Raw genomic sequence first — 286597 nt, 5'->3', positions numbered from 1 at the left:
GAAAGAAGAGCTTTAATGTTTTCATGGTTATTTAGTTTCATAAATCTGGGTCATACCTCAAAACCAGCAACTCAGATCTTAGAGAAGTGGTTCTCAGCCCTGGCTGCACATTAGAATCACCTGAGGAATCCTGAATAAAAGACAAAACCCAAAGGCTCAGTCCAGAGATGCTGGTTTAATTGGTCTGGGGTGGGGTCCAGGTCCAGGTATTGTTATAAAAGCCTCCCACGTGATTCTGATTAAACAGCCAGGTTTTCAAGTCACCAGCTTAGTGGTTTGGAGCCATTCATTGTAGGGCCTCGAGGCCTTGGTGCCTAAGTAGCCCTAAGTAGGTTCTTTACAGCTTTTGCTAAAATCTTTGATGATGGTTAGGAAGCCACTGATGACCAGGAGTTTAAGAGGAAAACACCTTATAGATTAGAAGTGATTTTGTCAGAAAATAAGAGAGCCTATTTGCAAATGTTAGCCACTATACATAAAAATAGATTTTAAAAACAAGTTTCTTCTGCATAACACAGGGAACTATATTCAATATCTTGTAATAATCTTTAATGAAAAAAAGATTATGAAAACGAATACATGTATGTATATGCATGACTGGGACATTGTGCTGTACACCAGAAATTGACACATTGTCACTGACTGTACTTCAAAAACAAACCAAACAGAAATTAATTAATTAATTAAATGTTTAAGCAAGAAAGAAAAAAAAGAAAAGAAGAGAGGCTAGAACTAAATGACAAAGAAACACACATCCAACTCTGTGTTGTAAAGCAAGTTGGAGGGAACCGGTGGCAGGAGGCGGACACGCACCGTCTCTCCCTCCTGATCCACCCCCTGTAGACCAAGGCTTCCGGTGCCCACAGATCCCCTGAGGATCTTGTTACAATGCAGAGCCTGACTCAGTAGGTCTGGGGAGGGTTTGAGATGGAGCTGGTCAGGGGCAGTACCACGGCTCTAGATTACACTGATGGCCAGGACTCACCCACAAGGCCCTCTCTGGAACCCAAACAAAAAGAAAGACTTCCTCAGCCCGAAGGATGGATTCCATCAGGGTCCTTGCAGAACCACTCTGCTCAGAATCGTTCTTAATGGTTCTCTCCTCCCACTAGGCAACTTTATCGGAGGATCAGGGAGTGTTGTGTTAGAAGTCGCTTAGAGAACATCCCTGCTGGCTTGGCCCATTCATTACAAAAGTATGGCAATGGAGCCAAGATGGCAAAGGATTTGCCAAGTTCATAGGTGACAGAGGCAAAGTCAAAACTGGCTCCAGGTCAGGACACGAAAGCATCAGTGAAGGATGCTTTTTTAAAAAATGAGCCAACATAATTGCTTTGTGCTACTTTCTATATGGAATATCCACTTGATTATCCTCAGGGAGCAGGTAAACTAATAAAGGCCAGAGTTGGAAAGGCACACACCACTCTAAAGCTAGGCTGACTGGCCTTGAGCCCTAAGATGGGGCAGATGACACGCCGGAGGAGAGGCTCCCGTCTCTCAGCTCACACGGGAGCTGCGTTTCCCCTCTCATGGAATTTCCATGAAGAAGGCTCGGGCCCCCACAGAAGCTGCCCAATGAACTCCTCAGACATCCTAACTTCACCTATCATTTTTTGGCAACCCTCTCAAGTGGTTTTCTAAATCCTTTACAAGAATGACATCTACTCCTGCTCAGTGGTCCCTTCTTGTACAATCCAGAGGAATAATTTTTTTCAGCTTTTTTGTAAATGCAAGTTTTTTAGTAGCTCTAGAAACATTTTTAAGAAGGAGGGAATCCCACCTCATCTCATTTTTTTCATGTAAATTTTTTTAAAAGGTGGAATTATTTACTGGTTGTTTATTTTTTGGTATAACCATAAAAGAGTGGGGCATTCAATATGGGAGGCTTTGATCATCTTGAGTGTCAGCTTAACATTCCACAGACAGAGGCAGTTTTTATATCCTATAATACAGAGCATACTTAAATCGTACTTTGGAGTCAGTTGTGCATTTAATGGCTTGAACTCTTTAAATTACTTCTCTTCCCATGTTGTTTTTGGTAGAATTGTGTCCTAAAGCAAACCACTCCTTGATCTTGGCTCTCCTTGTCAGAATTTTGTGCACTGTAGCATCTTTGGTCGTGGTAGTCCAGTTTTCCTAGTAACTTTGTTAATGGGCTGTGAACTATTGAAAATTTGAGTATGTAGTGTACGTGATTTAAATTGTGAATTGGTGGGACTTAAGATGTAAAAGTATATCAATTTTGACAATACTGGTACTAGATATCCTGTTAAGAGAAGTTTACCTCTGAATTTTAAGCTGGAAAGCCACTGGAATAACTGTTTGGAAAAGAACCACAACTACATGATTTTTTAGATTTTTGGTATGTGTCTTAAGAATTGCGTGCAAATGAAAATGTGTACTGATCCTCAAAACAACCAATAAAATTTCAATTATGAAAGAAAAAAGAAAAAGAATGACACACACTCCTGCTCAATGTTAAGAAGTCCTCTTGTGAAACTGAAGAAGTACATTATTCTTTCAAAATTGGGGAGCAGGGGGAGATGGAGGATCATGTTCCCAGAACATTCAGGAGTGTGTCCAGCCAAATGGGTCTGTTTCTTGCTCCATTATTTGTGGCCTTTGTGGCCTCTTAGAAAAGCAGAAGGCGTGCTAATGAAATCAGCAGACCCAGTGGCATTCTGGGTCCTGGAGCCACCGATGTGGCTGGGCCAGGGGCCACACTGGCTCCCAGGGGCCCCCTCCCTTTGCTACATGAGGCAAGCAGCACTGTTTTAGCTGGACTTGGTATCATTTTTGACCTCAAAGCTCAGGACTGGGCTGAAACTTCCTCACCAGAACATACGATTACATTCTCTTGCTCCCAGTGGCTATCTGGGTCCGGAATTAAGAACCATCCACGGGAAAATCAGCCTGAAAGCCACAGTATTAAATACCAACACTACTAGAGGTTGTAGTGGGAAAGAGGTTTGCCAGCTCACATCACCCCCCAACCCCACTCCCAACCCTACTTGATTTTTGTCTATTTTGCGTTCCTGTTAAATCCAATTCTATCTCTATTACCTGAGGCCACCTCAATACCGTCTTGGGAATGAGGCCATCTGGATAAGCAGAGTAGCAGATACTAGCAGATACATACCTTTGTTGTTGGGAGATCAAGTGTTAAGCTCATTTTCACTTGTGACATTTCAAAAGATCACAAATAATTTTTTTAGTGCCTAGTCAGCGAGACAAGAAAGAAGGAGAAGGCGAGGCGCCACTACGAACGCTGACATTTGAGCCATGAGGCTGAAGCTCGTTTTACGTGTTTCACATTGTATTTTATTTTTTAATTGCCTTAATGGGCACGTGGTTCTCCAAAATGAAATGAAATTGTTTTCCTTGTTTGACGTAATTCACAGAGAGACGGTTTGGTCATGTGACCTAGGGACGTTTCAACCCATTGATCTTGAGTGGGGGGAGGGGTTCTTTTTAAGCATTCACTTTGAACGATGTTTTCACTAATGAATTAAAAGCCTGTAAAAGGGAAAACCCGTGTTTCTTCACCACCATGTTTCACAATAGCTATTAAATGACCACACCATCATCAAAGAGTGGAAAATGGGGGGGGGGGAGAGGGGGGCTTCAAGAGTTGCAATTTACCAAGGAAATGGATTCTGACACCCAAATCCACAGGCTGAAGTTGGTGCGTGAACCTGGGAGAGTCCAGGCCTGGTTCAGGCTTGCAGCCGTCTCTTCCGATCCCAGATGCGGAGGGAGCCTTGGGTCTGGCTAGCCTAACTTCGACTGTGAGTTCCAAGCAGTGGCTCAGAGTCCCAGTCTGGGCTGTGGGAGGACACCAATGCCTGCTGAGGGAAGAGACAAAAGGCCAAGGCCACAGACCTGAGTGCCTTCTCAGCAGTGGCCAGTGGGAGACGAAGAACCAGGCTAGCTGGCTGGCTGGGGGTCTGGAGGAAGTCCTGGGTCTACGGGGCTGGGTCTGCGCTCCTGGACACTGCCAGGGTCTCAGGACACAAGGCAGGCCTGGGTGCAGGGGCGGCCCCTCATCCTGCTGTTGGCCCCCCCTCCCCCTCAGTACTTCGCATCCATCGCATCCTGCCTGGTGCCCCGCCCCTAGCGCCCTGCCCCTCGCCCCGCTGCGCCCTCCCCACGCCGCGCCCTTCTCCCGCCCCGCCGCTTGAGGGCGCCCGCGCGCCATCCCACTATAAAGCATCCAGGCCTAGCATCCTGCGGACCAGCGAGAAGCCTCGGGAGGCTCCAGCTTTTGTTTCCCAGACCGCTCAAGGCGCCATGGGCGAGCTCCCGTTCTTCAGGGCGCGCACGGCCTTGCACCCGGACCACCTGTGGATCTGGGAAAAGGCCATGTATGTGGACGAGAAGCAGCGCACCTGGCTGCCCATAACCATCGAGGTACAGCCGCCTTGGGGCCGGCCGGGCTGGCGGGGTAGCATGGGCGTCCCCGTCCACTCAGGGGCCTGGGGTGCCCCAGGTGGTGCAGGCCCTCCAGGAGCCTCTCAGGTGCCGCAGGGTGAGGGCGGGAGTGGGAGGTTCAGAAGGCCAGGGCGGCCGGGGACTCAGATGAAGCCACTTTGAGTTGGGTGGGCTCTGAAGGATGAGCGGTTCTCCAGGCCAGGAAGGAGGGCGGGGAAAACGCAGGCGCACTGGCCAAAGGATGGGGACCCGGAGAGTCTGGAGTGTATGCATGTGATCTTGAGTGAAATAGGACTTCTCTCGGCTTCAGGGCCCTAATCCATAAAGTGGTGATAAGTCTCTAAAGTAAGCGATTCACGCACGTGGCAGGTTATCAGAATCTCAGGTGAGCCCCAGAAGTCTGTATTTTGAAAAGACCCTCAAAAGATTATGATCAACCAACTTTGAGAACCAGTGCCATAGAGTTTGGAATATTTAGTACCTTCTCTATTCTTGGAGAAAAACTTCAAAAGTAACATAGTAATATAAAAGCCAGCATTGAGTAGACATTGACTTTGTTTTACGTGTGATGCCTTCAGATTGATTTTTACTTAATGTTAACTTTTTTTTTAAAGAAATATAAAGAAAAAAGAAGACACTAATGAACTCATCTACAAAATAGAAACAGACTCTCAGACATAGTAAACAATCTTATGGGGGAGGAGGGGTGGGAAGGGGTAAATCTGGGAGCTCGAGATTTGCAAGTAGTAAATAATATATATATAAAAAGATTAAAAAAACAAATTTCTTCTGTATAGCACAGGGAACTATATTCAATATCTTGTAATAACCTTTAATGAAAAAGAGTATGAAAACGAGTGTATGTATGACTGGGACATTATGCTGTACACCAGAGATTGGCACATTGTAACTGACTGTACTTCTATTGAAAAGAAAAAGAAATGTAACTGTCTTACAGGTACTTTTAACCATAGCATAGGTTTCTCAAAGAAACTGAGGTGAAAAATGTTGAAACTTTCCATATATAAACCAAAGAAAGAAAGCATAAAAGCAAAATTAAAATATGTAATATTAGAACATTTATGTAATACAACAGCAAACAGTAAAAAGTTATTGAGAGTGACTGTGTTCCCATTTTATAGATAAGGAAACTGAGGCATAAAAGTGTAGATTTGCCCTAAGTAGTGCTGCTGGTAGGTAGTGAGGTTGTGATTCCAGGCTCATAACCACCATCTGAATTTATATCTTCATTGACATTTAGATTTTTGAAGTATACACACACACACACACACACACACATATACTTTTAAAAGGTTAAATCACTTTAAGTCAAGTATTTGTGGAAAATGTAAGTGAATGTCTTTTTAATCTCTAATTGGGGAATATCTTCTTCAACATGACGTCAAAACTACAAAGCAGAGTTTTTCACATAATCATTGTAAATTCTGGACAAAACATAACCCTTTAGCAAACCATGGGACTGGATTTGCCCCACATAACTTAAAGGACCAGTATTTTTAATATGTAAAGGTGTACTTAAGTAAACAAGAAAAAGACCAATAAGCAAACTAAGAATGGTGAAAGGATATGGGAGACTGTATCCTAACACAGCAAGAATGGTGGTTTCCACCCTTACACCTTACAGGATGATCTGAACCATTTTTTAACAGTAAGTTCTGGTTTATTTCATAGGTGGAAATTTTTAAAAGCTATTTCCACTTTGGAAAAATAGTCATTGAACCGAGCTGAGTGCTTAGTTTGTATGCCGAGTAGGAGTCTAGGTTGTGAGGATTTGCAGTGAATGTGGTAAAATCCCCACTGCTTGTGAAGCTGACATTCTGCTGGGGGAGAAAGACCACAGGATAACGGAGGCCAGTGGTCAGGTGTGTAGGATGACTGACGTGGGGTGGCAGACCAGAACACATGCAGGGGCGTCTTCAGGCAGGTCCCCTGGAGGGTCTTAATTTGCACTTGCCTGCCGTACTTTGCCCATCATTTTATTTGAAACCTTTCTGGACTTCTGGGGCACACCTCTCATACATAGTATAGAGTTGGAGTTTGCTGAAATTTGTCTCTGTAGACATACATTTGAGCAGAGACCTGCCTAAAAGAAGGGCGTGAGCCCTGCGTGGATCTAGGGGAGAATGTTCCAGGCAGAGGACAGCAGGTGCGAGAGATTACTGAAAGCGTGTGTGTCCTGGATACAGTGAGGAGGCCTGTGTGGCTGGGATGAGTCAGGAGTGAAGGACAGAACCAGTGAGAGAGGCAGGGGCCCGTCCCTGTGGGCCTGGGGCCATGGTAAAGGTTTCACTTCATCTGCCTGCGACTGGAAGGCGCTGGAGGGCGTCCAGCAGGGGAGTGACGTAATTTTTAGATGCACACCCTGGCTGCGGTGCTGAGAACTGACTGTGGGGCACAAGACAAGGGGACAAGTTGGGCAGTTACCACAGCAGTCCAGTGAGAAGTAATGAAATGGGGGCAGTGGTGGAGATGGCGAAAAGTGGTCTGTCACCTGATGCCGGGGTCCCGGGGGATCTTGATTAAAAGGGACTATGTGATGATGGAATACTACTCAGCCATGAAAAAGAATAAAAATGCCATTTGCAGCAACATAGGTGGACCTGGAGATCGTCATTCTAAGTGAAGTCAGCCAGAAAGGGAAAAAAAAGAACTACCATATGATATCACTTATACGTGGATCTAAAAAACAAAATGACACAAATGAACTTATTTACAAAACAAAAACAGACTCACAGACATAGGAAACAAACTTATGGTTACCAGAGGGGGAAGGAGGGTGATGGAGAGAGAAATTTTTAGTTCAGGATATGTAAATACTAACTACTATGTATAAACTAGATAAACAACAATGTCCTACTGTACAGCAGAGGGAACTGTATTCAATATCCTGTAATAGCCTATAATGAAAAAGAATATGAAAAGGAATATATTTATGTATAACTGAATCACCGTGCTGTACACCTGAAATGAGCACAGCATTGTAAACGGACTATACTCCAATTAAATCAAAACAAATAAAAGGGGATCTATATGATAAAGAAAAATCCAAAAAAGTCCCACATCAGCAGAAACAGACACCAGACTGCATAGTTACAGAAGCTCCCGGGCCCCACGGCATACCCTAGCAACTAGACATTTGCCCCAAAGAAGTGGGCCTTTGTGGCCCCATCTGGGTAGAGAGGTTCATGTGCTGGTCACCCTGGCCCAGCCCAAGTCCTTGAGAGGAGCGTGCCTGGCTTAAGGAACGGAGCTTCTGAGTACAGTGATCCCAGCCTCTCAGATGCTGGCTGTGCTGGGCGGGTGGCAGGAAGGACCCTGGTTATTTGCACCTGAGCCCTGTAAGTGTGCCCTGTCTTCTCTCCAGACTGAGAGTAGCCTCCAGGTACTCATGCATCAGGAAGATGTCCCCCTGGGGGAGGCTGTGTGCCCCAGCGTGGTGGCCCCGTACCCGCTGCCCCTCATGTGGCAGCTCTACCCTGGAAGAAGGTACCGAGGCTCCGACTCCAGCTTCTGGCGCATAGTGTATCACATCCAGGTAAGTGTGTGCTTCTCCCGAGAACCCAGCAGGGTGTCGTGGGTGGCCCTGCTCCCCCTCCCCAACATCTGGCCTCTTCGGTCTCTCTCCCCTCCATTTCTGTACCAGGAGCTAAAGAAACAGAGGGGCTTTACAACTGCAGATTTGTAAAGGACTAGGTTGGAGAAACACTAGAACTGAATGACTGGCCAACCTCCGAGGTCTCTACCAGCAGCCCCGTGGGTGGCAGGAGGGCCTCTCTGGTGGGCAGTCTCGGGGTGATGGCTGGTAGGAGGAGGGGCCCCTGAGATCCCCCTGACGCAGGGCGACCTGATGCTGTAAGCCAGCGGGCGGTCCCAGGGCCTGAATGGAGGAGAATTCCCAGGCTCTGACTCCCTCTTTCTCATAGTTCAGCGGCACAGAGGACATGCTTCTGGAACAGCTGCCAGACTCGGGGTGTGAGTGATCTGGTGAGCACCCTGGGGCCAGGGCGGGAAGGAGGAACACCACTCCTCTGCGCACCACCCCCTTCCCGCCCACGCTGCCCTCCGGGGGTCCCCCGGCTGGGGCCCCACACTCTCTCCTTTAACAGCTCAGGAGCCAATCATTTTTAGGCTCCCTTAGTATTGGGGCGCCCTCTATACGGTGCTTCACAGGTGCGGGCACTGTGCCTTGACCGTCACATCAACGGAGCTGGGGGTATTTAACTTTAGAGGTTATAAAAGGAGTTTTGAGAAGTACAATGACTTGTCCCCATGACACAGCCGGGTTTCAAATCTGGGTCTTGTGACGCCAGGCAGCCGGCTCTGTTGACAGTCTGTCTTGTCTCTGACACAAGGCCTGGGCTCTGGGGACCAGCCCCAAACACCAAGCTCCCCCGTCCAGCCTCGCCCCAGCAGCTCCACTCCCACCCACACTGCACCCCCTCGCCCTTGACCCTGTCTTCTCTTGTCCCAGGTCGCGCAGCTCCCGTCTCCTCCTGCCCCCAGAGCCCCAAGCCGGCAGCGGGGATGTTCGTGCTTGTGTCACCTTCATTTACCAGCCCCGTGTGTGCTGTGCTGGCACACCTGGGGCCCGGAGGGGTTGGACGGGCAGAGGGTGAGCCCTCCCTGGGCCTGCCGGACCTGCCTGCAGCCCAGCATCCCCGGCAGGTTGGCTGGAGAGGACGAGTGGTCAGTCCAGCTTCCCCGGCTGCACCTGTGCCTTCGATTTCCCAGCTGCCTGATGGTTTCAGCTTCTCCGTTCTGTCCCTCACAGCAACTGGTGTCGTGTCCTGCGTGCCCCGGGCTGCTTCTCGTTCTGTCCCCTCAGCTCTGTGCCCTTCTGGCTGCAGGGACATGGGTCCTGCTGGCCTGAGCCTGGTCCCCTGAGCCCCTGGACCAGCTGTCTCACGTGGCCGGCCCGTGCACGCCATGCCTCCGAGAGACCCACCTGCCCACGTGGGCTCAGGCACCGTTCACAGGCAGGCCTGAGCGGAGCCCCAGTCTGTGCTCAGGACTCAGAAGCCTGCTGGTCGACGGTCCACAGCCCGGGATGTGGCAGGAGGCCCCGCAGGCGAGCACTTTGGACAGGCCCTCAGGTTGCTCACCTGCAGAAGGACAGAGGTTGGGGGTCCTCTCTTTTCCAGGTGTCCACACACCTGGATGTTACAAGATTGTATGTAGCGTGAACACTTTGTAATGTTGACTGATTAAATGTAAGACAGCTCATCTAACTGTGCTGAACAGCTTCCGTCCTTGACCTAGATGCTCCTGGGGAGACGTGAGCACAGTCACCAAGTCAGAATATTTGAAGGGGAAAGAATGCTCATGAATTTCATATATTTATTTTACTCTAGAGATAAGACTAGAAACTGTGTGTGTGTGTGTGTGTGTGTAATCCAAATGCTCAGAAGGTATAATTTGAGAACCAGTGGAGTAAGTGACCGCAAAAATCTTAGCATCTCCGGGTATTCAAGACCCCCGTCTTCCTCACCTCCCTGCCCCAGCCAGCTCTGTCTCCTCTGTGCTTGGGCACTCACCAGGCTTTGTCCTTCCATGGGTAGTCCCCGTCCTAGCGGGAGGCCTTCCTCCCTGAAACTGTCCCCAGCCACCCACCCAGAGTCCCTGCCCTGCCCCCCCTGCCCTAGTCTCAGCCTAGCCCGGGAAGCTTCCTGCTTCCTTCTCAAGATCAGCTGCCCCTCCTCTGCCTTCTGAACAGGTAAGCAGGGCCTTCCAGTAAAAGGAATCCATTTTGTGTGCAATACTGGTCCTCCCCACTCATGTGTGACTGGAGTCCATAGCTCTTGACCACAGGGTGATGTCAGGGAATGACGCGTATAGGTTGTTAGGTATCTAACATGAGAAGTACACAAGCAAAACCCTGCTTTTCCTGTTTGATGTTCTCCGGTCCCAGTCTTCTTACCCAGCACTAGCGAGACAAGCACTGGGTACCACACCTGACGGGGTAAGAGTTCGGTCCGTTGGAGCACTGGAACATCAGAAATCAGCCAGCTGCCTCATTTTAGGAACAGGCCCAGGAAGAGGAAAGTTCTTCTCTGGGGCTGAGCATTTGTGTCCCCCACAAATTTGTATGTTGATGCCCTAACTTGCAAGGTGGGACCTTTGGGAGGGGATGAGGGTCAGAAGAGGTCTTGCGGATGGGGCTGTCATGATGGAATGAGTGCCTTTCTAAGAGGAGGAAGAGAGCTCTCGGTGTGTGCACCAGAGAAAGACCGTGTGAGGACGCTCTAGGGAGACGGCTGTCACCAAGCCAGGAAGAGGGCCCTCACCAGACGCCGAACCTGCTGGCACTTTGATGTTGGACCTCCAGCCTCCGGAACTGTGAGAAATAAACGTCTGTTGTGAAGCCCCTCGGCCTGTGTTTTGTTCCGGCAGCCCGAGCAGACCAAGACAGTCCTTGTGCAAAGTTCTCTTGTTCGTGAAGATCTCGGCCACCACCGTGAACTCTGCCGAGTGCAGCAAGATACAGCAGTGAACACAACAGAGGCCCACCCCTCAGGTTTCATTCTGGAAAACTGGAAACAAGAAGCCTGGAACGTGCAAAATCCTGCAGAGAAAACAACACAGTAACCTGGCAGCCAGTTGTGAGGTCGGGTGACAGAGATGGCCCTCACCATGGGACCTGGAGAAAGAGGGGGAGCTGGTTCTTAACTCAGGGGAGAGAAGCCCAGGATGAGGGATGCTGGTGTGGGGAGGGTTTAATTTGCTGTGGAAATTAAAACGGCAAGTGGATTTCTTCTCCAAGTGCTCTTTTAGGAGAGTAAGTGGCCGTAAGAAATTAATGATAAATGTGATGCAGAATCTGAGTTTTCCACGGTGAGAAAGACTTGTGTTGTGGCTGAACCAGCCCGGTGGACGGTGGTGCTGTTTGTCCAGATGCTGACGTGTGAGCTCAGGCCAGGAGAAATGTCAAGAGCTCTGTTCTAACCATGAGGTTTGAGATGCTTTGATACCTCCAGGTGGAGGGTCAAGAGGATGTTGTTGAAAATGGGTCTAGAACTCAAATCAGGACCAAAAAAAAAAAAATCAATGTCAGAGTCATCGGAATATAAATGGCAGTTAAAGCCAGGGGCCTGACTGAGGTCCCTCGTGGAGAAGATGGTGGTGTCTTTGAAACCGTGGAAGACAGTGTTCTCAGAGGGAGGCTGGTGGGCTGGGGAGCACGCTGCTGAGAGGCTGAATGGAGGGAAGCGGGTGTTGGATTTGGCCCCATTGTCAGGCATGGCTGTGTTGAGATGGGCACAGCCGAGAAGGGGAGTGAGGAGGGACAGCCCTTACTGGGAGTTTGCTGTGCAGGGAATTGGAGGAGTGTGGCGTCCAGGGGGGTTTCAGACGTAGGTGATGGAGCCTGTGTGTGCAGCTGAAAGGAAGGGTCTGCAGGAAGGACAGACTGATGCAGAGCAGAGAGGGCATGTGTAGTCACAGGACCAAAATTCTTGAGGAAGCTGGATGAGATGGACGCAGGACACGGATGGATGTTGGCATCTGACAAAGAGCTTCAGCAGTTAGCATCATGCCAGTCTTGTTTCATTTCCCCCCATACAGAGTTGACGTTTGGTTTTGTTTTTTGCTGAAGTTTCTTTTAAATACCTCATCACTTCGCCCACATGTACTCTCTTATGTATCTTTACATCCACAATGTCATTGTCACACCAAACAAAATGAGGTATAATTCCTCAGTGTCATCTAAAGCCCGTCTTTCTGCAGTTGGTTTAGATCAAGACACAGACTGCGTGTGGTTCATGTGTCTCAAGTCTCTTAAAATCTATACCAGCAGCTGCTTCCTTCTTAGAACAAACCCGGTCAGCTGTCCCGCAGACTTTCTGGATTTGGTGAATGGCCTCGCAGAATATTCTTTAACATGTTTCTCTTCCTCCTATTTCCTGTATTTAGAGACTCAATTAGATTCTGGTTTAATTCTTTGGGCACGAATACCCGACAGGTGGCGCCGCATGCTGTTCGTGTCAGACCCGGAAGCACCCAGTGTCAGGTCACCCCGCTTTGGGTGAGATTGATCTGTGAGCTCAGGTGTCGTGTCGTCAGCCTGTCATCCGTCACGAAGTTCCCCATCAACCTGTCATCTGCACCTTGGGCATCTTTACGATGTGCAGTCAACCCAGCCAAGAATATTGTCTTCCCTTTAATTTAATTCTACATTTGTGTCTTTCAGGAATGTTTTATAGTTTTAATCATAGAAGTTTTGCACATTCTTGTTGAACCTGTTCTCAGACATTTAATTTATTTTTTTGTTATTGTAATGGTGTCTTCCCTTTCATTATGTCTTTTAATAGGACATTGTTTGAAGGGTGTGTGTATGCATGTGTGTGCATGCATGTGTGTATAAAATGGCTATTTTCTCTGTCAATTCTATATTCTGCTATATTACTAAAATAGCTTATTATTTATAGTGGTTTTAATTTATTCTTTAGGTATTCCAGATACATAACGGTAGCATCTGCAAGTAGAAGTCTTTTTACCTCTTCCTTTTTAAGTCTTATGGTTGTGGTTCCTTTTTCTTACCTAATGTCTCCAAAGCTATGGTAAATGGTGGGGGTAATAGGCGTTCTTTTTTTATTATTATTATTGAAGTTTAGTCAGTTTACAATGTTGTGTCCATTTCTGGTGCACAGCGTAATGCTGCAGTCATCCATATACATGCATATATTTGTTTTCATATTTCATTATAGGTTACTACAAGATATTGTATATAGTTCCCTGTGCTGTACAGTAGCACCTTGTTTATTTTATATATAGTAGTTAGCATCTGCAAATAATAGGCATTCTTTTATTTTCTTAACTTTATTGGGCAGGCCTCTGGAGTTTCCCCATTAAGTATGATCTTGTCTTTGGGGCTTAAATATTTATATTTTATCAAGTTAAGGAATTACCTTTCAATTCCTGTTTTTTAGAATTTGTAACTTGAATGGGTACTGAATTTTGTTACATGACTTTTTGATATTTAAAGAGATGATCATATGATACTTTTCTTAAATTCTATTGACTTTAGGGTATTGACTCTTTCTTACATTCATGGAATGCACCACACTTGATCATAATGAATAATGCATAAATGTGTTAGTGGATTTCTTTGCTAATATTTTATTTTAAAATTTTGCATTGTAGTTAAAATGGTCTGAATTTTTTTTTTCTCATTCTTTGTCAGGTTTTGGCGTCAAAGTTATGTTCACTGTTTAAAAATAATTTAGAGGCTTTTCTTTTGTTCTTCCCTGTAATACTGTAAGTTGTACTAGAATTATTTTTTTTTTTTTTTAGCTTGGTAGAGTTCCATTCAAGCCTGGTGCTCTTCCGAAAGGAGCACTTATACAACTTTCGGTTTCTTCGATGGAAATTGGTCTGTTTTTATCTCTACTGGAGTCAACTTTGGTTAAATAAACTTTCCTAGAAAAGTATCCATTTCATCTAGGTTTTATATTTTATTTTCATAGTTATTCAAAATAGTCTCATGATTTTTAATACTCTCTCTGGATTATTATTGCCTCTTGTCATTTCTTATTTTGTCTTTCTTGTGCTTTATCTCACTTAGTAAAATCAGATTTGTCTATTTTATTTCCCAAAGAACCAACCTTTTGATTTATTTATTAATTCTATTGGGTTTTTTTAAAATTTGTTTTCTATATCAGTGATGCCTGTTTTACTCTTTAATTCTTTACTTATATATTCTTTTGGTTTCTTTTGTCCTTTTCCTAGCTCTTTTAATTGGGTATTTATATCTTTTAAAAATTTTTATATAGATATTTTATGTAACAGCTTGATTAAAATGTAATTGACATACCATACAGTTTACTCATTTAAAGTGTACAATTCAGAAATACATATAAGATCTTGTGGTAGCTCACAGGGAAAAAAAAATGTGACAATGTATATATGTATGTTGATGTATAACTGAAAAATTGTGCTCTACACTGGAATTTGACACAACATTGTAAAATGACTATAACTCAATAAAAATTTTTAAATAAATAAATAAAGTGTATGATTCAGTTGTTTTTAGTTTGGATAACTGTGAATATACTAAAATTTTAGAACATCACCATGATCGATTTTAGAACATTTTTCTTACCCCAAAAGATACCCCATATCCCTTAGCAGTAACTCCATATTCTCCCTAAGCCTCTCAGCCCTAGTCAGCCGCTAATCTGCTTTCTGTCTCTATAGATTTCCCTGTTCTGGGCATTTCATATAAATGGCATCATACAGTGTGTGGTCGTCTCTGACTGGATTCTTCAGCATAATATTTTCAAGGTTCATATATGTTATAGCATCTGTCAGTATTTCATTCATTTTTATGACTGAATAATATTCCATTACATGCATGTACCACATTTTACATGATCATGGACATCTGGCGTTTTGCCTATTATGAATAATGCTGCTACAAACATTCACATGTAACTTTTTGGGTGGACACGTGTTTTCATTTCTCTTGGTTATATACATAGGAGTGGAATTGCTGAGTCATATGGTAACTTGTTTTCCACTTTTTGAGGAACTGCCAGACTGTGTTCCAAAGTGGCTGCACATTCTCAGCAGCAATGTGTGAGAGTTTCAATTTCTCCACATCCTTGTCAACTTAGTATCTGGCTTTTTGATGCTAGCCATGTAGAAGGTATAAAATGCTATCTCATTGTACTTCTGATTTGCATTTTCCTGGTGGCTAATGATGTTTATACATTTGTCTCTCTTCTTTGGAGAAATGCCTAATTAAGATCCTTTGCCCATTTTTTGTTGTTATTGAGGTATAATTGACATATAACATTATATTAGTTTCAGGTATACAACATAATGATTCCATATTTGTATATGCTGTGAAATCATCACCATAATAAGTCTTGTTAACATCTGTCACCATAGATAGTTACAGATTTTTTTCTTGTGATGAGAACTTCTAAGATCTACTGTCTTAGCAAATTTCAGATATGTAATACAGTGTTATTAACTATAGTCACCATACTTTGTCACATCTCCATGACTCACTCAAAATTTGGGTTTTTTTAAATTACCAAGTTATAAGAATTCTTTATATTTTCTGGATTCGACTCCTTATTAGATGTAATTTACAGGTATTTTACCCCAGTCTGTATATTGTCTTCTCATTTGTTGATGGTATCCTTCAAAGCACAAAACTTTTTAACTTTGATGAATCTAATTTCTCATCTATTTCTGTTATCACTTGAATTTTTCATATTGTCTTAAGAAAGCTTTTCCTGACCCAAGGTCATGAAGGTTTACTCTACACTTTCTTCTGAGAGTTTATAGTTTAAACTCTTACATTAATTTATATAGTCCACTTTGAGTTAATTTTTATGTATGCTGTAAGGTAGGAGCCCATGTGAATAGCCAGTTGCCTCAGTACCATTTGTTGAAAAGACTTTCCTTCCACCCATTGAATTGTCTTGGGACTCCTGTCAAAAATCAAATGACTGTAAAAGTAAGGGTTTATTTCTGGGTCTTCAGTTGTACTCGAGTGATGTGTATATCTGTCCTTATGCCAATACCACGCTGTCTTGATTACTATATCATTGTGATAAGTTTTGACATTGGGAAATGTGAGTCTTCCAACTTTGTTCTTCTTTTTCAAGATTATTTTCATTATTCTGGATCCCTTGAATATCCGTGTGAATTTCAGGATCAGCTTGTCAATTCCTGCAAAGAAGTCAGCTGGGATTTTTGACAGACTGCGTTGAACTATAGATCAATATGTAGAGAATTGCTATCTGTATTAATCTGCTTTGGCTACCATAACAAAATACCACAGGTTGAGTGTTCTGTTTCAGTGGCCTCCTTTATACTAATATCTTAGGGAAATATTCTTATTCCTTTTTTCAAAAAAATGCTATCTGTTGTAACGCTGTCCAAAAAACTGTCTATAATGATGGACATGTTCTGTATCCGTGTTCTCCAGTGTGGAAAATGTACTAGCTACATGTATAGCTTATGGAGCACTTGAAATGTGGCTGATATGACTGAGAAACTGAATTTTAAATTTTATTTAGTGTTAATTAAAATTTAAATAGCTGTAAGTAGCCGGTGGCTACCATGTTGGATGGTGCAGGTCTTTTGGTTCCCTACTATGAACATTATTGAAATTGGTAACCTCTTCTTCCCCTCCTCTTCTTCTCCCCAAAGTGTCTAAAGTGACGTCCATTTAGTGCTAAATAATACCTTTGAGGCAGCCGGCAAGCTTACTTTCTGCATAATCTTTCCCTTCTCTCCCTATTTTTGGTAGCTGAATTTTACCTTCATTATTGGAGGATATAACAAATACATAGCATTTTTCACCCTTGTGCCCGCTAGTCTTCATTCTGCAGTTAAATATGGTCAGTGCTCACTAGTAGTTCTCACGAAAAGCTTCTCTAAGCATTTCTTGATTGTCTGAAGCTTATTGCTTAAGATCCCCCAGGAATGGCACACAAGAGCAATATTCCCTGAGACCCTCAACTTCATCCCAGTTTGTCTGTGGCCTCTGTAATTGAAGATCTCTTTGGCTGAATAAAAACAATTCTTGGCTCACATTTTCTTTCTTTGTTGTTCCATTTACCCCATCGAATTTTAACTTAATTCTCTGAAGGTCTAATCCCATAGAAGTTACTTGGTCATTTTACCTTATGCCAAAAGGATTTCAATTCTGTAAAATCTGATAATTTGGGAAAGGGGGCAGGGCACAGCCATTAAAAGAATGGCCCTGCCAATAGCACCAAGATGGCAGAAGATTCAACTCCCAGGAGATCTTGACCTTCAATATACATTCATTGAAATACAATAGCTGCTAAATGGCTCTCCAGCAGGTGCCAGGACAGTTTGGAGGCTGCCCATGAAAATGGGTGGTGGCCCAGTTCCTGGGAACCCCAGCCCCTTCCCCAAAGCAGTTGGAATAATCCTCCCACGTGTTGGCATATGAAGTTACCCAGCCCGTAAAACCCAATAACCCTGCACCTCGTGGCCGCTCTCCCTTCTGAGTAAGGGCGCCCACACTCTGTCTGTGGGATGTGTATCTTCTAGGCCAGACTTTCTCTTGCCTTTTGAGAAGGCCCACACTCTGTCTATGGAGTGTGTATCTCTGAATAAATCTACCTTTACTCAACTATGGCTCGCTCTTGAATTCTTTCCTGCATGAAGCCAAGGACCCTACTTGATGGGATGCATCCTAGGGTCTTGCCTGAGACCTGGGACATGGCTATCCTCTCACCGCAAACCCCCCCCGCCCCCCGCCATTTTTCCTGTATCAATTTTAATGGACTATGTCTTGGACTTGAATCTTCTTGATCCTATGTCCCAGGTACACCACGTCCCCTTTAAATACACAGGTCAAGTGATTTTTGTTTGTTTGTTTTTAGGAAAGCTTTTAAAAACTAGTTGCTTATATTTGTTCTGCTCTGTGGCCTTGCCTGTCTGGGGTGCGGGCAGGGAGGGAGGGGAGGAGGATTTGAATCTTCTTTGCTCTGTCTTCTGTATCCATCACTTTCACTTGAATCCTTTTGGTCTTTTTCTTCTACTGATTTTTTTTCCTACTTTCCACACTGTTTTTCTTTTTCTGTCTTGGCTGCTCTGCTGGCTTTTGTGAGGGGCTTTGACTGGGAAACAAGGCCATTGTTGCCAAATTGCCCTGATCTTTATTGTATTTTAAAGCTACTTTGTTAATGTCGCTGTATTTTGCTTACAGAACAGCTTTTATATACAAAGGGGAAATGCTTTTAGAAATATACTAATTCTAAAAAAATCCTTCCCATCTTTTTATACCAAACGAGTGAACTCTTGAACTAGTCCAGTTAAGTCATTGTCCGTGAGTGAGTCTTCCTAGTTTTGGTGAGTGAACCTCCTGTGGCAAACACAATTTACAGATTGAAGTGAGAGATTGTCTAAGAAAATGCTCTTACAAATACTTCATTGTAATTATAATTCATGATTTGGAGATGAAAAATCAGTAGTCCTTGAAACTACTAAACTGAACATTTTGATATTATGGGAGAGCTCTTTGCCCTTCTCAGCAATCAGACTTATAAACTCAACTTTGGAATCTGGTCCAGAAGATACAGGACTTTATACAGCAGGTTCATTGGTTAAGATGCTAATTACCTGAGCCCCTGGGTCTGGAGAGCCAAAAGCCTAAATCTAGGGAGCTTGGCTGGTGCTGCTCTGATCTGGCAGTACCTCTCCTCAGTACTGGTTTTATCAGCCCACAACTAAGGACACCAAGAAGCCACGGCCACTTCACCGCCTTTTTGATTGGATTGTACTGGGTTAAATATCTGAGTGTCTCATTTCTACTGATCCTCTGGCTCTTGAGGGTCATGGATAACCACAGTAAATCTTCATCTTGGAAAGGACACACACAGATTGAGCATATTTTATAAGAGAATAACAGACTCTGATCATAATTTGACAGTCCCATCAGGTTCATTGTGAAATCCCCTGTATTCAATGTGATCTGTATGTCAGATGCGGCACTCCATCCTTTTAGATTTAGACAAGATTTAATTGAGCTTGACCTCCCCCCATCTCCATATCACACTTCACTATCTTTCCAGGGACTTTGTGGGGTCTCATGCTTCTGCCCATTATCCCTGACTTCCAGCATCCACTGCTTTTCTTTGGTTTATGGATTATCTCCATGCACATCAGCCCCCTCACCTGGGCTGTGGTTCCTGTACCACAGGGCTGTAGGTGACAGACATGGGGGGCGTGTTGGGTGTTAACTTTGAGGGTGTGGTGAGGTTTGTGGGCTAACATTCAGACTGTGCCTTAAAGTGGGGTATTAAACACTCTGGTTTTGAAAAGTCCTTTTGCCCTTGTTAGAGCATCACCACCCCCTCCCCATAAGCTAATCTTTGAAATGCTAACATTCTTACTTTATTATGCAGAACAGCTTGGCTCTGTTTGACTTGGGGCTAGCTTTTTGATTCAATGACCCATCATTGTGTTTTTCTAAATAAAAGACAAACTATTCCAAAAAGAATCGCTCCGAGGACGCAGAGCTGCCATGGGTAATGGTGGGTTTTATATTTTCTCTCTTCCTGCTTCCTTTCTTCCTAGCACACCTGCTCAGAATGTTTAAGATGAGCAGGGGGAGAGAGTTTACCTGAACAGGACTCATCCTGGAACACTTCCTGGAAAAAACAGGGATTTAGAGGGATTACCTACTTCGCTGAAGGTTAACAGAGCTAGTAAGTAGCAGACCTAGATTCAAATGCAAGGAGCCTGGCTCAAGTCTACGCTCTTATTAGTCACCATGCTTTTGTGCAGACTTGGAAAACAAACATGCTTTGATGGAATTCCAGTCGACCTCTCATTCAGAGCCACAGTAAAGTGTTTCAGTTCTCAGAGCCTGTTTCCTGACTGTAATAATATAGGTGCATTAAAACCTACCTCAGAATATTACTTTGAACATTAAATCAGCTAACAGATGGAGAGTGGCTCATAGGAGAGTCAATGCATTTTAATATTCCTCCTTTACATTTTCTATGTTGAGTGGAAAGTATCATTCACAGCATTCTTAAGGGGAAACAAAAACTTTCTGAGATGATTTTACTTTGTGAAAAAAAATCATAAAAAGAATTTAGGGACAAATCAAATGTCAATGCCTATTCTTTTATTTTTATTAATATAATTTAAACAGGAGGGAAGGAATGACCATTGGTCTGCAGCCAAAGAAAGGAAGGATATTGCAAGAACAATACAATTTGCTCTATTAAAAGAAAATCAAACAATTGGCTTATATGAGAGGCTCGACTTAGAAAACATGACGTAGAATCACAAATAATTAGGTCGATATTTGCTCCAAGTTACAACTGCCTTTTTTCAACATTGTGACTTTCCCTGGAGACTGTTTAGCAGAGTGACAAGCAACCCCCTTCCCGTCTGCTTCAGGCTACCTACGCATGAATGTTTCCAGGTGTTACTACCACACAATGAAAAGGTAAACTTGAAATAAAACTATTGTTCACTGTGTAGCTACTTAAAACACAGGTCTTTGTATATATAAGAAAAAGAATAAGACCTGTGTGTTCTGCATTTTTTCCTCTCACTTGCCTAGAAATCCTTTTAGACAGCGATTTGTAAATATCATATCCTGAATTTCATTAATTCCAGTTTTCAGTATTGTCGACTGAAATAAAATGCACAACCTACAAGGTGAGAGTTAGGTTTTATTCGATGGACTTTCTGAGGACTCGAGTCCAGGAGGCAGCCTCTCAGATCGCTCTGAGAGACTGCTCTGCCCAGGCAAGGGAAAAGCCAGGATATAGAGGAGTTTTTGCAACAAAGACCAGGTAGTGGGAACATTAAAATATTACTGTTAATTATAGAAAGCCAGATATCTCAAGTTAAGGAATTTAGTGATTTTCTATGGATGAGAAGGTGCAAAGGTCTGGGCTCACTGAAATTATTCCTTTGATGTGCACCTGGCCATCTAGGGCCAGTGTCTCGTTCTTTCCCATCCTGAGTTCCCTCAGGGGGCACCCCCGGGGGTGGCTGCAGAGGCTGGGCTGCCTGCCCGTCTCCATCCTGAGTTCCCTCTGCTCACTGCCGGGGGCGGCAGTAGCAGCTGATGACTTGATGACCACAGCATCCTTTGTGTATTGATATGGCTGCAGTATTTTTCATTCACAGTACTCTTTAAATGTACACAGCCATGGGAACTCCCCCTCATCTGAGGCTTCGCTATCCATGGTTGCAGTTACCGGCAGTCAGCTGGGGTCCAAACATATTAAACGGAAAATTCCAGAAATAAACAATTCAGAAATTTTAAATTGCGGGCCGTTCTGAGTAGCTTTAATGAAATCTCATGCAGTCCTGCGTGGGACGATGAATCATCCCTCTGTCCAGCGCATCTGAGCCATTTTGTCACTTAGTGGCTGTCTCATCTCGGTTACCAGATCAATTGTTGCGGTTTTGCAGTGATTGTGTTAAGTGACCCTTCTTTTATTAATAATGGCCTCAAAGCACAAGAGTAGTGATGCTGGCCATTTGAATCTGCCAAAGCATAGCCATAAAGTGCTTCACTGAAGTAAAAAGGTGAAAGTTCTCAATAAGGAAAGTAAAAGTCACATACCATTAAGGTCTACGGTGAGAATGAATCTTCTATCCGTGAAATTGTGAGGAAGGAAAAAGAAATCCCTGCTAGTTTTGCTGCTGTACCTCAAACTACAAAAGTTAGGGCCACGGCACCTGACAAATGCTTAGTTAAGACGGAAAAGGCATTAAATCTACAGTAAGGTATTTTGAGAGAGAGATCTACATTCGCATAACCTTTGTTACGGTATATTGTTATAATGCATGCAAATGTTTTTCTAGGGCAGTGGTTCTCAACTGGAGGAAATTTTGCCCCCTTGGGGGGGCATTTAATAATCACATCTTCAGGGGGGTGGGCAAGGGGCTGCTCCCAGGACTTCATGGGCAGAAACCAGGGATACTGCCAAACACCCTACAGTGCACAGGGCAGCCTTTCGTGATGAAGAATTATCTGGCCCCAAATGTCCACAGCGCGGAGCCTGGAAACCCTACTCTTAGTAAACACTCTAGGCATGGCTCTTTGTGCCGCTTTAAATTTTGATAAATGCTTCTGAATTGTCCTCCAGACCTCCAGAGTGGCTACCCTGACCCACTCCCACAACAATCCCAACTTCTGCCAAAACCAAGGATACAAAGGTCTGAATTCTAAAATCTGCACTTCCTAACGTTTGGATGTCTGCTATAAATGGTGAGTTCCTGGCATTCGCCCACTTCACTTTTCTCAGGGATCTCTAGGAGTTTTCTACCTGTTCTGAATCTCAGTGCTTTGTTCCTGGTCCTGATAGCTTCACCGGTGCTTTGTTAGCTTCTTGTCAAACAGACCAGATGAACTTGGAAAAGTTAATTGTCTGTCTTATACTGTCTTTGCTTTCTGCTTTTTGTTTCTCCTACCCCAGATTGTGAACATATTTCCTTTCGCTTTCTTCAGTAATTTTGCGGATTCATATTTAAGGTTGGGACTTTAATCCGTTGATGATATCTTCCTGTGACTGGTGGGAGGGAGCAAATCCCCTCTTCTCTTCTTGCTGCTGCCGTGCAACTGTCGCCCCGCCCTGCATCCACGCGGTCCTCCTCCTCCCTCGGCTCCAAGGGCAAGACCCAGTCAGCCCCTTGGACTATGCCTCACCCCTCCCCGCCCGAGGACTGGTCCCTCTGCCCTCCCATCTCCCCTGCGCTCCTGCCAGCTCCTGCAAAGACATCAGGTGCATCACCACCTGTGAGAGCTCGCACTTCCTGTGGCGTCTCCTCCAGCAGCTGCCACAATTTTTGCTTTTCCACCGCACAGCTTTGCAAAGAGCCCACACTCGCCTCCATTTCCTTACCTTTCACAGCCGGCCCACTGCTGAAACGGGCCAATCACAACTTCTTTCCCGGGGGGCACAAACACTAAAGGGACCATGACAATTTTCCCCAAGTGCCAGCCATTGCTTTTCTACAGTAGGCACCGGTTGAAGATACGCTTCAACTCAGCACAAAGTTGACAATGAGCAATGAAGTTTAATGAACCGGTCCTGGGAGGTCACCCTCACAGACCAGCATCACTTCCATGAGCTAATGGACTGATCAGGCAGGGGTACCACAGGCCAGATCCCTCCCTCCGCGCCCCCCTCATGCAGATAGGCTAACTGAGGCTCAGGACTGAGCAACCTGCCCAGCACTTGATCTACTCCAGGCCAAAGGGTCAGCAGAACTGACATCCACAGGGCATCTGAGTTGCAAGTCCAGACTCAGCACCCTCTGAGCCACTCGCTGCCTGAGGCAGAGTGGGGCCGAAGGCAAGTTTCCAATCGCAGGCAGTGGTGGGGACTCAGGGGTCTGGCTGGGCATGGGGTCTGGTGGTGGAGGGGAGAGAGTGGGGAGTGGCACCTGGCAGATCAGCCTGAAAGACACGAAGCGGAAAGAGAAGCCAGGGGATGGGCTTCACCCAGGCAGGTCACCCTGATGAGGAAAACGGTAAATGCAAAGTGGGCAAGGGCCCAGCTGCCCCCCAAGGAGGCCACACTAGGTGTGCGAACCAAAGAGCAGGTGTACAAAGATCCTCGCTGAAGATCACGGGGCCAGCGGGACCTGGGGGAAGACGAAAGGTGATGGTCAGGGAACCTCAGAGGGACCAGGCAGGTGCCCAGTCTGAGCAGGAAGCAAGTAGGAGGGTCCCAGGCTTCAGTGCAGCTCAAGTTACTACCAGTGTCAGGGAGGAGGCTCCGTGGGTCGGTGCAGGGACCTTGAAGGCCACTGCCATTGACTGGACTTGTGGTGCCCCAGTGCCAGGTTGGCCCTCGGGATTGAAACTGCCTGGAGCTTCATCGCGGCTAATTCCAGGCTCTGCAGCCTCAGGAAAATCATCCCAGCTCTCAGAGCCTGTTTTCTCATCGTCACACGGGACACGAACATGTACACTGCACAGAATTCTTTTGAGAATTAAATGATAAACATTATTCGGTGCTTTGTGAATGCATTAGAGGGGTCTGTCCATGGTGACAATCACATCCAAGGAGGTTAGGAGGGGGAGTAAAGGGGTGTCTATGTGAGAAAACTCAGGGAATAGCATGAGGGAAGGTGACCAGCACTGCCTTCCAGGAAAAAGGAGCAGCGTCCTTGCTCCCTGTCTGCTTTTTGCAGTGAGAGGCCCCAGGCCTGACATACCAGCCCTGCCAGCAGCTCCCCATCCTCAGTCGTCCCCTGTCGACGAATATGTTAGGATCAGCCGCTCCGTGGAGTTGATCTGCAGAAAGGGGAAGGTGATCAGATCCCCTGGGAAGTGGTTTTCTCTGACCGAAGCAGATGGGAACCTGGGTTTGTGGATTTCAGGGTCCCAGAGAAGGTATCCTCCCATCCCTTGCCGCACTTTGCACATGTGCAGTCGCTACTTGACACCCATCCCCCTCACCTGGGGCCACCGCGCACTTGCCTGGCCATGGTCCACTATGTCCCAGAGTCTGGAATCTGTTCCTTGGTACTTCCGCCCAGGGTAGAGCTCCCATTTGAGGGGCAACCCGGACACAAACGCACGGGTCTGGGACCTAAGCATCTGAGGGTGCACCGCCATCTGCAACATGTGGACTGTGATGCCGGCTTCACGCTGAAGGAACTGGAGAGGAGGGGGCACATCAGAGGCGAGATTCCCCTGACAGCTGAGCTGTGTGCCAACAGCCGTGGTCCTGGATCCCCTGGCCCAGCTGGCAGGCTGTCCAGGTCAGAGGAACGATGCTTTTAGAATCCCATATCCAGAGCCTTGGCACCATCACTTGGGGGATTTGCCTGGACCCCAGATGATCAGTTCACTCTAGGGCCCCCCTGGTACAATCCTCCCACTGACCGCACCCCACACCACCCTGGAAACTTAGTCTCTGTTTACAGCCTGTCAGCAATTCTGAGCTTACACTGATTAATCTCTTGGCCCTCTGCCTTGGCCAGTTCTATAGTTTTTAAAATTCCCTTTTTGAAAATAAGATAACCATAGACCTCAGAGTATGGGACTGATGGATTTTTACCCCTTAAAAAATGTATTGTTCTTTTGATCATGGCCATCAATACTTGTTGTGAACAGTTAAAATAAAATTCAGCCAATCCAGAAAGGTATAGGATGAGAGAACGTTAACCAAAGCTCCAGGGTGGTGCAGCAAAATGGAAAGTTCTTTACCGAGTTTTCTATCAGGGTGTTCGTCTTCTTGGCGATGCATGTTCTCCCGGGTTAAGAATCAAGCCTTTTATTAGTTATACCTGTTGCAAGTCATTTTTCTCAGTTTGCTGTCCTAACTTTTTGATGGGCTGTTTTTGTAAGAAGGATATTTTTAAATTATGTGGCAAAATCTCTTTCCTTTTGGATTCTGGCTGTAGGTCAGGCGTCAGCGAAGTGTGGACCCAGTCTGGCCCAGCCCTTGCTTCTGTAAATACAGTTTTATTGCAAAGAAGCAAACGCTTCTTCCTTTATGTACTGTCCCTAGCTGCTTTTACCCTGCAAGGGCGGAGCTGGGTAGCTGCTACGGAGTCTTTAAGGTCTGCAAAGCTGAAAATGTTTACTGTCAGACACTTTACAGACCGTTTGCTGATCCCTGGCATTGGATCTCGCTCAACAAGCTACTTCCCACCCCAAGATCACATGTGAAAACACAGCTCTATTAAGAAACAATCATTTTAAATTGTGAAAACCATGCTCACCTTTCAGGCGCGCCTACCCCACCCATGGCTAAATTATTTGAAGAATCCATTCTTCTCCCACTGAACACTCCTTATGCTTTTTAAAAACTTATGAAAATATTTCATCCCGAGTTTTCTGCATGCTTATTTGGTGGAGGTACGGAAGAGGCTTTCAGTGTTCTCCAAAAATTTTCTCGATAACCTGTTTGAAGATTGCTAGGAAATTGGGTTATATTGTTTAAAATGACAATAAATTGTTTATTTAATACCTGCATAAGTGTTTACCGTATTACACTGAAGTGTTTATATTTCATCCCTCAAAGATGCGCTGTGAGCCAAACGCCCGTTCTAGGCCAGCTGTTTCCACCCTGAGTGATTATCCTTATCACCTGCAGAGCTTTAAAAACCTAACGGGTCTTAAACTCCACCCAAGCCTCCTGAATCAATTTCCAAGGTGGGGGTGGAATCTGGAATGTGTTACCTCTCAAATGCTCACCTAGGCGACTCAGAGGGCAAGCCGTGTCTGTAACTCACTTGTTGCAGACATATATAATTCCCATTTTGCAGATCAGGAACCTGAAGCCAACGTGAATGTTACACTGTTGGCCCACCTGCTGCCTCTAGATTGCAATGCTTTTGCTTGCACCTGTCTCCTTTCCAGTCCTGGAGAACTCCTACTCATCCTACAGAGCCCAGCTGGCTAGTCACTCCATCTGTGAAGCCTTTTCAGCATGAACTAGGGGCTTCTATCTCACTTCTGCACGCAGGAGCACCTTATCTCTTGTAGATAAACTCATGCCTGTGGACCCTCAGGGCAGGAGGTTCTGGGGCCAAGGTCAGCATATTCAAACCCCCAAAGGCCAAGTTTCCCAGCGAAGGAGAATTGCATCCTCTTCCCTCGCTCCCGGGCCCTGCTGCAGAATGTGCCGGGCCCCCAAGGGTTGGGGTCCCTGCACCACCCTGCCTCCCTTTATGCCATGCCCATGACTCACTGTGCTGCCGGGGAAGCCCCTGCCCCAAGCTCGGTGGGAGGGACTGACATGCAAGACCGCCATCACCCAGGTCCTCCCCTTGTCATCCTCGTAGATGCCAGGCCTCCGGTACCACAGGCAGCGTGGAGGCGACCCAACGGGCGGAGAAGCTTCTGCCATTGCAAGGCTGCGCCCCGCGGCGGCCTCAAAAGGCACTGGTGGGGCCTCCCAGGTGCTCAGCCTCCTTAAGTGGATTGGCTCCTGCGCCGGGCGGGGCCAGCGATCCTGAGGGGAGGGCCGGTGAACCCTACAGGGATGAGCCGGGCCAGTGTGTCCAGGTGTGACGATGCGGGGAGGGAAATAAGGGGCGGAACCAGAGGAGAGGGCGGGGGGAGGGAGAAGGGGGCAGCCGCCTGCTTCAGGTGGCAGGTAGGGGCGGGGCCAAAGACCAGGGGTCAGAGTTAATGGGCCCGCCCATCTGGAAGGCCAGGGACTGGGGTCAGGAGCTTCAGGGGCCGGATAGGCGGCAACCCAGGTACAGGGCCACCCGAGGGCTCTGCGCAGGGGGAGGGTAGCTCCCTAAGATCAACGCCCATCTCCCCTCCAATGATTCCTCTGTAGCCTGTTCCCAGCACACTCTGCTTATGCCAGTCCTCGAGCAAACCTCTGAGCCAGGGATTCTGAGCTGGCATGGACTGCCCTGGTGTCCCTCCACTCCTGTGGCCATTCCTTCAACAGGACTCCATTTGGGGACCCTTGGGACTGTAGGCTCAGTGGACTCTCGCCCCTGGAGGTGTCTGGCCAAGGAACGTGCTGAACAAATCAGGCTCTCTCTCCTTAGAGAATGAGCCAGCGGCCCCAGGGGCATTTGCAATGGAAACCACATATAGTGAGAGGAAAGCAAGGCCATGGGAGGAAGGGCATGTGGCCATCTGGCCTGCCCACAGGGTCCAGAGTACTCGCTTGGCCTGGCCATCTTATTAACTCTGCTTTGCCGCAGCAACAAGAGGCAGACCCATGTGGGCTTCCTCTGAATGCAACATGAATAGGGTCTTCTTCCTTTTGGAAACCGCAAGTGTGATTCTTCTGGTTCATATGAGAATGAGTATTGAGATGATGCTGCTCCTTTGGGAAGACTGACGTGAGCAGCAGGTAGGACACCCGCCTGTGAGGACTTCGCTGGGCAGCTTCTCTAGAGGCCTGAGCCTCTTTTCACAGCAATCCTGCCTCCTTGCCTGGTGTTTCCCCATCTGGCGAGGGATTGGAGTGGCCCTAGGAGACAAGAGGCGTTACAATCTTGAGTAATGTGACCACCTACATGGAATCGCACACGTCTGTTACAGTTTTCTGGTGGTTAGGAGCAGGTCCTGCCCACACTCAAAGGTGGCGGGATTGATTATACAAGTGTGCGGATACCAGGAGTCAGGGATCATGTGGGCTCCCCGGAGCCTGTCTGCTACAAGTACCAACCGCACCGGGTTACCGTGAGGATGAAATAAGACTGTGTGTAAAGAGTGGTGCCTGGCATAGTGAGTACACGAAAGATGCCAGCTGATAGTTATACTTCCAGCCTAGTCCCCTCCTGGAGCAGAATCCATCAGTCCTACCTTTGTAACACTAACGCAACTAGTATCTCCATCACTCCATATCACAAATATGTATGGATATTCTCAACCTCACTCTCTGATGAGCAGGTAAGTGGCTGTAAGTGGGGTGAGGGCAGAACTGATTAATGCGTGCAGGGCACCTATGTTGCCAAATCAGACATTCTACATATTATTTCATTTAAGTCTCCCACCAACTCTATGAGCTAGAGACTGTCATCCCCATTTCACAGATGAAGAAACTGAGGCTCAAGCAGTTTAGTAACCTGAATAATGCAGGTGGCAGAGAAAGAGTGTGAACCCAGCCGTTCTTGGCTCTAATGCCCACGTCATTTGTTGCCTGCCTTGGCCAAGTCTGGCTCACTACGTGGAAGAGGCAGAACCAGGAGGAGGGAGATCCACAGTGGCTGCTGATGAAATGATGGTGGAGCCGAGGTGGAGGCTAAGAACACTTACCCGTGAGTAGGTGCTCAGAAGGTAAGTAGAAGAGGCTCCCACGAGCGAAAAAAAAAAAATCAGATACTGTAGCCCCTGAAAATGAACAGAAGACTTCATGCACCACCCTCTTCCTACCACGTGCTCCACCCCTGCACTGAAGGAAGCCTGGAGCTGGCAGGCGATATGAACAGAAGTTTGGACCCTTGTCCTTCAGCCTTTGTCTATATCATGTCTGAGATACACCAATGCCTCCTAGCCAAGCTGTCCATCTCTGGTACCTGCAGCTCAAAGGATTCACTCTCCGGGGTGGGTGTTACCAAAATCTTTAGGAAGCACTGTGAGTTCTCCAGGATTCTGGGCACAGCCTGTTATTGACAGTGTAATTACAGGTAATGACGCCTGGGCCCAGTGCTATTCTCCTCCAGCAGAGGGCGCCCTTCACGAGCCTCAAGTCCCGGTGTCCTGGTGCAGGGCATTCAGCCTAGGGGAATGATTCTAGACCACAAGTAAAGGGGTGTGAGCAGGACTTGGAAGGCTGGGTGAGGGTCACCAAGTTCTCTGCACATTTTGCTCATCTCCTCCCACTTACTGAGCCCAAACTAGCCAAGGCAGGCAGAACACTGGAGACAGAGAGCCTGGAAACTGTATGGCACACATGGGGCTGTTCCACAGGGGAAGAAGCATGAATAAAGACTTGGAGAGGGGACGCTCAGGGTGTGCTTGGAGATCGGAGAATAATGAGGATTATACAGTGCTGAGGATGCAGGCTCATAAGACGAAGGAAAAGAAGTTGGTAGTGCTATGTGTGGGTGGGTGGATGCCAGTCGATTTTGATCACATTGGTCAGCAGTGGTGACGATGCTTGGGAAAGGGCATGGTGTAAGTACACACTTAATAAATGCCTGAACTAATGATAAAACAAAAGAGTGACGCAGTAATCATTGACTCACTAGAAATGGACTGGATGGAAATGGTTCAGGTAATATTGCAGGCAAGAACATCCAAGTTCCAGATCTGCTCATTTCAAACAACCAACAGAATAAATTGGCAGAATGATAAAAGTCAACCCAGCCACAGAAGTAACGAATGAGGATTTAGGGAAGTTTTGTCTATTCCAAGGGATTGAAGATGTACTCTGTTTTCCTCTAAAGGTTTTATCATTTTACTTTTTATATTTAGATATGATTTATTTTGTGTCTGATGTGAAGAAGAGCTCTAGATTATTTTTTCCATGTTGATATCAAGTTAACTTAATACTGTTTATTAAAAAGAGTATCCTTTCTCTCCTGTACTGTATTATCACTTCTGTCATAAACCTGGAACATATATGAATGGGTCTGTTTCTGGACTTTCTTTTCTCTTTCATTATTCTGGGTTTTTTTTTTAATCCTTATGTCAATAGCACATTGTTAATTACTATATCTTTAAAATAGGTATGGCTATCTTGTAGTATAAATCTCCTAGCTTTATTCTTCTTCTAGATTGCCTGGCTATTGTGACAGTTAATTTTGTGTCAGCCTAAAGGGTGTTTGGGGCATGGGAGTAATATTTAAATCTGAGAACTCTGAGTATAACAGATTGCTCTCCATAATGTGGGTGGGCCTCATCCAATCAGTTGAAGGCCTGAATAGAACAAAAAGACTGGCCTTCCCGGGCAAGAAGGAATTCTCCAATAGACCGCCTTTGGGCTTCATCTGCATCACTGGCTCTCCTGACTCTCCAGGTTGTGCACCTTCGGTTCTCTAGGTCTCTGGGCTGCCAGCCCACCCTGCAGATACTGGACTTGCCAACCTCCACAGCCATGTAAGCCAATTCCTTATAATAAATTTCTCTGTTCTCTAACCCTTGCCATTACGTACAAATTTTGGAATCAGTTTATTAATTACCACCCCTCTCCTCCAGAAAGTCTGCTAGGATTCTGACTTGGATTGTGTTGTATCTATAGGTCTGTTTGAAGAGAACCAACATCTCTACCACACTGAGCCTTTCAGGGTCAGAACAGTGCGTGTCCCTCCCTCCATATCTTCAGTTGTCTTTAAGTTTTCTCTGGTTCATTAAGCTTGTTCTTTAGTGTTTGATTGATGCTATTTTAAGTGATGTTGCTTTAAACTCTGTGTTATATTTGTTTGTTGCTGGTATAGCCAAAAGTGACTGATTTTTGTATATTGTCCCTACATCCAAAAATTCACTTAACTCTAATAATTTTTCTGACATTTTGGGAAATTCGCAGCCATTATATCTTCAATTATTCTCTCATTCTCTTTCTCCTCTCCTTCTGTGACTCTAGTTACACATTGCTAGTCCTTTTAAACTGTGTACCATATAACTTATAATGAAATAATATCTTCTAATAACTTATAATTAAAAAGAATGTGAAAGGAATATATATAACTGAATCACTATGCTGTCCCTAGAAACTAACACATTATAAATAAATAAATAAAAATACTTTAATCAAAAAAAAATGGAGCAAGAGGGTGTTGAGGGGGTCCATTCCTTTAGACACAATAATAATATTTTCCATCTACTGTTGAGTTGGGAAACCAGGGGCACATAGCATCCAGCCTGCGGCAGGAACCCCAGAACGAATGCCTCCCACCTTCCTGTTCTGACTTCTGTTACCACATCCGACTCCCTTTCCTTGACTTCCAGCATGTGGCTTTGTGGTGTCTGGAGGGTGTTTAAGGCTTGATATCTTTGCCTCCACTCAACCCTGGCTCCCTGACCCAAAGGTACCCTGGAGTATTTGAAAGTATGTGGGGTTTGCTGTCAAACATCCCTGGATCTAAAGCTTAGTTCCAGCCCTTACTAGTTGGGTGATCTTGAGCACATAACTTAACCGCTTTGAGCTTCCTTCTCGTCACTTGTATCACGACTGAGGTAGCAACTTTATCTGGTTGTCATAAGGAGTAATATTTGCAAATCCTCTGGCATGTGGTAAGTCCTCCCTCAGTCAATGGTAATTTGTTAACGGAGGGTCAGATACCATTTCGTATTCATCTCTGTTCTAGCATCAAATACAGTGCCCGGAGACATAGGAAGGACCCAGCAAATACTTGTTGGGCTGAAATATTCTTTAGTCGAATTATTTCCTGGTTCAATACAGCTCCAGTCAAATCTAACATGAACCCAGAGGTGTGCTGGAACAGAATTTATTCTCTTTCTGCCAACACCTCATAGAAAATGCTCAGAGAGAGTGTTCACAGCACAGCAGAGGCCCTGGGTACTGAGTTCGCAGTGAAAGAAGAGAGATCTGAAGGGTCAGGATGGATGAAGCCGCACGCGGCACAGACGGCCCCCGGCTCTCTGTAATTATTGTGCTTTATATGAAGGTCCGCTTTGCGGCTGGCCTAGTTAGGTCAGCGTCGCTGCCAAGGTGGGTCGTGCCACCTGATTGGCCGCGGAAGCTGCCCTGGTGCGCCCGGAGCTTTTCCTGACTTTGGCACAAATCTTCCACAAGCGTGCATTGGCCTCCACCTGCCTCATCCCTCTGCAGCCTCTCCCTCTGGCTCTGCGGGCTGCGGTTTTAAATGGTTCCTCATTTAATCCATCAGAATGACCCAGAAGGAAGCAACTGGCTGTTAAGTGGGTCATTCCCTGAAGCCCAGTGGTGGCCTTCTTACAATGAAGAAACTGGGTCTTTGCGAAGAGCAAGCATCCGCCCAGAGGCTGGGATGAGGGAAGGGAGGCCACCCTGTCGTGAGCTCCCTGTGGGAACTGCGCTGTGTGGTTTCTCCTCCTCATTCTAGAGATGAAGAACCGAGGCTCCGAAAGTGAGCATCACTTGGTCAAGATCACGGAGCTGCTGAGTGGAGGAGCTGGAATCCAAGCCCCTATGTGTCTCATTCCAAAGTCCAAACGCTTCCAAAGTCTTCCACGACACCACAGGAGCACAGTGGGCACTCTGCAAACTCAATCCATCGATTGATAGCAACCAGGCTTGAATTCACTAGCTGGGTATACATTCCCCAGAACTTAGCAAACCTCATGAGTTACATTACCAAACACCAGCTGCTTCTAAAATCCATGAAGGGCATCAAGGTCCAGCTCCAAGCTACTTCATCATAATACAGGGAATCATTTTATTTAAACTCGGGTCCTGTAGACTCCAGCTTGTCCAGGAGATGTCCTGGGGATGAAACGGAGAGGACCTCGTTGCACAAGGGTGATGGAGGGACTGCTGGGTGTGCACGGCTACAGTCATGGTTGCTCGGAGATCGCAGGTGCCAGGGATGGCGGCTGATTCAACCTGGCTTTCAGGAAGGGATTAAGCCATTTCTCCCTCCCCTGTGTTTGTACAAATATCACAAGGTCCCTCCCATCCTTTAAAACAAGCCTATGTTCCTTGGTTGAAAGTCAGCAGAGTGGATGGGTTAAAAACACCTTCTGGAGCCAGATTATCTGGTTTCAAATCCCAGCTCTGATATTTACTAGCCAGGCATGCAAATGGCAGCAAGTTGACTGGCAAACGTGGAGAGTGGGAATACAGCCCACCGTGCAGTTGTGAGGATGAAATGTGTGCTGAGTCTTTAGGACAGTGCCTGGCACACAGTAAGAGCTTTAGGTGTTGGTCACTACCTTGGGTACCGTGCCAGCTCTCCAGCTTTCCCTAAAAAGCCAGGTGTCTCAGAAGAGGCCAGAAGCACCATCTCTCAAGCTTCACAGCTCTTACGGAATCCTTATCATCTTGTTTCCGCCAATCCCCTTACCCGACACGACACTGCACCCTCTACTGAAAGTGCTCTCATGAAGGTCCCAAGGGGCCACCCTCCTAGAGGTCACGGACGATGGGCAGACATCACCAGCAGACACCGCCCCGGCATATCTGCATCGTTTCACGCTGCCTACCCTCCCGCCTTGTAACTCCCCAGCTTCCCCTTTGGTTCCACATCTTGACCCTAGTGACTCTCACGTTTTGACATAAGAAGTTTGAAAACGGTAGGTGGAATTAAAGCTGCTGCAGAGAAGCCGTGAAGAGTGGACATAAAGAGCACATCTTTTGGACAAAGACACCCAGGCTTGGATGTGGATCCTGAAACTTATGAGCTTTGGGACGATGACCACACTGCTTGACCTCTTTGAGCCTCGGTTTCCTCAGTGCATGAGGATTGGAGGTGACACATGGACATGTGGCCCGGCTCATTCTTGACCAGTGGTGGTGTGGAAACCTGGTATTGGAAACTCCACTGCCCACGCTGCTTTGAGAAGGGAAATAAATCAGAAACAGGTATTTTCTTTTAGGAGAAGAACTGATCGTAGTAATGAGAGACTAGGAAGCATTACCTGGACCTCCGTTTATCCGGTGCAAAAAGTTGTCTCCGCTCTGAGATATCTGTGCGACCTTCCGGGTTACAAAGCTCTGCAGCTGAGCTGTTTGGACTAAAACTCAAAGGCCTCCATTCGGATTGCATTTTGCTGCACTTGGGTTTTCTTCTGGATGTTGATTCTCTTCAAGTTTCCTGACACACAAGGTCCCGGAATGTTAGCGCTTTCTCCACTGCCCATAAGGTCCGTCCTTATCGCTTTCTAAAATATAAATCGCACCCCTTATTCTGCGTAGGCTTGAAGCTCTGTGAAACGTGTTTTGCATTACGGCCCACGGCGTAGGAAACATGGCAAAGGCAGGAGATTACCGAGCACGTGCACCACGCAAGATGTGGACGTTCAGGAGTTTTCCTGTGTTGTCTTGTTGATCATTGCTTTCCTCTTGTCCCCTCTTGCTTGTCCCCTCTTGCTTGTCCCCGCTTGCTCAGGGTCCTGTGTTCTCCAGCGCCACGTGGGACTCCATCTGCCTTCCGGTGGCCGAGGCAGCAGCTTCCTCTGCTGATCCTCCCTGTCGCAGTGATTTGTAACCAGCCTTGGTGGATAAAAGTGTTTCGGACAATCTCAGAGCCTCAGACACAACCCAGAACACAGTGGTAACAATTGTTATATTATTGTTATCGAATCCCTGTATGTCGGCTATTCTCAGACCGTGGTGGTCACCCTTCTGCTTTGGTGCCAAATTCACCCCTTTGGTCTCCTCACTAGGGCTTCTATCACCTGGCTTCCATGAATTCACTCACCAAAGGTTTACGGGGCTCCGGCTTTGTGCTGGGCATGGCCCTGGGAGCTGCAGGTCCAGCGGTGGGTGAGATGGACATGTCTCTCCTGCTCCCACCAGTGTCCATTCTGGTGCAGGTGGCAGGTGCTACGCAAAAGGCAGCTGATAACCACTCTGGATGGTGGTAAGTGTCCTGGGGAAAGTAAAGCATGGTGTTGGCCTGGGTTGTGGTGGAGGGGGCTCCACGGCAGACCACGCGGTCCAGGAGGTGCTCTCTGCAGAAGGCATTTGAGCAGGGATGTGCTGTGGAGAAGCAGCGAGCTCTGTGACCTGGTGGATGGATGAGGTGCAGGTGCCAAGGGCAGGACCAGCCTGAGATATTTGAGGACGAGGAAGGTTGAGATTAGGAGGGGATGGGTGGCAGGTCATACAGGGTCCCACAGGTCAAGGTTTTATTCCAAAGGCTGTAAGTAACTGAGAAGCATGAGTTGGCTGTGTACTAAGACACTCAGTCTGGCTGCTGGGTGGGGAATGAACCCAGAGGCCGCTTGGGAGGTGGGTGCAGAAGTCCCGGTGAGTCTGGACTGGTGCGGGGTCTGGACTAGAAAGGAGGGCGGGGTTCGGACACCTTTGGAAGTCAAGCTGGCAGGATGCGCTGGTGGACTGAGGTAGGTGTGGTGGAGAGAGAGGATGGGCAGCTGACCAGTACGTGCTTTGCCAGCCTTCCCGGTCTCCTCCCAGGCCGCTGGCCCAGTCTCCGTCTCTGCTCTGGAAACTTCCCGGCCGCACTTCTCTCATTCTGGGCGTTTCCGAGCCCCTCTCTCCCCTCCCCACTTACCTCCCCAACTTCTCTTCTGATCAACTCCAAGAAGGAGAAGGAGGAAGGAGGGAGAAAAAAAGTACATGACTAGTTTCTTGAAGAGCAGCTGTTCCTGGCCCCGTGTGCCGGGGTCTGGGATGTAAATCCAGTGTCTCTGGAAACACGGGAGACGATTACTCATGCAGATGAGAACCTGGATTCTTCTCCTTGACAGCTAACAGCTCAAGGAGGCTTTACTGTGTCAGTCCTCGGTTGGATAGAAGCTCCTGTCTTCCATCTGGAGTCTCGGGGATAGTATAAGGCAGCTCCTGGTTTAATAATGAGCTTCCAGTTTTTGGCTGGGCTGCCAAGTTACAAGGCAGGGAGGGAGAGGAGGGAGGCTGAGAACAGTGAGAGAGATTCCAGGAAAGTGCACCTGAGAACCACACGGGGAAAGTGATTTCAAAGTCACGGGAGATCAGACAGACACTGGCCTAGTTCCAGAGATGCAGGGATGACGCAGGGTCCCTGGGAGAGAGGACCCAGCAGCCAGCCCCGGGGCAGGACAGCCCAAACCTGGGAGCTGGGGTCCTGAGCTCCAATCTGAGGCCTCGTAAATTCATTCACTCACCCAGCAAGTGTTTACCCGACATCCAGGTCCTGTCTGGATTCTACATTAGGCGCTGTCAGTGATGGGGTAGTGGGGGCCGGAACTTGACAAATAAATAGAAAAATTCCAATGCAGGGTGATAAGCATTATAATGGAAGAAAGCCACACAGACTTGGGTGCTGCTGGCAAGAGCCCAAGGGAGACAGCGTCACTGACAGGGGCCTGAGGTGAGCCAAGGTGGACGGGGTGGGATCCAGGCAGGGGAACAGCATGTGCAAAGGCAGAATGGCAGGGGTCAGGGGGTCGCGAATATCACAGCACAGCTGAAATACAGACTGGACGGCGTGGTAGGCAGCTTCTAACGTGGTGCCCAGTGACGCCACCCCGATGTTCACGCCATAGCAGAGTCCCCTTCCTTTGAGTGTGCGTGTCCTTTGACTGGCTTCTAACCCGGAGAACACAGGGTGAAGGCAACACGATGTGTAGGTTATTTGGGACGTGATCCGTGCTTCACTCACTCATTCATTCACCACTGTAATGATCTGTCTTCACAGCAGTTTCATAGCAGAAGCATTATGGGTGGGATAGAATCATTCACAACAGGAGGCAGATTATACAACTGTCCAAATGAACGGGTTGACGAGAGGAGGGACCTGAGCTCCCCAAGGGGTCTCTGGCCTTGGGAGTGAGGCTGAAGGTTCTAGGTGAGCCCTGGTGGCAGGAGAGGAGATGGTTGGCCTCAGCCTGAGCACACGACTCAGCAGGGCAATCACCCAGGTGACCCACGGCTCCTGAGCGTGAGCGGGGCCCTCACCCCAGACCCAGCCTGGAGCCCCCAGAGGGTGGGCAGGTGCAGCAGGAGCAGAGGGGGCTGTGGGCTGTGCAGGCCTCAGGCAATCTCTCTCCCCTCCCTGCCCTCCAGTCCCGCCCCTAGTTCTGGGGCCGTGGAAGCAGCAGGGCGGGGCTCAGACGACAAGGGAGCAGACAGGTGTGCTTCTGCCTGTGGGCCCCCAAAATGGGCCCATGACACACAGACAGCAGGGGACACGTAGCCCCAGGGCCAAATCCCAGCTCTGCACTTCCTGGCTGGCTGATCTGGGGCCCGCTCCCCAGACTTTCCGCACTTTTCTCCCCTGTAAACCCGAAAACCAGTCCCTGTCTTGTTCAGCACATATCCCCCAGTGTGGACCCAGCATCAGTTATGAGCCAGGTCATAAATGAGATGCTGAGTGTGACTCATAATCAAGCCAGTAATATTATATACATATTATTACAGATCACGTGGCCATGTCATGTTGTGCAATAACATAATACTTCCCATTTATACACCAGGCCCTGGACTGAATGTTTTATAACCATCCAACGACTCGTTATATTGTCACCAAACCCAAGGAGAAGTGGGATTGCCCACTTAGCAGCTGAAGAAAGCAGGTTTCAGGAGGCGACACACTTGCCCACGTGGATTGACCCTGGTCCAGCCACGCCAAGCCTCCCAGCATCGCACGGGGGTGCTGCACCCGGACGTCCTGGGCAAGTGCTTGGGCGTAGCCGTGGTCGCTGCTCCCCGCCGGGACTGCCTGGCACACAGGCCGGGCACACAGTGGGTATCTCGCTGGTCGGGGGGTGACTGATGCCGATGGACAGTGGGACAGAGCATCACGGTGTGAGTCCAGAGGCCAGCTTCTGATTCACAGTGGACCTCAGCCAAGTCACTCCCCCGTCTGGGCCGGAGCTTTAAAGAGATTACTTCTTTGGAGAACTCTCAGAGCACTGACCAAACAGAAGGAGTGGTTGTTTGGATCAGAGGGAGAGAGCGTGGGGCTAATGAAAGCAGAACAGACTCGGATTCCGATCCTGCCATTCCCTAGCTGTGTGGCCTTGGGTGGTCACTCAACCTCTCTGAGCCTCAGTCCAACTCAATCTCCTTGTCTAAACAACAGGGATAGTAGTATTGCTTTCCTTGCAGAGTTGCTCTGAGATTAAAAGAGACAATACAGGTGAAGCACAGAAGCCTGGGGCCCAGCCCCCCCAGCTGTGAGGTGTCTCGTCTGTGATAAGAGCTGCCCGCAGGGTGCAGCTCTGTTTCCCTGCATCCTGCTGGTCTCCTGCATGAGGGTCCCCAGTGAGGAACCTGCAGAGCTGAACTGCATCTACCCATCGCCACAGGCGGTAGTGACATTACTCCCCCTTCGCCGTTAGGGGGCGACCTGGAGGGAAAGGCGTGTGCTTTGCCCACACAGATGGGGCCTGGGGTGGGGCTTTCTGGAGCAGTGTGTTGCTTCCGCTTAGGAGTCTGTTCTCTTTCCCTCCAGATTAGAGTTGAGATGCACACAGGAAGCTCCAAATATGGGGAGATCCCCTGCTGTGTCCGGATGGGAGGGTGTGATGCTGCCTTCTAGACGTGGTTTCTGTGCTAAACACTATGTGAAAACCCTTGGCAGGCCACGAACCATGACACGTAAACATAAGGGATCCTTTTTAGCATTTGTCATTTTCATCTAGACCCAGGTTTACACGTCCTAATCCCTGGAACCCATGAATATGTTCATCTATATGTTAAAAGAGATGTTGCAGATGTAATTAAGTGAAGGAACTTGAGATGCGAAGATTATCCTGGATTATCTAAGTGAGTCCAATGTCATCGCAAGAGTCCTTAGGGGAGGGAGGCAGGAGGGTCAGAGAGAGAAGGAGATGTTATAACAGAAGCAGGAGTTCGGAGTGACGCAAGGAAGGGGCTACAAATAGTATTAATCCAAAGATGGAGTACCACATCCTGGGATGTGGCCAAGGGCACTGCATGGGGCCCAAGGGCAAGGCCTGATATGGCCCCATAGGTCCTCTGCTAATGGCTTGTGTTGGTGCCAGGTAGGTAATGCGTTGCCCTAACTAACAATAGAACAGAGACAGTCAGAGGTGAGGTGAGAAGGTACTGACAATCTTGTACAGATTAGGAAACTGAGCCCCCTAATGTTGAGTAGAGCAGAGAGTCAATGGCAGAGATGCACCTAGAACCAGGATTCTGAACTGGTCCATGATTGTCTTCATCACCCACCATCCTCTGTCAGTCAGCCCAGAGAGAAGACAGAGAGGCAGGCACTTTATATGTAACAAGTCACTGATGGTCCCAATTCTACCAGGTACTATCATTATCCCCATTTGACAGATGAGGAAACTGAAACACAGAGAGGTTGAGTTAACCTGCCCAAAGTCATCCAGCCAATATGGTAGACTGCATTAATGATTTCAATGAATGGCCTCCCTGCATCCGCTCTTCACTTGTAACTCTGCAGTCTCCTTCCAATCCCATTTTGAGTTTTGGCCATGTGACCTGCCTTGGCCAGTGGGCTATGATGTAAGCAGAGACTTGAAAGCCAGTGCATGACTCTGCCCTCTTCCATGACTGGGCTTGCTCACCCTTGCAGCCCTGCCATCACCATGGAAATATGGTCCAGCTAACCTATTGGAGAAATGTGAGAAGCACGTAGCAGGAGAACCAGTTCATCTCATCCAGACCATTCCAGACCAGCCAGCCCCCCAGGTCAACCTGCCAACTGACCCTGGACATATGAGCAAGCCCAGTGAAGGTCAGCCAAGCCTGGCCCCAAATGGCAGAACCATACAGCTGGCCTGAAGACTTGGGAGCAAAAATGAATGATAGTTGTTTTAGGCCACTGCATTTTGGAGTGGCTCGTTATGCAGCAATAGCTAACTTATACAACCAATAAGTAGCAGAGTTGTATGTTTGGGAAACAGAGTAATCCAGCTTGGGAAAAAACTTCTAATACACATCAGAAAGAAGCATCAACAGAGCCAACAGTTTAAGAGGAGGGTGAGTGAGAGGCCTGATGCTGTGGAGTCATTTCACTACCATGAGAGTAGCCAGCCTGAGGATGCTGGGAGGAAGGAGAGCCAGAGGACTGGTGGAGACCCCATTTTCCCACCTGCTCCCTCCGTCTGTGCTTGCACACGGCACACAGCTGGGACAGCCAACCTCCAGAGACCAAGAAAAGGGAAAGTGTATCATAGAGACGTCAGCGCAGTGCCTGAACCCAATGAACCTGTGCCAGAAACTTCTATTCAGCGATAAAAATACGTCCTTGTTTCAGACACATGGGCCAGGTTTTCTGTTACCTGCAGCTGAAAGTACTCCTGTCCGATGCATGGTGGCTGCTTGCTCCCGGCAGCTGCCTGATTTCTGCAAGGCCAGGCCAGGCGCCCAGAGACTCACGTTCAGTCTCCAGGCCAGAGGTCTCTGCCGAGTTAGCCTATTTCTGAATTTGGTCAAAAGCTTGTTTGTGGCTCAGCTCAAATGCGGGCAGATGTTCTGATTCAATTTTTTTTCTTTTCAACTGATTTCTTCTGAAAAATTCTAGACCTGCTGTGTCTTTAAAAATGCCCCAGGTCACCTCCCCAGAATAGCACGGCCTCATAAGGAACTGGTACGGCTCCAAATTGCTCTCCACTTAAGATGCACATAAAGTCCAGAAAGAACATGGCGGGGAATTAAACCACAAGACGCAAAACCTGCCGCCGCCCCCACCCTCCCCTCCCTGGGCTGCGCACACATGCTCAGATCCGCCCATGTCTGATTTCAGATGTGCAGTTGGAAGGGGAACAGACAGAGAGAATGAAGATGGGCGGGAAGGAAGTAGAAAGAGCACTGGAGCAGGAGCCAGGGCTGCTCGGATGCCACCTGACTGTGTGATCGTGGACCCGGCAACCCTCTCTGGCGGTCAGTTACCTCCTCAGTAAAGGTGCATTTCACTAAGCCCCTCCTCACGCTGCTCACCCGGGTCAAGGGAGAGTCTTTCTCCGTCTCCAACTGGAAAGATGTCGAGGGAGCATGGCGGGGCTGGGGATGTTTTGGGAGACAAGCAGACTTGGGTTTTAATTCCAAATCTGACGCCTAACTGCCAAGTCACTTCTGGCCAAATCCTGAAGCAATCTGATCTCCAATTTGTCATTTCTATAAGGAGAAAAATGACACTGCTCTAAGAATTAGAGGTAATGCCTATGAGATAAAAGAACTTAGTAGATGCTCCACGGAGGGTAAATATTCTTCTATACCGTGAGTTTTATTGCCGCTGTCTTTCTTGTTATGTGGCCATAATGAGAGTCAGATGGGCGTTTGCCTAGAGGATGGGCAGGTGGAGCCCACAAGCTTGTGAGAATAAAGCAAGTAGAATGGAAAGAGAAAATTAGGTGCCCCATCTGCTATAACTCATTCTTGGCTGGAAATGATACAGACTTCATTGGGAGCATCATTAGGAACTTGGAAAGGATGGGCCATGAGTGGCACAGGTGGCTGAGTGACCTCCCTGTGCTGGCCTTACGTCTTGTTAGAAAAGGAAAGCCAACATCGCCGGGAGCCTAAGAGCTAAGTGAATACACACGTCCTCTGTATCTTGTCATCATAGACTTGCGTTTCCCAGTTGATCTGTCGAGAGGGACAAAGAGCTTTCCAGGAATACCGAAGGGCTTGCTGTCACAGCCCCAAGGACTGCTGACATATCACCTGAGACTAGAACGTTTGTTGTAGAAACCACATTTGTTAGACAGTTTGCGATAGAACAGACACGTTTGTTCGCTTTAAGAGGAAAACTATTATTTATCCTAAGCAGTTGATCCTACCCCCACCTTCTTGGTAATCATTAACACACCAAGTTCAGCTCTAATCAACTCAACCTGTGACATAGGAGCCTCCAGAAAGTGGCTAAAGGCATTTTTCTTGTGTAAAAGTATTTGTTTTGCAAGTAAGAATAAAGTGACTCTAAACAAGTGCGAGATAACGATCTGTTTCAACCGCAGTGAAGCCCCAGACAAGAAACAGACAGAAGCTGCAGGCACTGGGACTTCTCTTAGCAGGACCTGGAGGAACAGCCGAGCCCTGAGGCTGCTCCTTTCTCCAGCCTGAAACCCAGCATGACTGTGGCTTTGTGTGGATTCAGGCTGCGTCAACTGAGCTCAGCTGGAAACACATTTTCCAGAATTTCTTTTCCTGTGCAGTTCGTGGTTAGCCTGGCCGGGGAAACCTTGAGCATGAGATTTGCAAGGGGAACAAATCAGAAGGGTGGTGCAGGGGCTGGAGGAGCTGCAGAAGCTCCCACTAGTCACCTGTGCTGTGCTGGCTTCAGGTACGGGCGTGGAACAGCTTGTCCAGTTGTGGCCCCAACCCAGTCGGTCAGCCCTCATGGGTACCAGTGGCTTCCACTCGCATTTTTCAGCCAATGTCAGCCTGGCTAGGGGCCAGCTGGCTTTTACACTTAAAATTCTGGAACCATATTCATGGTCTGATTTATCTTCTATATTGGTCACCTTTACGAATTCTATGTTCATTTATTTATTTAACTAACATCATGGCATCTACACATGAGGTACAAACTCTGTTCTAGGATCTGAAGGTGAAGGGAGACCAGGTCAGGTCCTTGGCTTTGCCCTTAAGCAGTCTGCAGTCTGGTGGGCCATTCAGCAAGGGGACAGCCGTCCCGGCAACAAACACAGGGGACAGGGTCGAGAGAGGCTGAGAGCTGCTGGCTGAGGTCACACTCGCCAGCCTTATGGTTCCAGATAGGAACCCAGGGACGGTGTGGGTGGCTGAATGATACCCCCAAGGAGATCCAGGACCTAGTCCCCAGGACTTGTGAGCCTCGCCTTTGCCTCACAGCAAAATGAACCTTGCAGATGTGACTAAGTTAGGGACCTTGAGATGACGTGTCCTGACTCACCCAGGTGGGCCCTAAATGCAATCATCTGTGTCCTTATGGGAGAGAGACCTGACTACGGAAAAGGAAAGGCGATGTGAGATGCAGGCAGGGGGAGAGTTGAAGATGCTGTGCTGCTGGCCTTGAAGACGGAGGAGGGGCCAGAAGCCACAGAAAACGGCTCTAGAAGCTGGAAAAGGGCAGGAAGTGGACTTTCCCTTAAAACCACCAGAGGCCACACGGCCCTGCCCTGGGTCAGGCCTGTTGAAATCCATCTTCCACCTCTGACATCCAGACCTGAGAAAATAAATGTGTGTTGTCTGAAGGCAGCGGTACGTGTCACTTGTTACGGTGCCCGTGGGAAACTGTCACGGCTGGTGAGGGGCTCAGGGTTTCTCCCCGGCGTGCAGGGGGGAACAGACGCAGTCAAGGAGCTGCCTTACTCTGGCACATTTGCTTTCAGCAAATTCAAGGGAAGAGCTGGGCGAAACATGAGCCTTTAGATGTGGGACAGTTAAGTGACTTACATCCGCCCATCGCCAAGGATTTTCTGGATGTGTTAAAAATGATGTCACAAAGCATCTTAATGAGGCAGAGAAGTGCAGCTTAGGCTGTGACATCAAAACAAAACAACAGCAACAACAAAAAAAAACAGAACAAGAGATGTTTAAAAGTATGTGCAGTATGAGTTCTTCTGGGTTTAGAACAACCGGAGGAAGGGGCAGCTGAAAGGAAACAAAATGAAACGTTGCCGAATGTACAGGATGGCTGCCTTCGGGTGGGGCCTCCAGTGATGGCTGTTTTCTTTGAGTTACCCAAAAAGGGGAAGGGAAAATACCCCAGTTCTTGTCTTATCTGAAAGAGGAGAATTCAAACGGGAGATGGAAGCGTTGTGTAGCAAAAGATGTTAAAGGTTTTATTTAGCAAAGGGAACGGACACCTCCAAGAAGAGCAGGCTGGCTGACCCGAGGGCGGGTAGCAAGGGTCTTTGTTTGCCTGACCTCTTACACCCTCGCTTAGAGGTGGTCTCTGATTGACGGCTCTTGCCCCTGGAGTGCTTAGTCATGCCCGGCCCCTCTTGCACAAGTCCTCACGTGTGATGCACACAGAAACTCCCACGGCCGGGGGTGCCTCAACTGCAATGCTAATTACATCACAATGAGCACTGGGTCATGTGTGGTTTGGTCCGTGTCGCTACAGTGCAGCTGTGGCTGTCGGGTTTCATTGGTTTCTTGCTGGCAGTCATTTAGAGGAAGCAAAGCCCCTTTATGCTGGAGGCGGGCACATCGCCATCTTCCAGACCATCCTCCCTCTCCTCCACCTTATCTGCCTGGTGCCCCCACTTGTCTAACTACCTAACATTTGCAAGTAGAAGGATTCAGGGCTGCGCAACACCAGGTACCAAATGAGCAGGCTAGAGCTGGAGGATTTTGAAATGTCAGCAGATAAGGCGCTCCTGGGTAAACCCAGGGCCTCCCAGCTGGGCCGCTCAGCGGACCTTCAGGGAGGGACGGAGGCGTGGAGGAGGGAGGCAGGAGAGTGGAGGGGAAACCAAGGAGACAGGTTGCAGACCGGTCAGCTGCTGTCTAGTCTTCCGCCCGCTTTGCCTGCATCTGCTGTAAGGTCCTCAGGCCCCCTTTCCAGTCTGTAAGTCTTTGAATTATCTGGAGACACCTACCTAAACCAGCAGCAGGCTCATTTTAGCAAGTGCTGTTTCTTGTTTCTACACTTTCCTCCAACCCTGCGCTGCCGGTCTGGCCGGCAGGGCCCAGAGGCAGGGCTGACCTCCTCCCATCTCCAAACCTTGGCTGGGGGTCTTCCTTTGGGGGACCCAGGAGGAGGATGACTCTTACCTCCCAGAGAGCTGCTCCCCGCTCTCTGTGTAGTTCAGGCATGAAGCAGCCGGGGGCCGGAGGAAGAGAGGGCAGCACCTGCGGGTACCAGGAGCTGCCGTGTCCCCCCTCTGCCACCTCGTGTCCCCAGGGGAGCTGGGCTGACCACTGGCATTGGTGCCGGGACAGTCAGACCCAGGGCACCAATCCCATCTGACAGGTGAGTAGGTGTGTCTCCTGGAGGCAGGAGGCTCAGAGCGAGGAGAGACCAAGGGGTGGAAGGACCAGTTTTCTCCGGCTCCGGGGTGATAGGAATGATGTGAATGGAGCTGAGAAGGGCCTTCCATGCTAGCAGACTGAGACTGGAGGCCTGGAGTAGAGGAACTATCTTTTTGGCACCAAAAATGAAAAACGTGGGAAGCTGGACAGATTGAGGCTGTGAGCCTGCCCACCAGGTGCACGGGCAGAAGTAGATGCGTTCTATTTTTATCTAAAAGTGACACTTTCCATTACACTGCTCTAAAGCTGATGTTCATTCTAACATGCCTAGGAAAGCTTGGTCAGGGCGGCTCTGAGAGGTGAGCCCTGGTTGCAGGGTGTGTGTGCGTGTCTGTGTGTGCGTGCATGCGTGTGTGTGCCTGTGTGCACGCACGCACCTGTGCCTCTGTGAGCACCTGCGCCTCTGTGAGCACCTGCCTGCGGGAGCTTTTCAGAGGAGCCAGAAAATGCTACCCCGGGAATTCTAACCCCTGCAGCCTGGGGGAATCAGAGGCATTTGCCGGCTTGGGGAACGTTCTCTCACCCACACATGAAACAGAAACGGCATGCTAGAAACAAGGGAACAAGAAAGAACTCTTACACTACAAATATACAGGTAGGGTAACCAGGACGAAAGAATCCTCTACCAGGAGGTGAGGAAAGTAGAATGAAAAGACCAAACGTTGGAAAATAAGAGGAAAGAGGTGATTAGAGAATCAGGCCAGTCCAACATCCAATCTGAATGTGCTCCAGAGAGAAAAGGAACCTGAAGCAGGAGGGAGGGTGAAGCTCAGGGGCAGAGCGCCTGCTTTGCATGCACGTGGTCCTGGGTTCAACCCCCAGTACCTCCATCAAAAAAAAAAAAAACAACCCTAATTACCCCCCAACACACACACACAAACAGAAAACAAAAGGAAATATTTGTTTAACCAAATATCTGGGCACCTGTGGCTGGAGTCAAATTGACAAATAAAATTAACCATCACAGAGGTTTTAAGAGAAAAGGAGAGGAGAGGCGGCTGGACCTGAAAATCAGCAAGTGGGGGCCCTGGTGGGGGAGAGAAGAGCGAAGGAGGGCCTGCGTCCAACTCTGACAGGAGAAATACCAGCACCCATCACTTGGATGAGAAGATCAATTATTCTGGGGAAAAAAAAAATAGTCCGCTCCTCTCCACTTCCTCTGCTGCTCCAGTGCGACAGCCCTCCCTGACTTCCATCTGGGTGGTAGCAAGAGCTTCTGGAGTCTTCTCCCACACATCCGTCCTCACTCTGGTCCACTTTAAACACGGCTGCTGCCCCATCAGCCATGTGAAGAGTAGGACTGGTCCTTCAACTCCCCGCTGAGACCTTCACCTTGAATAAACACCAGATTCCTGAGCCAGTAATTGCTCAGGAGGTGCGGCTCCAGCCACGCACCAGGCGGTGGATGAGCCGCAGTCCCAGGGCTGGGTTTTGCCTCGGAGTCAGAAATCCGACTCGAAGGTGTGTTTCACCTCCCACTTCCCTGTGAACACATTTCAGGCTGTGGATCTTGAAAGTAAATGACAGATCACATCAGCATGAGGCTTAGGGAGCCGGGCCACAGCGGAGAGCCGTTCTGGGTGAGTCAGATGCCAGCTCCTCATTCTTCCTTCCCTGCACTGCATCCCACGTCATCTTGGCCACCACAGGCCTCCCCCGGGGACCCTCGACAGTGAGCGCAGGACAATTCAAGGGGGCCAAGCTTATTAAATGCTGTAGTGGAGCCTGCGTCAGCTCGGCTGCTGTTACTGACGACCTCAGACTGGGTGGCTTATAAGTGACAAGCATTTATTTCTTCCCGGAGGCTGGAAGTTGGAGATCAGGGTGCCAGTGTGGTGGGGCTCTGGTGAGGACCCTCTTGTGGATGGAGATGGTCGTTTTCTTGCTGTGTCCTTATATGGCAGAAAGAAAGAAAGACAGAAAGCTCTCATGTGTCTTTTTATGGGGCGCTAATCCCACCCACAGGGCTCCACCCTTGTGACCTAATCAAAGGCCCCATCTCCTAACACCGTCGCCTTGGGGGTTAGGGTGTCAACATGGAAACGGGGGGAGGACATAAACATTCAGTTCATAATAGGGGCGCCCAGTAGATGTTGGGCAGGGAACTAAGCCAGCTGGTGAGCTCCAGGGCCCTCACCTGGGGAAGCCTGACAGCTGGCCTCCCAAGAGGCCTCCCTGGTCAAGGTGGCACAGTCTGGAGTCCCATTCTCAAACCTGAGTGCTTAGAAAGTCAATGTTTCCAGCTCTCAGTAGCCGTGCATTCACAGAGCCCATGGGAGTGAAGTAAGAGACCAGAAGGGCAGTTTGTGAATTTATTAATAAATAATAATAGTAATAAAAATTTAAAATAAAACAAAAAGCTAGAATCCCCAAATATGCTAAATCCGTTTTCGCTCTTTTTTGGCAAGTGACAAAAGGCCCAACCCAAAAGGCTGTAAGCAAACATGAAGGTGTGTTCGCGGCAGCCGGGAACCCAGGCACCTCGAGGCCCAGCCCGGCTCCACGTGGAGGCTCTGCACGTGGTGCCGTGACTTGTGGGGTCTCTGCCAGCTAATTAGCACCAGGAATCTCAGCTGCCCATGAAGGCACCTCTTACACCCACAAGATGGATTTTGCTTTGCACAAATAATATAATACCTCTCTTAAATCAGCATTTCTTTTCTTCTCTAGGAAGCCTCTGAATGGCAGAGATTTTTACCAGAGAATGTGGTTTATAAAAATACTACAAAAACCCCAAGAATGGATGATGCTCTTAGGAAAAGGTCTTCAAAACTGAGGCCACCATTGCTGACCGGGTGACTCAGGCAGGTGGCGTCCACGCCGTGTCTGTCAGACGGGGTTACTGGGTCTCACGCTACACGCCTGTTGTCAGGGAGTCAGGATAACGGTGCGCAGTGACGGGCGGCCCCTCGCCGGCTTCTCCATTCCCTCTTGTCCCTGGGAGGAGAGTCTGGCTCTGGGACCTCGGATCAGTGACCTACCCCGTGGTTTCCTTGAGCTAGGGCCTGGTCTGAAGGTAACGGGGAGCCAGGGAAGGATTTTAAGCAGCAGAGGATAATCAGGTTTGCATGGTTTAAAGTTCTCTCTGGGGGCTTTTTGCAGAACAAAACTTCATAAATGGAAAGAACATTTGGAGTCAGACAGACCTTGGTCCCCGTCATGATGCTGACCCTTCTCAGGTAGCTGACCTTAGGCAAGTCCTTAAATTAAGGATCTTAAAAATGCAGATCTGATTCAGCAGGTCTGAAACAAGGCCAGATAGTCTGTTGCATTTCCTCTCTGGTGATGCTTCTGAAACAAGGCCTGCTTCCTGGGCATTTGCAGGCCACCAAAGAACGATGCTACCCTTCCCTGGGCCGTGGACCACGCTGAGTAGCGAGGCTTTAATATCTCTGAGCCTCAGTTTTCTCATCTGTCAATGGCATCGATAACCCCCAGCTCGTGGGTTTGTCTGGTGGCACCTGCAGCTCGATTAGTGCTGGGCTCACCTCGCACCCGGCTGCCTCTCTGACCATCACCGCCTCGTCCTAGGGTGATTCATGTCCATTCCAGGCTCAGCACGGCACCGGCTGCCTCATTTCCGCTCCTGCCTTTCCCCTTCTCTTATAATTGGTGGATTCAGGAAGCTTGCTTGGCACTGGGCTCGCCTTTCAAATGCCCTAGAATTCTTCTTTTGGCTTCTCTCTCTTTTCTATTTAAATTCAAAACCCACAATGCTGGCCCGGGGCTCCCACCATCCCAGTGCCATTAGCAGATGAAAATGTTGCAGCTGCTGCCTCTCTGCTACTCCCAGGGTCCCCCTTTCCACATCAGGTGGAGTACAAGGCTGATCCACCTGCCATACAGTGGCCACACCCTCCTTCCAAGACAGGGAGAGACCCGCAGGGATGGGCTTTCTGATAATAAGGCCTTAGGTTTGCAACACACCTGGTTCGCTTCCCCGGCCCTGCAGGGGGGCCTGGCAGAAACCCAGTACGGGAGGGAGGGTGGGAGGTAGGAGGCTCTGCTCAAAGACCACAGGCCTGGCAGTGTCAGGGCCTGGGGGCTGGGCCTGGCTCTGCTGCTCACTCTCACTCCTCTGTGACCCTGGGCAAGTCATGGCCCTCTCCAGCCTCAGTTTCCCCATCTAAGAAAGATGTGGGACTAAGCATTCTCTAGGAGCCTTTCCAGGCCCCACCTCCTCTGTGGTCTCCTCTTTATAAGTGAAGAGATACAGGCTTCCTGACTATCCATCAGGGCTCTCTCCATCCTCGTATGTACGGCCAGCCTGTGTCCATCCTTGAAACACAAATCATGTGCGTCCATGACAGACATGGAGTGACCATTTCCCACCTCAGAAAAGAACAAACTCTCAACCCACACATCTCTCCAGTGGGGGCTCCATTTCTCTGTTCCATTTTATTGTAAAACTTGTTCATAGAATTCTCGGAGGGGTTTTAAAATATATTTGTCAATCATATGCTATCACTTATATATGGAATCTAAAAAAAAAGATACAAATGAACTTATTTACAAAACAGAAATAGTCTCACAGACATAGAGAACAAACTTATGGTTACCAAAGAGGAAAGGGGAGGGAGGGATAAATTAGGAGTTTGGGATTAACATTTATACAATAGATAACCAACAAGGACCTACTGTAGGGCACAGGGAACTATATTCAATATCTTGTAATAATCTATAATGAAAAAGAATAGATTTATATATATCTATATATGTATAACTGAATCACTGTACACCTGAAACATTGTAAATCAACTATTCTTCAATTAAAAATTGTAAAACAAAAGAATTTACAGTAAGAGAAAAAATTTTTAAATAAAATATATTTGTCAGTTCTTGACACTTTTCTCATGGAGAGGGTCTCCGTCCCTCCCTTGAAACTGGGTGGGCTTTTGTGAGTATTTTGACCAACTGAATAGGGCAAAAGTGACCGATGGTACGTGACTCCGAGGCAGAGTCACACTCACTGCGCGTGCTGCCTGTTAAGGAGTCTGACTGCCCCGGGGCCGCCCCGCTGTGAGAAAGCCCAGGTTAGGGCCAGAGACTTCATGGAGAAGCCCTGAAACTTCATGGAGAGAGAGAGAGAACGCAGCTCTGGCCCCTGCGTGACAGACCCGACCAGACTGCCCAGCCTGGCCCTTGATCTACAGAAACCGTGACAGATAATAAAATGATTGTCCCCATTCTGTGCCACTAAGTCTGTATAACAAGGCAGCACCCGACCCTGGAGCAGGAGTCTCCCCGCGCCCCTCCAGTCCCCTCCCTGCCAGGCTCCCCGCTCCACCACTCTGTGACCAGCACGGGGCAGTCAGTCCATTTTCAGTCTTCTTCCCACCTGACCTGTGAGCAGCACCTGACCCCACGGTCACCTCGTCCTCGAAGTACTTTCAGCGACAGGGACCCTCCCTCTCCTGATTGTCCTTCTACGTCGCTGGCTGCTCGCCCTCAGCCTCCTCTGCTTTCTGCCTGCTTAGAGCAGAGTCCCTGGAGCTCAGGCTTAGACCCTTCTCCATCCACATTGGCTTCTTGAGCGATGTCACCAAGCTCAAGGCTTTAGCTGCCATCAGTGTGCCAGGGACTCCAGCCTGGACCCTCCTCTCACCTCTGGACACTTAATCCGCCGTCGACTCCACATCTCCATTGCAGTGTGTAACGGGCATCGTGTCCACCCTGAGCTTCTGCTGGTCCCGCCACCAAACCTGCTCCCCTTATATCTTCCCAGTCACAGTTGCTCAAGACAAAGAACCAGGAGTCACCCTTGACGCCCCTCTTTCCATCACACCCCCATCCAAATCCATCACCAAGACTCATCAGCTCTGCCTTCAAAACAGACCCAGAATCCCCTCCTCCTCCACATTTCCTCTCTGCCAGCTGGGTCCACGCTGCCATCCCCTGCACCTGGATGTGGCTGGGGTCTCATCTGTTTTCCCAGCGTTTGACTCTGCCCCGAAGTCTGTCTTCCGTTTAATCTCTGCCCAGAAACCAGGGTGAAACTTTGAAAACCAAAGTCATATCCCACCATTTCTCTGCTCAAAACTCCTAATGGCTTCCCATCTCACTCAGGACACAGACAAAAGCCACAGTAATTACAATGGCCGACGGGGACCTGTATCATCTATTCCCTCCCCTTCCTCTTTCTCACCTCACTTCCCCTACTTTTCCCTCTGCTCCCTCTGCTTTATCAACTATGGCCTCCAGGCAAAGCCTCAAACTTGGCAAGCCTGGTTCCACCTCAGGGCCTTTGCACTTGCTGCTCCCTCAGCCTGGAACTCTCTTGTCCTGGACAACTGCATTGCTCCTGCCCTCACCTCCTTCACTCACTTACTTTTTCTATAAGTCTTCCCTGACCATCATTACTTATTACACACACACAATGGGGGAGGGTATAGCTCAGTAGTAGAGTGTATGCTTAGTTTGCACGAGGTCTTGGGTTCAATCCCCAGTACCGCCATCAAAATCAATCAATCAATCAATCAATCAATCAATCAATCTAATTACCCCCCAAGAAACAAACAAACAGAAAACAACAACAAGGACTTAATGTAGAGCACAGGGAACCATATTTAATTTCTTATAACATATAATGGAAAAGAATCTGAAAAGAAAAAATATATATATGTATGTATGTGCATAACTGAATCACTTTGCTGTACACCTGAAACTAACATTGTAAATTTACTACACTTCCATAAAATTAAAAAAAAATACACAGACACACATGCACACAGGCGCACACACACACACACACCCTGTACAGCACCCTGGGCTCTCCCTTGTCCCTGTTTATTTATTTCTCTCTATAACACTTGCCACCCTCTGGCACACTTGACACTTATTTGTTTGCTGTCTGCCTCCCTCTGTCCAGTTTTAAGGTCCATGAAGACAGGAATTCCAGACTTTGTCCATTGCTGTTTCCCCAGCATCTAGAATAGTGTCTGGCACATGCAAGGCATTCAATAAATATCTGAATGAATGAATTATATGATTGTGCCTCCAAATTGCAGCCATCAGCCATATACCAAACACAAATCATCACCCTCATCTGTCTGCGATCCATTATCATCTGGAGGATAAAACTTAACCTCCTTAACTCTACACTTAAGGCCTTTTATAATTTGGCCCCTGCATACCTCTGCAGCCCTATTTCTCACTACTTCTCGCCTTACACTTCACACTCTAGCAACACCAAACTGCTTGAGTTTCTCTGCCTGTCTCATCCATGTGTCCCATGTCCTTGCCTCTGCTTGTACTGTCCCCTCTTGCCCGGGATGCCCTCCTGCCCTCTTCCTCCTCTATCATTTCTTCTTGTCCTTTAGGGTCCAACTTAGTCTTCTGTCCCCCTTGGATCCCTCCTTGCCTGCTCTGGACTGCATTGGGCCCCCTCCTCCATGCTCCTGAAGCCCCAGATACTGACCTCCACCACTGTGGCCACCTCTCGTTGTGTACTCACCTGCTTCCTGTTTGTCCCCCCCCAACCCCACTAGACTGAGGAGGACCCAGAATGAAAAAAGATACCCGCGGGTTGATTTAATGAATGGCAAAGTCCAGGGACAACAGTGGCAAGGGTGTGCTGCAGGATTACCTTGGATAAAATGGAGAGGAGCTTTGAGTCGAAGCTTCTCTGTCCCTCGTTTAGGGAAATGAACTGGATATTAGACAATGCTGGGGGAGCGACTGTTAGTTTTCTCAGGTGCAATCTGTAAAATGGAGATAAGAAGAGAGCCTGCTTCCATCGGGCGCTGTGGCCTGAAATCCCAGCTTTGGTTAAACCGGGCACATGATCGAGTGGTGCCGAGGACCGAGCAGTGCCCATTAAGTGCCGTCAGTGACTGTGAACGTGATGCTTCTATCCCGCCCAGGGCCTGGCACGTACTAGATGCTCACGGAATGTCTTTGAGTTAGACAAAGAAATGAATGTGGGAGCACGCGGGTGTTAGAAGCAGTATCATCGGATGTGTGTCCTGATGGTAGAAGGGAGAGAGGGAGAGGAGCCGCTGCTCAGGGTCCTGCAGGGATGCGGCTGGGGGGCAGCCAGGTGACTGGCCCCTGCTCCCCTCCTCCCTGCTTTCAGAGGGCAATTTGGGGACCTTCTCTCATTTATATGATAATGATGCCTCTCCTAGGGGCCAGGGGAGTGAGCCCTTGGCTCTGGCAGATGCTCCCCAGACAGCTGGGAAGACCCTGGCCAGCACCCGGCCTGGCCCTGCTGGGAGACTCAGAATCGCCAGTGACAGAGGCCGAGGAAGCCATGCTCCCGCGCTGGGAGGGGAGTGACGAGGCGACCCAGGTGGCCCCGTGACAACCGCGAGGGTGACCATCAGTAACAAAATGAACTGACTACTGAGGACATAGCTCTTTTGAGGCCCAGTGCTTGTACTGGTTGTTTGCTTTGACCTTCATGCTCGTTTCACGAGGTAAGAGTGTGATTGATCTCCATTTGGCAGATGAGGAAACAGGGTCAGATTTCGGGGTGTGAACCATCGCCCGGAGTCGCAATTCCAAAGCTCTTTCTCCTGCTACCCAAAGTGACAAGTTCACAGGTCTCTGAAAATAGGTGCAAATGAAATGGAAAGAGGTAACACCCTCCCAACACACACATGCAAACACGCACGCGCACAGAGGAACCTAGTTTGCTGATAACTCAAGATACTGGGAGCCACACTCTCCTGTGCCATTTCCCCCCAAGCCTTCTGCTGCTGTCTCCACTGCACTGAGCCTGCCCTCCTGATCACACTGGCACCTTCTCCTGCTCCCAGTCCCCCTCCCAGCCCAGCCCACTCTTCCTGGCCCTGCCTGTCTTCTCATCTCCGCCCTTCCTCTGAGAGCCCGGATGGCCCCCTATCTGGCTGCACTTCGTACATTTTGAGCAAGCCAATCACTCTTACTGGCAGAGCTACACCTTTAAAGAGTACTTAAGATAGCACAATTATTTTTTCATGCAGGCAGATCCACGCCCACGCCCTCATTCCCCTTCTGACGCGTCTCTCCAAAATTTACAATCACCTTTTTGGGAAGAAGGAACTATTTTTTTCATAATGACGTTCAATATTCTAAACATTTCCACTCCTGGTAATGTATTAATATCTTAAGTTGTCAAATCTCAAAGGAAACTGAAAACTCCTTTTAATCACTTTGAGAGGCTCTGTGTGGGGAGTTATTGATGGCAACTCCTACATAGCCAGGCTCCAGAGCATCCTTCTTCCCCTATTAAATCCTACCCTGGTGCCCCTCCGCACCTCTGAGAGTTACACACAGTCGTGTGTGTGATACACTGACCTCATTGTTTGGAAGGGGAATAGTCTACATGGAGTCTATCTGTGGTTTTTAATCTCTGTGCCCAGGAGCAGCAAGATCCCCCAAAGTGCCTCAAGGGCAATGCTGATGGGAGCTTCTGAGCAGAAGAGGTTTGAGGGAGGCCATCTGGCTGGGAGTTGGGTGAGGGCACTGGTCTTGACACTGAATTTGAATGACAAACGCACTGTTGGAGATGGGGGAGGGGAATGGGGGAGTAACACCACTCTTGAGGTTCCACCTGTGCTCCGGGATGCCCTATGGAAAGGAAGAAAGACATTAAGAAAAAAAAAGTTATCATTTATGGAGCATCTACCATATGCCAGGATTTCTAAATGTTAACGTAGTCATTGCAGCAGTTCTGCAAGGGGGAAACTATCCCCATTTTATAAATGAATGTGGCTGCAAAAGGTTAAGTGCCCTGCCTGTAATAGACATCTATGGCTGAAGGGAGGGCCCTTTTCACCCTGTCCAAGATCACAGCAGATTAAGCAGGCCGCTTGAAATTAAAAAACAAAACAAAATAAAACAAAAACTCAGTTTTGCACAGCAAAGGAAATCATAAGCAAAACAAAAAGACAACCTACAGAATGGGAGAAAATATTTGCAAAAGATGAGACTGACAAGGGCTTAATTTCCAGCATATATAACCAGCTCATACAACTTAATAAAAAAGAAAAAAAAAACCAATCCAAAAATAGCCAGAAGACCTAAACAAGCAATTCTCCAAAGAAGACATACAAATGGCAAGTAGAATCACAAAAAAATGCTCATTATCACTAATTATCAGAGAAATGCAGATCAAAATTATCATGAGGTATCACCTCACACCAGTCAGAATGGCCATCATTCAAAATTCCATAAACGACAAATGCTGGAGAGGCTGTGGAGAAAAGGGAACCTTCCCACACTGCTGGTGGGAATGTAGTTTGGTGGAGCCACTGTGGAGAACAGTATGGAGATTCCTCAAAAGACTAGGAATAGACTTACCATACGACCCAGGAATCCCACTCCTGGGCATATATCCGGAGGGATTTCTAATTTGAAAAGATATGTGCACCCCAGTGTTCACAGCAGCACTATTTACAACAGCCAAGACATGGAAATTCCCTAAATGTCCATCGATGGATGATTGAATTAAAAAAAAAAAAAAAAAAAACTCAGGTCTCTGACTCCAAAGTCTGCAGCCTTCACAGAATGAGCGTGCTGGTTCTAAGCCAGGTGCCCTGGTCTTGCCACATCATCAGGGGCCCTGAACCTGGGCTCCCGGGGGCTGTGATGGAGAGCTGGGAATGGTTTTCAGTGGTTTAAGTTCCAAAAGGGACACTGCACTCCCAGCCACGATGAGGCCGCACCAGCTCTTGCATGAAATGACATCAACCCAATTTGCTTATAGTGTGACCAGAAGCTGTGGTTGCAAGTTATGAATGTCTTCAATAAAACATGGAAAGCCTAATGTTATTAAATCAGCTCTATCTGACAGACAACATCTTTCAAAAACATGGTCTCTGAGGGCAGAAAACAAAGGGCATCTTGAAGGGAGAGCCCCCTTATTTTACCAGAGGGGAAACTGAGGCTGGACAGGAGAAGGGACTCACCCTCACCTATGCCTCCATGCCTTCACGATAAAATATCAAGGCCTTAGCCCGGCATCCACGCATCCTCCACCCGCAGCCTCCCCTCTCGTCATAATAAGAGCAGCTCCCAGCTGCAGACTCCATGCTCTTTCCTGCCCCCAAATGCAGCTCTGACACATTTTCTAAAGGGAACAGGCTTCCATCCTTTTTGGCCAAGCACAAGACTCAGCTCAGATGTCACCTCTACCTTGAAACCATCCCTGTCCCCTGACGCACACCCTGCCCGTGCATGTGCCCGCTCACCTCCAGCACAGCACTTACCACTCAGAACTGCGAGTTATTGGTATCGCGACCCCTTACTAACCTCGGAGCTCCTACAAGTCTGGGACAGTGTCTTGCTTACCGTGACAGCCTCAGCACCTTGCTCAGCAAACAGGAGGCACTCAATAAATGCTCAATGCATGAATGGGGTAAATTGGCTTGGGGACCCTAAGGAGCACAGCCCCTATCTCCAGGGAACCAGTCCTGGCCCTTTAAGACTGAGTGTGCTTTGCTCTGGGGTGATGCCAGCTCACCTGTGGCTTCCTGACCACAGAGGCTCTTCCCTCAGAGCCACCAGGAGGAGGCCAACCTCTGGCCTCGCTGCAGAACTGCCCATCCAACTGAGCTCAGCCCAGAACAGCCCAGAACCAGACTCCTAACTACTGAGTGACAGCCCTGCTCTGCTCAGGCTGTACCAGCCACGTCCCCATCGCACCTACAGCATTACCTGAGTTGCTGGCCAGGCTGCCCCGCTGAACCCTGCAGGCCAGGCCTGGCCTAAGTTGTAGCCTGTTTAAGGCCCAGGTCTCTGTGGTCCAACCACAGAAGCTGCCTGGATGTCTGATGGTCCTAACTTCCATCATCTGCCTTTCTGCCTCCATCCCTCCCCTGCCTTCCCTTCCTTCCTTACCACCCCAGACCCTTCCTGCCTACTCCCCTGCTTTCTTGCCTTTTCTCCCTCTCTTCCATCCATGGGTACTGTCAGTCTGTCCAACAGAAGGAAAACAGAGAACTCAGTAAATCCTGGTGTCCCTTCTCTTCCTGCCTCTGTGTCTGACACCTGATGGAGAGTATCTCGCTGCCTGCTGCCCACAGCCTCTGACTTTGGGATTCTGACACTTGGCTTACAGAGGAGAAACCCCTCTCAGACAGGTCTGAGACCACTTATCCAATCTTACTCATTAAGTCGCCTGGCCAGGGTTCAAACCCCATTCCAAAGGACACACCCGTCTCCCAGCACCATTTGCTTTTTCTACACCACCATGTTCTCCTGTAAGAGGAAGATGGCCTGATCCTTCTGACCTTGAAGAACATTCAGCACCACATTACGGGGAGAGCTCCCCACCCTAGGAAAGACATAGACAAAACAAACATGGGGGAGGAAGCCTAAAGGAGGGGACATTCACTTCCTGTGGGAGAGTTGGTTGAATTTGTCTTCAAGAACAGACAGGGCTCGGCTTTGGGGAAGAAAGTTCAAGGGTAGAGCAGGCAGGAAGGATGGGTGAGCTGCACAAACACGCCACTCTCCGCAGAACTCTGTGAGGCCCATGTGTCACTGGGAAGGGATCCTATCCCGGCAGACCACGGACGAAAGGGAAACATTGGGCAGTGATAAAAATAGCACCAGTAATGACGTTGACTTTTTTGGAAACACCTGGAAAATGAAATATTGCTGACATTCCACTGGTGAAGTTATTCAGATTAATCTAGACTCTGGCAGGGAGAAGTGAGGAGGCAAATGAACCCATCACTACAGGAGGAAGGAAAGAAAGGTCACCTTTGGTACCAGGGTATTTTCCCCAAGTCACAAAACCCAGCAATGCCTACTCCACATCTTTGTATCTTTAAATAACAGGGAACTTTGCAGCCTGGGGCTCTTTGTCTGCATTGAAGTTCATTTAAAGAAACAAACGATCAATGGAACTATCACTACAGCTTAAAAAATAATGAAAACGGAGCAGGAAGACCCGCAGAAAGCTCTCTGACAGGTGCTGGAGGAGGTCAGCCCTGGGACCCGTCTCCAGGAGGAGCGAGATGCTGCAGTTCCTCAACTTTCCAGAGGTTTGGTTTTGTTCCTGAGTTCTTCTTACCAAAGTTCATTCTTGGCGGGGATTCTTACAATAATAAGGAAAGAGAGAATGAGACCTAGATTAGCATGCTAATTGCTCCTTGGTAATTAAATTAACTTTAATTGACTCCATTGGCTTTCACTTGTCAGAAAACAAAAGTTAGCTCCTGGCAACGCACCTCTCCTGGTGTTTCAGCTGCAAGTACTTCCCATCAAATCAGAACACATGTCGGGAGGGGCCTGGTAACAGTCCTCTTTCTTTATAGAAATAACAATAATCGCAACAAAAATAAAAATAACAAATACCACTAAGAATTTTACCATGCATTCCGCCGACCTTGTGCCTAGCACGTTGAAATCACCTGGGGGGATGGTTTAAAAAAATGCCTGTGTCTGAGCCCCACCCTCAGAGATTCCAGGTGATTCCAGCTGTAGCCAAGTTTAAGAACTACCACCGTCAACTATAAAGAACTTCATCTCTTGGTTACAGGAACTACAGAAGTTCAGTTTGTACAAAAGGAATCCTTTGTATAGCTGAAATGTAACCATGTCGTCAGTATAAGCTCCTGCCCCTGGAACTCCTGCTAAATCTGGCTCAGAGCCCCATTCCACATTGGTCCAGCCGCTCCCCAGGATTTCACAGGGTTTCAGCTGGCTTCTGCCCTGCGTCTCACCTTCCTCGTTCTCTCTGCCTACTCCACTTTCTGCTTCCTCTCTCCTAGCTCCTGCTGAGCACCTACTGTCTCAGCGTCTCCCAAGGTGACTGCAATTTGCTGTCCTTGGGGGGGGGTTGAGAGCAGCCTAGGAGGGGTCCCGAGACACAGCGCTGATCGAGAGCCCTCTCGACGGCCCCGCCCCCTTTCCTCTCTTCCACTCACTCCCTGGGCGACAGGGGGTCCTTCCCCGCCTCCCCTGCCCACTTCCAGCCCCGGAAACCCCGCGTCTCTCTGTGCCCACCGTGGGCTTACCTGTGTTCCACTCTCCCCTTCAAGGGAAACCCAGGCTGATTGCTGTGAACATCAAAATATGTCAGCATTGTTCATAAGAAGCAGTCTAAGCCCTTGGCAACAAGGGAAGATGGGGACCAACGAGTGTCAGTAATCCCCTTTTCAGGTAAGGAAACTGAAGCTTGGAAAGTCTGAGACACTTGTCCAAAGTCACACAGCTCCTTCTGCTCAGCTCTCGCTGTCGAGCTTAAGCAACTGGCCACACACACAGCCCAGGGAGGCCCACAGAGTGCCACCCTCCCCCCAGGGCTGTCCTGGCCTCTACTCTTTGGCCAACCAGCTCACACGCCATCTCTGTCAACCCAGTGTCCGTCGCCCCTGTTTCTCTAGCTTCTGTGAAGGTGTGGCTCTCAGTGTCCTCCTGGAATATGACCACTGGCTTATCCTCCACCTGCCCGGGTCCAGACTTCCCTTTGTACTCCCCCTTCCTTGGCTTTCAGCAGCAGCATGTTGAAGTAAAGATGATCCCACTACCAGCCTCATTCACACAAGAGTATCATAGGGCAAACCAGGCCTTTATTGAGTCCCTGCTGTATGCCGCAGGGGACTGAGACTTCCACGATGAGCAAGTCAAACAGTCCCTGCAGTTGTGGAGGGAGAATCTGAGTATTATTTAGGACTAAACCTTCAGATCCTGCCTCTACTTCTTCTGGTTACATGACCTCTCTGTGCCTCAATTTCCCCATCTATAAAGTGGGGATAATTAAGGTACTAATTTCATAGTGTTGGCTTGAGGAGCACGTATTCAGGAGGTGCTTAGACAGGGCCCGGCACAGAGGAACGTGTGTGTAAGGATGTGCTGTCGTTATTCCGGCCCTCCCAGCCCCGCAGCGAAAACATCGTGCTACCGTGCTTCCCAGTCCTGGCTGTGTCTTAGGACCCCTCATGGAATCGTTACAAATGCCGACTGCCCAACGCCTCCCCTGACTTCTGGGCCCTCCAGGGGTAGGACCCAGGCATCTGTAATTGTGAAAAGATCCACGAGTGATTCTGATTAAGCTGAAGGGAAGCCACTCTTCTAAGCACCAATGCTCCTCCTGGTACAACTGCGTGGGCAGAAGAAGGTCTCACCCAGGTCAGCAGAGCTAAACCAGGGGACGCCGGCCGGATACCAGAGATGGGGCTAAGAGTCGGGCACACCCCCCACCTCCTGTGGCTTTAGCTCTCCCAGCACTCTGCCAGTGGCAAGCCCCACCTGTCCGGACGTGTAGGGTCTGCATAGGTGGACTCTGTCTCTATGAAGAATATGTCAATAGAGGAGGAAGGCCACCCCAGCACCCACAAAAACTATGCAGACACAAAACAATGCCACACTGCAAGGAAATCTCAGGAGAAAGGAATCTCTCTGAAAATTATTTTCTCCATTAAGCACAAGGAAAAAAAAAACTATTAGGACTCACCTGCAGGGCATCTCAGAAGAAGACGTGGCCTCTCTGGAACAGGCTCCAGGAGCCTCAGATGAGTCTGGGACTCCAGGACAGCAGGCTGAGGAAAAGAGGCGGGCTGGGAGATTGAAAGTCTGCAAGAAACCTGGGATGCAGTTGCAAAGATGAAATCTATGTCTGAGGCACTAAGGACAGAACTGGCCAAGCCAGGAATCAAATTAAGGAGGCTGCAGTGGGTTGAATAGTGTCCCTCAAAATTCATGTCTGCCCAGAACCTCGGGCTGTGGCCTTACTTGGAAATGGGTTCTGTGCAGACATAATTAGTTAAGGTGAGTGGGACTGCTTTGAAGCCTAAATCCAGTGACTGGTGAAGAGGAGAGAAGAGGGTTCACAGAGACACACATGGAGGAAGAAGGCCAGGTGACTACGGGGGCAGAAATGACAGTGATGGAGCTGCAAGCCAAGGCACGCCAAGCGGTGCCTGCAGCCCCCAGGAGCCAGGAAGACGCAAGGAAGGGTTCCTCCCAGAACCTCCAGGGGGAGCATGGCCCTGCGGATGCCTTGACTTTGGACCTCTAGCTTCCTGAACTGTGAGAGAATCAATTTTGGTTGTTTTAAGCCACCCAGCCCTGAGAAGCTAATACAGACTTCTAGGTCACACTTCCAATTGAAAAGGAAAAGATGGTGGAATGAAAATTTTAAGAAATTAATAGCTGTAGAGGAAAGAGAGAAGGGATCTACATGACTGGGCTGTCCGGCCAAGCGTCCAGGCCCCCGGTGGGTTGACCTAGAGATGAAGGAAAGAGTTTAAAACAAGCCCACCATCTGATCTTTTGTGTCTTATGATAAGGGATTTTTATAATAAATAAAATTTGAATTAAAAACAATGGCAGAATATTAGCCTATTAATAAAAAAAAGTTAACCAAAAAAAAAAAAAAAAAGAGCAACATAAATGGCGCAGGAACCCTTTAACAGAAGAAAAATCCCAGACCTTCTGAGTTAGACTTGCATCTCATGATGCAGGTGAGCAGATGAATGAGGTCCTCAGTTACAAAGACGGCGCCCACTCGGCATGTTTGCCACATTCCTCCTCCCCTTCTGTGTTCCAGCCATAATAAGTTCCCTCAAGTTTTCCAAACATGCTCCTCCATGATTTTCCATTTATCCCCACCTCCTTTCCTAAAACTGGAATTCCCTTCCCAGACTCCCTTCTGCTCTCCCCAACCCTGCTTACCCTCTCGCCACCTTTGGAGGACTCACTGACTCTCCAGGTCACAGTTAAGCTGCTTTGCCTCTATGAAGCCTTTGCCGTGGATGCCCCCTCCCCTTTTTTGTGCCCACTGAACCCTGGCCACCATCCTATGATCCCATTTCTCACCAGCCCCTGTAATTTGTATCATTACATTTCTGTTTTCCATCTGAATTGAGAGCTTCCTGAAGGCAAGTCTCCTGCTTTCTCTGCCCTTTTATCTGCAGCCTCCTGCACAGTGCTCAGTGCTATCTCATCCTTGAAGGATAAATAAATAAGCATGGTGCTTAGGGAGAGCTAAATATTCAAGAACAGGGAAAGAAATTTTGCGACCTGAAAAAAATGATAGCTTTAAATTTCGGGGTGTGGGGGAAAGTACAAAATAAAGTTAATTACTGTTTGTCTATTAACCATAACAGTAAGTCAGTTTCATTAATTGTTCCATTTAATGTTCATAAAATGTCATTACAATTGAAAACATGTGTAGAATAGGTTTTCTCTCTTTGCCAGAGTCCCTCATAGGCACAATGGTTGCTAAGAAATCACAGACGGTCATAAAGAATCACTTAAACCAAGTGATTTAAAAAGTAAAACCAAAGCTCTACAAGCTTTTCAAAACTTCTTAGACAAAAGAAATATTGTATGTAGGATTGGTGTATTTTAATATATTTGATATGAAGAAAGATGGGGGTCCTAAAGCCAGCGTGTCTGAGGTCTATGATCTTAAACATACCTGATGGTGCTGACACATACTAGATTTTCAATAGCTGGGTGGCAAGTGAATAAATGAACACTACTCTAATTTCCTTCAAAACAAATAGCCATTTGCGGGGTGCTACCCTTGCAAGGAGAGGTGGGGGAAGCTGACATCGGTGAGCTGTGGGAAGGCCAAATGCCAAGATGTACCATGTGTACTTGCATGCACCAGGAGGGAACCTTGTTTCTGCTCTATGTTTCCACTTTGAGGGACATCAGTTAGGGTAGCACTCTTGACCTCCTTCCAACTTGTCACTCACACCATGAAGCCTGATGAGGGGAAGGGGAGGTGGGCGTGTCCAGCTCAGCCCCTCCTTCCTCCCTCCTTCTCCTTCTCAGGGACCCCAGTTCCTGCAGGAAGTGTATATTTGGGGCTGCCTTTTCCTGGGTGTTGGGTTTACAGAGGCAGGCCCCACATGGGGATGCCAACGCTGTGCCAATGAGAGTGGGCAGAATCTTCTGATAAAGGGTTCAGTGCCTCCTTTGTTTCCACACACCCAAGCCACCTCGCGCATAGAGAGTATGATTTCCTTCCTGTTCTCGGGACGGCTCCTTGTGGGAGAACGTGCCCCTCTGATGCCGACCTTGGCCATGTGATTTGCTTTGACCAGTGGAACGGAGGTGAAAGTGCGAGTTTCAGGCTGAGACTTGAAGAGGCATCAGTGCCTGCTGATCCTTCGCACACTTCCGCCAGCTGCCGTGAGAAGGGCATGCCCACAGACCCTCTGGTCCCAGAATCAGAGACACACAGAACAGAGACGACCCCTCCCTGAAGCAGAGCTGCTCTAATAGACACAGACCCACGAGTCAGAAAAGTAAATGGAGGTGGGGTGTAGCTCAGTGGCAGAGCATACCCTTAGTATGCACGAGGTACTGGGTTCAATCCCCAGCACCTCTGTTAACTATGAGACTGACATGCTACATACTGCACTAATGAGGCACCTTAAACAAACAAACAAACAAACAAACAAACAAACAAATAAATAAATAAAGTTTTTTCTTTTTGTTCATAAGCCACTGAGTTGGAGGATTATTTGTTATGCAGCAAAAAAAAAAAAAAACCCTAACTATTACATCCTCCAACCTAATGCATAGAGGTGCTATTTTTTCTCCATCTGCTGAACTCAGACTGGAAAAGAGAGGTGTCATTTCATGAGCCCCTCAAACCAGAACAATATGCTGCATCACAGTGGGAAAGTCTGTGCTTGGGAGCCTTTCAGGATTAGAGGGGCCCCCAGAGCATTTGTACATACCCTTAGGGGACTGTAGGGTTTGTGATGAAGAGCTCATGCAGTGGATAGAAACAAACTGATCCAGAAACACAATGCTGTTCTCAAAATGGAAGGGGGAAGATTCAAACCATCCTGCTTCCTTGCCGGACCACCTGGAGTAACGGATCAGAACTTGGGCTATTAGGGCGTATTTTCAAGGTTTCTGATTTTCTCAGTATTTTATTTCTCCCCTTGGAGTATCTTTCACCACGGTGTCCCTGCCCGGGCGGAACTATACTGCAATGACCTGTTACTCATCTGTTTCCCCTCCTATGCTGGGAACTCCTGGAAGGTAGGAACTGCGTGTCTTACTCATCTCTACATTCCTAGATTCCTAGCCCAGTGGATGAACATCCAGTTGGATGCAGGAATAACGGGAGGGCTCCCTAACTTTGGCAGGGCAAGCTGAGTGCACTTTTCTGGTCTTGTAAGGGATGCTTCCCTCAGCATTAGCTTTCCCAAACTGTCACAGACAAATGAGGGCTGACGGAGCCCCAGTTCCCAGCTCCCTTCATCTGCTTAGCCCTGCAGGGGTTTCTCGGCTAAAAGGATCAAGTTGAGCTCCAGTGGAGACCATTTCCATGGTTCCCTAAAAGGATGAGTCGCAGCAATCTAAAATGAATTTTTCACAGTAGACACCCTGTTGGCAACTGCTAAAGCAGCATTTCCAAAGGGATGGCATGCACTTTTTCAGGGGCAGAAGAAGCATCAGGCAAGTGAGCACAGGCTTGGGACTTTTGCCTCCACCAGCCCTGGGACTTTGAAAAAGAAAATTAATCTCTTGGAGCCTCAATTTTATCACCTTTACAATGACCATCACGCTGCCTGCCTCAGAGTACTTAAATCACACAGAACAGAGGCGAGCTGTCTAGCTCATAGTAGGCACTTATTACAACTGACAGGCTTTTTAAAAAATGTTTTGGCAACAGCTGGACTTTTAGCTGAATGGGCTTTTTATAACCTCTTTGACCCAAGAGACTCAAAAGGTAATTCTATTTGGTTTCAATACATCCTAGATCAGCCTCGTTTGAAGAGATGCGGAGCAGAGAAATGCTGATTTCTGACTGTTTTAAGGACTCCAGAGGGCAAGCCACATCCTTCAATAGCCCGTAGGAAAGCTTTGCAAGTTGGAAATTAAAGTGGTCACTTTGAACCAGCATCTCAATTGGTGCGTGACCCCACTCAGCCTTTCCAATCTTCTCAACCACTGTTGTCCCTCCCATGTGGCCTGGACCCTGGTCACTGCTCCTTCCTTGAATAACCCCTTCTCTAGCCTGGCAGCTCACCCTTGTCTCCATCATAAATCACAGCATCTGCCTCCCTGCATGTCCATCCCATGTCCTGTCTTCAAGGTGGTGCAGATGCCATCTCCTCCAGGAAGTCTTACTGAAGCGCCAGTGCATTTGCTCCTCTGAGCATGCTGCAGTGCCCAGAGCTTAAGAGTAAGACTGCCCAGGTTTGCAACCTGGGTCCACCTCTCACAGGCTGTGTGACCTTCAGTAAATAGCCTGACTTCTTCAGACAGCCATTTCTTTGTGTGAAAAATAGAACAATCACCTAAGTCGTGGGGTCATTGCGAAGATGTAGCAACAGAGACGCCTCATATAGAAGGCTTGGCCCACGGAAAGCACTCAGTAAACATTGCTTCCTTCCATTGACCTGGGCCACGGTCTTCTCCGTCCTAGACTGAAAACTCAGGTCGTTTCTGACAAGTCCGCAGCTTGCCATCCATTCATTAAAAAGTACGCACTGGTCACCTGCACTTTGCCAGGCACTGTCCTGGCATTTGGGCACACGCGTGAAGAAAGTAGTCAGAGATCCCTTCTAACCGGAGAGAAAATAACAATAAATGTAATAAATAAGTGTCTTATTTTCTCAGTTAGAGGTGATGGGGGAAAACGAGTGAGCAGGGAGAGCAGGGAGAGGGGGGCCAGCAGTCTTGGGGGATCCAGGTTGTAGCAGTAAACAAGTGGTTGGGAAACCTCATGGAGAAGGTGAGATTCAAGCACAAACACGAAAGAGGTGTGTGGATTGCATTCATCTGTTGAAAAAATGAATAAATGAATGCAGAAGGAAAGAACCACATTTCATGTATTTCCAAGGGAAAACAGCGCAACAGCAAGAGCTTGACACTTTAAAAGATTCTACCAAACTCAGATTTTATCTAATTAATAGAGGGAAGGAGAATTCCCATAGTATGAGTCCTAAAGGCCACACACCTGTTTACAAAGAGTGACATCCTTCTGAGCCGGGGAGGGCAGGCTCAGGAAAGCCTGAGTCAGCAGGGAAAGTTTTAATTGACTTCCTTTTGTAAATGATATTTACAAATTGCATCCGACAGAAGTCTGTTTGTATAGTGAGCAATTCCTCCAGCGAATTCTAAATTGAGTTTGAGGCCTCTGAGCTGAGCTGTGCGGACAGCCCTCTGGAAGACTGCAGAGCTGCAGGTGCATCAGAGAATTTTGCAGGTTCTCTTGCTTTAAAAGGTCCTAGACAACCGTTCAAGAGGTTTGAAGCATGTGGTGACTGTGCCCTGTGGGGTGTGTCCAGCAGCCACTTGCGTATCTGCAGAGCCACTGACACTGCAGAAAGACCTTGCAGGTAAATCTTCATGTGGTCCTTCTCCAGTAACCCCTGGTGGTCACAGCCAAGGCTCAGAGAGGGCAAGTGGTTCCCCAAAGTCGCACGGCCACTGCCGGTAGGGCTTAGCATCAGACTCAGATCGTCTGATGCCCACTCCGGTGTCCTTCTTGGATTTGATCCACCTCAGGCTGGCGAACCCCAGTCCAGGGAGGGAAGTGGAATGAGAAGAGGACCCACTAAGCTTATTCTGCCCCTGAACCCTTGCCTCCTCCTGCTCTGGAGAGTGGGGGTTTACAACGTCATGGAACATTACCGCCTTGCTCAGCTCCAGAAGGCCATGTGAGGAGTGTCCGCTGGGGTCCCCGTGGGAACTGATCTATCTCAAGTACCAAATGCACCTGACCGAGACTTTGAAGGCAAAGAGTGTCAGGGAGGGCCTCAGGCCATCAACTTCACTGGGTAAAATTTCCCAGCAGCAGAAGAGACACTTCTTAACCAGTTTAGCTCACAAAGCTGCAGGGATCTGCGATGTCCCATATCTCTGCCCAGGTCCAGCCTCCCTGGGAAAATGGAACATAGTACTAAAGCAGCTTTCAGGCCTGAAGGGGTCTCACTCCTTTTCCTCGATGGGACTTTATGCTCATTCGTTCTTTCACTCATTCATTCCAAACATTTGCTGAGTGCCTGCTCTGCGATGGAACCTCTTGTAGGTGTTAGAGACCCAAAGAGAACTAGACCCTGGTCCTTCTCTCACCTGTGGCCCTGTTTGAGGCACTAGGAGGGTGTAGATACTGAGAATTAAAGGAGCCAGGAGAGAAGGACCTAGCTGTGTCTGGGGTGGAAATAGGTAGTCATGGAAGGCTTCCTGGAGGAGGTGGAGCCTTAGCTGAGCCTGAGGGATAGAGGCGGTTATCAGAGTGAAGGAGGTGGAGGGGTGGGGGTAAGGGTGAGAACACACCACCAGAGGGTGTGAGCAAAGGCCTGTAGGCCAGAAAACGCCATGAGAGGCAGGGAGCGTGGTGTTTGTATTACTGGAGTGTGACATTCAGAGTCAGCTCACACTGATGGAAACAAGCGATGAAGACCAAGAAATAAAGGCAGAGAGAGAGAGAAGGAGAAGGGGCCTTGGGAGCCACACTGATGGAGCTGGACTTGTTCTCCGAGAGAGCAGAGAGAGCCAGTGAGGAGGGTGGGGCAGGAAGAGGCGGGGCCAGATTTGCCTGTTGGGAAGACCAGTCTGGCATCCACATGAAGGAGAGACAGGAAGGCAGGGAGGCCTGGGGAGTCTGCTCTCTCCCAGATCAGTCTCACACACATTCTGGTGGTTTCCACCAACCATTTCAAGCCAACGAGCCTGTGTGCCCTGGGCAAAATTCACTCTGGGATTCCAGGCAGCAGAAGCAGTATGGAATCTCCAGCACATCCAGCTCTCTGCTGCCCCCCACTGTCTGCCGAACGCAACAACACCCTGCCTTTGGGCATTCAAGTCTTTCTCTTACCCTTGCGTCCTAGCCCAGGAGTAGCAAACTTTTTCTGTAAAAGATGAGATAGTAAAATATTTAGGACTTGCAGGCATACAGTCTCTGTCACAAATACTCAGCCCTGCTGCTATAACACAAACACAGCCATAGGCAAAATATTAACAAATGAGCATGGCTGTGTTCCAGGGAAATTTTAATTTATGGACATTAAAATTTGAACTGCGTATAATTTTCACAAGTCACGAAACCATCTTCACCTTTTTCAACCGTTTAAAAAGGTAAAAATCTCAATGAAAAATAAATAAACCCAATATAAAAATGAACAAATGAGGAGACATTTCTTCAGAGATGATATACAAATGGCCAACAAGCCTATAAACAAATGCTCGATATCACTAACAATTAGGGAAGTACACATCAAAGCCACAAGTTACCACCTCACACCCATTAGGTTGGCTACTATCAAAAAAATCAGAAAATAAATAATGTGTTGATGAGGACGTAGAGAAGTTAGAACACTTGTGTGCTGTTGGAGGTGTTGTAAAATGGTGCAGCCACTACAGAAAACAGTATGGCGGTTCCTCAAACAATTAAAAATAGAACTATGATACCCAGAAATTCCACTTCCTAATATAGACTCAAAAGAATTGAAAGCAAGATCTCGAAAGGATATTTGCACACCCATGTTCACAGCAGCTCTATTTACAATAGCCAAGAGATGGAAGTAACCTAAATGTCCATTGACAGGTGACTGGATAAGCAAGATGTGGTCTAGTCATACATTATTCAGCCTTAAAAAGGAAGGAAATTCTGATACATGCTACCACGTGGATGAATCTTGAGGACATTATGCTAGGTGAAATAAGCCAGCCACAGAAAAATCAAAGATCGTTTGATTCCACTGGTATGAAGTATCTACAGTTGTCAAACTCACAGAGCCAGAAAACAGAATGGTGGTTGTCAGGGGCCGGGGAAGAGGGAAATGGAGAATTGTTTGTTGGGTATGGAGTTTCAGTTTTGCATGATAAAAAAGTTCTGGAGGTTGGCTGCACAACAATGTGAATAACCTTAACATGACTGGACTGTACACTTAAAAATGGTTAAGATGATAAGTTACGCACTACATGTATTTTACCACCATTTTTTAAAAATTGTGAAAACCACTCTTAGCTCGGAGGCTGTACGAAAAGGGCGGCAGGCTGGGTCTGGGCTGTGCTTGGCTGACTCTGTTCTAGCAGAACAGAATCCACTGAATTCTAGAACCCTTCTTTAAGACTGTACAGCCCCCGATCTGAAGTCTCCGGCATGAGCATCATTTCATGAGAAAAAGAGAACTTTTTCTGGCTTCTAACCACACCTGGCTTATGAGGTTCAAATCAGCAGAATCAACTGCAAATCTGAACGGACACCAGAGTCTGACTGATCTGAGCTGCTGTGAGCAGGTCTCAGGTCTGCTTCTGCCTTTAGCCCCTGGGCTGAGTGGTGGGCGTCGTGAATCCCCCCGGCCTCCATGTGATCTAGAATTGCATTGTCAAGTTCACGCCTGATGAGTTTGTGGAATACACCTTGACTCCAGTTCTTTGTTTAACATATTGACTGAGTGTTGGTGCCTTAACGAGACCCTGGAAGTGCAGCGCTCCTGGCCTCGGAGCAATGGCATGTCTGTGTCAGGCCTGTCAGCATCCTAGGGTCCTGGGCCAGTTCCTTGTTGGGCTAGAGGGTTCTGAGGCCCACTCAACTCTAGTGTCCACTGTCAAGGATCCTATCTTTTGTTTTGGCCTAAATTTGTGACAGAACCAGGTCCCCACTCTCCACCCTGGGACAGAGAGGTCCGCATCCATTCGACACAGCTCAAAATGTTACCCCCTTGCCTAGATGCGCGTGGCAGAGGCCGGCTTCCCGTCCTCCCAGCCTGTTTCCTCCTCCTCCTCCCAGCACGGCTGGACTGCCTTTTACAGACCCTCGGGTTGGATGTGACTGAGTTCCAAATATGGGAGGAATGTGCCCAGGCCTGGTCCATAAACCACCCCAGTGACAACCCTCCACGATCTCCCTGCTTTCCCCCAGGGGCTGTGGGCAGGAGCTGGCAGAGCTGCGGGGATGAAGGGCCCGGGCTCCTGAAACGGTGCGTGGAGGCGGGATGCCAGCTCATCAGAGATACCTGTCTGGGCATCTTGTGTGTGAGGAATCAGTTTTAAATTTTGTTGAGCTGCTGAGATTGGAAGTTTGTCTCTCATCGTGGCTAGCGCTACTTTGACAGGTTGATGCAGAGTGAAGATGAGCGCGTGCCTGACTTTTAGACTCTGTGACGAAGACGGACACAGAACAGAGACCCACGGAGGAGTCAAGGCTCTGGGGTCAGATTTGGGCTCAGTTAGCCCCCAAGCGGCCCAAGGGAAGCCCATCACTTTTCTGAGCATCCATCAAGTGGAAAGTTGACCTGTGACTTTGCAGGGCTTTGAGTGAACTTGAGATCGTGGGTGTAGGGCCTGCAGGGTGCCGGCACAGAGTGCAAGCGTCACGAAGAAGTGGCCCTTGTGGGTAGCGTGGTCCCTTTCTAAGGGTGAGAATAGGTCACTTTTCAGGGTGAGGTTTGTCAAAAGACTCTTCCAGATCCAGGCATCATCTCGTCTTTGTAGATGGAGACTGATGTTTAGCGCTGAGTATGAACCAGCAGATGGTCACGGGGAGGCTGGAAACCAGGTACGTCCCCCTGGAGGAAGGGGACCAGCATTGCTAATGGGGAGACGGAGGCCCGAGTCACACAGTCACTTGGAGGCAGAAAGCATCCATGCCAGGCTGGTCCCATACGCTCAGGGATTTATTCTTTTTTTTAACGTACAAGTATTTTTTTCTGCATATGTTAAACAAACAATTGGGAATAACTTGGAAAATTCTCTGATCCTGATGAATCTGGGGCCAAATGCAAGGTCTGACCACGGAAGCGGCATGACTGCAGGGAGGGAACGTGGCTGGACAGTGGTTGGTTGTGCACTGGCCCTGTACCGGGTCACAGCAACATGGAATTCGCTTTGATATCAACCCTTGCAGCCCCCTCCCTCACCCCCTCCTAGCCCCTGTGAGGGCTGGTATCTCCCAAAGTTCTGGGAGGGGGGAGCTGGTCCTTAGTGGAGAGGACAGTGGCTGGGAGCCCCAACACCGCTCCATCTCTCCCGTCACTTCTCAGTGTGCGACCTGATGAATTCCTCAGCCCCTCTGACCCTGCGCAGGCAGGATGGCTTTTCCCAGATCATTGTGTTCCCTGAGGATCTAATGAGACCGTGTGTGGTGTGCACATGACACATTTTAGGTACCAGAGCTTAAGAGAACGAAACTTAAAATGTCCCAGGTTTGATCTCGGTTATAGACCCCTGATTGTACAACTCAGTTTTCTCTCCCCTACCCACACACCAACCTCGTACGCATACACATTGACACACACGCACTCATGTATGCTCACACAAACACACAAATGCACACTCACACAGGACATACACGCACGAATACCCATGCTCTCATCCCACTGCCTCTGATTCCCTGTGAGGCCTTCAACCAGCACCATCCGATCAATGGATAATGCAAGACACACATGTAATTTAAAGTTTCCTAGTATCCATAATAGAAAAAAGAAAGAGGCACAATTAATTGTAATACTATATTTTATTGAACCCAATATATTCAAAACATTATCATCCCAACATGTAATCAATATTTTGTAACCAACATCAATGCAATATCAAAAAACCCCAAACAACTCTATTGAAAAATGGGTGGAAGAACTGAATAGACATTTTTCCAAAGAGAAGATGCAGATGGCCAACAGGCACATGAAAAGATGCTCAACACTGTTAATCATCAGGGAAACGCAAATCAAAACCACAAAGGATCTCACCTCACATCTGTCAAGATGGCCATCATCCAAACGAACACAAATAACAAATGTTGGCAAGGATGTGGAGAAAAGGAGCTCTCATACACTGTTAGTGGGAATGTAAACTGGTGCAGCCACTGTGGAAAACAGTATGGAGGTGTCTCAAGAAACTAAAAATAGAACTACCATATGAGCCAGGGATTCCACTCCTGGGTACATGTCCCCAAAAGACAAAAACAGTAATTGGAAAACATACATGCACCCCAGTGTTCATAGCAGCATTATTTACAGTTGCCAGGATATGGAAACAATCCAAGTGCTCACCAGTAGATGAATGGATAAAGAACATGTGGTATATATACACAATGGAATACTACTCAGCCATAAAAAGAATGAAATTTTGCCATTTGCAGCAACATGGATGGACTTGGAGGGCATTGTGCCAAATGAAATAAGTCAGACAGAGAAAGACAAATACTGTAGGATATCACTTATATGTGGAATCTAAAAAATACAACAAACTGGTGAATGTAACAAAAAAGAAGCAGACTCACAGATGTAGAGAACAAACTAGTGGTCACCTGTGGGGAGTGGGGTGGGGGCAACACAGGGATGGGGGAGTGGGAGGCACAGACAACGGGATGTAAGAGGCTCAAGGATGTACTGTACAACAGGGGAAAGACAGCCAATATTCTGTAATAACTGCAAGTGGAAAGTAACATTTTAAATTGTATCAAAAATATTTTTAAAACCTTAAGATATACTTTTTTTCCGGATTAAAGTCTTTGAACTCCATGTGCATTTCTTTTTTTTTTAAGTATTCAACCAGATTTATTAACTTAAACAATGTTCATGATATAGTTTCTTTAAAAAAGCAAAAAGAATGTATGATAGCATGATCAAAGTTTTATAAAACTTCTGTGTTTTGTGTGCAGAGAAAGTCTCAGGCTTAGCACAAATGCTAAGAGACCTAAAAGGTAGAATTTTAGGTGTTTCTTACACGCTTCTTTATACTTCTCTGTGAAACAAAATCTATAAACAAATTAAAAAAAAAAAAAGAAGGGAGATTGTATTCCTCCAAATACGTAAATGAAAAAAATCCCCATTAAATACCACCCGCAGTGTGATCATCTTTCACTGCAGCATCAGAAGTGGGACTCCACCTGCGTTTCATACCCGCATGCACCCCAGTCCCAACTCGCCACGTTTTAAGGGCTCACTATCCACGTGGGCCCCTGGCTGCCCCATCAGGAGTGCAGCCTTAGTCTCTTCCCGTCTCCGAGCTTGGGTTCCTTCAACGGCACCTGCGGCAGGGGGGCACCACAGGATCTCCTTCTGGCCTGACCAGCTCGACCCTCTGGCCGCAGCCACACTGCCCAGCCCTGGCTGATTAGCAGGGAGTCCCACTGTGCCTGCGGCTGGGACTTAATGAAGCAGAGAGGCACCAGGCTATAAAAATGTCATTAGGCAGCCCTCCAGCCACCGGGTTAACCGTGGAAGTATTAAAAGGGCGCACCGGGGAGATAATCGGCTAATAATTGCTGCAGAGATGAAGGGACTGCCTGGAAAGGTGGCCAAAGCACAGAGCAGTCATTCCAGGCTGGATGTGAGACACAGAAATTACTCCTATAATGTGGGTTTTCAGAAGGATCAGAAGCGACACCTCACCAGTGACCAATGAATATGAGATGGACCAACTTCTGGAACTGTCGAAGAAATTCCAAATTAAGCTGCAGTGATGTGCCCTTTCTCACACATCAGGTTGGTAAATGCCTTAGAATGACAATATCCAGTGTCGGTGAGGATGTAGTGAAATGAGCAGGCTTTCTATTTCTCGGGGCGGGATCTAAGTGCACACAGTCTTTCTGAAAGAGGTTTAGCAGTGTGTACCGAGTGCTTTTAAGCTACTGGGGGATCAATCCTTAGGCAAGAATCAAAGGTGTTTTTGGATAGCTTGTGCTGTAAACACATCGTCCCAGAACTTAATGGCTTATGCATGTCTGGGATTTAGCTCACAATTCTGGAAGTTGGCTGAGCCAGCTTCTTAGTGGCTTGGCTGGTCTTTCTCACATATCTGCTGTCAGCTGGAGGGTGGCAGGGGACCGGGTGGCAGAGAGAAAGTGCCTCACAGACCTCTGGCCCCAGGCGGCTGATGTCAGCAGGGCGTGGCTGCTGTGCCCTGAAATCCATCCCCCCGTTTGCCCTGAGGCCACACCACCTGGGGGCTACTTTCCTCCAGTGAGTCCCTGTGAGGCCCCAGTGAGGCTCCCAACCCTGGGAAACATGGGGTTCCCCTGACAGCCAACTTTGGCCCGGCGTGTTTGCATGGTGATCTCAGTGACCACCACAGCTAAAACTCTCTAAGTCACATTGCCACATGTCCAATGGACACACCCAGAGTCCACATGGAAGAGGCATATCCAAGGGAAACCAGAGATGTGTGGAAGAGGAGAGAAGGAGGAACTCAAGGACAGAGAAGGGACACGACTGTGAGACATGGAAAAATACGATGACAGAGAAATTATGATCGGATTTGGCGGTAAGACCTCACAGCTGCGCTTGTCAAGAGGGACTCAGAGGAACAGTGGTGACTGGAGACGGGTAGGGAGGAGGCTGAAGATGGGGAGCCGTGCAGGGAGACCGCGACCTCTGGTCACTCATCTGAGAAGTTCCGCAGTGAGCGGAAGTGGGGGAGGGAGAAGTCACTGATGGAGGAGGTAGCATCAAAGAAGGACTTCTTTATTTTTTATGACATCAGAGCAGGTTTCTGACCTGATGGAATTGATCTGTTGAGATGAAGAAATTAAGAATACAGGGAGACATAGGATCCTGTATGAAGGAGGTCCTTGAAAAAGCCAAAGGGGCAGGATCCGGAGGGGTTTGGTCTTCACTAGAGCAGAGAAGGGCCGTCCGTGGTCATGGATGGGAAGACAGTCCGAGTGCATATTTGGCTGATTTTGCTGCGTTTATCAGCATGCCTGCTAATTCCATTTCATGTGTCCCACCCATTAGACTGTGAATTTATAACATGGCAGGGACATTTCATCACACCCCTAGCAGCTACCCCAGCATGGGGCACATGGTACCTGCTCAAAGGATGCTTGCGAAATAAGTATTTCCAAATCAGTTTCCAGTGTTGGTGTGAAAGGCAGGGGAACACTGCCGTACAAATCAAACCAGCAATATTGGGTGTCCAGTGACTCTGTTTCCCACAGGGCCGTCTTCACCACCCCATCTCTGCTTATCAAAGTCTTCCCACCCCCAGAGCCAACGCCACCTCCTCCAGGAGGTTTTTGACTCTTCCAGTTTCGGGGGCCACCTCCCTCCCTCCAACCTTCACCGGAGCACGTGTCCGTGACTCTTCTGGCAACTCGCCCATCTGACCTAAATTTAGACTCACTGTGCTTTTCTCCTGGCTGCGTCCTAACCTAACGTCTGTAAATGAATGAATGGTGGGGTCCCTAGGGCTGGAGTTGTGTCCCGGGGCTCCGCACGTGCTCGCTGGACCGAGCTGGACATCTCAGACTCAGCACAGTCTTCCTTCCTCCACGGAGCCTGAGACCACAGCCTGCCCTGCAGGAAGGAAGGTGGCTTGATCAGCAGCTCCGCGCAGCCAGCCAGGTGATGGCTTCTCCATTTTCAGTGCGTGTCTAATGGAGAAGGTATAAACCCAGCCAACGGAGACAGCTGTTGCTTTCTGGTTGAGCCTCAGGGTGCTTTGAGACAGATCAGCCCGAAAGCCTCCTGTTCCTTCTCGCATCCCCCGCACCTGGCACACAGCCGGGCCCAGGGTAGGTCCTCCAAGTGTTTGCAGAGGGGTTGAATTCTGGGGCCTGAAAGGTTTCCTGTGTTTCTGCTGCAGTTTTCCTTGGACTTTAAACTGATAAGTATTTTAGACTTGAAAAGGCCGTTTTAAAGGTTTGACGTAAGCCCCACTCTGCACCAAAGCGGAGACAGGAAACAGCTTGGTCAGGACACGGGGGCTGACTCGGCTGACGCAAGGGAGACTGGTGGGGACAGAGCTTAGATCTGTTCCACGTGGCTCCCGAAGGCAGAGTCGGGACCGAAGGGCAGGGAGAGGCTTACTCCAAGTCAGCTTCCGGCTCGGACCCGGGATGAACTCTCTAACAGTCAAAGCTGTTCCCGGGGGCGGCAGGCTGCCTCACGGGGCAGCAGCCTCCCTCCTGGTCCTCCAGCTGAGCTGGCCAAAAATGTGGCTCTGTTCATGCTTTTGGTCTTGGAGAGAAAAAGGTTGGCACCTACTAATGTCAGCAAGGGGACTAAAGGGGCGTCCAGGAGTCTTGTGCTGAGGGGATCCAAGGCTCCCCCACCCTCTGGGCATCCCCATCAGCACCATGGTCCAAGGGAACACACAGAGGATTACTTTCGACCCTCTGTGATAGCATCACGCTGCAATAAACTCTGTGAACTCCAACTTGAAATGCCAGTGTCAAGACAATGGGAAGGTGGAGAAAAATCAGCAATGACCCTTTTCTTCAAGATCTAATATGGGTGCAGAAGTGGGGAGGAAAGAACATTTTGAGGGCCAGGAGTACTAAATAATCATACTCTGCTGTCTTCCTTTGTCTTCAGAACCAACTGAAAGTTGGAAACAGGAAACAGACAAAAGTATATCTATGTATCAGCCTGATGACCCACACGTTTGACTGAAGAACGTGACCTAGGGCCACTGGTCATCTACTGTCTGTGCCGAACTGCCCACTTGCCCACAGTCTGCAGGTCCCCTCCTTCCAGGGACGCAGGGGCTCCTCTGTGTCTGGTGCGCAGTGAGATGGAGCCCCTGCTGCTCTGGAGAGAGGGAAGCAGGCTGGCTGCACACCCTCAGTCCCTCCTCCCAAGTCACCCACCCAGGAAGCCTCTCTTCCGCTTCCTTCAAGAGTGAGTGTGAGGTGGCAGCAGCTGGAAGTGTCTTTCCCACACTCTTGCCCCCTAGGAGTGGAGTCGGCTTTCCCTCCCATCTGTCGCTTGCCCTGGGGTCGGGTCTGCTGAGCAGACAGCCACTTGGGTGGGATGCTTAAGGGAACTTGAAGGGCTGGCTTCCCTGCTCCCCACTCTCCATCAAAGTTCACTGCTTGCCTCTTCACCTGGTCATCGGTCCCCCCTGAGGGATTTACTCCTTTGGCTTAAAGCTTTCTCTTAAACTTCACATGCCCGGGAGGTGGGGGGGGGTGGGCAGACAGTGTGACTCTTTGCCCATTTCCTCAAATGTCCATGGTCCTCTTGGCTGTGTCCTAGGATGCTCCTGTCCCCTCCCACACACTCTCCTTGGCAACCACATGCAATAGGGAAGAACAAATCTCACTCCATACTGGATCTGTTTATTTTACTTTAACCTTTGTATTCTATTGCTTTTGCTACAAGTTCATCGCTAAAGGGATGCGGCCTATAAGCTTAAACTATACATAATGGCCCATCTCTGGGACCCCTGCCTCCCAGGTAATGAGCATTAAGCTAAAATACTTTTGTTTAGCTCACAGGAAGCATCCTGACCAGGCCCACCTGGGAATGACTGCAGAAGGAAGAAATTAACACATCCCCTCCGGAGGCTGATGGGAAACAGGAAATATCTGACTTCACTCGTGCCCCCTTTAGTATAAAAGAAGCATAAATTCTAACTCAGGCAAGGTGGTCCTTTGGGACACTAGCCCACCATCTTCTCCATCTGCTGGCTTTCCTAATAAAGTCACTGTGCTGTGCCCCAGCAACTCATCCCTCAATTTACTGGCCTGCCGCGCGGCAAGCACTGTGAGCTTGGACTTGGTGACACTCACCCAGCGGCCTGTCACCCTCCAGGTGCTGACGTCAGGCAAATCTGTGTCTCTTGAACTCCCTGATACCCACCCGCCTCAGACAGCTGTTCTATTTGAATGTCCCCCAGGAACCTCAAACATGTCCCCCACTGAGCTCACTATCTTTCTCCATATCCTCTGGGACAACGGAGTCAAAACCCACCCTCTTCTCACCAACATTGTCACCTCGTTTCTCTCCCTGACCCTCACCACCGCCACCCTGGTGCCATCTCCTCTCACCCACCAACCGGACGCTCTCCCTCCCAGACCTCTTGACATCCACCGGTCCCTGGCAGCACCACCATCACTCTGGTCTGGACCACGAGGGTACCCTCCTACCTCTTCCAGCACCCGCCCCCCACATCGTCTGTGCTCCTGGCTCCTTCGCTCCCCTTCTCACACCTCTGGCTTCATCCCCTTCCCCTTTCCCCCCTCCCCTCCCACCCTTACACTTATGCTCACTCTGCTTCCTGGAGGGCCTCTCCCCCTTTGCCTCCAGTCCCAGGCTAACTCTTACTTATCTTTTGTGATTTCAGCTTAGTGTCACCACCTCCAGGCAGCCTTCTGTGACCCCTCAACCTGGTTAGAGGCCCTTTCTGCGTGCTTCCATATCACCTGCCCTGGGTAGCGCTTGCCATGCTGTATCACAATTGCCCAGTTTTCTTGTCTGCGTCCTTCTTTGGACTCTTAGATCTGCCAGGCCACGGACTTTTGTTATCTGCCTGTGGAATCCCTAGTGCCTTACTCAGTGCCTGGCTGCTATCACGTGCTCATTAAATCCTTGTTGATAGAACCCCAAGTCTGGTAATAACAAGAGGGAAGGTCTTCACATCTGTAACTACATCCTTGGCACTGTGCCAAGAAACTTATATGTAATAAATAGCTCGCTTAGTTCTCACAGCAGCCCGTGACGGAGGCACTACAATCATCCCCACTTTGTAGATGAAAAGACTGAAGCACAGAGAAGGTAAGTGACTTACCCAAGACCACAGAGCTGTAAGTGGCAGAGCTGGGATGTGAATCACAGCAGCCCCACCCCGGCACCCATGATAACAGAGGTTATCTCTGTGCTGCCCAGCCTGTGCCATGAGAGGGAAAAGCACAAAGGGTAGCATGCTTGTCCGCTAAGGAGACTGGGCTCCAATGAGGAGGCAACAGAGCCCATGTCGGAAGGAGGGCTGGGATGCTAAATCTAGCCTGTGAAATTCATGGACTTGTGAACCCCGTGACCAACCTCAGTCTCCTCGCTCCTCCAGGATGCGGACAAAGCAAATAATACTTTCTCTTTCTTACACAAGAGGCATTTGAGAATCAGAGAGGCTGAGTTGCTTCTACAAAATAACACAGCTCCGAAGTTCCAGGGCTGAGCTTCCAGGACACCCCTGGGTCCACCTGTTTACGAGCAGATCAGGCCCAACTCCACTCGAGGTATCTTGGACCTAAGCAAGCAGTAAACAAGATAGGAGGGTGGTATTTTAAGTTGGATGGGGCTGGGCTTAATAATGACAGAAAGAGATGGGAACGCCATGGGTTTTGCTAAGACGTTGTGGGAGAGGCATAGGAGTGAGCGCAGATGAGGGATGTGTTGGAAGAAAATAAAGCCACTGCTGGTTTGTACCACCCTTGGCTTAAAAGCTTGCAACAAACCAGCCCCATTTTCGTTGAGCAACCTGTCTGGGAGCCCACACCTCACTCAGCCTGTTGGGGGTTCTCCTCCATTGATGTTTGTTCCATCAACTCAGGGCAGTGGATCAGGTGTCAAATTCAGGCTGCATGTGGGTTTATTTGGCATGGGGTTCACTGTTTGGGTTGCTGTTACAGAGCTACAATTATTTGATTCAGTCCTCTTGTTATCAGACGTGGGTAGTTGAGGGTTTCAATCTGCCAACATTTAGATTGCCTGGGGAGATCAGCCAGCTCTTCCTCCATCCAAATTTTAAATGCCTGCGGTCAGTGTCCCCGCAGCGGGTTCCGGGCGGATGCTAGTGAGACAAGAGGGAAGGGGGCAGGGCACAGCCACTCAAGGAATGACAGCAACCAAAATGGTGGAAGATTCACCTCCTAGTTGGCCTTGAGGATTAAGAGTTTTAACTTCTAGTAGAGCCTGAGCGTCATTATAGGCTCATTGTAACAGTGTGATCAGATAACATGCCCGCAGGCGCCATGACAGCCCCAAGGCCAACCGCAAAAGGCCAGAGAATGCGCGGTGGCCCAGTCCCTGGGAATCCCAGCCCCCTCCCCAGGGCAGTTGGATTGATCCCACCTGTAGGCCCGTGAAGCTACTGAGATCATAAAAAGTGACACCACCACGCCTAGTGGCCCTTTGTGCTCTCTCCCTCCCCTTTGGACACGGCCAACAATCTGTCTGTGGAGTGTGTACCTGCTTGTACTTTAACCTGAGCACCCAATTCCCACACTTCTTTCCTGGCCTCACACTCTATGCGGTGTGTATCTCTCTAAATAAATCTACCTTTATTCAACGGTGGTTCGCACTTGAGTTCTTTCCTGCGCGAAGCCAAGGACCCACACTTGGCGGAGCACATCCCAGGGGCTCAACCGAGACCTGGGACACAGCCCTCCTGATGCCCCACATCTGTTTTCCTGCATCACTAGCAGGACCAGCCCCCAGTCCCAATGACAACAGCCGTGGGTGGTGAAGCTGGACGGCTATTTGGTGGCTAAGTCTGGGGCTGTGTGGCCAGACTGCTGGGTTTGGACTCTGGCCTCTCTGGGAAAACCCGTCTCTTCTCCCTGCCTCAGTGGACTTCGGTGGAGCCCCTCAAGGCTGAGCACCCTCCCCAACCCACCAGTAAGGAAATTCAATTTCCATTCACTTCTCTCCTCTTTGCCAAATCACATCTATTTTGACTTTCATCTCTGTCTCTACTACTGGAAGATAGACAGACCCCTCCCAGCCCTAGGACAGAGGCTGTGTGTCTTATCTCTGCACGTCCAAAGACGGGGCAATCACTGACATCTAGGAAGGGCTCAGACACACAGCTGAAGGTTGAACAAGCATGGCATTCAAGGCATCCATGGGAGGCAGACACAGCACCTTTGATGCACGGGCAGGCATCTGTCTTTACATGGTAACACCTCCGAGATCAGGTGCATCTTACAACCCCTGCGGCCGACGGCATGTGCCATTCCTGCTTGTGCAGGCCAAAGCTTGCAGAATGTGGGTGAGCTGCTTATAAGCAAATCCCTTAAACAATAGTAGAGCACTTTTTAAAAAAATTACGGCATCTGGAGGCAGAATAATGCCCTCCCCCACAAAAGATGTCCACATCCTAATGTGTGACTGTGTTACTTTCCGTGGTAAAAAGGAACATTGCGAGTTTGATTAAGATGAAGATCTTGAGACAGGGAGATTATCTTGGATTATCTATAATCACAAGGGTCCTCGGGAGAGGGAGGCAGGGAGGCCAGAGTGAGAGGAGAGGTCATGACCGAATCAGAGGTCTGAGTGATGAGGCCATGAGTCAAGGAATGCGGGCAGCCTCTAGAAGGAAACAGATTCTTCCCAAAGCTTCCCGAAAAATGCAGCTCTGCTGACACCTTGATTTCAGCCCAGTGAGGCTGGTTTCTGATTTCTGACCTCCAGAACTGTAAGCTAATACACTCGTGCAGTTTATGCCGCTAAATCTGTGGTAATTTGTTACAGCAACCAGATGAAACTAATGAATTAGAATCATCCTCCTCTTCCTGGTACAGAGAGGGAGACACCCTTACAAACGGAGGCTTCCTTCATCGATATAAATGTCATTTACAAAAGGGTAATTTCTACTCTCTTTTCAGAGCTTTGCCTAGGTCTGCCGTTCTCAAAAATAATCTGCTCAGAAAAATTCTTATGCCAAAGAGCTGTATTTAGGGGGTGGTATATTCTATTACATCTCAGTAGCTATGGGATCAGGGTCACACATTTAATCTGTACTATAAACAGGCTGTGCAGAAAAAAACTTTTACTTAATGTGGAATGAACGTAGTCTTCCTCCTGAGCTCCCACCCCCTGGTTAGTGGGCAAAAATATGATCTGGATCTGGTTTCGAGTATTCACAGATCTGAGCCTTCAATCAGTACCTTAGATGTGGTGTCTGTTCTCTTAACTGGCCTCTTCCTGCTGTTGACTGAAAAATATAAATTAAAAAAACGCACAGCGTAAGTGCTGTGAGTTGAGTTTTATTCAGGATCTTACCGAGGACTAGAGCCCGGGAGCCAGCCCCGCAGATAGCTCTGAGGAACTGCTCCCAAGAGAAGGGGAGGAGCCAGCCCACACGTGAATTTTGGCTGGGGAGTACGCGCTGTCAAGACCTCGGTGATAGCGCTAGTCACAAGGGTCAGAGATCTGGGTTAATGCTTTCAGTGCTTTTCTACGTCTGGGAAGATGCAAGAATCTGGAATCATTGAAATTCCTCCTTAGATGTGCACTCTAACTCTCTAGGGGCCCAAATATCCAAAACGTGGACTGCTTTGCTCTGAATTCCTTTCAGGTAAACTTGTAGGTCAGTGACGGCAACGGCTAATTACCTGACCCCTGTAGAACTGGATGGTGGGCAACATTCTTTGTTTCCACTGCTCCCTGCCTTCTCCAGAAGGTGGTTTCTGGTCAGTGGGGCAGAGGAGCGTCCACATCCTGAGGTGTGAGGGGTGCCATACACCGAATGTTTGTGTCCCCCCAAATTCTTATGTTGAAACTTTATCCTCAGTGTGACGGTGTTAGGAGGTGGGGTCTTTGGGAGGTAAGTAGGTCATGAGGGTGGAGCCCCCATGAGTGAGATTAGTGTCCTTAGAAAAAGGACCCCAGAGAGGGCTGTGGCCCCTCCCACCATGTAAGGACACAGCAGGAGGACAGCAGTCTATGAGCAAGGAAGCAGACTCTCCCCAAACACCAGACGAGATGATGCAGGAAAACGGATGTGGGGCATGAGGAGGGCTGTGTCCCAGGTCTCGGTTGAGCCCCTGGGATGTGCCCCGCCAAGTGTGGGTCCTTGGCTTCGCGCATGAAAGATCTCAAGTGGGAGCCACCATTGAGTACAGGTAGATTTATTTAGAGAGATACACACCGCATAGAGAGTGAGGCCAGGAAAGAAGTGTGGGAATCGGGTGCTCAGGTTAAAGTACAAGCAGGTACACACTCCACAGAGTGCAGGCCGTCTCTGAAGGGGAGAGAGAGAGAGCAAAGGGCCACTAGGTGTGGTGTTATCACTTTCTATGGTCTCAGTAGCTTCACACGCCTACAGATGGGATCAATCCAACTGCCCTGGGGAAGGGGCTGGGATTACCAGGGACTGGGCCACCACGCATTCTCTGGCCTTTTGCGGTTGGCCTTGGGGCTGTCATGGCGCCTGCGGGCATGTTATCTGATCACACTGTTACAATGAGCCTATAATGACGCTCAGGCTCTACTAGAAGTCAAACCTCTTAATCCTCAAGGCCAACTAGGAGCTGAATTTTGGTGTTAAATTGTTGTCATTCCTTGAGCGGCTATGCCCTGCCCCCTTCCCTCCTGTCTCACTGTCAGCCCCTTGATCTTGGACTTCCAGCCTCCAGAACTGGGAGAACTTCTTGTGGTTCACAAACCACCTAGTCCGCAGTTTTCTGTTATAGGAGACCCAGTGGACTGAGACAAGGGGATCGAGACCTTGACCGTTCCTGAGCCTCTGGCTCTGTTCCTGGCATCTGTGGGTCTCTAACATCAAAGACGCTAGGGACAAGGGCAACTTGCCATCTGGTCTGGGGCTTGTTCAATGTCCAGGACTGCTCCTGCTTTGCTCCTGGCTGCCCTCCAATCAGCCTACTGGCTTGAACGTCAAGCCTGAGTGTCACCTGGCCTTGACCAGGACAAGCCCTCTGATGGTCCGTTCAGCCACTGCGCCACTGAGGACAAAGCTAAAACTCTGAGTGCCCCTTGGCTGGCCCTCTTGGCACCTTTCTGAAGGTGGGGGCCAGGGAACAGTCACCAGCCCCTTCTTTGCCTTTCTGACATTCTCACTGATGGGAAACCCTCCCCTATCTTCCAGCCTTGGGCCCAGGAATTAAAATCAGAAAAAAGGATTCTGACTCCTTTGCTTTCCAACCTCTCATATCTCCTTTCTCTCTCTCTCTCTCTCTCTCTCTCTCTCTCTCTCTCTCTCTCTCTCTCTCTCTCTCTCTCTCTCTCTCTCTCTCTCTCGCACAATCCTCCAGGCCCCCAGGGGCCAGCTGCGTCCTTTGCTTTTACTTCCCCATCCTCCTACTCCCCTGCCCCTCCTGCAAGTCTCTGGGCTTTGCCGCTGACACGCTAAAGACAGAGGTAAAGGCTCTTAGCACGTCCTCTCTCTCCTCAGTGCTTTCAACTTCACGTCTTGCAAAGCCTCTCCTGCTTCAGAGCAATGAGCCTTCTGGCTGCCCTGGAGGGAGCAGATTCAGGGAAATTGGATTGAAAGAGAGAAATGAAAACGCATTGGTTTAAATTTACAAAAAGATTATCCTTGGGACACTCTTATGATAATTACGGCCCTGGGAGTGGAGGTGAGGTCTCCAGAGCTCAAGAATGAACTTCAGACAGAGCTTTTGCCAATTCATGGTCTTAAGTCACCGGGACATCAAAATGTGAAGAGAAGTCCAGGGAAGCAGCAGCCTTAGCTGGGTCTGGGTCTGGAACCCTTGGGAGCTCGTGCAACTCCTCTGAATCGGGCTCCCACGTTCTGCCAAAGTCAGCTCCCTGCGGGACTTGGGGTGGCTACACGGTCTACCCAGGGGGAGGAGTGGTAGACTGCAGGGAGGGCTTGTTAGAAGGAAGCTGTCTGGGGCAGAGGGATGTGAGTGCAGAGCCCAGCTGCAGGGAGCCCATGAGAAGAAGAAAATGCAGAGCAAGATGATAAGATGTAAAGACCTGACTGAGGCCAATTCAGAAACCCTAGCCCGGCAAGCGCTGAACCATCTACTTCCATCCATGCCCATCGTCGGCAAGCCAAGAGCCCATCAGTCCTCCCCGAGCCCTCGCGACAGCCCCCTGCAGGTCTTCCCGCCTCACTCTGGGTCCCTCCAATCACTTCCTCGCTCAGCAGCTGGAGAGTCCACCATCCTGTGGATTTTCCCATTGACCATGTCTTACGAAGCCTTGCATGGTCTGGGCCAATGGCTCTCAACCCTGACTGCATATAATTATCCTGCTGGCCCAATCCTAAGTGATTCTGACTCACTTAATCTGGGGTGAGGTGATTCTAACATGCACCAAGGATTGAGAACCCCTGAGTTTGCCCTACCAACTTCTCCAACCTCATCTCGTGCAATCCTCCCTCTCATTTTCTCATTTCAATGTGGGACAGCACGTGGCTCTTTTTTTCCCAGCACCTCTCATTTGTCAGTCTGCTTTCCCCCCTGGACTGTTGGTACTTGCATATCTCCACTGCCCAGAAACCCTACACATTCATCAGATCTTAGCTTAAACGTCCCTCTCTCAAGGAAGCCTTTCTGACCTGCTGGGCTGGATCATGCTCTCCTCTTTCATGCCATATTGCTCAAGGTCCAGCTAGGAAAACAGAGGTCCCTCTAGGTGTTTCAGATAGAAGGGATTGAAATGTAGGAATTGGCTACACAGGTGATGGAAATACCGAGCAGTCTAGCAGGGGATGGTGTGACAACAGTAGGGAGCTGCTACCACCCTTCGGGCCAGCAGGATAACAGATGTTTTCCAGATGCTGGGGCAGTTTGGCTGGAGCTAGAATGCAGTGAGGGCTGCCTACTGGGAGCTGGGACCACAAAGGAAGGGGCTCTCTGACGAGCAACAGACACAAGAAAGAAGCAACCATTGCAGGAGATGTCACCCAAAGCACAGAGAGAGGGAAGAAAATACCCTGGCTTCTCCCTACCTTCCGCCTTCCACTTTCCCATCTCCCACCAGTGCCTCCCATTAGCCCAAACTGCTGAGACTCCAGATGGCAAGGGAGCCTAGGAAATTTAATTCTACTTGATACCAAGTAAAGAAGATGTTCTAGTTATCTATTGATACTCCTAAATTTAGTGACTTAAAACTATTGTCATCACACATGGTTCTGGGGATTGATTAGGCTTGTCTGGGAAGTTCTCACTTGAGTTCTCTCATCCAGTTTCAGCCAGATGATAGCTGAGTCGAAGGCTCAACGAGATTGGCACACTCACAGGGCTGACATTTGATGCTGGCTCCCAGCTGGGAGCTCAGCTGGAACTGTCAGCCAGAGCTCTGACATGTGGCCTTGGAGCTACCTCCCAGCATGAGGGCTGGATTCCCAAAAGGAGTATATTAAGATCAAGATTTCCAAGAGACCCAGGCAGCAGGTGTAAGGCTTCTTATGACCTGGCCTTGGACATCATCTCTGCTGCATCTATTGGTCAAGGCTTAAGTTGGAACCCAAGGGATTAAAAGAACAGGCTTCATTTACCAACGGGAGAATAGCATATAGATACAGGGAGAAAAAGAATTAATGGCGGCCATCTTTGGACACAAGCCACTATCATCCAGTCTATAGTCACAATTCACATCCCTTTCATACACAAGTTTTACTCACCCCACTGCCAAGACACCCAAACTTTCATCCCATTATGGAATAGAATTCAGGCTCAGTCTTGAGCCTCATAATATAAAGCAGGTCCAGGTGTGGATGCGGCTTGCTGTGGTCTGAATGTTTGTGTACCCCCAAAGTTCTTGTGCTGAAATCTTAACCCCCAAAGATGATAGTATTTGGATGTGGAGCATTTGGGGGATGCTAAGTCAGGAAGGTGGAACTCCCATGAATGGGACTAGCGCCTTACAAAAAAGGGTCCAGAGAGCTCCCCGGTCCCTTCCACCATGTAAGGACACAGTGAGAACCAGAAAGAGGGCCTCTCCCAGAAGATAACCTCGCCGGGGTCTTGATCTTATACTTCCTGACCTCCATAACTGTGAGAAATAAATTTCTGCGGTTTTTGGTGTTTTGTTACAGCAGCGCAAGATGAATAAGACAAGCCCCTCTGATGCAGCTGCCCCAGGATGGTTCCTCACAATCTGAAGACCTGAAAATTAAAGAGACAAGTATGTGTCCCTTCACAGTCCCAGTCCCAGCGTGGTGTGAGACAGGCCAAGGGTAAACGCAGTAGCAGGCCCAGTCAAGAAGGGATGGGGGACTAGGAAGTCAGGAGGATGTGAGGCACCCAGGAGCCCCCAGGCCGCAGCAATTCTGAGATGCAGCTGGGTGCGCGCCACCAGTTCCTTGACTGAAGCCCAGTCCTGCTCCCTGGCAGTGCCTCTCCATGACTCCGGGCTCTTGGTTCTGCTCTCTTCTCTCCTTTCTTTTCCTTAAGAAATGGCCTGTGTGCACAGTCAAATAGCTTTCTCAGCCTGCCTCCTGCCTACACTGTGTTCAGGCCAAAAAAGGTGTCTTGTCACTCTGAACTGTCTCTCTCCCTTCTGTCTACACTGCTATATTCCCTCTAAAATTCGTGTGGGTTTCCTATTATTAAATAGTAAAATATGCATTTCTTTCCAGGATGTCCCCTTCCATATTTTGGGCTACCTGTGAGGCTGCTGTGAGACATCTTTTCCTACAAGCTTAGCTGTCCAGTGGGGATGGTATGACAGGCACCCCCTATGGCTGTTGGACGTCCTCTGCTCTAACAGAGGTCTGTGAGACACATCCTCAAATCTTCCTGGTATCGAAAGAAAGGACTTGGGACTTCACTTTACCTTGACATGCCACATGTTCCCAGTGTTTCCCTGGATTCGATCTTTGCCATGAATCCATTTCTTTACTTTGAAAACATCTTGTCATTGGAAAGCTTCCTTTGGGTTCTCTAGATCTCCTCTAGATTCTGTTTGAAAATCAAACAGTTCCTTTTTCTTTTAGCTTATCTGCCTATACCCCTGTCTCATGCGCAGCTACAAGGAGCCAGTTGGCACTTCAAGCATTCCACCCGGAAGCCTCCTTCGCCAGGTCCTTAAGTTCATTAGGTGCAGTTTGTAATGTTCCCAGTTGACCCAGGCAACCACCTCACTAATTGCCCTCCAGGTATATAAATCACATCTCTTATCCTCCAGTCTCCAATAATAATGTCTTTGCTATCCTTCAAACCTTCACTCACAGTCTCTTTGCTTGAAATCCTTCCAGCTCTCACCTGCTATGCAGTTCCAAATAGATCAGCATCTCATTTTCCAGTATTAATTTTTTTTCTCTGCTTATCTATTACTGTGTAAGAAACCAGCCCAGAACTAAACGGCTTCCTTAACAACGTATTATCTCTTGCATTCTGTGGATTGGCTGGGCTCACCTGGGGCCTCTCATAGAGTTATAGTCAAACGGCAGCTGGGCTGTCAACCACGTGGTCACTCCATGAGCCTTGGGCCTCTCACAGTATAATGGCTGAATTCCAAGAGGGAGTGTCCCAAGAGCAAGCGTGATCTAGCCTTGAACATCACTTCCGCTGTATTCTTTGATCTCCAGATCAAAGCACTCACAGGCTAGACCACGTTCAATCAGACGGAGAAATACATTCCACCTCCCACCCCAGTGTGCCTGGGGGTGCCAGCTGGGATGGCCAAGAAACTCCTTGCTCAGCCTCACCCCTGTCCTCCTGCATCTGCTCCCAGCCTTGGCCCCGGTCCACGGAGAGGAGTCTGCATGAAGTCAGCTCTCTAGGGAAGCCAAGTGGGCTAGCTGCCCGTTGGTAGTAGAGGAGAGAAAAATCAAATGCAGTAATGTCCAAGTCATCAGTCCCATTTGCTTGTTGCTTAATATTTCACATTTGCTATTCATTATTTGCCTATCTCTGGGGATTCAGTGGAGACCAGGCATACAGTGGGTACTTGAAAAAAAGCAGGAAAAGGGTAGTCCTCCGAGTCTGGGCCCCTGATTTTGACCCCGTCATGTAGTCCTACATTAGCCCAGAGGGAAGTACGTGTGACCTCTGCCTTTTGATGAGGCACCAAGAACTCAACTGACTTGCCCTTGATCACACAGCTGGTAAGCGGCGAAACTTATATTCGACTGTCAACCCAAGCTCTTGTTTAAGCCACTAAGTATATGTCTTTCTTTTATTTATTTACGTTTTGGAGTTACATTGATCAATATATTACATTCCCAAATTAATGCTTTTTACCTAGTGTCCCTTGGTTTACAATAAATTCAACTTGATTCAGTCAAATCTTAAGTTTTAGCATACTGACAAAGGTGGTATTTCAAAAAAAAATCTTTTAAACTTAATAAAATGTAAATGCTTACTTTAAGTCCTTCTTGGAATAAAGATGGCATATGGTGGTGGGGGAGCAGGAATAAATTAACTTCTGTAAGTCGTTAGGTAAAATAACAGCATTGATGTGTTGGGGGAATAATTCCTAGCACTGCTGGTCTGCTGAGCAGCCAGAAGGTGAGTGGGCAGCTCTTAAATGTTTTGATGTCATTGTGAGAATTGCAGTTATGAAAAAAGAACAGGTGTAGGGCTCATCACAGCATTCGGGGTCATGAAAGATGAGCTTCTCAAGGAAGACCTTCCTGTGTGTCCTGGTTGGTGAGCACACCTGGTTCCCTGGGCAGGTGTTAGGTTTCCCTTTCAAGATTCTATGGTAGCCTTTTTAAAACTTTTACCACTGCTCAGTGGAGGGGACTGGATGCTGTCTCTGCTCTCCTGGAAACTCTCGGAACCTTCAGTGAGCAAGGGGGCAGGTCTTCTCACTGACTGGAAAGTGTTTGGGTTCCACAGTGGCCTTAAGCTGGACCTCCTGAATTTGTGGGTGACTTCTCCTGAATTTGTGGGTGACTTCTGCTCTGAGGCAGTTGGGTCCAGAGCTAGTTAGGATAATATTTGAAGAAAAATAATATAGTAATTGTGGAGTCAAATTGTATTCCCTTCCTCTGTTCTCTCTCTCTTTTTTTTTTTTTGTCCAAAAAGCAGGTGCATATAATCCTGCCATCTTTAATCCCCCTGAACTCTAAATCTTCTAATCCAGAGTAGACACCTAAGAGCTACATCAGTGGAGTCATTATGTGGGTTAAATAGCAGATAGCACTTATTAAGCACCAACTACTTACCAGGCACTTTTCTAAGCTTTTACATGTGTTGATACATTAAGTCCTTCAAACAAAGCCTCACGGGAGGTCCTACTGTCACCACGTGTGAACAGGATACTGAGCTTGGAGAGGGCATCAGGTAATTAGTTTTGTCTGTGAGTGACACAGACCCCTCCAGTCCACAGTTGTGTTTCCCTCACATGATCGTCTGGCAGTCAGCTGGGCACACGTGGAGGCTCTGCTCTGGGAGGTCCTCATAGCTCCCCCCGCTGTTGTCTCTGGGGGGTGGCCCTCACCCTTGGAGTCCACTTTGGCAGGACCACAGTGCAGGCAGCGTGATAAAAGGAATTTTTAAAAAGCAGGGAGAAGGGCTATCTCTGAAAGAAGACTTCCCAGAAACTCCTACGTGACATTTTGACTTAGAGGCCACTGGCCAGAATGTAGGCACGTGGCTACACATAGCTGCAAGGGCGCTGGGAGATGGAGTTTTATTCTGGGATGCCATGTGCCTAGCTAAAAACTCGCCTGCTATGAAAAGGGGGAGGATAGATGAGGGGGTACTGTATCTGTCAGGACCATTCCCCCCCAGAGAAACAAAATCAATAGGATAGATAAATAGAGAGATAAAGAGACAGAAAACAGAGAGACAGATAGATAGATGGATGGATAGACAGACAGACAGATAGGAGATTTGTTAAGGGACTGAGAATTTCCACATCTTATCTGCCATCTGTAATCCAGAGATGCAGGAAAGCTGGTGATGTAATTCAATCTGAGTCTGAAGACCCAAGAACCAGGGGCCGATGGTTTAAGTCCCAGTCTGAGCCTAAAAACCTGAGATCAAGGAACTCTGATGTCGAGGGCAGGATGAGATGATGTCTCAGCTCAAGCAGGTGTCCTTCCCCCACCTTTCCATTCTGCTCAGGCCCTTGGTGTGTTGGATCGTGCCCTCCTGCATGGGTGAGGGTGGTCTTGTCTACTCCTCAGTCTACCAATCCAAATGCTAATCTCTTCCAAAACACCATCGCAGATACACCACGCAGTCAGGTTTACCAGATGTCTGACTTCCCCTTAGTCAAGTTGACACACAACACAAACCAGCACAGGAACTTAACTTCAAAGAGGTTAAATAGTTGACTTAAGGCTACAGGTAAAAAGCTGCAGAGCTTGGTTTCAAGTCCAAGCCGACTGTCTCAAGAGTCTGTTCTCTTAATCAACCCACCATACCAGGGCTGGTCAGACCCAGCCCACCAAGTGTTTTTGTGAACAAAGTTTAATGGGCATTCAGTCCACACCCACTTATTTCCAGATTGTCCGTGGCTGCTTTCACAGCAGGGCTGAAGAGTTGTTATCGAGACCACGTGGCTGGTGAAACCGAAAATATTTACCCTTTACAGAAGAAGTGTCCAAACCCTGCACCTTATAGATTACCTCAGGATAAAGTATGAAAAATGGCTGGCACCGTTCTGGGCCAAGAACACTCACAAAATAGCAATTGTGTTGCCATACCTGTAGCTGATGATAATATCCAGGTTGGTACCGGATCAGCGTCAGATCAGGATCACCATCAGCATCCCCCCCAGGCTGCCTTCCGCAGGAGAAGCAGGAATCCCAGCGCCCAGGTGAGGCTGAGAGAGAGATGAGCAAACCCGCCCGCAGCCATTCAGGAAGGGCCCCCGCCTCTGCCAGGTGCCAGCAGAGGGGGTCAGTGACCCCCGGCCCCAGGAGGTGGAAGAGGAAACCTCTCCTGCCAGGTGGAGTCTCTATGGTGCAGGGCTGGGGACGGGCTGGAATTGCGGCCACTTCTCGATGCCTCGAATCTGTGCAGGTGAGCAAAAGTTAAAAAGGGAATCTGCTGACAGAAGATTCTAAGGTCCATGAGGAAGAGGAAGCTAGAAAGACTAGCCAAGAAAAGTTAGAAAAAGAAAAAAAACACAAAGAAAAATTTGAAAGATGAGAGAGACTTTGCCAGGAATTTTCAATGATATTATCTCTTTTCATTCCACAGTGGCTCCATGAGGTAGGGACTGTTACTAACCCCACGTTAGAGATGACAAAGCTGAGCTCAGAGATGACAGAGGATCTCCAAGGAGGATCGATTTAGCTGTGTCTGTGTGTGTACCTATACCTAGGCCTGTACTTGTGTAAGTGGTTTAAGAGGACATTTAAACACAAGCTGTTTTTTTTAAAGCAGATTTTAGACCCTCTACACTCCCCTTGATGCCTCCAAATTGTTGCAGAAACCCTAGTCCCCTGGAAATGCTATGAGAGTGATTAGTGACTGTTTCAGATTCCTAAGAAAACCTGACTTACTGCTGGCATAACTATGATCTATCAAAACTTGGTTAGTTAGAAGATACCCATTATTTGGAAAATGTTGCTATCTAAAAAATAACCTCCCATCTGTAAACTATTTCACACGCAGATGCCCATGCACATGTGCACAGGCTGTTTTACGCCCAGGACCAAGAAGAACTACATAAACTCAGGAAGAAGCTTGATTATCCCAAACCTAGGCTGAGTCATGAGGGCTGCTTTCCAAGCTTCCTCCTCTCCTTGCCGTTTGTTACCAAGGCTTAGAGAACCTCGAAATGATGGATCAGTTATTTGATCCAAATGGCAGGATTGATCAAGGACCTCAACAATGTCTACGTTAATGAACACCTATTCCACACCCCAGTGGCAGTTAGAAAGCTGGGGATCAGGCTGTGTGGGCTTCCAAGCCCCTGTCACATGACCGGAGTTTATGGGTAATTCCTGGCAGCCCTCTGGGAGAGTGTGGCTCTTGCAGTCTACACCCTCCGTGGGTCTCACGTCACATTTAAGGTGCCAGGGTTTACCTCCCTCCCTTCCTCTCCCCAACGCCCCATCGTAACCATGCAAATGGGAACATCACCCCCATTTTTACCAATAAAGTAAGGTCTGGGGTCCCATGACTGGCCCCGGAAAAGCCAGTTCCAGGGCATAGCATGGAAATGTGGGTCCCACACTCAGCTCTTCTTCTCTCTCATCCCAGCACCTCCAAGTCTTCCTTCTAAATGCCTCTCAGATCCTCCACGTCTCTCCACCACCATTGCACCATTCAGACTGGTGAAAGCCAGTCAGATAATTGGAAGACATGGCAAGGTGGAACACGTGACTTCTTGAGGATTCTATTTACCTGGTGCCTCTTATACACAGAGTACCGTGCTGAGCACATTACAGACAAGCTGACTCTGAATTCTTGTCACAACTCCATAGGCAGATACTATTACCCCTATATTACAGCTTTAACTCAGAGATGTTAAATAGCTTCAGTATTAGATGAATACCCTCTGGGGAACCTAATGTACAACATGGGTGACTATAGTTAATAATACCATATTGTACTCTTGACATTTGCTAAAAGAGTAAATATTTAGCATTCTCATCACATGTGAAAAATGGTACCTAGGTGAGGCAATGGATGTGTTAATTAGTTTAATTGTGGTAATCACCTCATAATGTACATGCATACCAAATCATCACATTGTATACTTTATATACAATTTTATTTGTCAATTATACTCCAATAAAGCTGGGGTGAGGGGGGAGCAGAAATCATCTTCTGTGTTGTTTGAGGTTGAATAAAGAAACTTCATAGGCCCTAAAACTTAAACAAAATTCAGTTTAATTCAGTAAGTATTTCGGAGCATCTACAATGTACTAAGGATTCTCCTAGGTGCTTAGAAAACAGTAATAAACAACAACAGTGGTCCTGCCAGCTTCTGAGTCTGTATAAAACGTAAGGAAGTCACAGAACCTGGGTTCCTGCCCCAGTAAGTAGGGGAAATGGGAAAATCACAAAAATTACATTTTAAGAGTACTAGAAAACTGTGTAATCAACAAAGGACAAGGTGAGCTAAAATTCCAGAGAGGGTGGAGCTGTCCATTGATTTGAGGGAGTAGAGAATCTACAGGTTCTCAGTCAAATGTTCAGGAGACCCGGATTCAAAGACCAGGTATGAACCAGAGGTGGACTGAGTCTAACCAAACTGCACACCAGCCACAATCCAGCTCAAATGCCAAGGAAGGAAGAAGACTTTCTGGTGGAAAATAACATCATTTATAGCTTCTAAAAAGAGCCAGCATATAAATACAATTTAAAAAAAAATTACATGCCATCAAGAAGAAAGAAAACATCACTTGTAACCAGAAGAAACAGCCAATAGAAGCAGACCCCTAGATGATATAAACTGGGGAGTTAGCCAACAAGAAATTTAAAATAATTATAATTAATATGCTAAAGATAAAGGAAATGAGGCACAAAAGATGAAAGTGGAGAAATTTAATCAAGGATTTGGAATCAATGAAAAAATTAAATAGCATTCTCAAACTAAAAAACACACTATCTAAAATTGAGAACACACTGGATGGGTTTAATAGCAGACTGGATACAGCAGAAGACAGAATTAGTGAGCTTGAAAATAGATCAATAGAAAGTATCCAAACTGAGGCATGCAGGAAAAAAAAAAGTGGAAAGAACAGAGTAAAAGAGATGTGGGGGGAAATGGTCAAATAATCTACCATCTGTATAGCTGGAGTGCAAAGAGGAAAGAGGTTGGAACAGAAGTAACATTTGAAGAGATAACATCTGAGAATTTTCCAAAACTGATGAAGGAGATCAACCTGCATCTATACAGAAGCAGATGGAAGGCTGGATTTGGCCCACAGGCCATAATTTCAGACCCCCATTCTAGACTGTCAGAGCTGATAGGGCCCTTCCGGACTATGGTGTGGGGACTGACCAGCAGGGAGGGGCCTGGGTCAAGGATAGGCCTGGATCTCCCAGAGGGGTTTGAGAATGAAGCAGGAGCTTGGCTTGTGTTCCAGTGGAGAGAAGAAAGCAAGAACGCAAGAACAAAAGAACAAAAGAAAGAAAGAAAGAAAGAGAAAGAGAAAGCAAGCCGGCCAAAACAAAAAGCCAAGATATGGAAGCAACCTAAGTGTCTATCAACGGATGAATGCATAAAGAAGATGTGGTTTATATACATGAGGGAATCTCACTCAGCCATAAATAAGAATGAAATTTTGCCATTTGCAACAACATAGATGCAGTTGGAGGTTGTTATGCTAAGTGAAACAAGTCAGACAGAGAAAGACAAATGCTGTATGATATCACTTAAATGTGGAATCTAAAAAGCAAGACAAACTAGTGGATAGAACAAAAAACAGACTCTCAGATACAGAGAACAAACTAGTGGTTACCAGCGGGGAGAGGGGAAGGAGGAGGGGCAAGATAGGGCTCAGGGATTAAAAGGTACAATCTACTAAAATAAATAAGCTTCAAGGATGTATTGTACAGAATGAGGAATATGGCCAATACTTTTAAATAACTGTAAATGGAGTATAACCTCTAAACATGAATCACTATGTTGCACACCTGAAACTTACATAATATTATAAATCAATCATACATCAATTTAAAAAAAAGAAAAAAAGAAGAAAGCAAGGACAGGTGAGTATTGTGTCATCCGGTAGGAGTAGGTCCCAGAACACGCAGCAGGAAGAGGGGCAGAGGATGTCCACAGAGGCATCTCCACATTTGAGGGACCTACCTAGCTCCCCGGGGCCTGACCAGGGCTAACGGGCCCCCTGAGACCAGCAATACCCTCTGCATGCAGCCTGCCATTGGGGCTCCTTGGAAGGTCTGAGGGGCACACCCAGTTTTTCATCCCCAGGTGGCATCCATGAGGGGTCCTGGCGCCCAGTGAGAATGGACACTTGTGTGGATGTTCCATTGTTTATACGAATTGAGTGATTATTTATGTGCTGTATTTTCAAGGAAGGGATGATTGGGACACAGAATGCGACCTTGTTTGGAAACAGTGTCACTGCAGACACAGTTAGTTACGATGAGGTCACACTGGGTGAGCACGACTGGTGTCCTCAGATGATGAGGAGGAGATATGGATGCACAGAGACAGGGCAGAGACTGCAAGGTGAAGCTGTGAGTCAGGCAGTGGCGAGGACTCGGATGCAGCCATCAGCCACCTGGTAGCTGCTGAACGAAGAAGTCAACACACTTGGAGCCAACCCAGCATGTGAAAATCCAGACTGGTAAAAGCAAAATTGAGAGGTGGGTGCCCGTTTGCTGTCACGCCCATCTTTCAGAAGACAGCGCTGGGGATGCGTGTTGAATGAGATTCAACCTCAGCAGAATTTTTCAGGGACACGTTATTTGAGCAAAGTGGGTACAACAATAGAACACAGACATGTTCACTTAAGATTTGGAGTCACACCCCCTGAGACAGGTGAGCATTCCTTTGGATTTATTGAAAAGGGGAGCTCGGGACTGAAACTGACCAGGACATGTTTGACATCGATTTGCCTGGGAGAGTGGGTGGCCTTAAAGATCTGAGCCTGCTGCTCTGATTACTGATCAGCCACTGATGATTACTTCCAAGTCATAAGCCTTTGGAACATCAGACACAGCAAATGCCAGGTCATTCATGCAGCCCAACACCTTATATACATAATGAAGGCAACTGAGGCCCAGAGAGGGAGAGCCATTCACCTAAAGTTGCACAGCATAAGGGTGGCAGGCCCAGGACTAGAAGCCAGGCCTTCTGAGTCCCAGCCCTGTGCTCTCCACTCTTCTACATGGTACAGTGTCCCCTATTCCCAGTTCTTATTAAAAAAATAAAAGACTTTTTTCTACTTCCACAAACTCGTTTTATCACCATTGCCAGTTGGCTTCCCCCCACCAACAGCTTTTTAAATTAGTGAGACTGCCCTTCAGTTCACAAATTTCCATGATGCTGACTAAAGGAAGAGTGGCCCTCATCTAGGGAAGCACAGGGCAGAGGATTCTCCCACTGAAACTGGCATTTACTGAGCACCTATTGTGTTCCGGGCATGATCCTCGGCACTTGAGGGCCAGCAGGGCAGAAGGGAAGGCGTGTGCCTGCCGCTGGGAGATACACTCAGTGGAGGCGGCAGAACCGGGGGTGGGCGTGGAGGAAGTACAGGGTCCCGGGGAACACAAGCTGGGACTGAGGGGCTGCGCCTCCTCTGAAGAAGGGAGGTTTTCAGTGGAGGCCTGAGAAATGAGTTCTTCATCCAGATGAGCCCAGGTTCCAGGAGAGGAAGTGAGCTTCTGCGAAAAGGACAGCATTTCTCACACCAAAGGACGGGGAAGCCTGGATGGAGCCTGCAGGACAATGGAAGCAGGTGGGTGCATGGGGGTGGGGGGGTGTCACAGAGAGTGACAGGAGGCGTGGCCAGAGGGCAGAGCCAGGAGGCCTCAGGAGTCACTGCACAGGACTTTCTAGGTGCTCTGGGCAATGGGATCATTGAGCATTGAATCCAGGGTGAGTCACAGGCAGGTGGTTTTCTAGGTGTAGAGAGTGGACAGGCAGAGCAAGTGAGATGATGGGGACATGGCTTTCCTTGTAGAGAAACAAATTAACATGCTTATTACTACCTGTGTCTGATGTATTCTTTGACAGGAGGCACTGTGGTTATCTCCATTTTACAGATGAGGAAACTGAGGCTCAGAGACATGAAGAGGCTTCTCCGAGGAAGTGGGAGCCAGGATTCTGATCTTGGTCTTCTGTCTCCAAATTCCTGCCTTCCCACCCTCTCCCCTGGACAGCTCTCAGCCCGAGAAGAATGAACCACCCAGTCCTGGTCTATTAAAGGAGGCATTTCCAGGGGGAAGAAGTGGACTTGAAACACACTCGGTGTTTCTTACGTGATTGGGCTGTCTTGTTCCAAAATCCACTCCTTGGAACCCCTGAAGTGCCAGGGAAGGGAGCAAGACCCCTTCAGCAGGGGGAAATGTGGACTAAGAGGGAAGCAGGGCTCCACCTGGGGACTTTTATAAATCTGCCTAATTTGATTTTCACATAGAGGATTTTTCGAGGAAGATCAGAGTATGTCTCAGCTGGCTAAGCCCAAGGCGTGCAGCAGGAAGGGAGCCAGGCGGTGAAGGGGCGCCGTCCCGGAGAAACAGCGCCATCTGCTGGACCTCTGTGGTGTGACACTCTCTGCGACTGAACAGAACAAGAACATTCAGAAAACAAGCATCACAAAGACACACAAAATGGTAACTTGATGTTTTACTGTTTGGAGTTAAATGTGAGATTATGCAAGGGTTTTACCCACTTAGCAGTTAAAGCAAAACTCAAAATAATTATTTGTTAATTATTCAACAAATATCTATTGAGCACCTAATGAAATAGGACAGAGCTTCTGCCCTTTTGTAGGTTTGCACTTAGCCGTACCATCTCTCTCTCTCTCACACACACACACACACACAGACCTATGCACATATAGACGTTTTACACACATGCATATGTATGTACAGATACAAGCTTGTTTTAGGTACTGAAAAGCGTCATGAAGGAGACAAAGAATGAAAGATACTGGGGCAGCCAGTGTGGAAAACAGTATAGAGATTCCTCAAAAGACTAGGAATAGACTTACCATATGACCCAGGAATCCTGCTCCTGGGCATAAAGGAACCCTACTTCAAAAAGACACCTGCACCCCAATGTTCAGAGCAGCACCATTTACAATAGCCAAGACATGGAAAGAGCCTAAATGTCCATCAATGGATGACTGGATAAAGAAGATGTATATTTATACAATGGAATACTACTCAGCCATAAAAACCGACAACATAACGCCATTTGCAGCAACATGGATGCTCCTGGAGAATGTCATTCTAAGTGAAGTAAGCCAGAAAGAGAAAGAAAAATACCATATGAGATCGCTCATATGTGGAATCTAAAAAAAAAAAAAAAAACACAAAGCATAAATACAAAACAGAAATACTCATAGACATAGAATACAAACTTGTGGTTGCCAAGGGGGCAGAGGGTGGGAAGGGATAGACTGGGATTTCAAAATTGTAGAATAGATAAACAAGATTATACTGTGTAGCACAGGGAAATATACACAAGATCTTATGGTAGCTCACAGAGAAAAAATGTGACAATGAATATATATATGTTCATGTATAACTGAAAAATTGTGCTCTACATTGTAATTTGATACAACATTGTAAAATTATTATAAATCAATAAAAAATGTCACAAAAAAAAAAAAAAGAAAAAAAGATACTGACTGGGGTTCTGGTGGGGAAGTAGGTTTGCCCTCCAGCCAGGGTTGTAGAGATGGTCTCTCTAAATCAAGGTCTGAATCATGAGAAGAAGGCAGCCACATAGGAAGGAAGAATTTTTTAAGCAGAAAGAACAGCAAGGGCAGAGGCTGGGAACAGTCCTGACAAGTGGACAGAAGGAGAGCTGTGTGTCTGGGGCAGAGTGACCGCTTTGCCCAGCTGAGTTCCATAAGCCAAAGTCCTGACTTGATGAGATTGATTTTTCCCAAAACTATCTCTTGGGAGAAAAAAAGGCATTCTTTCTTTTTAGTTGATGCTTTTCCAAATTCTCACACTACAATTTCTTGAGTTTAAATTGCTACGTTCTGGCTGGGGAAGCCAGACAAGCTTGAAATGACCTCACAGGGAGTTCATTTGGCCAAAGCATTTAAACCAGAGGCAATCTCTAGTCCCAGCTGTAATGCTGAGCGTCATTATAAATAAGTCTTTTAACATCACTTTAAATAGCCAAACAGTAGGTGGTTACGTCATAGAGACCATGATTAAACACCTGTGTGGGGGAGAAGGGGGTGGAAGTCAAGGGTTCTAATATGTTAGATTCAAAACTGCTCCATCTCGGACAACTTCAATAAAAATCAAGTAAATGTACCCCTAGAACCGGCTTCTTATTCTGTGGTGTTTGCACCAGCAGTGTCTCCTGGACCCAGAGCTTGTCAGCAATGTGGAATCTGAATCTGTGCTTTAACGGGATTCCTTGGTGGTTCATATGCACAATAAAGTTTGAGAAGCACTGCTCTGGAAAACTTGTTACAGGGGCTCAAAAAGTGCTCTGGGGTGACAGGGACACTGATACTGAAAATGCAGGTAGAACATTTTAATAATTGCTTCATAAACCATGAGAGGAAAGTGGTATTCCTAAATAGATCCATTTTATAACACATTATGCATCAAATTAATAGGGTAGTGGTTGGGATTCTGGGCATTAAGCTGCTTGCCTGGACTAATATTCCAATTCTTTCACTTTCATTTGAGCTGTGTGTCTCTGGCCAAGTCACTCAACTTCTCTGTGCCTCAGTGTTCTCACTGATACAATGTAAAATTAATGTTAAAATGTATTTAATATAGCTGTACACTATATTTAATGTGCTTGTTCCATCTACTTCCATGTGAGTTTTTGTAATCAAACTACTGAAACTTTTTTTTAAAGTCCTCTCACTGGGAAATATGGGGAAAGCTGGCTTAGCTTATATATGTAGAAACACAAAGTGATTCCGTCTGAGGTGGAATTAACCAGCTGGGGTGGTTCATTTCAGTTCTGAGTTCTCGGCTGGATTCAGCCCAAGTCCCTGCTTTATACCAGGATCTGTTGATCAACTCTGCTAACCTCAGTAAACACTTGAGAAAAGTCTTGGAATGTAAACAGTTGATTAAATGAACAGATGAAAATGCAAGTGACTTTGGAAGGCCTGGAGGAGGAGCAGCTCGCCCAGTATCAGTCTTCAAAACAATGACATGCACAGCCCTGCCCCCGCCACCACCACCACAGTGCCCTTTACTGTGTGTGCATAACAGCTGGTGTTGCCTCGTGGCACAGAGATCAGAGGTCTTTCCCAGGGACACTGGCCCCAGGAGGAGGCTGGAACACAAGCAGGAAACCCCAGCTCAGAGCTGGGCTCCAGGGAGGTGGAAAAGGAGGCTTAGAACTGTCTTTCTTTTGGCTCAGACCTTGAAAAGTACAGAGACTCAGGTGTGGGCTTTGGGGAGGGGGGCGATGGGGTCTAAGCCAGGAAGACAGGCTCTGGCAGTGAACAAGTCCAGGCTGTGAATTAGGAGCCAGTCTCTCTACTACTCCCACGGTCATTCCCGAGTCTTCAAAAGTCTTTGCGTACCATTACAGTCTGGAGTCCGCTATGCTAGAGGGCGTCTCGGGGAAGGCCATGGGTCCCGGGGTCCCGAGGTCGGCCTGGTAACGGCGAGTTTGTAAGAAGGTAACAAGAAATGGTCTCTCGTAGAGAAAAATGCAGGGGCTCCAGGCCCAGCCACCTGGATGTCATCTCCCTCTGTTAGGGTCCCCAAGACCCCCTCAGAAGGAATCACAGGACTCGGAAAAGCTGTTCCGTAGTTTATTGCCTTGAAAAGGGACAGATTTTTTTTTAAAGTAAAGCTAAAAGGTACACAGGACAGAGTCCAGGAGAGCACCCAGCTGCCCCTTCCCAGTGGAGCCGGGCGGACAGTATTTAATTGTCCCACACCAATGTGACATGATGTGACAGTACGTGCCAAGGGTTGCCCACCCGGGAAGATCACCCGAGCCGTGGCGTCCAGGGTTTTTAGTGGAGGCCCACCGAGGGGTGCCTACTACCTCGATACTCAGTCCTCAGCCCCCAGAGCTCAAACTGATCTCACATGGCTGGGGCCGGGGCGTGCAGAGACACCGCCATCAGGCAGGACAGGATGCTCCAGGCTCAGAGTTCTCTCCCCGGAGCTGGTCCAAGGCCAGTCCTTCCTTTGAAATGTGAGTTGGAAGCCTTCCAAGCCTGTCCTGCACACCCCCACTTGCCAAGCTCAGAAGTTCCCATTTTTACCACGCGAAGGAAGGGGCCCCCACTGTGCTGGTACGCAGGAGGCAGGAGAAGAGACCGTGCGACTGACGCCAAGTCAGCCCCAAGGTCACCTGTGGAGCCAGCAGACGCACAGGCTGCTGGTGAGCCCACCTGCCTGCGGGCCCAGGGGCCCAGTCCCGTGCCGTCCAGGCCCCTCCTGCAGCTCCCGGGCAGTCCTTATTCGTGAAGAGGCTCCTTCTTGGCACAGAACCACCCGAACAATGCTCTTCAATTCAAACTGAGCTAAATGTCTCCAAATCCTCTCCCCAGAAATGGTGGGAGGAATCCCGAGGAAGGAAGAAAAAACAAAGGTGTCACATGGGCAAGAGACGCCCCAGGTCGCAGCCCTAAGGCAGGTGGAGGGTGAGAACATCCCTTTCCTCAAAGAGCCGGCACAGAACCACACCATCCTGTGCACGAACCACAGGGCGCCTGGCCGTCTGAGAAAGGAGAGCCCAAAGCAGGTCCCTGGTGGCTCTGAGGGCTGCTGGACTCCGGGAGGCACCCCGGTGGAGCCCTGGCAGGACAGTGGATGAGGTCCAGGGATCCCGCGGCACAGGAGGGAGGGTGGGGGGTGGGACCCCTCAGCCACACACCCTGTCCCATGCCGTTCATCACACACGACTTCCTCAGCCCCTCCTAGAATGTTCTCTGACCCTGGAATGGCTGTGCTGACACCCAGGTGAGCATCCCCACTCCAGCTGAAGCCTCTGCCTGGGGATCCCCAGGGGTCCCCTCCATTCCCAGTGAGAAGTCCCTCCTGGGACCCCCTCCAGGCTCACGTCCCACTGCTCCCTGCTTCCCGCCTTCCCTCCCCCCTGCATCTGGACTTTTGCCCTCTCCACACCAATCCAGTGGGTCCTCCTCCCTCCCCGGCCTTGCTACAGGCTGCTTTCCACACCTGACATGCCGTCCCCTGCCCTGGTGGGGCCCAAGACACCGGGCAGCTGCTACGCTGTGTGGTTAATGATGACCCTGCCCTGCACAGAGCCCAATCCGAAGACCCAGAAGATCCTGGAAGAGAAAGAGACAAGTCTGTCTGGCAGGAAGCTGCTGTCCAAATCTAAGATCCCCAGCTGCCTGCTAAATGTTGATGTGCACAGGGCAGTGTGGGTCACTTCGAACAGGTGTGGGCAGGGACAGAGTACAGACCAGCCCCTGACCCTCCCCTTCTCCACCCAGCACCTGTGGCCTGTGTGTGGACACTGGGCTCCGTGTTCAGCTGCCCCCTGCACACTTTGAGCAGGGGCTCCTTCCACCGCTGTGACGGTGATGCCCTCCCTCAGGGGCACAGCCTGGGAAGCTTGCAGGCCCTGGGAGCAGATCCCGGGCACAGGGACAGGGAATTCCTGGGTACCAGTTCCCCACAGGATGGTCTCAGGGAGGAAGAGAGCAGGCGCTCCAGGTGGGCACACACCCTTGGCCCCACTGGCTCACTGTCCCAGGGGAAAGGGAGCTACTGGAGGGGTCAGAGTAGTCTCAGGGTTGGGGCCTTGGATGCAGGGTGTAGGGCTGGCTAGAGCCTCTGGCCAGAAAAGGCTATCCCTGTGTGTGCTCAAGTGCATGCGTGTGCGTGTGCATGTGTGTGTGTGTGTGTGTGTGTGTACACAAGTGCAGGGCAACTTACCAAGGACTGCCACATACTCAGGGCCAAAGTACAGATCTGGCCAGTACACTCACTGCTAGGCAGGGCATGAGACCCCACAGGGACCCCAGCCACTCAGACGGGCCCACGCCCATCACCTGCACACCGTCACCAGGGTCTGGCCCTGATGGGACTCAGGTGCAGCAAAGATGACCTAGCAAGGAGCGCCGTCTGGTGCTGGCTGGTGGCCGCCAGGATCACTGTTATCAAGACACAGCGCAAGCACCACCTCTTCAATGGCCCCAGCCCGAGATGCCCTGCTTTGCGCCTAAGGGCCCCCATGCAGATTCTGCTCTCGCTCCAGGGTTTCGTGGTGCTCAACCGTGGCCCTCACTAACTAGACTCACCAGGAGCTGCATCTTACTCAGAATTGTACCCCCATCGCTTGTCCATCCATTCAGTAAGTAAGCGTCTACCACGTGACAGGTGTGAGTCTAAGCACCTGGAACGCATCAGGGCACAAAGTGGAGACGCTGGGCCTTGCGAAGCTTCCAGTTGCTGTGACATGGCGGCACTCAGTAAATGTGATTAGATGACACGACGTGAAAGAAATGTACCAAAATTAAAACGACTGTATTTATTAGGATGATAGTATAAACTGCTTTTTTTAGGCTGAAATTGACAACATGGAAATATTCATATCTCTGACCATCAGCACCATTTCTTAGAATGCACCTGTATTTGTTTCCCGGGGCCACCATGACAAAGCAGCACAAACTTGGTGGCTTAAAACAACAGACGTGTGCTCTCTCCCAGGTCTGGAGGCTGGAAGTGCTCCCTCCGGGGGCTGGAGGGGAGGAGCGGTTCTTTGCCTCTTCCAGCTTCCGGTGTCCGCTGGGCTTCCCCGGCTTGTGGCTGCATCACCTCAGTCTCCACATCTCTCTTCACATCTTCACATCAATCACCTCCTCCTCTGCGTGTCTCCTTTTCTGTCTTGTACGTATAAGGACACTTGCCACTGGATTTAGGACTTGCCCCGATAACCCAGGACCATCACCCCATCTCAAGGTCCTTAATCACGCCTGCAAAGTCCGTTTTTCCCAATCAGGTCACATCCGTGAGTGCCAGGGGTTAGGGTGTCACGTATCTGTTTGGGGGACCACCATTCAACCCTCTACCTTACCTGTGGCCAAACCGATCTCCCCTTTAAAACTTTTAAAATAAAATAAGCTTTTTGCACAAAAATCTTTAGCACGGTATTAAACTTCGCACTGAAAACAGCCCAGCAGGTAAACAATAGGATAATAAAGCAAACTTTGGTACAAGGAGCAATTATCATGGCTATTCGAAACATTTCCCAAAGCGTCATGACCTGGGAAACGCGCATACTGTGATACCAAAAGCAGAAAAAGCAGAACAGAAAGTTTTCTTTACTGCCTGCCTTGAAGTGTGCAAAACGATGTGAAGAACAGCAAGCAGAAGGAAGTGGGCCCTATGAAAAGTATCTTTCATCCGTGAGTGGGGCTATTGGCCTATTTTTTCCTTCTTTCTAGGCCTCAGTGTTTTCTAAAGGAAAACAAATTGTTTTTGTGATCTGAACAAATTCTGAGAAAATTCTGCTTAAAAAAAGAAACGTGAAGTTAATCATGGGGATTGATCACCTGGATTTGTTTTGGCTTCCTCTCTAAACTAAAAGGAAAGTAAATGAATAAAAAAAAAAGATACAAATAGATATAAATGATAAATACTATGAAGACACGAGGACAGGGGAAAGAGAGGAGGCCAGAGGAGACAGAGAACTCCCCGAGGTTGCAGGGCGGGAAAGTGTGTGTGGCAAGGCCGAGCTGCAGGCACCACACAGGAGGGGTGGCCCAGGGCTAGAGGCAGGGGCACGAGGGGGGAAGTAAGGGTGTGAAGTAAGAGACCTGCAGGACCCCTCCTCCTCCCCCTCCACCTCACCTACTGGGGCCCCACTTCCCCACCCCGGGGACTGGGGGACAATAGAGGAGGTGGGAGGCCTGGGGTTGAAAACCAGAGTGGCCGGGGACCTGCACTCTGAAGAAAGAGCCCCTCAGCCTTCTACTCTAGCTTCTAGAAGGTAGACAGGCCCACACCCCCTGGGTGGGATGGAAGAGTCTTCTCTGGAAAAATTAAACAGCCTTAGAGAACAGACATTCAAGTACTGACATGTGAGATGTGAGAGTTCGCCAATAGAAGGTCAGCTCAGCATCCAATGTGGTACAGGGAAACCCACCCGGCAGCTGGCGCCTCCAGCCTCACCGCCCACACACACACACACACAGTGTTCCCCAGCCCCCTATTCGATCCCAACCCCCTGATGGGTCCTTTACTTCTCAAATGTGAGCCAGTAGCTAAGTCTCCAGCTGGAAAGTCTCCAGCACAAAAGAGAGGCCCAAACAGACAAACAGAGGAAACCTGGATGCCCAAGGAGAATGCAGAACTTTTTTTAAAGAATGGTTTAATAATAATAATAATAAAAAGCTATAAGTAATAGTCGCAGAGTTAAGGTATTGCATCCATGAAGGATAAAGGCAGAACAAGTGGCTAGAAAAAGGATTCATTCATACCCATTAGGAGGGCTAAAAACCAGACCAAACCCAAACAAACAAACAAACAGAAAACAAGTGCTGGCAAAGATGTGGAGACACTGGACCATCTGTGCACTGTTGGTGGGAATGTAAAATAGTGGAGCCGCTATGGAAAACAGTGACAGTTTCTCAAAAAAATTCAAACATAGATTTAATGTAAAATCCAGCAATTCCACTTCTGGGTATATACCCCAAAGAATCGAAAGCAAGGTCTCAAAGAGTCATTTTGTACACCCACGTCTACAGCAGCAGTATTCACAACTGCCGAAAGATGGAAGCAAACCAAATGTCCATCGATGGATAAATGGATAAACAAAATGTGGTGCAGACACACAAAGGAATGTTATTCAGCTTTTAAAAAAAGACTGGCACATGCTATGATGTGGATGAACCTTGAGGACCTTATGCTATGTGAAATAAATCATTCACAAAAGGACACATGTCATATAATTCCACATCTATGAGCTACCTGGAGTGGTCAGATTTATAGACAGAAAGTAGACTGCTGGTGGCCGGGGCTGGGGAGGGGAGGGGGGAACGGGGAGTTGTTTGATGGGTACAGAGTTTCAATTTTACAAGATGAAAAGCGTTCTGGAGATGGATGGTAGTGATGGTTATACAACAAAAAAGTACTTAAAAACGGTTAGCTAGTAAATTTTTATTTTTAAAGAGATTAATCAGTGAATAAGGGCTCCCAGAAATAATATTTTTAAACAGGTAGCAGAATTAAAAGTTGGAAGATCTTTGCTGCAGCATTACCTCAGAAGAGAGGTCTTCTTCCGTGATCCAATCAGAAAGGTCCCTCTCGACATCCTTATTCTGACAGAGGTCTTTTCCTTCCTAACCCACCTAACCAATGATTAATCCACTGATTTTCTCTCTCTTTCAAACTGACCGCCAATTTAGCCTAAAAATTTTATAACTGTGTGATGAATAAGGGAGAAGTTGGGTGTGGGGTGTTGGTGATGATGCAAGAGCCTTGAATCCTTTTCTAGCAAAATGGTAAAAAGATGACATAATGTCGGAAATTGATTAGCAAAGAAATAGCGATTATAAGCGTATTATTAAGAAATCTGGAGGCAAATAGAAGAAATAGCTTAAGAATGGAAACTGGTGGCCTCTGGAAAACAGGACAGCGTGTTGAAAGGTGAAAGGCAGGGGTTTGCTGACTATCATTGTATTATCAAAATAGAAATCAACTGTTTAAAAATTCCAATGCCTGGGGATCTAAAAGCCTTACTGGACCACATTGCTAACAACCAGAGGGGACAGAGGAAAAAAGTGACAAAGGAAAGGGCTGGGATGGCGGACAGAGGAGGGAGCGGGGGAAGGAGGGAAGTGAGAACTCAGGGCCCATCCCTAGGGAGGCTAACAGGTGACAACAGGTGCGAATGTGCAGAAACTGATGCCAGGGGCCCAGGGCTGGGTCTGAGGTTGTCAGAGGGGAAGCCCAGCAGAAGATGAGGGCTCCCTGGGAGAGCACTTTGCTCCCTGGCAAAAACACCCACTTCCTGCCACTTGGAAGCTCACCAAGTGAACCCCAGTGGGATCACTGGCCTGGTTGCGTGTCCACACACCTGGGGGAGCCTGGGGCACCTTCCCCTAGGCTTCATTCGTCTCTGCCCAAAGAGGCCTGCTCTGCCGTTGCCCGTCTCAGCAGGACCCTCCGTGCGGCTCTCAGACCTGCAGGGATCTACTCTCAGGAACAGGACAGGACGCAACTTCCTGCAAGTCCGTCTATGACACTCTGTGGCTGTCTTGGCACCTGGGCTTGAAACCAGCTCCTCCCCCTTCACCAGTCCTCCCCTCTCCCTCAAATTAGCTACCACAGAGTTCCTAGTCTAACTTAAAGCAATTTTTGAGATTTACTAACCAATTCTTAAGCAGAATATGAAATGCATTTTTAAAAAATAGCTATCAAATCAGCTTCTTTTTTGTGTGACCATCCACCAGTATCTATTTTTGCCTGTCAGTGATTCTCAGGAACAAACCTGGAAGCTCCCTTGCCTCTGGTTTAAATTCACTCCAACATTAACTTTGCCAACACAAAGGTCACTCCTCTGAACCCTTAGCACAATCTCTCCTGTCACAAATAACAAAGGGCCCAACTTCTCAAGACACAATTTTTCTCTAAATTATCTAAGCTCTTTAATAAATTTACAAGAATTCTCTCTCGAGCTAGCTGTTGTGGCTTTAATAATTACAGGAAAGCTTGAGGTCTCAGATTCTACCCAAGTCAATTCAATAGGGCCAATAACACGAAACCCGAGACGTCATAAACCTAACCTTCTGTTTTAAAATATCTCCAAAGCTCATAGCTTAAATGGAGTGTAATGACATTTAGGTAACTAACAGCTTGTGAGACAAAAACCACCTCAACTCACACAAAATGTTTAATTTTCTAAAATAACTTCATCTATTTCTAAAGGGTCTATTTAATAACAATACTTGGAAGTTGTGACAAAAATCCAATACATCAAATCAAATGATACAAGCCAATGTACTCCAGGGGAAAACCGTGAAGCAGACCTTGCATTTTAAACAGATGTGTGATATTGCTGTTTGTACAAGGAACTTTGGTGTCACAGTTCTAATTATCATGGCGAATTCTAATTATGCAGATCAGTAAAATTACTCAGACTGACATCAGATAGCATCTTCAATTTCCCACTTGGCAAAGACTTGTCATAATAGAAAAAAAAGTATTAATTAACTTCTGGAAAGAACATTCCCATTTCTTGCAGAGTCCGGTGATTCCTTAAACTTTTGGGCTCTCTGGTGACTGATACGATCTCACTGTGACTCCTAAGCACTGGCGTCAATTGTTCACTGGGCAGCTCTGCCCTAGTGCGAATATTCTCGTGAGGTTTCTTACATTGATGTTTCCCTGCAAGTAAGTTTCTCATCATTTTTCCGATGAACCCTAAGGGTATACAGGCAGATTTAAGGAAAAGCCAAAAGGAGCAAAACAATGGAAAAGCACCGTATGACCCACCCGACGTGAAGGCGAGGGACAATTCTGCAGACTCATGCGTGTGGGCCCACGGCCTGGTACAAATCCAGGGACAGTAAAAAGTGACTTGTTCGTGGTATTCTTTCCAAAGGACAGGTCATAACCTCGGCTTGGCCACAGCGTAGCAGCAGCACAGGGCTTCCTTCTAGTGCCTCGCTTTGATTTGTAAACAAAAGGCTTCCAACAAATGAGCTCCAACCTCCTCCGAGTCTGTGTAAGCTCTTAGAGCAGACACAAAACGTACTGATGGATGCAGCGTGCAAGTCGCGTAACACAAAACCTTTGTGACAAGAATCTGCTGTTCTTCTCCCTGAAGCCTGGAGGGCTGGGATTTACAAGGGGCAGGCCTCTCACCCGACAGGACAGTCCCGAGTGAAGCGGGGTGAGACTACAACTGGCCTCTCCTTTCTTCTGGGAACCCCGAAACCTCTCAGGGAGGGGCGGCGCTGCAAGCTACCAGCCCCAACGGGTCCACCCTTCCCTCACTAAGTCCGTCCACCATCAGTCCGTCCAGGAGGCACTCATGCAGACTAAAGAGTCACATAGAACGAGGCTCCAGAACAGCTCTGGAGGGATAAGCCATCCTTCTTTCCTTGTTGTCATTTTTGCCTTTTTCTTTAAAAAAATGTATCTTCTTCCTACCTCTGCCACTGCAAAGATGCGCTTCTAAATAGATGCTCTGTTTAAGCCATGATTCTGGGGACCCAAAGGCACACCATGCCAGTATGGGCTTTCTGCCCGTGAGCTGCCGTAAAGCTTACCTCCAGCTCCACAGCCACAGACTCAGGGTGGAGTGACAGCCTTGTTATAAAGGTACCATATACAGGAAGATCTTGGCTATGACTCCACTTATGTCCTTTTGTATAAAGGCCTCATTCTTAAGAAATAAAATACACATTAGGTCCCATTCTTTGGACGACTAACGGCTTCTCCCCATCCAGCTGCAGTGCAGCTGGCCACGCACAGGTCTTCCCCCACCTCACTTCTCACCAGTCCACCCCAGCCCTAACTGGACCATCACCACCACTCAGCATGTACAATAATTAACTTCTCCTTGAGAAATTAGAACACAGCCTGATGGCAATTTTAGGGGCAAACTAAACAGAAGATTATGAGAATCACTCTTAATTCCTAAAATCAAAAGTTCAGAGGTGATAAAAATCCTTACAGATTGCTATAGACTGAATGCCTGTGTCCCCTGAAAATTCCTGTGTTAACCCATACCCCACAAAGTGATGGTTTTAAGAGGTAGGGTCTTTGGGAGGTGATGAGGTCATGGGGGGTGAAGCCCTCATGAACAGGATTAGTGCCTTTAGCAAAGGGACCCCAAAGAGCTTCTGTAGGACACGGTGAGAACACGGCTCTCTGCGAACCTGAGGCAGGCCCTCCCTACACACCTAACCTGCCAGAGACTTGATCTTGGACTTTCAGACTCCAGAACAGTGAAAAACAAACATCTAGTGTTTTCTTTTTTTTTTTTTTTTTCCCCCTGATGGAAAAATATCTGTTGTTTCTAAGCCATTCAGTCTGCAGCATTCTGTTATAGCAGCCCACATGGGCTAAGACACAGACTCACCGCTATTCAGATTAACAACTCACACACCGTACCCCTGGGTTGGCAGTTTATTTTTAAAAAACACCCCAGTTATCCTATTTTCTTCCTTGTCCATCATTTTTCTTAACAGAACAAGTTACAAAAAACTTGAAGGGGGGATATATTATCTTTGCAGACTGATACATTTGCAGAGGACTCACAAGTGACAATGATGATTCAAAAGCTCCTATTTTTAGTCCTGAATCAGGCAAAGAGCAAAGGACAACAGAAGAAGAAACTGTGCTTACAACGATCTCCTAATACAACATTGATTATTACAGTGCAGTGGTTACAATTACGTTCACAACAGGATACTCCTTGTCCGACACGAGACACGCTAAAATCACCCGACTGCTCACAGACCGGAAGAATCAGGGCCGGCAGCTGTCTGAAGAGTGAAAACCAAAATCGTAAGGCTTTTCCGGCGCTGAGTCTCTGACGCCGGCGGCCGCCTGGCCCCGGCCGTCCTCATTTCGAGTCCTGGTCTTTCTTCTCATCTAAAAGGGCGGAGCGGATCCCCAGCTTTTTCAGTTCTTCCACCAGGTCCCCGTTCTGGTGCATCTGCAGAAGAATGTCACAGCCCCCCACAAACTCGCCGTTGAGGTACACCTGCGGGATGGTGGGCCAGTTGGAATAGTCTTTAATGCCTACGGGGAGAGAACGTTGAAGCGTCACTTAAATGGTCATTGGTCAACTTTTTAGGGCAAAATGTTCTTCATCCGCTCCTAGCAGAACCCCCCGTGTCCCTCCCCTGCTACCCATCCCTGGGGGGGCCATGTGTTTGCTACAAAGAGCAGAAGCTTCAGAGGCGGACGGACTGCTGTTTAAACCCTGACTCTTCCCAGCATAAACTATGAGGCCTCCTCCTGTTTCCACCCTCATCTCGCAAGGTTTGCATAAGAATCATGTTAAGTCCCTGACCCACAATCCACCCTGGATTAACGGCAGAGAACTCAACAGGTGAACGTAAGTCACACAAGACACACAAAACTACAGTCTCCCCGCACCTGCCAGCTGTGTTTTCAGTGAAACAAACAAAAAAGAAATGTCACAACCTCATTTCCAAACGCTCCACCACGGTAACTCACTGGCAGACGAGGCAGCCCCCAGCTAACGTTTTCGTGTCTGTTTTGGTTGGTGAAGGCCACCAGTTACAGACAAAGAACCACTGGTTTTTATCTTTAATAATTCTTTTACCCGAAGAAAAATCCCTTTCCCGTGGTTACAGACTGGAGCCCTCATCCTACTTGGATGGGCTCTGCCCGGGACAGATAATCAGGCTTAGCACAAACAGGAACTACGCTAAATGAAGGATGAGCCCGCAGCTCGGGGCGCCCACGTCCCCGGCCAGGCGCAGGGCCACAGGGCACCCCCTGCTCTAAGAGCCCACAGCAGGCGAGAAGCCAGCCCGCCTGCACGCGATGGGTCCTGTGTGCAGAGGCTCTGAGGACACGTGGAGCAGGTTCGGTGACAGTGCAGCCATGCAGTGATTCTGTTCCGGTCTGGGCCACTGGGAGGATGGTTATGAAAGAAATGTGGTTTCAGTCCTAAGTCATAAAAAATCACTCTTTTCTAAATTCCTCCTCACCATTCCACTTCCTTTCAACACGGAGGTTGAGATGAAGTGTACTTTTTTAAACACACAAGTAAACAAAATATAAAAGTCAACATTTTTTCAAGCAAAACACAATATTATACAAATTTTAATAATCAGTCAGGTGGTGGTTTTTATGTAAACAAACTAAAAATACAAAAACTTTCTTGATACCCTATCATTTATTATCAAATGAACTTTACCAAAGATGATTACTAATTTGAGTTATATCACAAATAACAGTTCCAAGATACAATGTGTTTTTCTCTTTTAAAAGTCACTGCCTGATTAAAGCAAAAAAAAAAAAAAAAAAAAAAAAAACAACTTTGCCCTAAAGGACAGCATTAAAGGCCCCAGTGAAGAACTTTATCTTTCTTCTCCAGACATACTTCACGTATGAAGAAATGGCTACAACGTTATAAAGCCCTGAAAAGCACACTTCTAAGACACTCTGGGTTTCTGTTAAAAAAACAAAAAAACCAGCTAGAAGTTTTAAGGTTACCAATAAAGGGCAAATTCCACTAACCGTCAGAATGTCTTTATAACGCAAATATCTCGGTATCCTTGAATACCCTGATGATCATTGATCATCATACTGTTTTTCATCATTCAAGTTTTTCATCATTCTGATGTTTGGTGCTACATAAAAAATCACATAGCATACAAGCTGTGTGTTTGGGATTTTTTTTTTTAAATTCTATCCTCAAACACAAAGAGTCCATCAGAACTTACTTGATGATTTTAGTTACAAATCTTTTATTTTTTTTACTTCATCATGATGGGGAGGGGAATGTTAAGAAATATTTAGAGTCAATATGAACTTCTTTTAATTCTTCTAAACTTACTTAAGTATCTTTTACATTTATGTACACAAACCCCTTATGTGTACCATATTACATCTGGGCTTTTTTTCCAATTAACAATACATCGTGTCCAAAACCCACAGAATGTACAACATCAAGCATGAACCCTAATGTAAACTGTGGACTTTGGTTGATGATAATGTGCCCATGTTGGTGGTTCATTGATTGTACCAAATATGTCACAGTGATGAGGGATGTTGACGGTAGCGGGGAGTATGTAAGTGTGAGTGGGGAGGGCTATGTGTGAACTCCATATTTTCTGTTCAATTCTGTTGTGAACCTGAAACTGCTCTAAAAGAATAAAGTCTATTTTAAAAAAATAAAAAATAAAATAAAATAAAATAATAAATTGTGCCAAGCTTATTTAAAACAGTAATATGAATATGACCCACTCTTTTGGTGAGTGCCTACAATTTTTGAGACACACCAAAAATAAAAACAAATTTGCCATCTGAGGGCCACCCAAAACCACGTTTAATCCTAAAAAGTAGAGTTTTTATTAAAATAAAATCTTTGCTGAGTAAAAGAATGATCTGCTTTCTGACCATCCTCAACACGCATCAGTCATGCGCAAGGGAGACTAACTCCTCCCAAATCTGCTGGCCAGTGACTGTCCTAATAACTCACATTTCAAGAACTCAGGGCGGAGGGGTAAATAGCTCAGTGGTAGAGTACATGCTTAGCATGCATGAGGTCCTGGGTTCAATCCCCAGCACCTCCATAAAAAAACAAGAACAAAACTAATCACCCCCCTCCAAATAAAGTAAAACAATTTAAAAATAAATGTTTTTTTTTTAAAAAGGAACTCAGAAGAACCCACCTCAGAGCATGACAGCATCATGACAGAATCCAAGGTGCCTACTGGCTGACATATTATCGAAATTAAACTCACCTGCTTCTTTAATTTTTGGACTAACAAGTATTCTGGGTCGCTGATGTCAAAGCAAAGCTTTAAGCAGGTGGGTATAGCTCGGTGGTACAGAGTGTGCCTAGCATGCACAAGGTCCTCGGCTTAACCCTCAGTACCTCCATTAAAAAAAATAAAGAATTAACACCCCCTCAAAATAAGCTTGAATATTAAAAAAAAAAAACAAAGCTTTGGCATATTTCCTAAAAACTATGCTATTTCCATGTTTTAAAAGTCTGATTACAGGTTTAAATATTTAAGGAAATACCCAGTTGCTTCCTACAGAGTGAAGTGAGAAACTGCCAATAATAAAACACCACTATTCATAGGCTTAAAACTACAACAAATTCTATCAATTCACAATTGTTCAAACATGGCTAATTTTTCTCACACTTTAAATTTTCAAAAACTGCACTATCCAGTGATAGTTCTTGCAAATATCCCGCGGAATAACTCAGCATCAGAGAGCAACTCTTAAAATTAGAAAATCATACCCAAGGATGGACTTGAATGATAATTGTATTTTATAGATGAGGAACTGGTAATTCAATTTGGGACAGAAGATGTTGACTGCAAAGTTACGTAACAGGGTGGCGCTGGGACGGGGAGTTAGGAGGCTGTCTTTCCAAATTAGCCCTACGTACACCTACTGCTCCACAGAGAAAACGTCACGTTCCAAAGTATCAAGCCTGAGTGGAGAAAATGCTCTGGAAAATTCCCTTCCAGAACTTTCAAAAGAAATGTTGGGGGACACTTGGTGGTGGGTGGGTGACGTTGGTAAGAAGAATTTAGCGAAGGCAAGGGGAAGTTTAAGAACAAAGGACAGTTTAACAGGTTCACTGCTACAGGCAACAGCGGGCCACAGACGCAAGAGGTGCCCGCGTGTCCACCCAGCGTGAACGTGCAGGGGGAACTGGGGACAGGGCTGCGAACACAAAGGGACAGGGGAACAGACTTCTGATTGGCTGTGAGTGAGGCAGGGGCTTTGGTACACGGGAGGAGAGTGGATCTACAACTCCAGTAAGATGGAGACGTGGGCTGAGACAAGTCAGCCTGAGCTGCGGTGAGACTAGCCGTTTCGCAGGGCTGTTAACTCTGCTGAGACAAACGCGTTAGGAAGGCGTGTGCTTTGTTTTTTTTTGAACGGTTGCAGGCAGACATCTGAGAGTCCAGGGATGGGGGTCGCAGGGCCTCGGCAGGCACCAGCTGGCACTGAAAAAAGGTACTTTTCAAGATTCATCACGTTTCAGAATGCTGGACTCCGCTCCTGGTTTGGACAAATAACAGTAAGAGCATCACGACTGTAGTTTTCTTTTTTTCCAAGTGGATTTTCACTACAGGAGCTTCAAAGCCCGATGCACGTTAATTCCAACTCTGCCTCTTACTAGGCTCTGCCCCTTCCCCACGTCACATCACCTCCTCCTGGAGTCACATGTTTCTCCGTCTTCCCCAACTTAGAGAACAACGTTAGGACTGCTGCAGACAATCTGAGCTGAAAGCACGGAAAACAGCAGATCCTCAAGAGAGGAAAAGTAAACGATGCTGGCAAGAGGGAACAAGGCACTGTTTTGCAGTCAGCCGACTGTGGCTTGCTAGCTTGTAAAGGCAGCCTCACTTAAACCTGTTCATCTCTTAGCCTCAGTTTCCTTTTCTGTAAAATGGGAACAACTCTCCGCCTCACACAATTTATTATGAAGGTTAAATACGATATAACTGGTGAAACGGACTGAGCTTCCCACAGCACCAGGTGCAATGCAGACACTCTCACCATGTCAGGGGCCTCTACCCCACCCTCCCAGCAATGCTTGTCTGGGAATATATGCTATGTGGAAAACAGGGAAAGAATGAAGGAAAAATACCAATTACATATGTCAGGCAGTAACAAAAATACCAGTTACTGAGCTAAGGGTTACTGAGTTTCATAGTCTAAATGTTTTACATAACTCATCTCACTTAATCAAAAATCCTACAAGATAGGTATAATTACCTCTATTTAACAGAAGAAATGAAGACTCAAAGAAGTTAAATATGTTAACCAATGTCACAGTGCTAGGTAATGGCAGAGCCAGGATTTGCATCCAGGCACCCAGGAGTCCAAGGGCCAGGTTCTTGACCACCAGAAGCAGCCTTTGGCTTGCGGCTGGCATCTGTCACTCCTGCCCATGAGCCCCACCTGCACGACACACGCATCTGTGGGCTGTTTCCCATCTTTAACTCCTATGTACACTGATGGTGTTAAGCTACAATTACTGTTTTGCAACTTACTTTTTGAGTAAGCGTATCTTTTGAGATTCAGTTGCATTAAACACATCGAGATCTAGTTCATTTTAACCACAATTTAGTTTTCCATCGTGCGACTACAGTTGGTTTGTCCAGCCTGCTCCTAAAGGACTAAGATCCGTTTTTGCCAACTTTTCATTATTACAAGGAACCCTGCAATCAACATCCTTACATACGCCTCCTAGCCTGCATGCAGGGAGATGGTCTCTCTAGACCAAGGGGTGGCAAACTATGGCCTTCGGGCCAAATCTGTTTCACTTGATTGTTTTTATAAATAAAGTTTTATTGGAACTCTGCCACACTCATTATGTATTGTCCCTGACTGCTTTACACTGTAACAGCAGAGATGAATAGTCCTAACAAGAGAGCATGAGGCCCACGAAGCCTAAAGTATTAACTCTCTGGCCCTTTGAGAAGGAAGCTTGCCCATCCCTGCTGTAGACTAAATGCCCAGGAGTAAAACGGCTGGGTCTTCATCTCTGTTCACCCCCAACTAGACCAGCTACCGACAGACAGTCACTCCTCCCAAGCACAGGTACCAGTTCTACTCCCATATGCAGCACAGGCCACGCCCACCGCGCAGACACAGGCGCACACTTGTTATCCAGCTTTCGATGCTTACCGCCGTCATGGATGTTTTACTATTGCCTTAAATGCCTTGATACTGGAAAGGCTGAGCATATTTTCAAATGCTTAATAAACATTCAATGATAGGTAATGGTTATTCACTCAACAGATACTGCTTCCCATCCAAGGAACATAACAGTGATCTAAGTAGGCAGAAATTCAAGAGTGTTCATAATATTTTTAAGAGCATGTAATAGAGTTTCTGATAAAATGAAGCACTGATTTATTCATTAAAACACTCACTGAAAGCTTGCTTTGCTTAAGCAATATACACAGTGTTCAGGAAGTCACAGAAGACGTGTTCCCTGCTCTCAGGAGGGCAAAATGCTATATATAGATATGCGTGATCTCAACTCTGCTTAAAACAAAATAAAACAAAACAAAAAACAAAAACCTGTTAGAAACTAGATCCGAATGTTCATTTGGTTTATGGTTTGTATGAAATTACAGGTGATTTTCATTTTCTTTATATTTTCAGTGTTTTCAAGTTGCTGCAATGAGCACGTGTTACTTTTGCAACTGAAAATAAAAGGTTATTCTTGATGAAGACCAGGAGCAGGATATGCTGATATCCTTCCATCCGGACTCTGTCCCTTTGTGGGATTTGAAAAAGAAAAAGAAAAAGAAAGAAAGAAAGAAAGAAAAAGGAAAAAAAGCTCAAGGACAGCCAAAATGCAAAGACTCCTCACAGTCACCTTTGTTCCTTGGGTCTTGGGTCTCAGGTTGAGACCTCTGTGCATCACATCCCCTGGATCCAGCACCCAGAATAAGGAGATAGTGTCTGGGGTCTTCCTCCGACGTGGGCCCTTTGTACAGCTCAGCCTTCCTGGGCACAGGAAGACAGGAAAGGCCAAGTTTGCAGGAACCCCTCTCCTGTTACAAGCTGTGACCTTGGGGCTAGGAAGGTGCACAGACAGATCTTTAGCTGGCAAAAGCACGCGCCAGCTACCCTGTCAGTCTCTCTTGGTGAACTCAAAGGTGGAGAGAGCAAAAAGATGAAGAGCCTTCACGTTTTAAAGCCGAACCCTGGCTGAACTAAGCCCTCAGTGGTGACAGGCTTGCACCATCCCGCCCCAGTCTGGAGGTTAATACTTACGCTAATGTTTACTTTTCTCAGCAATAAAAGATGTGTTATGCTCAACATACATGCAAAACATTTATTAAATAACGATCTGATGAAACTCAATGGTCAAGAAATTCAAGGGGTAAATTCCCATGGCTGTTATTTGAACACTGAAGAACGCAAGATTGGAAGCCAGACATTTAAGTGCTCTCAGTAAACATTCTTATTCCTGCTCCTACTTTCCATTTACTGACCATATTCCAGCATATCCCATGTCTGGTTGTATGAAACAGGAGAAGTGAAATTCACAAGCCAAAGGCTCTCAAAACTTTACATTAAACAAGATATCAGCAACGCAACTTTTTTTTCTTTTTCTTTCTTTCTTTTTTTTTTTTTTTTACTAACGGCCATACTGGCAATCGGCAAGGGGCCAGAGGCAAGGTCCCAGCAGGAAGATTGCACAGTAGTTTCCCCTATCTTATCTTTCAGGCAGAGAAGTGGCGGCTGGACGAAGACTGCAGATCACCCTGTCTGGGGAGCCGGTGACTGGCAGCATTCCAGTAGACCAGGAAGGCCGAGGGATGGCGAGCATAACACATTGGTAATATGATATAGATCTGATCATGCTGAGCTGACACCTCCACTCCTACTCGTTTCCACCCACCAAAACCAAGATTTTTCTGAGGATTAGATAATGTTGAAAAGAATACTTTTGAAACCATGAAGTACTACTAATAAAATAGTGACCATTGAATGGGTGCCTTCTGTGTGCCAGATAAGATGACAGGCGCTTTCTAAAGTTCTACACAAAAACTTTGCCAAAGGGGGTTGAGTATAGCTCAATGGTAGAGCACATGCTTAGCAAGCACGAGGTCTTGGGTTCAATCCCTGGTACCTCCATAAAAAAACACAGAAATAAATAAACCAATTAAAAAACAAAAACAAAAACAAAAAATTTTGCCAAGTGTGGTTTCATTATCCTCATATCACCAGAAAGGAAAATGCAGTTTTGTGACTTGCTTCAGGGTGCACAGCTGATTGGCCGCAGAAGGATTCTAACCCAAAGCCTTTCCGTGACACCAACCTGTCTCATCAATGTCAGAATGACTGTGATTAACAACTTCAAATGTAGAATAACGAAATTTAGAATTCTAAATAGAATAGCGTAGAACTTGGTGCCTTTAAACTCTTTATAGAACACTAACTGAACAGCAGGAGACTTGGGGAGATGCCAGGGACTCAGTTATAGTGGGACTCTAACTGGAACACCAGCCTTTAGGGGTACAGATACAGCCTCCCCATTTCTCCACCAACCCCATCATCCCTAGCCAAGAAGCAGACCCATGTGTTCTGGCCTCTTCCTCCTCCCCCACTCAGATAAAAGAAGAATGCAGGTGAGGTTCTCAGCAAGGTGCTCAGCAGAAAAGATGCTAATTAACTGTCAGGGCCCTCATCCCCACCCCACCCCCTACTCCCTAGGGAAATGTCACAGATTTCCCCCACCCCCACCCCACTGCATCTGCCCAGACCCTGACTGGCTCTTGGCTTCTGGAGCTCCAAGCTTGAGTTACTAGGGCCCAGGAGTCATTCCTTGTCCCTCTCCCCACAAGCCTCTCCAAGCCTTAGTTAGCCCCCATGAACTTCTCCCATCCTTGTGTATCTAAAAACAAATTTCATAACTTTTTTTTCCCCAAGCCAACAGATTCCAACTGAGACCATCTAAGTGCTGTGTCAACCCCCTCCTTGTAGCAACAATAGAGAACGGTTCCAGACACCCCGAGCCTTGAGGTTCTACAGGCCAGCCCTCTGACCCACTAGCCTCAGACAAGGGCAACCTCGGCCCTCCCCCCACGATCAACTGCACCAGCTCCTTGTCCATGAAACAAGCCACCCCCAACAGTGTCCCCGAAGTGCCCACCTTCTAGTAGCTCTTCCTATATCGCTTTCTGCCCGACTTCCCCAGCCCTGCAGAGAGGGGAGTCAGGCTGCTGACCACTCTCCTTGGATTCAACCTAAAACAACTCGTCCCGAAATGCCTATTTCAGGTCAGAGTACGTACCGGTGAACCGCTAGGACTTACCCCACTGCCCAAGTCGGCTCAGAGCCCCAGATTCTCAAGAGTCAGTTCGAGTTAGTCAGGCCCCCACCCCCAGGACCTCTAACGCAGCGTGGGAGCCCGTGCTCCAAACCCGCTCCAACCCTCGGCCGGACCTTAAGCGACAGACCGTCTGCCCCGCAGAACCGCCTCGGCCGGTCGCCGCCCGCCAGCTCTGACCTTGCCGGAGCTGGGGGTCGTCCAGCACGTTGTAGGCCGCGTAGTCGCGGACGCCGTGCAGCCGCAGGATCTGCACGACGGCGTTGCTGAAGCCGCACTGGGGCTGCTCCGGCGTCCCCTTGAGGAAGACCACCACCTTGTCCTTCTTCACCAGCGCGTCCAGGTGCTCGGCCGAGCCGCTGCCGCCCGAGCTCGCCGCCCGCACGCCCGGGCCCCGCAGGCCGCCGCCGCCCGCGCCGCGCCCCCAGCGGAGCAGAGCCGCCGCCGCCCGGCCCAGGGTTCCGCTCATCCCCGCACGCTTGCCGGAGCCCTTGACGGCCCGGGACCCGGGCTAGCCAGCCTGAGCCTTCCCCCGGCCCGGCCCGCGGCGGCCGGGCCCGCCCTCCGGAAGCCCTCATTGGGCCGGCTCCGAGCAGCTCTCCATGATTGGATAACGCTGGCCCGCAATTACTCGATTCTACCAATCATGTTACTCGTCCGGCTCGGACAAGTTGGAGGCGGCCCTTATGCCTAAGTGGCATTCTACCGCCTTACCATTGGCCGTCGGCAACCACTTTGCCAGTTGATTGGAGGGAGTTGATGTCCATCAGGGTCACGTTCCGAGGCAAGGAGAGTCAAAACCTGGGGCAAGACGACTTCCCTCCGGAGAGTAGACGGGCCTGCTGGGATACTCCAGGATGACTGGGACAGGCGCTGGGCGGGGTTTCGCCGTTCCGCGGAACGCCGGGAAGGGGTCACTTCCAGATCAAGGTTCCGGTTCCGGTGCAGGCGGTGGTACGTTGCTACGGCAGCGCGGTTGGCGGGCTCCTAGTTCCTGCATCAGGGGTGGTGGCGGGGCTGGAGCAAACTTGGGTCGCTGTTTCCAGCCGCGTTCCTGGCTTAGGTGAGCGATACGGAGGCTACGTAAGGCCGCGGGCGTTTGCAGCGGGAGCAGAGACCGCACCAGGCTCTGGCGGCCAGGCCTCCCCGGGGCTACGGCGTCGGAGCCAGAGCGTCGGGTCCCGGCCGGTCTGTGGTCCCGCTGCCCACGTGGGAGCAGAGGCCCAGACCCCACCTTGTAGTTCCCGCCTCTGGAGCGCGATTATTTCACTAAAACAACTTTTATTTTAAAACGTTTGCAAAGCGCTGTGTAATCGGGGCTTCGCTGACTTCCTAGCCTACTTAAGCCTTTGGGCCTGGGCCCAGGAAAGATCTGTTGGATGGGGGACCAGAAAGGGAATTGGTTCGTTCGACAAACGTTTTCTGAGCAGCTGCTGCTGCTGCAAGGCTCTGTGCCAGAGCGAGACCTTCTTAGAGACCTGGTGCCCAGAGCTTGCGAAATGAGAAGCAGGTACAAAACAATGTCGGGGTAGAGGAGAGAAAGCAAGCCTCCCTAGGCCAACTACTTTCTCTGTCCTCCGTTGTGCTTATTACACTTTGACATGTATTTATTAGCTTGTGTATTGACTTCCCTCCCAGGCCCTGACTTCGTTCATTCGTGCTGTATCCTCAGTACATAGAACCGTGCTTGGAAAGTGGCAGGCGCTCACATTGGTGGAAGGAATGATTCTGGAAGAGCGGGGCTCTGGGAAATCGCTACTGATCTGCAATCTTGGAGCCGCACTGGGTTGGTGGTACCCCAGAGCACACCAGACTTGCAGAAAAAGCAGACTCCAGAGGAAGCTGAGGCATGACTGCTCAAGAGCCAGCAGTTCCATGTGCAATTTTCCTCTGATAGTTCCTGGGTACTGTTGCCACGGTGATAATGGCTGTGCCGTGTCATTATCTATCACCCGACAGTAAGAGAAACTTTTGCGGTCAGATATTGTTTAACAGATGGAGTGGTTTCTGTTGGACACTAAGTACTGCTACAAACTACTTTAAAATAAAAAGTAGTTTTAAAATTGTTAAGTATTTTAAAAAGTATTGTCGAGGGTAACCTGATTGTGCTTCGGAGGTGCTCAGATTTAAAATCAGAAAATTTTAGTGTGTGTGCTGTCAGCAAGAGAATCTTCCAAATAACCGTTCACCATGAAACTTGCACCCAGTAAACTAAAAGTAAACTCAAGATGTTACTCAGAAGCGCTCCTGAGTGACATATTTATTAAAATCCCCATCGGTGTTACTGAAGTTTTGGTAGTTTTCTAATGTGGGACCCAAAATTGATTGGCTTCTCTAAGAATCCTTTCTTCCCCCGCCAGATTCATTGATTCCAGGTAAATCAGAGGAACAAGCTTCATGAACAGAAGTACACAGGAAATGATGTGATGCTGAAGCTTGACAGTTGTTGCGGTCCAGTGCCACGTAATAGTAGAGACTATATGATTGACGAAATCACCTTTTACTCATTCCTATGTTATAGTAAGGGTTTTTTTTTTCCCTAATAAATATTGGCAATTTGTTCCTAAAAACCTAAGTTGTTTGTTGCCTACTCTAAACGGCCTAATTCTGCTCTTGTGTTGACTGGAATCGGGAGAATTTGCAAACTTATGATGTGAAGATCCGGAGACGTAGAGCTAGTCCTGGAGAGTAGCACGTCACTTACCTAGTGCGTAACGCTAGCTGTGCTAGTATCGTTCTCAGACATTTTATTAGGTTGAGAATACAGCTATTATTAAAGGTTAAGAGTAATCCTTGAGCAGGCCTGTTTTCCAAACTTACAATAGATTTGCCGTGTACAGCAGAGTGTGAAAAGGACATTTGTGAAATGCAAAGATGTGGGAGAGCACATTGGGGCTCTTTCAGAGAGCTGAGTGGGATGGCTTTTTTCTTTTTTTTCTTTATTTGTATTTTTTAGTGGGGGGTGGGTAATTAGGTTTTTATTTATTTATTTATATGGGGGTCCTGGGGGCTGAACCCAGGACCTTGTGCACGCTAAGCACGCACTCTGTCACTGAGCTACACTCTCCCTTGCTGGGATGGCTTTGACAGCATGATCAAGAACAGAAAAACAGATCATGTATCTAAACCAAAGAAACTGAAACAATACCCCTAAATCTTTTTTTTTTTTTTTTACATTTCATAAACCTGGGTATTTTTTTTAATGTTTCATAAACTCTGGGTTTTTAAAAATTTACTTATTTTAATTGAACTATAGTTGATTTACAATGTGTTAATTTCAGGTGTACAGCAGAATGATTTAGTTATACATATATATTCTTTTTCAAGATTCTTTTTTATTATAGGTTATTACAAGATATTAAATGTAGTTCCCCATACTATGCAGTAGGTCCTTGTTGTTTATCTGTTTTATATATCGTGCATACACCTAAATTTTTAATAAAGCGACCAGAAACAAAATGTTACACATGTTGAACATACTCCTTTCTGTCATTGATTTAAAACCACTCATCAAGTATTGGCACCAAACATCAGTGATTTAAAGAATCAAAGAAAGTAGTATTTATGTATTTCTTCCAAAGCATCAAACTCCTATATAAGGTTTGGCATTTGAGTTTTGATGTTTCTCGTTAGGAATTCTATAGTGAAAGTATAACAAAAATGTACTTCCTACACTGTTGTCAGAAATCTGCTTTTATGCTCAAATGTATTTGGGTGTTTTGAACATGTACATCAACCATCTTTATCAGTTTGTGATCTCTCCCATGTGGGCACTAATGGGGAGGTGGGGGGTGGGAAGTACATAGAAACTTAAGAGAATCCTGGGATTTTGGTCACAAAATGTAATTAGACCCTAAACTAAATAATCTACGTGTAAACAGGCTGACTCAGGCTTCCTAAAGATTATTTTCTTCCCTGTACTTATTTATGGATAAGGCTTCACTATATTTAGGAAGAGTTCTCCTTTCTGCGCACTCCTCCAAAAGCCGATTCACCATGGAACCCATAGTTAAAATCTTACAAATTTGAGCTGCTTTCTTCCTATATATCAGCCCTAAACGAAGAGTCAGGATCATTGCGCCTAAGATGATACTTTATTTGAACACTCAGCGTGTTGGTGTTTTTGTTCCCTAACTTCGGTCTTAATCCTCACGCTGCATTCTGACAAAGAGTGTGTGGTTTCTGCATAGGACACGCGACACAGAAATGTCTAGGTCCAAGCTGGCCAGAGCATCCTGTGAGTGTCATTTTAAGAGAAAAGTAGTTGTTCGGCTTGCCGAAGGGGTTGAGCCAATGAGCCACCAAACGTTCCTGAGCTAAGATAGACAGCATTTGAGACCCAGAGTTCCTTAACGTGAGCGGGAACCTGAGACCTTTCTTTCTGGGGCCCTTAGCTCCTCAGTAATTTTACAGCATCACTGCAAGCCTGGAATTAAGTTAATTCCCCAGCTACCCTGAAAATAATGTTTGAGAAACCCAGGCAATGCCCAGCCCAAAGAATTTTTGTGAATCCAGTAAGCAAAGATGGAAGTAAGTGCCTTTTGGAGTCTTACGGCCTCTATCTGACAAGACAGCTGGTTTTATAAATGCTTCTCTGGCCCTGGGAGTGGCCTTGGTTTTGCTAATCGCTTTTCTCACATCACGTAGGCTCAGCCTAGAGACAGGAAAGAAGGCCTCCGTGGGCCCCCTTCCATTCTATCACAGAGGTCCTGCTCTCCTCATCTGGGTAAAATGAAGAGAAATGATAGGCTGTAAATTAAGTTCAGTCTAGAACAAACCATGGGAGATACGAGTGAAGTCAGTGAGTTCCTGAAGACGCAGTTATGAAAGCCTAGTGGCCACGGCAGAGCCTGACTCTGCTCTGGGGTTTGAACTGTGGAGACGGGGGGCCTGGCTTCCAGTCCCAAGCATCGCTAAATACTTAACGAGCTCATTTTGATTTTCCTTGGAATTTCCCACCCCTCATACCATCCCCTTCCTGGGTTTGAGAAAAACGTATTCATGACGTCTGCGAAAGGTTACGCCTGTTTCAAGACGTCCTTCTATAAGGGCTGCAGGGTTTTAAGGACTCTCTGTGTACACTGTCCCTCTGCTTCTAAACATTTGCCCCCAAAATACTGTCATGCATGGGTGGCACGCCCAGCAGGTTTTGTGTACATGAGTTCATTTGAGACTCGCGTTAACCTTAGGGTAATAGTGCTCTGGCATTTTGGTCCCTAAATTAAGTTCTCTTTTCATATTTGCTTATAACATCTTATAGAAAGTCTTGAGCACTTTGGGTCCCTCTCTAAGTTTTATTGCCTTCACAAGCACTTTTTTGTCTTACCATGGGATCGTAGTATAACCAGCAAGTCCCACAGAAAATTAAATATTCCTGAATTATCCTCACTGGCTGTGGTGCATGTATTTAATACAGTGTGTGTATTTAATACAGATATGATTTTTTATCTTTGTGAAACTAAAATGACAATTTCAGTCCAAAAATACAATGAAAAAAATAAACCATAGTTTATCACTTCTGAAAGTTACGTTCCCTTTGTCCCCGTGCTTTTTCTCAGTGAGGACTGAATTCCTCGACTTCAGGCGTTTAAAACTCAGGCATCTGCTGGACTTTGTTCTGTTGAGAACTTTATCTTATTCTGAGGAAAAGAGCTCAAATCATCTCCTAGCAGGTAATTGGCAGAGTTAAGTGCTAATCATAAAACACATTAAGACTTGAGTAAGGGTGTAAAAGAATTGTTGACTTTTCCTTAGCTGTCTGTTTAATGAAAGATTTTAATGTTTTGTGTTATGTTTCCCTTTTTTTAACTAGCAGATAAGATTCCATAACTCAAACCGTTATTACATTCCAACGACTTCTGAGAAGATGCCTAGACCACAAATACAACAAGCAAGCAGCCGGTCTGTTGTATGTCATATTTGTTAGGGAGATTTATCTGTTGGCAGGAGTTCACGTCTACCTCTGCTAATCACTGAGCTTGCAGCCGGACGAACACTGAGAAAATTGTATTGTTTTCCTTTGAATGATGACTAAGACGTTTTGCCAAGGCCATAAATCCTCTTTCTATTGAGTCAGAATTTCACTTCATACTTCAACCTTTGAGTCTTAGTAATTTCATGCTTCAAAATTAAATCTTGCTATCATGGGAATCCACTGCTCCAGCCTACTTCAAAGATTCGTCTACTGAAGGAAGAGAAATTCACCCCAGCCTCACGGAGTGGGGGAGTGGGTTGGAAATGGGATGACATTAAGTATTCATTTTCCTTTGTAGGAAAAAAATTGGAGGATTTTAAATAATATTTTTTCTACTCTTACGGCCAGAAAAATCCCATTTGTTAATTCTAAACTTGACACTTTTTGAAAGTGTAGCCTACTGAGATATAATTAGTTAAAAGCAAATTTCTGTAAACGAGAGTTTCAGAGTTTTAATACTGCATTATAAACCAATTATACTCTGTACAAATAAATAATAAAGGAAGGGGGGAGCATTTTGCATAGACCTCCCTTGCAAAATTACGTAACTAAGAGGATTTTGTAGTAAAAGGCTTAAGGAGGAGGTAACACATCTGGACACTTTCTCCCCTCGCCAGATACCCAGTAACATGCACTTAGTGTGGCTCTAAGTATATACATCACTCCCTTGGGTGAGCTGTTCCCAGCGGTTCATCTCTTCTTACGGCGCAGCTGCAGCTCCGCGACAGTTCACGCATACCGCTGTCTGGCTGGGGACAGGGCCAATAATAGTTTCCTACTTCAAGGGTTTTTTAGCTGGTTAAAAAATAACCCGTCTTTAAAAATCATTCCGTTAAGAAACTTGGAGCATTTCATAATGAGCCAGCCTTACCCCGCAAGGCAGGTAGGGGGCGCTAGTCTCTTAGGAAGCGGGGCTGCAAGAGCCAGTAAGTAAATACGGTCCGTGTCATTGCACAGCGTCTGGGAATGAATCGGCTAGCTGGATTCTCGGAAGGGTATCTCAGTTCTCATCCGAGGCCTGTTGTTTGAGAGGATGGTTTACTTGCTTAGTTTTCTGCTATAACGGCCACAACAGATTTAGAAGCAGCAAATTTCAAAGGCTAGCACTGAGAGCAGGAAGAAGCAATGATTAACAGGTTAACAAGGGAGTTTAAACACTGAGAAGTAGACATTCTGGAATTTCTCTCTGTTTTTGAAAGGTTGCATTCTGGGAGTATTTGATACATAAGCAGGGGTAAACAGCCCTCGCAAGTCACAATTCCTTGCACATTAGAGCCCTGTGTAATCCAAATCACCAAGAAAAGGAAATGCTATTCCATGCACTTTGGTTAAGAAGTCAAGGAACTTTAGTGTACATACTAGATTGCCAACAAAAATACACACTCAGTGGGGGAGGGTACAGCTCAAGTGGTGGAGCACATGCTTAGCATGCATGAGGTCCTGGGTTCAATCCCCAGTATCTGCTCTAAAAATAAATAAATAAACCTAATTACCTCCCTCGCCCCAAAAATAAAAAAAAAATTAATTAAAAAATTGTACACATTCATGGCCTAAGGGTTATGTTAAAAAAAAAAAAACTCAAAGGAGTACTTTCTTCCCTCATTATGCCAGATAAACAGTTTTATTCTACTTTTGTTGTGTATCTCACATTAGTTCATGATGGGCACCTTAGAAATACCTGATAAATTTAATTAGGTGGTGAGGGATTGAATTATATTGGCATACAGTTGAGTTTTTCTAAACCGTGTGAATCAAATGTTAGGCCTGGAGACAGCCGTCCATAGAGCGGTTCTGCCGACGCTGTTACTGTTCAGTTCAGGATTGGAGGCATCAAAGAATATAACCACTGCGCCGTCCTACCACCCAGCCCTATTTCATTGCTTTTTGGGGTCCAAAACCCCAGGGGTTTTGTACATATCATAGTTTAATTTCTACACCCCTCCCCCTACTAGACCATCAGCTTCTAGTCCAACAGAACTCACTCTGCCTGGCACTCAGTATGTCCTCAATGCACAATTCTTGATTGAAGGACATGTGACATGGTGAACAATACAGGCAGTATCTCAGAAATCCCAAATTGTGTGAAACTCAGTACTGACCACAGATGCCATAAGAGGTAGAAAAACATTCGGCCGTAGCAGACCCGCGAGCTGGTGCTAAGCAGGACATGGACTGGAGTAAGACGCTCCAACTCGCCAGGACTCCCAGTCTTAGGATGGGGACAGATGCCAGAAAGTCTCTAAGTACTGGAGGGGGTGGGGGTGGGGGCTCAGACAGCGAGTCAGTGCTTCAGGGATCACAGGAGGTTCGCAGAGGGGTTGGCACTTGAACTGAGTGTTGACAGAAGGGTAAAGACATGCTATTTGAAAGGAAAGGCCGTTCCAGGGAGAGGGAACAACCAGGGCAAATGCACAAAGGCCCAGGCCTGCTCTCGGGGGATGCCAGGGTGTTCCTTTAGAAATGCAGATGTGTGCTGAGGGCCTTGGGATGAAAGAGGACCACAGAGTGTAAGCTGCAGAGTTCTTGAGATGAGCCTGGAAGGAATGGTGATGGGGTGGCTGGAGGTGGCTGAGACTGACCAAGGGAGGGCAGTCAGGGGGCCACAGTAAAACGGAACTATTCCCAGGCTCTGGCCAGAACGCTGTGAGTGAAGGGGATCAGGGCAGGCCGCATTCGATGCTTTGAAGGTAGGACTGACAGCATCTGGTGACTGGCTGGATGTGGGGAGGGGCTGGGAAGAAGAGGGATGGACCCAGACTTACCCCCAGGTGTCTGGCTTAGGTGCTGAGGCCTGGAATACAGGGGGAGGAGGAAGGAGGATTGAATTACTTTTGGATATTCTGAGTTTCGAGGAGTCTGAGAGGCATTTATCTAAATCATTAGGTTATATCTGAAATACTGGGGAGAGTATTCAGATGATCACCCCTGCAGGTCTGGACCTGATAATAAAAGAAATGTGGGCAGGGAGAGTGAATAAAAGGAAAACCCAGAGCGGAAAGCCAGGGGTGTATGTAGTTAGGGGAGGACCAGCCATGGAGACTGGAAAGGAGGCCAGAAGAGAAACAGAGCAGGTGCTGCCAGGAGAGGGGCCTGATCAGGGCTGTCCAAAGCCACAAGAGAGGCCGAGGGAGGACCCAAGTGTCTCCTGGGTTTGGCAATGGATGTGGGCATGGCTGTGGGCCGAAGTGATCAGGGAACTCCCCGATCCAGGGGACCCTTCAAGGTCTCTGGGGCATGAAGGAGCCGGGCCAGTGAACTTGTAAAGTGACTTCTGGCTGCTGTTGGCCTGTGTGCACCTGTGTTTTAGCCCATCCTAGAGTTTGTAAGCTGAGCAGAGTCCAGTCGTTTGCTCGAATTAGCCAGTGACACAAACAAACCTTTCAGCTTGGATGATGAAACAGCCCTGACTGCTGAGGTGGCTGAATTCATCCCACTGGCGCAGCGCCAGTAAGGACCTTCCAAATACCCAGGGACACAGACTGTGTGTGCTGTTTTCCCTCTTGCCTGTATGTGGGGCTGCTTCTGTCTGCTGAGGACGCCTTTTTAAGAGCCAGAAGGTGCATTTGGTGGCATTTGCTGTTTTTCTCCACACACTCCACACACCAACTCGACAGCATTTTCAACTAAAAAAAGAAAAAAAGAAAAAAAAAAGTGCAACCTAAAAGTTGAGAGTTACGTTTTATTCAGCGGACATTTCTGAGGACTTAAGCCCGAGTGACAGCCTCTCAGATCGCACTGAGAGACTGCTCTGAAGAGGCAAGGGAGGAGCCAGGGACATATAGGCATTTTTGCAACAAAAACCAGGTAGTTGGAATATCAAAAGATTACTGTTAATTAAAGAAAACCAGATATCTCAAGTTAAGGAATTTAGCGCTTTCCCATGTACAGGAAGGTACAAAAGTCTGGGCTGGTTAAAATCATTCCTTTGATGTGCACCTGGCCATCTAGGGCCAGTATCTTGTTCTTTCCCATCCTGAGTTCCCTCAGGGAGCACCCTGGGGGTGGCAGCAGCGGCCAGGCTGCCTGCTTGTCTCCATCCTGAGTTCCCTCCTGCTCACTGTTGGGGGCGGCAGTCCTGGCTGATGACTTGATGGCTGCAGCATCCTTTGTTTACTGATACAGCTGCAATATTTTTCATTCACAGCACCCAAGAGGAAGTTTAAGATTAAAGTTCCTTAAGATGCCAGGCTAGGCACTAGGGCTCTTGCAGTGCAAGGAACTGTGGCCGTCAGTTTGCAAAGCATCTGTTCTGCATGTGTCTGGGGCTGGTTGTGGGCAGCAAGAGGCTGAGGCTTGATGGATAGAGGCTCCTGCGGTGGCGTGGCCTTCTCTGCCAGGGAGACATCTCGGGGCCATCAGGAATTGTCATCAGGAGCAGCAGGTTTCACACAGACGTGCGGACCTATTTGACACGAGCCCTTGCCACTCCAGAAGATGTGCCCGCTGTGCCCCAAGTGTGGGCTTCCCCCGGGCAGAACCTGGTGGTGGGGGTGGCACCGATGCCCTGCACGGTTCTGCTGCCCTAACTCGGGTATCTGCCAGGCAGGGCTCAGAGGTCTCTCCGGGCTTCCTGAGCACACTGCCTATCACACAACGCTTCTAGTATCGTCGCATGTTCCAAAGAGCCAAACCTGCTGAAAACAAGGAGAGAAGACTTCAGCAGCGTTCAAAGACACGTCTCCAGGGAGCAAAACAATAAAAGACCTCTCTCCCTCTTTAGTGGAGACCTTCCTGACCCACAGCCTCTTCCTGAGCGGGTCTCTGTTGTGAACTACTTTTTTCTTACGGGAGGTACTGGGGATTGAACCCAGGACCTCGTGCATGCTAAGCACATGCTCTACCACTGTGAAATTTGTTGGCGGGCGTACTCATTGAAGGATCTCATTCCCCATGAGAGCATCAGTTTGCACAGACCTTAAAGTCTGTAGCACATCCTCATGGTCCTTATTCTCTGTGACCCTCACAACTGCTCCCACAGGGAAGACAGGGTACGAACTGGCCCCATTTTCTAGATGTGGAGATTCCCCAGGGGGGAGATGGCCCACCCCAGCTCAGACAGATGAGGGGAGATGCAGAGCCCGGGAGTAACACGTCGGGAGATTTCCATCCAATCAGCTTTTCACTCTGCCACTCCTCCCCCCCAACCCAGGGTTGGCAACACTGATGTTATCAAGGCTACATTTTGGTTTCAAAACCAAATTTCAATATCTTGTAGTAACCTATAATAAAAAAGAATATTAAAATGAATGTATGTATATATATGTATGACTGAAACATTGTGCTGTACACCAAAAATTGACACATTGTAACTGACCAGACTTCAACTAAAAAAAATTTCCAACAATTAAGTCAGGGTCCTATTGCACTGTAGTTCAAGCCAAAATGATGAAGTTGGAAGGTAAGCAGCAAGTCAAGGCTGTGACAGAGGAGTAACCGCATGTCTCACGTGTTTAGCAGTCAAGGAAACAGCCAAGCGGCTGAGCATAGCTGTGACTTCCCTGGTACAGAGCAGTTCGGAGAACACAAAACCACATTCATTATCCGAAATGGGCTCAGCCAGCGCTGCCTGTATCATGGTACCTAAAAGCTGAAACTCTAACGTCCTCCTCAGTGCATGCGCAGGTGAACAATGTAACTGCAGGGTTCGGCCCCGCTGATACACACACTGATGCACACACGCACACACCAACACACACACAAAACAGCCCCCCAGGCTGGTCCTCTCCCTCTCACAGCACGTACGTTACATGCAGGCTTCCTCACCTATTACTAAGGCTGGTGCTGTTTTTTGCAAAGTCCTTTAATTTTTCATCAATAACCTTGGCCTATAAGGAACTCATCACATTTTTTCCTATTTTTTTAAGTGAAATATAGTTGATTTACAATGTTGTATTAGTTTCTATTGTACAGCACAGTGATTCAGTTATATATATATAAAAATACATATTCTTTTTCATTACAGGTTAGAACTCATCGCGTTAATGAAGCCAAAGCTATAACACTTGGGGTTCAGTGTAGCTCTTTGTAAAAAATATAGCCCAAGAAGTGGATTGGAATTTAATTATGACTGGAAAATGGTCCTCCACTATTGCTACCAGGCAGACAGAATGCACAGTATTTAATAAGAGTCCAGGCTGAAGTCAGACTGTCTGGGTTTGTACCCTAGGTCACATGTTGGCTGTGTGATGATGGGCAAGTTATTACCCTCTCTGTTCCCTCATTTGTAAAATTAGATAATAATAGTAGCTACCCTGGTGAGGACTAAATGAGTTAATATAGATCAAGTCTTAGGACAGCACTTGGCTCATAGTAATTCTTTAATAAATGTTAAATATTATTATTCTCCATCATTCAAGATGTAGCTCACATCTCACCTTATCTACAACACCTTCCCCCAAACACTCAAGCCTTCATTCCTCTCTCCTTTTTTGGATTCTCATAGTCAATTCTGTGCTGACATGCAGTGCTGTCTTGTAATTTCAACGCTGTTTCAATGTTTCAGTCCGAATGTTGCTTTCCCAATAGATTGCAAATTCCTGATGGTAGGAACCAAGCAGTTTGCTTTTGTTGGATTTCCACAACTCACGACCGGGTCCTGGGCAATTAATACGCATGTCAGCATCTTAGGAGTGTGTTTATCACAATCAATAAATTGGAAAAAAAATCTGGTGGTGTGGTATTGTATACAGGTACTGTAACTAACAGTTAAAACTTAAAGCTTGAAGACTTACATCAACCCAGAAACCTGTACTAAATGTTTATAGCTGCTTTATTCAAATTAGTCCTAAACTGGAAACAACCTAGATGTCCTTTGACAGGTAAATGGTTAGACAAACTCTATATATCTATCTAGACTATGGACTACTTACTACTCGGCAATAAAGAGGTATGAACTGTTAATACAAAGACAACCTGGACGAATCACCAGTGCATTATACTAGTGAAAACAGCCAGTCCCCCAAGGTTACACACTTTGTGATTCCATTTACATAACATTCTTGAAATGGCAAAATCACAGAACAGGTTAATGGTGGCCAGGGGTTACGGAGGGGATGAGGGCAGGAGGGAGGAGCTGCACGTGGGATCCCTGCGGTGATGGAAATGCTCTGTGTCCTGATAGCTTCCTGGCTGTGATACTGTGCTGCCTACTTTTGCAAGATGTTACCCCTGGAGGCACCTGAGTAAAAGGTACAGGGGATCTCTCTGTATAATTTATTACAACAACATAGTCTACAATTACCTCATGTAATTAAAAAAAAAAACACTTAAGGTGTTCCTTAAGCAGAAGCAGAAAGAATAGATTGGGTTGTCCACTGATGAGAGAAATACGACAAGGCTCTTTTAGAAGAATTTAATTTTTTTAGGAATCGAGTTTGTCTATGGTAACAATATTTTTGTTTCTGTTACTCCCTGGAGTATGATAATAGTAGTGTTTACTAGTCGTGCTAAATGGCATTATTATCTAATGCAATCAAGCATCACGCCATTTTTTAAATCGGGAGGAGTAACTTACGGATGGTCTTCTCCAGTTCTCTCACTTCACAGGTTCAGAAACTCAGAAGTGACCCCAAGTTATGCAGCTAATTAGCAGCATTAACAAGGGTTAGAATCCAGTCAACCCAGGGTCCAGTCCTGTGCTTCTGCCCTACAGGATATTTTTGTTTTAAAGAACCAGCCCAATTCATGTATCTAGAGGCAGAGCCTGAATTACTCTGGTTCCCACGCTGTGTTTGAGATGACTCTGGCATCCGGGGGAGGGGTGCCCCTGCTCAGTGACTGGCTGGCAGCTACCTGTGGGGAAGGCAGCCTGCTCAGGCAGGGTAACACCCCAGGCTGGGGGATCCACTCACCCTACATGCACACAGAAGCACCGGAAGGGGAAAGGACAGACGAACACTTGGCAAAAGAGGAAACCAAGAAAGAAGAAGTTGAGAGCAGAGCCAGGAGGAGAACCAGCTCTCCCCAACTGGACCAGGAATCCTCAGATGAGGCACCCCTGAAATGGCCACCCCAGTGCCAGCTTTTCATCCCTGCTTAGTCAATAACACTTACGTAAGTCATCACTAAGGGGGAACCAGGCTAGGGATGGAGAAATGGGAACAGAAGTTTCCAGAATGCCAACTACCACCCTGGGACCCTGGGCAGGGTCCCTCCTTCCTGCCCTCCTGCCTCAGTTTCCCCCATTCGCACACGAGGGGTTGGATTAGCCAAAAGAGGCAATCCAGCTTTTGCTGTCATCTTTCTGCAGAGAACTAAACACGCAAACAAACAATGCAAAGATCACACAAAATAAGACTTGCACAGGATCGGTGTGGAAGCTAACTCGCCAAGGCAAATGTGAAACAGACCTCAGTAACTCCCCCAGGCTTATTAAATTGGCCCCTGCTTTCCCGGGAGTGGTGATAGAGATGCTTGCCACAGGGAAGGGACGTGGGGAAAAAATAGTAAAAATCTCACTCTTTCGGAGATGTTTTGTACTTTGCACAAACAACCCCCACTGCCAAATGAGTCAGAATTTCCAAATGGCATCATTTCAGGGCTTCCTTGTGGTTCCGTCTCTGGGCCACTTCTGAAAGGGAGAGCTCAAGCGGGGTTTCCTGTGCTCAATTCGAGATGACAGAGGGGGCTCTCCTGTCTTCCTTTGCCAGAATTTTCTTTCCAGATAAGCTTTCATTTCCACTCCTTTCTGTAGCAGTGGGTAATGACTGCTGAGGATGAGTTAAAGTTTTTGTAGCCTTCCTGCTTGCAGACTGCCCCCCACCATGATCCTGCATTGTTTACTCAACTTTTTTTGCTTCCACATGGACTACTTTGGATTGGCAAAAGACTGCCATAGAATTAACAATTAGAATTAGAATTGTCAGGCTTAAGAAAAGCAATGGGAGATTAGTCTGAAAGGCACAAAGCCATGTAAAGCCATAAACCTAATAATAATAATAAAGCTAGTAATATATGCATGGTATTTTGCAGCTTATAAAATATTTTTATCACATACATTCTTACATATGAAACATTATTGCACTCCCCATTTAACAGATGAGAAAACTAAGGTTCTAAGAGGGTACATTTCTTGCTAAGTTTCCCTCAATCAAGCAACATGGCTGGGCCTGGGATCTGGGTCTCAGCTCTGACCAGTGCTCTGTGCTGCAGGGCAGGGAGAGGGGCAGGTCATCTCTGAACAGCACCACCGTGTTCGGGCACTTGCCCTTGGGCCCAGAATCACTGTCCTGTGACCTCCTTGGGAGTAATTGTTCTTGTCTCATTCTTCTCCATATCCCCAGGGACTAGCACATAGTAGGTGCTCAGGAAGTGTCTGATGAAAGACCAAATAGCTGACTGCCAGGAACTGTACTGTTCCCACCATCCCTAGAACAGCTCACATGAGCTGGGTGCTCAGGGTACCAGGCACAAAGCCACTCAAGAGAGGTTACTATTATTAGACCCACTTAACAGAAGAGGAAACCAAGGATGAGTAATGAGCTGAAAGTTGCAAATTTGGGCAGTTTGGTACTGGAGCTCAAGCTCTTTACTCCCCACTGCACCACACCAACTCTCACTGCAGGAACCTGACTCCCAGTGGCTCCACCCTTCCAGCAGCCTAGGCGGGGCCATTTTAATCTTCGTGCAAATCCTCCGACCTGTTGGTGTCTTAGTTTCCATCATAAGACAGAACTCATTAAAGGTTTCCTAACTACCTGGAGGATCTTTGCAGAGATTTAATGAGGAGATACACATAAAAGCATTTGTAAAAGCAAAGCACATTATCCAAATGCCCAGAATTATAATAAGTGTTCACCATCATCTGCATCTTCAGCTAGACTGTGGTAACCTCAGGGCCTGCGGCAGCGCCCACATGGAGTCAGGATGCTAATGAGAAACATAATAGGACGCCTTGGACAGTCAAGGGCAAGGATGGGAGAGGTCTTTGTGTGTATCTCCTCTGACCCTGTGACTAATTATAACTTAATAAATGGGCTCTAAATTAGGAGGTGTGGCTGACAGGCATTCTCACTCAAGCCAGGTGTACCCCAGTGTTAACTCTGAGATGTGGCACCCTTCTACCTTGCCCTCCATTTGGAACACACACACACACGCACACGCACACGCGCACACACACACACACACACACTTATATACAATTATATCTGGTCCTGTTTTACAATATAATCTTTTTAGAACACTGTTTTATTCAACAGACATTGATAGAGGGCCTGCCAGCCTCACTGAGGAACCAAAGAGGAAAACACCCTCTGGGAAGCAGTAGATTGGGACAGTTACTTACCTCCTCATCTGCAAAAGGGCGTAGCCACACCTAAATTGTGAAGATTGGCGGTGCAGAGTTCTGCAAGTTGTATCCTTTATGAGTAGCTGTCATCCCCATCCAAAGGCGGCGGAAACCCACGGCGCAAGGCTGTAATTACTCGGACAAAGATTGGCACTGGGGAGGAGGGCAGTCCATAGGCCTGAATTGGCCAAGAGGGCAAAGGCAGAGGAGGATGAGATTTCGGCTTTAAGCTGTAGGGTTAAAGAGTTGGCAGAGTCCCTGGATCAGGGGTTTGTGGACGCGTGGGAGGAAGTGTCCGCTGGGGGGCGGGGCTCACGGGGAGGCAGAGGGGAGGCACATTCTTTGGCCTTGGGTTTGTGGGAGGTTGATTATGAATGGGATTCATATTCCTCGTGACTCACTCCCCCCCACCACCACCACATCGCCTCCACTCGACATCCTGGGGGTCTCTCATCCGAGCCTGGGGCCCGAAGATCCCTTGCGTGGTGGTTCCGGGGACTCTGGAGTGGGAGTGGCCGGATGAGGCGCCCCCACTGTCAAGCTGGCTGATAGGTGTCACTTCCTCCTTGGATCTCGCGCCTCCAGGAGGGGTGCCTAGCCTTTGCCCCAACCTGGGGTCTGAGAGGGCAAGACCTGCAGGTCCCCAGCCCCCTCCCTGAGGCTGGACACACAGAGGAACCCCGCAGATCCAACTTTCCCCAGGGGAGAGGCACGTCCGCGTCATTCCCAAGGATGAGACCCAGGCGGGGACTTAGGCTCGGAGAGGCTGCCCAGCCAGAGAGGACAGCCCTGGGGGAAGCGCCAGGGGTGAGGGTTGGGAGCCCCTACGATAGCTCTTCCTCCTCGGGGAGAAGGGGTCTGCGTTCGGGAGCCCGCCGGGCTGGGACCGGGCCCCGGGAGCCTCTGCTGAGCGCGCGGAGCGGGGCGCGTCCCTCTCCGACCCGGCCGAAGTGGCAGGCCCGGGGAGAGGGGCGGCTCCGGTGGCGGGTCCCCAAGGGGACTGGGCGGGGCAGGGGCCGGTGTCCGAGCCCCGCCCCGGCCCCGCCCCGCTCCGGAGCCGCCCGGGACGCCGGGAGGAGGGCTGCTTGGCCGGGACTGCCCGTGGCGCCGCGCTCCTGCACGCTCCCGGCCGGGTAAGTGGCACGGGGTCGGGCGGCCGGGCGGGGGTCCGGGAGGGACGGGGACTGGATCTCAGCCCCTGGCCCAGTCCTGGCGCGTTCCCCAGCGATCAGGGTCGCTGAAAGTCGAGGAGACCTGGGGAGGCGCGCCCGGCGCGGGGGCGGGGGCCCTGGCGTTGACAGCTGCGAGCGGGCGGGTATTTTTAGTTTAAACCCAACCGTCCCCTGCTGCCTGCGAAATCCCCCAGCCTTTCTGCTTCCCGAACCTGGAGGTTCGGCCCCCAGGAAAAAGCCCGTAAGCCCTGGGCAGCGGGTCCCGGGCGGGCTGGCCGCCGCCTCCTGTCTTCGCTCTACCTCCGCTTGGGGCGAGCGGACCTGTCACTGCGGGCTCGCGCCACCGCGCGTCCCTGGCCTGGGAGGCACGCCCGCAGGAATCCCCGCTCTTGGCGACCACGAGGTCGCTCTGTAGTGCCTGAGAGTCCGGAGCCCGCGGTAGGAAGAGGAAGTCGCACCCGTAGGCAGGATCAGTTCCATTCAGAACCCCCCTGGCTGTGCAGCTTTGGGCAAGCCTCTCAGCCTCTCTGAGCCGCATCCCACATCTCTAAAGGAGCGGGTAGTGAGGCCCGGAATCGGGATCTCAGGGAGCCCCAGATGGATGCTGACTCTCTTTAGATCTTCAGATCTTGACTGCAAACAGTGAACCTGGCATATATCGCCGGTTGGTCAACCCAGGAGCACTGAGCACCCTATGCAGCCCACTTCAAAATGCTTCAAAACTCTAAGGCAGAGTACTCCAGCAGGGGTGGGGTGATAATGGTTATTGTTTTTATCACTTTATCCCTGAAGCTCTGGCCCAAGGCTGCCCTGGGACCCTCTCCCAGGCTCCTGGTCCCCTCTGAAACCCCTTCCAGTTAACTTCTTCCTGGCACTAGTGAGGGACCTTTTACAGCCAAGGGCTTCCAGTGGGGGAGGCTTACCTGCCCCAGGAACATGCCCCATTTCACATGACAAGGGTAGGAGGAGACAGTGTGGAAAGTGAGTGTCCTCCCAGAAAAGGGAGCATGTCACAAAATTACTGCCCTTCTGAGCTTGACTCGACAGCCTCCTTCATCCACTAAAAGGAAACAGGTCCAGAGAAGGGGAGTTATTTGCCCAGAGCCACACAGCCGAGAACAGAACTTGACTCTTGAAGGGTCCAGCCCTGCCTCTTGCACAGCTGGAACAGCCAACAGCTATCAGGAGTCAGGAGCTGGGAGGCAGGAGGGCTGCACCGGTGCCAACAGGCTGTTTTGCTCTGTTTTCTGAAACTGTGCCCCAGCGGGGCTCTCTGACACGTGTGGGTCTGCACATTCCTTAGGCCTCAGCTGTGCCAAACCTGCTGGCCCTGGAGCGTCGTTTTCAGCCAGAGAGGCCCCTCAGAGGGCAGCTGAAAGGGGTGTGGGCCAGGAAGGCTTATTTCTGGAACTCATTATTGTCTTGCTGGGGGTCCTAAAGAGAGGACCTGAGGATTTGCTGGTGGCACAGAGGAGAGGGGTGAGAATTGGGCTCAGGTTTCTGCCTCAGGGTGCAGGCTGGCTTCTAGCCCCTGAAGGCATCCTTCAGGAGAAGTCTGAGCTCCTTCTATCTCCATGGGAACAGACCTCTAGCCTGGGTGTTTTGCATGTTTCCCCACAGCCTAGGACCTGTCCATGCCAGGGTGGCCGCTCTGCCTTGTGATGCAGAAACCTGGGGTGGGGGCTGTTGGGGGATCCCGACTTGGCTGCAGGGTGACCTCCACTCTGGGGAGGCAAGAATGGGTGGGGCCAGAACAACCACCAAAGCGTCCTGGAGTCCCTGGGAGCCCAGGGGCAGTGGGGCCTCCTGTGTTGCTCAGCTGTTAGAAATGGGGGTGGCCACATCAGACTTGCTGGTCCCGCCCCGCCTTCGCCTTTTCCCAGCTGTGTGACTGTGGAAAAGTCATTTCACCTTTCAGAGCATCAGTTTCCTTCCCAGTGAGAGAGGGTAGCCAGAGCGCCTGCCAAGGGAGTTAAAGGAGACTTTCCATCAACAGCGTTTAGTGCGGTGTCAGACTCAGCACATGGCAGCAGTTGTCACAGTTTGGGATGACAGGTCTGTTTGGGACACCTGAGTTTCCTCCCCTCAGTGCCGCCCCTCCCTCTCTGCCTAGACATCCTCGTGTCTGTCAAATTGTAGGTGGCCTTGGACTGTCTCCCTCAGAGCCCTTTCAGCACTGCAAGCTGGTCCTTGACCCAAGCAGAGAGGTTTGAGAGGGGCCTGCGGGGGCCTCTGGGCTCGTAGGAAGCATTTCCTGTTTCTCACCTCCCAGGATTCTGACAGCAGGCAAGGCTGCCACTGTTGGCCCGTGTTCAGATGAGGAGAGAGATTCAGAGGCCGTGAGTGGTAGAGTTGGGATTTGAACTCAGGGCTTTCGCCTTGATGCTCTCCATTCCCCCACACAGCCTGTCTCAGATGCCGTTGAGACCCTGTGATATGTTAATTATCAGGAGAACAGTATGGAAGAGGAGTCATCATTAAGGCATTGGCATTTTCTGGAAGAAATGAACTTCAAACACTTTTTGTTGTTCCTGCAACATCTAAAAGCAGCCCAGCTTGGTCACCGAGAGATGAACCCGGGAGGGGCAGATGGAAGTTAGCGAAGTGCCTGCTTCTGCCCACCCCCCAGAGAATCAGGACTTAGAGCTGAGTCCCTGGGAGTGAGCATCTGGAAGCAGATGAGGGTACAGTCCTGGCAGTGGCGGTTTTGTCATCTCTAAAACAGAGATGAGAGGCCCCAACACCTCCCTGTGGGTTTGCTCTGAGGATGAATGAAACAATGGGGGACAGCGCTCAGCAGAATGCCCAGCGCGATGGGGGCACACCAGAAAGAGGCCTTATCGTGGTTTTTATTAGTCCTAATCCTCCTAATGTAATTGTAACAATGTAGCGTGGCCTGGACCTCTTGCCTGGATTTTGAGGCCGCAGATTTGGCAAAGGGAATCCTAGCATCCCCGAGATACTTTGAAAGACTCAGAGAAAAGGCAGAGAGTTGCTCTAGAAATTAGGAAGCTCAAAACACAAGCACGCGAACGCTGAGTTGTTCAGGGTTATGTACATGAGAACTAAAATGATGGCAAATAGCAGGAAGGTGATTACCTTAAATAAAAGTCCAATTATCACCCCGGGTTGAGGGGAGAGGAGATTGGGATTGAGAGGGTCAAGGTTGCGGAGGGGGCGGTTACTAGAGAATTCACCTTGTAATTACTTGTAAGTACATGTAAATTTCATGCACACCGCTGTACATAGATCCTGTTTCATGAATTTAAGCAGGTTAAAAAAAAGGCAAAGGAATGATAATGGTAAAAGATCAGGGTGGTTATCTTTGGTGGGGGAGAGGGTACAGAGTCAGGGAGGAGCCTTCTCCACTCTCACGGGAGCCACTGTTTCTGTGCACTTGTGGGCATTATTTTTAAATATTTTTATGCTTCATCACTTACAAATAAGAAATGCATATATATATATAGGCTGTATATCATCCATAAATATGACACATATATAATATATTCCATTGTATATCTGTATCAAATCTTACGTATAAATAAAATCAGAAGACAATATAGAACATTTTACTAAAGCTCTCTTAGAAAATCACACTCTTCCCACAGATTCAAATGTTAATCTGGCTGGATTTAAAAAATAAAACAAACACAAATCCTGTTGTGTGACAGACACATGGTTTCTCATTCAGGAGAAGCAATCTCCCTCTACTGAAGTCATACGACAAGAAAATGACTTTCATTCTTTACGATCTCGGCTCATCCACAGGAATTTCTTTTTTTTTAAGTCCTGGTCTCATGATTTATGCTTCTGAATCAGAAAATCCTGAAATGTTGGATCTGGGAGGAACCTCAGGTCCGCCCAACCAATCTGCCGGTTTTACTGCTGAGGAAACGTTAGGCACATAGTTAGAGAAGACAGTTCACTCCTGCGTGACTCTCATCAGGACACCACTCACCACGCCTGCGCTACTGTGACAAGGGCCACCGCTGCTTCCTCCTCGGGACAGGCAGGGAAATGGATAGTATACCTGAGATTAAGCTGATGTGATCATTTGAATTTTAAAAAAGCGGAAGAGAGCTACAACATGCAATCATCCAACTTCCAGAAGTCACCTGGACAGAAACATCGTCAAAAGAAATACACAACTAGTGCCTAGAATCTTCTTTCCTTCCTCTTAAGACAGTTCCTCTTACTCCTACTCTTTGCAGGGCATGCTTGATATAAGTTATCAAAGCAGTTTAGTGCCATGAATATGGTTATCTTCAGCTTTCAGTTGTGGAAACAGGTTCAGAGAGGTTAACCGTCTTGCCCTAAATCCCACGGCAGGTAAGCAATGGGCAGGAGTGTCACCCAGAGGCAGACCCAGAGACGAGGAGCTGTTTTCAGTGTGCTCTGTCTGAGCACACCCTTCGCTCCTCGGAAGCGGAGCCCTCAGTGGCCCAGCCGGATGGGGTCCAGGGTGACTGGGTGGTGTCTTCCCAGCTGTCAGATCGCCGGAGGTTCTGGATGCTGAAGGTTCTAAGCAGCACACTTCCCTCCTTTTGACCGAGCTTGCTCTGCTCTATTTGTGCCAAGGGCAGCTGTGCACTGAGAATTGGGGGAATCCGTCCCACTTTTGGTCCTGGTGCTTTCAGGGCTCACTTTAATTTCTGACCACCTTTCCTCTGCCCCAGTCAAAGGTGTTCTTCGGGCCTGCCCTCTACAGAAGTGCCTGTCATGACCAACGGGACTCAAAGTGTTGGTGTCCCAGGACTGATGCTTTAGGTGGTGGCTTTCCCGAGGCTCAGTGGGCAAGGAGGGAGTCATTGTGCCCCAGTATGTGTGCTTACCTGAGCGATGGGGACCTGGGGCAGGTCCCAGCCCTGCTCTGGGTCTGGGGGCCAGTTGGAATGCAGTGAATGCATTTCCCATCTGTCTGACGGGGCTGGTGATACCTCCCCGTAGGGCAGGGCTTACATGGGGACCCAATGAGAGAGAACTTGACACAAGCAGGTAGCATTTAGAGACTAGGATGTGCCTGTATGTGCCTGGAGAAGCTGTGTGTGCAATGTTCAGGAAATACGGAGACATGACAGCTGCAGTGGAGGATAAGAGAATGCCGGAACCAGCTGGAGCCTCAGAGACGATCTCATCAGAACATACAATTTTACCTTTGGGGAAACTGAGTCTCCACAGGAAGAAATGCCTAACCCGAGTCTCTTAGGTGCCTCAGGGCCCATCTGGAACCTGAGATGGTGTCTTCTGGGCCCTGGCCAGTACTCTTTCCCCTACAACTACCTACCTTCCCTGAAAGTCGGCATCCTTGGTGTAGCACAATTCGGGATGGTTGCACAATCCAGATACGGAGGCTGATCTGGGTTAGGTCCACCTGGCCATCACCATGGCATGGATGGAGTAGGGCGGGCTGCTGTCTCTGGTTAAACTCTGACTGAGTTAAGAATTCTATTTACGATCTGGAAAGGGCTGAGCCCCTCCCAAGTGACATTTGCTGAAATAATGCTGCAGGCTGACTCACTGGGGTAGCCTCTCCTTGTTGTTGCCAAGAACTGGCCCTTCTGTGATGATGGGAGGAGCCTGAGGTTCCACAGACTCACTTGACCTTCACCTGGGCCAGTGTCGTTTCCTGTCCTTTAAAACGGGAGGTCAGAATGAGGAGATCTCTAAGGTGCCTTGAAGTCTGGATGTTTTCTCTCCTCCAAGAACCATGCCTTGCGGTGGGTGTTTGGGGACCTTCAGTCTGGCAACTACCAGAGGGGCCAGGTCTCTTAAGCAGGTGATTCTCTATTTATCTACCTCCAGTAGCTCCCCCTTGCTTTAAGGATTAAATCCCAAGCCTCTATCCTACCTGGCTGGCATTCCATGCTTCCACCTCCTGGATTACCTCCCGGTCCCACACTCATCCTGATCTTTCCCACCTCCAGACCTAAGCTCCAGCAGTTACCTCTGCCCAACTGTCCTCTCTGCTGCTCCCCACCAGCCCCTGGCTGGACATCACCTCCTTCTAGAAGCCTTCCTCGACCAGCCCCATCAGGGGTGGTGACTCCGTTTTTACGTTCTCATTGTACTTTGCACCTGATTGTTAATTTTCAGTTTCAGTGTCTGATTCCCCACTAGACTGTGACCTCCTTCAGGGCAGGGATCCAGGATATTCACACTCTCATGTCCCAGCCGGAGAGAATTTATTATTAGTTTCATCATTATTTATTATTATTATTATTATTTTTTAATGGAGGTGCTGGGGATTGAACCCAGGACCTCATGCATGCTAAGCATACACTCTACCACTGAGCTATTACCCACCCCCATTATTATTATTAATGAAAAGGCTTTACACTTTAAAATAGGATCTTACAAACTGATGCTCACAGCACCCCTGAACGAAGTGGTCAGGGCAGAGCCTAACGATTCCTGGGACACAGAGGAGAAAGACAGGCTCCAGAGTCATGGCCCGAGGCTGGGGAGAGACGGTGTCACATGCTGTGTCCCCTTTGTGGCCCTCTTCAGGGGACCGTCCCCTTGGAGAACCATCCACCTTCCTGGGCTGTTCGGGGGCAGGCCCTGGAACTCTGGACACATCTCTTGGCCCCTCTGGGACACAGACCTGACATTCGTTCTTTCTCCTGAGCTCACCCAGCTTTCCCCACTGGGCCTTCCTTCCTACTCCTCCCTCTGTGCCTCCCCCACCCCTGGCCTGACTGCTGCTCCTCTTCCTTGAAAGCTCAGCTCACAGGCACAGCCTCCAGGGGGCCCCCTGCCCACCCAGCAACGCCCAGCCCAGCCCAGCCGCCGCGCCCTGTCCTATCTCTGTTTCATTGTCTCTGTAGCACTTATCACTACCTGAAATTATCTTAGTTATTTATTTACAATTGAGTTTATCTCCTGTCTCTACTAGAAACTCCATAAGGGCTAAGAATGTTTTCTCTGTCCTCAGATCAGTCTAGCCCTCGTAGCTGCTCCACACATAAATACGGAATGAAAGAAAGAATGAATGAATGTCTAAGCTGATGGGTGGACTGGTGCCACCTAAGATTCCTCGCAGGGTTCCTCATATCAGCTAGCATCTGTTCAGCACTTCCCGAAGGCTCTCTGCATTTTCTCTCTTTATCCTGACAACAACTCAATGACGTGGACTCTGATACTCCCATTTACGGAGAGGTTCATCCTCCTCGGCTAGCTAACAGTAGAGTTAGGAACTGAACTCTGATCTCAGAGATCACGCAGGTAACCACCAGGCTACACTGGCCTTTCCGTGCTGGAAGTGCACTGGGCAGGACGTGGTGATTCAGACCCCGAACTTAGGCCTCTTTGCCAGGCATCTAGTTCTTCCTCGGCAACCCCCAAAGGCTCTCACACTGCCAGGCTATTCCTCAAAGGAGGTCCTCTCTGTGTGGCTAGTGTCACAAGGGTCCAGGGATGCCTTGTTCCCCAGAGCTGGGGCCCACCCTGGAGCACCCCGTCCTGACCACGCCCTCTCCTTGCTTGGTCCCAGGGTGCTCCACCTGCGGCTTGCTCACCAGCTGCCGAGAACTTAGTGACCGCGAGCTGGTGGTTGTCGGTTGGATGTGCGCCAGCTGGGGTGGCCGGGTTAAATTCCTTTCCCCAGGACCAGGCGGCAATCAAGCCCGCATTACATAACTTGCCTGTGTATCTGTGGATTTCAGATTCAACTTTGCTTAGGAATAATTTTGGAAAGTGGGGTTTTAAAAAATTCTGTCTTGTGATGGCTCTTGTCCCTACGATCTTCTGCATAAGGCCACCTGGAGGCCCAGTGGGGCAGCGTGGCCATGGTCCTCTCCTTCGTCTTCCCTTGTTTATAGGCTCCCGGGAGGGGAGGTCCCCGTGAGTTCCTATGTTTGTTCCGTCTGGGAAGCCTCTCCTAGCTGGGGCCGACTTTGCTTCCGGAGCCGGAGAGGCACGTGTTTGGGGCTGGGATGAGCCCTTCTTGCCCCAGGAACCGCACTCCTCACATTCCTTCAATGTTTGGACTGAGGTGGACACACCCTTGCTCTGGGCAGGAGGAGTCTCTGGGTGAGATGGGTGCCCTAAACAGACTGTCCCTTATCCAGGAACAATGGCGGGACCGACGGAGCTCAGAGAGCTGGGAGAGGCCCCATAAAGGACCCTTAAATTTTATCTTTCTGGCCCGCAACTCCCTTCCCTGTAAAGTAGGGAGACGCGTGCTACACTCCTCACCAGGCTTGGTAAGTGTGAGCGCGTGTCACCAACCGCAAAGCCCCGCCTGGAGCTAAGGGGTGGTTAATTGGTAGTTCAGTGCACAGGGCAAGGTGTCACCTGTCTTCCTATGCAAAGGACAGTTAGAGCTTCTACTTGGCCCGATTTCTTTCTGCTCCTGGGCCTGAGGTGAGGGGCCGGCAGCCTGAGATGGTGGAATCAGACAGACCTGGGCTGAGACACTGAATCTGCCACCTGCGGTGTGATCCTGACGACTCATATAAGCTCCGCAGGGCTGGCCAACTCCGCTGTTTGGGGCGGCTGGTCACACCTTCCCTGCAGAGTTGCCGTGAGGGGCAGACGTGATCACAGATGTACGAGGAATTCCCAGCTCCAAGCAAGGGCTTGGGCCAGGTTCCTGTCTCTTCCCTCTCCAGCCTCTCTGAGAACCCCCCCCCCCCCGCATTTCCCTGAGGCACTCTCTAGCTGGGAGGTGACTTTGGTGACAATGTGGGTCACTTGGAAGGGAGCTCGGCACTTCCTCCTGCCTCTGCCCCAGCGCTGGCAGTCGTTGGATCCGGCACAGCTGCTGGTGAGTCAGCCCAGGCTCAGGTATCTTTGGCTGAGGCCCATCCCGGGGGCGGGGGTGATGGGCTGGAGTCTGCCAGCCAAGCCTCTCCCCTTTGGGGGACTCTTTTATTGGGGTGTGCAGGGTGCAGACCACATACCTCGATCACCCATTTCCCTCCCAAGGTCCCAGCCATTCCTAATGGCCAATGTGACTTTATTCTTTCGTAGAATTAATTATGGGGGAAAAAGTCCATGTCACCACACCAGACCCTTTTGTCTGCCTCCCAGCCCAGCCTCAGGGTCCTTCTCAATACAACATGGGGGCTTAAACTGGATCAGAACACTGAGTTTGGACAGGGGTCTCCTAATAACTGACAGGATGGATGTGGTCACACAAGCTCAGAGCACAGGTGACATACCCTATCTTCCCCTTCATCTTCCTTCTGACTTTTCCTTTTGATCCTTCTGATTATTTGATGTTCCCATAATCACCAGGGCGCCACCTTAGGCTAATGCGTGAATCTCTGGACCTGAGGCTGCTTCTCTGTATTTTGTAAGCTCCCCACATAACTCTGATGCCCAGGGACAGTTGAGAAGCACTGAATTTTGTGCAGAGACGGTCTCCGTGTGGAGCTAATCTGATCTGCCAGCTCCCTGACACTCGCCCATCTCTCTCTATGCACTGACCACCAGACACAGTCCAATAAATGGTGTTGATATTCATTGCATTTATTTCTTACGATGTTCTATGCACGGCAGATTGATCCTCCCTCTGGTTTTCTATTTAGTGTAAAGATTAAAAGATCCCCTTTTAAGATAAATTTAGGTTTAAATGGGTTGAATTTCTTACAAGTGAATGAGAAAAAATAATAGTGCGGGTGTCCCCAGATGTGGCAAAAATCATGGGTGTGATGCACAGATGGCCAGAGTGTGTAAAAACTTGGCACTGATGCCTTCCAAGGGCCCCTCAAAGCCTGGCATCCTGATGGATCCAGGAGGGGTTAAGCATAGCTACCTAAAAAGATAGACAAGTAACCATGACTGTTCACACCAGCTGCCTGGAGCCGGGGAGCCAGGTTAGCGGACTGGAGGGTGACCGTGCATAACCAAAGGGGTCCCCAGTCTTGCTTTACTCAGCAGCCCCACGGACACTTCCGCTGGTGCTCTGTTGCAACGCCTGTGCCCACCTCCACCTCCCCCAGTCCCAGCGGCAACCTGGGGAGCTCCCTGTCCAGTACTCAGGGCTGTTCTCCTTTGTGAGACGTGGCTGCACAAACTTGGTGAATGTGAAGTTACCACCATCTTGTTACCAAACTCAGGTTCAGCCACTTGTCACTTGAGAATCTAATACTGAGAGACAAGTGTTGAGTAAAAGGAAAGCTGGCTTTATGGAGAAAACCGGCCGTCCGGGGGAGAAGGTGGACTCGTGTTCCAAAGAACCAACTCCCCCTTGTCAATCGGGGGCAATGGCTTTTAAAGGGGAGTTTCAGGGGTGCACAGGCTGGGGAAGGGGTGGAGGCTACATGCCGACCAGCACAGTTAGCTCCGATAGTCATCTTGAAGTCTGTCATGCAGGGGTCTGACCAGCGTCATCTTGACTGTTTTAAGTACAGTTAACCTTTAGTTCCAGGATCCGTTTTTTCTCATTTTCTTGAGGCCAGTTCTCGGAACTGTATAAGATGGAGCAACTTATGTCGTGGCTTCAGTCTGGTCATCATGTGGTTAACGCCTTCCACCTGGTGGGGTTTCAGTTTTTGTGAAAAAGCTCAAAGTACATGGCTCAGAATATTATTTTTAGCCTTTGAGGGGGAACTAAAGGTCCTTGACTTTGTTTAATGGCTCAATTATTATTATTTTGTCCTGGTTAACTGCTTTTTTTGTTTCTGCATTTTTTTCATTTCTTTGATTAAATTTATTCTTTGGCTAAAGTTTTTCTACAGACAACAGGCAGGGGGTCTGTCCTGGGAAGGGCCCATAGGGCCCTGCTCTGTTACAATCTCACTGTCCCCCGGACCCTGGCACCCCCACTGGCTCCCAAGCAAACCCAGTCACGGAGGGAGGTGAGGGGCCCACCATCCCAGCACAGCACCCAGCAGTGCTGGCCCCAGCCTCGACTTCTCAGATCGAGAAGGATCCCCTCCTGCCTCCCCGCACCCCCACCCCCAGCAAGCTTAAACTCTCCAGAAGGGAAACAGAAACAGAACTTCAGGGGAGAGAACCCTGCCTGGCCCCAGCTGGCTTTTTCTGCTTGCGCCCTGGGGCACCTATGTGTTACTCGTGAAGAGCTGGCTTGTGTGCCTTCTTTTGGGGTGATTGTGAGGTTCCTGCTGTCTTTGAACTGGAAGTGTCTTCCAGGGATTCCCCCCCCCCCCATGGAGGGTGGACCCCAATCCAGGATCCCAACTTTTTCTGTAAAGAAGCAGATGGTACCTTCTTGGAGGGCGTGGGTGGGTGGCTTGGACAGAGTGTGTTGGGAAGACCTTGCCTTAATGGCAAACACCACCTATGTGTCTACAGGTAAGGGGTCTCCATACGGAATCCCTGAGGAAGACACAACTCTCAGCATTTGGAAAACTTTGGCAGATTGGCCCATTCTGGACATCAGGGACTGCGTTCTATTTGCTGAAAAGGAATAGCAGGGAATCTTCTGGATTCCCAGACCTGGAAGAATGATGTGCTGATAGGTGGGGCTGAGAGGAGGAATTTCCCTTGAGCTTATAGAACAGAGGTCAGCAAATTCTTTCTTTCTTTCTTTCTTTCTTTCTTTCTTTCTTTCTTTCTTTCTTTCTTTCTTTCTTTCTTTCTTTCTTTCTTTCTTTCTTTTGGGGGGAGGGGTTAAAGCTTTTTTGGGGAGGGAGGTAATTGGGTTTATTAATTAAATAATTTTTTAAAAATTTAACAATTTCTAGGGATTGAACTCAGGACCTCGTGCATGCTAAGCACATGCTCTACCACTGAGCTCTACCCTTTTTCTGTAAAGGGACAGATGGTAAATATTTTTGGCTTTGTGGGTCACATGGTCTCCATCACAATTATTCAATTCTTCCATTGTATCTAGAAAAGAGCCATGGACACTGTGGAAATCAGTGGGCATGGCTGTGTTCTGATAAAACTGCTTGAGGAGACCGGAATTTGAATTTCATGTAATTTTCACCTGTCGTGAACTCTTCCTTTGATTTTTTTTTTTTCCCAACCGCTTAAAAACATCAACGTCATTCTTGGCTGGAGCTCTGTACAGAAACAGGCAGCGAGTGGGCTGTGGTTTTGCGGCCCCTCTTCTAGGAGCCCTCTCTGCAGGGGAGGGTGGGCCTGCCAGTTGTGAGTAGGTCATTGCTCTAATCATTTCACTTCTTAAAAATGGAGTTCTGAAACATGTCTCAATCTTGTGTCCGCTGGTTAAAATAGAACCTAGTGCTAATGACTTGGTTCATTCGTCAGCAAATATTAGGTCTAGTGGTGAAGCGGGGGGGAAACTAGAGGGAGAACACTTGTCCTGGGCTGGCTGGGAAAGCTCGGGCAGGTGGCTTAGCTTCTCTGAGCCTCAATTCTTTCAACTGTAGAGGCAGTAGGAGTGGGACCAACCGCATCAACGAAATAATCAGTACAAGACTCAGCTCACACCCGGCACATAGCACACCCTCCAAGAAGGCTAGCTGTTTCCCTCCCTTCCATGAAGATTTCAAGAGCACAGGTGGCCGGGGGTGCTTTATCTCTTTTACGCAGCAACTCTGCACGGTAGATCTTATTTGGCACTTCGTGGAGAAGGAGGCCTGGAAAAGTTACAGTTTCTTGTGTCCAGGACACAAGTTAATAATAAATGGTAGAGTTGGAAGACGGGCTCAAAAGACGTAGTTTTTTCTATGTGATGCCCTTGCAGTGACCAGAGAGGAGATTAAATGTAGTTTCTCTATGTACTTGCGGGGGGGGGTTTAATTTCATCATTAGCATCTTTCCCTTTAGAGCCAGGCTCTTGTAGCTCCTCCATGCTCTGCCTCAGATTCTTGGGGAGACCAGCATTATTTGGGGGACCTCACAATCCTCCAGCAGCTTGGGAGGCACCAGGTTGAAGGGTTTCGGTGAATATCTTAGAGGAAACCTTGGTGTCCTGCATGGAGCTCTGACTTAGGAGCCCCAGACTGGAAATAGGCATCCAGGCAAAACTTTTAATTTTTTCTAAGTCCCCTGGGGAGAGAATGTCTATGGTGTGTGAGTCTCTGCAGGGCTAGCGGGGAAGGCTCTAGAAAGTTCTAGAAGACAGGCTTCAGGGTCACTGCTTTTGAAGGATGGATTCGTCAGGATCTTGGGAAATAAGTGCCAGAGGTGAGTTCCTGACCAGTTTTATACCTTGGTTTTCTCTTCTGTAAAATGGAGATGGAAAGGCCATCATTAGCTGCCTGTGGCTTGAGCCCAGCATGTATCTGTTGGTTGCCTCCCTTGCTCTGAATGCACAAAAGAAGGCTGGGGAGGAAGCCTGACCTTGGATCAGGGAGGCCTTGGGAGGGGAGATAAAGCTCCGACAAGGGACACAGTGAAGGGGTGAGAGAGCCTTTGGCAGCTGTGATTAGCAGCTGGGAAGGCGGGCTGAGCCCCGGTTTTCTGCACCACCTGCGCTTGTCTGAAGACTTTCTCTCCGTTACCTGAGGAAAAGCTGCCCTTGACGCAGGCTCCTGGAAGCCCAGCCCCAACTTGTGAGTGGCTGAGAGGTTAGGTGGGGAGGCGTATCAGGTGTTTGGGGGGGGGAGGGGTGCTGGGAGGGGACATGAAGGTGGAAGTAAGTGTGACCAACTGTCCCCGTTTTCCCCAAGACTGAGAAGTCTCCTGGGAGGGACACAGGACTTGCGGTGCAAAAACTGGGAACGCCCCAGGTGAACCTGGATGAGCCGGTCACCCTAGTCATTCAGAGTCATGCTGCCCTGACAGCGGCATTAGCAGTCTAGTCCCAATGGACAGCATACGAGGGGTCTGCCCCCTGAGCCTCAGTGCCCCCTCAGACTCAGCTGCCCCTCCTCGGAGCTCCCAGAGCCCCGGTGCCCAAAGAATCACTGACTCTTCCGTCCCCCAAGTGTGGAGCGCATGAAGACAGAAACCACCCCGTCCTCAGGCCAATGCCTGCCTCTCCCAGGGCACAGAGCGCTTAATAAATGCTGTGGGATGAATGAATGAGGGGCTGAGGGCCTCCGCCTTCATCTCCTCCACTCTGGGGACAAATCACTCAGATGCTTTGCTACATCGCACCTGCTGTTCCCTGCCCCGCATGCCCTTCCCTTCCTTGGCCACGTCCTCTGTGATGCCTCCCTTGACAGCCCCGCTCCATGCTGTGTCCCTACCTGGGCTTCTCCGTTCACGCATCTTTCTCCCCAATTCGCAGTGAGTTCCTCATAGGAAGGTCCCGGTTTAGCATTTGCTGTGCTGCACTTGGCACCCGTACAGGTTTCTGGAATGAATGAATGGTGCTGAATACATAGAGCAGAGATTCATTCATTCACTCACCAGCTTCTTGCCAAGGACCTACTGTGTGCCAAGCACCTACTGTGTGCCTAGCACTCTCCCAGGCAATGGAACAGGAGCAGTGGACATGACTGGCAGAATCTTTGCTCTGATGGCACTTATATTCTAGAAGGATCTAGAATCATCTGGATTCAACAAGCAAGCAAAACATAAGCAGGCCGTATCAGAAGGTTGAGGGTGCTCTGAAGAAGATGCAAAGGAGAAGGCGAGTCACTGAGCCCTTGCCAGTTGCAGGCAGGCCGAGGTGGAGGCGGCAGCACGTCCCATGGAGGCAGAAAGGATGCACCTTCCCCTGGGTGGTAGCAGCCCCATTGCTGAGTGTGGCCAACTCAGGGCGGGTGGCATTTGCCTTTCGTGCAAAGCTTGTGGGCCATCAGTCCCTGCAGGGAGATCCATTAAAGCCAGCATGGTGTGAGAGGAGGAGGAAGGTGAGGTTTAGAAGGCTGGACGGTGTTCATGCCTGGCGTGGGAGGCCCAGTGTGTGTCCGCCCCTGTCCCCGGGGCGAGAGGTGGGAGTGAGAAGAGCAGGGCTCACGTGCTGACCGCCCCTCCCCCCCAGCTGGGGGGGTGACCTTGCCGGTAACGGCAGGAGGACTGTGGGCCCTGATAAGGGGTTGCTGGGGAGAACTGGGGAGCCCAGCTTCCTGCAGGGGGAAAGGGGTTAAACCCCCTCCCATCAGGGCAAGGGGGATAAGGAGGGTGATGGTGCATGGTCAGCTTCCAAGCGCTGCACATGACAGTGGGGTATTGTCCACTGGGACTGACGGGGAGCTCAGCCCCAGACACTGGCCCCTCCAGGAAGGAGGAGAAGCCAAGTCCAGCAGGGCCAGGGCCCCTTGCCTGGGAAACATGCTGCTCCCCAGAGCCCTGGGCGCCTTCTCCCTGTTGCCTGGGCGCGGGTGGCCCCTGGTGCTGATGTCCAAGGGGTTAGGGCCACACCTCTGTGTCTATAGGACATGGCTCACCCCTGGTGGCGACACCCTCAGATTGCCACACCTGGAGAGCGAGGAACTGGTTAGTCCCCAGGCTGGTGCCCTTGGCTTCACACAGATACATCGTAAACCTGGCGTCTTGAAGCCCTGGCAGGAACAGGCATGTGCTAATTATAATCTGTGCAGCTTGATAACGATTGACCTTGGACTCTAGGGAGGTGAAGGCTCCTGGAAGAAGGTCTCGGGGTGCTCTGAGGCTTCCAGATATAAGGCAGGGGGGTTAGTGGTATGGAGGATGGACTCTTCTGGGTAGCTCGGTGGACACCACCTTACAGTTCCAGCAGAGTAGGGACACTTTTAAACCTTTTGGGCTCTGCTAAGGGGCTGTTGGGGAGAACAAGGCAGCAGGATTACTATCTGTGTGACCTTGGGCAGGTCACTTAACCACTTCAGATCTTGATTTTTTAATCTATAAAAAGAAGACAATCATTCCTATTTAATAGGAGGTGGGAGACCTCAATAAGCTGATGCGCGTAAACACCTAACATGGGAACTGGCAACTGGTAGGTGCTTAACAGTGTTAATTCCCAGCCTATTACCCCCTGAAAAATCCTGGAGGGCTTCCTGGAGTCAGTGAGCCAGAATTGATGAGTGGATACAGGCAGGCAAAGAAGAGCACTGAGGGGAGAAGCCACATGGTGTGTATACAGGGAGTTCCTGCTCAGAAAGAGCAGGTGGGAAGCAGTGGGAGGGGAGGCTGCGGAGATGGATGGAGAAGGACCTGACCTGTCCCAGTAAGCGTTGTGGACTCTCTCAGGTGCGGGCCATGGAGCCCTGGAGGGATTAAGTCAGAAAGGCCCTTAACTCTAAACCTTAAATGCCCCTTTCTGCCCAAAAGAGAGGGCTCTGGTCCCTCTGCCTCCCTGGAGACTGGCGGAAAGAGTTGAGGAGCTGGGCGTGGATTTGGCTCAGACAGTGCCGTGGGTCTCAGCGAGTGCAGGCGCGAGAACCCACTTGCTCTAAAAACTCCCATTTGGAACAAACCCTGCCTTCCTTAGGCTGTTTGTCTCACAGCTGGAGTGCCATTTATTAAATGAAAATGAGGTTCAAATTGTTCTGTGTTGTTTTATAAACCAAACCTGAAAACCACGGGGGCGGGGAGGTGGGGTGCAGCATTTTTCTCAGCTGGGGAGTAAAGCGTGGTGGGTTTTCTAGTCGACCTTGTTTCTGGTGACGACCTGGGGTCAGCAAGATGCAGCCTGTACGGGTCCTGTGGGTCTGTGAGGTGGTGTCTTTGTGTTGAGGGCCTACTATGTGCCAGATTTAGTGCCAGGCCTTTGCATGCTTGTTGGTGCAACTGGTATCCTCACTTGACAAACAAGGCAACTGAGGAACAGAGAGGTTAACAAACTTGCCTGGGGTCACACAGCTAGTAGATGGAGAAGCCAGATTCAGTCCCACATTAGCCACACATCACAGACTACCTTTTCTGTATAGCTTAATGTGAAAGCTGAGCTCCCTAACTAATTTTACCTTATTTTTAAAAGTCTAGTTGAACTGTGAAATCTCTTAATTTGTTGTTAGAGTGTATGCAGCTTTAAAGTCCTATAATTTTTAAAAATCTGCTGCTACCACCTTAAAGAAATTGACATTTTTAAATGTACCTGTGATTCCAATGCCCTAAAAGAACTTCCTTTTCCTGTGTTCCTTTCAGTCTTTATCTTTTTGGACAGTTTTTGTATAGTTGCGCAGCAGGGGTCGGCAAACTGCAGCCCAGCGTCCAAATGCCACATGATTCTGTAAACAAGGCTTTACTGGACCGCTGCCCCTGCTCCTCATTTACATACCGTCTCTGGCTGTTTTCGTACTGCAGCTGCAGATTTGCGTAATTGTGACAGAGACCATCTGGCTTGCAAGACCTGAAATATTTACTATTTGACCCTTTCCAGAAAAAATTTACAACCTCTGGTCTAGAGGGCAAAGAGCTCTGCAGCATGTCCTTTATTCTCTCCAGACACCGCATTATTCCAAGGTGTTAATCATCACGTTTCTCATTGTAGGTGGCCCAGAATATTCCATGGGTTAGATGTCACCCACTTTCCTTAACCATTTGCTTTTTGCTGGACAGCTAAATTGCATCTTTTTTTTTTGTTGCAATTTTCTGTTTATCCAAAACACTTATAGAATGCCAACTGCTTACCAGGACTGTTTACCAGTGTAACTCACTTAATCAGATCAGCGATGAGAAATTCATACTATGATTACTCCCATTTCACAGACGAGAAAGTAAAGTCCAAGGTCACAGCATTTTTCAGCAGCGAAGTTAGGTTTCATCTGCTCAGCAGGCTCGCTCTGGAGTCTGTGCTCTTAGCGGCTATTGGGAAGTGTCACAGAAGAGGCAGGCCTTTGTGACTAGCTGTGCGTGTGTTGCAGGTTGGGGGGGTTGTCCAGTGACTCACCAGGAGTGAGGCCCGCCCTGCTCGGCCCAGCCCAGGCCAATTGCCCCATATCACTGAGCATTGGTTAGTCTCTGGCCCTCCTTGTTACACGCTGGGCAGCTAAGGCCACGTGACCACAAACTTTGTTTCTTTGTGGAAAACGGCCCTGAAAAGAAGGCCAGCTGCTGATGCTGAAGAGAAAAATCGCATCTCCTGGAAAATACCGTTTGGGAGAAAGAATACCAGAGTTGACCAGGGGCTTTGCTTTGCAGCCAGAGGGGTCCAGACTTTGCTCAATTACCAGTGATAAATTTGCAGATGTTCTGGTTGGGCTGAGAAAAACAACAACAGAAATGCAACGTTAGCTGTCCAGCAAAACAGAAATGGTTAAGGGAAGTTTGTGACATCCACTTCAGGGGATATTCTGGGTCATTTACGAGGAGAAATGTTAATAATTAACACTACGGGCTGCCTGTAGCACCAGTCAGGGGGCCTCTGGGAAGCCGAGAGACCGGCAGACCTCACCAGGAGGACAGCGTTCACACAAAATGCTGCGTAAGGTCTCGGGGGGCTCGCGGAGTCCTCATAGCCCAACTCAGGGGTCCCCACACATTGTCAGGAGAGGCAGATTCAAATCCCTGGTCCACAGAGACATTTTGAAAAGTGAATTTCGTGAGTGCTGTCCTCAGGACATTTGAGAGGTGAGCGGAAAGATTCCAGAAGGTCTCTTGTGGAGAAACACCGTGTCGTAGAGATTGTGGGGTGGGAGGGAGACAAGTGTGTTGAGAGAGCTGAACACCGTGCCCACCTGCCCGCACAGGAAAGGATCCAGAGCGGCCAGGTCACCCAAGGGCGCGGATCTGCTCGGTTTTGTTCATCTCTGTGATCACAGCGTCTGGTGTAGTGTAGGCGTTAGGACAAGATTTGTCATTAAATGAATTGAGCGTCTCCCAAGCTCTGGAACAGAGAGAAGTGGGCCGGGTGTGCTTCTGGGTTAGAAGATGAGGTGGGCCTGTTCGCTCGGGTCCTTGGAGGGCCAGTTCTTCATCTTCGCCTGGCCTGGGGGTGGATGGAGCGAGAGGCATTAGGGGAGAAGCGAGTGAGCTGGGTCTGTCTCAGCCATCAAGTCCTGCAAGCCCCGTCCAGGCCCCCGCAGCCGGGCTGTGTCCCCGTCTGGCCTGATTCATTTTGAGCTGGCCACCTCCAGGCCTCTGTGCAGTGCATCACAGTCCCCCAAGCCAAGCGCACCTCTCGGCGTGTCCCCTGTCTCGAGCACTCTCCCTGGCCTGCGCCCCTTGTCAGACTGATCCCTTGGGGCTCAGTCAGTCTACTGTGGGATGGGACATCCTGTTCTGACTCAAAGAGGAACTCCCCTTTTTTTGCTTTCCTGACTCACTTCCTCATTTGCAAGCCATTTTGCAGCAGAGCCGGGCACCAGGGCCAGACAGGCCTGGGCTCTCCCCCAACCCCACACCTCAGGAGCAGTCTGACCTGGGCAGGAGGGCCGGCCCCTCTGAGCCTCAGTTTCCCCATCTGTAAGGTGGCACGGTCATCCCTGCTGGTGGGTAATGGAGGCAGGGCACCTGGCCAGTGGCTGGCATGTAGCAGGTGGCATCACACGCATGAACTCTTGGTATTTGGTGACATTTTCCCCCACCCACAGGGGCCTCCTGTGGCATCCAAAGGTCAAGGCGTGTGGGAGAGGGTATAGCTAAGCCGGAGAGCGCATGCTTAGCATGCCTGAGGTCCTGGGTTCACTCTCCAGTGCCTCCACTGAAAAAAAAGAAAGAAAGAGACTCATGATGACCGTGACACCCACCAGGGTACTCACAGGATCACAGATGACCTGGGGTGGGGACAGGGCAGGAGCAGGCAGAACATTCATCACGCACCAGACGGCAATGGCTGTGGCGCACTGCTGGGTGCTTTGCTGGGAGGGGCCCTGGGGGACAAGCTTCAAGTGCAGACACGGAGTGGTGGGGAATCGAGGTGGCTCTCCACAGCCCATTGGATATTTGCATGTTCAGTCAGCTGTTGAGAAAAGATCTTTTGACTTGAACTCTTGGTGTCTTTGTTGAAGGACAAGTTTCAATAAAAAGGATGCCCTGGGGTGAAGGGGCACCTGACAAGGCATTGCCTAGCATGTGACCGAAGGCGCCAGGCTGCCTGACAGTTGGTCAGACGCTGCCCCCATTGCTGGTGGGTCTGTCGCTGAACAGAGGGTGCCACTCCTTTGCTCACAGACCCTCACTGGCTCCCTAGTGCCCACAGCGTTAAGTCAGCGCACCCCTTTGAATCCCGTGACTTTCACCCCCCTCGCAGCCTCCCCAACACAGCTTCCTCGAACAGCTCCCCAGCCCGCTGTGCAGCCTGAACTTGGCCTTGCACTTCCCCACCTCCAGCTTTTGCTCAGGCTGGTCCAGCCACCTGTGACGCCCTCTCCCACTTCTCATCTTACCCAGACCCTGCTCGTCCCCCAGGTCTCAGCCAGGGCGTCCCCTGGTCTCTGAACCCTCCCTGGGTCCCCTAATCAGCATAATCACTCCACTCTCTAGGCTCCAAGAGCTTCTCTGGGCTGCTCTGAGCGTAGAACAGCCTCATGTCGAGTCCGTGCTCACGCAGACCATCCTGTCACCCGCAGCCTGCTCCCGGCTCCACGCTGTGCACATGCAGACGTTGAAGCCAAATGGTCAGATTTGACTCCTTAGCTCCTAACTCCTAGCTCTGAGACCTTGGGCAAAGCATGAAACTTCTCCACCTCAGGGTCCTCATCTGTCAAATAGAAATGAATATTAAAGCCTGCCTCTCAAGTACAAAAAATGTTTTTATTATTAATTTAGCAAATGTTGTCGAATTGAATGTGGAGTAGCTTCAGGGGAGAGTTTGTTTCTTTTTTTTTTTTTTAATTGAGTTATAGTCATTTTACAATGCTTTGTCAAATGCCAGTGTAGAGCACAATTTTTCAGTTATACATGAACATACGTATATTCATTGGCACATTTTTTTTCGCTGTGAGCTACCACAGATCTCGTATATGTTTCCCTATGCTATACAATATAATCTTGTTTATCTATTCTACATATGCCTGTCAGTATCTACAAATTTTGAAATCCCAGTCTATCCCTTCCCATCCCCCATCCCCTTGGCAACTACAAGTTTGTATTTTACGTCTATGAGTCTGTTTCTGTTTTGTATTTATGTTCTTTTTTTTTTTAATTCCACATATGAGCGATCTCATATGGTATTTTTCTTTCTCTTTCTGGCTTACTTCACTTAGAATGACATTCTCCAGGAACATCCTTGTTGCTGCAAATGGCGTTATGTTGTCGGTTTTTATGGCTGAGTAGTATTCCATTGTATAAATATACCACATCTTCTTTATCCAGTCACCTGTTGATGGACATTTAGGCTCTTTCCGTGTCTTGGCTATTGTAAATAGTGCTGCTATGAACATTGGGGTGCAGGTGTCTTTTTGAAGTAGGGTTCCTTCTGGATATATGCCCAGGAGTGAGATTCCTGGGTCATATGGTAGATCTATTCCTAGTCTTTTGAGGAATCTCCATACTGTTTTCCACAGTGGCTGCACCAAACTGCATTCCCACCAGCAGTGTAGGAGGGTTCCCCTTTCTCCACAGCCTCTCCAGCATTTGTCATTTGTGGACTTTTGAATAATGGCCATTCTGGCTGGTGTGAGGTGATACCTCATCATAGTTTTGATTTGCATTTCTCTAATAATTAGTGATATTGAGCATTTTTTCATGTGCCTATTGATCATTTGTATTTCTTCCTTGGAGAATTGCTTGTTTAGGTCTTCAGTAATCAAGACAACATGGTATTGGTACAAAAACAGACATATAGACCAATGGAACAGAATAGAGAGCCCAGAAATGAACCCACAAACTTTTGGTCAACTAATCTTTGACAAAGGAGGCAAGAATATAAATGGAATAAAGACAGGCTCTTCAGCAAATGGTGTTGGGAAAACTGGAGAGCAGCATGTAAAGCAATGAAGCTAGAACACTCCCTTATACCATACACAAAAATAAACTCAAAATGGATCAAAGACTTAAACATAAGACAAGATACAATAAACCTCCTAGAAGAAAATATAGGCAAAACATTATCTCACATACATCTCAAAAATGTTCTCCTAGGGCAGTCTACCCAAGGAATAGAAATAAAAGCAAGAATAAACAAATGGGACCTAATTACAAGCTTCTGTACAGCAAAGGAAACCATAAGTAAAACAAAATGACAACCTACAGAATGGGAGAAAATTTTTGCAAACGATGAAACCGACAAAGGCTTGATCTCCAGAATATATAAGCAGCTCATACGACTGAATAAGAAAGAAACAAACAACCCAATCCAAAAATGGGCAGAAGACCTAAACAAGCAATTCTCCAAGGAAGAAATACAAATGATCAATAGGGGAGGGTTTGTTTCTCACAGGAATGGGCGTTTAAACTAGGTCTGTTTAAATGGCCCTCTTAGTTTTTGGATTTTGATTGTTTCTTTAAAAAAAAAAAAACAGCTTTATTGAGATATAATTCACAATTATAATTTGCCCATTTAAAGAGTACAAGTCAATGCCTTTTAGTATATTCACAGAATTGTACAAAATCACCAGTCATTTTTAGAATATTTTTATTACCCCACCAAAACCTAATCTTTCCACCGCCCCAACGCTAGGCAACCACCAAGTTACTTTCCGTCTCTATGGACCTGCCTGTTTGACACATTTCATACAAGTGGAATCACACAATATATGGTCGTTTGTGATTGGCTTCTTTTGTATAGAATCATTTTTTCAAGGTTTCTATATGAGTTTCCTTGTAGCCTCATCATTACTTCATTCCTTTAAAAAAATTTTTAATTGAAGTATAGTCCGTTTAAAATGCTGTGTTAGTTTCTGGTGTACAGCATAGTGATTGAGTTATACATATGTTCCTTTTCATATTCTTTTTCTTTATAGGCTATTACAAGATATTGGATATAGTTCCCTGTGCGATATAGTAGGACCTTATTCTTTATCCATTTTATACATAGTAGTTAGCATCTGCAAATCCCAAACTATACCTTTTTATTGCTGGATAATATTCTACAGTATGAATATAACTTATTTATCCATTCATAAATTGATGGACATACGGGTTGTTCCCACTTCTTTGACTCTCATGAACATTGTGTATCAGTTTTTTGTGAGCATATGTTTTCATCTCTGTTGGGTATATACCTAGGAGTGGAATTGCTGGATTCCATGGTAACTCTGTGTTTATTCATTTGAGGAACTGCCAGGCTGTTTTCCAAAGTGGCTTTATTTTTCATATTCTCACCAGCTGCCTATGAGGGTTCCACTTTCTCCACATCTTTACTGATACTTGTTATTGTCTGTCTTTTTGATTGTAGCCATCCTAATGGTGTGACGTGGTATCTCCTTTTGGTTTTAATTTGCATTTCCCTGATAGCTAATGGTGTTGAGTATCTCTCATGTGCTTATTGGCCATCTGTATGTACCTCTTCTTTGAAGAAATATCTATTCAGATCTTTTGCCCATTTTATAATTGGGTTTTTGTCTTTGTAGATGTAAGTCCCTCATCAGATAGATGACATGCAAAATTTTCTTCCATTCTGTGGGTTGTCTTTTCCCTTTTTGATGGTGTCCTTTGAAACACAAAAGTTTTTAATTTTGATAAACTCCAGTTTTGTTTTGTTTTTTTCTTTTATTGCTTGTGCTTTTGGTTTCTAAGAAGTCATTGCCTAATCCAAGGTCTGGAACATTCAGGCCTATGTTTTCTTCTAAGAGTTTTATAGTTTTGGCCCTTACAATCTGGCCTTTCATCTAGTTTGAGTTAACGTTTGTCTATACTGAGGTAAGGGTCCAAGTTCATTCTTTCACATGTGGATATCCAGTTGTCCCAACACCATTAAAAAGTTAAAGTTAAAAGGACAATTCTTTTCCCATTGAATTGTCTTGGCGTGCTTGTTGAAAATTAATTATCTATAAATGAGAGCTGATTTTTTTTTGTTATTTATGGATCTTTTTGAAGAAACATCATACTTCCCCTCAGAGGCATAGGATGTACTGAAAGATGATTCTTGGTCACAGCTCTGCCACTGAGCTGCTGCAAGGTCTTGGATGGGTCTCTTTCCTTCTCTGAGCCTCAGTCTCCCCATCTGTAAAATGGAGCAGCAGGATAAGAAGATTCCTAATGGTCCAGTTGTTACCTGCTGAGACTTAGGGAGGTTTCTGGAACACCTTTCATTGCCCCTTGGGGTGTCTCAGGAGGCCTGGCCCTGCAGCCTGAGATCTGGAGCCAGTCTGAAATTGGGGGCTGTTTCAGCACCTGCTATCCGGGCTCCATGAGAGCCAGCCCTGCCTTTCTGAGAGGGTGGTGTCTTGCTCACTTAGCCAGCAGCACCGCCGTCCTCCTCCGCGCCAGCTGTGCTCCAGGCCTGTGTCTGCACAGCAGATGAGAGCAACAGTGTAACGGAAAGACAAACACATCAACAACAATCTGGAGCCGAGTGGGGTGTGTCATTTGGCGCTGAGTACCAGTGCAGGGGCAGGGAGGCAGATGGCAAAACTCGGCTCGCAGACAGGGCCCCTACGTGAACACTTGCTCTGGGCGGTATCTGAAGAGTGGGAGACTGAGCTGCGCAGTGCAGCCACCATAGAGAACTCTTCACGCCTCTTATCTGCCATCCAGCAGCACCTACTTCTTACTCACATCCAGCCAGCCCTAACATGCTGACCAGGTGGCTGCGGACCACTTGTCTCCAAGTAGGGCGCTGTGGTTAAGGGGAAATCTCCGGAACCAAGGTGCCCGAGTTTTAGTCCCTGCTTTGCATGCTTTGGGGGAAGTTATTTAACATCTCTGTGCTTTGCTGCCTTTATGCTATGGGGCTGATAATAGCACCTCCCTGGGAAGGCATTTGTTTCTAAAGCACTTTATAGTGCTTTAGAAAATGGGCTGGCACAAAGAGGCAGCTCTTATTAAGGTCTCCGGTTATTACAGGTTGGAATTGTAGCTTGGAACAGTGTAGCGTTGACTCCAGTATGTGCACCGGCTCCACAATTGGTTATTACAGGTCCTGGCTGTTATACATTGTAACAAGGTAACATGGTACAATTAGCCCTCCAGTTGCCAGTCATTATAGTTCTGTGCATTTGAATAAAGCAGAGCTTCTCGGCAATGTCTGTTTTCCCTATTAACAGCTATGCTGTTAGCCAAAGTTCCAAGGTGAATCACATATGCCCCTTCTCTTCCGAACAATTTAAAGCTTCCCCGTCTTGGAGGGGATGCAGGTCAGGCGGTGATTCTTGTTCTCACTTGAACAACAGGGAGACTGGAGTTTGGGAGCCAGTTAGTGGCAGAGCCTGCACTGGAATCCATGCTCCCTAACCCCATTTTGGGGTCCGCTCTACCTGCAAACCATGGCCTGAAGGAAAGCTCTGGTTTGGGGCCTAATAGAGTCTGTGCTGATGCCTGCCCTTCCCCGATCCCTGCGTTCCTCAAGTTTCCCTGAACCTGCAGCATGTGTACACTAAGGACCAAATAAGGCTGGAGAGATGCTCCTTCTGGCTCCACAATTCTTCCTGTTAATAAAAAAGACTAGAACTAACCAGTATGAAGTACCTACTAAGTGCAGTGCCCATGGGGGTAACTATGATTATGTTTTCCAGATTTATCAGTTTGCTCACAAATATTTGTGAGCACCTACTATGTTGTCAGTATCTTGTTGATTTCCATCCCTGATGCTAGGAGAGCCCATGGCAGCCCCATGAGTTGTTGAGCAGACTTCCAGGTCCTTTTTGGGCCAGGGACCTGCAGGAACATGGAGTAAGGGCCCTATGGAACCTCTCTTGGGAGCTCAAAGAACCCCATGCATGTGTGAGGGACTTCATTCGTTTATCTGTTTTTACACACTCTTGGCTGTCGGTTCAAGGAGTCAGCTGGCAGCGCCATTGGAATTGGAGCAGGTTCCTGTTGGCTGAGTGTCTCCTCGTCACTCAGATCCTCACCCAGCTTCCAGCCAATGGGCCCAGCACTGAGCACACCAGTAGACTTAAAGTAGGAGGTGCCTGGGAAAGGCTGAGTGCAATCTGAAGCTTAGTAAATTGTCCTCAAGTACAAATGCAAAAGTCAATCTGATGGTTCACTGTTTGGGACTGCAAATTAAAACCACGATGAGTTATCCTTACCTGCCAGTTAGAAGGGCTAAAATTTAAAAAAACTGACCACAGAGGGGTGTATGGGAACTGGAACTCTCACACGCTGCTGTGTGTGAAAAGCGATGTGGCCACTTTGGAAAACAGTTTGGAAGTTTCTTAAAAATGTAAACATACACCTGTCACATGATTCAGCCACTCCACATTTAGGTATTTTTGCAAGGGAAAAGAAAACGTATGTCCACACAAAAGTGTTCAAAAGCAGTTTTATTTGTGATACCAACCAGTGGTCTCTGCATGCTATGGAATGCTACTCAGCGACAGAAAGATATGAGTCATTGATACAGGCAACAACATGGATGGATCTCAGTATAATTACACTGAGTGAAAGAAACCAGGACCCCCATCCCTCACCACAAAAGAAAAAAATATATATATATATACACCCTATATCATTCCATTTATGTAAAAACCTCCAGAAAATGTAAACTAATGCCTAATGACTAAGCACACCAGTGGTTGACTGGGACCGGGCGTGGGCAGGAGGGAGGGACCAGAAATGGGTCCAGGAAGCTTTGGGGTGAGGGACATGTTCATTATCTTGACTGGGGTGATGATGTTATGGGTATGTATGTGAAAACTTGTCAAATTGTGCTGTTGAAATGTGTTTCTTGTTCATCAATTTTACCCCCAATAAAGCTGTTAAAAATAGAAGCAATCCCATCCCCAATCAGTCAATACAATGAATCTGACCCTGCTGTCTTCAGAGTACGCGTTTGCGCCAACAGATATGAACAGAAAACACAAACAGTGCGGTCAGACTGCTGGGTCCCGTCCCGGACTGGCGGCTACTAGCCTTCCCTACTTCCCTAAACCCAGTTTTCTCACTGTGAAATGGAACTGGTATGGTACCTCCCTCCTAGGTTGGTTGGGAGGAGAAAATGGGGAAATCCAGAGTGTTTAGTAAACAGGCAGTGAGTTTACAGGCAACGTGCACAGGGCCCCGTGGGGACCAGGGAAGGGACGGGTCATTTCTGTGGGTGAGAAGGGAGCTGGAAAGGTTTCCCCTCTGAGTGGCTGTGAACTGAATCTTGAAAGAACAGGGAAGAATCTTCTAGAAGGAGATGTAGTTGCAGGGGTGGGGGGTACTTCCCAGGCAGAACTAAGCTGGGGAGGCAGCACACAGACTCTAAGCTTCTAGAAACTTCTGGCAGTGTGGTGCAGCTGGCACGCTGGGATCAGAAGCACCCTGCTAAGTTAGGGCTGTCTGCTGGGTGGGAGCCTCATCCTTGAAGGTCCCCGAGGCGTGGTGGCTTCATTCTCCAGGCCAGAGTTCCTCAAATTGAGATATGAAGAAGTTACCTCCAGAGATGATGTGTTCTAAGGGAAGTTTTGAAATTTGTACCTAACACAAAAACAAACAAAAATTTAATGCAATGCTTTTGAATTGAAAGACATTTTCATCTAAGTAGAAAGCGCTCATTTCCGAAGCCCTCGATAGGAGTGGTTGTGAGCATGTGTTATTGTGCAGCTGTAATGTTCTTTTAAAAAGGTCTGTTCACGCATCATTCAGGTTTGAGGCCACAGGAGGGACGTGGTCACTGTTGTTGAGCTTGCTCCCTTGGGCTGTGGTGTAGACGGTCCAGGGAGGGGGCGCTGGTTCCGTGGGAAATGCTGAGGAAGGTAGGGCAGGCCAGGTGACTTCAGAGATGACTGTTGGAATCGCCCCTCTGCGGGGAAGATTCCTACCTAGGGAGAAGGTGTGCGGCGCTGGGGGCCTGGCATGTGCCTCTGATTCCCAGGGCCAGACAGAGGCCTGGAGGGAGAGGCATGGGGACATCTGTCACTGCCATGCTGTCATGGATGCTGTTGTTGGTCACTGGAAGAGGAAGGTGAGGGCAGCCCAGGGACGAGGGGCCAACATCCCGTCCTGGAAGCTCCACCCCATTGGCCAGATCTTCTCCAGGGAGGGGCTTTGGAGGCTGGAGCAGGACCCGGGATGGGCCTTGCGGCAGGCCAGATGGAGCACTCTCTGATGGGACAGGACCTTGGAGGTTTCATCTACAGAGCACTTAGGAGTGTGCCTGGTGTTTCCACTGCCGAGGTATGGGGTTGGGCCACGACCCATAGTGTGAAAAACCCAAACCGACGTAAAGCTAGCGAGGCCAGCTGGGCAGCATTGACTGGCCTGCCCCGCCTCACCCCTGCGGCCTGTGGCACTCAGCGTCCCAGCCAGGCCCGGACTAGTCCCCTGTCGCCCTGCCCATCGCTGCTCTCTGACCCGCAAATGAAGGCCATTCCCTGCCTGTGCAACCTCTGACTGCCCCTGGCCACACCGCCAGCAACCGGCTCGGACTACTGGCCAGGGCTACCCACAGGATGCGCCTCAGGTTTGCGGCCTCTGATTGGCTGCCCTCCCAGCAGCCTGAACCAATCACGCTTGGGTCCGAGGAGCTGAGGCCCCACCCTCAGAGCCTCCTGCCTTGCCCCAGGGATGCCTCTCCTCTCCGGGCAGTGGGCCTTCTGCCCCCGTCCCTCCCCTCCACCCACCTCCCCCGGCATTCTCTCATAGTTGCCCTGTGCATTCTCTCCCCTCCCAGACATTATATTTGACCGTACATTGCAAGGCCAGCCTTTCCCGGGTGGACATTCTCCCATCCTCTACAATGTGCCTTTTGATGAAAAGCTTGGGTTTCATTACTTTCAGAGTGATTGGAAATGCTGTTTTATAGTCAGTTATCTGGTTAGGAGGTGGGCCAGAGAGCAGGGGTTTTCACTACAAATACCATTTATCCGTGATGGCAGAGCTGATTGAGAATCACTCTCAAAGCACTTGTCATGAAAGCAGTCATTGGCCTGTCCCCTTTGTGGCCGGAATTGTAAAGTGGACCCCACAACACTGTTACTAAGTGGGGTTCCTTATTATAAATATTTACAAGCCTGTGGACTGAGGGTGGGTTGTGGCGCCCTGCAGCCTGTGTGATTTTGGTTCTGTCCCTTAATCTCTCCAAGCCTGTGGTTGCCTCTGATGGGGTGAAGCTCGGTAATTGTTCCCAAACTCTATATCTAGCTACCTTGGAAGGTTGCTGTAAGATAAATAAGATAGCGTGAGAGTTCTGGGGCAATGACCAATTAAGATGCTGCTGAGAGTTCCTGTCCCTGCTTCTTTTTTTTTTTTAACAGTAAGTTTGTGGTTTCAGTTTTTTTTTTAAATTGAAGTATAGTTGATTTACAATGTGTTAATTTCTGGGGTGCAGCATAGTGATTCAGTTTTTCATATATATATATATATATATATATATATATATATATATATATATATATATATATTCTTTTTCATTATAGGTTATTACGAGCTATTGAATATAGTTCCCTGTGCTAGACAGTAGGACCTTGTTGTTCATCTCTTTTGCATGTAGTAGTTTGTATCTGCTCTCTCCAAACTCCTGTCCCTGCTTTTCACACACTTTGCTGTCAGAATCACCTTCTGCAAATGCCAGATAAGAGAGAAACACCGAGGGCCATCCCTGTGCTCTGAAGGATGCTCTGAGTCATGGCCTATCCACAGTATTGTCTGCAATAAGTAAACAAAAAAGGAGCTCCCAGAATCCATTTGGAATAGGCCTTGGGATTAAAACCAGCTGCCCGCTCATCCCTGCAATTCCATCTGCGTATATGAGAGCAGCGGGAAGGAGTAAGGGTGGAACTGTGTGTGGCGGGGCAAGAATGAGTCACAGGAAAGGCGAGTGTGTCACGGGAAAGGGAGTATGCCCTGTGCCAGGGCTCTGGGTCAGTTTGCAGTGGGGGCCCCGGCCAGGTTGACAGAGTAGGCACACCAGGCTGTTTATAGGTCCTCCCATGGGAGCTGGGGTTTTCTCAGGTCTGAATCCTGAAACCTTCTGGGTTCCAGAGCAAAATGCCAGAGGCCAGCTGGGTTGGCAGGGGGCTGGGATGGCTGGACAGCGTATGACTGAGGCTGCCTGGGAGCTGGGGCCTCAGTTTAGTGTCTCCAATTCTAGATTCTTGAGCTGAGGACCACCAGATTTATACCCTGCAGTCACCTTCCTGGAGCTTAGATGCTCATAGAAGACGACCCACAGAAGGCTGGCTGCCCCAGGCTCCTGCATTGTATAGACTGCTCTCAGTAGGGTTCCGGGGGGTACAGGCAGAGGCATGGAAGCCAGGTAGCAGTGTGTCTAAGAGCAAAAGCCCTGGACTCAGGCCATCCTGGGTTCAAGTCCTGCCCCACTATTTAACATCCCTCTGACTTTGGGCAGTGTTCTTAGTATCAGTGGTCCTCAGCTGGGTCTTTGTGGATAAATGAGTTAATAGCTAAGCCCTTTATTATAGAGTCAGGACTGTACAGAATGCCAGATACATGTGGGCTGTTATAATGATTATTGTCCATCCTTTTGTTTTTTTTGATTATTGTCCATCCTGAATCCACCACTTTCTGACAGGATATTTGCCTCACTGAATCTCAGTTTCCATCTTTGTCAAATGATACTAACATCAACCATATAATAGTCACCACTGAGCCTGACTTTGCCCCTCTCTGTGCTTGGGAGGGGTTTGGTGTCATGTTTTCGACACGCCCCCTAATGGGATTTGGTTGCATCCTAATAAGCAAGATGCTTGGAGCCTCTGGATCACTGAATGGCATGCGATATTACCGTATTTGCACATCCCTAGAGAATTTTCAAAATTGCTGTTATGGTGTTGGAGGGATGGAAGCAGGGGGCTTGTCCCAACTTGGTCGTCATGGGGTGTCCACCCCTCACCGGTGGCACCACAGAGCCAAACAGGGGCCTCTCTCTGCAGCCTCAGTTTCGCAGGCCCAGGAAGGGGAAGGGAGAGGAGGGAGGGCTCTAATCTCATTGGCCCCCAGGACACAGAGCTCTGAGCTCTAGTTTGCTTCCCAGTAGATGGCCAGCGTCAGGCTATTTTGTTGGCACCAGCACCTTGTCCTTTGTCCTGCAAGGCTGACCAAGTTGCGGCTTGGCCAGTTGCATAGGCAGCCTGGAATCAGGGCAAAGGGACCTGGTGTCCTTTCCTATCTCCAGATGGGCAGCCTGTGCAGCCCTGGCCTGGGGGATCTCCTTCCTTCCCATCCCCTGGGTCACTGGAGGGCTGGCCCCTGTGGGCTGCGTCACTCCGCCTCCCCTGTGCTGGCCAGGGGATTTTTCCCACGGACAGCCTCTCCGCCCTGGCTGGGGTTGGGCCTCCTCTGGGACTCTAGCTCCTGCTGCTCAGAGCCTCCCAGGCCATGTCTGGTCACATCACCTTCTGCCTCGTTGGGGGAGGGGCTGATCTCTGGGTTCTCTTTTGTCTCCTGGCAGCTTCACCCCGTATAGCCAGGTCCCTCTGGTTTGTAGCTGGACTCAACATGGACTCACTCTGGCTGGTTGGACCCTGTGCAGTCAGAGTCGCTCTCCTCCCCGAGGTAGTTCTGCCGGATTCCCCAGTGTGCGGTGGAGTCGGGCTTGGTTTGGGAGGCAGTGTGGTCTCGGGAGGTAAGCACAGGCTTTGGAATCCGACAGAACAAGGTTCAAGTCTTAGTGCTGCCCCAATGGCCCTGTGCCCCGGACTGGTTACTCCAGCCTCAGGGTTCTTGTCTGTGATGGGGGAAGGTGACAGCATCCCTGCCCGCTGAGCACCTGTTCCTGCGTGGGTGCCCCATGATCGCCCCAGATTCTCTGAGGAAGGTGCTGGTGGGGGAAGGAAGCTCTTTTGAGGTCCCCTAACTAATTGGCCAAAGCTCTCAGCCCGAGCAGAGGCCCCGCTGCTCTGCCACCTCCTGTGTGACCGACCTCTCAGCTCGGGGACGCCACAAGGACTGAAGGGACGACTTGTAGACAAGTGCTGAGCATGACATAGTCCTGTCATCACTGCAGAAACCTCAGTGCCCTTCCCTCTCTTCTCTGGCTGGCTCTTTTTTTTTTTTTTTTTGGTCTCTATCACAGTTTCCAGCACCCTCTGTCCACCACACACTTCTTTATAGTGTTTCTGTCTCTTCGTTCACCCTGAGCCTTCCCGTGACTCTGACTAAGCTCTTCCCCTTTGACACAAAGGCTTAGGCCTGGAGCTCAGATCCTGGAAGCTTCTCGACCTCCCTCGAAGTACAGCCTCACAGTCCACTCCTGGAGAAGCCGTGTCCCCAGCCATGCCCACGGGTCTTGCCCGCCTCCTTGGATGCATCAGTCTCATGGGGTGATGACTTTCGAACCAGGTTCTACCTGAGTGCATGTTCTGTCTTGAGTCCGATCCTCTGCTCCATCGTCTGCCCTGACCCTGCTTGTCTGTCGTCAGGGAAAAAAACTCATTTCTCTTTCAGTTATATTTTGTGATAACCACATGGGATGCTGAAAACCGAGGCTGTTTCCTTTCTAACCGTCTCCTCCGGCAGACTGGCGCCGCCAGCCTGAATCAGAAAGGGCCTGCATCTCTCTCTGGTTCCCTGGGGACAGCCCAGAGACACACCCAGAGCCCCATTCCCTTGCTGCCTCCAGCCACACCCCAGGGCTGCTTCCCAAGAAGGGACTTAGAAATGGAAACAGCTTTATGAAAAATGCCTCAGCACTTTTTTTTTTTTTTTTTGGCCAAAATGTTTGAAAAATGCACGGTTCCATTTTTTTAAATCCTAGGTCCGTTCAACCAATCCTGGAAGGACAAATAAACTTGCCAAACATGAGAATTCCCCCCTCCCTCCCAGAGAGGCCTACTTGTCCTGCTCACCCCCACAGCCTTCTCTTGTGGTCCTCAGCCTCGGGCAGCTGCCCAACTGGGCACTGACCACATCTCCAACCGCCTCCACCCACTGCCTGGTGAGGGCTTCCCTCTGCCCCCACTCCAGCCAGGGTGACCCGCCTGAAGCTTAGAAATAGTCTTGTCACCGGAACTGAACACTCGCTGGCTCCCTACTGCCCCTAGGGTCTGACCGAGCCTCCTGGACAAGGCTCTGAGGCTCTGCTCTGGTCCTTCCCCTCCCCGTCCAACTTCTTTTATTGCCTCCCCCTCTTCCCATCCCCCAGCATGCCCAGTGCCTCCCACTCAGCCTGTGCCCCCCTCTCCCAAACTCACTTTGGCCCCTCTCACTGGACACAGAGCCCCACAGGCCAGAGCCCCTGGTTCATCTCTGAATCCTCAGGCCCCTGCAGCTGTCGGGATGCACAAATGCCTTAGTCCCTGGCCAGTAACCCCCATTCTACCCCACAGCCAGCCTGGGATGGTGTGAGAGCTGCCATCTGGATGTAGGTTCCTAAGGAAGGAAAGCCTTCCTCCTGACACCTGAGGAATTTGGGGTAAAAAGCTTCCAGGTATGGGGTGTGTTCCAGGCACTGGGTGGGAGGTTTTCCATTAATCAACCCTCGGTGTTGTCCCCATGCTGTGGTCTGAATGTTTACACCCCCCCCAAATTTGCGTGTTGAAATTCTAACCCCCAATATGATGGTGTTAGGAGTTAGGGTGTCTGGGGGGTGATTAGAACGTGAGGGTGGAGCCCTCGTGAATGGGATTAGTGCCCTTATAAAAGAGACCCCACAGGGCTCCCCACACCCTTCCTCCACCTCCATTTGTATGAAGATACAGTGAGAAGTCTGCGACCAGGAAGAGGGCCCTCACCTGAGCACCCTGGTGCCCTGATCTCAGACCTCCAGCCTCTAGAGCTGTGAGAAGTAAATCCCTGATGTTTGTAAGCTACCCCATCAGTGATATTTCCTTATAGCAGCTAAATGGACTAAGACACCCCATTTCCAGGTGAGGAGATGGGGGCTCAGAGAAGTTAAGTGACTGGCCGGATGTCACACAGCTAGTAAATAGTGGGGCCAGGGCCAATTATTGGTCTTTCTGGCTTCAACATCTGTTCAATGGGCACATGCCGGTGGGTCACAGAGCCAGTTAGCATTCCCTTCTGGGGCTCCCTGCAGCTGCTGGTTGCAGCCTTGGACCCTCTAAAACTGGAGTCGGCAAACTGTAGTCCACAGGCCACATTGGGCTAGTGGTCTATTTTGGTGCTGCCAGTGAATGTGTGTTTCTTTCTTTCTTTCTTTCTTATTTTTAGTGGAGGTACTGGGGATTGAACCCAGGACCTCCTGCACGCTAAGCATGCACTCTACCACTGAGCTATACCCTCCCCTCTTGGTACTGCCCGTGAATGTGGAATGGGTCTTACATTTTTTAAGGGCTGTGAAATTAAAAAGGAATATGCAGTAAAGACTGTATGTGGCCTGCAAAGTCTAAAGATATTTACTAACTTACCCTGTACGAAAAAATGTGCCCTCCTGCTAATGTAAAAGATTCTCAGGAGCATCTCCTTTGGAGATAGCATGGAGGGTAATTACACATGGCCCTGGGAGGCCACTCACCTCGGCCTGCCTTAGAGGGGCCACGATGCTGGAAGGACCCGGACCAGGCTGATGGTCTGAGTGCGGAGGCTGGTCCCTAGGTCCAGCTCAGGGCCGGGCTTGGCATGGCTCACGGAGATCTCAGTAATATGGACCTTCTCAACCTGCAACCTCAAAGACCCTCAGAGACCCTCTGTTTAATTCTCACAGTGTGCAGAGGAGAGACGAAGCCCAGAGAGGCAGAAGGACTTGCTCAGGGTGAATGTGCAGATTTCCAGCACAGGGATCTTTCCCCCACTGTCCCTGTCTCATTTTGGAAGGCTGCCCACCTTGCTCAACCTAGTCCTGCAGGTCTGCTCCTGGGCTTGTTCGTTCCTTCAGTCGGCATTAATGAAAGGCTGATAGCCAGGATCGCCAGCGCTGTGGTGCGGGGGTCAAGGTCCTAAGGCAGCGAGAGGGGAGGTAGGCCTGCACAGAAGAGGTGGTTGGTGGTCACAGGCTCTGGGGTGCCACACTGGGTGGCAGTGCTTGGGGGAGGGGACGTGCTTCTAGCAGAGGGAACAGAGATCATGGCCTTGGCTGCGTCAGAGAGGAGGCTGCATGCTTAGAACGGCACCTCTGTCCTGGGGTTGGCTGTGGAGCCGTGGGAAGAAACAAGACTGGAAACAGGGTCAGGCTCCGGGCTTAGGGGCCTGTTAGAAGATGATGCTGTGACAGGGTGATGGCCAGCTGGATTTGGGTTTAGAAAGCCCCCTCTGGCTGCTGCCTGGCGGAGGGAAGGGAGGAGGCCCAGAAGCTTATTGGACACAGAGGAAGTCCATGAGCTTTCAGTGAGGGATTCTAAGGAGGGATACCTTCCTGGTCCTTAAATCAGTCGTGAGCGAGCTTTTCTTGAGCTGATCATTTGCTTTTAAACTTGTGTAAGGAAACAGGCTCTCCTTTCCGCTGGCCATTAGCAGGGTTAGAGCAGGATTCTCAGCCAGGTCCATGGACTGACAGGGAGCTACAGATAGAATTTAGGGGCCCATGAATTTGGATTGAAAACCTACTATATTCTTATTGCTACTGACCTCTAACTGATGGCAATTTCTTCCATGATGCAGGCGGCAAAACCAAGACAAAGCCCACTCTGCCATTGGCCGTGGCTGTAACTTTGTCACGTGTATTTTTATGTTGCCTCGACATGTAGTTTATGCCCATCACTATTTCAAAATTCTGATAGCTGTTAGACCTATTGGTATAGGTGCTAATAAGAAAGTGTGTGTCTTATTAACTCAGTTTTTAGTATTTTGATAACTAGGTTTAAATATGCTTGGTTTCCTTTGTAATCCTTGCATTTTATTCTCAGCCTTTAAAGCCTTCATTCCAAAAAGGGGTCTGTGGTGAAACCACTCCCTGCCTCACATCCCCCACCCTGGCTCACCGCTCACCCATCTGCAGCCCACCTGCCGCTCACCCACCTGCAGCCCGCACACGTCTTCAGTGTGTAGCTTCTCTTCTGGGGGCTTCTTAAGGCAGGGGTGGTGCCCGCTCCTTTGCTGCTGGGGTTGTAGCCTCAGGCCTAGCTAGGAGCGGGTGCTTAATTTCTGTGGGTTTCACTGAACGGGAACCAAGCGGTTTGGCAGAACAGGCCAAGAGGCCCCGTCTCTCTCTCTCTCTCTTTTTTTGAGTGATAAATTCTTTTTATTACATAATTTGTAGTAGTCGTGTTCTATCAACAAGGTCAACAGAAACTTGTAAATATTCTGCTACATAACACACCATACCTACATATTCCCAGTCTCCTAAACTCTGCCTGCAACCTCACCAAGCCCACAGGGAGTGACCCCGCATTTGAGATGAGAAGTCCCCCAACCAAGGCCGATCTGTGGGTCTGAGGCCCACCTGAGCCTCGACCCACGCCACTGGACCCCTTGTGCCCCACTCAGCGTACCTCAGGGTCTCCAAACCACCACGCCTGACGTGCCCTGGCCATTTCCAGCTGGAAAAAGGCTTCTCCAAAACCTTGCTGCCTTTTGGTGCTTAGAGCCTTCCCCGCATCATGTCATCTGAAACCCTGGGAGCTGGTTTCTGCTCCTCCCCTTCATTGCTTTGTAAAAATAAAAGCTGAGCTTTTGGAAGCCAATCAAGTCACACACTAGACAAGAGATTAAAGCCACAATGAACCAATTTAAACGCCTGCACATTCTAATATGCTTTTCAAACGAGGCATTCAAAGGCAGGGAGTGGCTGCAGGGAGTGAATTAAATTGTTAGTAAAAAAAAAATCAAAACAGCTCTGGAAGGAAAACAACACATTGGGAGAGTGAGCTCTGAGCCCAGGTCCCAGAGGGCAGCCCACCCTGGGTCGCCCACTCCCTTCGCCGCAGCCCATGTCGTCCGTCTGGTGGCTGAGTCTGCCCAGGGCAGGGCCTGGGGAGGAAGGGGCTGGGGATGCCCAGATGCCCAGTTAATGCTTGTTGAATAACCAACTGGTGATTGAGAAGGAATGGCCAACAAACAGTTCAGTTAAGAAATTATTATTGTTTTTTTCTTAAAGTAATGATTGCCTCTTCTGGAAAATTCACAGACTGCTTAAGAGGAAAAATCAGGAAACAGAAAAACTTCCAACTGTAGTTCCACTAACCAGACAACCGTACTTAACCACGTGGCCTTCAAGGACCTCAGGCCAGGAAACGAGAGGCCTGAGGTCGCATGGAATGCGGCTTCAGCCACTTCTGCCCACACCTCTCTTTCCAACGCAGTCCCAAGAGAATTATAATGGCGAGAGGATCAGAGGTTTTTAGTGGCTGTTTTGCTTTGTTTTTTTATTCGTCGTAGAGATGTGACTACCAAGGGTAAATTTTGTTGCATTTTTTGGCATTATCATTATAGCCTGAGAATTCTTCATCACAAATTCATCTCAGGCATCCTTTTTGTTGGCTGCACAGTATTCTAAAGTGCAAGTGTGTGATACTTTATTTCCTATTATTGGGCATTTGGGTTGTTTCTAGTTTCATTTTGTTTTGCCATTTTAACTAATGCTGTGGCTGGTTTTGGGCGCATCAAACTTTATACCAATCCTGGGCTATTTCAACATTTGCAGAGGACTTACTCTGCACAAGGCATTGTGGGAGACTGGAGGATAAGCTGGATCCAGCCCCTCCACCTAAGGTGCAGATATAAATAACTTTAATCCAAAGTAGGTTATAGTTGCCGTAAGCGGACAACTAGAGCTGGAATACAGAAGGGTTTGTCCTGGGCTTAATGGGATTTTAAGAAAGTTACAGGAGAAAATCTGAGACTTTGCATCCACAGCTAAAAGGTAAGGGTAAGAGAGGAGGGACGGGACAGCAAAGGGGTTGGTTTAGCAGGGAGAACTATGCCAGGAGGCAGGCATCGCCAAAGGCAGTGTGTCTCATCTCAAAGGCTAAGTCAGTTGACTGCTGTTGGCACCCAGGAAGTAGGTGGTGCGTAGCTCAGTCCAAACACTTAGCAGTAACTGCCTGGACCCAGGTTGATGGAGTAGTGACAAGACACCAGGTTAACGGCGGTCCCCAGCCTGAGATGTTAATTTCAAGTGAGGCGCAGGGGCTGACGTCAGCTTGGCTGATGCCAAATATTGTGTTTCTTAGGATCCATTTAGATCAAGATTCAGTATCCGTCACAGACATCTCAGACTGTGTGTTCTGGGACCCGCTGTTGGAGAGATTTCAAACCAAAGAGACAGATGAGAGTTGCCCCCAAGTCCCAAGGTAGCGTCAGAGGGGAGCAGGGAAGTGACACAAAGAGACTCTGCCAACCCAGCACCCTGGGCCGCTCTCCCTGCCCAGCGACCGGAGAGGCCAGACCTGTCTTCCTCGCTGCCCACTTCCAGTCCTTTGGCTCTTTGACAAGCACGGTCGCCTCTGGCTGTGTCACCTAAGTCGGAGCATCAGAGCACCGGGAGTCCCAGGCCAGGCTCTGCCACTCTTGCCACCCCATCCGCCGGCCTGGGGCCTCTCCCCAGCCGCCACCCTGCATTCTCGCCAGCCCGCCTGATCTCATGCGGCCCTGTCTTCAGCCCCCGCAGGTGCCATGACTCAGCAGCCCCAGGAGGGCTTCGACAGGAGCGTGGAGGACGCCCGGGAGTGGATGAAGGCTGTGCAGGAGCGGCTGCAGGTCAATGACAACACCCAGGGGCCCCGCGCGGCCCTGGAGGCCAGGCTGCGGGAGACGGAGGTACGCACAGGCCTGGCTTTGAAAGCCCATGGCCTTGGCCGTGTCCCTCTCAGGCCTCAGGTTTCCCAGCTGTTCGAGTGCGGAAGTGGGCTAGACCAGTGTTTCTCAAACTTCGATGCCTTTGACTTTCCTGGGGCGTAAGTGCAGGTTCTGAGGCAGGAGGTGGGGGTGGGCCCGAGATGGTCATTTCTGACTCGCTCCCAGTGATGCTGCTGCTGTGGATCCTAGGACCACACTTTTATATGAGGGTCTAGAGCCCACCCTCGACTCTCCCATCCTGGAAGCCACCCTGCAGCCAAGTGGGTGCCCATCCCCAGCTGGCCCAGGCCCTGCTTCCTGCCCCTCTTCTGCTTCCATGTGGCTGAGGTCCCTGCCCTGGCTTTTCCAGGACTGGAGTCTGGCTCTGCCCGCACCTGGCACAAGGCAGAGGCTCAGTGCCACCCTGACCAGATGGACTGATGCCCAGTGCCTGGTGCCGCATCGTGGTGCCCTGTCTGAGGGCATCTGTCCAGGGCAGGAGCAAGGGGCACGAGCACTGGACTAAGAGTCAGAGACCTGGGTTAGAGTTTGCATGCTGATGCTCAAGTGCTGTGTGACCTCATCCAAGTCCCTGTCCCTCTCCGGGCCTCGGTTTCCCATCTGTAAGTAAAGCAGTTGACTTAAGGTCTTTCTTGGGTCATATGTATTGGGATAGTCCACGATTCTTATTTCTCACCTCACAGTGGTTGCTTTATTTAAGGGGAGTCTTACCCCCTCCTGCAAAACTGACCCCCTGACAGGCTAAAAGCAGAGTTGACCACACACCCAGTCCCCTGTGTGTAGTTTTTTGTTTTTTGAGCTGTCTTATTGATTTTGCACTTTTTATGTGTGTTTTTTGGGGGAGGGTAATTTGATTGATTGATTGAATGATTGATGGATGGATGGATGGATGGAGGTCTGGGGATTGAACCCAGGACGTCGTGCATGCTAACCACACGCTCTACCACTGAGCTGTATCCTCGCCACCACTGATTTTGCACATTTCATTGAAAATAGAGAATGTTCTTTTTAGAAGCGACAGCTAAACTTAGGAATTTATGTCACCTTTTCAGGGCCAATGGTTTGTGTCACCACACATTATGAGGGCAGATCCATGGTCTGCATATTACAAATGGAGAAACTGAGTCTTGGAGTAGTCATGTGACTTGTCCAAGTTGAAAAGTTCTTTGGGTAGGACATTCCACCCTGGAACCCCCGGCTTCTGACTTCTCATCAGATGAGTGTCAGCTTCCCTGATGTCGTGTGCGTCTGTAAGAGTGTGCCTGCCAGGGTCAGGGAGCCGCGTGTTCTGGTTTCTCAGGCATCCTGTTTAGTAGCACAGCCCACTGGACTAGAGAGAGGCTTTGGAGTCTGGACATCCTGGGTTCAAATTCCAGCTCTGCTTCCTCCTGGCCGTGTGACCCTGCTGGGCCTCCATTTGCTTCCCTTTTAGAATGATGATGCTGATAATTTCAGGATGCTGACTTGAGGTGGGTGGGGCTCCCAGCGAGTGCTCCGTTAGGGGTGGCTTTGTTGCTGATGGGTATTAGTGGAGAGAAAGGCCTTTGAACCCAAGGCTAAGTCCAGAGCGTCACCATCCATCCCCATGGGGCAGCAGAGCACGTGAAACACACCCTATGCCTGGGTTCACAGCATAACAGGGACAGGTAGGCACATAATCCAGGCAGCCACATGAGTATGGATGAGACACATCCCTAACATGGGTCTCAGGATGTTACTCTCCTCCTCTAAAACCTTCCATCACTACCTATTGCCCACCAGAGAAAACTCAGCTTCATCTGACATCAAAAGTCCCCCACTACCTACGCGACCCTGTTCTCCAGCCTTGGCTTCCCCACCATCCCACCTCCTGACACACATCCTCTGCTGCCGACAGGAAACCTCCTAGATTTCCTAACACTGAGCCTTTGTGCTCACCGTTGCCTCTACTTGGAACACCCTTGCCCTTTCGTTTGGGTCTGGGTGTGCATGTGAAATGACACGCCCCCTCATCCACGTGTCTTTCTGTAGCCCCTCCCCGCAGCCCCAGACCCAGCTCCTGCTCTTCTCTGTCCTGGAACTCACAGCCCTGCACGGCATTCCCTGTCTTAGAGTGCTAATCCCTTTGGACACTGTGTTATTTGCTGGCAGATCATTACCCCCTGGCTGTGAGTCTGGCTTAGGGCAAGGCAAGAGTGGTCTTTAGAAGAGCCGTTGGAGCCCAGGTAGAGGGAGCCGTGCCCTGGGTGCCCCACCACCGTGCTCTCCCACGGGACTCAGACACACTCACACACTCATCTTCTGCGTGCTTTGACATTGCCAATCCAAGTTCGCAATAAGAAAGAAAACATGTCACCCCTGCCGTCTGGTGAAAGGGGACAGCTAGTGCCTTTAGCACCTGCCGGACCACGGGCCCTCCCCCTGGGGTCTGGGGTCTCCCGCACTATCCCTCCACCTGCTCAGTGATGCACATCCCAAATGCCTGGTTCCTGGAGTGACCAGGATGTGAATTTTGATCCGGCTTTGAAGCTTAGTAGCTGTGGGTCCGCAAGCGAGTCCCATGCCCTCCTGCCACATTTTCCTAGCTGTGAAGTTCAGGAAGAACTGCCTGGCCCATCGTGTGCCGAGGGGCTGTGGGAGGCTCTCGGTCTCTCCTGGAGGTGGAAGCCTTCTGTGGAGAGAAACTGGAGAGAGTGAAGCAGGGTACACAGAGGCGGAGAGCTGGGGGTCTGGGGCCAGCAGGCCTGGGTTCAAACCCTCGCTGTAGCCGTGGCATCTGGTGAGTTTCCAATGTGCCCTGAGCTTCAGCTTTGTTCCCGGGGCAAGTGCTAGTTACCGCCTTGCAGGAGGGAGTGAGGACTGAGGCCAGTCACTGACCTACTGCACGCTTGGCCAAGTGCCGGGCGTGCTGGCAGAGCCGGCTCAGCGGAGAGGATTGTTTCTGGGGGTTTCCCTGCAGGGTCACCTGCCTGCCAGCTGTCCCAGTCCACACCCTGGGCCTCCAGGAGCTGGTCTCCCAAGTCCGTGCATCTTGTCTCTTGGCCCTCTGCTTCCCAGCCTCCTCGGTCCTGCACTTGAGGCCTCAGCCAGGCTGCTTTCTAACTGACTTCTGGGCCTTTCTGTGGGTCAGGGCATGCTGCATTCCTTAGGACTTGGCTTCCGAAGCCCTATGCACCATCCCTAAATACGCCATGTTTTTCCACCTTTGCTGGAGCTGCCACCTCAAATACCTGCACATTGAGGCTCGGTGCCAGCGCCACCTACTCATGAAGGCTTCTTGGACTGCCCGCAGCTCTCCCTGGAGCCCCAATTTTGCAGCCTCTTAGGGCTGTTTTACAGTCACCTGTGCTCTTGTCTGCAGGCCCCACCACAACCTACAAGCATTGGGCCATGTTTGTTCATCTTGGATTCCAGTACCCAGCACAGTACTCAGAATAGTACCCAGCACAGTACCTAGGATAGTACTCAGCCAGGACCCAACCAAGTACCCAACATAGTACTCAGCATATACCCAGCACAGTACTTAGCATAGTACTCAGCCCCATACCCAACTCAGTATCCAGATAGTACTCAACATAGTACTCATTACAGTAGCTAGCATTGTACTCAGCACAGTGCCCAACCCAGTACCCAGGACAGCACTCAGCACAGCACTTGGCACAATCAGGACAGTGCCCACCTGGACTTGGCTGCATTGAGGGACGGCCCTGCCTCACCCCATTTCTCCAGCTTTCCTGACCTGCTTCTCCTCCCCACTGAGGTCTTCCCTCCATCCAACTCCCCTGACGGTTGCCCTCACTGACTCCTTTGAATCAGAATCACTTTGTGGCTGCAGTTCAAGGACCCCTTCCTAGCTGGCTGGTGTCCCTTGCCAAGCACTTCTGGGCTGCGTCCTTGGTGGGGATGAGCTATAAAAGCCAGAGGGTAATCATCAGGGGAGAGAAGGAGGGTGGAATCTGCTTCTCAAAAGTTGACTTTGCCAGCTCAGCCACGGCCTCCAGCCCCCTGGCCCCAGGCCCACAGCACACAGGCCACTGATTGATATTTTGGTTTGGGGGCAGATGTTTCTGCTTCAGGCCAGGCAGGGCTTGTGTTCTGCTGGCCTTTGGAACTGGCCAGCTCTTCTCTCTTTGGCAGGGAAGCCGCGGGCTCACTCCCCTGCAGAGGGTGCTGGGTCCCGGGGTCTCCTGTGGCCCGCTGTCTAGCCCGTGCCTCCCTGACCAGGAATCAGGAGGCGAAGGGTCCAGAGGCCTAGAGGAGGTCACTGGGCTTTGGGGAGGGGGCCCTTGCCCTCAAGTGGACTTTCCAGGCTTGGCTGGCTCCTGGTTGTGGCAGAGAGAGGCTGAATTTAGCTTTTTCCCCAAGCTGCTGCTCCCTTCATTTATGGGGTTGGATTCCATCTGAGCTTAAAACGGGCAGCAGCTATAGAGGAACTGTTCTGCAAAGTCAAGTTTCCAGTTTCTGTGGGGCCCCAGTGCCTCCGTTGGTAAAACTGGATCACTGTGGTGTGCTATTCATCTCACCCGCTTGGTAAGTGGGCACATGGTCTCCTCCACAGCCCTGGGTGTCGGAAACATCAGATCCTTAATCATTCTTATTATTTCTCATCAAATTAAACCTCACTGGGTGGCCACGCTCCGGGACCCCTGCTCCTGAGTGACATGGCATGTTCAGTGAGCAATCTTACTCAGTCGCAACATTCCAAGGTGGCCCTCAGCTCTTCAGACCCCACTAGTCACTATGGTGCCTTTGTCTCCACTTTGCTGCTCGCTGCTGAGCGGAACTGGGGGTCCCTGCTGGGTGCTGGCTTCCAGGACTTTGCTACATCCCGCTGCTTGACATGGTCCCTAAGCCCCCAGCAAAACCTCTTTCCCTCTCTTGGGGAATCTCCCCGCTCCTCACCCTACCTGCTCCCCGACCCCACTCAGGGCACACGGAGACAACCCACGGCAGGAGCTTGTTTAAGGTCCCTCCTTGGTAACACATGCAGGCAGGGAGGCCCCTCTGTCTCTCATCACCACCGTCACCATCCTTGTCACCATCATCACAATAACCATTCCCATACGCAGCAGCAAAAAGGGTTGGGACCGTTGCCTATTTGCACGTGTTGGGGGAGGGTCTACAGAACTGCCCGACACTTTCTAAAGTACACTAACATATCCAGGGCACGGACGCTCCACGCAGTGGGAAATCCGCTTGTGATTTACAGCTAGCCGTCTGTATATGCAGTTCCTCAGTATCTGTGATTCCACATCTGCAGATTCAACCAACCTTGGGCTGTAGAGTAAGTACTTCAGTATTTACTACTGAAAAAAATGCTTGTCTAAGTGGACTCATTCAGCTCAAACCTGTGTTGTTCAAGCATCAGCTGTGTGTATGAGAGTGTGTGTGTACAGTTCTAAAGTTAACCAGGGGGGGGGTAGGTAGAGCTCAGGGGTAGAGCATATGCTTAGCATGCACGAGGTCCTGGGTTCAATCCCCAGTAGCTCCACTAAATAAATAAATAAACCTAATTACCTCTCCACCCAAAAAATAAATTTAAAAAAATACAGACATTTTTAAAAAATTTAAAAAGTTGACCAAATAAAATACGTTCTTTTCAGTCTCACATAGAAACATGTACTGAAATTGACCACATTTACAAAGGCAGTCTTAGTCAGTCCCAAAGTATTATCACGCATACTACACCGTTCCTATTAATGAGATAAAATTAGAATTTCTCATAAAGTTAAAAAAAGGACACTAACGTATCTATGTTTTAATTAATAGTATTTTTTAAATTAGCATTATAACCCTATGAGGTAGAGAAAGCTAGGATTGTTAGCACTATCTCAGGGTGAGAAAGGGAGGCCCAGAGTGACTGAGTGACCTGCCTGGGGTCACACAGCTATCAATGGGGGAGCATTGGACATGGAGGGAGCCCCTCCCCCACCCCACCCTCAGAGAAGGGTCAGACGGGTCAGCAGGCTAGGACACCAGTCTGAGAAAACTGACTGCCAGCCTCAGGGAGACAGGCTGGGGGACAGCTGGAGCTTTAAGCAGATGCTGTCAGTAAATACAGATCAGAAGGTGAGTAACAGATAGTAGCAACAGTGAGCAGTTGTGCCCCGGTGGAGAACGCAGTGTGGGCCAGGCACGTACTAATGGCTTTTCCTGTATCAGGCAGTGTTTCTATAACCCTGGGTGCGTAACCATTATCTTCCTCCATTTCATAGGCCTGGAGAATCTAAGCACCATAACAAAGGTTCCACAGGTAGTGGGGAGGAGCCCTGGAATTGGAGTCCAGTCGTATTTTCACTGCAGAGACCAAGATTTAAAGAATTGGAATAATAACAATTGTGACAACAGCTGAAGTTATCAGTGTGTTCTATTTGCTAGACGTTGTGTATCAGCCTTGGTCCTCCAAGAAGCCAAGGCCTAGATGAGATTAAATGGGCAAGATGTTTAATAGGGAAACCTCTATGAGAGAAAATGAGTTGGGAACCCAGAGAGGCAGGGAGGGACTAGGTTTGTCCGATGTAGGTCTGACCCTGAGTCCAGGAAAGTGGGGAGCATCTTGGACTGCAGTGCAGTTCTAACGGAGTTTGGCCAGGCGGTGGGGCATCCTGAGCCAGTCCCCCATCAGAAGAGTCCCATGTCCCCTAGGAACGGGCCTGCCTTCGTGTTCCTGCTTGGTCACTGGTGGGAACAGCTGAAGGAGCCAAGCCTCGGTGCAAATGGTAAACTCAGAGGTATTTCTGGAACCTCAGCTGGGGCCCTGGCCAGGCCTGCTCCCCGCAGTAGACCTGAGCAGCAGATTCTCAAGGCCCCGCACACAGGGGCACATACTTCACGTGCATTTTCTCAGTTAATTCTGGGGGAAAAAAAAACAAACCTGAGAGCTAGGTACTACTGACAGCCCCACTTTACAGACGAGAAAACCAAGTCCAGGGAGATAATGAAGATGACTTGCCTGGGTTCACACGGCTGGAGAAAGGAGGGGGCTCACGTCATCTGACAGCTCCGGGCGCTTCTGTGCTAATTAATCTCCACCACCGCTTGCTTCCACCCCAGAGCCCTGAGCCGGCCGCCCGCGGTCACAGGAGAAGGGTGCAGGGGCTGCCATTTGAACCCCAGCCCCTCTGGTCTCAAAGTCCTGCCTCTCTCTGCATCATGCCCCTGTCTTCCCAAGGCTCTGCCTGTTTGCATGCTGTCTAACGCCTGGGAACTGGCTTTGTGTCCATGGCAGAAAATATGCCAGCTGGAGCCGGAGGGCTGCGTGAAGGTGGACGTGGTGCTGCGGGCGGCCGAGGCCCTCCTGGCGACCTGCCGCGAGGACCAGAAGCCCGAGATCCTGGCCCAGCTGAGGGACATCAAGGCCCAGTGGGAGGAGACGGTCACCTACATGACCCACTGTCACAGGTAGGGTGGCCGGGGACCTTGGCAGGCCTTTGCAGCTGCTGCCGACCCTCCGTGCCCACTACCACATTGGCCTGGGACCACTGCCCAAGGGACATTTCTCCAGCCCTGGGATTGCTGGGAACACAGTGTCCTCTTGGGATGTCGGCCAGTCGTCCCTGCCTCTTTCTAATTATAATCAAGCTTAATGATGATGATAGAGCCCATCGCGTTTGGCCAACAGTTAATTCTTAGTAGACTTGCCCATGTGTGCATCCTCCAGCGGAATGGCCCCACGGCCCTGGGGTAAGAAGGACCGTTACTTTGCTAGCACCTTAGCCAGGATCCTCTGCTTGTACCAGGGAGCCAGGTGGCAGGGGGTTTGTGGGGTGGTGCTTGGACTGACCTGGCATTGCCTCTTGCTCTGCTGGTTACTTGCTGTGTGGCCTTGGGAAAGTTACTTGAGCTCCCTGAGCCTCAGGCACCTCATCTGGGCCATGGGTATAATCAAGTATTTCTTGAAGGCTGTTAGGAGGATGGAAGGCGATAGCGAATATCAAGTGCTCGGCATCCTGTGGATCCTCAGTGGACAGGAGCTGCCGGCATCTTCTCCATCTTTATAAAACCAGGATGTTGAGTGGACTGAGGGCACTTTGCACAGTGCTTTCTGCTTTTCAAGCTCTTTCTCTTGGAATTCCAAATAAAGTGGCTTGATGTTGGCTGGACAGATAGGGCCATCTCCATGTTACAGATGGGGAAACTGAAGTGGGGGTGGAGGCAGGGCAGCGCAGTGAGTCCATGATGCCCCTGGAGCCCACACGCGGGCCTGCCAGCCCCCTGTCTCCCCTGAGTGGGGACAGGCCCACCCAGCCTGCTGCACTTTGCAGACTGTGAGACACGCTCCCCGTGGCAGTCTTCTGGTGACTGCTAGCGGGCACCCACGTGGTAAGAACCGGGGTGACTTTGTGCTGAGTCCCAACACCATGGGCATTGTGCATCAATAGTGGGAGTTTTAGGATAGAATTTGGGGTCCTGGTAGCTCAGGGCATCAGCAGGCTGGTCTGGAACCTGAGTCCCCCAAGCCTTAGCCCCATGGATTCTGTTTACCGGACAGGAGGGTCTTGTCTAGGAGGACTGGGGTGGGGCCCAGAGAGGGTGTCCTTGTGCCCCCCTCCCTCAGCCCCTAGTTCCCGGGAGGGGACAGTGGCCTGGCTACCCTGCCCACGAGCCGGGGTGGGGAAATGCTCACAGCCCGTGTTGTCTGCCCTCAGCCGCATCGAGTGGGTGTGGCTGCACTGGAGTGAGTACCTGCTGGCCCGGGACGAGTTCTACCGCTGGTTCCAGAAGATGACGGTGGCCCTGGAGCCCCCAGCGGAGCTGCAGCTGGGCCTGAAGGAGAAGCAGTGGCAGCTGAGCCACGCGCAGGTGCTGCTGCACAACGTGGACAGCCAGGCTGTGCTCCTGGACCGGCTGCTGGAGGAGGCGGCCTCCTTGTTCAACAGGATCGGGGACCCCAGCGTGGACGAGGAGGCCCAGAAGAGGATGAAGGCCGAGTACAACGCAGTGAAGGCCAAAGCCCAGGTGGGTGAGGGCGATGGGCTGTCTCCACCCATCCGTCCGTTATCCTCTCCCATCCACCCATCCAGCCACTCATTTGCTCATTAATCATCTGTCCATCCATCTGCTCACCTTCTACTCTCCACCTGCCCAACACCCACTCTCCCACCACCACCCACCCACCTACCCACCCTCCTATCCATCTGTCTCCCCACTGAACTACCCAGTCTCCCGCTCACTATCCACCCACTCACCACCCCATCCACTTATCTACCCAACCATCCATCCATCCATCCACCCTCCTATCCGTCTCTTTACTCACTCAACCACCTCCCTCCCCACCCACCTAACCAAATCTCCTATTCGTCTGTACAGCCACTAAATCACCCGCCCATCCATCTATTCGTTCACCCCCATGTACTCATCCATCTCTCCACCACCTACTGCCCACCCACTGTGGACCCCCTTCACCTGCCTACGTACTCACTCACTACCCACTTGTCACCCATCGCCTCATTCACCCACCCATGTACTACAAAACTATCCCCCCACCCATCTGCCATCTACTCATCCACCCACCCTTCACCCTCCATCCCCCCACTGACACACTATCTACTACTGTCCACATGGCCAGTGTCGCTCACTCTTAATACACCTGTGGGGATTTAATATGTGTGCGTTGACTGACTGACTGATGGACTGTGAGGTTCACTTCCACCCGGCTCCCCTTGTCTCCTCTATCTCCATTCCTCCCTCCTGCCCTCCTTTGTTCCTTTCCTCCTTCTGCCCTTTGGTCCTTCTTTTTGCTTTTCTTCTCTGCTCTCTTCCACCCTTTGCCTAACCCCTCTGCCCAACCTTAGACCCCATCCCTCACCTCATTCTTGTCTGGATTCTTAAACAGTCTCTGAAGTTATTAGGCTTCTTTCTTTTTTTTAAGAAATTCTATTTGGTTCTTTATTATGTCCACCATTCTTTTTATCATTGTCCTTTTCCCCTTACATTTTGCGCTCCTCCCACGTAGAGCTTCTAACCATGATCATGCTAAGCATTCATGTTTCACAGTCATCAGATTGCCCCCGTAGCTCAAGTCCCAGGCCTGGTGGTGCTGTCTGTTGGGTCTCCTGACATGGTGGATGGTTTCCTTGGGGGCTTTGTAATGCTGAGCTGTGAGCGCACCCTAAGCAGGGCCTTAGCTGCAGAATCTATGGCTGGGCCTGGCCTTGAGTCCTTGTGTTTGCTTCAGCCAGGATGCCCTGGGAATTTACCTCCAGGGTTTTTATTTTCATGTCACTGAATTGGCTTGAGGGGTTCCTAAATCAAGTGGATTCTCTGCATTTGGACCCCAAGTCAAAATTATGCAAAAGCCTCCTGGCTCTGCACTCTGAACGGTATTTTCTTTTGCTTTTTAGCCAAAGCCCAGGCTGAAACACATAGGCGTCCTTCTCAGATTGTGCTGGGGCAAAGGTTTTTCTCTAGGTCACCCTTTGACAGAGGTTGGGGTGGGGCATCTTGAGGGTTCTGCCTTTTTGCAGTGATCTCTGCACCCTGGGCTGAGAGTCTTACTTCCTCCTCCGACCTGAGCATGAAACCCACGAAGGCATTAATCAGCCACGTGAGTTTGGCGGTCTGGTTTCTGCAGCGTCTGTGCATCTGGTCCACAGGATGCCCCGCACCTCGGGTGTGTGCGTGGGTCAGTCTTTAAACAATGCTTGTTACAGTTTCTCCAGCATTTCTGGCTGGCTGCGGTGGAAGGGGTGCAGACTATCTAGCCTCCAAGGTTGCTGGAGCTAGAAGTCTCCTGGGTCCTTCAGGTTAAGGGAAATGGCTCTGTAATAAGCAGAGATCTGAGAATCCATCGGCAGGAACAGGACACTGGCACCTGAATGCTTAGGAAGGGACCTGGGGTCCAGCCAGGCTCTTGCTTCCCAGCTGTGTGGCCTCGGGGCTGCTCGCCCTACTTTTAACCTCTACCTATAACCGGCTTGTGAGGACTGGATGAGTTGGCGGGTGAGTTCTCTGAAAACTGGCGAGCGTTTTCCCAACATAAGGGATGACTTCTGCTCTCGGTAGCAGGAGAAATAGCCACACCTGTGGCCTGACACTCAGCAGGTGCTGGAAGCCATTCATGGAATGAGTGAGGGTTCTGCCCCTGCAGCTTGGAGTCTCCCTGGGGCAGCCACGCAGGGGCCGGATGGACGGGTAAGGCGGGGTGCAGCTTGGCTTCCGCAGATGTAGCCAGGCCGCATCCCTCACCAACTCCAAGCGCCTAGAGCAATTAATAGTAATTCTCTCTCCGGCTCTGCTGGGCAGGCCCAGGCAGGGGAGGAGCCTGCCCCGTGGCCTCCTTGTTGTGACTTTACAGGAAACAGGTGCTTGTGTCAATCAGCAGAGAGTGCCTCATGCAGGAAATGGAAAGTGTGTGTGTGTGTCTGTGTCTGTGTGTGTGTGTATGTATGTGTGCATGTGCACCCCTGTGTTTACATGTGCATGCGTGTGTGTGGAAGGGGCGTGCCTGGGGCACCTGTGAGCACCACTTCTGGCCTGGAGGAGACATGATGACCTCAGAGATCCTCATTGTCACTCCAGGGCACCCTCCCCTCATTGGATCCAAAAAATCATAGAAATTACAACTCTTTCTCTTTCTTGCTTACTCTATTTAGTATGATAATTTCTAGGTCCTTCCATGTTGCTAAAAATGGCATTATTTTATTCTTTTTTATAGCTGAGTAGCATTCCATTGTGTTTATATACCACAACTTCTTTATCTGGTCATCTGTCAATGGACATGTAGGTTGTTTCCACATTTTGGCTATTGTAAATAGTGCTGATATGAACACTAGGGTGCAGGTGTCTTTTTGAATTAGAGTTCCCTCCGGATATATGCCCAGGAGTGGGATTGCTGGATCCTATAGTAAGTCTATTTTCAGTTTTTTAAGGAATCTCCATACTGTTCTCCACAGTGGCTGCACCAAACTGCATTCCCACCAGCAATGTAGGAGGGCTCCCTTTTCTCCACACTCTCTCCAGGACTGATTGATTGTGGACTTTTAAATGATGGCCGTTCTGACTGGTGTGAGGTGATACCTCATTGTTACTTTGATTTGCAGAAATGACAACTGTTATTGGTGACCACTATCTTTCCTAAGTCTCTTCATGTCTTTGACCTCCTTTGATCTTCCCAACCTTCTTATGTGGTAGATAGAGAAGGTGTGACTGGGTCCAATTTTTAGACTTAAAAATAAAATCTAAAGGTCGGGTACCACTGGGCCATCAGAAAGAACCAGAAGTTCTAGGCGACGCCCTACGTGGGCCCTGGCTTTGGTTGTGCCCTGGGTGCTGGGTGAGTCCCTGCACCTGTGCCCCTCAGGGGGAGCCGGGGCTGCCAGAGTTCTGTGGGTGAGGCTGAGAAAGCAGAGGCAGCAGCACACGGGAGGGTTCCAGCTCCCGGACGAAGGTGCATGTTGCTTCCAAGGGATTTCCGAGGCAGAGCCCAGGTGGCAGGGTATTGGGGCAGGAGAGTGGGGGCTTTGCCGTGTGAGGATGGGCTGAGGGGGAGGCTGCTGCCCTCAGAGTTGCCAGGTGAGCTGGTCTGTTCTGACCTCGATGTGGAAACGGGGTTGCAGGGTGACTTGCCCCTATGGGAGAAGTCAGTTCACTTTGGCCTTTTGAGCTGTTGGCTGAAGCTCACAGACGCTTGGTTTTCTCTTCCTGGCCACCAGAGTTTTCTGTTCTGACTCCCAGGAAGCCCTGTGAGCTCTTGGAAGTGGGTAGGCGGGGTAGGAAACATGGAGCTGTTTCTCGTCTCTCCCAGAGCTGGCTGTGCGAAACTGGAGGGTGGGGAGGGGCCAGGGCAGGCCCCCACAGCCCCTCTGAAGTTACATTCAAACTGCCGTGTGAATGTGCATTTTGTTGGGGAGAAGAGCTGTTGCTTCCATCGGATGGGACAGTGACAGAAACCTCTGAGCGGGGCAAACTTCTGCATCGCCCTTAGCCAGGGTCCTCGTTAGTAAAACAGGACCCAGCCTGCAGACGTGAGCCTCCCAGGCACACCCCATTCTGGGCCCTCCAGCCCCAAACAAAACAAAAACAGCCTGGCTCCCTCCCATGCAGGTGGGGGCCGCTGCCTGTCCAGTAAGTAGCCCTTGACGATTCTTTGTGGCTCAGATACCTCCTGGTCTCCTGCTCTGTACACTTGATAAAAGCCTCACCTTGTGTTCAAAGCTCTCTTATCTCTCAAGGCAGATGAGAAAGTCGCCTTGAGGCAGGTGACTGAAATCCTCCTACCCCAGTGACAGCACAAGGCCCATGCAAGGATCACTAGAGGTCCAGGCCTATTCTCAGGGTGGGGCAGGCCCCTGGGATATTGCCTTAGTCTGCTTGTGTGGACATAACGTAATATCACACACTGGGTGGCTTAGAAAACAGGAATTTATTTCTCGCAATTCTGGAGGCTGGGAAGTCCGAACTTAAGGTGCCAGCAGATTTGATTCTCAGTGAAGGGCCTCTTCTTGGCTTGCAGATGGCAGTCGTCTTGCTGTGTCCTCACACGGTGGAGAGAGAGGGACAGCAGTCTCTCTGGGGTCTGTTCTCATAGGGGCACTAATCTCGTGGCAAGGGCCCCACCCTCGTGATTTCATGTAACCCCAATCACCTCCCAAAGGCCCCACCTCCAAATACCATCACATTGAGGGTTAGAGCTTCAGGACAGGAATCTGGGGAGGCTGCATCTCAGTCCAAAGAAGACATTGTATGTATTAATACCTCAACCGTCACCAAGGGGAGCCCATTTCATCATTTCTCCTGCTACCATTTTTACGTCTAAAAATCTGTTTCTGACATCCAGTGTGTTAATTAGCAAGGCCTCTGGTGTTGATGGAGACAAGAAGACAGAAGCACAGTGGAGGCCACCTCTGGACGGTGGCGTTGAGACCACCCCCTGGAGGGAGACTCTTTACCAGGACAAGTGACCAGGACCTGGGTGAGCAATGGCACACTGTCAACTGAAAGCAATTGAAAGTCAAGAACAGACAGGCAGGCTGGTGGCCAGTAGGAGGGGTCAGATTGCTTAATTTCTCTGTTGTTTTTCATCTAATGGTTTTGTTTTCTGAAGGGCCAGGCAAAGAGGAGCAGCCTCCTCCCCGCTGCTTCCCTCGCGGCTGTGTTTGTCAGGCATCTCGGCCAGAGATCAGAGCCCTTCCTGCAGCCCCTTTGTGGAGGCAGAAATCCACGCCGCCCTTGTTCACTGGTTGGGTTTTGACATTCCTGACAACTCTGCCCGCACAGATGGTTTAATTGTTTGGCAGAACGAGAGGAGGTGGAGCCCTGTCCCGTTTGTCACCCACATTCCTCCGACGGGCCGGCCCAGCGGCGGCTGAATGGTGCTCTGTGATCTCCGCCTGGCACAGAGCGCGTCTGGATGCCTGCCCTGCTCTGCTGTGGGCCTCTCCGAGCGCCTGCTCACTATCACGGAGGCTTTTATTTACTCTGGATTTCCCCGAGTGCGGACACCTCAGCCTTCACACACATGGAGCCGCCGGCCAGCACTTCCGTTGGAGAGTTTGCTTCGCTACATGTATCACCGTCAATGTCAGCCCCCGGCCCAGCAGTTATTCGCTGCTTATTATTCCAGACTTACTTTGCTTCATCAGTGAGCCTGCCCTGTGGATGGAGAAAGCTCGGGTGCAGATAACCCCGTGGGGAGGAGGATCCCACAAGGAAACATGAGCGAGATGGTCACTGTGTCTCCTTGTCCACTTTCTGAATTCAAGCATCCTCGCGTTTCCCATCTGCCGTGCGCGGCTGTTGGAGCTCCGAGCCTCACTCCCCTACGTGAGAGGATTCTCAGCTCTTCACTGAAGGACTTGGTCCTGTGCCTTGGTTTTCCTGTCTCTGAAATAGGGATATTTTCTCCTACTTGCAACGTGGTTGCAAAGGTTTAAATGAATTATTTGAGTGTTTCTAGATTTGGTGGGAAGCTTCTCCACAGGAGGGGAAGGCACATAGAAATAGACAGGGAGGTTTTTCAGATCCACGTGTCCATCTACCCCTCCCAGCTGAGAACTGTTGGCTTTGCTTCGTAGAAGGTCAGGGCTCTCCTGGGCGTGGCCTGGGTCCACGGCTGAGAGCTGAGGTCAGCAAACTATAGCCCATGGGCTAAATCCGGCCCAGCTCCTGACTTTTTAATGACCCATGAACCAAAAGTAGTTTTTACATTTTTTCAATGATTAGGGGAAAAATTAAAAAGAGAATATTTCATGACATGTGAAATTCAAATGTCAGTGTCCATGATTCATTTTACTGGAATATAACTGTGCTTTTTGTGGGGTCAGGTTGAGGGGAGTTGGTAATTAGGTCTGCTTATTTATTTATTTAAATGCAGGTACTGGGGGTTGAACCCAGGGCCTCACGCATGCTAAGCACGCGCTTTCCCGCTGAGCTATACTCTGCCTCTCTCCCACCACTACGCCTGCTCTTTACGTGTTTGCCTGTGGCCGCTTATGTGCTGTAAGGGGAGCAGCACAGCAGTGGTTGAGAAGTTGCAGCAGAAGCCACGTGGTGGGCAAAACCCAGAGCATCTACTCTCTGTCAGAAACAGCCTGCCACTCCCTGGACCCGAGCGGTGATTTTGGCATCTGAAACTTGCTGCTTCAGTCTTGTCTGTATGAGCTCCCAGCATCCATCTGGACATTTGCAGAATGGGAGAGGTTTGTGGTTGTTGCGAAGATACTGAGATAATGCTTGTCAATTTCCAGCATGTAGTAGATGCTTATTAAGTGGAAGTCCCCTTGTTCCCCTTTCTTGACTCTCCTTGGAAAGAAATCTCCACTGGTCGTCACGCAGACACTTCCGGCCACTCAGGAAGCATTCACTCTCAGACCCTGCTCTGAGCAGGACCAGGAAGCTGAAATCAACCCCCTTGTTGGTAGGGAGCGCTTGGCCCCCTGGAGGGTGACGATGCCATAGATGATGCTGGTGGGGGAGCCGCAGCCTGGGGCAGTAGGCACCACTTCAGAGGAGATGAGGCCTGGAAGGTAGCAGTGCCAAGTGGGCACCTGCTCACTTGGTTTGTGGTGACAAGCGCACAGGGGACAGCAAATGACAGTAAACAGTGACAGCGTTATCAAGCACTAGTTGCCCGGTGCTGTTCTGGGCTGTGCAAGCTCCAATCCATTTAATCCCGCTGCACCCCAATGAGGCAGGTCTTGTTATCAACCACACCACACAGATGGGAGAGTTGGGTACAGATAAAGGTTCATTGCATGTTCGAGGGGTCCAGAGTTCAAGTCCCAGATACAGGGCTCCCAAGCCCAGGGTCTTGATTGCTGGTCCATAGAGCCGCATCAAGGGGTCCTGTCCTTGACCACCAGGCTGCCATGCTTGGACCTGGCCTGAGAGCACTGGGGAGACATGGAGGGGTTTAAAGAGATGGTGCTGTGATTGGGGGCTGTTTTGAAAATCAGAATCTCTAAAATTAGACTAGGCCATCATTAGCCAGAGTGCATTCCACGTAATACTCATTCTTCAGAATGCTAATAGGTATCACACATGTCCACAAAAAGGCTGCTATGGTCAAATAAGTTTTGGAAACCCTTGGGTCAAATAAACAGGTTTCTTTACTGCAGAACTTTATAGAGCCTCTAATTAACTAACAGACACCGGGAATCTCCAAGATAATACCATGGCTAGTATGCAATATTCCTCCACTGTATTAGACGATAAACTTTTTTTAAAAAAAGGAAAAAAAAAAGAAAACCAGAATCTCTAGGAACACAGTAGGTCTTGTAGCCTGGAGACTGTTACTTCCCCTAACATCAGCCGTCCTCAGGGCACCATCTTACGCTGTGTGGTTAGAACGTGGGTGATACTGTCTGAAAATAGAGACGATTCCAAACCATGCAGGCAGCGTCACCGCACTCATGAGGAGGTGGGGCAGCCTGCTGGTTACCCGCGTACCCTGCAGACACAGTGGTAACGGAGCAGGGATGCGGCTGCCCAGCCTTGCCTCCAGGATTGGAACCTTGGTGCTTTCACCACCAGGGGACCTTGGGCAAGTCACTTCAGCTCCCTGTGCTTTGGTTCCACCATCTGTCAAGTTAGGTTAACAGTGGTGCCATCTGATGGGGTGACCAGGAGCGTCCAACGAGATGGTAATGTACACAGAATTGTTTGAGCAGTGCCGGCACCTTGGTCAGTGCTCAAATAATAGTGTTATGTAGTTGTTACCACGCCCTCCTCTTGAGTGCCATTCCTACAACACGGCAGAAAAAAAAAAAAGCCTGCTATATGATTGAGAGGCCCAGTGCTGACATGCTTTGGTCTCCGAAGCCAAGAGTCTCTTGGCTAATTTGCTAATAAGGTAGAGAGAAGCATCTGGGATCTTTGTCTCCAGCGAAAGGGCTGAGGGTTGGTTGCACAGCATCCTCTACATGTGTGAGCATGTGAGCGGGTGCGCGGGCGGGTGCGCGGGCGTGTGCGGGGGTGCGGGGGCACGCACACCCACTCACGCGTGCACACATACACACACACATACACACACACGTCAGGCCTCAAAGGCCAGGGGCAGCTGGGGTTGGGACCCTCATGGCCTGCGACTCTCCTCCCTCCCACAGAACCGAGTGGACCTGCTGGGGCGGGTGACCCAGGAGCATGAGCGTTTCCAGGCGAGCGTGGACGAGTTCCAGCTGTGGCTGAAGGCAGTGGTGGAGAGGGTGAACAGCTGCATGGGGCGCAACTGCCAGCTGACCACCAAGCACCGGCTCTCGGCGCTGCAGGTAACCCCCCCACCTCCACGCATCAGCAGGCCTCCGCCGGAGGGGTCTACCGAGGGCGTGCTCACGCTCAATGTGCTCACACGTTGGAGTTGATTTAATAGGATGGGGCAGCAGGGTGGGCACAAGAAACACAAACATCCCTGCACATAGACGCCACACGAGGAGATGCATGGATCTGGTGCAGAAGGTTTGGGGCCCCGGCTGCTCTATGGAAAGCTCTGAGCCAGCAGGGCATTGGGAAACCCAAGGCCACAGCAGCGTGGTCTAGACCCAGGGGTCATTTGAGAATGGGAGACATGTGGCCGTATCTGGAGACATTTTTGGTTGTCACAACTGGGGTTGGGCGTGGTACTGGTGTGTAATGGATGGAGGCCAGAGATACTGCTCCACACCCTCCAACGCACAGGATGGCCCCTGACAGCAAAGCCTTGTCTGACCTCAGACGTCAGTATGAGAGAGTGAGGAATCCTGGTGCAGGCATCAGACCTGCACGAGGGAGAAGCTGGGTCCACTCTGACCTTCCTGACTTGCTGTGACCTTGAATGAGCTTCTGACCCCCTCTGTGAAGTGAGTAGGTAGGTTACCTTCGATAATTCAAGGACCACTTTATAATTTTTGCCACAGCTATACAGAACCAGTACAATTTATTTAATATTTGTATTTAAATTGATTCTCTAAAAAAAAAAAAAGATGAACTATCACAAAAAAAATCTTATATGGCTTGTCCAGCTTCCCCCCACGATCTGAAGGTAGAGTGTTACTCGAAACTGTTCATAAGCCGAGAAGGTGTAAAGCAAAGAAGCACGTACCTTTCCTTACAAAAGCGAAAATCCTCTCTGGATTTCTTTCAGTTAGTGCGAACACGTACTCGACGCAGGTCTTTTACAAAAGCGAAGTGGTTGGAAGTGAACTTTTGAAAAGCGGGGTTATCTATGTAAGAACGTTCACAGCAATCTTATTCATAACAGCCCTAAGCTGGAAACAGTTCAGATTTTTATCAGCAGAGTATTATATAAACATAGTGTAGGATAGAATGTACGTACAAAGGCATACCAGTCAATAAAAAGGAACGAAGTACCAATATACACGACAGCACAGAACAACCCAAAACCACTATGCTGCGTGAAAGAAGCCAGTTTCAGAAAATAACCTGGCTTATGATTTCAAATACATGATGTTCTAGAATCTTCTGGGACGTTAGAAATGCTCTGTATTTTGATAACAATGTGGACTACATGGGCATGCAGATTTCTCAGAACTCTTTGAACAGTAACACTTAAGATCTGTATATAGATTTTCATCAACTTACAGTGCGTCTGCCTCCTGCTAAACCCATCATAAGTTGAAAATACTGTAAGTCAAAAATGCATTTAATAATTGCTAACTTACCAAACATCATAGTTTAGCCCAGCCGAACTTAAACATGTTCAGAACACTTCCATTAGCTTACAGTCATGTAAGACAAAGGCTGTTTTATAATTAAGTGTTGAATATCTCGTGTAATTTATTGAATCCTGAAAGTGAAAAACAGAGAGGTTTACACTCACTGCAACTGCCCAGCATTACAAGAGCGTATCCTACCATGTATCACTAGCTCCGGAAAAACATCAAGATTCAAAATTCCAAGTACAGTTTCTGCTGAAGGCATATTGCTTCCACACTGCCATAAAGTCAAAAAAATCAGACATCGAACCATTGTAAATCAGGTACCTTCTATATTTTCTTCCATGTAAAGTGCATTTCAGTAAAAAAGTGGAACACATACACATTCTTATATATAAAATAGATAAACAACAAGGACCTACTGTACACACAGGAAACTATATTCAATTTCTTGTAATAACCTATAATGGAAAAGAATCTGAAAAAAATACATATGTATGTTTATATATAACTGAATCGTTTTGCTGTACACCTGAAACTGACATTGTAAATTAACTATATTTCAATAAAAAAGAATTTTAAGTAAATAAAAGTAAAAAATAAATTAAAAATAAAGTTAAAAAGTGAAAAACTATTTTGAAGGTGTTTTCAAGTAAAACAGAGTTAAATATGTTTTTAATTAAAGATTTTTTAATTTTAAAAAATAATAAAATTATAATTAAAATTATAATTAAATAAAAATAATAAAATTAGAATTAAATAAAAAGAATAAAATGAAGATTTTTTAAAAATTAAAAGCCGATGAACATTTATTTTAAAAGAAAATTTATATTGTGGTAAATTGAGTATCAATATTCATTCATAATTTGCTGATTACCATACAAATAGATATCATGAATTCAAATGGAGTCATTAGGTTCGGTTTGGCCCCATACTTTCGCCAGCTGAAAACAAGCCTGAGGCTGCCTCTGTCTTTGTTAAAAAGGAAGATTAACGAATGTCCAAGAATGCTAAAGAAGCTAAATGAGACTCTCCCCTTGACTTAATCAAATGGCTTGTAAAAGACTTGGGGAGGGAGCGACCTCCTTGGTGGCGTGAAGGCGGACGGCCTGCCCCTCGGAGAGGCACCTCTGGCTCTCACCCGGGAGTCCAGGGCTTAGTGCTTGGCGTGACGTTCCTGGGGGCCCTGGGAAATGTAGTGGGTGTTTTCTTCTGCCCCTCATGTTTTTTCCCGCCCCCTCACCCACTTTAGGACATCGCCAATGACTTTCCCAAGGGTAAGGAGTCTTTGAAGTGGCTGGAGGAGCAGGCCGTGGGGGTCATCCAGAACACCTCTCCTTTGGGTGCAGAGAAGATCACCGAGGAGCTGGAGGAGATGCGGAACGTTCTGGAGAAGCTGCGTGGGCTCTGGGAGGAGGAGGAGGGGCGGCTGCGGGGCCTCCTCAAGTCCAAGGGAGCCTGTGAGCGGCAGAGGAAGCAGCTGGAGGCCGAGCTGGCCGAGTTCAGGAAGGGCCTCCAGAGGCTGGAGGAGGAGGGCCTTGAGCCTGCAGCCGAGGCAGGGACCGAGGACGAGCTGGTGGCCCGCTGGAGACTCCACTCGGTAAGCAACTTTGGCGAAGCCACAGGCCAGACTTGGTGCTGTGTGTGCCTCAGGGCATCCCCCCTTGGACCTCCTCTGTGTCGTGGCAGAATCATCTAAGTCTCCAGTACACTCACTCTGGTTTTCCTGGATCTTTGGTAATCCAATTTCCCTGAGCATAGTAGACAAATTGAGTGTTTGTGCCCATTTTCCAGATGAGGAAACTGAGGTCTGGAAAGCTTTTTTTTTTTTTTCCTTTCCCCCAACATCCCCAGGATCACACGATGAGTAAGTAGGAGATGGATTGGTTCCAGATTTGGCATTCCCTTGCCTGATGGTAAGATGTCGTGGGGAGGGACTTCCTGAGCACAGGGCAGGGAGGGTTAGGTCAGAGGGAAGGCTCTTAGTGCAGAGATGCAGAGGAACAAACATAATGAAGGTTCTGAAGAGACCAAGCAGGTGCGTCCATCCTGGGGAGGGTGGGTGGGTTCCAACCCAGACACGTTGTCCAGTCAGATCCCCCTCCCCGTCCTCCACCTGGGGGCACTCTCACTGGAGGTTTGACTTGAGGACGGAGAGATTTTTCAAGTAAGGATTAACACCCTCCCCCACTCCTATCATTAGTTATTAACTCAGCGGATTAGCTCAATGTCAGTTCCATTAAAGGAAATACCTGAAAGAAAAGCCACCCAGATCCCGCCTCCACTCCACATTGTTCTGGTATTTTTTCCTCTTCCTTCTGACGTTTGCCATGTGCAGAGATATTTGTGTGAAGGTAGAAATAGAGAGCACACACCCTGTGGGCTCACTCAGCCTCGAAGGAGGCCGGGTTCCACTGCAACGATCAACTTCGCACAAAGGGGTTGTTTCCCCTTTGGGACTGTGTGTCCCGGCACGAGGTAGAGGTGTGCGGCAGGTGTTAAGGGCCGGGACTCTCAGATCGCACTGGCCGGGTCCACGTCCTGGCTCCTCTCCCTGCCAGCTGGCCGGCTTTGGGAGAATCACGTTTTAGTCTCAGTTACATGAGAAATGGACGTGGTCGTAGGAGGACTGACCTCACACATTCCTTATGAACATGTGAAAACAAAAAGTGCTTCGAGCAGCATCAGCGATTGATCGGAGAGTACTGGCTTTTAGGAGGAGTTCTGGGTGAGGGACAAGGTCAGAGGGTGCAAACTTGGGAAGGTAAGGCCTGGAAAGCCCTGCCAACACTCCCTGCCACGACAGACACCTGCCCGGGCCCAGTGATGTTTCAGGAAGGCTTTCCTGAGGCGGGAGGCTGACCGTGTCCCCGCAGGGGCTGTCTGTCCCACCCAATTCGGGGGTCAATTATGACCAAGCTGTGACTCACTGGGAATCAATGAAAGGGACTCTCAGACTTTATTGGAAGACTTTTGTTCTTAAACTAGCATTTATGTAGTAAGACGTGCTCCTGCTTTGTACTCAGTGTCTTGTCAAAACGGGGTGGTCCCATGCCCCAGGCCGTGCAGCTGCGAAGGGCTGGAAGTGTCCTGTGGGAGCCACTCCTGCGGCCACCTCCCTACCTACCCTGCCTCCTACCGAGCATGGGCCCAGGAAGAATTAAGGTCGAGATCAAACTCCGCACTTCCCAGGGCAGCAGGAAGGGCCACAGCCAAAGTGTCTGAAGTGCCAAGTGGAGCGGTTCGGACGTGCTGGGTGAAAACACCCTCTTGCCCTGCCCATCACAGTAACCGGATTCACCGAGCACTTTTAGATCATTGCTTCCTCTGGTGCTGAAGAGGCAGGTTAAAAGCCAGAGGGCCCGGCTCCAGTGTCAGGTCCACCGTTTCCCAGCTCTGTGACCATGAGAACACTCTTAGCTGGAGCTTACTATCGGACGGGGACACAGAGAGTTACCTTCCAGGATCATTGCAAGGCTCAAATGAATGGGACCCCAGAGCACGCAACATGGTGTCACTGTTCCCTAGATGTTACTCATTTGTATTATTAGGTGCTAGTTTCGGTCGGGACAGCGCTGTGAGGCAGGTGATGGTAAAGAGGAAACCAGTTCATCGAGAGTAAACACCATGCTTGGGGTCTCGGTGCAGGAGCGGGGAGAGCGGGGACTGAGTTCACGGGGGCCCCCGTCCCTGCCCTGGGGGACAGTTTTCTCCCAGGCCAGCCCCCTCCCATGGGCCATGCTCATCCTGCTGCACACACAGCCCCATCCTGTCACAAACCTCACTGCCCCTCGGGTGCCATCTGTTGCTGCAGGCGACCCGGGCGGCGCTGGTCGCTGAGGAGCCGCGGGTGGACCAGCTGCAGGCCCAGCTGAAGGAGCTCATCGCTTCCCACCAGGACCCGCAGACGCTCTCGGACAGAGTGGTCGCTGCCATCCAGCAGTACCAGAGGTACTGGGCAGGCTGAGGGCGGGCCGGGACCCCACGCTCAGGGCGCCCCTAACACCATCTCTTAAAATAATCCTCTCTCCTCTCAATGACTGGCTGTTAGAGGCTCTCACTGGGCTCTGGCACTGTCCCCTTCGCACAGTATTTTGCATTTTGCTCCAAGAAGGAAGCCTAAACTCTGCTTTTTTCCATGCTAAGTGGCCCTTCATTCATTGCCATCAGGTCTGTTTCTACAGCTTAGCACAGGGGACGGGTCCGCATGTAACGGTCCAAGGGGAGGGCTTTTCCGTAGGCAAGCATCTTACCCCTGCCTGCTGACGGCGCTGAAGTAAGCACCGGGGCGCATCTTCAGACCAACCTCTACCTCCTCCTCGGCTCATGGGCTCGGGCACAGCCAGGTGTCCAGCTTCTCCGCTCAGCAAAGGCCAGCCGATCAAATGGCCACCCTGTGTGGAACCGGGCAGAGTGTAAATTTGGAATCTGTACCTGTTTTTACTACATGAGGCTCAGAGGTGTTCCAAACACAGCCCAACTCTCCACATCTCTGTGGCACCTCTCATTCCCCTACCTGATACAGGGGCGTTTTCTAGAATGATCTAGGGAGCTCCCGCCTTGCTGGATGTCTCTCACCCAGCAGGCCCCACACCTGTACATCCCGAGCAGGGGCCTGGGTCCCCCAAGGGGTGCTAAGCTGGTGGGGGGGGGGCTGAATCCCTGGTGCACAGAGTGGGCAGGGGGCTGGGGTGGCCAAGGTCGCCCTGTCCCCCATTGTTCCTGTTGAGGTATCAGGTGCTGGTTATCTATGACCAGGGGCTGGACATTGTATTCGAAAAATTATTTGTAGAAATTAGTTGGGCCTAGAAGAAGGGAATCTTAAGAAAGGATTCTGCTTGCTTCTGCAAGGTGCCGGGGGGTGGGCAGGACCGTCTAGGGTCTCGGTAATCCCTCTTCAAGGCTTGACTCTTTCCCTGGTCGCGAAGCGGGGCCGCAGGTCTGTATGAGGCCGGGCTGTGTCCTCCAGGGCACTGCTACCCAGAGCCTAGGCTTCAGGGTCCCACAGACACCCCAGCCTGTGGGGTAGGAGAGAGCCCACCCTGGGAGCCGCACAGGCCAGGCTCTCTGGGGGTCCAGGCAGGGGCCTCGCCCCCGCACTGACCCCCTCTCTCCTCTCCACCCACCCTCCATGGCACTCGCAGCATGAAGGCGGAGAGCACCAGGCAGCGCAACGCGGCGGGCGTGGCGCTGTGGCAGCGCCTCCAGCGGCCCCTGCAGGCCCTGCAGCTGTGGCGGGCTCTGGCCCAGAGGCTCCTGGACGTCACCGCCGGCCTGCCGGACCCACCCTCCATCCACACCTTCCTGCCACAGATCGAGGTAACCGTGGCTCTGTCAGGAGGGCTGATTGACACAGCTGGGGGAGGCCACCAGCCAAGCGTGGCATTTCAGCCACTCCTGCAGGGAAAGGCGTGTCCCTGGGCCCTCCAGCTGTCTGGGTAGAGCTCCTGGTACCCTGTCTGGCCAGTTCTCAGCGTACAGTGTACACTTGTAGTTATCGGTGACAAGTCATCCTCAATTATGGGGTAGAAGGCAAAGCCTGGTGCCTGGGTGACCCTCCCACACCCTTTGACCTCAGGACCCCACTGCAGGCAGCCCTGGGAGAAGCAGGAGCGGTGCTGAGAGAGCAGGATGCCAGGCACTACCTTTACTGTGTACCAGTTGGGAGGCATGTGGCAAGTGACAGAAATCCTGACCAGGGATGGCTTAATACTCAGAGACTTTCAGGTGGTCCCAGAGCTGGCTTGACAGCTCAACAGTATCGTCCAGACCCCGGGCTCTTTCCAGCTCTAAGCCACGTCTCCCCGAGGTGGCTGCCACCGTTGCAGGCACGCATCCTCACGTGAACAACACCTTGTGCAGGAAGGAACGGCCTGGGGGCGAAAGGGCTTTGTCCATCTGCCATTTCCAACAGGGAGGCAAAGTCCCCTCCCCAGGAGCCCCGGTGGACTCCCCTGACATCTCGTTGGCCACGCTGGGTTACATGACCACCGCTGAACCAGCCACTGGCTGAGGATGGTGGGATTGCCAAGACTGGCTTGTACCGATTATAGACATGACCCTGCCTTAAAAAATGAGTAAAGAAGACAATTTAGGTGATACAGACAAACTTTATTTCACACTTTATGAAGTGGACAGTCCTTTTGGAGAACTGAAAAATGGGCAGGAAGGCAGGAAGGCTTTATAGGATAAAGAATAAAAAAACAAGGGAGAGAAAAATATAAAATATCTGACTGGCTGGGGCCACAGAGTCAGCCTTGTTTGGGGTGAGAAGGGCCAGAGCCGCCTTGGCGTTTGGGTGCTGGCTGGCTGGGTGCCCTGCGTTTCCGCTCAAGGGAAGCGTTTATAGGGACTGAAGTTTTGGTTTGTTGCCGTGGCAGCCATCTTGACCTAGAAATTTATTTCAACACCTGTCCGTGGGCACTTGGCCACCCAAGCCAAACCCTGGTTGTTTGGTGAGGAGGAGGAGGAATTAGGTTGGGTGAGCAACTGGCAGTGTCTGCCCCAAACGCCTGTCAACTTGGGTGCTGTGACTTGGCTGTAAACACGGCCTGATGGTCGCTCGGAGCTCCGAAGCCATAAAAGGCTTCTGGGTCTAGAGATGCCAGGACGTAGAGCAGGAAGAGACACAAACAGCTCAGGGGTGACCCCGTTTTATGTTTATATTTATAATCGCTTTGATTATAGACATCATACCTACTGGGAGAGTGTTAAGATTTCTGAAGAAGAAAACAAAGCCATTGACAACCCCACAAGCCACAGGACCCACTGTTAACACACTGGGGCACTTTCTCCAACACTTTTCTGCCCAACTTGATATTTCTAGGGGGAAACATTAACCAGGGTTGGCCCCTTCTCACTCACAAGCACTCTCCTCACCCACAGACCTGTGCCTGCATTTTGGAAAGTCTACCCTCATGATTTTCCAGTTGGGATTCACACTGGGACAAGAGTTTGTTTTCCCTCTCCATTGTTCTGAACCTTCTTGGCATGACATTTCCTTCCTGGGGCAGTGGGGGGTGGTCCTGTGGGCTCACTTCCCCCTAGGCTCCAAAGAATGATGGTGTATCTTTTTGACATACTCCTCAGGGCTCCCCAAAATGAATTTCATGTGTGCCACAAACCTCAGTTTTAGGTCAGACAATCCCAAATATGCCCTTTGTGTCTGATGCAAATCCATCTAGCCATTTTTGAGAGATAAGGCCACTGGTGGACAGAAACTTTAATTAATCATTACCATATTTGTGTATTTGGGATCATGATATAGAGCTGTATATTCTGGTCTTTTTAGTTGACACATTTCAGCATCATTTAAAATGGTTCAATAAAGCCATCACTTTAAGTGGCTGTAGAACATTCCATCTGGGGGCATGCCATTATTATTTTTTTAAGTATTCACAATTAGATAAATTAGGTTGTTTCCAATTTTCATTGTGGATGAGGGATCGGAGCCAGGGAGAAGTTAGGGTGCTTGTTCAAGGTGAGGCTGCTCAAGTGAGGCAGAGCTGGGGCCGGAACGGTGGGTTCTGGACTCTCATTTAATGTTCTCTTCCCTGTTCTCACTTTGGCTCCTGGAAACAGGCGTTTGAGGCAGGCAGAACAAGTCTTTATCATTTGACTGCTGGGGAAACCAAGTCTCTCAGAGGGGAAGCACCTGCTCAAGGTCACACAGCCATTAGGTGACAGGGCTGGCTCTGACCCAGGCTTGTCTGACTTTCTCAACTGTGTCACGATTATATTTCATCCTGCCCTTCTCACTGGGGCAGAAAGCAAACCAGGACCTCCTTGAGGCAGGAGGGAGGTCCTGTCTTTCTAGAGTGTGACCCAGGAGCGGTGGGTCGGAACACGTTGGACAAGGACCTTAGTTTGTTCACGTTTGGATGCTGCTTGCTGGCTGGGAGTATGTCTTGTCTGACTGTCACCGGCCTGCCCCGGTGGGGTGGATTTCACAGGCCAGCACTCAAGTGGCCAGCCTCCTCTTTTCTTGACTCAGCTCCTACGTCTAGCCTCAGAGCAGGGATCTGCAAAGTTCCAGCCAAAAGCTGGCATGGCTGGTGTATTAGTTCCCTGGGGCTGCCATAACAAAGCACCAAAAACTGAGTGGCTTAAAACAACAGAAATTCATTCTCTGAAAGTTCTGGATGCTGGAAGTCCAAAGTCAGGGTGTCAGGAGGGCCTCGCTCTTTTCAGCATCTCTGGGGGAGAATCCTCTCTTGCCTCTTCTAGCTTCTGGTGTTCGCCAGCAGTCGTTGGTGGTTGCTGACTTGTAGCTCCATCACTCCGATCTAAAATTCAGGTCCTCCCTCCGCATTTCTGCCAGCCTGTTTCTCCTGTTGGCCCCTTCCTCAGAAACTAGCACCAAGGTGCAGCCTCCCAGGCAGTTGCAACCAGAACACAGGTGCCCACCCAGCGGTGTCTCAAACTTGGTTGGTTAACGGAGGCCTTGTCTCCCACAGGCGGCCCTGGCAGAAAGCTCCCGCCTGAAGGAGCAGCTGACGATGCTGCAGCTGAAGAAAGAGCTGCTGGGCGGCATCTTTGGCCAGGAGCAAGCCACGGCCCTGCTGGAGCAGGTGGCCACCTCCGTGAGGGACAGAGACCTGTTGCACAACTGCCTTCTGCAGAGGAAGAGCAAACTGCAGGTGAGCCCGCCCATGGGCCCGCAGCACACAGCCCAGATTTCCAGGGAGGGGGCACCCCTCCACCACACGTGACTGTGCGGCCCTGGGCACATCCCCACGACCTGAGGCCCCTCATCTATAATCTGGGTAGAATTATTGCATGATCCTTCCTACCTGTCTGCCCCCTGATCCTGCCCCCTGCACCTTCCCCCAGTTGAACTGATCAGCTTTCTGCAGAGAGCTGGGAGGTGTCAGAGTGGAAAATGAGGAGAAAAACTCCTGTCAGCTTTAAACCATGGGAGAGTTGGAAGCTATTATTCTTAGGGACCCACTTCTAAGTGATCACACAAAATCAAACATGTAACGGGATGTGATGGACAGTTTATTCTTGTCTGTAACAAGCGTTTGCTGAGCATCAGATGATGATGATGATCTATGGGCCAGGCACCTGCTGAGAGCATCACATCCCTGGTCTCATCTCATCCAAGCAGCAATCATGTAGCAAACATTAATTTAGGGTTTGCAGGGTACATGGTCTCTGTTGCAGCTTCTCACCTCTGCCGTGAGAACAGCATGAGAACAGCTAGCTGTATGTTAACGGACATGGCTATGTTCCAATAAAACTTTATTTACAAGCACAGGCCTCTGGTGGGATTTGCGGGATGTGGTACAAGATGTAGTTGGCCAGCCCCGGCTCTAGAGGGCACAGCTGCTGTTAGGTGAGGACACCATGGTGACTCTGAGGAGGAGCGTCTAACTCCCTCAAGGGCTCCAGGAGGGCTTCCTGGAGGGGGCGGCATCTGAATGAGTACAAGCAGGGCAGGAGAAGGCTGGGGAAAGAGCAGCTGGTCTGTGAGTGTCTGGTTGTGCCACAGGGGGCCTTGAAGACAGCTGATCTGTGTCCTGCCTGTCCTGTCCCTGCAGAGCTCCCTCACTCAGCACAAGGACTTTGGAGCAGCTTTTGAGCCCCTGCAGAGGAAGCTCTTGGATCTCCAAATCAGGGTCAAAGCTGAGAATGGGCTTCAGCGGGACCTTCAGGGGAAACAGGCCCAGCTCTCCAGGTTGCAGGTAAGGGGTTCCCCTGCTCGGGTGCTCATCTGCGTCTCAAGTCAGCTCGCCCGCAGTAGTGGTAACCAGCAAGGCAGCAGCCAGCTCGAGCTGAGAGCGAGACCCTCCCTTGGGGTCTGACCTCTCCTCTCACCTGAATCTCTGCTGACGCACCTGCTGGGTCCTGGCCTCAGCAAGGCCTTCAGCACCTCCAAGCGGCTGATTCTTAAGCCTCACGAAATGATAAGCTGTCCTCTTGCTTCTCCGTGGTCCATGTCTAACACTGGTACTTGTTTCAAAAGTCGCTTTGCTAAGTGTTCCGAATGTGTCCAGAGGCCTTCAGTTAAATAAACCGATTTGGGGATTAAGAATAAATGTTTTAAAACACATGAACTGTACACAGGCTGATCATCGGCTGAAGGAGAAGCTTGCTGGTTTTTAAAATGCATGTGAAACAACAATGATCTTCTTCAAACCCAAGCACAGCTCATACATGAACTAGGAGTGTTCTTTGGAAGACATGAAAAATGGTGCTTTGGGGGCTTTAAAACTAAAGCTGGGATGTGATTTCTTCACAAAAAGAGATGGTCCTCAAGTAAGAGTCCAGACATGAGTTTGTCCCCCAGAGGCACCTTCTGGCCTTTAGCAGTTTATTTTCATGGTGTCTCAGAATATTTTCATCTCATTTTAAAAATTCTCACCGGTCCTGAGAGTGGGCCCATCAGACAGCCACAGGGTGTAGCTGATGGAGTGGGAGGTCCCGCCGTCCCGGGAACCTCCCAGTCTCTCCTGTACAGAGCCCCCCACCCCGATCAGCCTCTCTGAGGACAGACAGAAGACACCCGTTCCTTCCCCCACTGCAGGGGCTGCAGGAGGAGGGGCTGGACCTGGGGGCGCAGGTGGAGGCTATGGGGCCTCTCGTCCAGGGGAACCCCACCCACCAGCACAAACTGGACCAGCTTTCCACCGACTACCAGGCCCTGCAGAGGTCTCTGGAGGTAAGAGGAACTGACAGAGGCTCTGTGCTGTGACAGAGACCCGGCCCCTGGACTTTGTCCCCAATCCTCCTGGGGACTTTCTCCCTCTTTCCTTCCTTGGTTCCTTCCAACCCTTTCTTTTCTTTCTCCCTTTCTTTCTTCCCTTCCTTATTCATTCAGCAAGTTACTGAGCACCTCCTGTATGCCATGAGCAGGACGGCCAAGGCCCCTGCTCTCCTGAGGTTTACATTCTAAGTGGGTCGATGGACAGTAGTGAGTCAGCCACAAGGTAAATATACAATTCCATGTGTGCCAGGGGCGTGAGAAAGGAGAGGCTGCTCGGACTTAACAACAGCCCGCAGGCGTAGTCCCTGTCACGTTTGCTGCATTAATGCCAGGTTGAAAGGTGGGTCCTGGTGGCCGTGAGCCTTGTCTGCAGTGCCCTCTAGTGGCCACTGGATCATTCTGGTGTCCAGTCAGGACGGATGCTCCTCTGGTATTGAGGACAGAAATGGCTGTGGGGTGTGGGATGGCTCCTTCAAAACTGGCCCAAAGGCAAGTTGAATGCAGGCTCCAGGCCCCACCCTGACACTTACTCAGTTGGAATCCTGGGTCTGCATTTGTAAAAGTGCCCCAGGAGTGCAAAGCCAGCTCTCAGGGAGCCACACCTCAAGAAAACTTAGTCTAAGGCAGGGTTCTCCACCCTTCCAGACCCTGCACGCCCTATTTTAATACCAAATTCTTCTGACATCCTCTTTGCAATCTGGAAATTCACAGATAGTATCAGTTACCCACACAATTTTAAAATTTAAGAAAATGCTTCTTCTAGCATGGAAGAGAGAAATAAAAGGAGAGTAATTATAATAAAATAATGCCATTCAATAAAGTAAGTGCTCCAAGATGACCGCACCAGTGATATCGGGTGGTGGTCAGAAGGCACCCCCTCTGCTCCACAGCCACACATGCCTCTAGGGATGAGACTTCCTGAAATGTGAACGGCTCTTGGTAACGTTTCAATCAAACCAGGGCACAGTCTTCCATCAGTTGCTAAAATGGACGCATCCCTGGAAAAGTCAGCATGTTTCCTGAAACCGCAAAAACCTCTTTGTGTTTGTGTGTTAACTGGAGTTAGATCCTGAGCTTGGGTCATGATAAGCAGGGTTTTCACTTCTGTGGATAATCAGCAGGGCGTGAAAAACCTTATGGGATGGGGGGCAGTTCCACGTTGTTGGTCTAAGTGAGATGAATTCACTTAATTCCATTTAATAAACTAGCAGCGAGTGGTCTCAGGGTCGAGGCAGGGGAAGTAGGGGGACAGGAATCACTGACTGTCCTTGCTCTTCAGGGACCCACAGAGCCCACAGCAGCAGAAACATCAGTGTTAATGTCTCCATCCCAGTGATGAGCTCACGGAGCATTACAGCAATTAGAAGACACGTTAGCTGAGCACCAGCATCGTAAGGGGCTGCAAAGTGGCGATATTCCAACTCTCGCCTACTCCTTTATTTATTGTTGAAATACTTCTTCAAAGAAGCATTGTCCCTCTTTTATTATTTTGGCGCTCAGTGCTTTTTAAGTCTCTTCAGTTCTAATAAGTCCTTCCCCCACAGCCCAGGTGATCTTCCTGTCCCTCTGGGGAACCCGTACCCCACTGGGCAAGAAAAGGGGGCCACTGAACACATTGCGTCTGATGTTGGTGCCCAAGGGATGGGAGGGGATGGTGGTAGTGAGACTGCAGGCAAGTCCCCAGCTCCTAGTGGGCCTGGCATCCAGCGGTGTCAGCCCGGGATGCAGGGCGTCAAGGCCTGTGATGGCCCCGCAGAGAATCACAAGGACCTAAGCTGGGGATCACAGCAGGAGAGGGGCCCACAGCCCCGGGGGTCTGGCTGGCCTGTGGTGGGCTAGGAGTGAGGGGCTCGAAGGGTCCCAGGAGGACAGAGAATGGTTACTCTGCTGGATGTGGCACCCACCTTTTGTGGAGGCAGAGATGAACAAGCCCCAGCCTCAGAGAGCTGAGCCGCGATTGACCCAGGGGAGGGGAAACAAAGCAAGACCATTAAAAACCTTTTTTATCAAAGTATAATCATATACAGAAAAGTGAACATCTAAGCATGCAACTTGATGCATTTAAAAAACTGAAGATGTCTTTGTTAGGAGCACCCAGATCATGACACAGAATAATACTTATCCTCATGCCCCACCCAGTCACTGACTACTCCTGACCTTCGACTTGGTGCGGCATCGACTGGGTTTGCCTGATTTTATACGTTACTTCAATTGAATCAGACAACGTTTTATTTTCGGTCTGGCTTCTAACCCTCCACCTGACGGCTGTAAATCCATCCATCATGTTGCACTGGATTGTTGTGTAGATTGTTCATCCTTGCTGTGGTGAAATATTCCATCGTATGCATATACCTCGGCACATTTATCCATCTACCGTTGATGGGCGTTTGGGTGGTTCCCACTTCGGGGCTACCACGGGCAAGACCACATGCATGCCTTTTGGTGAAGATGTGTTTGCATCTGTTGGGTTATAACCAGGGGTGAAACGGTTAGGTCATCGGGAGGCCAGTGTTTGGTTTTAGTAGATAGTGACCTAGGGTTTTCCCAAGCAGTTGTACCAATTTATACCCACACCAGTGATGGACAAGAGCTCCCACTGCCCACACCCTCATCCAGACTCGGTACTTTCCATGAAAGAAAGGCAGGCTTAGAAGCACTTTAAGCCGGAGTTGGTCTTTCCGGGATAAATTCCTTGCACCGTGCAGAAGACAGGACCAACCTCTCATGTTCCTTGCTGGGTGGGGGCCATCTTGCCCCGGGGCTCAGGCAGGGCTGAGTGTCCTGCAGCGGGGGTTGGCCCAGGGTCTCAGTGTTGGGCTGCGCTCAGGATGCCCTGCATTCCCTGGGTCTGTGCTGCAGGACCTCGTGGACGGGCTCCGGCAGAGTGTACGGGAACATTGCACCTTTAGCCACGAGCTTCTGGAGCTGCGACAGTGGATTGCTGTGCTCACGCAGAAGCTGGAGTCCCACTGTGGGGACACAAGCCCGTGGGATGCCCAGTCCCGAGAGATCGAGGTCCAGGTAAAATGGCTCTCCCCACAGAGATGCTGATTCTCTCCCCTGCATCCTGAAAAAGCAGGTTTGGGAGGCTATAGTGCTCATACTGGGAAGCAGAGACCCTCTCCCCAGGATCTTACTGTGTGTGTGTGACCTTCAGGGACTGCTGGCCAAATTCCCGGAGAAGGAGGCCCAGCTGCCCCTGATCGAAGCGCACGGCCGGCTGGTGATGGAGAAGTCTTCTCCGGAGGGAGCTGCTCTGGTCCGGGAGGAGCTGGAGGAGCTGGCGGAGTCGTGGGGGGCCCTGAGGCAGCTGGAGGAAAGCCTGCTGAGGTGAGAGGGCCTCTCAGCTGTGAGCCTGGTCTCAGACAGCACCTCCTTCCCATCCAGGGAGGGCTCAGTGGTGCTTCTGGAACAGATGGCTGGGGTTCTGCTGTGTGCCAGGCATGGTGCCCCGGGCCTCTGGCCATCTCCAGGCAATTCTGAGTAGGGGCAATAGGAGCAGGGAAATGTCCCACTTGGGAGTTAGCCCCCAGTCCCTTCTGGCTTGGGCCTTACCTGCATCGCTGGGTGTGTACACCTCGATGGCAGTATGTGCATCTCAAGCAGGAAACTGGAAATGCACATGCCCTGGGGATGGTCTGACAAACCTGGAGGATAGGTGCCGACTTGTGAAGACCAGAAATCACTTCCCACTGCATGATGCCCCAATCCTGCTACTGCTCCCATGACCTGGGGTGTCCTCATCCCATCCATCACTGTGTTGACCGGGCTGATTTGTCTTCCAGCCTCATCAGAAACCAGCAGCTGCAGAGGACGGAAGTGGATTCAGGGAAGAAAATGATTTTCACCAACAACATCCCGAAGACCGGGTTTCTTATCACCCCCACGGATCTTATATCCCGACATCACCGTCAGGTGAGTCTGTCTAGTGGGGTTTCTGGGGAGGGACCGGATCTTGAGTCAGTCGATGGTGGGAAAATGTCTCCAGCAAAACCCCCTCCCTGCCTGGGCCAAATGCCCAGCTCAAGACCCGGCCGGGTCCCGTCTCAGGTGAGCCTGCCCGGCCAGGGCACAGGTACGCCTTAGACCAAGGCACTGAGAGACCCCAGACCCAGGGGTCCCCACTGGGGAAGGCCCCGGGCGTCCTTTAGGCAGACAAGCCCTCACCTTCAGAAACCCCGGCTGCTGCCCTTGCAGGGAGGAGAGTGTCAGGGCTGGAAGCTTCCTACCAGCCCCACGTGGCAAACTGAAAGCACACAAGGTTGGCACTTTTTGTGCCATAAGTTCTATTTTGTAAAAAGAACTAGCCTGGCTACCTCACATGCATGCCTTCTGCTGACTGCCTTTAGTAAACCGAACCACATTGAAAAGAAATTCATTCCTTGTTCTTTAAAGACAACACATCCATTCATCCATCCTGCCGTTCATTCTTTCATTTCCCCATCCAGAAAGCACTTCCTGGTGTTACGGTGTTCCAAGGAATGTGCTTGGAGCAGGGACACTGCTGTCATTAAAAAGGAAACACTTCCAGCCTTCAGAGAATGTAGGATCCAGCACAGAGTTTTTCAGATTGTTGTGTGCATCTGGATCATATTAAAATGCAGATTCGGATTCAGCGGGTCTGGAGCAGGGCATGACTCTGCATTTCTACTAGCTCCCAGGCAATGCCTCGGCTGCTGGGCCTCGGAGCGCATTTTAAGGAGTACGGAAGTGGGAACCAAGCAGAGTGAGTTTAAGAGCTTGCGGTCTGTGGAGGCAGGGCGCCAGCTGCGGAGTGACGTGACCCGCTGCTGGGGGAGCAAAGCCCTCCTGGGAGAGGTGAAACATCGGGGTGGGGTCCTCAGGGCTGAGTGGAGGCAAGCGTAGGAGTGGAGGGGGTGCATCCCATGCAAAGGAGACTGTGTGCAAAACCCCGAGGGCGAGAGCACTAGTGCCGGGGCCCACATGTGTCTGGGCTCCAGCTCAGAGAACGGGGAAGGTGGCACTCCTGGGATGCGGAGCCAGGCACAGCTGGAACCCGTGACTGTCAGGCTACATCAGGGATGATGAGGAGCCACTCAGGTGTATCAGTGAGGGCTCAGCTGAGTGGACTTGCGTTCTGGACCGATCACTCTGGCCGCCTAGCCTGGAGGGGGTCAAAAGTGGCAGAAGGTGACCACCTGGTAAGGGATGATGCTGGCTGCCACCAGGAGACCAGGGAGGTGACAGTGAGGAATGTCCTTGGCCCCTAAACATGGCCACATCGAGCAGAGAGGCGTTCCTCGTGCCCCCAGGCCTCTCGCATCACCGTTGGGCATCCTCGTCCCCACCCCTCTGCTTAGATGGAATCCCCAGGACACGTGGCCAGCGGGTTGTTTTCAGAAGCTCATGCTTTGGTCATGCTGTGTGTTCCTGCAGGCGAATCTGCTCCAGGAGGAAGGCAGCCGTGAAGATTTCTCCCGGCTCCTGGGGAACTTTGAGCACTGGTTGCAGGTGGAGAATTCCAAGCTGATTAGAATCATCGCCATGAGAACTGCCTCCGCCAAGGACTTGAGGACCAGAGAAATAAAGCTGCAGGTTTGTTCCTGAGGAAAGGCCCCTCTTCCAGAGGATTTGCCCCCAGAGCTGTGTTTGCCACCAGGGACTTCTCAAAAAAAAAGGAGCATGTGCAGAGCTTGGGAGCTGTTCTGGCTTGTGTATGAATAATCGTTTTTAAACGTTTTGCTTCAAATATTTTAGAACAACCATCCATCCATCCATCCATCTATTCATTCAGCCTCCTGCTATATTCACCAGCCTGGGAAATGTCACCACTAATCACAACTCCTTTATCAGTTAACTTTTGCTGTGTAACAAGCCATTCCCACAGTTTGTGACTTAAAAGAACAACTATTTGCTTAAGTCATGATTCTGAAGGTTGGCAGTTTAGGCTGCAGTCAGCCAAGCGGTGCTTCTGGGCTTGGCTGGGCTCCGTTATTTGCTGTCAGGTATAGGTCAGATGAGTGGCTGTATTTTCTGGGGGTTGGTGGGCTATTGGAGATGAGCATGGGCTGGACCATGTATCTGTTGTCCTCCTGCAGGACAGCCTGGGCTTCTCAGAGCAGAGGCAGGGTCTGAGAGAGTGGGTGGGAGCACGCAAGACCTTTTGAGGCTTAGACTAGGAGCTGGCGCAGTGTCACTTGCCCTGGATCCTATTGGACAAAGAAAGTCACAAGACCAGCCCAGATTCAGGGGGAGAGAAAAGAGACTCCACCTCCTGATGGGACGTAGTACTAAGTCATATGGTAAAGAGCGTGGGTATAGCAGGGGATCGGGGGGCCAATCCATCTACCACAAATCTTTCTCCTTCACTCCCACATCTAATTAGTCACCAAGCCCTTCTTGGGTCTACCTCCTGGATATTTGTTATTTCTGTTTCCCCTCACTACCACCGTCTTAATCTAAGCATTTACCTTTTTTTTTTTTAAGTGCACTAATAAATTTTTATTTTTTAACACAAATGAATAATCCCATGGGTACTGGAAGGATTAATTTACAACCCCTACCTTACCATGCATAGTATTCTGTACACAGTAGGTGATCGATTAACAACTTTAGAATGGTTTTCCATTTTGGTTAAAATTGAGAAGCTTATGTAACTGAAGGGGTAAACTTTGAAAGTCTCCCTAAAATATGTGCAGCAAATCTTTATTAATATGCAGCACTCTTTCATTAACATATGCATCACATATCCTAAAATTGAAATGTATTTTGCTGAAACAATCAGCATTCATTATGGTGAAAAGAGAAATATGACTTTATGGAGAAAAAGAGATAACCTCATTTAGTGCTGGAAGGTCACCTGTGAATTTGTTATTAGTGGAAGGATTATCAGAGCTTTGGATTTTTCTCATCGACTTTGACCAACAAGGCATTTACCATTTTTGAACTTGATGATGACAATGGCCTCCCAGCTGGCCTCCCTCCTTCCTGTTGGGCCCCCATGTGGGTAATGGCTCATTCTGTAGCCAGAGTAACCTTTCATAATCCTAACTATGACCTTGGCCTCCCCCTCAAGAAAACCGCGTGGTATTGAGTTCAACTTCCCAAGTTTATCGCACACAGTCTTTCTCGATCAGGCCCCAACCCACCTCTCTTTTTCCTTAATTTTTGTGGCTTTACCATGATATGACAGGTTTGGATTTCTTTTTATTTTTTCTTGCTTGAGATTCATCTGGATTCTTGAATCTGTGGCTTGGACCTTTCTGGAAAATTCTCCAACATTATCTCTCAAAATACCGCCTCTGCCTTGTTCCTTTTCTCCTCGCCTTCTGAGATGCCATTTGAACATATGTTATGTTTTCACTGTGTGCTTTATGTCTCTTACCCTCTCTTGTGTATTTTTCATCCTTTTTTCTTTTCATATAGTTTTCTGTATAATTTTTTCTAACTTATCTTCCACTTTACTAATTCTCTCTTTAGCTGTGTCTCATTTGCTGTTACACATGTCTGTTAATGTCTTAGCTTTTAATATTGTATTTATCAGTTCTCAAATTTCTATTTGGTTCTTTAAAAAATCTGCTCTGCCACTTTTCATAGCTCCTAGGTTCTTGCTGAACTTTTTAAGCTTATCTCTTAATTCTTTGAACACAGTAAACATAGTTGCTTTACAGAATGTGTCTAATAATTTCATCATCTCAAGTCATTTTAGGAATGTTTCTGTTGTGCATTATTTCTGCCTCTTCTTATTCTTGCTGTCTTGTATCTGTGTATGGCTGCTTTGACTGTGTGCTGGGCATTTACAAATGAATGTAAGTGTAATTTGAGATTTAGAATCATCTTTTCTCCAGAGATTATTTTGTTTGTGACTACGAGACAGGTGAAGGCTTTATCATTCTGGAACCATTGAATCCAATTTCAGGTCTGGAGGCCCCCTAGACCTCTGAGATGACTTGGAGCTGGGCTGTAAATCCAAACAAGGTCCAAGTTTACTTCTGATTCACCTTTAGAAGTCTCAGCTAAAGGAAGATGGTTTATCAGAGACTCCACTTCTGTAGGGCCCAGACTTTGACCTTTGTCTCCCTGCGAGGCTGCCAGAAGCATAGATCTGTTTCACAGCTATTTCTTCCAGATTGGCAGGTGTCCTGAGTGCAAAGGAAGGTCTGAGCACTGGGCTTACTTCTCTGGGTCTCATCTTTTCCCAGGACTTGCCTCACTCTTTTATTAACTCTTTGATGCCTTAAAAATGTTTTTAATATTTTGTCCTCAGGGAGAGTTTTAACCTCAGTTCCCTAGTTGACCAGAAGTCCTTCCTGCCTGCCTCCTACCTCCTGTTCAGCCACTCCTCTCATCTCCTGCCACCATCACCCAGTCCAACCGTATGAGAGACAACCTACAGTTCACCAGTTAAGCTTCCTTGCTCCTGTAGAGCCCCCATTCTCGTGGGCTCTGAGAAACTAAGCTGTGTGTCTGTATCATGCAGCTGGGAGGTTAGGACAGAGCCAAGATCCAAGGCCAGAATTTAAACTCAGGCTCTTGGATTTAGAGCCCAGATCATATCCCCACATCACACTACCTCCCAGGAGTCCCAGGAGATGCCATCCTGGGAGAAGATTGTGTTGTTTTGGCAGAAAAATCTGCCCAATCCCAGCATCACTGTGCCAGCAGTGAAAATGCCAACAGAAAGATATGTTCAACAATGGTAGCTTTTATAATGATGATAACTCTTATGTCAGGCCCTCTGGAGGACTTGGTTCTAGAATGCCAGAGCTCGGAGTGACCACGGAGGTCAGCACTGCAGCTGCCCCTCTCTTGCAGGAGTCCATCCCGTAATATTTCAGAGAGCGATTGCCTGACCTTGGCTTCAATTTGCGTGGATGGAGTTCTCACTTATGTGTCGTGTTGGCAGCTTCTCAGGTGCAATTTGATTAGCTCCTCCTTACTAGCCAGGTGGAGCCGCCTCGGTCATTTGGAAGGTACCCACAATTCTGTCTTTTCCCTGTAGGAGCTGGAGGCTCGCGTACCAGAAGGTCAGCATCTCTTTGAAAACCTCCTTCGTCTCGAGCCAGCAAGGGGGTCCTCAGATGAGCTGGAGGATTTGCGCTACCGGTGGATGCTGTACAAGTCCAAACTCAAGGACTCCAGCCACCTGCTGGTAGGTGCTAAGGATGCACAGGTCCCGGGCCCCAGGGAGACCTCGCTCAGCCCACATCCACTCCGCCTCGAGCCTCCACAGACCACTCAGAGAGAGGAGGTAGAGACTCCTGGGTGCTAGGGACTTGACTTGCAATTTGTCATTTAGCCATCCTGCCACCTGATGAGGCAGGAGCTTCCGTAACAACATCTTTGCAACCTTCCAAGCTGAAACTTTTATGTGCCTTGTCCCCTTCAGTACTTCCAGCACCTTTCTGCCAGAGTAACTGCATCTCCAGTCTGCAGAGGGGGAGCTGAGACTCGAGGAGTTAAAAAACTCACCCAAGTTGCCATAGCTAGTGAGAGGCAGAGCCAGCATCAAACACAGCCTGGTGCTGGAGACGTGATGGAGCAAACGCTGGGGTGCGGGCTGGGACTCCTGGGGTCTAGACCCCTCCTCCACTCACCTGCTTTGTGACACTGGGGAAGCACCTTCCCCCGTTGGGCTCCCGAGTCTCACACAAAGCAATAATAATAGTTAAACTAATAGCCTGTGTTAAATGCCATGTCCTCATTACAGCCTGGTAAAGGAGGTACTGTTATCATTCCCAGAGAACTGATAGGGAAACTGAGGCACGGAGGCTGGTCTAAGGATGGGCGCAGGTGGGATGGCTTCCGAGGGCCCCTGAGGCCCTCAGACCCCTGACGCCTGGCTCTGCTGCTCCAGTTTTGCTGGCCCCGGAACAGCCATGTCGGCCACTAGGTGTCAGCGCAGCCCCAGCCGGGTCAGCGCGCCCGCCGGCCCAGGCCCAGGCCTTCCCAGACGGAATCCCACCTGGGCCCGGAGTGCGTTAAAAAGCTCATTAAATTGAATCACCTGCTGGCTCAGCCTGTCCAGATGACCAGGAGTTTTAGAGAAACACTCCCCTGACAAAATGAATATTCCATTACAGGCTCTGCTGGGATTTAAGTTTCACTCACTTAACTTCTTTTTTTCCCCTCCGTTTTCCTCTCCTTCCCTGAAATAACAGACGCAGAGTTCTCTGGGGAAGCTGACTGGATTCCAGAAGGTACGGTGTCTGCCATCTGCTCCACGCGGCTAGAGGGCAGGGCGTCTGGAGGGTTGGTGGGCCTGGGGGCAGGCCTCCCGGGCTTTCTGGAAGGTTCTGTGAGGTCTGAGGAAGCTGTATGGGGAATGGGCTGTGAGCAGCACAGTGCTAGGCCCTGGGGCCCTTGGTCTCGGGGAGCCCCAGGGTGAACAGAACCTTCTCGGCCGTGACAGATACATGATAAAGGTGGGTCCTTGGAAGTTTTCATCCAAAACCAGGACAAGGGAGGAGTGAGCAAGTTAATAATTATGCTGTGACAACAGGCATAAACTAGGACTGAACCAAGAAACCCGGACCATTCCAGACCAACTGGACCCTGTGGCCACCCCAGTGATAGATGGCCATACGGTGCTCGGGGGACAAAAGAGGAAGGGCTGGCTGTGCTCCCAGCACTGGTTTCCCCTTCTGCCCGCTGAGAGGAGCTCGGAGCCACTCCCGCGGTGTTTGCAGGCCAAAGCAATGACAGAAACAGCAGTAACCACAGTAATAATGAGGCTCAAGCATCGTTACTCTAGATACGACATGTTGACCATTCACTGTGTGGTCTCTTGCCTCTGACCCGTGAGGCCACGCTTAACCTCCCACCCTGGGCCTGGGGAGAAGGCATCCCTGGGGCCCGGTGGCTCTTCCCATTTCTGGAAAAGCCCAGTGTTAACTGGTGGCCCCTTTTCCAAGAGAGCATGCTTGTCTTCCTGCCGAGCATTGGCTCATGACTTGAGCCTCTGGCGAGGTCTGCTCTGAACACTGCTGGGTGCCTGAGACCTCTCATGTGTGGAGTCTGTGTTCCTGGGGCTCTGCACCCCAGGACTTCTCCATGGTCTCCAGCTGGTCCTCCTGTCTCCACCTGCGGGAGAGTGGGTGTCCCTGGGGCTGGGAGGGGCATTCACGAGACCAACGCTGTGCTCTGGGCCCAGTGTCAACCATCTTTGTGGACTTTGGCAAGTTGCTGTGACTCTTGGGCTCACTTTTCCCATCTGTAAAATGGAACGAACAATGCCGACTTTATTTCATGAGCAAATTCTGAGTATCATGGAAACATTTGTTTGTTCTTCAGAGGAGAGCAGAAAGCCCTGGCTTCCCTGCCTAAGTTAGAGTAACAAAGGGTCTCTTCATGAAGTAGTGGAGAGCCCAGAACATCGGGAAGGGCAGGGTGGCCCACACAGTCCAGCCTTGGACTCCTGGTGGCACCTGGGGGCCCGGGGCCAGGTGCCCAGGCTGCCTCTAGATCCGGCACCTTTAGCCCCACTTTGGTCGGAAGCCCACCTTTGATGCAGCTCCCAGGTCAGAGTCCAGGGGGCGTCACGTCTGAGTCCCCTGGTGGTTTTGGGTCCAGGGACACTTGACTGGCTGACATCTGCCCTCCAGTGCGTGTTCAGATTCCGGTGAACGTGGAATGTTCACAGCCCTGTGTTTATTGTCCCTCTCCTCCTTCATTCATTCATCTCACAGATATTTTCTGAATGCTGACTTTGTGCCAAGCACTGTTTTAGGGACCTGGGATATATTAGTAAACACGAGCAAAGACCTGCCCTGTAGGCTGTGTGTGCTGGCTGAGGGGAGCGGGGAGGGAGGGAGGGCTCACACATCCAGCTGGTGATGCTCAGCACAATGGTGAGTCTCTGGGTTAGGGAACACCGGGGGACAGCACTGGATTGTGCCTTTCTAGCTGCAGGGGTGATCTTATCTATGGCAGGCTGATGTTGGGCACAGTCTCCTGGGGTATGCAAGGCAGGCAGGTTCTAAATGGCTAAAAGAATCTGCTTATTCGGGCTACGTTAAAAACAAATAGATCTGTAAAAGTTTGAGTTTGCTGATGGCTGTCTTTAAAGCTAATGGGTCTCGGCCCACCATGGAGGCCAACATACAGAGGCCATCTGGGGCTCTTTTATATGAGTGCTGTTTAAGCACAGATTTCTGGGTCCCACCCCCAGAGTTTCTGATGCATCAGGTCTGAGGAGGGTCCCAGGGATCTGCATTTCCAGCAAGTTCCCAGGTGGTGCTGACGCCGCTGGCCTAGGGACCAGACTTTGAGAACCGCTGCTTTATTCCCTGGATTTGAATCCACAATCTACCGTGAGTGTGTGTGACTGTTGGTGACTCACTTAACGATGGTTATCCAATGAATAAAAGGCAGGTCCATCAAACCAATAGTAGGCAAAGTTCCCATTGTTAAGAGGCACGTAGCAGGCTCCTAACTGCGTGGAGGTCGTGGAGATGCCTGCAGACGCTGCCCCTGCTTCCCTTTCTGAGAGCAGAGGGATAATGCCATTTCTGGCAGGGGGTGCAGTCCTCCCCTGGTGGTATTTTGCGGGGCCAGGGTGCGCATGCGTGTGCAGGGGTCCGCACACACGTGCACGGCGGCACACACACCCAGACCTGACAGGTGGAAGATAGACGCTATCTCCCGAGGCTGTAATCTTGCCAACTTAAAAACATTCCATATATTATTTTTAGTCCAAAGGGAAAGGGAAAAACAAAAACCTACCCCCAAGCGAATTATTTATGAGCAGTTGGCTCTCCACGCTTTTTTCTCTCTCGGCACACCCAGGCACTGAAAGCTCCAACTACGTCAGTGGCTTCAGCCTGCTTGTTTATATAAACAGAATAATTAAGATTTATTAAATTTGCAGCTGCCTACACACTTGCCAGCTCAGTGCCACCGGATACGTCCGCCTGCAGCATTCAGACGTATGGAGTGTCATTGCGTTTTTCTTTTTTTTTTTTTTTCTGAGTCGCAGTTCCTTTTAATATGAGAAGTAGACTATATACATGTTCCCATTTTTAAAAGTAAATGCTAGCATACTACCCACACTGTTTTCTGTCATTTTGATCTCGAGTACAGCCTAGAGATTTACTCCATGTAGTTTAAAGATACCTCTCATTTTTTTCCTTTTCTATATGTGTGGTTTTGCAGTGTAACCACAGAGTTGGTAAGAGAAATTTCTCTTTATGGACACATTCCAGCTACTAAATACAAGAGGCCTGATGGATAGAATACCCCCTTTTGTAACCTCCTATGGAGTAGGAGATCTTGGCACGTCATTGCTTCTCGAATCGCCATTGGGCTGTGAGTCGACTCAGTTCCCGCGTTGACGCAGGGAAGTGGCGTCGTCCTACCTGAGACAGCCTTTTCACTGAAGGATAGACGTGCTAATGTTCGTGCTTGCCTGGGTGATGGAGGCAGGGCCACGCGCCCGTGTGCAGGAGTGGAGAGCAAATTCCTCCGTGCATCGGGGGCTGTGGGCTCTGGGAGATGGGCATGGATGTCGAGAGACCCGAGGGCAACATTTTCTTCACTTGCCCATATTTCGCAGATTTTAAGACTCATAATTTTTCACATTTTCACATCTCTGGAACGGGGGTGTTTTATTACAATCCCGTTCTTCCGGTGAGGATTGGAATCTCCTTCCCTCCACCACCCAGGACACTACCCACCTGAGATTTCTTTAAATTAAAATCTCCGCTTGCGGGTTGTGTTTTGCTTTGTTTTCCTGAGGACCACACTGACGGTGTCAGTTTAAACCAACCTGTGGGAGCTCCAGCCTTGAGGTTCAAGTTCTCGGGGTGGAGTTTTTTTCCTGCCCTCACCCGGTGCCAAGATGAGACCTTGGATTTCCTTGCTTCCCGTTACTGCGGGGCAGGGAGGATTAGCCTTTATTTCCCCCACCCTGAAGGCGTAGCCCCATGGTGCCCCAGTGTTCTGTGGGGTCTCCAGTCAATGCTTGTTTGTTGGGTTTTTTCCTTTCTTAGGGGGATATAAAATAATGGTGCACCTTACAGTCAGCATCGTAGAGCAGATGAAATGTTTGTGATACTGAATCTCAGAAAGCATTAATGAGTTTTCCATGTTAGGTAATAACTCTCTCACATTAGCTATGATTTTTTAAAAAGTCCCTACTATGCGCTAGGCACAGCTGGGACGCTCCCCTGCCTGGTCTTTGACACTTGCAATCACCTTCTCCTTTGTAGCGGGAGGAGAGTGGCCTCTTGGTCCCTCCTCCATGTGACAGTGAGCCAGATCTGGGTGGGTGCAGAGGGAACATAGCTTGACTTTGTACCTCTGTGACTCACTGTGCAACTTTGGGGACTGGTCAACTTTGGCTCTTCCTTGGCCAAAGACGTGGGCTTTGCATAGGGCTGTGCTGTCTCTGACCTTCACAAGGAGAGGCCAGGAATGGGCCTCCAACCACCTGCTCCATCATCTCTGGAGCCTTGTCTTCCCATCCATCCACTGAGCCCATAAGCTACTGGCCACTGCTGATATGTGGAAGAATCCACGCTAGCACCTTGGATCTGAAGTTCTTGAAACTTGTCTTTGACTATTGACATCCAGAAATGTGGTGTTTTACATTTGCGCTTTTTTCTTCTTCATCCTTCCGTTGCTCAGCCCGCCTGCCTTCCACCCTCAACTCCTCTGAACTTCATCCCAGCGAGGTAACCAGCAGCTACCTCTCCACTCAGCCCAGCAAACATCTTTCTGTCCTCATCCACTTGGCCTCTGGGCAGCCCTGGGGCTGATGACAATGCTCTCCGCTCATAGCTGCTCTGACTGCCCTTCCCGGATTCAACCACGGGGGCCTCTCTCTGTCTTATTTTATTATTTTCAGTTATCAGAGTCAGTGTCGATAAGATTCAGTGTTGATGAAATACTATTACTTAATCCATGGTCCATATTCAGAATTTTAAAGCTGTCTCAATAGTCTTAAAAAATTAATACTTTTTTTTTCCTTTTAGCAATTTCAAATTTACAGACAACCTGAGCAGATCAGAGAGTCCCCACATGTGCCCTCTCCTCCCCACATCTCCCATGTTTCCCCAACATCAGCATCGTGCATTGGTGTGGAAGCTTGCTTACTGGGACTCCATGAAGTTCATGGTCGACACTGGGGTTCCCTCTTGCTGTTGCACATTCTGTAGGCTTGGACAGATGTATGCTGACATGCGTCCCCCATTCCAGTGTCACACAGAACGGATTCACTGCCTTCACCTTCTCCCCAGCTCTTCTGCCCCATCCCTCTCCCCTCCCCCAGGGCTCCTAGCAACCACTTCTCTTGTTCCTTTCACCAGCAAAATGCATCTGAGTTTCCTCCATGTCCTTTTGTGACTTGCTTTCTCATTTCCTTTCTCAGTGAATAATATTCCATTGTAAGGATGTAAGTTTTCAGGTTTTTTTTGCCTTTTATTTTCCCTCAGTCTGGGATCCAGACTGGGCTCACATTACATTTAGTTGTCACATCGCTCTAGTTTCCTCTAAGCTGGGATTAGTCCTCTGTTTTTCTTGACCCTGACCTTAAGTGCAGGCCAGATGTTTTGTCGAGTGTCCCTCAAGTTGGGTTTTCCCCACGTTTCCCTGTTGAGCATTTCTGGCAGGAATGTCTCAAAAGTGATGCCGTATTTTCTTCTTTTTTTTTTTTTTGAGGGGGTAGGTAATTAGGTTTATTTATTTATTAATGGAGGTCCTGGGGACTGAACCCGAAACCTTGTGCATGCTAAGCACACACTCTGCCACTGAGCTAAACCCACCTCCCCCTGTTGCCGTGTTCTTAGTGCATTTTATTGGGAGACACACAATGTCCATATGCCGCCAATGTTGGTGATGCTCATTCTGATCACATGATTAAGGTGATGGCTGCTGGATTTCTTGCCTGTAAATCTGCTTTCATTTCTTTTATAAATAATAAGCATTAGCTGCTCAGAGAACCTGGAAATACAGCACCTCTTTCTCCCATGGTCGCACCCTCCGGGTTCTCCAGGGCCCCTTTCCCTCTCATGACTCACCCTTTCCCTGACGGTTCCTTCCCCTGGCCTGGCTTCGCTCCCCGACTCTGGGGCTCTCACGCCCTCTGTCCATCTGCTGTCTGGGACTCTCCTTCTAGCTTCAGTCTTGAGGCCCAAGCCTGCAAGACGTCTGCTCAGGAGACCCCTCGGACTCAGCATTCTAAAGCTGACCCCACTGTGTTCCCTGCACCCAAGCAAACCCCGGTCCCCATATCAGTGAAGCATCGTCACTACCAGTCTTCCAAGCTAGGTGCCTCTGGGTCACCCTAGACCATCCCTGACCTGACCTTGGTTCTGCCCTAGGCTCAGAAGAGCCTGGTCATGGATGGATCTCAGATGAGGAAAGAAGAGGGAAGGAAGGAAAGGGAGACTTGTGTCCATACACCTGCTGCCGAATGAGGCTCCGTCCTCACTTGAGTAATGACACTCCGATCTTTCCATCCAGAGGCACCTCCCACCAATGAACCAAACCACCTCCAAAAGGCCAGCTCAGCTCTTAACTCCATCCTGCTCCAAAGCCAGCCCAAGGTTCTGGAGAAAGAGTCCTGGGGCCTGACCATCGCATGCAGAGCCACCCCAGCGAGGAGATAAACATTAACCCAGCCCCATGGCAGGCGCTGCCTTCCCGTCCCTGGGTGGGGACTCTCTACGGCCTCTGAACGCTCCTGGGAAGTGAGTCTTGGGCTGTAACTGCGCTTAGTGAAGACACTCAAGGTGTCGTGGGCAGGGCCCAGCGGGGGGATCTGTGGACGCTCTCAGGCTCCCTGGAGTAGTCGGGGCAATGCAGTGGACCCCACACACAGCCCCCTTCTGCGGGTCCTAGAGGAAACCCAGAAAGAGGAAGCCAGCCAGCAGGTGGCTCAGCAGTCTGTCAGAGGGGCCTTCAGGGACCAAACTAATTGCTAAGTGAGAGTTTAGAGAGGGGCACTGTGCTGGCCCACCTCGGATCGGCAGAGAAAACCTGGCCCCCTCCCGTCGCCTTGAGCTCTCGGCACTGACCTGGAAGCAACTTTGTGCTGGAGAATGAGGCCCAGCCAGCTCTTGGGAAAGACCCTGAAAGCCCCAGTGGTGATGCAGTGTGACTTCCACACTCGGGGCCCCGCGTCAGGGTAGGACCAGCTTCAGCAGAGGCCCAGTGGGGCTGTTGTCATTGTGCCTGTTGTTTCTTATGAGAAACAATGCCACGAGGGATGGTGGAGAGAGCCTGGCTGTGGAGCCTCGCTGGCAATTTGAGCCTGTCCGTGTGACCTTGGGCTGGTTATTTCCCATGGGCTCAGTTTCTTCCTCTGAGAAATGGGCACACGGAAGCCCACCTCCCAGAATGGGGCAAGAACTCAGGAAGCCCGTGAGTGAGGTGGATTGCTGAGCACAAGGCCAAGGGGTGCTCGGTGTACATTAATGCAGGGAGCCCAGGTGTTCTGGGGGGGCCGTCAGGACAGTGCCGACCGTTCACAGATGGGTCAGTGAGCATGCCGTCACACCATGGGCACCAAGGGAGGAGAAGATGGCCAGATGCACAGGAAGGAAAAGAGCCTTTTCTTCATTATTTCATTCATTAGGCAAATATTTACTGAACGTCACTAGGAATACCGCAATGAGCCAAACTGATGTGGCTCCTGCCTGCAAGGACACAGACTTTAATTAGTAACCCAAAGGAAAGATACTGATATCATGAAAATGTGTAATGGAGCTTTTTTTGGCTTAGATCAGGGACGGTTCCCCTGAGGAAATGACTCACAAGTTGAGATTAGAATGACCAGTAGGGACTAACCAGCTGCATTGGAGAAAGGAGGGAGATTCCAGACAGAAGGGATAGCCTGTGCTAAGGCCTTGTGGCAGGAGGATGTGCGGGCTTTTTTAAGGGGCCAAGAGCCGGCATTTAGGGAGGGCAGTGTTCTCTCTGATGGATCTGAGGAGGTTGATGGTATCTGATTCCTGGCACCTGGTTGCAGGGGGAAGCTAAAGGGGGCTGGTAGGAGCTGCCCGTCTGCCCTGGAAGAAGAAAGGAATGAGTATTTGCTGAGCACCAACTGCATGTTCAGCATGGCCTGCGCTGCCTCACTTACCTTTCTGACTTTGATAGGCAGGTTTCATTCTCCCTTTGCCCCAACAGATGAAGGCACTAAAGCTCAGAGAGGCTAAGAGACCTCTCCTAGGTCACACAGCTAGGAAGTAACAGGACCAGGATTAGAATCCAGAACTCCAAACTTTTCCTTTCCCCAATATCCTTTTTCATCAATGGCAGAAGATCGGCATTTACTGTGATTGACTCATCTTTCCTGAACTCCTCAAAACTCTAGAATCTCAGGTTCCTGGGAGATCTTGAAGGACTCTTGAGCATTCAGTTACCACGCACGACATCACCTGTTCTGTCCCCACCACCATGTGCTATCGACCCTCGGCCTCTACACCCTATGGGGTGGGAGCTCATCACTGATGGAGGAAGCCCCTTTTCTCTTTGGATAGTTCTAACTGGGCAGAACGCAGGTGGTGCTTTCTATGGGGAAACTGAGGCATGGAGACACTCCCAGATCTGGGAAGGGCTGAGATGATCAGTTTCTTTGTGGCTTCTTAAGAGGTAGTTCGTGCTGATATGTCTGCGTGTGTGCGCGCCCACGTGCACATGTGTTTTCTGAGCATTTGAGAATCGTGTTAAAATGTGTCATCTAGTTTAAAGAGCATTTTAGAATCCAGGCTGCCTCAAAGTGAAGATGTGAGCTCTAAGTGAATAGACACCGGGTGGGTGGCAGGAGTCCTTCAAAAAGACTGCCCCCCCCCCCGTCAACACATAAATGCAAAAACAGCTTTGAACTTTCAAAGTTGGTTTCCCCAGGGGATGATGGCCAAGGCACAAGTTTTCACTTAAAAAAGCAAAGTGTTAGCTCTGAAAATGGAGGAGTCAACAGAAACAGGACCCTTGGAAACAGAGCTCCGTTTGGGAGACGGTTAATTACAGGTTTTCAGTTGTGGTGTGAACCCAAGTAAGGGTGGGTCTACCTGTTGTCTCACCCTCTCCCTCTCCTGGATGGGTCAGAGACTTGGAAGCAGGCAATATGAAATTTCAAGGAGTCAAGTTAGAGCCCCGACAGACTGAGGCAGCCCTACGTGAGCCGAGCTGGTGGGTGAGCCAGGTCTGACCCCGCCTGGCACCTGTGGGAAGATAGGTCTCCTCTGTGGATGTATGCTCATTCGGCCTGTAACTTCGCCCTTCTCCGTTCATGCCTTGAGTGGTTTGAGGAAACCAGAGATCTTTGCGGCTGAACTGACATTAGTCCCACTTCACAGGTGGGAAAACTGAGGCCTGTGCAGTGGGAGAGTCCACCGGAGCTGCTGCAGCTCCTGCCATCGCTCCACCCTCCCCTCCCGAGACTCACGTCTCCTGCTTGGTTCCGCAGGTGCGGCGGAGGCGAGGGCTGCGCTCCCTCTGCCGGAAGGCGTGCTGCGTGGCACTCCCGCTGCAGCTGCTCCTGCTCTGCTTCCTGCTGCTGCTCTTCCTGCTGCCCGTCGGGGAAGAGGACCGCAGCTGCACGCTGGCCAACAACTTTGCCCGCTCCTTCATGCTCATGCTCCGCTACGACGGCCCCCCGCCCACCTAGCCCACTGCGGGCACACAGGGGACTTTCTTCTCCAAACTTCCATCAGCCGGGGCTCCTCCGGAGGATGCCGAGGAAACTGGAAACCGGGGCAGGCCAGAGCTGGCAGAGCTGCATCCGTGTAAATACTGTATTGACGTTCCCAAAACAATATTACTTTTTATACAGTGTTGTCTTAGTCTGTTTATACTAAATGTGTACTATGAGAGTAATGGCCAGCTTTTTTTATCTGCTCTGTATGTCAGTGCTCAGGATTTATAGCTCCATATATGACCTCTCTTTCTAGTTGGAGAAACTCCTAGCAGTTTGCGTGTCCAGTGGGATCGTGTGGCATTTTTGCCTCGGTCTGCAGTCAGCCCTGGAAAGCAGGAACCATAACATGTCACTTTTATGGCCCCCTCCTACCCAGAAGCCAAGCCCCAGACCCAGATGTTCACGTAGAGGCCTCCGAGCTGTCAGCGTGGAAGAACAGTGCAGGCCCTCGCTCAGAGCCCAGGGGCTCCTGCTTTCCGCACAGTGAGAACAGCCAGGCTCGTCTAGGCTTTGGGATGACGGCAGACCGGGTGCTGTGGATCAGAAGCAGAAATGGTGCTGATCCCGGGCAGGCCCAGTGGCAGCAGTGAAAAGTGGCAAGTGACAGAATGAAATTAAGGGAGAAAAAGAAGAACCACAGTGAGCAGACCCAGAGCTGAGCAAGCAGAGCAGGACGGGGACGTGCGTGCAGGAGCCCTGACAGCCCAGGCCAGCGATGGAGGTCGCGGTCGGGGCACTGGGCCTTCAGGAAATGCTCAGCTCGTGCTCCGTGTGTTCTCTGCCCTGTTCAGGGAGCAAACCAAGGAGAGAAAGCCTGCTGTTAAGTTTCCCGCGCAGGACGGGGAGCACGCTCCGCGTGTAGCGTGCCCCTGACAGTGCCAGGGAAGCAGTGTTCCTTGGGCTGAGTTTTTCACCACCTACGACTCAGGCTTAAGGAACGGAGGGGAGCACCTGCCACACCAGGGACCAGGGATCGAGGGTCCAAGACAGAGGTGACAGTTCAGCCGTGGAGCTCGGCCTGTCTGAGGCACACTCCCTCCGCCTTCCAGAAAGGACTTTGGAGAGAGCTGGTCCTCTGGGTCAAGAATGTCCCACACACGTGCCCACAAGGGACCCAGGGTCCAAGTGCCCCACACCAGGCTCCTCTGCAGGGGCTCTGCACTCCGGCCCACCCACCACCTGGGAAGGGGCCGGGCCGATGCTATGCTGGGCCCTGAGGCTGGAAATATGTCCCTTTCTCCCCAGGGAATTCTGAAGCCGTTCCTAAGTGCTTCACAGCTGGATCAGATTTTCCCTAAATCAGCACTAAGTTTCCCTTTTTAAAAGATGCTCGGTGCCCACTCTTAGCAAATTGATTTTTGTCTGTTCAGCTACACAGAGAAGACCAAAGAGGGGATCCTCAGACCAAGAAAGGCCTTTAATCAGAGGGGAAACTGAAGACCCAAGAGGGTCCAGCCCCCCAGCGCCTTGCCCCTCCCCACTGCTCTCTGCAGCGCCCGGACCCCTCCTTCCTGGCACAGGCCCGGCCTGGGCAGAGCTCTCAGCGCGGGACCCCGGCCTCCCTGTGACTGGGAAGAGCTGGACGCTTGCTGGGTGCTCACCGGGCAGGAAAACAGTGTTGCCGAGAAGGGCTCTTGGTGCTGACTCAGAAAGCACGCTTTTCTCAAGATGTTTAGAAACCAAACCACCAGGCCATTCTCTGCAGGTGACTGACCGCTTTACTGGAAAATCAGGGGCTGCGTGAACCACGACCTCAGGCCCAGGCAGCCAAGCCCAGACGCTCACTGGGTTGTGTTGGTCCAGCCCTAGAAGGTCAGCGGTGTGGCCAGGGCCTTCGAACATCTCCACTCCCGCTCTCCCACTTCGTGGTGAGCAGGTGGAGGCCCGGACAGGGGAAGTAACACCCGTGGCCACACAGCGAGAAACAGCATGGCTGGAGCCCATCTTGGTCACTCACTGCTGCCCCCAGGCGGCGCCCTGCGCAGGACAATGCCACCCCCCTGTAGGTGACCTCAGAAACAAAGAGCTGTTTGAGGTGAAGGCAGTTGTGTCACGTGTCCTGTGTGTTGGGGAGGGAGACATTGTCATTGTCACGTGTGGGCTGGCGGGTGGGGGTGACTATATTTTTTTAAACTTTGACAATGATGCCCTAGAGTCTGCTTGTTTGCATAATTTTTTTTTAAAAAAAGAGAATTGATATTTTCATTACTTTCATATAAATACAGCTATGATACACTATAGCCACCACTGACTGTGTAATCTCCTTTGCTGAAAGTGGGTGCAGACGATTACAACTTTTATGGCTTCCTTTCTAGCTTCCTGAGCACCAACCGCGAAGGGCTTTAAAGCGCCTTGTGGAAAGGGTGTCCCGGTGGGACCCCTGTGTGTTTATTTTCCCTCTGACCCCCAGAGGGAGAGAGGTGGTAAGAAGGGAACATCACTGCTGTGCCCAGGTGTGTGTGTGTGTGTGTGTGTGTCTGCATGTGAGAGAGAGAGAGACAGCGGGGGAGAGAGAGAGAGAGAGAGACAGGGGGGAGAAGCAGGGAGAGAAAGAGAGGGAGGAGGGGGGAGGGCGGGAGGGCAGGAGCAGAGGGAAACACGAGTGAGCATGATCAAGGCTGCAGCTCACCCACCTTAGCTGCCTCTTGCTCCCCTGATGAGGGACACCTGACCCCCAGAGTGGCCATGCCTGGGGGAAGTGGGGGTGGGGAGAGGTCCCTGCCTGCTCAGTGAATCCTGAGACGACTGCGGCTTCCTTTAAAATCTGTTATCTGAATGTCACACGCTGGTGGCAGCACGGTGACCTCCAGCGCGTCTCTTGTGTCCCTGGCCCAGTCGGGATCATGCCCCACGTTCCCTCTCTCATGGACACTCAGTGAATGGGGTGGGGGCGCCCCTTGCTGCTCTTACCCCAATGTGATCGTCACCCATCTGGGTCAGCAACAGAGAGGCGGTGAGGCAGTGAGCTGTGACCACAGGCCCAGCATTAAGTCCCTGGGCATCCACCCCGACGGCTGCATCCACAAAGGCAGGCATTAGTAATTGATCTCCGAGCTCTTCCCCTCCCTCTTTCCAGCCCCAGCAGACCTCACAGTCCTTCTCAAAACTAGTCCAGGCAGCCACAGCCAGCCAATCACACTTGTCATATGAGGAAAAACCTGTTTGACATCCTTGTACCTAATACCAGTCCCCTCAGAAAACTCTCAGTTCTGGCCTCCTCCTTTCTTTTTTTTTTTCTTTTAATTAAGATGTTCCCTATCAAAAATCACTTCCCTTAGTCTAGGACCTGGGAGAGACAAGCTAACCCCAGAAAGCAGGTAATGGGCTGAATCACCACATAGAACTTTTAGGGGAAGCAGGATGGAGCAGATGTTGAATTATCAATGTCTTTATAGACTTGTTCCGATCTTATGCCCATTTTACAGGTAGGAAACTGAGGTCCCTACAGCTCCTGCTCACCCAGTGAATTCAGGGAGTTCGTTCCAGAAGTGGGGGTAGATCTCTGCACCCACGGGGTGACAGAGCGACACTGCTCAGTGCTGAACAAGGTGGAGATGGAGCTCTCCTATTAAGAGCTGTGTGACCTTGGGTGAGTTCCCTGCCACCCACCCCTGGCCACTGGCAGAGGGGAAATTAGCCCTGACACGTCCCCGACTACTTGCCACGTTCGATATTCTGGGGAGATGACGGTGGGCTGCTGTCTGGAGGGGCAATCCCTGGATTCAGCTACGAGCGTCAGAATCCCTCCTCCCACCAGCTTTGACTTGAGCACCAGCGGCGTTGCTTCTCGCTCATCCTGAGGCGTCTAGTGCTGGGCAGCGGTCGGCATCGTTCCCTCAGCTCAGGGATGTCAGGGCCAAGGGCTCCTCACGCTTTCCTCATGGCCCAAGATGCTTGTTCCACCTCCGGATTTGTCATCTGGGTTCCAGGTCGGAAGAAGGGGAATGAGCTGGCTGAAAAGCCCTACTTTACAGGAGCTTTCCCAGAAACCCACCCAGACACTCCTGTCACCATCTCGCTGGTCAGGACTGTGTCACATGGTTCCTCTGCATCTGCATGGGGATCTGGGAGCACGTCCCCCAACAAAATGGGCATCTCTTAGCAAGAAGGAGGGGTAGAGCGGACTGGAGTGGCACTTAGATGGCTCTGCCCTCGTCCTCCTGACCCTCCATGTCTTGGTCTCATACTCTGTCACCGCAACTTGGAGATGTTCAGGACTGAGGGGCGAGAATGACCTTCCACCACTGCCCTCCACCTGCCTCACCTGGTGATGGGGGTCCTGGAGTCCTGGAGGCCCTCCCCTTCCCCAGAGTGTCACCGCTGTTGCTTCCACACTCAGGACACTTCTGCGCCCACCTTCTTGGAAGAGTTGGGAATGAGCGAATAAATCAAGTGCCCTGCTCGGCCAGAGGGTGTCCCTTCCCCACTCCTGGTCGTGCAGGCCCAGGGAGAAGTTTTGTTTAACACTTTTGTGTTTGGTTTCAGCCCAGGAAATTTATATTTGCTTTAATTTCTTCTGGAACATGAGTTACTCCTGGGTGCAAATCCTAGAAAGAAAGGCTCTCAGAGCTTTTCCAGGCTGACCTCCCACTTTCTAGCAGATCGCTGAGGCCTCGAAAGGGAACATGGGGGGACAAACCCACGCGGGGAGGCGGCTCCCAGCGTCCAGCTGACAGAGCTCACGGTGCCTCCAACAGAGAAGCGGATTCGAAGGACTTAAACCATCATTTCTCCCTCAGTTTCAATTACAAGAGAAAGGCCTTCTGTCTGTCAAAATAAGAAAAAGGGGGAATTCATTTCTAAAAAGAAATTAAAAAGACAAAAGCTCACCGTCTAAAAGGAGATCAGTTAAAGAAACAGTCAGGCTTAAAAAGCAGTCAGCCAATTGAGCACCCTCCAGTGCCTGCCTTACGGTTGTCATGGTAACATCACAACTGCTTCCAGGTTGGTACCCAACCACCTCGTCCAGACAGAGAACAGTAATCATACAGACGGACCTCACTTCCCCAAAGGGTCCCAGGCTTCCTTTGGAGAACGCTTACTTCTGAGCTCAACCACCAAAACACAGGCTGTCGGCCCCTCTTCTTGTTCTGGTGGAAATGGGAGGGAAGAAACAAATTGAGGACCTGCAAGGTGGCCCTGACTCCTTCCAAAAGCCTATGCCGTGAAATCCTGGTCATGTCTTTAGACTCTGAAACCAGAGCACAGGAAGGGTTAGCAGCCTGCCTGAAAGCAACCAGCTCGTGGGCGGGTGGTCGATTTGCGACTTGGACACCGAGATGAGGGGCTCCCGGCCTCTCTGTGGACGCTTAGGCCTGGCTGTTTTTCTCTCCCTGCCAGGCCCTGGGCTGCTGCCACTTTGGTAGCTCGTTGGCTGGTTGAGGGTGACGTCCCAGAGCAGGGCCCGCAGGCTTTCTCCCTGGTGCCCCCTCCTCCAGGCAGCTGGCGACACCAGGGAGAAGTGCTGGGGGCCAGGGGACAGACGCTTACCTTCCCTGGAAAAGCACAAACACACCACCTGTCGCAGGGCTGTGGGACGTCGGAGTCGGCTTTGTGACGCCCCAGTCTGTGGGGCAGCTCTGACTCCCTCCACTGCAGCTTAAAGGAGGCATTTGCTCTCCAGAGCAGGGGCCGTGCATGTTCTAGAAGTTTTACCAGTGAGGAAGAAGTGACAGAGAAGTTCTGTGTGACTTTGGTGTGTGTGTGACTACACACTCATCTCCACCCAGAAGCACAGCCGCGCTGCCCGTTTCCAGCCCTGGGCTTCTGGAAAACAGAGGCCACCAGCCCATGGTCTATGGGTACCTCAGGATGACCATGCTGGACCCACTACATTTCCTCCGATTCCAGCATTTTCTGCCTCTTATGGGAGCTATTGGTTGTCCCCCCTGCAGTTCTTTGCACCAAGGGAAGGTCAGTTGACCCCTGAGCTCTCTGCCTGGAAACTCCCTCAGGCTGGTATGAAAACAAAGCCCTCTCTTTCTCTCGCTCGCTCGTGGCCAGCCGGCTGGCGGAGGAGGACTTAGCTCAGTGGGTCCTAGTTTACCCATTTCTCTCTTGCTCTGTGTGTCTGTCTGTGTGTTTTAGAAACCAGTGATGTTCAAAGATGCTAAAAAGCAAGGAAATCACTTAACAACTTGAAGATACATATATCTTGGTTTCTGTCCATTTCTCTGCTCTCTGCCACTATTTCTTGAAATTCTTATGATCTAAATACATATTGTGGAGGAATTGCCAGCTCTATATTCTCTTCTCACTGACGTTTGATTCTGTAGGACTCCCCTGGGGAAGGGTCAGCTTTATTCTCTTCGTTTACTTGTTTATGTTCATTCCATGTTTTCTTCCCGAAAACATCTGAGGCAAGACTTGACTGTATACAAGGTCAACACAGTCATTTATGTAAGGGTAGAAATAACCTGCTTATTGATGTGCGCAACATATTTTTAACCAATAAATGGATTGGCTGATTTTTAAAAATGTATTCAGAATCAAAACAAAAGAGAGAGAGAGAGAGAAACAAACAAACAAACTAGGGATGTTCATAGAATTTGTGGAGCACCTGAGGTGCCAGAAGCAAGAAAAATGCAAGTTTTCAGGCCCAGCTTTAGAGGAATGACCACTGCCCCCTCCATCTCAAGCCCAAAAGCCCAGCAGTCTCATCCCAAAGCAGGTGAGCCTGATGCGTGTGTCAGTTTCTCCTGTCTCCCCTCCCAAGGGAGGCCTGGGAACCAGAGGGCCCCATATCTTCCCAGAACCCCATCTGGAGGCATTGGCCACCTTCCTGTATTCACTCTACCTTCGGTCAAGCCCACGGGGGCAAAGTCACTGCATCTTTGCCCTCCAAGACCTGGTGACACTCGCCTGGTGCTGATCGGCTACTCACGTGGCTGGACTGGTCTAGTCGGTGCAGGGTGAGTCAGACAATGGCCTGGTGGAGTGTGTGTGTGTGTGTGTGTGTGTGTGTGTGTGGAGATGCTGTGTGAGCTTTGTTGTCCAAAGCAAACTAACTTCATTGTTTAAACATTTTATTATGTAAACAGTAGGCCTGGGACCAGAGCCACTCCCATCATGTTATTTGTGATTGTAAAACATGCATTTGCAATAAACTCTGCTTCCTGGGAAGACAAGCGGAGTGGACGGCAAATGACCATCCTGGAGCCTGTGTGTTATCTGGGGTCACATCAGGTCCAGAACTGGTGCCGCCCCTGCCTTCCCTGCTGGGCCTGGTGGGGGGGGTGGGGACACGCTGGCCCATTCTACCCAGGGCTCTGTTTTCAAGTCACATGACGTTTTCATCCCCTTCCTGTTGTTCAAGTTGGAAGTAGCCGTGTTCTCAAAGGGCTTGAGGTCTTTGCCATGGCTTTATGTTTTCTAAAATGTATCTGCTTTAAGTTTGGAAATAAAAACCTATTTTGGTCTATGGAGCATTGTGTGGTTTGGAAATTCTTTTTCTGAGGTAAAGGGGTTTGTCTGAAGAGGTTATCAGGAGAAAGACGCCAGGTGGCTACGGCTGACTGATGGTTCAGCTCTGACTCCGGGCAGAACCAGGGCCCGGTTTACTCAGAGGTCGAACCCAAGGCAGCAGTGGCTCTCAGTCCAGCGAGCACAGCAGGGTCGCCTGGGGAGCATCTTCAAAAACTTGGCCAGCATCTCCCAGGCTTCCCAGGTCGCAATCTCAGGGGTGGGGGTGGGCCAAGCAAAGTTTGGAAATTCCAAGATGCACTCTGAGCAGCGAGACGGCCCCGGCAGGTTAGGCACCAGTCGGGTAACAGGAGGGCCTTCCCAGCATTTTGCTCCCAGCTCCCCGGAGCAAAACCCCAGTGACGGTTTGTTTAACAAACAGTTCTTAGGTTTCAGGATCTGGTGTCCCAACCCCCAGTGCATTGGAAGCTGCAGGCAGGAGAGAGACTTCTAGAATCAGGAGACGAGAAACAGCACATCCCATGTTTGTGGAAAGGTCTAGTAACTGGCCAGTGAACCCAGTTAACGAAGGCTCCTAACAAGGGCCCCGGCTTGCCCAGAAAAGGAAAATTTACATCCAGAACCTGCATACGAAGGCATGGATGTGTGCACTTCAGTTTAATACACATTCCAAGACAAGGATTTAAAACGGAAAGGCTTTGCCTCTTGCATAATTCATTCCCCAAATTTAAAAAAACTGCCATTGTTTTAATAATGCATATAGTACTTTCTCTAATCTGTTATCTTAAGAAACCCTCCTCACCTTTTGGGAGGAGAGAGGGAAGGACCCCTCGGGGGAGAAGTGATGTGTCTGTAACCCCTCACGCCTTTAGTGCTGGTGAAAGGCAGAGGCGAGGTCCTCGACTCTGCCTTCATCTAAGTGACATCCAGAACTGTGAGTGAGAAAGATGTGGAACCTTCTAGATTCGGGATCCGGTTCCACGGTACGTGTCCTGGCGTTCAACACCGTTGAAATCGCTCTCTGGGATTTTGACTTGGTGGAGCAGCTCTACAGACAAAGGTCAAAGGATGGACATGTCTGTTCTGTTAGGAGGAGGTCAGCCTTGCTGAACAGCAGGTGAGATGCTGATGTCCACAGCTGCTGGTGACAAAGGCCAGGGCTCCGTCAGCAAGAACATTTGTTTGCTGCAAGGGTTCTACAACTAGAAGAAAAGAGTCTACCAGGCATCCTAGGACCAGCTGACTGAAGTCTCAGAGTAAGACCACATTCCCTCAAAGAGACCCTTGTGATCACGTGGCCTGGGACACGGAGGCCCCTCCCTCCACATCCTGTGAAGGAAGACAGACAGAACTTCGCCTGGGTAGGGGGGTCCTCTGCCCCTTGAGTGTATGTGGAAGTGGCCGCGGCATTGCTGAATTTAAGAAGCCTTAGTTCGTGTAACGGGGGAGAGTGCCGGGCATTACTGATAGTAACTCCACGTGGTGTTCATGTTTATTTCTACAACGAGGCATCAGACCTGGGGTCAGAAACGTCAGTGTTAAAGCTGTTTCAGGGGAAAACAAGATTCATCTTCCCCCGTTTTAGTTGTGCACCTTTTGGGGAGCCCAACCCACTGTGAAAGTTACATGAAACACACACACACGTTTGTGAATCTTTATGGGGCTTTCTTTCCTACTCCTGGCTGGGTGAGTAACTCATTTTTATGATTCTGCGCTTTCTATTTTTCACAACCAGGCCCGCTATGGAAGTAATTATTTTCCCTCTGTTTTCATCTGTGGCTTCCAAGCCCAGCCATGACATGTTTAATTGGAGAGATTCATCATGTTTTGTGGAAACCCCTTGGTGAGAACGTTATTCAGTGACTTGGCCTTGGCCTTTTCGGTCACCGTCTCGTCAACTGTGGCTCCAGCCGCTCCTGCGGTGACCTCCCTCCACCCTGCTTCCCCCAATTACGTTCAATAGGACCCACTTGCTGGGGAGCTTCCATCGCTGGGATTTTGTTCGGCGTTGCCCTCTGGCTTGCACCCTGCTCCCTGCTCCCAACTCCCACTTGATCTTCACCGTGGCTTCTGCTGCCAAATTCTAACAGGAGGGCTCCGTTACCAACAGACATCAAGGGAAATTGTTCCAAATTGTCCTGCAACACAGCCTCTCTCACACGGCGAATGTATTTCCCGTCCTCCCGTCCATGTGCAAATAATTGAGGCCCTTGTGTTTTAGAATGAGGTGATGGGATGACAAGAAGAGAAGTAAAGTTTAGGGAAAAAAAAAAAACCAGAAGCTAAATTCAACGTGGGATCCTGGATCACACCCTGGATGCGAGAGGACATTGGCCAAAGACCCGAAGAAACGCAAATGAAGTCTGTAGTCTTATCAGTGATGTCTTGGCTTTGACAATGTCCCATGGTGATGTGAGATGTCAGCATCCAAAGAGATCAGATGAAGGACATATGGGAAATTTGTGCTATTTTTGCAACTTTTCTAAAATTATTCCAAAATAAAATTTCCATTTTTTTAAATGTAGGTCTTTATTGTCTTGGAAAAAATTTATAAGCATTCTTTTCTGCCCTTAATTTGCCCCCTTAAAATGGGGCTACATCTGTCTGAGGAACAGGATTGGAGTCAGCCTGATCCAGGTTTGGCTCCCAGCAACCGCATCTCCGAGATATTCAACGGGAGAGTTCTTTGGTCTTCCTCGATGACTCTTACCTCAGAGGGATGTGGCTGTGAGGAGGAATGAGACTGTTAAGAGCTTGCACAGTCCACGGCACAGAGTAAACACGCCACAACTGGGAGCTATTTCTTCAAGTCCCATCCCAGCTGCTTCCTCAGTCATGCAAGGCATAAGCAGTGGCTTGTTTTAGCCATCTGAACTTGGAGTTTCTAGGATACTTAATTGACCCCAAAGTACTGCTCTGCCACCACTGCTAGGGGTCCGGGGTGTCCCCTGTGTGCTTGCAGGTGTCCTGGGATACTTGCTGGGGGAGGCGCTGGAATCAGTCTGGGCTCAGTTGCAGACAACAGAATCCACTCTAACTAGTCCAAGGAGGAAAGGACTTACTACGAAGTGTGCAGTAGCTCACAAAGCTGTTGGAAAGACTGGAGGAGAAGACTGCAGTCTGAGATTTCAGGAATAACTCTGGCCCCACGACCACTCTGCCTCTTCCGTGAGGGAGAAGGAGGCCCTCAGCACGGGAAGAAGCTGCCCGATCAGGACAGCGCTGACTGAAGGGTCTCTTTGTCTCCATGGCTAACCTCAGAGGCAAAGCGGACACCCCACGTCAGGCTGTCTCCTCGGGTGCTTCCCTTCCAGACTGAGAGCTGTGCGGGAGAATCCAAGGGGCAAACTCTGGGCCACATCTAGAACTCAGCAGCAAAGGAGTCGGGAAATGTCATTTCAGCTTTACCCTTTCTGCCTTACATAAAGGCATCTTACAAGAAGTTTAACGGGTGACGAATGAGCAAATTCCATTAGCTGCCCCGCGGTCCACACCTTTGGAGACAACGTCTGTGCTCATCCCCATTTCTGTATCTAAATGTCCAAACAAAAACTGCAGCAGAAACAATCAGCTTGCACTCCATCTAATGCAGCCACGTCTTGTACAAACAGTTGCTTGCTGAGCAATGTGTCACTCGTCGGTTTTCCATCTCTATGCTCCATCAGCTTTCCTCAAGTTCATTCACAATCTTGATTTGATATTCTGGAGTCTGCAAGCTAGATTATAAGGTTAACCACTCCTGTCTCTGCCACCATGCCCACGTTGTTCATAAACAGGCTCTAAGGTAGCTGGGAAAAGAGGATACATGACAGCCACAGGATGGACTGTCTTGTTCACCTGATGGTCAGGAGCCTCTACTGCATGGACAGACTTTTGGTGAACATTCTTAGAGCCCACTCACACCCTTACACCCGAGATCCACTCCAAAAGGGCTACCCACAAATCTCTGTGCAAGCCTCTTAGCTATCCGTCCCCAATCTTATTCTTTTTAAGACCTTGATGATCCTTAAAAATTAAGTAAAGAATTTTAAAGTACAAAAATATACAAACAGCTCACACAACTCGGTAACAAAAAAACAAACCACCCAATCAAAAAGTAGGCAGAAGACCTAAATAGTCATTTCTCCAAAGAAGACATTCAAATGGCCAATGGGCACATGAAAAGATGCTCAACATGGCTAATTATCAGAGAAATAAAAATTGAAACTACAAGTCATTTTGACTACATACCAGTCAAAATAACCATTGTTAAAAAGTCTCCAAATAATAAATGCTGGAGAGGGTGTGGAGAAAAGGGAGCCCTCCTACACTGTGGGTGGGGATGTCAATTGGTGCAGCTGCTATGGCAAACTGTATTGAGATTCCTTAAAAAACTAAAAATAGAGCTAACATATGACCCAGCAATCCCACTCCCGGGCATATATTCAGAGAAAACTCCAATTTGAAAAGATACCTGCACCTCAATGTTCATAACAGCACTGTTTACAATAGCCCAGACATGGAAGCAAACTAAATGTCCATCAACAGATGACTGGATAAAAAAGATACATATATATACATATACATATATATATATATATATATATATATATATATATATATATCCACACACACACACATATATATAGGAATACTACTCAGCCATAAAAAGGAATGAAATGATGCCCCTTGCAGCAACATGCATGGACCTAGAGATGATACAAACAAACTTATCCACGAAAGAGAAACCGATTCACAGTCATGGGAAACAATCTTATGGTTACCAAAGGGAAAATGGGGTGAGAGAGGGATATAGTAGGCGTTTGGACTTTGCAGATACAAACTACTACATATAAAATAGATAAACAACAAGGACCTACTGTGTAGCACAGGGAACTGTATCAATATCCTATAATAAACCATAATGGAAAAGAATATGAAAAAGAATGTATATATGTATGCGTATAACCAAATCAATTTGCTGTACGCCAGAGACTAACACAGCATTGTAAATCAACTAGACGTCAATAAAAAATTAGAAAATAGGAAAGAATATTTGAGTAAAGGATATTATCGAGCTCCTACCGTATGTCAGTATAAATACAATGGTGAACAAAACACTCACCTCCTGCCTTCCTGGAGCTGACGTTCCAGTGCTGACTGCTGCGCGGAATTCCATGTAGATCTGTACTCCCCGCCACCTCTCCCAGGAAAAAGGGACCACAGAAAAGGAAAAGATGTAGCTGGGGCTCCCCTCTCCCCACTGTCTCTTATCACCAGCCTTCAGCAGCGTCATGATCCTACCGAAGTGTACTTCTGGTTGGTACCATCCTGTCATCCAAGGCCAAACCCTTTACTCTCAAGACAACAGGTCACAGGGGCCTCCAGGTGAGGCCATGGGGTGGGGGGTGCTGAGGGACAGGAGGCTGTGCAGCAGGTACGGGTGCCCTGGGGTGGGAATCACCTACGCTTTAGGTCATGGCGTGACCAAAGGGGACAGTGGGCAAAGACTTCAGGCCTGGGTACACATCCAGCAACCAGACAAGTTTCTTCTGTATAACACATGGAACTATGTTCAATATCTTGTAATAACCTTTAATGAAAAAATATGAAAGCAAGTATATGTACGTATGTGCATGACTGGGACTGCATGACAGCAGAAATTGACACATTGTAGTTGACTGTACTTCAATAAAAAAAGAAACCAGAAAATTAAATTTGGGGCCATTTCTCTGTTCCAGATATTGTGTACCATTTGAGGATTACTCTGGGTAAGGAAAAGAGAATGGACTCTTTTCTCTCTTTTTCTTAAACTGGATTTGAAAAGAAAAACACTCTTGTGCGGGTTAATAAGCGTTTTGTGGGGCAAGGTCGGAGGAGCGGGGCCCAAAGTAATCAGAGCCAGCGTCTGAGCACCAGCAAGCCTGCTTGGTGGGGTCAGCAGGGGGTGTGATGCAGGGGCCATAAAGAAAGAGGCTGCATTTAATTCAAGAAACATCTTCTTACAATCATGCTTTTGCTGAAAAGTATGTCTGACCCCGACCGACAGCCCAGGGGGCCAAACACAAACGGTGTAGTCGGGGTTGCCAGAACACCTCCCACAAGCTACGTTGTAACCCATGACAAAACCCAAATTAAAAAAACAAATTTTCCAGGAGCTGGGGTAAGTCAGGGAGGGAGCCATTTGTCTGATGGGTAACGCATACCAAGCTTAATAAAATGATAACGAAATAGTTACAGTTTGCTTGGCATTTTTACCCACGTTATTTCATTTGGTTTTTACAATATGTGTCAAAGGTATATTGTGTCTAATCCCCAAGACTATTTGTTGGATACAGAAGAAAGAATGATGCCTTAAGGTTAATAGGGCAGAACTGGAGAATCTTGAACAAAATCTCTGAGCCCAGAGGTACCTGATAGGTTACTTGAATGACTGCCCAGAGCACTGTGTTAAGAAGGACTCTGAGGGTGACATTAAGCAAAGCTCCAAGATCTCTGGGCGAGGTCTGCCATGGCCAGTGACAGGGGAGCTCATGTCTGCATTCTTTCCTTTAGCTTTAGTTTCTTTATCTGTAAAAGTGAAGGGATTGTTCTCAGTCTGGGAGCATAAACTTACATGCATACAGAACCCAGACAGGAGGCATAAACAGGAGACTAAACAAATCGTAAAAACTATCGTGAAGGAAGATTTGAGGGACCCCATCTGGTCGTTGCCATGTGGGTGTGCAAGCTTTGGGTTACTGAGATTGACAGTTTCAAAATCATTCAAGATTTCAGATTTTAATGTTAAAAAAATGGTTTAAGTGGCAACTAATTTGAATACTTGAAAAATACCCATGACTCTCTGTGTATTTGTGTGTACGTGTGTGTGTCCTTAGGCTGGATATGGCCCCAGACCTTCACTTTGCATCTTTGATCTAAATAGTCCCAGAGATTCCTTTAGTTCAAAACTTCTAAAATTCAGCGTGGGATGCAGATCCAGAGAGCAGGTGCGTGTGACATGTTTCTCAGCGGCCCCGTCGATCTAAACCTGGTCACTTACCCACTTGGCCTGAGATCAGTTTGAGTACCTACTATGTGCCTATCACCAGGCACATACATTTTACACACATTTTACATACATTATTTCACTCAACCTTCACAATGACCTTTCCAGCTAGCTCTTCTCTCTTTGTGGCAGAAGACACAGGCTCAGAGAGGTTACAGACTTGCCCAAGGTTGCATTGCATGTAACAAAATCAAAATTTACTCCTTGGTGGTTTTTCAAGCTTTGGGGTTTTGGGGGTGGAAATTCCAACATAATGAGCACTCGTGGAAAAACACTCTCTAAACACTGGTAACTGCAGAAAGCCAGTGAAGACTTGAATCCAATGTCGCATCTGATTCATTGCGCATGTCCAGCGCTCAGAGGATTGTAAGCTGATCCTCTTCGGTGAATAACCCTGCAGGCGTTATCAGGGCTGGGCAGGTACCAGAGGCCCCTGGGCCAGCAATCCCTTGGCTGCCTTCCAGCCTATAAATTGTCCTAAATGGCTGCCTGGTTTTGGCTGAAGGTGGGAGAGATGAGGCGGCCCTGAAAGGCAGTGTCTCCCATCTGTTCTGTATTACGATGCTGTTAAGTATCTCATGCTCTCCATTGTCCCAGCAAAGAAAAGCAAAACTAATCTCTTTGTTTCAGGTCCCTTGGCTGACAACGCTGGTGATTAAGCCACCTACTTATTTCCCCCTAACTGGAGAGGACTGGTTCTTCAGGAGGTTTGGAAAGAGAAGAGGCTGTCACCCACAGAGCCGAGGGGGAAGCCTCCCAATGCAAAAGGTAGAAATAAATGCCATCTCTAGGGATGCAGGTGGGGAGGAGAAAGGCTTTGCAACTGATTCAGCCCTGGAGATGAAACCTAGAGGGGACAAAAGACTTTCTGGATGTCCATCCATCCTTTTATCCCCTTTGCTGGAAGGGGGCCACAAGCCAAGGGATGCACATGACCTCTAGAAGTTAGAAAAGGCAAGAAATTGACTCTCCCCTAGACCCTCCAGAAGGAACATAGCCCTCCTAACACTTTAATTTTAGCCCCATTTTCAGACGTCTTATTAATTTTAGTACAATTAATAAGATAACTATTAAGAGAATATATCTGTGTTGTTTTAAGCTACCAAGTGTGTGGTCATTTGTTATGACAGCCACAGGAAACTAACTCACAAGCTCATCGGAGCATTAAGTGAGCTAATATATGAAAAACACAGCGCCTGGCACATAGCAAGGGCTCCAAAAATAGTAATTCTTCTTGTTTTTACTGTTTTCTCTCTAAGGAAGTGCTGTCCTCCGAGGAGCCCTCAGCCCAGTGGGGGCAGGAGTACGTGCGTACCTTGATAAAACGCGGATGAAGGGCAGATGAAGGGAAGCCCAGGGAGTGAGGGAGGCTGCAGCACGGCTGCCTGAGACCAGTCGTGGGAGCTCCGGGTACAGGGGGGCGAGGGGGCCCCTTACCCTCTCCTCCTAGAGCCGTGGGTGAGGCCTGAGCAGCTCAGCCCGATCCCGAGCAGATCTCAGGCCTGGTGGAGAAAAGAGCTCGTCACACCCTGCTGGGTGCTGGGTTCTGGGCAGACCATCCTCCCGGACTTCCTCCAGTTTACAATGTGCTTCCTCATATGCTGACATGTTTAAATCACGTTTAATCCTCATAATAATCCTCTCTTGTTTCCTAAGCACTATTTTTGTTTCAAAATGGAAATAACAATTTTTTTTCTGATTAATAATGTAATGTGTGGGTGGGAGGTAAATCTCGGCGGTAGAGCTTACATTTAGCGTGCACGATCTCCGGGCGAGGTCTATCACGGCCGGTGGGGGGGGCAAGGGGAGCTCATATTTGCATGCTGGCTTCAATTCCCAGTCCCTCCATTAACAAAAAAATTAAAACTAAAAAATAATTTTTAAAAATGTTATGTGTGATCAGTGAAACAAATGTGGTAAACAAAGAAGGGGCAATTCTGTTATTTTCTAGGACGATATTTGCTATAGATGGATTGACTGTATTCATTGCCCCAAATCATGACTGTCCCTCTATCCCCTCCCTTGGGCATGTCACTTATCAAGACCCGCCCTCTTCCACTGCTTTCCGTGCCCTGGTTCTATCTAGGCTTGGCCAGGTGACTTGTTTTGTTGACCACTGGGATGGTAGCAGACATGATGTAAGTGGAGTTCTGGAAGACCTCTGCATCTCCCTGAGAACATGCCTAGGCTAGCCAGCTGGAGGATGAGGGACTCGTGGCCAGGGTCCCGCATGGTTCCAGGTGACAGTCAGTTGACACTGAACTTCTGCGTGAGCCCAGCCCAAACCAGAACTGCCCAGCTGAGCCCAGCCTAAATCACTGACCCCACACAGTCACAGACCAAAAAAATGCTTACTGTTTTCAGCAGTTGGATTCAGGAGAGAGTTTGGCACGTTCCATTATTGCTATAACAGATAACTGATACATAATACTGATTAGGACAACCACCAAGGGACTATACTGAGGGCTTGGTACTAAGTCATTTTTTTCTTACTGACACATCTGGATGAGAATCACCTAGAAACTTGTCAGATAGCCCCAGAGTCCCAACATAGTTTTACTTAATCAGAAAAGCCCAAGGGACCTGAGAACCTGCATTTTAACCCTCTCCCCCTTGATTTTTGGGCATCTTCGTATCTGAGAACCATTAACACTCACCATCTCATTTTTAGCTTCACAGCCTCCCCACAAGGCAGAGATGCTCAGACCCATTTTACAGATGAAGGATGTGAGGCTCAGAGAAATAACATTTGCTGGTTTGAGGCAGACCAACCAAGCATCTTGACAGTTAAAGACCGGCTCTCAATCAGACCACATGGTCACCCTCTGCCTGCCATTCTACCCCACCCCTGCCCCAGGGACCATCATAAACGTTGATCTGGGTCTGCCTGAAGCTGAGCCTACTCCAGGCAGAGGTGAGAAGTGTCAGGGGATTGATGAAGTCGGCTTTCTTTACTGCAATGAAATTGTTGTTAAATCAAAGCATAAATATTTTATTACCTCCAGTGACTACTCTATGCATAACAATTTTGGGTCCAGATTGAATGTAAAGCAGGCTTAACATAATCACAACATCCGTGTGCAGGTCCCATGTCTCCCTGGCTGAAGTCGACTGTACCCTCACCCCAAGGCTGGCTTCCCCCAGTCTGCCTGAAGAGATGCCTTTTATAATATTTTGTCTTCATCCACGGTGCTTCCAGGTGACAGTTATCTGTGCCCAGCCTTCTGACACCACTAATGGCTCCAGCATTAAAATTCTCACCTTTTTGAAATGCAAATCAAAACTATAATGAGGTATCGCCTCACACCGGTCAGAATGGCCATCATTAAAAAATCCACAAAAAATAAATGCTGGAGAGGGTGTGGAGGAAAGGGAAGCCTCCTACGCTGTTGGTGAGAATGTAAATTAGTGCAGCCACTACGGAAAACAGTATGGAGATTCCTTAAAAAACTAAAACTAGAGTTACTGTATGATACAGCAATCCCACTCCTGGGCATGTATCCTCATAAAGCTATAATTTGAAAAGATATATCCACCCCAATATTCACAGCAGCACTATTTACAATAGACAAGACAGAGAAGCAACGTAAATGTCCATCAACAGATGATTTAATAAAGAAGATATATATATATATATATGTATAAACACACACACACACACACACACACACACACAATGGAATATTACTCAGCCATAAAAAAATGAAGTAATGCCATTTGCAGCAACATGAATGGACCTAGAGATGATCATACTAAGTGAAGTAGGTCAGACAGAGAAAGACAAATACCATGTGATATCACTTATATGTGGAATCTAAAAAAATGATACAAATGAACTTATTTACAAAACAGGAACAGTCTCACAGACATAGAAAACAAAATTGGTTACCAAAGGGGAAAGGGGGTGGGGGAGGGATAAATTAGGAGTTTAGGATTAACAGATACAAATTACTGTATAAAAGAGAGCAACAACAAGATCCTACTGTATAGCACAGGGACCTATATTCAATATCTTGGAATAACCTATAAATGAAAGAAATGTGAAAAAGAATACATGTATATACATATATATATAACTGAATTACTGTGCTGTCCACCAGAAACTAACACAACATTGTAAGTCAACTCTACTTCAGTTAAAAAAAAAGCCCTCACCTCTTTGCTATGAAAGACCCTCCGAGAAAACAGCCCCCGCTGTCTGAGGTGGGAGATCATCGCTCCCCAAACAGCGAGTTTCAGGGGATGCTTGGAACTGTCCTCTCCATCACTTGCACCCCTCTGCCTGCATCTTCCCTCTTCTTAGCTCGGAGCAGAAGAGAGGCAGCCACCTTGCACTGCACCGTCTCTGCCTGGCATCTGAGGGCTGCCTTTGCCCGCCCGTGGTACTCCTCCTGACCTGGGCTGCCACCCACTCCCCTTCCCTCCCAGGTGTCCCCTTGCCCATGAAACGGTCGGTGGCGGCAAATCACTTCTCAGGAAAGCTCTACAGCATTTAACATTCATCACTTCCTCTAAAAACTGTTTCTACAGGACCGGCTTCTTCGAGATGCTGGCTTCCTTCTCCCGCTGAACACTTGAAAGATGACATCAATAGAACCTTGAAACAAATTCCAAGGACGCTCCTTCAGCTGGGTGGGAATGTGAAGTGGTTTAGCATTTGAGAGCCCGAGGTTGCCCTGGGATGGCTGGCGTTTTGGGGGCAAGAGACAGAATGATAAAATACATAGATGGAAAGGACAGTGGCCAGATCTTGAATAGGGAAGTGACAAACATAAAACCACAGCAGTCACATTTATAATGGCTACTTCTTTCACTGTGCTTACCATGGGTCAGGTCAGTGTGTTAACTCAGTCCATCCCCACAATGCCTCCAGGAAGCTGGATTTGTTTTGATCCCCGTTATGCAAATCATGAAACTGAGGCTGCCTTGGTTCCAGCTCATTTCTAAGCCTCTCCTTATTTTTAAGGACTATTCCTTGACCTCTACTCTATCCCTCCCGTACATCACCTATGGGTAATTTTAGCCAGAATTGATTTCCGTGGTTTGCCACCAAGGGTCCTAACCAGGGTTAGCAAGCTGAGGAGGTGCTGCTTATTCCAATAATTGAATCTTTCTTTACTCTGGAGCACTGGGTCTGCCCCACAGATCCCAAACCCATTCTGTCTCCAGATCTCCCTAAACCTCACCCAGGGACAATTTTGCCCCTTTGCCCTGGGGACATTTGGCGAAGTCTGCCTGGAGACACTTTAAGTTGTCACAACTGGGGAGGGGGTATTGCGGGCATCTAGTGAGTGGAGACCAAGGATGCTGTTAAACACCCTGTGACACACAGGACAGCCTTCTAACAACAGCGTTTGAGCCAGCCTTAAATGTTAGCAGTGATGAGGGTGAGGAATCCTACCCCTGCCTGACTTGCATCTGGCCCCTAATATGAGAGTCTGACTTCTGAATACCCGTTTGCTTAGACCCCCAAGAGCTCCTTCCTGCCTCAACTTACTGCCTGCAGCCCACCTTTGGGCATCCCGACTACTTGTTCATTTGGCTACCTGCTCCCTCCATGTCACCCTCGCCACACGCCGTGACCACGTGGACATCCTCCCACCACCCAGAGTGGGTCCCTCCCACCCACCTGTCCTCCCTCACTGCCAACCTAGCCACATGGGCCCGACGGCTCCCCAGTTTCAGCCAAGACCAGCTGCAGTCACTAGGCTCTGCAAAGACACAAAAATGGTCCCCCACCCAGGTGAGATCTTCCCACTGCAGGACACAGTGTCCGGCTCAGACAGAACACCTCCCGCCCCGCCTCCTGCTGCAGCCGTTCAGGTCCCAGGCATCCAGAGGCCCGATTCCCTGGAGTTCTGTTGCAGGGACAAGCCCAGCAGTAGAATGAAAAGACTCAATGTTCCATGCCTAAAAATAAAAATATTATTCAATTGTCACGACTGACAGACAGAGCACCTCATGCAGAAGCAAACCCATGGCAACCTGGGAAAAACACTGGAAAACTTTTCTCTTGCGTGGACTGGAACAGATCTCAGCTGGGCCATCTGGAGAAAGACCCTGAATGGGCACCTCTGCTGCTCTCTGATTTCTGGACTAGGGTGGAGTTGTTGTGGATGCGCAGGAAGGCCCAGGGCAAAGGGCCCCTCTCGGATCCTGTTTGTTGAGGATTCCACTATCCTTGGGTGGAAGGCAGCTTTGGAAGTGGATTTCCATTAGAGCAGGGAGGACCTGGAGGTAAACACAGATGCTTCATTTGCATCCCCAGTTAAAGAGAGCCTCTTCCCTCTTGTACCCAAGGGAATATTTGGGCTCTGGATTAGCCAGACAGAGTTACCCCTTCCTTCTCCCAAATATTTTCCTGCCTTTAGGTCAAAACATCCTTCCCTGCCATCTCTGCATAACTGACTCTAACCCATTCTCTGGACTTAGTTCAAAAGTCACTTCTTCCAGGAAGGACTTCAGGATTTTTTTCCCCTCTGCCAGCCCTATACCAACCATCTGCCAGTGACAGGAGTATTTGTCCATCCAGGCTTCTGAGGGTGTTTATCAGTCTTTATATTGTGCCCCATATCTCAGCAGGGTGGAGCCAGGCCAGCCAGCTCAAATCCCAACTCTGCTCCTAAGTGGTGTGTGACCTGGAGCATTGAACCTCTCTGTGTCTTAACTTCCGCACCTGGAAAATGGACTCAAGGTTGACCTGGTAAGGCTGTTGTGATTTTTAAATGGCAAAAATAAGGCATCACCTACACAAAGCAGACCCTGAAAACACCAGCTGTCATTATCAGCACCTTTGGGCAGAAAGAACGTATGCTCTCGAGTCAGACCTGGGTTTGAGGCTGGCTTCATTGTTCCATGGGCGTTACGGGTTAACTTGTGCTTCCCTAAAATATACGTTGAAGTCTTAACCCCCAGTGCCTCAGAATGTGACCTTTTTTGGGAAAGAGGGTCATTGCAGATGTAATTAGTTAGGATGGGTTCACGCCGGGACAGGGTGTGTTCTTAATCCACCGTGCCTGGTCCTTATCATAAGACGATGTGAGGACACACGAGGAGATGGCTGTGGGCTGGTGGAGGCGGAGGTTGGAGTCATGCGTCTGCGAGCTAAGAAACACCAAGGATTACGGGCAACTCCCAGAAGATGGAGAGAGGCAGAGAATGGATTCTCCCTTCCAGCTCTCCTCAGAAACCAGCCCTGCCAGCAGCCTGATTTAAACTCTACGAGAATATATTTCCATCATTTGAATCCACCCTGTTTGTGGTAATTTGTGACAGCAACCCTAGGAAACTAAGACAATGAGGGGTGACCTCTCAGCCTTGGTCCCTCTGCTGCAATCCAGCACTTAGGGGAGGTAATAGATGTGAAAGCTCCGGGCATCTAGTAGGTGCTGAATTCATATTAACGGAATCTGTAACGTTTTTGTTTTTCTTGGATATATGCCCAGGAATGGACTTGCTGGGCTGAATGGTGGTTCTATTTTCAGTTTTTTGAGAAACCTCGATATTGTTTTCCATGGTGGCTGCACCAGTTTGCATTCCCACCAACAGTGTGCAAGGGCTCCTATTTCTCCACATCCTCGCCAACATTTGTTATTTGTGTTCTTTTTGAAGATGGCCATTTTGACAGGTGTGAGATGGTGTCTCATCGTGATTTTGGTTTGCATTTCCCTGATACTGGTGATGTTGAGCATCTTTTCATGTTCCTGTTGACCATCTGCATTTCCTGTTTTGGAAAAATGTCTGTTCAGTTCTGTTCTGCTCATATTTTAAATGGGTTGTTTGTTTGTTTTTAATTGAAGTGCAGTTGATTTAAAATGTATTAGCTTCTGGTGTGCAGCAAACATGGACTTGAAGGGCATAACGGGAAATGAAATAAGTCAGACAGAGAAAGACAAACACTGTAAGATATCACTTACATGTGGAGTCTACAAAAATATAACAAACTAGTGAATACGACAGAAAAGAAACAGACTCACAGATGTAGAGAAGGAACTAGTGGGTACCAGTCGGGAGCGGGAAGTGGGAGGGGCAAGATGGAGGTGGGACGATTCAGAGGCACAAACTATCAGGTATAAGGTAAGTTACAGGGATGTATTGCACAACATGGGGAAGCAGCCAATATTTTACAATAACTATAAGTGGAGTATAACCTTTAGAAACTTGTGAATCACTATACTGTATCTCTTTAGTGTATAATATTGTACATCAACTATACTTCAATTTTTAAAAATATGGTATTGTAAAATAAATAAATAAATAGTGGTTAAAAAAATTTCACGAAAAAATGAACAGAATCTGGAACTCAACCACCTTCAGAAACAGGAGAACAGAGGTGAGGAAATGCATGTATTCTCAGCCCAGGCTAAAGGGAGGCCAAGTGGACCCCAAGGAACAAATTCCATTAGCAGTGTTTGCTGTTGCATTTCTGCGTGGATTTCTACTCTGGTATCTTTCATGGAGGAGGACGAGGTACCAGAACACTGACCGGACAGTAGGATAGGAAAAGAAGCCACCAGAGAAAGTACAGATGGACTGGAAAGATGAGGAAGGGGAGTAAATATCTCAGAAAACCCAGGAGTTCTGCCAACCTACACCCCGAGATGGGGTGGTGGGAGGTCATCCCATCACATCATCCACTGTTTTTATTCTCCCAGCATCCCTTCCCACGTCTTCTCAAAATACGATCGCCCTTCCTTGAACTGCTCTGTCCTCCATCCACGTGATTCTAGTGCAGCTGCCAACCAGCCCCTGCCTGGCCGAGGCGGTGCACACGTGGCCTAGCCCGTCAGAGCCTCCCGTCTCTCGGCCACACCAAGGTAATCATACAAGACGTGCAGGTGGCCCGGTGGGAGCAGTCCGCAGCTCGCTCACCGGGTGGAGGCTGGGAGAGGGAAGGCCGCCTTTACCAGGAGATGGTCAGGCTGGGCTGACACTCACCTGAGCTTTCTGCAGCCACGACCCGTTCTCCCGACTGGGCAGAGCAGCTCACCTGGAGCAGAAAGACAAGCCCCCACATAGCTGGAAGCAGATGGGTGCGCGCGTGTGTGACACAGAGAGGGAGAGACGGAGGGATACGGAGGCCCGAGGAGGTGACATTATTTCCTCCCTAGGCCAGCCCCATTCGTGGACTTCTGTTACACAAGCCAATAAAGCCTCATTTTTACTTTTAACCAGTTTGAGTTGAGATTCCACTATCCACTGTGAGACAATCCTTTATAACCCAAAAGGACTGGTAGACACAAAGGGGGTCAGTGAGGGAGGGCTCCAGGCCCCAGGTGCCCCCAGAGGTCCGAGGCAATATGGGTGCAAGCTGCAAAGGGGCTCAAGGATGGGCTTGTCTCGGGGTGTTTGGTGTAAATCTCCAGGGCAAGGGCAGCTTTTCAGAAATGCCTGCCTAGTCATCCAGCGAGGCTGCAAACCTCTGCTCCATCACTCCTCCCAGAAGCGCCGCCTCCCCGTCCCCGCCATGCTGGGCTTCTGCCGGCCTTGGCCATTTCTGGCACTGTGGGAAGGAAACTGGTTGATTTGCTTTCTGGGGACAGATCCCGAGCATAGAGGGACGGATTGGCCCCAGACTAGAGGAGAGATGCCTCTTCCACTATGACAGGCGAGAGGGAGGATCCAAGACCACTGCTAGACTTAAGCTGTGCGTGTGCAGAGGCCGATGTGGGGAGGGGAGGGGATACAACTTCGCAGATTTGAGGATGGGCAGGAAGGAGCCTGCTGCCCCTGCGGCCCCAGCTCCCCCAGGGTCACACCCTCTCCTCACTCAGGCCTCTGTCCCAGAAGCCTTTGTGACCACCCCTTCTCAGATCATACCCTACCCTCACACAGCAGCCCTCTGACCTGCTGGGTTTTACTGCTCATGTCACCCTGACCTACCAGTTTGGCTGCTGCTGCGCTATCTGCCTGCTAGATTATAAGCCCTGAACGGACAGGGACTTGGTTCTGTTCGGTGGTGAGAGCTCAGGGTCTTGCACAGCGCCTGTCACATGATAGCCCGCCCCCAATTTGTTCTTGGGGAGGCCGGTGGGAGATGCCGCAGGGCCTCGTAGGCTGCAAGGCGTGGTTGGGTTAATTCCACACTCCAGGCCTGAATGGGGGGCCTGTGAGGAGGTCACTGCTGCAGCCCAGGTGAGAGAGAGGAATGGGCCGAGCTTAGACTGAATACACAGAGCCAGACTTGCCATCCGGCCAGAGGGCACATTGGAGCTCCCAGGAAATGCTCTTTCCAGGGGTAGAGCAGGGAGCAGGCAAGCCTCTCTTCTAGCACACACAAGTCAGCCCAGGCAGAGCCAGATGTGTCGTGAGAGGGGCTGAGGTGAAACCAAAGAAGCCAGGAGAGGTTCAGGGTGGGGACCCAGAGTCCTGCTCTGAAACGCCCAGGTTTGAGGACAGAGGCGGGTGGAGGGAGGGAAGGGAAACTGAGTTCCACTCCCAGATGTTTTAAAAGTGACAGGTCTCAAAAAAAAAAAAAAAATGTGGCAGGTCTCTGCCTTTTGCTACCGAGCAATCCATGCTTGGTGCCAGGTCATGATTCTTTCCTGTGCCTCCCCATCCTTACATCTGCTTAATCACATGAAAACTGTTGGATTGTTCCGACTCCTTAAAGCCAGAGGTGAATGATGGGCTATGAGATTTTCCCTTGCCCCCTGCAACTTCGTGGAGGGCTGAGCCTGAAGATGAGGCTCTGCTCCCCTGTCTACCTCTTTTCTAGGTGGGAGTGTACTCAGACAGACCTGGCCCAATCCTGTCTTCACCACCCTTGACCTTGGACAACCTCTTGGAGTCCCCATTCCCTCACCTGCAATTCCACCTGGGGTTCCTGTGAAGACAAACTGAAGCCCTGTGCCAGGCCCAGAGAAAGTGACCAGTAAATGTTAGTTTCCTCTTCCCTCTTCAGTCTGTTTTTAAAAGCTGGGACTGTCTTGTTTCAGGAGAATGCCGCCTGGTCCCTGGTCCCTGGTCCCTGGTCCCTGGCCCCTGAAATGGAGCTGAACAATGCTGGGTGAATCGAATTGACTCAGGGTATAAATCACCCAGAGGACACCATTCGATAAATGAGTCCTATTTTGGACTCTTCTGCTTCCCTAATTGTAGGGAAACCAAGACATTGAACTTTGAGGACCCTCTCGTCTTCCCCCAGAGTTGTCAATCGTGCCAACAAGTTCTCAGATAATAAATGTTTTCCCTGTGAAGTTTCAGCTTCCTTTGAACAATAAAGGTGACCCTTTGGCCTCACTTATCGCATTTCATGATAGAGCCAGGCCTGCTGATGGGCTGGTTTGGAGATCATAGAAACATCTGCTCAAAAGCAGAAGATAACGCCCACTCACAACAGAGCTTCAGACGGGAGCGTTCTAGGTGATGCAAAGCCCCGACTCCACTTGCACCACTGATAAAACTTCCCTAGAAACTCAATTCTGATTTAGGCCCCAAAGGAGAAAATTAAAACCAGAAACCAAGACATGAATACCGTATTCTGTTTTGTTTTGCTTGTTTGGTTTTTGTCTGTGCATTTTAAAAGAAAGACATGCAAGCAGCTTCCCGTTAGAATTCTTCATTCAACAAGGTTAAATGCATGAGTCATTATTCCCAATAGCAAAAATGTGAATTCTGAGGCTTGGAGCTATTTTACAGAGGTACCTAACGTTTCGATTTTATGAATAGGAAAAAAGAACAGAATTCCCAGCGCAGACACCATCTGTCTTGTCCATCACCGTATCCCCAGCCCTTAACACAGCAGACGCTCACCATTTGCCTAATAAATGAATAAAGCCACAAGCATAAGTATCATAATCAGTTTTGGCAACGATTTTAGGGTCACAATGTACTTTGCTCCCTATGTCAATGGAAAGCCCTAAGCAATTCAAGCCCAGTATATCTGGGCGTCAGACCAGACATGCACTGGAAGGAAAGTACTTGGAATTGCCCGTCTCCTGTGAGAGCCCAAGTCAAATTCTGGCTCCTCCCACATCGAGGCTAAACTTGCCTCCCTATTGTGGGTTAGTTGTCTTCCCATTTCTCATTTGAGGAATGTTACATACACACAGAAGTAGCTGCCTTCAGTTTGTTCTTTGTCAGTTACATGAAAGCATCTCACCTTCAGAAATACTCTATGAAATACCTAAGGAGATTTCAAAAGTCAGGGCTCTATCCATTTCTAGCTGCATACTAGGAAAAGCACAGGATTGGGACCGGCACTGAGAAGAAACTGCTGGAAGGGGAATCAAAATTGAATAATCTTGGAACATCAAAGTGATGGGAAGAGAAAGACAGATAAATGTTGGGGTAGGAACAGTCAGGAAATTCAGACAGCTGGACACCACATTTTAAAAATAGTATATGAAAACAGCAGAAGAAGGAACTCTGGAAAGTTAGAAGAGTTATCTCAACCAAAGTTCCTTGAAAAAGTTTGCAGAAACTAACTTAACATTAAGATGAGCAATCAAAAAATTATCTAAGAAAATCTTATACCAAGTTAGCATAAGAAAAAAAGAATAAGGAGAATAATATACCTACAAACCATGAAGCACACAAGAAAGACATGTTCACAAAACAGGTCAAAACTGAAGCCTACTCTTATTTTTAACACCTTTATTGTGGTGGGATTCCTGTACAATGAACTGCACATATTTCAGGTGTACACTTTGATGAATTTTGATAGCTGTATACACCAATGAAACCACCACCACAATCAAGGTAGCTAACACTTCCATCACTCCCCAAGAGGGGCAAATTTCGCATTCCCAATTTATCCCTTCCCACCCTCTTTCCCCTGATAACCATAAGCTTGTTCTCTATGTCTGTGAACCTGTTTCTGTTTTCTGAAGCCTACTGGTATGTTTTTAAAAGCTAAAAGTCTTTAATATTATGACACAAGACCAAAAATACAAATTGTATTTCAAATAACTAAAAAAAAAATAAATAAAAGAGACAGAAGTCAAGAATTGGAAATGGGGGCTGGGGAGGGTATAGCTCAAGTGCTAGAGCACATGCTTAGCATACACGAGGTCTTGGGTTCAATCCCCAGTACCTCCTCTAAAAACAAACAAACCTAATTGCCTTCCTCCTTCTCCCCCCAAAAGAAAAAGAATTGGAAATAGAAAAAAAAAAATCAATTTAAAAATAAAGACAAAAATAAAAGGCACAGTGGCAAACAACGTAACAGAAAATGCGTTAAGACAAATAGAAGATAAAAAGCAGATACATTTTCAAAATAAGAAAAAGAAGAAAGAGACAAAGAAGACTTAATGGGTAGTGACAAATACCGAAAATAGGCAAAGAAAATACAATATATGGATAATGGGAGACCTTACAAAAGGAAACCAAAGCAAGAAAATAAAATACTAAAAAATATAATTCAAGACTACTTTCCTGAAAGAAAAAGATTTAAAGCTTCGTGCTGAAAGATCACACTGTACACCAAAGAACATTGACCAAGAACAACCAGCACCAAGACACAGTCTTTTAAAACCACAGACTTTAAGGAAAAAGTCATTTAAGTCCTGTGGAAGTTTAGACACAAAGAGTGATTTATAAGGTAAAGAAAATTAGATTACTGCCAAAAAATTTTAATAACAACAATGTATGCCAGAAAATGTAATAACTCAGTTAAGATGTAAAAGGATAATATGTGAACCAAGAAAACTGATTTTGACATAGAGAGGGTGTAAGAATGACACAAACTGTCACCAACAGGCAGGAATCAGGAAATACTGTGCCCATGATTCCTTCCTAAGAAATCTACTAGAGGGTGAACTTTAAATGACCAAAGTGGTAGAGCGACATCAGCAGATGGATTGCGGCGAACATTAAATAAATACTTATTTGTAGACGTATGGGCCATGTGTTCCGACGATGGAGATACAGTACACCAATAACAACAAAACAATGGGGAGAGAAAAAAGAAGTGTATATAAAAACATTTTCAGCTGTTTTCAATAATCATAATTGGTGGCGGTCGTATGAATGTTATTACCATGACTATCGAGTGTAAGAGATAAGGCAAATGAGTAATTATGGGATACTTTAATTCTAACATCCCCTGTGTCCTTGATAAGTAGGGTGTTCAGCGTGGAAGAAAGAAGATAGAGATGTGATAGAGAATGAAAGTCAAACAAAAGTATCCAGCTCTGTCCACTGAGAAGGCTGGGAAGCAATGCCCACCATCCTGTGCAAGCATTAACTCAGATACAGCCTAGCACAGCTAAAACCAGGAAACTCCTTAAAAAACATCGAAGAAAATCTTTCTGACCTTGAAGCAGGAAAAGATTTCTTAGACAGGATACAGTACAGAAAATGCTAACCATCAAAGAAAAACAGTTGATTAATTGGATTTTAAGAAGTTAAAACCTTCTGTTTTTAAAGACACTACTGGTGCAGGGAGTATAAGGGAACTTTCTGTACCACAGGCTCAATTTTGTGGTGAACCTAAAACTGCTCTGAAAAATAAAGTCTGTTTAAAAAAATCTTTTTTAGCCAAAGATGAGGCCAAAGTCTTGCACAATTTTATATAAAAACCTTATTATTACAATTTTCTATTAAAACGATCGTGACATTTTAAGGACTGACATAGAGTGTAGAAATAGTTGTTTGGGAACCATCGGTTAATGAGCTGTTTCATAGCCCCTCTACCTGGCATCTCTTGCTGAAGAGATGGCCACATTCAATCAAGGCAGGTTTTTGTGTTTTGGCTCACAAAAAGGATATACAGATATTATGTTTTTCCTAAGGTTGTCTAGCTAACATACTCTCTCCTACCACTCAGCTAGTTCTTTTACTAATTTACTATTATTTTACTATTTGAATGTTCATATTTTTTTGTGCCTAAAATGAACAACTTTCACACCCATAGTTATTGTAGCACATTTATACAATCACACATGCCTTTTTTTACTTCAACTGATTGATAGAATTTTGACACAGAAAGCACAAAACAGATCCTCACACCAAGTTGTGTCAAGAAGGTTTGATTCTATTTCAAGATGGATGTTTGGCAATTAATGAATTGGGCTGTCATGCCTTGTTCATATCACTGCTGTTGTTATGATGATGAGGTATGATTCAGTCTCATGATTGCTGATCACACACAAGTTCAAGGATGCCAGAAAGGATGTTGAAATTGGCATCAACTATTTGACCTTCCGAAAGGACGAGTCAAAGCTGAGAAAAGTATCATACTTTGGCCACTGCCGAAATGCTGACGTTGAATTTTGGTGCACCTCTAAGTTATTCCTGTCTACATTGTTTGAGTTTATTCAAGAATTATACATTTCTTTTATGATTTTTGATGTTTAAACAAATATTTCTAATAAAATTACATATTTTTTTAAAAACCTAGCAGCAATCTTCCACTCCCCCAGGAAAAAAAATGTGGGTAAGAATATTGTGTTTGACCTCTAAATAGTTTCCAACCTTTGTGAATAGTGAAAGGAAAAAAAACCCACACCATTAAGTGAATATTTTGGTATGTAAATTATACTCAATGAAATTGTTAAAAATTTAAAAAAAAGAAGTTAGAGGAAAACTGAGTTTAACAGAGTTTTTTCCTTAATTGTAAAAATAACCACCACAAAGACCCTATTAAGGGACTGAAAAGGTGATGCACAGACTGGGAGAAAATATTTGCATTCTCTCTACCTGACAAAGGGCTTGAATCCAGACCCCGTAGAGAATTCTTACAACTCAATATAAAGAAACAAACAACCTCACTTTAAAAATGGGCAAAAGACTTGAACAGACATTTCACAAAAGAAGATATGAATGTACAAGAGAGATGACATACCACTGTATGTCCACTAGAAGAGCTAGAACTTTACATTCTGAAAATACCACGTGCTGGAAATGGTAGGGAGGCACTGGAACTCACATGGATGGCTGGGCGTGTACAATGGAGCTACTCTTTTGGAAAAGTGGGAATTTCTTGCAAAGTTAAACATGAACCTACCGTGTGCCTCAGCAATTATACTCCTAGGTATTTACCCAAGAGCAATGAAAACTTACGACTTCATAAAGACTTCTACAAAGAATACGACTCCGTGGTAAAAAGGAAAGGACACTTGTGAAAGAAGAGGACAGTCCACGTGTTTCCAGGCACATGAACTTGTAATACAGGCAAAACTGTTCTGCAGAGATTGAAACTTATTAGAAGCTGCCCGGCTCGGGTGGCTGTGGATGTGTGACTGACATAGGGCGCAGGGGCCCTTTCTGGGATGGTGCAAGTATTCCTTATCTTGACCAGGGTCGTGATCACTCAGAGACATAATTTGTCAACATTCATCAGACTGTACACTTTATTGCATATGAAGTTGATTGAAAATAACAAAGCGAAAATACAGTCGTATTTGTATAAACACTGGGGCTTGGGTGAATGTGCTTCTTTTGTCTTTGTGTCTGGAAATAACTGAGAAGCAGATCCAGGAACCAGACAGATGGAGATTTTTTAAAAATCAGCTTTATTACTGAAATGGCCAGATTAAAGAAGGCAGCTCAGCCATGTGACCACAGCTGGGGTCCCTAATACCCTGCCTAAGCTGGCGAAGCAGATACACTCGGAATCATGCTGTACATCCGTCACACCCCAGCACTGGGTACAGAGAGGTGAGATCTGAATTTGGGTTCTTTGAAGGCAGAACCTGAGACGTGGACTTGGGTGGAGGCAGTTTACTCCGGAGACGATCCCGGGAAGCAGGAGTGAAGTGGCGGTGGGGAGAGTGAGACGAAACAGGGGAGGAGCCAAAGCAAGGAAGCCCTGCCCAGGTTGCTGCATTAGGTGTGGGGCCCAACTCCAGAGGACCCTCTGGGCGGCATCAGTATGTAACACCCCACAGAACTCTGCCTGGAGGAAACAAAGCGGGAACATTCACCCACCGGCTCCCTTCCCCCACACGTGAATCTAGCGGCCGCTGAATTAATCGCGCATCCCTAGACTTTCAGAAGGCGGAGTTGTTCTAGCTGGGATGGCCAATATTTGCAGAGCAAGAGGGCAAAGCTGGCTCTCACCATCGGATTGGGAGCCCCTCAAGGGCAGAGACCTGGAGCTACTCTCTGTGCCCCCTCACCTCTTGCTGGGCACAAAGCAGGCACTCGGCATCCACTGCATTGTAAGTGTTCAGCAAGTACAGGAGGGAGGGAGGGAGGGAGGGGAAAGCTTTACCCCTATGGGGGGCTGGTCCTGGGGCAACGTCACAGCCTCGGGGTAACACCAGGTGTCACACAGGGCTGGTGAGTGATGGCAGGGGGGAGTCCAGAAGTGGAAGGGTCCTTAGCACGAGAGAGGACCCCTGTCTGAGGGGGACAGCACAGGAGGAGTGTGGAAGGAACAATGTGTCTACAGGTCCAGGGGCTCAGTGTGGAACCATAGAGGTCCAGGTGCTGAGGGAGCAGAATCAGGTCACGGCGAGAACCCAGGAGACTAGGAGCCTGGACTCTGTTCTGAGCAGCATGAACAAAGGTCCTGGGGTCAGTGAGATCACAGGAGACTGAGTAAGTGTGGTAGGTGAGCAGAGGCAGTTGGTGCCCCACTGACCCCTCAGCCCCCTGCCCTTCAACATACACGTTTAAGGGACTGCAGTCCAGTCCATAATACTAACCTGGAATTTTTTATGAAAAGTAGGCTGGTTCTTCATTCATTTTGGGGGTTCCCCAAACGGAGAAAGGGCCCCACGTGCCCCACAGGAGCCTCGGGGACCAGCACCCTCTCCCACGGCACTGCCTTCCCCGCCTCAGACGCTAACGACACTCCTGCCATCAGCTGCTCCAAGCGGAGAGTGACCTGAACTCCCAGTGGGTTTTTTAACTTAAATCCCTTTGCAGAATATTAATCCTGCCTGCCTCTTTTTCCTATTCTGGGTCCCAAAGGGGTTGGCAGTAACTAAGACCCAGCAATTCAATCTCCTCACAGGCGAGCGAGCGTTCCCAAGGTGTGGACAACTTGGAGTGGCTTTTATTTGCATTTTAATGTCTTCAAACTCCAGAGCATTACCCACCCCCAGCCCTGGAGGGGCCTGAGCTCTGTCTGTTCCACCTGCCGCCCTCAGACACAGAGCTCTGCCTGTGTCCCGGGGCCGTGGGGAGGCCGTTACCCAGCAGCACCTCACCCCCCGGCAGCCACGAAGGCCCAACACGAGGTGGGGATAAAACAGGCCAGGCCAGGCCCTGCCAAGCCAAACACAGAGGAAACCAGATTCCCCTGGAAACCGCTGCTCCTCCGCGCGTCTGGAAGGCCGGCTCCAATAAAGCGGCTCCGGAAGGCCTGAAGGACCCCCGCGGCCCTCGTCTTGATGGAGATGCCAATAAAAATCTCAGAACATCCAGCCTGCAGGCCCCGAGCCACTGCCCTGGGGCCATAAACCGGGATATGAGCAGCTGGGGAGCCAGGAGGGAAGAGGCCTGTCCCAAGAAAGCCCACCAGCCAGCCGGCCTGCAGGCCAGAAAGTGATGCAGACGCCGTTAGGGAAAGAGGCCAAGGCCGGCGAGCAGAGGGGAAGCCGCCTGCCCTGCCCAGGCCTCGGCTCCAAAACCAGGCCAGAGCCATAAAATCCATGGGAACTTCAGGAAGGTGTAATGACCGTCCGGCAACTGCAGCTCTTCTCTGAGCAACTTGGGAGGAACCGGCCTAGGAAGCAACCACAGACCCAGTGGTTGTAAACTCAACTCTGGTGACACCCCGGGGACCCAACCGTGCTCAGCAACAGAGGATGAAGAGTGTGTGTGTGTGTGTGTGTGCGCGTGCGCGTGCACGCACACACGTGCACATGCATGGCCTGCACATCTGAATCTACGGGCACTGGACATACCTGTCCTATGTACGTGTGAGCACACATTTCTGTGCACGTAGCAAGTGTTGGTGTGTATGGAGTCACACGCACAAATGAGTGTAGTTGTGTGTATATAAGGTTGTCAGATTTAGTAAAGAAATAAATAGGATGCCCACTTACATCTGAAATTTAAATAAATGAATGCCTTTTTAATATAAGTTTTCCCAAGTATCGCAAGGGATAGGCTTAGACTGAAATTGTTCATTGTTTATCTGAAATTCAAATGTAAGTGGGCGTCGTGTATTTTACCTGGCAAACCCACTATGCATCTGTGAGTGTCCAAACTTAGAGTAACACAAGACATTTGAGACTGCGGAAGGGCGTCTTTGGAAGTGAGGCAAAATATAATATTATATTATATTATATTATATTATATTATATTATATTATATTATATAGCATGATAGTCCTCAAAAGTTCCCCTAACAAGTGGTTGGCCACTCTTTGTAAGAGGAAGCTTGCTAGCCTTATACAGTGCAGCTGTACCCTAAATGCGTTTAACTTGCAAATTCATCTACAGGACTTGCAGAGAAAGCAGTAACACTTGTAAATGGTGCAAGTTTTGTGTTTCCTGCAGCTCCACCCAATGAGCGGAGGCCTGAGGCCTCACTTGAGTGAGTTCCTGGTTGGGAGACAGAAATCCGTGCTCCCGCCACCATCTCAGCCCATCCCGATGGGAGCACTGCTGGGGGCACCCTGGGATCCTCTCAGTTTAAATACATCCATGTGTTCTGCCCTCTGACGCTGGAGTACAAGCCAGCTCCTTCCCTCGTGGCTCACCGTAGGTGCAGACCCTTGTGCGCAGGGAAATGGGAAAAAGTGATTCACACCTTCCGGAGTTCAGAGGGACTGGTCATTTAATACAATTTTTTTCCCTTTGAAAATGGCCTCAGCTTACAAACTCCCAATCATTGAGCATATCTCCAGATAATACGTTCAGCGCCATTGCTACGTCCCTGCCCAGTGTAGCAAACATTACCTGGGCCCTTCCTTAGCCTGATCCTGAGCGCGGAAATGGAGGCTGGGCTTGCAGGACAAGGGTGACGTTTCACCTGCTGGTGGCTGTCAACCCAGACTGGCCCTCCAAATACTTTGGTGGAAGGGGTCTCACACTGGCAGCCTGTGGGCCAAGTCTGGCTGGTCAGCAGTTCACAGGATCTTTTTTCAACTTGAGTAGAGTTGATTTACAATGTTGTGTTAGTTTCAGGTATACAGCAAAGTGACTCAGACACATATTTACATATATATATATATACATATTCTTTTTTGGATTCTTTTACATTATAGATTATTACAAGCTACTGAGCATAGTCCCTTGTGCTATACAGTACGTCTTTGTTGGTCATAGTATTTTTTAGATATTTGAATTTGAATGCTCATAGGCAGGGCATGTACCCCCCATTTTTAGCCCATGCCCTCTGCCCTCTAAGATCAGCTGATTGTCACATATATGCTACCTGCCTGCTCCTGCTCCTGTTCAGGACTGACTCCCTGAGAGGACACTGAGTCCCAGAGAGAAGGGGGCCCCCAGCAAGGTCAGTGCTGGACCCCAGACCTCCCAATTCCCAGGCCAGGGCAGGACTCTGTTTCCTTTTCTACCCTGCAGCCCCTGGGCTATGGAGGAATGAGTCCCACGGGCTCAGGGGTGCGCAGATGGGACATGATCCACTGGCCACGCCACCTTGGGAAGCCTCCCCAGCAGGTAGAAACCTGGGACGACACCGCCCTAGACTGTGACCAGGTGGAAATCAAAGGATTATCCTGATCCAGCTGTTTACAGATCTTTACCCAGTTCCTTTACTTAAACTCACTGCTCAGAATTTTTGCTTTGCAACAACAACAAGGAAAAAAACCTAAGCACCCCAATGTTCAAATCAGCACTATTTACAATAGCCAAGACATAGAAACAACCTAAATGTCCATCAGAGATGATCAGATAAAGAAGTTGTGAGATATATGTATACACACCCCTCCACACACAATGGAATACTACTCAGCCGTAAAAGAGAATGAAATAAGGCCATTTACTACAACATGGATGGACCTAGAGATGATCACACTAAGTGAAGTAAGTCAGACAAAGGCAAATACTGTATGGTATCACTGATATATATGGAATCTAAAGTATGACATGAATCAACTTATTTATAAAGCAGAAAGACTCACAGACACAGAAAACAAATTTGCAGTTACCAAAGGGGAAAGGGGGAAGGAGGGACAAATTAGGAGTTTGGGATTAGCAGATACAAACTATTGTATACAAAACAGATAAACAACAAGGTCCTACTGTATAGCACAGGGAACTATATTCAATATCTTATGATAACCTGTACTGAAAAAGAATATATATATATGTGTAACTGAATCACTGTGCTGTACACCAGGAACTAACACAACATTGTAAATCAAATGTACTCCAATTAGAAAAAGAACAGATTCCCAGGGATAAACAAAAAAACTCCTTTATTCCTGTGGGGATGGTTTTTGGTATACAGAGATCTCATAAGAGCTCACATTAAATTTTAGGAACTTAGAGACTGTTGAATACAATAAAAATTAAGTTTATAAGCTTACAGTTATATTAAAATATTGCTAACAAATACTCAAAACACCATTTTCTGCTTATTTCACTACACTTTACTGTGCTCTTGGTGTTATTTAGTTTGCTGCGTCTGTCTGGTGGGGATATTATATAATGGTGTGGGCTCCCATCCCTTCCAACTTCAAGTTCAATAATGTCACTCACATTCTTAGCTTGAAATCATCACCGTAGGAGCATTTACACCATGGAAATCGGCCAGTGCTAAAAACGGGAGTTTGATTTATTGCTTTGTTGATGGTCTAGACTTCAAGAAAGTAATGGAGAGAATGTTAATAATAGAGATTGTTACAAGATAATTTTCCCAAAAAGATACAGTCATGACTCTCATGCAGACATAAAAGAAATAAAAGTCAAATATTTTACCTAACTCCTTAATTAGTGAAAAGCCAGTAAGAAGTTGCTATTACAGATTCAAATGAAGGTTTGCCTTTCAGTGGTTTCTATTTCCTAGCTGACAAAATTTATTTCCATGGCCACGGACACAGAACATTTGCATTTCTATCCATTTTCTGCAAGTTAATGTATCTGCTATCTGCCAAGTTGTAAAATATGAAGACAAGTGGGGAGGGTATAGCTCAAGTGGTGGAGCACATGCTTAGCATGCACAGGGGCCTGGGTTCAATCCCCAGTGCCTCCTCTAACAATAAATAAACCTAATTACCTCCCCACCTCACCGCCAAAATTAAATAATTAAATAATACAGTAATAAATAAATTAAAACATTTTTTAAAATATGAAGACTAGCAAAGGCACATACCTCTGTACAACGAGATAATCCCTGGAGGGTCCAGGGTTCCATTAACAGACGATCCAATCATCTCTTTTACCCATTTTAAAACCTTCCACAATTTTTCCTGACAAAGATTAAATTCGAAAAGGTGTTTCATCTGTAGCTGTCACATTGTGAACAGTGCCAAAAAAAAAAAAAGAAGAGATAATGTTCTTCCAGAATTTGAAAATTATTATCAAAGAAGCAGCTTACATCACTGATGAAGGAGTGGAGTTCTGGCATGCCTTTGTTGGTTTACTTTTGTCTTACTGATTAAGGTGAATGGAAAGATTAACCAGCATTCATGTCGGAACTATACTAACTCATCAATGATCTGAATCACTTCTAGGCTGAAGTGGCTGGCAACCCCACATTTATTTGTGATCTATTTTGTCAAATTACGATTGAAATGCAACCCTTCAGTTGGGTCCAGATACAAAAGTTCAACCAACATTAAAACGTTCTGTGGGAATCCATTGGTATATGGAATTTACAATAAACAATATGATGTATTTTCTTATTTGTAAATTATGTGCTACACATCCTTCGTATAGGTAAAATGTAGAATAAACATATATATATATAAATGTGTGTTTGGAAGTCAACGGGAATTACAGGTACAGAGAGTGAGCTCTGGGTGATGTTCCAAGGAGCCGTCCTGATCCACGCTCTGGCTGGGGCCTCCGGCCCTGTGGTCTCACAGTGTTCCCAGGTGGTCAGGGACCGGGCAGCCTGCCCTGTGGGTGGTGTGATAGGAAAAGCACAGGCTTGGGGGGCAAACAGAGCTGGTCTGAATCCTGGCTTTATAACTCACCAGGCTTCAACTCAGGACTACCTCTCCCTGAACCGCAGAATCCTCATTATAAAGTGAAGGTAAATAAGCTACTCCCCAAAGAACTGTGAGATTAAATGAGATCATAGTTGGGGGCAGGGGAGGCATGCAGGTGACGCTAGTTGCCTTAGGCGCTCCAGCCCCGATGAGGGGCTAAGCACCCCAGTGCAGCCCTCCGCCCCACACAGAGGGTCATCACAGGTGCAGAGGACAAGGGACCAGTGGTTTCACCTGCCCTGTGCTGCTGGATTGTTACCCCACCGCATCGTCCAGGAGAGAACAGGTTGTTACTACCCTTTCCATGTTTGGAAGCTGGTCTCAAGCTGAGGGACGGAGCCGCAGGCTCCCCTCTCCCGCTCCAAATCCCAGGCGTTCCTGGACACTTCCAGGTGCCGTCCAGGCTCCTATTTCCCAAATATTTTTCTTTAAGTCTACTTGGGGACTTTACTAAAGCTCATCTTCAGAGGAGCCTTTCTTGCCCTTGTCACAACAAAGTAACTGATGACAGGAAGCCCAGGTTCTGCAATTCCGGCCTGTCCGTGGCTCCAGACCTGGGCCGGCCTGCTCTGGCCCTTAACCCAGAGGGAGATGAGTGAAGGTCAAATAAGCATTTGAGACAGAGCAGCACCGAGCAGAGACTCTCTCCTTGACTCAACCGGAGGTTTGGAAGCAAACTCCAAAGGGAAAATGACTTCGCGGTGAGCTCTGGTTATTTAAAGTGACAGTTCCTGTGCCGTCAGAATCACCTCTGGGCTTCCAGACTCAGCCCACTCCCTGGGACCCGCAGACCGACATGTGCACTTAGGACCCAGGCTGTGGGGCGGCCCTGCCCCGCTGAGCGGCACAGAGAAGCAGCGCCTGCGGTTGGCCTCTGACCACTCGGTCCAGCTAACCCAGCTGCCCATGGGGTCCAGATATGCTCAGGGCGGGAGGCAGAGGGCTTTGCTTGCCCAGGAATTCTGTTTCTGGATGTGGCAGATACAAATGTTCTCTCACAGATCATTCCAGAAGTGGGGCGATGCGGAAGGCTGGTGGTTTAGCAGTGGCCGTCTCCTGTAATGGAGATGCTTCAACCCTCGTGGCTACTAATTTAGACCAGGGTTTTCAACCTTGCATTGTTGGCAATTGAGGTCAGATAATTCCTTATTGTTGGGAGGCTGTCCTGTGCACTGCGGGACGTTTAGCAGCATCGCTGGCCTCTACCCACCGGGTACCAATAACATCCCTCCAACTGTGACAGTATTAAATGCCCCTGGGCGGAAAAAACACCCCCCCACCCCATTTGAGAATACTGGCTTTTGATTGAATGAATATGGATTTTGGTCCCTGGGGAAAATTCTAAAATTAGAGGTTTTTTAAAAACTTTTTTTGAGAAAGGATGAGAAATCTGCAAGCAATATTTATTACTCTCACCACCTGAAAATAATCTGCCTAAAGACTGATAAGCACTGGGTAGAGGGGAGTCATTTATTATTTATGTCACTTGAGGCAAAATAAAAGCTAACAGACCAGAGGGTAGAAGAGAGAGAAGGGGGGAAACAGGAGGGGAGGAAAGGCATGGATGTGTTTTTTGAGCATCCACTGTGTGCAGGAAGCTTGACACACCTGGCTCCCTTGAACTGTGGCGAGCATCCCACAGGGGAAGGATGAGGAAGGGAGACTGGAAAGGTTGGAAGGCGAGGGGGCAGAGCTGGGATCCTCTGGTGCCGGGAAGCCCACGTCCCCTTTCCTGAGTGGAGAGAGGAGGACAACGTCATTCCCAGGACATGGAGGGACTCGGAGCCCAGCTAGCTCAACCTCCCCAAGCTCAGAGCAGTGACGTGGCGTCCTAGAAGCTGTCAGCCGATGTGGTGAGAGCCCAACCTGTCATCAGGAGAGCAGAAGGGACACTTAGTGACTGCTTTACGCCTCCTCGAAGCCTCACACAACCCCATGAGGCGGACCCTCACCCGGTTAAGGGAAGAGGAAGTCATTCTATACACTGAGCTGATCACAGCGCTAGGAGAGAGGCAAAGCAGGCTCCAACCCTGGCGTCCACCTCTTCGTCCTCTACTCTGGACTTGGGCTCACCAGAAAGCCCTTTGCTTTATCTATGCACAGATGGGAGTGATCTGGAACGAGGGCATTCGAAGCCACTGGCTCCTTCATCTTCGCTCCCCGTCTCCTTTCAGCTTAGCAGCCTCACACCTGGAAAACCAGAGATCACATGCAGGTCACTCCTCGGGTCAGCAGAGCCCATCTAAGGATGTTTAGGTGTGCTTGGGTGATAAAGTCCAGCTGCCACAGTGAGGACCACATTTGCTCATTTCATTAAACAGCGTGAGAGGCATCAAGGCTACTTCCCGACTGGCCACCCTGATATCACAGTCAGTGGACAAGGAACTCCATTACTGCCCTCGCTTTCTGTGGAAATGCCAGGGGACTAGGGAGGGCCATCATTTCTAGTGAAATTCTATCCAGGCAGGCGCTCGCGTTTCTCAAGTCTTCTCTGATGCCAGATACCCAGCCTCACATCTGCTCCAGGGCAAGCTTATTAAATATCGGCTGAAAGGGACCTGGAGAAAGATGAACACCACCCTTTTCTGTGATGGAAGAACTTCTCAGCAGAGGAACCTGTTCAGACACCCAGACCCCTGCCAAGTGCCCTTGGAGGCCATGGCTCTGTCTGCTACATAGAGCTCGAGAGTCAGTGGGCGTGTTTCCGATGATAACTCAGCTAATTTGTGCAGATTTCTCTCTACTTTTGTTCCCAGAAAAGAGAGATGCTGGCATGGAGTTAGAGAAACTGGAGAATGAATCCGGTTGAACCAAGAAAGGCAGTCCTTGGCAGGATGTGGCTCCTCCTGCCAACACAAAAGGATTCACCTGGGAAAGGGGCCAGCTCAGGAAGACCTTTGTGAGCGGCTCCTTAGCCGGAAAGATCTGCCAAGCTGGCCAGTGGAGGTACCAGCCAGGCCAGGGTCACTCCTGCCAGGGCACCACCAGTGCCATGGTGGCTGGGTGCCCCCTCCAACTCCGCAGACTGTCCTGTAGGGGGTAATATCCCCTCCACACTGGCAGAGCTCAAACACCGGCCATTCAGGGTACACCCTCCCCCAGGTACTCCCCAGGAGTGGGGGGCCAGTGTCTAGCCCACAGCAGGCTCAGGGAGCTGGTGCTTGCCGGCCACCCAGGCCAGGCCTACCCGGCAGCCACGTGACAACTCCTCTCTGCGTCCTTACGAATGCCAGCAGTAATCATCATTACAGCCACAGTTTATAGATCACCTACTCTGTGCCAGGCACTTTAACTGTCTCCTCACCAAAATTTCACAGGAAGTCCCAGGGTTAGGTATAATTATGCCCATTTTACAGATATGAAAGGCAAGGCTAAGAGGCCACACAGTCAGTGAGCATCAGAGCTGGAGCTCTACATATCCCAGGCCCCGGCTCCTCCCACTGCCCCGCACAGCCTCACGTCCGGTCATTCCAGCTGGGCTGCCTCCCCTCTGGGATCCAGGTTTCCTTGACTAGCTCATGCAGCTGACGTGCCTTCAACAGAACCCCTAAATGGAGTCATTTACATTCTGGGCCCCTGTGGGAAGAGACCTGGTTCTAAGTGGCAGCAGAACTTGGGCAAGTCACACCCCATCTCTGACTGAGCTTCAAATTCCTCATCCGCAAAAATCACCTCCAAGGGCTGTTGGAAAGTCAGGAGAGACAGTGTCAGGAAGCACAGAGGAAGGGTTTTAACTTAGCCTGCGGAATCCGGACAGCTTCCTAGAGGGCGTGATCCCTCAACTTGGACTGCAGGACACACGAGGGTCTGGCACGGAGAAGCCACTCAGGTTTCTTGCGTGAACACTTAATGAGCTTTTCCAGTCTGAAGATGCCATTCTTGTGACCATGTCACCTGCATGGGCACAGTGAGATGCTGCCCCTCACTTGTCTGATAGGCAAAGGGTATAACATCACCTTCTGCTCCAGGGAACTTTTGGCCATGTCAGGGCACATTTTTGCTGTCACCGATGGCAGTGGTAGGTGATGCTACTGACATCCAGTGGGTGGAGGCCAGGGATGCTGTTCCACCTCCTACAATGCACAGGACAGGCCCCCACCGCAAAGAACGAGCTGACCTCTGTACTTGGACTAAAATGTCCGTCAGGCTGAAGGTGAGAAGTCCACTCTAGCCCACCTCTTCTGCCTCTTACCATTTTACAGATGGGGGAGCTGAAGCTCAGAGGGGAAGATGCCTGACCAGGCTACGTTGAGGCCCACATGTGTCATGGTTCTCAGGGTCCCTGGGTGAATCCCCATGTGACCTGGGCAACAGCAATGACAAAACCATGACCGGGCACCCACATGCCTGGCTCTGTGTATGGGCTTGGCATGTGTTCTCTCATTTAGGCCTCACAACAAGCTTGTGAGGTAGGTACTATTATAAACCAAGCACAGAGAGGTTAGACAACCTGCCTAGAGTCACACAGCTGTAGCACAAAGAGCTGGGATTTGAACCAAGGCTCCAAAGCCCATATTCTCTTCATTACCTGGCCCACCTCCATGGAGCTCCCATCAGAAACACAACAACCTTGTCTTCCAAAACAAACAGAAGAATCCTTCTGGAATCTACATTGCCATTGCTCTTAAGGTCATAATCGTTGCACTCCTGTTGTCTGGGGACTTTCCAGTCCTTCTCAGGATTAGCTGCCCTCACGTGGCTGCGGCCAAGCGCTCTGGCCTCTCTGAGCCTCAGTTTCCCCACGGGAAAGCAGACTGCAAGACCTGTGCACAGAGGACCAGGAACGCACTATGGAATGAGATGAGGCGTCCGCGGTCCCACCCCCAGCAGAGGACGAGCCTCCATCTGCACCTCTTCCCAGGCCTCCTTCTCTGTAGCTGCAGTTCTGGCCCTGGTTCTGGGGTGACCTGGTGGGGTTTTTTCCACGACCAGGGTAAGGCAGTCTTTGCATATTTGTGTGGGCGGCTCAGCAGCCGCCCCCACGTTTGCTCCTGAACAAAGGCTCCTCATAGCCCTTCCCTCCCCACCGGCCTCCCGGGTCCCCGGAGCCGGCTCAATGGGGCGCTTGTGGCAGCGCGAGTGTGCTTTGTGCTTTGTCTGAGGCCAGGCGCAGCCGCTGGGGACCCCGCGATCAAGGTCATGCCTGGGCAGGCGGTGTGCGCAGAGCTTCGGCAACCCCGTGGGCTTGTCCCAGGGCCTTTCACAAAGAAAGCCTTCCCGGGACCCTCTCTGCCCCTCCTAAAGGCACCCATCGCTGGCTGACTGCTCTCAGACCTCGGAGGGTCACCCTGGCCAGCTCAGGCCAAACCCCACATTCCTTAACAGAGCCCTGGACTGAAATGACCTGGGAGCCCAAAGCGGAATGAAACCCCAGCTGAAGCCAAATATTCATTTTGCACTGAACTGGAACACCAGTGGTGTGCTTTCCAAAGCCATTCACTCAGAACGTTTGTGCATTTGTTTACTCATCAAATAAACACTGGCCACTGTCCTGTGGGTCAGATACAGTTCAAGGCACCAGGGACACATATATGGGGAGTAAGACGTGACGTCTGCCTCAAGTTGTCACAGTAGCATAGACAGACACGATGGCAAATTTCAAGAAATGGTAGCCACGTCCACAGTTTTAGTCGAGTGCCTGGTGCATGGAGTGGCTCAGTGTATTCAGTGGAGAGAGGCAGATGGAGGCAGCTGGGAGGAAAGGAGAGAGGAAGGGAGGCGGGTACCCTAATAGACTCTGAGCAGGTGCTTAAGGAACGGGAAGGGGAGGCCAGTTCATTCTTCTGGCAACCTCAATCTGAATCAAACCTGAATTTCACCAGCCTGAACTGCAGGAGACTATGTAATATGACAATAATAAGAGATGCAATTGAGTTTTCAAAGGTCCAGAAGGTGTCCTGAGCAGAATGCCAGGTTGTTCATTAATTCATCCAACATTCTTTCATTTGACCAGCATTTATGGAGCCCCTACTGTAAACCAAAGTCTGCTAAGTCTTAAGCCCAAGCCCTTCCAGTTTTCACAGCCATGCAAAAGCATCTCCCAGGGGGCACTGAGGTCTGCAGACCTGGGTTCAAATCTCACAGCAAGTGCCTGGAATAAGAAATTTAATTTATTTGAGGTTGTCTCCTCATCTGTAATGCCACCTGCCTTACAGCAATATCGGGAGAGGGAGGTATAGAAAAAGCATGGATCTGAAACTTCGAAGTTTGGCCTGACGCTGTTACAAAGCTTCATGGTGACGCCCGGAGACTCCAAGGACTGATATTTCCAAAGTGTTGATTCACATCTGACATCTGAGACAAACTCAGGCTCAAACACCAAGCATCTGCCACCTACTGGGGGCATGGTAGTGGCCCAGGGAATGTTCTAGGAGAACTGCCTGGTGAGACAGATCTTATCCAAAGATGGTCACAGCAGTATCTCCCATCCCATACGCTCTTCTGAAGTGTGACTTTTCCACTGTCCCTTCGGGACGTGGAGTCTAATCCCTGCTCTCTCTGAATCTGGCCTGGCCTGACTGACTGACTGACTTGCTCAATAGCGTATGGCCGGGATCGAGGGCCAGGTCGTAAGAAGTCATGCAGCATCTGCTGCGGTCGCTAGGACTGAGCTGGGAATGATCTCTCTCAGGGCCCAGCCACCCAGCTGTAAGAAGTCCCTGCAGGGAGAGCCCATTTTGGGGAGCCCTAGCTGCTCTCCCAGCTGACAACCAGCATGTCACCATGCTGTGTAAGCCGCCTTACACATCTGCAAGGTGAAGTCTTCGGATAATCACAACCCCAGCCAAATTCTGATAATGCAAACAGCAGGAAAGACCCTAAGCAAGACTCAATCAGCTGAGCCCAGTCAAATCACTGAATCACGAGAGCTAATGATGCGTCAGTATTTTAAGCTGCAAAGCCGTGGATGCGTTGTTACTGCAGCAGTGGGTGACTGGAACACTTGCGGGTGGCTGGCAGGGCTCTTGGGTTAAAGAGAACCTGGAATGAACTTATTTACAAAACGGAAACAGATTCACAGGCATAGAAAACAAACTTATGGTTACCAAAGTAGAAAGGGGTGAGGAGGGATAAATTAGGAGTTTGGGATTAGCAGATATAAAGTACTATATATAAAATAGATCAACAGCAATGTCCTAATGTATGGTACAGGGAACTATACTCAATCGCTTATAATAACCTATAATGAAAAAGAATATCTATGTATAACTGAATCGCTCTGCTGTACACCAGAAACTAACACAACATTATAAATCAACTGTACTTCAACTGAAAAAAAAACTGATATAATCTTCAGGGAAACATGCAAAAACAATGAAGAGAACCAAGGATAAGAAGTTAATCAGGGCCCCTCCTCTGGGCTCCTAGAGCCCCCAATATGATCACAATCAGAGTATCCTGAACCCAGATCATTTGTTGACTTGTCTCTCTGACTAGAAGGTGTGATCCTGGAGGGCAGGGAAGATGTTATGATTATGGGGTTGCCAACAACAGACACGAACATCAGTTTACTGATGCAGAAACAGTTAATCAGGAGAATTTGGGAGAGCTTGGAGAGTCCCAATAAAAATCTAAGACAGGATTCAGAAAGAGGTGAGGGAGCTCTAGGAGGCAGGGGCACACGGAGAGCTTTTTAGGTGCTGGGGCCATAAATGAACAGCAAACCTTAGTCATCTTCATGTTACTCTGCTCAATATGCAAACTCCAGGGGAAAACTCTTGGGTCACAGAAGTGCCCCCACCCCAGATAACAGCCCCACCAAGGCTGTATCAATTGGATGAGTCTGTTCCCTGGACAAATGAATGGGGAGTGGGTACTGAGCAGGCAACGCTGGGTCAGCCCATTCACCCTAGCAACCCCAGGACCTGGATGGATGTAGGGCACAGAATAGGTGCTCAAGAAATAGTTGTTTACTGAGTGAACAAATAAGTGACTGAATAAATGTGCATAAATGAATGAATGAACAAATAAATGAATGAATGATTAGACAATGGACAGGCAATATGCATCTTTGCAAACACCTGCCTGGTATTACAGCATTTGAACTCTTCCCCTGCCCAGCCAGGCTTTTCTCTTCTCCAGAGAGTTCCCAAGTCTGGATTCTAGAATGTATAGAATTTTAATCCTTTCATCCTATCAGCTTAAGGGCATTATAGACTTTGAACAGAGTCTGTGATAATTCCCTAAAGCACTCCATAAGCAGCAACTCCCTAGCCCTGCTTGATTTTAAATTAAATTTTCAGGGGAAGGGTGGTGAAGGAGACAGATGTGAGGAAGAGTCGGCTCTGAGGCCAGAATCTGGGAAGTCTGATGCTTCCTTTGCTGAATCAACCAGCCATTTTGCAGAAGGTAGCCGGGCGGCTTTTGGTCTGCTGGAGGCCACACTTCACCCAAGGCACGCATCTGCCCAAAAGTCGCCCATAAAGGACATCAGATGGTGCCTCATCCTTTACAAGATCTCCTAAGAGTAAACGTATGGACTTTGTCAATCCCTAAACAAGACCCTGCTACTTCTATTGTTTGGTCCACATTCAGACATTCATCCTAAGCGTATAATACAAAGGAGACACAGGATGAATGTCTGTAATATAAAAATCTTTTGAAGGAACTGGAAAGCAGCCAGAAACTGGAAAGGATACAACTCTTGAAAAAGAGGAAATATGCAATTTTATTGATCTTCTCAAAGAGTCTCTCTCTGGTTCTCAATTTCACTGATTTCTAATTTTACTTTATTATTTCCTTCCTTCTTCTCACTTTGGGCTTAATTTGCTCTCCTTTTTCTTGTTTCTTTGGGTGAAAGCTTAAGTCACTGCTTTGAGAATCTCCCTCTTTCCTAATGGCGATTAGTGCTGTACATTTTCCTCTAGGCACCACTTGAGCTGCATCTTGCAAATGTTGATGCACGTGGCTTTCTTTTCGTTCAGTTCAAATTACTTTCCAGTTTCCCTTGTGATTTCTTGTTTGGCCTATGTGTGAGAAGTGTGTTACTTAGTTTGTAATACCATGGGATTCTCCAGGTATGTTTTGGGTATCAGTTTCTAAAACCAGAAGCAACCCAAGTGTCTATCAGTTGGTGACTGGATAAACAAACTGTGCTGTACTCATATAGCAGAATACTACTCAGCAATGAAAAAGAATGTATGTGGACACTTGTGACAGTACAGACGAAGTGCAAAATAATTATGCTCTAAGAGAAGATCTAGAAAGGAAAAAAAAAGAAGGCATGCTGTGTAATTCTTAAAAATGCAAACTAATCTATAGTGACAAGAAAGCAGATCAGTATCTGCCTGGGGATGGAGAGTGAGAATGGGTAATAGATTTTAAAGAAGCACAAAGAAAGCTTTGAGGGTGATGAGTAAATCCATTATCTTAATTGTGATTATTTTTTATGGTTGTTACATATGTCAAATTTCATCAAAGTTTGCACTTTGCAAATCACACTATGTATAATTTACTGTATGTCAGTTATACATCAATAAAGCTATAAAAATTCACTGGATGGGCTTAAATAAGACTGGACACAGCAGAAGGAATAACCAGTGAACTTAAAGAAAACATATTGCTTCTACTGAAGAAACAATAGAAATTATCCAAACTGAGAAACCGATACTGAAAAACAGTGAAGAGAGTCTAAATGATCAATGGGACAGACCCAGCAGGTTAACATATGTTCAACCAAAGTCCTGTAAGAGGAGAGAGATAAGGAGACAGGAAAAAAAAATACAGGAAGAGATAATGTCCACCTTTTTTTAAAAAAATCTTTTGAAGGAACTGGAAAGCAGCCAGAAACTGGAAAGGATACAACTCTTGAAAAAGAGGAAATAAACAATTTTATTGATCTTCTCAAAGATTTTCTCTCTCTGGTTCTCAATTTCACTGGTTTCTAATTTTACTTTATTATTTCCTTCCTTCTTCTCACTTTGGGCTTAATTTACTCTCCTTTTTCAAATTTGAAACAAACTACAGATCCAAAAAAGGTCAACAAACCTCAAGCAGGAAAAATATGAAGAAATCCACACTGCAGTTAAATGTTTGAAACTCAAAGATAAAGAGAAAAATCTCAACATATATAGAATAAAACAGGATACATTAAGCACAAGGAAACCACAGAGGGAGTGAAAGCTTACACACCCAACCATATACTTACTTTACACAAAAAATAAACACTCTGATTAAAAAGCTGCAGTTGTTAGATTGGATTAAAGAGTAAATGATTAAAAAAAATTGAAGCAAGACTCAACTCTATGCTGTTGACAAGAGAGACCATTCAATATAATGAAGAGAACAGATCTGAAAGTCAAGTGACAGAAAAAATACATAACATGAAAATATTAAGCATAAAAAAGCTAGTGTGAATATAATAATAGCAGACAAAGTCAAGTACAAGCAAGAGTCAATTTCTCTTTTGCCGGAGAAAAAGAGGAACATCCCATAATATTAAAAGCATCAACTCACAAAAAAACTATAATCCTAACAACCCTAATGTATACGTGTAGATAATAGAGCTTCAAAACTGGTGAAGCAAACATTCAAAGAATTACAGAGAGAAGTAGGTGAATCCACACTCATAGTTGGAGATTTTAACAGTTACTCTACCAATAACTCACAGAACTAGGGCCAGGACTAGGGTAAGGCAAGTGCGGCATTCACCTTGGGTGCAAAATGGAAGGGTCACCGAGAAACTCTGTAATCAAGCTAAATGATATTTTAAGGCAATATTTTTTAAAATTAGAATTAATGCAAAAAATCCGTAAGGGAAAAACCATCAAAATTTTAAACAATGACAGCGTTAGTATTCCTGATTTTCCCTTTTGCCTCGGGTTACAGTATGGATCAGAATAGCACCATTACTGATCTTCCTTATTTAACATTCTTGTATTTTCGTCTATCCATGAGTCATAGAAGAAATCACAAAGGGAATTAGAAAATATTTCAAACTGGGTGATAATGACAGATAACCTAGTAAGATATGAGGGATGGAGCTAACACACTTCTTATGGGAAAATGTACATCTTTAAATGCTAACAAAAAGAAAAAACTTTTAAAAATCATCAATCTGTGCTTTCAGGTTAATAATCTAGGGGGAAAAGAGCAAATTAGACTTTAGCTAACAGCAATTTAATTATAAAAATGAGTCAAAACCAATGAATCAGACAGCAAACAAGCAACAGCAAAAATCAACAAGGTCAAAAGTTGTCTCTTTGAAAAATTAATAAGACATACACATCCCCTGCTAGGCTGATAAAGAAAAGGGTGAGAGAAAAAATCCAACACAATTTATCAATATCAAGGATGAAAAAGGGAACATTGCTACAGATGGCACAATCATTAAATGGATAATAATGAATAATTTTATGCCAATAAATTTGACAACATAGATAAAATGGACAATTACTCGAAAAAGCACAACTTACTAAAACTGATCAAGAAGAAATAGAAAATCTGAAATTATTTGGTCCTGCTCTCACACACAGCTCCCTTTCCTCGGACTCCAGGGTTTAGGTAACTTCTCCAGATCCTGCACATCTTATATCTCGGGATTCCCTGGTACTTAACCCCTCTCCTGGGGGATAGTGTAAATAAATGTTGTTATTGTTGCTATATTTTATTTTATAGCTCTATGCCATCTATATTTATTCCCTCATTAATTCAGCAAAAGTTTATTGAGTATTCTATAGTCAGGCACGGTGCTGGTTATTAGAGATTCAATAACTAATTACATTAATTAGTGGTTAATTGAATTCTATCATTTGTTCATTCTTATTAAAAAGTGGGCTTGGATCCTTGGTGAGGCACATAGCCTATCCTTATGACATTGCTTCTATGGAGAAGTCAGATTCGGTAGACGTTATTTCAATGCAGTCATTTTGCATTGGAAATGAACTTTATTATAAACTTGAGGGTTGTCTGTATTCTATTGAGACAGTAGAGACACGTGTGATATGATTTAGAAAGCTTTTTAACCAGAAAGACTTAAAAGGTGGTCAAGGTTTTAAAGGCACCGGAAACTATCTGAGAAGTAAATATCTGTGGAGGCTGATTCTCACAGAAGATGCTTCTGGATTTTCAGCATCATGTCCCCACCTGCTGTGGTGTCGTCCTTGATACCACAGGTGTGTGAATGCCATGGATGCTGGAAAAGTGGAGGGTAGAGGAAGGAGCCTGACCCTACAGTGAGCAAGACTGAAATCCCAGCTCTGCTACTTAGCAGCTGCTACATGTCTGAGCAAGGCATTTCGCACGTGACAGCCACCTCTCAGGGTGCTGGAAGATTGGAGATCAGCAGGTCTCAGCGCCAGCACTAAGGTGCATCATTCAGATCTGCCCTGAGTGTGGCTTCTGCTGATCCAACCACCTTCTCCTACCTGGCCCTGGGGACGAGAACCACTAGCCAGGAGGTCCCAAGTGTACCTCCCTACTGTGCCCTGGTCCCACACCCACACCTAGTACAGAATCTATTCATACACACCCGAGAACGAGTGTAAACTAGTCAGTGAAGGGGGAACTTCAGAACAATATCCACACCTTTACCTGGACATGCACGCTACCACTTGTAAAGCCTCACCTCTTGTCTCATTTGAGCTTCACAACCACCTCCTAAGACCCCAGGGTGAGAATCGCATGCCTGTTTCACAGACGGGAAAACTGTTTGTCAGAGGGAAGTAGTGACTTGCCCAAGGACCCACGGCAATGGACAGAGCTGGGAGTCCAGACCTGCCCACATCTTTCTCCCCCACAACTTTGGAGGGTACAAGATTCCTCTGCTCACCTCCAGGTCGGAGAGGCTGATGTGCAAAATTGTTGTAGATGCTGGAGCCCTAGCTGGGGCTATTGTTTTCCCTGTAGAATGGACCCATGTAAATAACCCTGGAGCCAGGTGGGGCCAGTAAAATGTTAAGCAAATAAGAGCTATCTTTCAGAATCTATAGTACATTTCCTGGAGTCCGGGCCAAGCAGGCATGCTGGGGGGCCGGGGTTACCCCTCCTGCTGTAAAGGAACTTAAAGCCACCTGTGGGGGTGGTGAGCTCCTATGGATGGGCCTTTGGTTTCTTCTCCAAACCTGGGTAAACATCTGAAGGGTGTCCTAAGGCTAGAGCAGTGTTTCTCAGGATGACACAGCTAGACAAAGAGGGTGCTGGAAGGCAACTTGTTCCACAAGAAGGGGGTGCTGATGAGAAGGGGTGCTGATGAGAAGGAGTGCTGGGCAGCTGCTCTGGGCCGAGTTTCGCCACCGTGTGCCATCTCCCCAGCCCCTGCCTCTCTCCCCCCGGGGCCATGCAGATGACAAAGGCCCCAGCCCATTTCCCAGGGGCTCATGTTTCTAGATGTCTTGTCAGTTTCCCCATTTCTCTAAGGCTGCCGGACACATGGTCGTTGGTTTTTTGTCTGCGCCTGTACGGAAGGTGGGAGTATTTCCAGAGGCAGAAATCTGGGCTTCTTCCTGCAATATCTCTTCTCTCCAACTCCACTCTGGGGTAAATTTCTGATCGTTTGCATCTGCTGAATTCTTCCTGGCACCTCCATCCCAAGGGCAGGACCTGAGTACCCAGACCCATCCCAGGACTGTTGCACTGCTCTGGGTCTCACCCAGTGAGAGCCCCAAAGCTAGCTTTGTGGGAGGCCTTAACCATCTCTACCCTCGATCCCCACCGGCCTCCTCCCTCCCAAGCCACTTCACATGGACATCAATCCAGGAGGAAAACAGCCTGCTTGTCACGGGAACAGCTTCAATACGAGCCTCTCATCTCCACCTCCACTCTCAGGGAGACCTATTAGCCAGTCCTAACTGAAATTCTGGAGCTGCCACAAGCCCCCCACCACTTCCCATCTATCCTCTCAGCACCCTTGTGCCTCAGTGTCCTCATCCGTAAAATAATAACAGGCCCTCCCTCGTTGGACCCCTGGAAGGCTGTAACTGTGCTGTCATGTGGCAGGGCCTGAAGGTGTAATTAAGAAATGACTCCATCATGCCTTCTACAGCCTCTTTCAAACCTACTCTTGGAGGCTAATTCCTGCCACTGGATGAGATCTCGGGCAGTCCTCATGGCTTATCAGCTCACTCTTGGACAATGCCACAACTGATAACAATCCTATGGTCACAGTGGTCTCCTGGCCTCATTCTGGTAAATATTGTGTTCGTTCAATATAATAATCAAAACTTTTAACTTTGTTCAGAGTTAAAGCTTCTCCCTCCCTTGGCTAGGGCCCGATGCAGGGACTGAAGGGCTGGGAGCGTTGCGGTCCCTGGGGGACACTTCATCCTTTGTCCCATTATCCACACAAGTACCCTTGTGCTGTCCCCTCCTCTGCTGTCAAAGACACTTCAAGCAGCATCTTAAATGCCCTTGAGATTTCTTAAGGGCGAGTCACACACCAGCCCACTGTATCTCTAAAGCCATAGAAGACACAGGCGCCACCCTCTGAGATCTCAAAGCCCCTCCCAACTAGTAGTAGGCGAGAGAAAAGCACCAGCCACTTCTCCCTGATTGGAGGCGGGGTTAGGAGTGTGGCGGTGGGAGGGGCTCCACGCCCAGGGACCGCTTCGTTGAAGAACTCCTCCAGTCTCCTGGCCTTCCTCCACGCTCTGGGGCGGATGCGCACGCGGAGGGCGCGAAATCAGTGGTCAACTGGCTTCTTGGCCAGTTCCACCTGGGTGGTCTGGAATCCACTCTAGAAAGTGGGCGTCTATTCATTGGAGCCCTCATTTCAGGGCCTTGATAAAAACGGAGAATAAAATAGTTCCACTTAAACACTACGGGGTGTGAATGTTCTCTTCGGTTAAAAGGGCCTGGCACACAGCGACCACGCAGTAAGTGTTGCTATTCAACTAAGTGAATAAATGTTAGCCGGTGCTGTTGCTACGGCTAATAATTACTGTCATTACCTGGCCAGGCTCGGCTCTTGCAAGAATTCGCTCCATTTATGGTCTAAGCTTTCCAAATGTCTTGTGGTTTCTTGCGTTGTCCTGGGCTGTTCCAGCTACCCTGGATGCCTTCCCGTCCCACTCTCCTTCAGGAGAATTAACCTCTTCCTTCAAGTCCTTGTCATCTCACGGCCACACGGCAAACTGTTCAACCTCCCCAGGTGAAGCTGACCCCCTCTTACTGGGAGGCTCCCTGTGACATCTAATCTGCCTTCATCCTGGAACTAACTCCACCCACTGAACGGCCTTCGCCTGTTGTCATGCCCCCCACGTGTACACACACACGCGCACTCTCACACACACACACACACACGCGCACGCACAGAATTTTGAACCACGGCTTATGCATTTGCACAGCTCTAGTGGGCCTACGCTTAGCAAGGGTTGTTGAATGAATGAGTGATGAGTGAAGGCAGAAGGAATACATCAAGTGATAAAAAAAAAAAAACCAATCAATCAGTGTGCTAGGAAAAGAAGTGAAATCCTCAGTGAATCTTGCCCAAAGTTTCCACCCCCACAGAGCATTTTAATGAGGATTTGGTGGCTAAAATGAAGCTCGAGGATTTTCTCTGCATAAAAATAAATTTAGATTTTACTACCCCATTCACCTAGAAACATACACCAATGAGTGGAGCAGGAGTGTGTGTGGTTCACTTCAGGTCTTCACAGCAAAGCATCCAAGTGCCCCGAGTCTGGCAAATCCCAAGGTCCTGAGGCCATTGTCGCAGGTGCTTTGAGTGACGATGGTAGTTCCTTCACTTTTCACTGGAGGCACCATCCCCCTGATCCAAGATGTGCAAGGGACCTCATCCTTGTGGGGTGCTGGTGACTGTGATTATGAGCTCTGCATCTGACACTGATCCCTGACAGTTTGACAAGGAAATTCATTTACCCAGTCTCACTCTTAGTCAAGTCTTTAGACTTTAAGTTTGCCAAATCCAATGGTTGATTTTCACCCTCATCTTCCCGGCAGCATTTAACGTGGTCAGTCACTATTTTCTCCACCTTGAAACACTTCCTCCACTCGCTTTCTGGGATATCACACTTTTCCTCCTGCACAGCTGGCTGCTTGCTCCAGATTCTGCCCTCCTCTTGTCTTTTCCCTTCCTTTTCTTTCCCTCTCCTCCTCTCCCCTCTCTTTTCCCCTCCTCTTTTGTTCACCTCTTGCTAAAACCACTCCCTTAGTAACTTTGTCCATTCTCAAGGCATTAAACATCTTTTTACACTCATGACTCTGAAATATGTATCTCCAGCCCTGTCCTGTCTTCTGAGCTTCAGATTCACAAAGCCAACTGCTTATTTGACAGCTCCCCAACTTAGATGTCTCAAACTTTGGACTCTTGATTCTGACTGCTCACCTGACCCCATTAAGGCCCCCTGGCCTTGCTCATCTCAGTAAATGACAGTATCATTCATCCAAATGTTCAAGTTGACCACCTCACATTGTCACTCTCACTTTTCTCTCCCCCTTATACCCACATTGGCAAATTCTATTGGAAATGTCTTTAAAATATCTCCGGCATCTGACTACTTGTCTCCTCCCACCCTGGTCCAGGTCACTATCATCTCTTGCCTGGATTATTGCAAGAGTTTCCTAACTGGTTCCCTTGCTGCCACACTCTGTCCCATTTGTTCTCCACACAGCAGCCAGAGTGACATTTCAAAACAATAAATTATATCATGTCAGCCTTTGCTCAAAACTCTCAGGTGATGTCCTTGCCAATGCAATAAAGCAAGAAAAAAAATCACGATTGTAAAAGAAGCTGCAAAACTGTCATGATGGAGTCTGGTTATGAGAAACATAAAGTTACATTTTTGTTGTCATTTCTTTCCAGGCTCCTCTGATTTGGAATGGGTTCTCATTCTTATCTTTCACACATGCAACCCTTCTGTGGGATGACCCTCAACCTGGGCACACCTAATGTGTTTATTGATAGGATATGTTGTATGTTCGGCTTTAGTAGAAACTGCCAAAAAGTTTTCCAGAGTGATTGCATTTAATATGCATTCCCACCAACAGTTGCTGCAAACCCTCTTAAACATTTGATATTTTCTGTCTTGTTTAATTTTAGTCATTCTGAGGGATGTGTGGTATAATATCAGATAATTTGAACTGGCATTTCTCTGGTGACAAATGATGTTGACCATTTTTTCATGTATTCATTGGCCATTTGGAAGTCCTCTTTTGTGAAGATCCTATTCCATAATTTTACTATTTCAAAAATTATGTTCATCTTTTCTTATTGATTTGCATGAGTTTGTTAAATGTTTTCAACTCAAGTCTTTAAATGTTGAAAATACAATAGTTTCTAGAAGAAAACAGAGTATTTTTATGATCTTTGTGTAGGCAAAAATTTCTTTAAATTAATGTAAAAAGCACTAACCATAAAGGAAAAGATTGATAAATTGAATTACATTAAAGTCAAGAACTTCTATTCACCAAAAGATATTTTTAAGAGTCTAAAAGCAAGCCATAAAATGGGACAAGATATATGAAATACATATATCCAGTAATAATATTTTTGGCCATATCTACTAAAGTTGACCACACATATATCCTATTAACTTATATTACACATTCCCAGGTACATACCTAACATAAATGCTTACATATGTGCATCAAAAATCATGAACAACTATATATAAAATAGATAAACAACAAGGACCTACTGTCTTGCACAGGATACTATATTCAATATCTTATAATAACCTATAATGGAAAAGAATCTGAAAAAGAACATTTATATATTATTGAAATACTTTGCTTTACACTTGAAACATTATAAATCAACTATACTTCAATAAAAATTAAAAATTAGAATTACTGGAATCTAAAAAAAATGAACAAAAATACAATTAGCAGGATTATTCCCAAAACCCCCAAACTGTGGAAACTACCCAAATGTTTAGCAACAATAGACAGGATAAATAAAAGAAGTTATAGCTACATAATGAAATAACATATAGTGATGGGGAAAAGGACCTAATTGCTACATGTATGGAAATGGATAAATCTTATAGACAAGGTTGGTCAAAAGAAGACCGGCACAAAGAAATATGGAGTATTTCCGTTTATATAAGGTTTAAAAATAGGCAAAACTACTTTTTCACTTTGTAAAAACTTATCACTGATGTGTACTCTTAACATTTGTATACATCATAGTATGTGATATACTTTGATTAAAATGAAAAGAAAGACAAACAGCTCTCTAGTGGCTTCCCATCTTACTCAGAAGTTCAAATTCTTATCAAGGTCATAGATGAGTGGCCCTGCCCAGGTCACTGACCTCAAGTTCTTCCCTTCTCAACTTCATTTGCTCCACTCTAGCCAGACTGACCCTGAGGCTGACACTCAGACACACAATGTGTGGTTCCCATGTGTGGTAAATAGCATCACTGTTCCCAATTTTTCTCCCTATCCATGCCCTTAGCCATGTGACTTTGCAGTTGCTTCCACTAGAGACAAAGCATATTTAGCATATTTCTCTGTCCCATTAATGGTAACCTTGACCATGTGATGCACTTTGGTCAATGGAATATGAGTAGAAGCCACGGTGCCAGTTCCAAGCCTAGACTCTAAGAGAATGCATCTTGCTGCTTATCCTATTGCTCTCCTGCCTCCAAGTTGAGAATATGCCCTCCTTAGCTTGTTGATCCAAAGAGAATGAGACACTCAGATGTGCAGCTTGGAGCCAAGTCCAGCTGAGGCCACCTGAGATCAGCCAACTGCTAGCTGATCTGCAGAGGGATCATCAAGAATAAATCATTGTTGTCTTAAGCCACTGAGTTTGGGGATGTTTGTCATGCAGCACCATCATGGCAATAGCTGATTAATCCACCACCTCAGGGTCATTACCTTCTGCTGGAAAAGCTTGTTCCCCAAATACTCACATGGTTACATCTTTATTCTAGTCTTTGTTCAAATGCTACTTCTTCAAAGAGACTTTTCCTAATTACTCTATGTAAATTAGCCCCACACCATCCCCTCATTCCTCTCCAGCCTCTTGCTCTGCTTCATATTTCTTCACAGTGCTTATTGCTACCTAACATTTTATTACCCACTTATGTATGTGTTCCTTCACCCTTCCATAAGAGAATGAATGCTCCATGAGGCCCGGGTCCTCATCCTGCTCATTACTGGATCCCCAGTGTCTGGCACTTACTAGGAACTCTATAAAATGTAAAGTGACCAGCCACTAGGTTAGTGGGAGGAAAAAAAAAAAAAACAGAAGCAAAAAATCTGCCAATCCACAAGCTGTCACACAAGCCCCTGGGAAAACAGTTCCGCCATGATGGTGATTGAGTATGAGCTCGTGGGTGCCCACAGAGCACATTTTCTCCTTCCTTCCCCCAGAGCCCTTTCCAGGTCCTCAGCGACAGAGAACATGCCCCAGGCAGGAAACAGCAACCTATCAGCCCGGTGCTGGGCATGTGCCAAACACCACCCACATTCCCGACTTTTCCGGAGTCCAACCACAGGCCACAGAGGGGAAGGAGTGCCAGCTATGTGTCCGGCTCTGCGCTAGGTTCCTTGTGGGCTTTATGACACAGCCTCTGGAGACCTCACCAAGTAAACATCATCATGGTTACTATTTACCAAGGAAGCTGCAGCCAGAGTGGTTAAACGGCTTGTCTAGAGAAATTGGCAGAGCCGAGCCTTGAACTACAATCCGGCAGAGGCAGAAGCCTGTGCAGTTTTCACCGCGTTATCCGGTCCCTCTGCACAGAGAGGGCGGGGGTGGATGCTCACACAGCTGACGAGCCTCAGTGCCGGGAATGGACCCCTCACAGGCTTACAGTCAGCACTTTGATTCTCACCACATGTTCCTGGTCTGGCATTCGATTTTGTGGAAGCATCACCTTGAACCCGACCTGCTCCCTGTGAATTATTTTTGAGGTCGTAGGTTGGTAAACAGATAATTCACACTTGTAGCTCCAGATCCCAGACTCCTCTTGAAATGCTTAAATAAAGGTGGGGGAATAGCAGCTACATACACCTATAAATGTAGGTGGAGACATAAAGTTGTATAATTGTGAAAAAGAAAGGAGGAAGTGGCCGCAGAAATATTTAGACAGAATTGACAAGAAGGAAGAGAATACAAATTACCTTGGCTCCTGCAAGAAACTAGCACAGCAGTTTGCAGAGTTATGTCTGCAGAAGCCTGTGGCAAGAGCAAAAGAAAGATGCAAAAAGTTTCTTGTCATATAACTTTCTCAACTGCAGTGCAAAGTTCTCTTGGGTGTGTGCCCAGTGCACCTCCACCCAGCAGGCAGCGGTGGGCGCTGCGGCGGGGGAGGGACAGGACAAACCCAGAGAGCAGGAGGTTCAGTGCTCACCTGCTGGGAAGATGAGACCCGGGGGGTCCTGAATCCTGAATCAGCCCTGGAAGAAGGAAACCTGCATGTGACCTCTTTGTGACTCTGCAAGCCTCCCAGATTGGTGGCCCAGTGTAGTGGCTACAAGCCGGTGCGGGTATTTATTGTTGCGTATGAAGTAATAATAATCCTTGTGCTGATCCCAAAGAGCCTTCTCATTTGCATGTCGTTAATTGTTTGTCTACCCCAGTGGAAGATAGCTTCATAATGGTGGGGAGTGAGGATGTTGAGTCCTAGGTGGCGTGCTGAGAACCTGCCAGTGCCAGCACACAGCAGGAGTGCAGGGAAGGTTTGGGAGTGTGAGCATATGTACCCTCAGGAGCTGGGTCAGACCCTTTGATGGGATCAGACCTCAGTGGACACTCACCAGTGTGCAGCCTTGAGGGCTCTGCTCTCTGTAAGTCGCAAACCCCCATCGGCCCCTTGGATAGATTCAGGGTTCAAAGCTTAGCACCAATGACATCTCCTCCTGGATGCGTGCCCATCCCCCAATCAGAATGAATTCCCCCCTGCCCTGGGTTTCCAAGGCTTGTCCTACAGGCCTTTATCATTCCACTGATGATGGTTTTCCCCTCTCCCAGATGCCAGGCACTATGTCAGTGAGCTCAGTCTACCCTGGCAGAGTGAGGAGCCACAGGACTGTTGGAACAGAGACACTGACATCTGAATTAAGTATTAACAGGATCCAACCAGTTGCTGATCTGAGCCTTGCCTGTAGCAGGGGAGCAAGGACAGACACAGGGAGATTAGTCTGGGAGCAACAGCAATAATCTCAGTGTGAGATGATGGAGGCAGTGAAGGTGGGGAGAAAGAGTTGGATAATGGAGGTTTTTCATTTTTGTTTTTTGTTTTTGGTAAAACTGACAAAATGTCCTAGGCAAGGATAGGGGACCCAAATACTGAGACCGGGAAGACTGCGAGGGGGAGCCAGTTTTGGAGGAAAAAGTCAGTTTGGGACGTGTTGAATTCGAGATGTCTGTTAGACACCAGGTGGAAATATCAAGCAGGCAGTTGGATCTATGAGACATAAACGTGGGGGTTGTCAGGGAAGAGCTGATCTATCACAGCCAGGAGCCTGTCTGAGATCACGAAGAAGTGAGTGTGGTGGAGAAATGGAAACCAAGGAACCGACTCCCGGGCTTGACCGCACTCAGCTGAGCCCAGCTCTGCGCTAGGAGCTGTGGGAGGGCGTGGATTTGAATGAGACCCAATTTTTATCCTCAAGGAGTTCCACAGCCTGGTGAGGAAGACAGAGCTCGCATCTCACCCGCAGGTCTATGGTGCTGTGCAAGGTGGAAGGAACTCCGGCCCCGAGCCAGGCAGACCTGGGCTGGACCCTCTCCCCTGACCACACTCCCCGCCACCCCCACCCGCCGGCCATGCCCTTTCCCTGCTATACCTGAGCCTCATGCTCCTCCTCTATAAAACGGGGATAATTCCATGTCCTGGCAGAGAAGATGCTGAGAGATGTAAAGAGGAGGGAGCTGCTTGGCATAAAGAGAGGCCCAGCAACTTGTACTCTTTGTGACTTGCTAGGACCTCCTGCCCCCAGCTGTCGGCTCTGGGGTTCTATCTTTGCACACGATATCAGTTGAGTTTCCAGAGTGCTCGGCCCCGAGGAATGGGCCCCAGGCCTCCCCTTGCCCACTGCCCAGACTTTCTCCATGGCTATGGCTGCCTCGTGCAGGCTGGGGACATCTGGTGGCAAGGTCAAGGCCACACTGCCCCTTGGAGTAATCGAAGATGACAACAGTATTTTGGGTCTCACGGAGACTGGTAGAGATCAAAGGCTGCACGGAGGAGCTGCTGCGACAGGCAGGAATTCCCTGGCAAATGCCACCAATTACCCCAAATTGGCTGCAGTTACGACTATTACCGTTAAGGGCTGCGTGGCTTGCCCCAAACTGTCGCAGAGGCGAGCTTCTGACAGCGTGTGTGAGAGCGGTCGGGCCGGCTTGGGGGGGGGCCAAGAGACTCCCCAGGGTCTCCAGCTATCACAGCTCAGGCTTCAACACAGATTACTGGCCAGAGACAAGCAAAGGGGAGTCTGGGAACGTTCTCTGGGCAAACAGGAAGCGGGGGACCTGGAAAAACATGTGGGGAGAGAACTGAGCCCTAGTGCCCAGCATGGAAAGTAACTGCTGACCATCGGCTGCGGCTGTGCCTGGGCCGAGAGGCGTGCACCAGCCCTCCGCCCTCCAGGTCCTGACCGGAGGGCGCAGCTGTCAATGTCGTGCCAGAGGAAAGCCTCACTTTGGGAGTAAGAACAAAGCAAAGGGGACCTGGACAGGACGCAGGAGCCTGAGCCACGTTGTTCTTCAAAGCCAGCTCCTGTGACCTAGATCTGCTTTGGGCTGAAGGGTCATCAGCTGTAAAGAGTCCAGGTCCACTGGCCAAAGGGAGGGGCATGGGGGACTGAATGGTCGCTGAGCAAACGCCACGTGCCGGGTTCCTGGACACAGTGCATCATTCTCACCCCGGTTACAGGGTGGGCTGCTAGTCTCACTTTCGGCAGATTAGAAAGCTGAGACTCACAGCTTCAAGTAAACTGTCCTGTGCCACACGGGAAGTGAATTTAGTGGAAGGGTGACAATGTGAATGTGAATTTCTCTGACTCTGAAGCCTCTGCCCCAGCCCTCGGCTGGTCCAGTTCATGCCGAGGAGGAGGAAGTTGGGGTGACGGGCCTGAGAGATTGGAGGCTGAGCAGGACTCCAAAGCTGGAGGGGGTGTGAGGAAATGCTCCTCAGAATGTCTCAGCTTAGTCCATTTTGCACCATTATTAAGTAAAATAAGGAAACCTGTCTCAGGAAGGTTTCCACGTTTGCTTTAAAAAACATGTGATGAACTCAGGACTTCAGGAGCAAAACAGTTTGCTAATGGGAGCAATAAAGATATCCCATAAAAAAGACAAAAGGGGGTGTGGGGATAGACCATGCACGGTGACGGGAGCTTTGGGGCTTCCCAAGTCTGCCTCCACCGGATGCCTTCAAAGCTCTGCTCCAGCCCTGCGCCAGCGAGGCCACGTGTGTTCCAACCTTTGCTGATGCTGCCCCCACCCGCTCAGGAGGCTCTCCCCAAGACCAGCCACGTGCCATGATGGAAGAGAACCGGCCCGGCCGCCTGGTGAGATGGACCCTTCTCTTGACTCTGCCACTCGTCAGCTGCGTGACCCTGCAGAGTCACTTCCTGTGACTGCCAGAGTTTGGGGGAGGCAAGCAACAGAAACCCATCTGGCTGACTTATGCCGAAAAAGGCAGGCCCAAGAGATTTCAGCATAAAAGGAAACTGAAGGACCCGTTTCTAAAGACAGGATAAGGCTGCCCGGGGTGAGATGAAGCTGAGTAGGATTCTAAGCAGCAAGAACCAGCAAGAGGGTCTCCTCAGAACACTACCCCATCCCCCTCCCGGGGCCTATTAGCCTCCGCCATTCTCAGGGCTTTCCTCCCTGTGCCTGAGACAGAAACTCCAGGGACTGAGAGAGAGAGCCTCTGCTGGGCTGAGCTGGGCCCTAGACCCACACCTGGCCCAGAGGATGTGGGCGCCTTGATTGGTAATCCCACCAGCCGGCCCATCACAGGGAGGAGGCAATTCCTCCCAAAGAAGTCAGGGTATGTCACCAGGAGGAGTGAGAATCGATGTTGGCCAAGAAAAATTCAGCACATGTCTATTACACGTCCCCCTGCTAGGGGCTCAGTTTCCTCATCTGTAGAATGGAGACAACGATGCCCATCCAACCGGAAGATGGTGCTGACTCGGTGTAGCTGTGCCCCCAGCAGCTGTTCATACCACAGCCCACGGGGTGTCGCAAGGTGCCGAGACCCTCCCTCCTGTCAGTGACAGCTGGATGGTCATGCACTTGGAGCTGGATAAGGACTAGGTGTTGGTGGCGGCTCGTTTGAACCCAGAAGACGTTTCTTTCTGTGAGGAAAGGGGTGCGTCATACAGATATTCATTCTCCCTTAATGCCGGGGACACCGCATCCTGCCAGGAGGGCCTCGTGTGAAACTCCTCAGTGAGTTTGAGGCTCTCTGGACCCTACAGATGGTTCTGCTTATCCTCTGACAGAGTATTACGTGGGTTCACTTGAAGTCATTTTAGGGGTGAACAAGGTACCAGATGCTGGCACGAGCCCTCCGCCTCATTCTTCCTGAGAGGGATGAAGCTTTAATTTTCGCTTTTCTTAAAAAATAATGGTTCTGGGGGCAGGAGGACACGTAAAATCAAAAGGAAATTATAGGCAACGTGCAGACAATTCTTGGTTTCCAGATGCATGTCAGCCAACCTCAGGAAATAGGCACTCCTCACAGGTAGAAGCTGCCAGAAACCCTTTCTGGCTGCAGGACATCCTGGTGGAAAATTAGCAAGAACTCCTCCGCCTTTCAGCAGGGGCCTTTCTCTGTACTTAGCGGCATTTAAGAAAC

The 286597-nt window shown here is 48.8% G+C and overlaps 4 protein-coding genes, 2 long non-coding RNA genes and 1 other non-coding gene across 8 annotated transcripts; 3 read left to right on the top strand and 4 right to left on the bottom strand.

Annotated features, from left to right (window-relative positions):
* The first annotated feature begins 4359 nt into the window (after positions 1-4359).
* TCL1A (TCL1 family AKT coactivator A) lies at positions 4360-9392 on the top strand. The gene is made up of 4 exons (XM_010988334.3): positions 4360-4410; positions 7817-7987; positions 8376-8436; positions 8924-9392. Exons 1-3 carry the CDS (start codon positions 4363-4365, stop codon positions 8430-8432), a joined length of 276 nt encoding a protein of 91 aa, XP_010986636.2. The 5' UTR covers positions 4360-4362; the 3' UTR covers positions 8433-8436; positions 8924-9392.
* A 14771-nt stretch (positions 9393-24163) lies between these two features.
* TCL1B (TCL1 family AKT coactivator B) lies at positions 24164-26783 on the bottom strand. The gene is made up of 3 exons (XM_010988345.1): positions 26625-26783; positions 24404-24583; positions 24164-24217 (listed from the first exon to the last, which is right to left on the bottom strand). Exons 1-3 carry the CDS (start codon positions 26781-26783, stop codon positions 24164-24166), a joined length of 393 nt encoding a protein of 130 aa, XP_010986647.1.
* An 83020-nt stretch (positions 26784-109803) lies between these two features.
* GLRX5 (glutaredoxin 5) lies at positions 109804-119756 on the bottom strand. The gene is made up of 2 exons (XM_031454270.2): positions 119402-119756; positions 109804-110439 (listed from the first exon to the last, which is right to left on the bottom strand). The coding sequence occupies exons 1-2, from the start codon at positions 119688-119690 to the stop codon at positions 110261-110263; spliced, it is 468 nt and encodes a 155-aa protein (XP_031310130.2). The 5' UTR covers positions 119691-119756; the 3' UTR covers positions 109804-110260.
* Positions 119757-120981: 1225 nt separating this feature from the next.
* Positions 120982-121256, top strand: LOC116153735 (small Cajal body-specific RNA 13). The gene has a single exon (XR_004137617.1). It is a non-coding gene; the product is annotated as a small Cajal body-specific RNA 13 (non-coding RNA).
* Positions 121257-128860: 7604 nt separating this feature from the next.
* On the bottom strand, positions 128861-136465 carry LOC135321340 (uncharacterized). Its single transcript, XR_010381068.1, has 2 exons — positions 135478-136465; positions 128861-129829 (listed from the first exon to the last, which is right to left on the bottom strand). It is a non-coding gene; the product is annotated as an uncharacterized LOC135321340 (long non-coding RNA).
* Positions 136466-136525: 60 nt separating this feature from the next.
* On the top strand, positions 136526-226646 carry SYNE3 (spectrin repeat containing nuclear envelope family member 3). Of its 2 annotated transcripts, XM_031454269.2 has the most exons (18): positions 136526-136613; positions 174832-174989; positions 182236-182408; positions 183656-183965; positions 192551-192712; positions 195348-195695; positions 197910-198046; positions 199240-199414; positions 202552-202734; positions 203638-203781; positions 204624-204758; positions 207663-207824; positions 207961-208133; positions 208589-208718; positions 210201-210359; positions 213766-213915; positions 214925-214963; positions 224176-226646. In XM_031454269.2, the coding sequence occupies exons 2-18, from the start codon at positions 174846-174848 to the stop codon at positions 224374-224376; spliced, it is 2925 nt and encodes a 974-aa protein (XP_031310129.1). In that variant the 5' UTR covers positions 136526-136613; positions 174832-174845; the 3' UTR covers positions 224377-226646. The 2 variants fall into 2 exon arrangements, with proteins under 2 accessions (XP_031310129.1, XP_064342299.1); XM_064486229.1 differs by lacking the exons at positions 136526-136613; positions 224176-226646 and adding an exon at positions 215176-216022.
* On the bottom strand, positions 162701-172844 carry LOC135321341 (uncharacterized). The gene is made up of 2 exons (XR_010381069.1): positions 172724-172844; positions 162701-163853 (listed from the first exon to the last, which is right to left on the bottom strand). It is a non-coding gene; the product is annotated as an uncharacterized LOC135321341 (long non-coding RNA).
* Positions 226647-286597: the final 59951 nt, after the last annotated feature.

The sequence above is a fragment of the Camelus dromedarius genome, chromosome 5, assembly GCF_036321535.1.
Source record: "Camelus dromedarius isolate mCamDro1 chromosome 5, mCamDro1.pat, whole genome shotgun sequence".
NCBI classification, from domain to species: domain Eukaryota; kingdom Metazoa; phylum Chordata; class Mammalia; order Artiodactyla; family Camelidae; genus Camelus; species Camelus dromedarius.
This window is presented reverse-complemented; position numbering and strand designations above follow the sequence as displayed.

Bases quoted from the DNA above. Each gene is read 5' to 3' on its own strand.
- TCL1A (XM_010988334.3), top strand. From the start codon at position 4,363: ATGTATGTGGACGAGAAGCAGCGCACCTGGCTGCCCATAACCATCGAG. The intron at 4,411-7,816 runs GTACAGCCGCCT...TCTTCTCTCCAG, and splicing joins GGCTGCCCATAACCATCGAG to ACTGAGAGTAGCCTCCAGGT. The intron at 7,988-8,375 runs GTAAGTGTGTGC...TCTTTCTCATAG, and splicing joins GCATAGTGTATCACATCCAG to TTCAGCGGCACAGAGGACAT.
- TCL1B (XM_010988345.1), bottom strand. From the start codon at position 26,783: ATGGCAGAAGCTTCTCCGCCCGTTGGGTCGCCTCCACGCTGCCTGTGG. The intron at 24,584-26,624 runs GTGAGTCATGGG...CCTCCTCTCCAG, and splicing joins GGGGCTTCCCCGGCAGCACA to TTCCTTCAGCGTGAAGCCGG. The intron at 24,218-24,403 runs GCAAGTGCGCGG...CCCTTTCTGCAG, and splicing joins ACATAGTGGACCATGGCCAG to ATCAACTCCACGGAGCGGCT.
- GLRX5 (XM_031454270.2), bottom strand. From the start codon at position 119,690: ATGAGCGGAACCCTGGGCCGGGCGGCGGCGGCTCTGCTCCGCTGGGGG. The intron at 110,440-119,401 runs GTCAGAGCTGGC...CTCTCCCCGTAG, and splicing joins CGACCCCCAGCTCCGGCAAG to GCATTAAAGACTATTCCAAC.
- SYNE3 (XM_031454269.2), top strand. From the start codon at position 174,846: ATGACTCAGCAGCCCCAGGAGGGCTTCGACAGGAGCGTGGAGGACGCC. The intron at 174,990-182,235 runs GTACGCACAGGC...TGTCCATGGCAG, and splicing joins CCAGGCTGCGGGAGACGGAG to AAAATATGCCAGCTGGAGCC. The intron at 183,966-192,550 runs GTGGGTGAGGGC...TCCCTCCCACAG, and splicing joins CAGTGAAGGCCAAAGCCCAG to AACCGAGTGGACCTGCTGGG.